This window comes from Psilocybe cubensis, chromosome 10 (genome assembly GCF_017499595.1).
Source record: "Psilocybe cubensis strain MGC-MH-2018 chromosome 10, whole genome shotgun sequence".
Classification (NCBI taxonomy): Eukaryota; Fungi; Basidiomycota; class Agaricomycetes; order Agaricales; family Agrocybaceae; genus Psilocybe; species Psilocybe cubensis.
In genome coordinates, this window is record NC_063008.1 from 1,394,701 (window position 1) to 1,637,305 (window position 242,605).

General features: G+C 46.2%; 64 protein-coding genes and 1 non-coding gene across 65 annotated transcripts; 32 read left to right on the forward strand and 33 right to left on the reverse strand.

The window, feature by feature from the left end:
- Positions 1–2,103: 2,103 nt before the first annotated feature.
- JR316_0010715 (uncharacterized protein) lies at positions 2,104–4,861 on the forward strand (the record flags this gene model as incomplete). The annotated part of the gene is made up of 10 exons (XM_047896380.1): positions 2,104–2,320; positions 2,372–2,440; positions 2,501–2,563; positions 2,612–2,958; positions 3,017–3,392; positions 3,438–3,496; positions 3,549–3,660; positions 3,726–4,095; positions 4,174–4,470; positions 4,633–4,861. The coding sequence occupies 10 exons, from the start codon at positions 2,104–2,106 to the stop codon at positions 4,859–4,861; spliced, it is 2,139 nt and encodes a 712-aa protein (XP_047744425.1).
- Positions 4,862–13,060: 8,199 nt separating this feature from the next.
- JR316_0010716 (uncharacterized protein) lies at positions 13,061–14,788 on the reverse strand (the record flags this gene model as incomplete). Its single annotated transcript, XM_047896381.1, has 7 exons — positions 13,061–13,438; positions 13,492–13,660; positions 13,714–13,966; positions 14,023–14,297; positions 14,355–14,531; positions 14,589–14,703; positions 14,764–14,788. The coding sequence occupies 7 exons, from the start codon at positions 14,786–14,788 to the stop codon at positions 13,061–13,063; spliced, it is 1,392 nt and encodes a 463-aa protein (XP_047744426.1).
- A 905-nt stretch (positions 14,789–15,693) lies between these two features.
- Positions 15,694–18,160, forward strand: JR316_0010717 (Beta-glucuronidase; the record flags this gene model as incomplete). The annotated part of the gene is made up of 10 exons (XM_047896382.1): positions 15,694–15,997; positions 16,062–16,074; positions 16,129–16,294; positions 16,344–16,431; positions 16,490–16,607; positions 16,660–16,869; positions 16,922–17,240; positions 17,306–17,595; positions 17,648–17,702; positions 17,759–18,160. The coding sequence occupies 10 exons, from the start codon at positions 15,694–15,696 to the stop codon at positions 18,158–18,160; spliced, it is 1,965 nt and encodes a 654-aa protein (XP_047744427.1).
- A 1,033-nt stretch (positions 18,161–19,193) lies between these two features.
- JR316_0010718 (Beta-glucuronidase) lies at positions 19,194–21,669 on the forward strand (the record flags this gene model as incomplete). The annotated part of the gene is made up of 10 exons (XM_047896383.1): positions 19,194–19,488; positions 19,540–19,552; positions 19,609–19,780; positions 19,830–19,917; positions 19,972–20,089; positions 20,144–20,353; positions 20,424–20,748; positions 20,806–21,095; positions 21,152–21,206; positions 21,265–21,669. 10 exons carry the CDS (start codon positions 19,194–19,196, stop codon positions 21,667–21,669), a joined length of 1,971 nt encoding a protein of 656 aa, XP_047744428.1.
- Positions 21,670–22,243: 574 nt separating this feature from the next.
- Positions 22,244–24,622, reverse strand: JR316_0010719 (Long-chain-fatty-acid--CoA ligase 2; the record flags this gene model as incomplete). The annotated part of the gene is made up of 6 exons (XM_047896384.1): positions 22,244–22,264; positions 22,334–22,711; positions 22,770–22,803; positions 22,863–23,169; positions 23,232–24,139; positions 24,195–24,622. 6 exons carry the CDS (start codon positions 24,620–24,622, stop codon positions 22,244–22,246), a joined length of 2,076 nt encoding a protein of 691 aa, XP_047744429.1.
- A 1,655-nt stretch (positions 24,623–26,277) lies between these two features.
- On the reverse strand, positions 26,278–28,823 carry JR316_0010720 (Long-chain-fatty-acid--CoA ligase 2; the record flags this gene model as incomplete). Its single annotated transcript, XM_047896385.1, has 6 exons — positions 26,278–26,295; positions 26,541–26,918; positions 26,973–27,006; positions 27,062–27,368; positions 27,428–28,335; positions 28,396–28,823. The coding sequence occupies 6 exons, from the start codon at positions 28,821–28,823 to the stop codon at positions 26,278–26,280; spliced, it is 2,073 nt and encodes a 690-aa protein (XP_047744430.1).
- A 5,576-nt stretch (positions 28,824–34,399) lies between these two features.
- On the reverse strand, positions 34,400–37,756 carry JR316_0010721 (GATA-binding factor 1-A; the record flags this gene model as incomplete). The annotated part of the gene is made up of 7 exons (XM_047896386.1): positions 34,400–35,471; positions 35,552–35,627; positions 35,697–35,787; positions 35,902–37,270; positions 37,336–37,508; positions 37,560–37,625; positions 37,727–37,756. 7 exons carry the CDS (start codon positions 37,754–37,756, stop codon positions 34,400–34,402), a joined length of 2,877 nt encoding a protein of 958 aa, XP_047744431.1.
- A 5,870-nt stretch (positions 37,757–43,626) lies between these two features.
- JR316_0010722 (uncharacterized protein) lies at positions 43,627–44,162 on the forward strand (the record flags this gene model as incomplete). Its single annotated transcript, XM_047896387.1, has 2 exons — positions 43,627–44,095; positions 44,155–44,162. The coding sequence occupies 2 exons, from the start codon at positions 43,627–43,629 to the stop codon at positions 44,160–44,162; spliced, it is 477 nt and encodes a 158-aa protein (XP_047744432.1).
- Positions 44,163–44,344: 182 nt separating this feature from the next.
- Positions 44,345–45,325, reverse strand: JR316_0010723 (Acetyl-hydrolase; the record flags this gene model as incomplete). Its single annotated transcript, XM_047896388.1, has 2 exons — positions 44,345–44,991; positions 45,049–45,325. 2 exons carry the CDS (start codon positions 45,323–45,325, stop codon positions 44,345–44,347), a joined length of 924 nt encoding a protein of 307 aa, XP_047744433.1.
- A 491-nt stretch (positions 45,326–45,816) lies between these two features.
- On the reverse strand, positions 45,817–47,094 carry JR316_0010724 (Acetyl-hydrolase; the record flags this gene model as incomplete). Its single annotated transcript, XM_047896389.1, has 4 exons — positions 45,817–46,451; positions 46,524–46,634; positions 46,690–46,965; positions 47,031–47,094. The coding sequence occupies 4 exons, from the start codon at positions 47,092–47,094 to the stop codon at positions 45,817–45,819; spliced, it is 1,086 nt and encodes a 361-aa protein (XP_047744434.1).
- A 1,541-nt stretch (positions 47,095–48,635) lies between these two features.
- On the reverse strand, positions 48,636–51,002 carry JR316_0010725 (uncharacterized protein; the record flags this gene model as incomplete). Its single annotated transcript, XM_047896390.1, has 1 exon — positions 48,636–51,002. The coding sequence occupies one exon, from the start codon at positions 51,000–51,002 to the stop codon at positions 48,636–48,638; it is 2,367 nt and encodes a 788-aa protein (XP_047744435.1).
- Positions 51,003–53,718: 2,716 nt separating this feature from the next.
- On the forward strand, positions 53,719–55,549 carry JR316_0010726 (uncharacterized protein; the record flags this gene model as incomplete). Its single annotated transcript, XM_047896391.1, has 5 exons — positions 53,719–53,936; positions 53,988–54,407; positions 54,477–54,508; positions 54,566–54,834; positions 54,893–55,549. 5 exons carry the CDS (start codon positions 53,719–53,721, stop codon positions 55,547–55,549), a joined length of 1,596 nt encoding a protein of 531 aa, XP_047744436.1.
- A 4,858-nt stretch (positions 55,550–60,407) lies between these two features.
- On the reverse strand, positions 60,408–62,026 carry JR316_0010727 (Protein GLUTELIN PRECURSOR ACCUMULATION 3; the record flags this gene model as incomplete). Its single annotated transcript, XM_047896392.1, has 4 exons — positions 60,408–60,613; positions 60,680–60,826; positions 60,885–61,361; positions 61,456–62,026. 4 exons carry the CDS (start codon positions 62,024–62,026, stop codon positions 60,408–60,410), a joined length of 1,401 nt encoding a protein of 466 aa, XP_047744437.1.
- A 251-nt stretch (positions 62,027–62,277) lies between these two features.
- JR316_0010728 (uncharacterized protein) lies at positions 62,278–65,099 on the reverse strand (the record flags this gene model as incomplete). The annotated part of the gene is made up of 2 exons (XM_047896393.1): positions 62,278–64,057; positions 64,111–65,099. The coding sequence occupies 2 exons, from the start codon at positions 65,097–65,099 to the stop codon at positions 62,278–62,280; spliced, it is 2,769 nt and encodes a 922-aa protein (XP_047744438.1).
- A 1,493-nt stretch (positions 65,100–66,592) lies between these two features.
- On the forward strand, positions 66,593–67,188 carry JR316_0010729 (uncharacterized protein; the record flags this gene model as incomplete). Its single annotated transcript, XM_047896394.1, has 3 exons — positions 66,593–66,815; positions 66,888–67,058; positions 67,121–67,188. The coding sequence occupies 3 exons, from the start codon at positions 66,593–66,595 to the stop codon at positions 67,186–67,188; spliced, it is 462 nt and encodes a 153-aa protein (XP_047744439.1).
- Positions 67,189–67,913: 725 nt separating this feature from the next.
- On the forward strand, positions 67,914–69,090 carry JR316_0010730 (Acid phosphatase; the record flags this gene model as incomplete). Its single annotated transcript, XM_047896395.1, has 6 exons — positions 67,914–68,057; positions 68,114–68,249; positions 68,313–68,340; positions 68,399–68,490; positions 68,549–68,582; positions 68,631–69,090. The coding sequence occupies 6 exons, from the start codon at positions 67,914–67,916 to the stop codon at positions 69,088–69,090; spliced, it is 894 nt and encodes a 297-aa protein (XP_047744440.1).
- Positions 69,091–69,663: 573 nt separating this feature from the next.
- On the forward strand, positions 69,664–70,828 carry JR316_0010731 (Acid phosphatase; the record flags this gene model as incomplete). The annotated part of the gene is made up of 6 exons (XM_047896396.1): positions 69,664–69,780; positions 69,830–69,965; positions 70,027–70,054; positions 70,121–70,212; positions 70,275–70,308; positions 70,363–70,828. 6 exons carry the CDS (start codon positions 69,664–69,666, stop codon positions 70,826–70,828), a joined length of 873 nt encoding a protein of 290 aa, XP_047744441.1.
- A 118-nt stretch (positions 70,829–70,946) lies between these two features.
- On the reverse strand, positions 70,947–72,500 carry JR316_0010732 (tRNA pseudouridine(38/39) synthase; the record flags this gene model as incomplete). Its single annotated transcript, XM_047896397.1, has 1 exon — positions 70,947–72,500. One exon carries the CDS (start codon positions 72,498–72,500, stop codon positions 70,947–70,949), a length of 1,554 nt encoding a protein of 517 aa, XP_047744442.1.
- Positions 72,501–75,267: 2,767 nt separating this feature from the next.
- JR316_0010733 (uncharacterized protein) lies at positions 75,268–76,274 on the reverse strand (the record flags this gene model as incomplete). The annotated part of the gene is made up of 3 exons (XM_047896398.1): positions 75,268–75,443; positions 75,497–75,551; positions 76,107–76,274. The coding sequence occupies 3 exons, from the start codon at positions 76,272–76,274 to the stop codon at positions 75,268–75,270; spliced, it is 399 nt and encodes a 132-aa protein (XP_047744443.1).
- A 2,365-nt stretch (positions 76,275–78,639) lies between these two features.
- On the forward strand, positions 78,640–79,152 carry JR316_0010734 (uncharacterized protein; the record flags this gene model as incomplete). The annotated part of the gene is made up of 1 exon (XM_047896399.1): positions 78,640–79,152. One exon carries the CDS (start codon positions 78,640–78,642, stop codon positions 79,150–79,152), a length of 513 nt encoding a protein of 170 aa, XP_047744444.1.
- A 1,277-nt stretch (positions 79,153–80,429) lies between these two features.
- On the reverse strand, positions 80,430–80,893 carry JR316_0010735 (uncharacterized protein; the record flags this gene model as incomplete). The annotated part of the gene is made up of 2 exons (XM_047896400.1): positions 80,430–80,504; positions 80,567–80,893. 2 exons carry the CDS (start codon positions 80,891–80,893, stop codon positions 80,430–80,432), a joined length of 402 nt encoding a protein of 133 aa, XP_047744445.1.
- Positions 80,894–82,243: 1,350 nt separating this feature from the next.
- JR316_0010736 (uncharacterized protein) lies at positions 82,244–83,795 on the reverse strand (the record flags this gene model as incomplete). The annotated part of the gene is made up of 7 exons (XM_047896401.1): positions 82,244–82,508; positions 82,577–82,643; positions 82,883–82,933; positions 82,990–83,082; positions 83,146–83,205; positions 83,424–83,544; positions 83,754–83,795. 7 exons carry the CDS (start codon positions 83,793–83,795, stop codon positions 82,244–82,246), a joined length of 699 nt encoding a protein of 232 aa, XP_047744446.1.
- An 8,268-nt stretch (positions 83,796–92,063) lies between these two features.
- On the forward strand, positions 92,064–96,686 carry JR316_0010737 (DNA-directed RNA polymerase, mitochondrial; the record flags this gene model as incomplete). The annotated part of the gene is made up of 10 exons (XM_047896402.1): positions 92,064–92,656; positions 92,734–93,762; positions 93,829–94,031; positions 94,099–94,454; positions 94,534–94,806; positions 94,873–95,211; positions 95,271–95,703; positions 95,777–95,868; positions 95,925–96,062; positions 96,123–96,686. The coding sequence occupies 10 exons, from the start codon at positions 92,064–92,066 to the stop codon at positions 96,684–96,686; spliced, it is 4,020 nt and encodes a 1,339-aa protein (XP_047744447.1).
- A 146-nt stretch (positions 96,687–96,832) lies between these two features.
- Positions 96,833–97,403, reverse strand: JR316_0010738 (ATP synthase subunit H, mitochondrial; the record flags this gene model as incomplete). Its single annotated transcript, XM_047896403.1, has 4 exons — positions 96,833–97,072; positions 97,130–97,185; positions 97,247–97,301; positions 97,371–97,403. 4 exons carry the CDS (start codon positions 97,401–97,403, stop codon positions 96,833–96,835), a joined length of 384 nt encoding a protein of 127 aa, XP_047744448.1.
- Positions 97,404–97,590: 187 nt separating this feature from the next.
- On the forward strand, positions 97,591–98,127 carry JR316_0010739 (uncharacterized protein; the record flags this gene model as incomplete). The annotated part of the gene is made up of 5 exons (XM_047896404.1): positions 97,591–97,694; positions 97,774–97,796; positions 97,861–97,913; positions 97,980–98,003; positions 98,074–98,127. 5 exons carry the CDS (start codon positions 97,591–97,593, stop codon positions 98,125–98,127), a joined length of 258 nt encoding a protein of 85 aa, XP_047744449.1.
- Positions 98,128–99,383: 1,256 nt separating this feature from the next.
- On the forward strand, positions 99,384–102,391 carry JR316_0010740 (uncharacterized protein; the record flags this gene model as incomplete). The annotated part of the gene is made up of 7 exons (XM_047896405.1): positions 99,384–99,986; positions 100,146–100,215; positions 100,331–100,932; positions 101,082–101,227; positions 101,368–101,800; positions 101,902–102,150; positions 102,266–102,391. 7 exons carry the CDS (start codon positions 99,384–99,386, stop codon positions 102,389–102,391), a joined length of 2,229 nt encoding a protein of 742 aa, XP_047744450.1.
- A 593-nt stretch (positions 102,392–102,984) lies between these two features.
- On the reverse strand, positions 102,985–105,115 carry JR316_0010741 (Cytochrome P450 monooxygenase 98; the record flags this gene model as incomplete). The annotated part of the gene is made up of 10 exons (XM_047896406.1): positions 102,985–103,075; positions 103,136–103,279; positions 103,345–103,476; positions 103,532–103,613; positions 103,674–103,863; positions 103,957–104,106; positions 104,161–104,425; positions 104,481–104,631; positions 104,694–104,867; positions 104,917–105,115. 10 exons carry the CDS (start codon positions 105,113–105,115, stop codon positions 102,985–102,987), a joined length of 1,578 nt encoding a protein of 525 aa, XP_047744451.1.
- A 6,543-nt stretch (positions 105,116–111,658) lies between these two features.
- Positions 111,659–112,951, forward strand: JR316_0010742 (Hsp70 nucleotide exchange factor FES1; the record flags this gene model as incomplete). Its single annotated transcript, XM_047896407.1, has 6 exons — positions 111,659–111,835; positions 111,894–111,921; positions 111,977–112,110; positions 112,161–112,338; positions 112,390–112,729; positions 112,780–112,951. 6 exons carry the CDS (start codon positions 111,659–111,661, stop codon positions 112,949–112,951), a joined length of 1,029 nt encoding a protein of 342 aa, XP_047744452.1.
- A 521-nt stretch (positions 112,952–113,472) lies between these two features.
- On the reverse strand, positions 113,473–113,989 carry JR316_0010743 (EG45-like domain containing protein; the record flags this gene model as incomplete). The annotated part of the gene is made up of 4 exons (XM_047896408.1): positions 113,473–113,633; positions 113,697–113,784; positions 113,848–113,867; positions 113,920–113,989. 4 exons carry the CDS (start codon positions 113,987–113,989, stop codon positions 113,473–113,475), a joined length of 339 nt encoding a protein of 112 aa, XP_047744453.1.
- A 1,445-nt stretch (positions 113,990–115,434) lies between these two features.
- On the reverse strand, positions 115,435–119,404 carry JR316_0010744 (DNA polymerase lambda; the record flags this gene model as incomplete). The annotated part of the gene is made up of 15 exons (XM_047896409.1): positions 115,435–115,623; positions 115,744–115,946; positions 116,008–116,078; positions 116,126–116,291; positions 116,355–116,474; positions 116,533–116,632; positions 116,686–116,777; positions 116,834–116,909; positions 116,971–117,039; positions 117,100–117,201; positions 117,262–117,520; positions 117,573–117,928; positions 117,988–118,669; positions 118,720–119,184; positions 119,295–119,404. 15 exons carry the CDS (start codon positions 119,402–119,404, stop codon positions 115,435–115,437), a joined length of 3,060 nt encoding a protein of 1,019 aa, XP_047744454.1.
- Positions 119,405–120,244: 840 nt separating this feature from the next.
- JR316_0010745 (Methyltransferase pytC) lies at positions 120,245–121,530 on the forward strand (the record flags this gene model as incomplete). The annotated part of the gene is made up of 4 exons (XM_047896410.1): positions 120,245–120,499; positions 120,560–120,687; positions 120,883–120,988; positions 121,039–121,530. 4 exons carry the CDS (start codon positions 120,245–120,247, stop codon positions 121,528–121,530), a joined length of 981 nt encoding a protein of 326 aa, XP_047744455.1.
- Positions 121,531–122,963: 1,433 nt separating this feature from the next.
- JR316_0010746 (Cytochrome b-c1 complex subunit 2, mitochondrial) lies at positions 122,964–124,465 on the forward strand (the record flags this gene model as incomplete). Its single annotated transcript, XM_047896411.1, has 5 exons — positions 122,964–123,167; positions 123,221–123,342; positions 123,406–124,186; positions 124,241–124,318; positions 124,376–124,465. The coding sequence occupies 5 exons, from the start codon at positions 122,964–122,966 to the stop codon at positions 124,463–124,465; spliced, it is 1,275 nt and encodes a 424-aa protein (XP_047744456.1).
- A 1,223-nt stretch (positions 124,466–125,688) lies between these two features.
- JR316_0010747 (uncharacterized protein) lies at positions 125,689–126,248 on the forward strand (the record flags this gene model as incomplete). The annotated part of the gene is given in 2 exon segments (XM_047896412.1): positions 125,689–125,735; positions 125,747–126,248. 2 exon segments carry the CDS (start codon positions 125,689–125,691, stop codon positions 126,246–126,248), a joined length of 549 nt encoding a protein of 182 aa, XP_047744457.1.
- Positions 126,249–127,337: 1,089 nt separating this feature from the next.
- On the forward strand, positions 127,338–128,501 carry JR316_0010748 (uncharacterized protein; the record flags this gene model as incomplete). Its single annotated transcript, XM_047896413.1, has 6 exons — positions 127,338–127,469; positions 127,529–127,786; positions 127,851–127,986; positions 128,040–128,156; positions 128,229–128,317; positions 128,487–128,501. 6 exons carry the CDS (start codon positions 127,338–127,340, stop codon positions 128,499–128,501), a joined length of 747 nt encoding a protein of 248 aa, XP_047744458.1.
- A 2,082-nt stretch (positions 128,502–130,583) lies between these two features.
- On the reverse strand, positions 130,584–133,417 carry JR316_0010749 (uncharacterized protein; the record flags this gene model as incomplete). Its single annotated transcript, XM_047896414.1, has 2 exons — positions 130,584–132,444; positions 132,504–133,417. The coding sequence occupies 2 exons, from the start codon at positions 133,415–133,417 to the stop codon at positions 130,584–130,586; spliced, it is 2,775 nt and encodes a 924-aa protein (XP_047744459.1).
- Positions 133,418–134,438: 1,021 nt separating this feature from the next.
- On the forward strand, positions 134,439–138,598 carry JR316_0010750 (putative phospholipid-transporting ATPase IIB; the record flags this gene model as incomplete). The annotated part of the gene is made up of 16 exons (XM_047896415.1): positions 134,439–134,621; positions 134,680–134,758; positions 134,814–134,972; positions 135,029–135,454; positions 135,507–135,793; positions 135,851–135,972; positions 136,029–136,189; positions 136,240–136,460; positions 136,520–137,192; positions 137,257–137,345; positions 137,397–137,586; positions 137,648–137,997; positions 138,047–138,104; positions 138,153–138,276; positions 138,328–138,407; positions 138,465–138,598. 16 exons carry the CDS (start codon positions 134,439–134,441, stop codon positions 138,596–138,598), a joined length of 3,336 nt encoding a protein of 1,111 aa, XP_047744460.1.
- A 755-nt stretch (positions 138,599–139,353) lies between these two features.
- Positions 139,354–142,028, forward strand: JR316_0010751 (ABC transporter G family member 11; the record flags this gene model as incomplete). The annotated part of the gene is made up of 16 exons (XM_047896416.1): positions 139,354–139,536; positions 139,592–139,607; positions 139,660–139,718; positions 139,772–139,899; positions 139,956–140,123; positions 140,185–140,218; positions 140,269–140,487; positions 140,541–140,845; positions 140,897–140,984; positions 141,033–141,057; positions 141,110–141,255; positions 141,308–141,444; positions 141,497–141,532; positions 141,599–141,686; positions 141,749–141,942; positions 141,995–142,028. 16 exons carry the CDS (start codon positions 139,354–139,356, stop codon positions 142,026–142,028), a joined length of 1,860 nt encoding a protein of 619 aa, XP_047744461.1.
- A 264-nt stretch (positions 142,029–142,292) lies between these two features.
- On the reverse strand, positions 142,293–144,568 carry JR316_0010752 (Lipase 1; the record flags this gene model as incomplete). The annotated part of the gene is made up of 12 exons (XM_047896417.1): positions 142,293–142,397; positions 142,463–142,497; positions 142,559–142,705; positions 142,768–142,908; positions 142,968–143,493; positions 143,552–143,638; positions 143,691–143,861; positions 143,918–143,973; positions 144,032–144,043; positions 144,094–144,202; positions 144,270–144,388; positions 144,439–144,568. 12 exons carry the CDS (start codon positions 144,566–144,568, stop codon positions 142,293–142,295), a joined length of 1,638 nt encoding a protein of 545 aa, XP_047744462.1.
- Positions 144,569–145,228: 660 nt separating this feature from the next.
- JR316_0010753 (Peptidase M20 domain-containing protein 2) lies at positions 145,229–150,141 on the reverse strand (the record flags this gene model as incomplete). The annotated part of the gene is made up of 17 exons (XM_047896418.1): positions 145,229–145,276; positions 145,359–145,510; positions 145,569–145,595; positions 145,662–145,677; positions 145,740–145,822; positions 145,895–145,977; positions 146,032–146,100; positions 146,166–146,190; positions 146,260–146,408; positions 146,483–146,572; positions 146,624–146,696; positions 146,765–146,845; positions 146,912–146,969; positions 147,030–147,165; positions 147,235–147,262; positions 147,328–147,606; positions 147,993–150,141. 17 exons carry the CDS (start codon positions 150,139–150,141, stop codon positions 145,229–145,231), a joined length of 3,546 nt encoding a protein of 1,181 aa, XP_047744463.1.
- A 2,569-nt stretch (positions 150,142–152,710) lies between these two features.
- JR316_0010754 (Golgi pH regulator) lies at positions 152,711–153,334 on the forward strand (the record flags this gene model as incomplete). Its single annotated transcript, XM_047896419.1, has 3 exons — positions 152,711–152,863; positions 152,958–153,023; positions 153,098–153,334. 3 exons carry the CDS (start codon positions 152,711–152,713, stop codon positions 153,332–153,334), a joined length of 456 nt encoding a protein of 151 aa, XP_047744464.1.
- A 1,327-nt stretch (positions 153,335–154,661) lies between these two features.
- JR316_0010755 (Spore development regulator umv1) lies at positions 154,662–157,925 on the reverse strand (the record flags this gene model as incomplete). The annotated part of the gene is made up of 8 exons (XM_047896420.1): positions 154,662–154,672; positions 154,726–155,002; positions 155,090–156,768; positions 156,843–156,922; positions 157,172–157,256; positions 157,314–157,392; positions 157,450–157,733; positions 157,793–157,925. The coding sequence occupies 8 exons, from the start codon at positions 157,923–157,925 to the stop codon at positions 154,662–154,664; spliced, it is 2,628 nt and encodes an 875-aa protein (XP_047744465.1).
- Positions 157,926–162,056: 4,131 nt separating this feature from the next.
- JR316_0010756 lies at positions 162,057–162,156 on the forward strand. Its single transcript has one exon. It is a non-coding gene; the product is annotated as a tRNA-Arg (tRNA).
- A 703-nt stretch (positions 162,157–162,859) lies between these two features.
- JR316_0010757 (uncharacterized protein) lies at positions 162,860–165,062 on the reverse strand (the record flags this gene model as incomplete). Its single annotated transcript, XM_047896421.1, has 10 exons — positions 162,860–163,215; positions 163,277–163,340; positions 163,395–163,404; positions 163,460–163,591; positions 163,646–163,759; positions 163,821–164,048; positions 164,104–164,201; positions 164,259–164,268; positions 164,321–164,941; positions 165,007–165,062. 10 exons carry the CDS (start codon positions 165,060–165,062, stop codon positions 162,860–162,862), a joined length of 1,689 nt encoding a protein of 562 aa, XP_047744466.1.
- A 1,784-nt stretch (positions 165,063–166,846) lies between these two features.
- Positions 166,847–169,332, forward strand: JR316_0010758 (uncharacterized protein; the record flags this gene model as incomplete). The annotated part of the gene is made up of 17 exons (XM_047896422.1): positions 166,847–166,874; positions 166,928–166,955; positions 167,010–167,122; positions 167,183–167,341; positions 167,394–167,455; positions 167,511–167,575; positions 167,631–167,688; positions 167,746–167,842; positions 167,907–167,926; positions 167,982–168,186; positions 168,248–168,263; positions 168,318–168,489; positions 168,545–168,574; positions 168,632–168,730; positions 168,784–168,853; positions 168,917–169,073; positions 169,134–169,332. The coding sequence occupies 17 exons, from the start codon at positions 166,847–166,849 to the stop codon at positions 169,330–169,332; spliced, it is 1,578 nt and encodes a 525-aa protein (XP_047744467.1).
- Positions 169,333–170,547: 1,215 nt separating this feature from the next.
- Positions 170,548–173,111, forward strand: JR316_0010759 (uncharacterized protein; the record flags this gene model as incomplete). Its single annotated transcript, XM_047896423.1, has 12 exons — positions 170,548–170,660; positions 170,712–171,032; positions 171,258–171,413; positions 171,825–171,836; positions 171,998–172,040; positions 172,109–172,212; positions 172,363–172,375; positions 172,464–172,532; positions 172,563–172,620; positions 172,702–172,726; positions 172,795–172,994; positions 173,062–173,111. The coding sequence occupies 12 exons, from the start codon at positions 170,548–170,550 to the stop codon at positions 173,109–173,111; spliced, it is 1,164 nt and encodes a 387-aa protein (XP_047744468.1).
- Positions 173,112–173,714: 603 nt separating this feature from the next.
- On the reverse strand, positions 173,715–178,295 carry JR316_0010760 (Acidic mammalian chitinase; the record flags this gene model as incomplete). Its single annotated transcript, XM_047896424.1, has 21 exons — positions 173,715–174,091; positions 174,138–174,190; positions 174,244–174,358; positions 174,802–174,924; positions 174,975–175,386; positions 175,436–175,644; positions 175,833–175,913; positions 175,962–176,015; positions 176,067–176,109; positions 176,164–176,189; positions 176,243–176,531; positions 176,582–176,670; positions 176,729–176,778; positions 176,835–176,949; positions 177,013–177,106; positions 177,170–177,186; positions 177,236–177,343; positions 177,406–177,528; positions 177,592–178,044; positions 178,108–178,123; positions 178,173–178,295. 21 exons carry the CDS (start codon positions 178,293–178,295, stop codon positions 173,715–173,717), a joined length of 2,970 nt encoding a protein of 989 aa, XP_047744469.1.
- A 731-nt stretch (positions 178,296–179,026) lies between these two features.
- Positions 179,027–181,474, reverse strand: JR316_0010761 (Chitinase A1; the record flags this gene model as incomplete). The annotated part of the gene is made up of 13 exons (XM_047896425.1): positions 179,027–179,077; positions 179,138–179,217; positions 179,276–179,318; positions 179,377–179,402; positions 179,464–179,800; positions 179,870–179,958; positions 180,013–180,065; positions 180,121–180,235; positions 180,298–180,408; positions 180,464–180,571; positions 180,633–180,749; positions 180,809–181,219; positions 181,348–181,474. The coding sequence occupies 13 exons, from the start codon at positions 181,472–181,474 to the stop codon at positions 179,027–179,029; spliced, it is 1,668 nt and encodes a 555-aa protein (XP_047744470.1).
- A 1,189-nt stretch (positions 181,475–182,663) lies between these two features.
- On the forward strand, positions 182,664–184,400 carry JR316_0010762 (uncharacterized protein; the record flags this gene model as incomplete). The annotated part of the gene is made up of 1 exon (XM_047896426.1): positions 182,664–184,400. The coding sequence occupies one exon, from the start codon at positions 182,664–182,666 to the stop codon at positions 184,398–184,400; it is 1,737 nt and encodes a 578-aa protein (XP_047744471.1).
- Positions 184,401–184,698: 298 nt separating this feature from the next.
- JR316_0010763 (Elongation factor 1-gamma) lies at positions 184,699–186,377 on the reverse strand (the record flags this gene model as incomplete). Its single annotated transcript, XM_047896427.1, has 6 exons — positions 184,699–184,707; positions 184,775–185,132; positions 185,194–185,708; positions 185,764–185,918; positions 186,085–186,259; positions 186,324–186,377. The coding sequence occupies 6 exons, from the start codon at positions 186,375–186,377 to the stop codon at positions 184,699–184,701; spliced, it is 1,266 nt and encodes a 421-aa protein (XP_047744472.1).
- A 1,568-nt stretch (positions 186,378–187,945) lies between these two features.
- On the reverse strand, positions 187,946–188,858 carry JR316_0010764 (UPF0659 protein; the record flags this gene model as incomplete). Its single annotated transcript, XM_047896428.1, is given in 4 exon segments — positions 187,946–188,140; positions 188,152–188,349; positions 188,402–188,749; positions 188,820–188,858. 4 exon segments carry the CDS (start codon positions 188,856–188,858, stop codon positions 187,946–187,948), a joined length of 780 nt encoding a protein of 259 aa, XP_047744473.1.
- A 493-nt stretch (positions 188,859–189,351) lies between these two features.
- Positions 189,352–191,259, forward strand: JR316_0010765 (Glucan 1,3-beta-glucosidase; the record flags this gene model as incomplete). The annotated part of the gene is made up of 10 exons (XM_047896429.1): positions 189,352–189,495; positions 189,553–189,716; positions 189,776–189,921; positions 190,042–190,084; positions 190,143–190,256; positions 190,314–190,371; positions 190,425–190,453; positions 190,512–190,662; positions 190,724–191,138; positions 191,234–191,259. The coding sequence occupies 10 exons, from the start codon at positions 189,352–189,354 to the stop codon at positions 191,257–191,259; spliced, it is 1,290 nt and encodes a 429-aa protein (XP_047744474.1).
- Positions 191,260–191,718: 459 nt separating this feature from the next.
- JR316_0010766 (Acylamino-acid-releasing enzyme) lies at positions 191,719–194,053 on the forward strand (the record flags this gene model as incomplete). The annotated part of the gene is made up of 5 exons (XM_047896430.1): positions 191,719–191,950; positions 192,020–193,006; positions 193,063–193,260; positions 193,312–193,515; positions 193,566–194,053. The coding sequence occupies 5 exons, from the start codon at positions 191,719–191,721 to the stop codon at positions 194,051–194,053; spliced, it is 2,109 nt and encodes a 702-aa protein (XP_047744475.1).
- A 656-nt stretch (positions 194,054–194,709) lies between these two features.
- Positions 194,710–196,744, reverse strand: JR316_0010767 (uncharacterized protein; the record flags this gene model as incomplete). The annotated part of the gene is made up of 3 exons (XM_047896431.1): positions 194,710–195,807; positions 195,860–196,305; positions 196,366–196,744. The coding sequence occupies 3 exons, from the start codon at positions 196,742–196,744 to the stop codon at positions 194,710–194,712; spliced, it is 1,923 nt and encodes a 640-aa protein (XP_047744476.1).
- Positions 196,745–199,215: 2,471 nt separating this feature from the next.
- On the forward strand, positions 199,216–200,385 carry JR316_0010768 (Transcription initiation factor IIE subunit beta; the record flags this gene model as incomplete). The annotated part of the gene is made up of 6 exons (XM_047896432.1): positions 199,216–199,405; positions 199,464–199,546; positions 199,604–199,744; positions 199,795–200,041; positions 200,106–200,174; positions 200,222–200,385. The coding sequence occupies 6 exons, from the start codon at positions 199,216–199,218 to the stop codon at positions 200,383–200,385; spliced, it is 894 nt and encodes a 297-aa protein (XP_047744477.1).
- A 251-nt stretch (positions 200,386–200,636) lies between these two features.
- On the reverse strand, positions 200,637–202,074 carry JR316_0010769 (Cytochrome P450 monooxygenase 98; the record flags this gene model as incomplete). The annotated part of the gene is made up of 7 exons (XM_047896433.1): positions 200,637–200,736; positions 200,799–200,942; positions 201,007–201,135; positions 201,186–201,267; positions 201,329–201,518; positions 201,628–201,753; positions 201,811–202,074. 7 exons carry the CDS (start codon positions 202,072–202,074, stop codon positions 200,637–200,639), a joined length of 1,035 nt encoding a protein of 344 aa, XP_047744478.1.
- Positions 202,075–202,251: 177 nt separating this feature from the next.
- JR316_0010770 (Cytochrome P450 monooxygenase 98) lies at positions 202,252–202,846 on the reverse strand (the record flags this gene model as incomplete). Its single annotated transcript, XM_047896434.1, has 3 exons — positions 202,252–202,271; positions 202,414–202,587; positions 202,648–202,846. The coding sequence occupies 3 exons, from the start codon at positions 202,844–202,846 to the stop codon at positions 202,252–202,254; spliced, it is 393 nt and encodes a 130-aa protein (XP_047744479.1).
- Positions 202,847–206,175: 3,329 nt separating this feature from the next.
- Positions 206,176–207,059, reverse strand: JR316_0010771 (uncharacterized protein; the record flags this gene model as incomplete). Its single annotated transcript, XM_047896435.1, has 3 exons — positions 206,176–206,613; positions 206,681–206,828; positions 206,881–207,059. 3 exons carry the CDS (start codon positions 207,057–207,059, stop codon positions 206,176–206,178), a joined length of 765 nt encoding a protein of 254 aa, XP_047744480.1.
- Positions 207,060–212,641: 5,582 nt separating this feature from the next.
- Positions 212,642–213,253, forward strand: JR316_0010772 (uncharacterized protein; the record flags this gene model as incomplete). The annotated part of the gene is made up of 1 exon (XM_047896436.1): positions 212,642–213,253. The coding sequence occupies one exon, from the start codon at positions 212,642–212,644 to the stop codon at positions 213,251–213,253; it is 612 nt and encodes a 203-aa protein (XP_047744481.1).
- Positions 213,254–221,068: 7,815 nt separating this feature from the next.
- Positions 221,069–222,299, forward strand: JR316_0010773 (Defective in cullin neddylation protein 1; the record flags this gene model as incomplete). The annotated part of the gene is made up of 7 exons (XM_047896437.1): positions 221,069–221,127; positions 221,193–221,356; positions 221,413–221,578; positions 221,652–221,785; positions 221,849–222,048; positions 222,113–222,167; positions 222,232–222,299. The coding sequence occupies 7 exons, from the start codon at positions 221,069–221,071 to the stop codon at positions 222,297–222,299; spliced, it is 846 nt and encodes a 281-aa protein (XP_047744482.1).
- Positions 222,300–226,850: 4,551 nt separating this feature from the next.
- On the forward strand, positions 226,851–228,006 carry JR316_0010774 (Zinc-type alcohol dehydrogenase-like protein; the record flags this gene model as incomplete). The annotated part of the gene is made up of 6 exons (XM_047896438.1): positions 226,851–226,902; positions 227,071–227,123; positions 227,339–227,476; positions 227,530–227,646; positions 227,706–227,788; positions 227,856–228,006. 6 exons carry the CDS (start codon positions 226,851–226,853, stop codon positions 228,004–228,006), a joined length of 594 nt encoding a protein of 197 aa, XP_047744483.1.
- A 370-nt stretch (positions 228,007–228,376) lies between these two features.
- Positions 228,377–229,711, forward strand: JR316_0010775 (uncharacterized protein; the record flags this gene model as incomplete). The annotated part of the gene is made up of 5 exons (XM_047896439.1): positions 228,377–228,569; positions 228,629–228,893; positions 228,955–229,103; positions 229,160–229,390; positions 229,449–229,711. 5 exons carry the CDS (start codon positions 228,377–228,379, stop codon positions 229,709–229,711), a joined length of 1,101 nt encoding a protein of 366 aa, XP_047744484.1.
- Positions 229,712–230,171: 460 nt separating this feature from the next.
- JR316_0010776 (Glucan endo-1,3-alpha-glucosidase agn1) lies at positions 230,172–233,754 on the reverse strand (the record flags this gene model as incomplete). The annotated part of the gene is made up of 16 exons (XM_047896440.1): positions 230,172–230,245; positions 230,315–230,710; positions 230,768–230,775; positions 230,854–231,100; positions 231,677–231,890; positions 231,975–232,070; positions 232,148–232,277; positions 232,336–232,359; positions 232,417–232,533; positions 232,600–232,651; positions 232,712–232,730; positions 232,788–232,827; positions 232,888–233,238; positions 233,295–233,354; positions 233,409–233,434; positions 233,548–233,754. 16 exons carry the CDS (start codon positions 233,752–233,754, stop codon positions 230,172–230,174), a joined length of 2,061 nt encoding a protein of 686 aa, XP_047744485.1.
- Positions 233,755–235,956: 2,202 nt separating this feature from the next.
- On the forward strand, positions 235,957–237,851 carry JR316_0010777 (La protein-like protein; the record flags this gene model as incomplete). The annotated part of the gene is made up of 8 exons (XM_047896441.1): positions 235,957–236,122; positions 236,179–236,218; positions 236,275–236,500; positions 236,573–236,686; positions 236,741–236,844; positions 236,901–237,210; positions 237,272–237,421; positions 237,504–237,851. The coding sequence occupies 8 exons, from the start codon at positions 235,957–235,959 to the stop codon at positions 237,849–237,851; spliced, it is 1,458 nt and encodes a 485-aa protein (XP_047744486.1).
- A 1,012-nt stretch (positions 237,852–238,863) lies between these two features.
- JR316_0010778 (uncharacterized protein) lies at positions 238,864–239,269 on the reverse strand (the record flags this gene model as incomplete). The annotated part of the gene is made up of 2 exons (XM_047896442.1): positions 238,864–238,978; positions 239,070–239,269. The coding sequence occupies 2 exons, from the start codon at positions 239,267–239,269 to the stop codon at positions 238,864–238,866; spliced, it is 315 nt and encodes a 104-aa protein (XP_047744487.1).
- A 541-nt stretch (positions 239,270–239,810) lies between these two features.
- Positions 239,811–241,235, reverse strand: JR316_0010779 (uncharacterized protein; the record flags this gene model as incomplete). The annotated part of the gene is made up of 1 exon (XM_047896443.1): positions 239,811–241,235. One exon carries the CDS (start codon positions 241,233–241,235, stop codon positions 239,811–239,813), a length of 1,425 nt encoding a protein of 474 aa, XP_047744488.1.
- Between the last annotated feature and the right edge of the window lie 1,370 nt (positions 241,236–242,605).

Consider the following 242,605-nt stretch of genomic DNA (forward strand, 5'->3'; position numbering starts at 1 on the left):
GTAAACTGGAGTCGGAATGCTGACGACTATCGGTTATCTGCATAGGTCCAATTGTGAGACTTTTCGAGCCTGAAGGTGTACTTTGTGCTATTTGATCGAACACTACCCACCGAAGTCAAGAAGGAAGATATTGTTGTGATAGAGAAGATCAGGAGTGACCCGGCACGCCACGCAAGGCCACGCACTGTTCGTACTTGTCCTATCTGGTCGGGTCGGAGTATCGGCCGTAGGTAAACATCCCTTCTATGTTTGAATAGGGGTCCATCCGCCCGATGGAGTGCTTTGGACATGGGACAGTGGGATGTGCAGCGGACGTCATGGTTAGAAGGACATTGAGAGGTGTCGACATCCACGGTCAAGTTTCAACAGAAGATCGACGAAAGGGCATATGTAAATTATTTTATTTCTACGAAATTATTTAGTCCTCTTCAACACGAATCCCCCGTTCCCTCAATGGGTATTATGCATCCAGTATTTGTCTTTAAATTATGTTTGTGATTTTGCATTGTGTTTCTACAACAACCTTAAGTGAATCGGTAGTTGTCATCTTAACACCTGGACCGCAGGTTCCATTTCGATACCAATTGGTTCTAACTGTCTAAAGGAATTGCAGCGCTCTTTTCGGCATAAAACACTGTAGCAAGTTCTACGATTTGTTATTTACCGACGGACGATGGTGCGGGCGCTTAGCGCTTAAGCCGCATCACTCGGGTAGCATTTGAGCATTATGGAAAGCCGGAAGAGCGAGGTGCCCAGACACAAACCAAACATCGTCCGGCAGGTATGCCGAGTGATCGATAGGCAACACACAATCCCGCTATGCCTGAATGACTTCCGACACCCTGCACCGAGTCCACTATACAAATAAGTATATTCCATTACATACTTAGGTATGCTATTTTTTGCCCTCTATCGTTTAGTTCTGCCCTTGAAGAAAGGCAATAAATTCAATATTGTTGCATGACTAAGCTGACCGCGATATTTGGGCCTTGGCTAGCACAACGATGATACGAGAGGAAGTGAACTAGGACAGGTAAGCTGTTTTTAAAAAGAGCCTATTTCCCAATTAACCCTCTTGTATCTCTTTCTTTGTCTACTTCTTTTGAACACCTTATTTATACAGTATAAATGCAGCTATGTAGTAGCTAGAGAACCGGTGTCGAGTACAGAAATACAGAGTACTTTAATTTGTCTATTCGACCTCTAAGCATCATTTTTGAATATTTTCCGTGTGCCGCTAAGGAATCGCTGTTACTTTCAGAGTCACATTAAAAAACTTGCAACTGACGCAACACCTTTCTCACAGGCCATAACTAAATAATAGAGGGCAAAAGATAACTCGAAAAGTCGGCTTCGACGCAATTACCTGCCATGCCAGTAACCAGTAAATTTGCTTGATATTGTGTACTAATGTAATAATTATGTGTGTATCCAATTTACCTACCCATGGCAGGTAATACGTAAAGAATGTAACGGAATATATTTATTTGTATAGTGGACTCGGTGCAGGGTGTCGGAAGTCATTCAGGCATAGCGGGATTGTGTGTTGCCTATCGATCACTCGGCATACCTGCCGGACGATGTTTGGTTTGTGTCTGGGCACCTCGCTCTTCCGGCTTTCCATAGAGCATGAACCTCAGCCCGCCCCGGATTCATTTTTAAAAGTTTGGAAATGGGTCGTTTATCTATGGAAAGCCAGACTGATCTGCTCAATGTTTGGCTCATGCCGCGTGATGGCCTTTGTAAATTAAACAATAAATAAATAAATAGTCATTTTGCTTTATAAATCAAGGTGTATCACGATGTCACCGTGACTGATTAAATATTTGTTCGGTACTGAATGTGTAGAGCACAACTCGCTGCAGAGTACTTTCAGTATTGTTCACATACCTTCATATTTTTGCTCCTATAAATTACTTTTAATAATTAAGAACCAAACCTCCCGCCCTATGGAAACCCATAGAACTTTAGAACATTGATATCAATTTGAAATGTCACGACAGGAGTAGGTGAATAGGAGTCCATTGAACCGATGGATGACTTGGACACTTTTATTCCTTAACCATTTCCACGATTATCCTGCTTTATTCACCATTTTCTATTATGAACAAGCCAACTGGAGATTATGAGGCCGAGTTTACATCGGAGCAGAACATGCCAGTTCAATGTAATCGATGCAAACAGCAATTTGCACCGGGTACCCGGCTCCAATGGATGCATAATAAGCATCAAGGCGAAGGGTGTTACCTTTGTGGCTCATGCTACGAGTACTATTTATCGAAGAAAACTACGATACGTCGTGATAACAATCAGGGTCACAGTTAGTCTATCTTTAATATTTATTGTTAATTGACTTTATAATCTTTATTAGAGTCCGAAATAGCAGCTCGTAATGTTAAAGCTTTGCCGGTTGCTTCAGCTGCCGCTCACGTTGGTCGTGGTGAGTAATGTTTAATCTTTGGAATAATGGTTTCTCATTTAAATTGAAAATTAATAGTAGATAATGCTGCAACTTCCGAAGCAGCTGTAGTCCAGAAGCATATTGCTGCAGCGCAGCGTGATGGTAAGTTAACCAACTATCCGGTAATGTCCAAATCTGAATAATAATTAGAGCGCCTTGCACCTGTTGTTGCTGTGGGAAGAAATATTACACAAAGTGTTGCATATGGTTCTCCAGTCACAAATAGGCCTGCTCGACAACAAGGCGTTAGCTCCTTTGGAGCTCTGTCTGGTCCTGGATCGACTGTTGTGAATGTTGGTCTTAAAGCCAAATCGCTTACCTTTCCACAAAAGGATTTACTCAATCCGGGCTATCAAGAAGCACATGGATTTTATAACGAGATGCGCCAACATTTTGCGGCTATGGCGTATAGCTCCGTAGCCAATGCAGAGCTTGTAGTGGTCAAAGTTTGGCTTTCTGTCCGTGTTCCGACCAAAAAAAGCCCAGTTCATATCGCTGTAAGTAATTTGGTTCTTATTTCTATGATATATTCAGCTTAATATTGGTATATTTTAGGGTCTTCATGAGGCCGTTTCAAATATTCCAGTTCATATAGGTCTAACTGATCTTAAACGGGTAATGTATTATGCTTTACTTCCTCAATTTTTGGAATGGTCAAAGGGGTTTCCTTTGCGTATCAATGACTGTGTTGTTAGGAATAAGTTATGGGTTGAACTTATTCCAAAACAGCCAGATGTTGATGCTATATCGGAACACTTTTTCAGTTTCAAAGGTCGGAATAAGCTTTCAAAGATTTTTACTCCGAAGCAAGGAATTGAACTATACCTTTGTATTACTCACCGCCTTTATGAGTCTATAATAGACCATATTACGGAGCCAAAGGAAACTTCTCATCGGCGGAATGATGAAATGCAGGTAAGTATTTTACTAGGTTTCTTTCGTAATGAGAATGACTAATATATTTTAAAGCCTTCAGCTTCGCTTCATGGAAGTATAGCATCTAAGGCTGTAAAGCGCAAATATTGGGAATCAGATGTTAGTAAACATTTTTGTTCTACTTACGACCACAGACTTACTGCAATTTTAGAATTTTGAGGCTGATCCAGTAGAGGGTCCATCACTTCAGCATACAGCAGATGAGCTAAAAAATGCACTTCAGCTTCAAGTCCCACCGCGCAAAAAAAATATGAAATCGTTATGTAAGTTTTAAATCTTTTTCTATGTTTAAAGTTAGAAAATGTACTAAATTCATGTTTTTTTATAGTTCAGACAGTTATTGAAGATGTTTCGTTCTTCAAACTACCACCTCCAGTTTCATTCAGCGACTTGGTTAAAAACCCAGATGAGCTTCAAAATCCCCAGCACTTTGCACCAATGAATGCAACTATTTCCTATGATCCTTCAGCTATACCGTTTAAAGGAGCTTTTAAATTGGCTCGCGTGGGATATACTTCTACGCCCTTTCTCGGCAGTCGACTTTCAAATACTTGTATTTGTATCAAGCAAATATTTGGTGGTATTGACCCAGTAACAGACAAGCCTATTGTTTACGAGGGTCAAACTCAGGCGAAAAAGGTCAGCATTGAATTGAACTGTCTTGGTTGGGCATCTGCTCTTATGGAACTCGTCTATCAGTAAGCTTTTATTCTCAAATATACTAAAAAGATTCCAATTGCACTAATGCATGGTAAATTTATTAGGTTTATTCAAAGGAAAAAGCGCACCAGAGGAGTGCCTCCTTTTACTATTCCGGTTATGCGCTACGTCAACTCGGGTCTTGCTATTTCCAAGACCAACAATGCCAATGTCTACCTTTTGGAAGAATACATTGAAAGCAAATCTCCTACTGGTGATGCATGGTTTGTGAAATATCTCAATAACAGCTCAGCACACCCCGTTTATTTCGCGAATCCGGAACAAAATGAATGGTCACAATTCCTCTCGTTTGCACAACACATTCAATATATTGAGACAAAGGGACTTGCCTTTGTTTCTGATTTTCAAGGCACGTATATCTTGTTTACTAAATTGTTACTTTTCTAACTAGTGCAATTCCTGATTATTATAGGCGGACGAACCCTTCTAACAGATCCTCAAATTATAACCCATCCGTCAGTAACCAGTTACTAATTTACATATAGCGGTAGCTGATATTAGCCTTATTGTTTTAGCTCAATACCAGGCCTTATATTTGGTGACGGAAACACAAAATTTGAAACATTTGCTCTCGAGCACGATTGTAACAAATTTTGTCAATTTTTTGGACTTCCTAAAATTGACCGACCTCGTATCAATCTGGCCGACATTCCACCGCTAGTGGAATCGGATTCACTTCCCAGCCAAATTCGTCGTCAGAAAAGCGATTCCGGGAGTGCAGATATGGAATTATCAGAGGATTAATAGCTTTCTTCAGACATGCTCTTAAATTGCTGAAGTCTTGTGTGCCATAATAAATGAATTGTGTGACAAAACTAATATTCTAAACAATGATCCTAGTAAATAAAATGATACACAGAGCGATCAGACAAAACTAGCAGCACGGCAAGCCAATGCTAGATACCGTCCTGCTCGAAGACGCGACTTTGTAACTAAATGTGACGTGACTCGATTTTGTCACAGGCTCTTGGTTGATTATTCTGACGTGTCTTAACTTGTGCTTTGTCGCCTCCCCTCCACTGATGCTCTCTCTGGCAACACTAAGAGGTTCACCGGTGTTTTTGAAAGCCTGCTGCTCACTTCATAACACCAAGGATCATCCCTGGGCCAGGGTTATGGTGTGAGCAGCAGTTAATCAAACACAGTGGTGCCACAGGGTGTTCTTTACTGCCGTCCATGCCACAACAAGCAGCCTGTTCAAACCAGCAACAAGGGAAAGGTGGAGGGGGTAAAGGGGAGGCCCATGAAATGGGGAATCCATAAGGTGTGTAACCTGCCATTTTCAGTGGCAAACATCACTTCCAACATCTCTATGAATAGGGCCCTACTTGCCCCCACCCCTCCCTCACAGTTTGCACCAATTAAGACGTCGGCGGGCATGTCTCTGCCGCCGCCGTGTTCCTCCGTTCGACGAGCAGCTTAAGCTGCTCGTTTCTGCCGCCGCCGCCCTCCTTCGTTTGACGAGCAGGAGCGCCGCTGCCGCCCTCCTCCGTTCGACGAGCAGCTTATGCTGCTCGTTTCTGCCGCCACCGCCCTCCTTCGTTCGACGAGCAGCTTAAGCTGCTCGTTTCTGCCGCCGCCGCCCTCCTTCGTTCGACGAGCAGCTCCTGCTCGTCTCTTGCCGCCGCCGCCCTCTCCTCCGTTCATGCTCGTTTCTGCCGCCGCCGCCTCCTCCGTCTGTTCGTCTCTTGCCGCTGCCGCCCCCTCCTCTGTTTGACGAGCAGCTTATGCTGCTCGTCTCTGCTCGTACAAGACGACGAGCAGTAACCTCGGCATTGCTGCTTGTTTCGCCGCCTCCCGTCCCACCCATGTTACGACAAGCAGCGCCGACGTTGCAATTCATCCCGCCCCACCGCCCAGGTCATATCTACGAGACGACGAGCAGCAACTGTGAGGCTGCCGATTGTCTCGCTGCCTCACCGTGGCCCATCCATGAACCTACGAGCAGCTTTGCGACTGCTGCTCATCCCTCCACCCCAACGTCTCACCCTGTCCGAGCAGCGCAAAGAGGCGCGCGCGCAATGCCGCTCTTGTGTTGATGAGAGCGGCATTGCTGCTGCTACTCGTCCCGCCTCCTCCCAACAACGCGCATTGACATAGCGACTCAACAGTGGCCCACCTTTCCTATCAACGACCAGCTGCTTCGCGCAGCTGGTCTGTGTCCGAGACTACAGCCGCCGCTGCCGCCGGTGTGTCCCGCCATCCCCGACGACTAGCATTCCGCTTCCACCGCCTCCATCGACGACCACCAGCACGAGGCAGCTGTCAGGGTTTCTCCAGTTTCCCCTCTTTATCTTCACAGAATTATCTTATCCTTTCATTATCTTATCAATTATCTGATTAGATAGTTTATTTCTTTCATCACAGCCTTCTTGTTCCACTTTTTTCTAGTAAATTCTATATGATTCCTAGTCTTACTCATTCTTTTTCTATATGATGTCACTTTTATTCTTTAACCTTCCTTTATGATGTAATGTAGGGAATATTCTAGAATAGCTGTAGAGTATAAATACTGGACTTGTAGGTAGCTGTAGCTTCAGCTTCAATCTCTTAGGATATCCACTATCATTGGTGTGATCTCTTAGAACCATTGAATCTCTCTCACTCTCTTATTCTCTCTTTGCTCTCTTACTCTCTCTCTGCTCTCTCTCTCTCTCTCTTGCTTAATCTTTGTTGGTGGCCTTGTCACACTGATTATAGTGTTGCCCTGACAGAAGATTGAAGCTCTCTCAAGACAACTCCACCATCTCTCTTTCAACACCAAACTCTTCACCTCTTCAACCTCTTCAACACCATCACCTCAACCTTCTTCCTCCACTTCCAACCCACCAACCTCTTCATCAACCTCTTCACCAATCTTCTTACCAATCTCTACATCTCCACCAATCTTCAACATCCTCCTCAAAACCTTTCCTCAAGACCTTTCCTCAAGACCTTTGGCTCATCATCTTTCCTACTCTCTGTTGTGTGCTGTGTGTGAACTTAGTAGATAGGGATACCAACTGTTGGGGCAGACACAGTCCTACTAGTGTTCTGTTTTTGGTGGTCTAGGAAATATCCAGTAACCCTGTGATCCTAGGTTTAGAGCCCTGAGTGGTGTGACAACTGGGTATCCAGTAGATAGATATTTTTTTTAGAATACTTAGTATAGTTTCAAGGGCACTTTCAGTAGATAGCTTCTCCCACACACACATCAGAGAGCCTACCTACCCCTACCCATGGACATGGACCCCTCCCAATTGCCTCCCACCACTCCTTCTGTGGAAGAGCTCATGCATCAGGTCCAGCTCCTTACCCAAGAGTTGAATTTTCTTAGACAGCAGCAGCAGTCATTATCCACTCCACCACACCCTCAGCAACCAGTCAGTCAGTCACCATCACCACCACCACCACCACCACCTGCTGCTCTAGATATTCACTCTTTCCCTACCCCTCATGTTGCCCCTTCCTGTTCACACTCTGCCATTAAAGTCTCACCTCCAGATCCATTTGATGGTTCTATGGAGAAGGCAGAAAACTTCCTCAGTCAGCTTAAATTATATTTCTATGGGAAAGGGATTACAGATGACTTTCAGAAAGTTATTTGTGCTCTATCTCATATGAAAGGAGGTACTGCTGGGAAGTGGGCATATGAGAAGACTAAAGTAATAGACAATGCTCAGTCCCAAGAAGGTCTTTGGGCTGACTTTGTTTATGAATTTAGGGAAGTGTTTGCAGATCCAGACCCCTCCAACACAGCTAAGCATAAAATGCACATGCTCAAGCAAGGCAGACAGACTGCTGATGAGTATGTTGCTAGCTTCAGGGCTCTGATCTCAGATACTGGGTATAATGATGCTGCTTTGGTAGACCAATTCAAGGCTGGGCTTAATGAAAATCTCAGGAATGCAGTCTACTATGTTCCTGACATGCCCAAAACCTTGGATGGATGGATTAAATGGAGTACTAGGCTAGATAGGCAGTGGAGACAGAGTGAGGCCTTTACCAAGTCTCTTTCCTCCTCCTCTTCTTCTCCCTTCCTTAAAGCCCCAACTCCCAAGGCTGTTCCTAAGCCTACTCCAAATCCTCCAGTCTTTTCCAACAGCAGCTCAAGGACCTTTGGTGCTCAGGCAAAGCAACCAGATGTAGTTCCCATGGAGGTTGACTCTGGATGGAAGTCAGTTAGGCCAATTGTTTGCTTCAAGTGCAGAAAGCCTGGTCATAAGGCTGTAAACTGCAGGTCATCAGTTAACATCAATGCTATGACCCATGAAGAACTGGCTGACTACTTTGGGAAATTAATCTTGGAAGGCAAGGAGCAGAAAGATGAGGAAAAGAAAAATTTTTAGAAGCACCATTGGTGAAAGACATGTCCCAATGGAATAGATTTAATGTACTAGAAAATGAAATTGACAGACTTGATCCTCAGTCTTCAGATTCTGGTGCAGAAATCATGTCTTCTTCTTCCTCTCTTTCTACCTTCCCTGAAAAGATCTACATCCTCAACCATAATCCTAAAACCTCTACCCATTTGTCTGTCATCTTAAAGACAATGGACACAGAGAAAAGGTTATCTGTTGATGCTTTGCTTGATTCTGGAGCTACTGGCCTCTTTCTGCATTCTGGTTTTGTGAAGTATCATAATCTCAACACAAGGAAACTTCCTAGAGCCATTCCAGTCTATAATGTTGATGGTACTCTCAACAAGAGTGGCTCTATCCATGAGGAAGTAGACTTAATTATGGTACACAAAAACCATACAGAAAGGGCCACCTTTGCTGTTTGTGACTTGGGAGACAAATCTGCTATCATTGGACATACTTGGCTTTGGCACCATAATCCAGATGTTGATTGGAAGACAGGGGATGTCCAGTTTATTAGATGTCCCTCTGACTGCCAAATGGAAGCCAAAAGAGCCAGAAGAAAGAGGCAGAGAATAGCTGCAGTCAAAAGGAGGAAACTCCCTCAATTTGATGAAGAAGAAGATGATTCTATTGAAGATTCTTCTAATTCTGAGATTGAGCCTGAGGATAGAATTTTTATCTCATACCTTCATCCTCAGAAGCAGTCTATTAATGCTACTTCTACTATGTCTCAAAGATTAGCAGAAGAGTCTCATCAGCAAGCTGATTCCCCTAAGAAAACCTTTGAAGAAACTGTTCCTAAGCACTATCATCAGTTTAAAGGTGTTTTTTCAAAGGAATCTTTTGATAGGCTACCAGACAGAAAGCCTTGGGATCATGCTATTGAGCTGAAACCTGGTTCTGAACCTTACAGATCCAAGATTTATCCTCTTTCTCCCAATGAACAAAAGGAACTTGATGCCTTTTTAGAGGAAAATCTGAAGTCTGGCAGGATTAGACCCTCCAAGTCACCTATGGCCTCCCCTGTATTCTTTGTCAAGAAGAAGGATGGATCTCTTAGGCTTGTCCAGGACTATAGGAAACTGAATGAAATGACCATCAAGAACTCCTACCCCCTTCCATTGATTTCTGACATCATCACCAAACTCAGCAAAGCCAAATACTTCACCAAACTTGATGTTAGGTGGGGATTTAACAATGTCAGAATCAAAAAGGGAGATGAATGGAAAGCAGCCTTTAGAACCAATAGAGGGCTGTTTGAACCATTGGTCATGTTCTTTGGTTTAACCAATAGTCCTGCTACCTTCCAAACTATGATGAATGATATCTTTATTGAGCTCATTGATGGAAATGTTGTCATTGTCTACATGGATGACATTTTAATTTTCACTGAGACTCTTGATCATCATAGAGAGGTAGTCAAGCAAGTTCTGCAAATCCTAGAACAGAACAAACTCTACCTTAAAGCAGAGAAATGTGAATTTGAAAAGGAAAAGATTGAATATCTTGGACTAATCATTTCACAAGGCAGGATTGAGATGGATCCTGTCAAGGTAGAGGGAGTTTCTAAATGGCCTGAACCTGAAAATGTCAAGGATGTCCAATCATTCTTGGGATTTGTTAATTTTTATAGAAGGTTTATAGAGGATTTTGCAGACATTGCTAAGCCCCTTCATGAATTGACAAAGAAAGGAACAGTCTGGAGATGGAGTCTTAGACAGCAGGAAGCCTTTGACCAATTAAAGAAGAAAGTCACTTCTTCACCTGTCTTGATTTTCCCTGATGATAACAAGCCATATAAAGTTGAAGCAGACAGTTCAGATTATGCTACTGGGGCTGTTTTATCTCAGGAAGGATCAGATGGGAAATGGCATCCTGTAGCCTTTATGTCTAAGAGTCTATCTGAAGTAGAAAGGAATTATGAGATCCATGACAAAGAGATGCTGGCTATTATCAGAGCACTAGATGAATGGAGACATTATCTTGAAGGAACCCAACATTCCTTTGAGATTTGGACAGACCACAAAAACTTAGAGTACTTTATGGTTGCCCAAAAGCTTAGCAGAAGGCAAGCCAGATGGTCACTCTTCCTGTCCAGATTTGATTTTACTCTTCATCATAGGCCTGGTAAAAGATCTCTTAAGCCAGATGCTTTGTCTAGGAGACCAGATCATAAAAAGGGGGAGAATGATAACCAAAATGTAGTTCTCCTCAAACCTTCCTACTTTAAAATCCAGGCTCTCAAGCAGGGTCATGCTACCATTACTGGTGCAGAAAATGATCTTCTTAAGAAGATTAGAGAAGCTAAGGAGATGGATGAAAAGGTGGTCAAGGCAGTTCAGGAGCTCAAGAAATCTTCAACCAAGAAGATTGAAGGACAGGAATGGTCAGAAGAACAAGGTCTTATTCTCTATAGGGGGAAGGTGTATGTTCCCAAGGACAAAGATCTTAGAAGAAAGATTGTGGAACTGCACCATGATGCCTTCATTGCTGGACATCCAGGGAAATGGAAGACAATTGAGCTAGTCTCTAGGAATTATTGGTGGCCAGGAATGTCACATTTTATTGCAGCCTATACCAGAGGTTGTGATAGATGCAACAGAACCAAAACCTTTCCAGCCAAACCTCTTGGTCTTTTAATTCCTACTGAGATTCCCTCTGATGTCTGGCAATGCATCTCTGTGGACTTTATTATGGGGTTACCAGAATGTCAAGGGTATAATGCCATTATGGTGGTTGTGGATAGACTTAGTAAAATGATCCACATTATCCCTACTACAGATGAAGTCACTTCTGAAGGGACAGCCAGACTATACAGAGATTATGTCTGGAAACACCATGGCTTACCCATTAAAATTCTATGTGATAGAGGTCCACAGTTTGTCTCAAGGTTTATGAAAGAACTCAACTCAATACTTGGTATCCAGACAGCCTCATCTACAGCCTACCATCCCCAAACTGATGGTCAGACTGAAAGAGTTAACCAAGAAATTGAGCAGTATCTTAGACTCTTTATAAACCATAGACAAGATGATTGGGTTGAATGGTTAGCTCTAGCTGAATTCTCTTATAACAATAGAGTTCAGGCTTCAACCAGGCAGACACCATTCATGCTCAATAATGGCAGACATCCCAGAATGGGCACTGAACCCCTTAGAGATAGTAAAATGGACACTGTGGATACCTTTGTGAAAAATATGGAAGAAGCCAGGAAAGAAGCAGAGTCTGCACTTAGAAAAGCTGCTGATGATATGGCTAAATTCTATAATAGACACAGAGGTACTCCAACTCAGTACAAAGTTGGGGATTTGGTATGGTTGGATGGCAAGGACCTCAAAACTGATAGGCCCTCCAAGAAATTGGATGATAAAAGATATGGGCCTTACAAAATTACCAAAGTTATTAGCCCTAATGCCTATGAGCTTAAGCTGCCATCTACCATGAAAATCCATCCAGTGTTCAATGTGGTTAAACTTCTACCTTATCATCCAGATATTGTAGGAAGAAAGCCTCCTTCTAGACCACCTCCTGTCATTCAAGGAGAAAATCCTGAGTGGGAAGTTGAATTTATCAAGGACAGCAGACTTTTTAGAAACAAACTTCAATATTTGGTCAAGTGGAAGAACTATCCTAATGAAGAATGCACTTGGGAGCCTGCAGAGCATTTGAAAAATGCTTCTAAGGCTATCAAGGACTTCCATGCCAAACATCCTTCAGCACCTAGAAGGATTTCTGCTGTGACCTTTGATAGACTTTCTTTCACTCCTATTATTAACTTTACTGAACCTCCTCCTCTTCTTAAACCCTCTAAACTAACCCATCCATGTGCACATTGTGGAAAATGTGCCTTAGAGAGGGGGTGATGTCAGGGTTTCTCCAGTTTCCCCTCTTTATCTTCACAGAATTATCTTATCCTTTCATTATCTTATCAATTATCTGATTAGATAGTTTATTTCTTTCATCACAGCCTTCTTGTTCCACTTTTTTCTAGTAAATTCTATATGATTCCTAGTCTTACTCATTCTTTTTCTATATGATGTCACTTTTATTCTTTAACCTTCCTTTATGATGTAATGTAGGGAATATTCTAGAATAGCTGTAGAGTATAAATACTGGACTTGTAGGTAGCTGTAGCTTCAGCTTCAATCTCTTAGGATATCCACTATCATTGGTGTGATCTCTTAGAACCATTGAATCTCTCTCACTCTCTTATTCTCTCTTTGCTCTCTTACTCTCTCTCTGCTCTCTCTCTCTCTCTCTTGCTTAATCTTTGTTGGTGGCCTTGTCACACTGATTATAGTGTTGCCCTGACAGCAGCTGGGTTGTGTCGCCGCTGCCGCTGCCGCCCTGCCCCGCTCTAGCCACCATCGACAATCACCAGGGCGAGGCTGCTGGGTCGGCCGCCGCTGAGGGGGAAGAAGAAGACGGCACAGCTGTGTTTGCATTTCCATTCGCATTTGCGTGTCCACCAACCCTTGATTGGCGAGGAAGTATCTACTTTCTATTGTATTTTAGCACAATTAACTGTTTTTTATGCCCAATAACTGATCATTGTGTAGTTGATACTAAGACTAAGTAATTTATAGATTTACTGTGTTATTTATTCTTCATCTGTATCTGTAAATGAAGCATAGTTTCTATCGTCTGAGTGTTCCTGCAACCCAACAACTTTATCACCTTGTCGCAGGTCTTTCATTCCATCAAGTAAAGATATTTCCTCTTGATCAATACCTTGTTCTTCAGCAACACGCGCAGTCAGAACAACTTCAATTTCTTCATCAACCTCACCACAAAAGCGCTCGAGCATGGTACGATAAATTTCCCAAAAACTGGCCATTGTTACCTCAGGAGTCCCAATGTCCTCATAAATCTTTCGGGCTCGTTCGTCAAAGGCAGGTGGTGTAAGTTGAAAAACTGGGTGATCTTTGGGTGCATACTCGTTTTCAAGGTCATCAAGAAGGTCTTCTGTAACAGGAATCTATTCAATGTAAATTGAATTTCTGGTCTATAGCATCTACACAATAAACATACCTTAAAGTCAAGAGCATTGAATTTTTCGGGCTTGGTGCGAATTAACAGAGGAGCACCGAGTGGGAGAATTTTCTTGCGGTCTGAACGTGGTGCCGTTCGATTTTTGGTATTTGCCCACTTGTCAAGCTCGTTTTGCAGCCATGGAATTGCGATCCAGCGGAAAACCAAGCTATGTAAACAATAATTAAAACAGATATCACAAAAAATTATGATCAAACATACTTTTCAACAACATTGGTAACTTCATACCATCCAGAAACAACTCCTTGTTGGAACAAATCCTCATAACCAGGAGCAAAGTCACGACGAAATACCGACCAATTGATTTCAGGCTTGATGTTGGCTTTATGCCGAAGCCACCTATGTTGCAGAGTCCCAACAAGAGTAGGATCAAGCCGGTGTCGAGCCAAGGTCTGAATGTTGGCTACACCAAAATTTTCTGATCCTGGGTCACTTTGCGTCGTAAGAGGAATAGCTGTTTAAAGTTAACTTTATTCAGTAAAAATAATAGAAGAGTAAAATTAAACCTACCGCCATATTTGCGAGCCGTATCAATAAAATAACCAGCAATTAGACAGGGATTCTTGTTAGTCCACCATACCTTTAACCAATTCAGGAATCCAGTGAATGGATCTGCACTGTGGTGAAGCCACAGTCCAAACCGAGGACCCCATTTGTCATGTTGGTCTTGGGCCCAAGTATCGTTAACACCAGCAGCATGGTAGCGTCTGCGTTTGAATCTACGAGCCTTCCGAGCCTTTAGCGCATCGGGCTCAGTCATTTGAAGATAATTATAAACAACACTTCTGGTGTAGACTATATTTGAGCAAGTTCTTCCAAAAATGATAATATTCAATTCATACCGAGGAACTCTGATATTAAACTCAACCCGTAGCTGCTTTCTAATCATTTCCACACCTCGAGTAGGGAATCTAGTTCGCATTTCCTGAATGGCAGGGGCAATTGACTCCAAGGTGTGCTTTTGTTGTCGAGTACTGAGAAGATCCCACTTTTTTCTAAGCCTTTTAATGCTCGACACACTAGAAGTAGATTAATTGATACGTATTCCCGTGTCCGTAGAGGTAATAACAACGCACCTTAGGCCATACAATTCTGTATTGTAATGGTCTTTCATATTGTCCTGAATCTCACGATCGTTCTGACCTAGATCATAGTAGAACTGTACGTATTCCTTGATTTCATCCTCAGGGGCTTGTGGATCAATAGATGACTTCAGTTTCTATTACCTATTGTACAAAACACAAGACTTACGAAGTGGTTTATGCTGGTTCGGCATTGATTTTAATACAAAAAGAATAGAAGAGACGGCGCTGAGTAGGGATTTTCAATTGTCGCCCTATCACGATGAGAAACAAGGTAGGAAAATATATTTCATTCAGAATAGGAGTCTACGGATAACACAAGCATGTTTTAGCTAGACGTTAGCAGGACCGGCCATCACGCGGCATGAGCCAAACATTGAGCAGATCAGTCTGGCTTTCCATATTTATCAGCCGAAGATCAAGGCCAGGCCTTGGATGGAGGGCATATTCAACAAAATGAACAAGATGCCGATCAGGGTACTAGGAGATACAGCCGTAGAGGGTCGAGACTGAGGCCAGGGAACTATGCGATTCTCAAATAAGTAATAAGTGACGTAATACACAACAGCGTGTTTACGGCAGCGAGCTTGACTGCGCTCACAATGAAACTTCTACCACTCACGCTCAAGCTCTCAAAGTTTCGACCAAGGCTGATCAGGGGCTGATCAGGGGCACCTAGTTCGTTTATAGAACATTATGGCTTCGAATTCACATTTATGCTCAGCGATGATGAAGTTTGAACCCCCCACCGATTTACGCAGCAGATGATGCTGAACAAAACAGGACTCATCAGCGGAGACCACAACATGGAAATTAACCTCTGTTATGCCATTCGTTATAATATGCAAGCGCGACCAGCATGTTGAAGGTTGGATGAAAGTCTCACTGCTGTTGTTCGGTAGGCATTGATTGCACACCAAAAGGAGCGATCTTGGCCCTCTTGGCGATATATAACCAAAATTTCTCCTTGCGGCTTACTTGTGGACTTCATAATTGAACGCGACATTTACCCCAAACTCATTCTCAAAAATACCCTTTCTTTTTATTTTCTTTCTTATTTTCTACTTCATAGGCGTTAGGCTGCAGAGCAAAAGGCGAAATGCTTGCCTCCGCTTTTCTGCTGCTTCCAAGCATTGTTTCAACGGCTCGAGCGGTCACTGTGTATGGCCAAATACCGCTTGCTCAAACTGCGTCGGGTACATCAGGCATTCCAACAATTCCAACACTGGCGGCCTACGATAAAACGCAGCTTGTCCCTCCAGCAATCGTTGAACCTGCCCCCGCCAATGCGTACACATTAACGCTTCAAGACAATGCGGCGGCAGTAGACGGCCTTTCAATTCCTCACGTTGGGCCTGGATTTTGGGGTTTCTCTCTTGAAATGTCGGTGCTCAATCAAGTCTGTGAGTATACAGTCAATCATCGCGCTGTCCCATCGATTTACTCATTGGACATACGAACTTTCAGTGGGCAAAAACTCGTATGTTTTTAACATGCATGACAATGTCCTACAACTTATTTGCATCATTCATAGATCACTCATTCAGGTCCCGTTTTTAAACCTTATGTCCAATCTTATCGAACGCTCAGGTGGTGTTCTAATTCGAATCGGCGGGAACACTCAGGAATTTGCGACAATGGTACCATTCCTGGAAGGTGGAAAAACATTCGACAAGGAAGATTCAGGAAGTACACAGACGGTATGTGATCAGAATTCACCTTGCTGAAATACCGTCTGAGGTTCCCTAGACCAAAACTCCCGCTGTCCTTTATACAATCGATATGTTCTACATGGCGGCCAATATCTCGTCAATGTTAAATGTCAAATGGTTTTTCGGTCAGTGTCTAAAATCATTGAGTGTTCACCACACCATAATCAAATTGTGTAAAAATAGGCATACCTTTCAATGATTCAGTAAACTGGCGTTTGACCATTGCAGAAGAGGCTCAGAGCATTGTCGGTGACAACTTGATTGCCCTTCAGGCTGGAAACGAACCTGATTTCTACGAGGAGTATGTACTTTTACCTTTCATCAAAATGACTTTTGTTCTGAAACCATTGAAGATTCGGGCGTCGTCAAACTTACTCTCCGGAAATGTATACTCAGGAAGTCGAGCAACTTGTTGCTGTTATTGACGCCAATGATCGTATTCCAATCAAGAATATGTTACTGGGACCAAGTGTCGCCACAGGACCATGGACGCCTGAACAAGTTTGGGAAACAAATTTCATTGAACGCCTGAAAGACAGATTGCATGCCTTGACTGTTGAGCAGTAAGTTCAGTAAATTTTAAGGCTATCGCGTTTTTATTCATTGTGGTAAAAGCTATCCCAACAACAATTGCGCAGCTGCATATAACAACGGAGGAAGAGTTGTAATTCCACAAGAAATTTTTCCTGAATATCTTTCGCATACAGCTGCAGTTGAACTTGTTCGACCATACTGGAATTCCGCAGCGCTTGCCGTGGAAGCAGGAAAACCGTTATACATGTTCGAGACTAATACGGCATCTTGTGGTGGCTTCGCTGGAGTCAGCGATTCGTATGGTGCCGCTCTCTGGGCCATGGATTATGGATTCCAGATGGCGTATGCCAACTTTACTCACGGAATGCTCCACGTCGGTGGACAGAACGTATTCTACAATGTGCGCATTCATTGATGCAAAATGCTATCGTGGCTTTATCCTGATCGTCTGTGACCTTTATCCAGCCTTTCACTGCTCCCCCCACAAATCAATCCTCATACAACCAGTGGACTGCAGGAGCGGTCTATTACTCCACCGTCGTACTTGCAGAAGCGTTTGGAAAGAGCAACACATCTAGGATTGTCGATCTTTTGGGAAACGCAGGCTCGGTTTATACGCCATCCTATGCCATATACGAACAGGAAAAGCTTAGCAAAGTCGCTTTATTCAATTACATGGATGATGCGTCAGGTGCTCACGACCTGAGTGTTACTATTTCCGTACCAACAGGAGTACCAACAACGGTTGAAGTCAAGTAAGCAGCGTTTAGGATCTTGTTACCTCATATCAGAGTTGACAAAGAACAGATATCTTGCCGCAAGTTCGGTTTCTTCCAAGGATAATATCACTTGGGCGGGCCAGGTAAGGAAATATCGCCCTGCCTGTCGCAAGTACGAATGTTGATCTGTAGCCTCTAGACACTCGGTAACCAGTATGAAGTCGATGGACGATTCAAAGGCGAGCTGAACGTCACCACCATCAACTGCGATACTGTAGCAAGCACCTGCATAATTCCAATACCCGCTCCTGGCTTTGCCCTTGTCTTCTTCAATAATGCTGCAGAACAATTAACCATCGGCCAGGCCACTCAAACGTTCGGGACGACCGCTTTCAGCAGGGGCCACAACACAGCGACTGTCGATCCTGCTGTGCTTCAGACATCAAACGGACACTCTGGAGCCAACCGAGACTCCTATAGGAGTACGAGTCTTGGAAGTGCAAGCTCTGCCGAAAAGAAAGTCGCCATGATTCCAGGTGTCATTGCGTTATTTTCGGTGATTGTAGGCAGCTTTTGGGTAGCGCGAAATCTTGTGCAGTAGATGAAGGCTGCTACAGCTCGTCATACCATTTCAGCATGTTATTCCAGCCACGGTCTGGGGTAACTGTTCACCGACGGACACTTACACTTATTTAGTTAGGTTTATGGCGCATGAGGAACACCATTACCAACCTTTGACCAGGACATTTAGCTAATGAATTTTTGTTTCTTTAGAGATGTAGAATATTAATGATTACTCACTGATGCAGGATGATAGCTCGAGTTTAGAGGTGCTAGACGCTTGAAGCTGACCTCAAACCCTGGGAATTTTGCTATCAATAGGCATTCACGTACATGCCAATTCCATTACTGTTTCCTGCTTTTACTCTTGTATCACACCCATCGAAGTCCAGAAAAGCGAAATAACGTCAAGTAAGCCCTTTCTTTAGAGCATTTAATGCCCTAGATGTCAAATAACGTGTTACAAAGCAGAGATCAGGCAAAGACAAAGCTGGACACAATCAAGGAGACATGAAGGGAGAAATGTCTTCCGGGTATTAATACACGTAAAACCCAGCGCCAAAATGGATGAGCAAGAAATAGTCGAACAGGTACCAAGATGCTCTCATACCTTTGCTCAGCCCTTGCTGAACCCCTTTCTTAAGTACTTTTGCCAAGTCGGGGCCAAGTCTTTCTGATACCCCGTTTCCACAACACCAAACCTCTTGCACACGTTGGAGACGTGATATGGCAGGATATTGGCCCGGATAAGCTCAATTCTCGGTCCAAATACGCACATTACTTTGTCCGATGCTCCAGTAAGGCAGCCATTGTCTTGAAAAGGATCTGGCCAAGGGCCAAGTCGCTGCAATTATCCTGGCGCTCGAAAAATTCGTGGCAAAGACTCCACATTCACACAATCAAAGTGACGACAGGATAACCAACCGCAACACCATTTCTTCCTTCTCCTAACTTTTCCGCACCCCTCCCCCTCTTGATCCCAGTCAGCTCACCTGTCCATTCTTTTCCATTCTTTTCAACTTGAATTGTCTTCTAGAACCTAATATTTCTATAACAAGCTGGCGTGAAAAAGGATGTTTTGGTCATCTCTTCTGTTGCTTTCTAGCTCTTTGACTGCAGCAAGAGCAGTGACTGTCTACGGGCAAATTCCTCTCGCCCAAACCGCGACCGCTGGATACTCAAAGCCCACTCTCAAGGCTTATGACCCAATCGAACTTATTCCCCCTCCTATACCCCAACCTCCGCCAGCACCAGCCTATACCCTCAACCTGGAACGCAATGCAGCAGCAGTTCCCGGATTGTCAATGCCTCATGTCGGTGGTTCATTCTGGGGATTTTCGATAGAAATGTCTGTTATCAGTCAAGTTTGTAAGTAACTATATATTTTTCGACCTCCTTGTGCTGATAGCGTCATTTTAGTAGGAAAAAACTCGTATGTCGAACAAAACCAGTTATTATCACAACCATTGACTTGGAGCGACCATCCAGATCATTTCTCGCAGTCCCTTTCCTCAATCTTATGGCGAATCTTCAGGAACGATCAGGGGGTGTCGTTATTCGTATTGGAGGAAATACGCAAGAGTTTGCTACTCAAGTGCCAGAAGGATCGCTTGAATTTGGTCACACATTCGCAAAAACTGACTCTGGATCGAACCAAACAGTGCGGAGTTTCTACGTAACGAAAGTATTCTTTCTGACTTTTCGAATAGACTCAAACTCCCGCTGTACTGTATACTCCCGACATGTTCTATATGGCAAACAATATATCGTCAATGCTAAACGTCAAGTGGTTCTTCGGTGCGTCCTGGTTACTTTCAACTTCGTATGCGATTGAACTCATTCTTCCCCAAGGCATACCATTTAACGATTCCGTCAATTGGCGGCTGACCATTGCTGAGCAAGCGCAAAATATCTTGGGCGATAATCTTCTTGGTTTGCAAGCCGGAAACGAACCTGATTTCTACTTGAAGTGAGCCAGGACGTCAACGTAATTCTGTTATTGCTGATTTCATGGTTCATCTAGGTTTGGTCGACGTACTACATATAGCCCACAAATGTATACGGATGAGGTTGCGGATCTGATCAGAGTCATGGACGAAAACCCAAACATCCCCAACAAACATATGTTGATTGGTCCCAGTGTCTCCAGCATCGAGTGGATACCCGAACAAGTTTGGGAAACGGGGTATATTGAACGATTCAAGGACAGGCTATACTGCCTCAGCGTTGAACAGTACGTCGTCTATGTATCCTCTGGCAAATAGCTCCATTGAATGACGCCACTCGACCCTTCTTTTTCAAAGCTACCCCATGAACAATTGTGCAGCATTGACTGGCGGTGGCCCAGGAAACCCCATTATCAACCCCCAAGATATTGTCGATACATATTTCAAGCACGACCTGCCAATGTCTCTTATGGACCAATACCGAGAATCAACGAGGCTCGCACAACTCGCCCAGAAGCCTTTTATCATGTTCGAAACCAACACTGCCTCGTGTGGTGGCTTCCCTGGATTGAGTGATAGCTATGGCGCTGCTCTTTGGGCGTTGGACTACGGCCTTCAACTCGCATATGGCAACTTCACACATGCTCTTCTGCACGTCGGTGGTCAGGACACGTACTACAACGTAAGACGAAGCTGTATTGGTTATAACTCTTTCTTTCGTATTCATCTCTTTTCATAGCCGTTCACGTCGCCACCAACTAACCAGTCCTCCTTTAACGCATGGAGCGTCGGTGCCGTGTACTACTCAGCCCTAATCATCTCTGAAGTCTTTGGAAAGACCAACACCTCGCAGATTGTCGATATAAGGGGCAACTTCGGTAACACCTACACCCCACAATATGCGATCTACGAAAGAGGAGTACTTAGCAAGGTGGCCCTTTTCAACTACGTCAATGATAGGTCAGGTGCGAGCGACTCGCTAGTTACGTTGAACATCCCCGGTGGCGTACCTGCGTCCGTAAGAGTCAAGTAGGTCGAAGTTCTGACGACTCAATACTTTCCTTCTCCTAACTATTATTCCCTAGATATCTATTGGCACCCATGATTACTTCAAGAAGCAACATCACATGGGCCGGCCAGGTAAACAAATCTCTTATTTGACAAGTTTCATTCTATTCATCGTTCAAATGTCTATTAGACATTCGGGCCTCAGTTCACAGTCGATGGTCGCATCAGAGGCGATCTGAACGTCACCACTATCAGCTGCAACACTGCTGCCAACACATGTATCATCCCTGTTCCCGCTCCTGGTTTCGCCCTGGTTTTCCTTGACAGCTCCGCCGAGGCACTGTCGCTCGGTCAAGCGACAGAGACCTTCTCAACGTCTGCGTTTACCCAGAAGCACAATACTGTCACATACGAGCCCGCGACCGTTTCGCTCTCGAATGGACGGTCAGGTTCCGATCGCGACAAGAATCTAGGCACCAGCTATGGCTACAAAGAGAGCGGAGATGTAGCATTGAGGGTGCCCCTCTTGTCATTCACCCTATCGCTGGCGATTTTGAGCGGGCTATGGATCGTACGAGCAAGAGCCCTCCTATAATCTATTCTGAAGGAATTTGCAGACACTAATTTGCTACATACTATCACTTGCATACAACTAACACTGGATTATACATCATGTACCGTTACTTCGATACTACTACCTTGTTGGGGACTCACTCTTTTTACCAAACACCATTTTGAGTAAATCAATGTTTCTGCTAAGAATATGTACAGGCGGCAAACAAGGTAAGTAGGTACATGCCCAACAAAAACTCGTCTCATGTGGGCACCCAAATTATAGAGCAAGGCTGATTATAACGCATGTTATAAGCTACTCTATAAAGATATTTCGGAAATGATAAGCGTCCTTGGAATCGAGACAAAAAGGATCAGGGGTAGTGAACGAAAGCAGGCAACAGCAATGATGGACAGCCAGGTGTAGGTATAAATGTACAGTAGATGAAAAAGGGGCAATTGAGTGATTCTGGGAAAGGGGGAAAATGTGTTGATAATGCAAGAGATGGTACTGGACTACGTGTTAGACACAGCCAGGTAACGAGAACCAAGAGGAATAATTCCACTGCATGGAAAAGACGCGTCGTGATAAAATGGAACCCTATCGAAGAGACACTTTATGAGTGTTTGTACACCTCCTGTAAAAGTAACGGGACAAAAATTCTATGAGCATGTGGAATGACAGACAATCTGAAAAATTTACATACATCGATCTGTGACTTGAAAGTCTTTGCAATCTTCGCGCGTTGAATCTTCTGGGCAGCGGTAACGAGTCCACTTTCAGGTGTCCACTCATCTGGCGTCAACACGACGGCTTGCAATAGCTCCATCGCCTTGAACCCGTTCTTCTTTCCAATAGCATTGCATCCCTTCAGTACGAGTTCTTGAACAACAGGATCTTTGCACAGCGTGGCAAGGTCGCGGGTGGCGTCGATATCCTTGGCCTGAAGAGCGTTTCGAAGATGCGCCTCGTGTGGGATGATGATGGCCATAGGCTGTTTCGCCTCTTGGGTGGCGTGGACGCAGATGTTACCGACCAAGTTGCAGGATTTGAAAATGGCTTCAAGACGCTCGAGGGCGATGTACTGATGAAAGAAATTTCATTAGACGCGAAAATTTAGTTGAATGAACTTTTGCACTAACCTCGCCAGAGGCCAATTTGATGAGATTCTTCAACCTGATACCAAAATTTTTCAGAATCTTCGTTCAGTCATGTAACCTGGAAATGCAACGCACCTGTCAATTAAGGACAAGGTTCCGTCCGAGTTCCACTGTCCAACATCACCGGTCCTCAACCACCCGTCTTTGGTGAAGATGTTCTCGTCTTCGTTCAAGTCCGGTCGCTTGTAGTATCCTTTCACAACGGAAGGTCCGCGGATGCAAACCTCGCCTTGTTGGGGATTATTGGTGGATAAGTAACCAGCGTCGGGTACATCAAGGAGTTTGACTTCAATGGAAGGCACTGGAACACCGACAGATCCATAGCGCATTAACTCAGGGGGTAAAATGGCACACATTCCGCACGACTCTGTCATGCCGTAACCTGTATTATGTCGAAACGACAGTTAATATCCAAGAGAACGGAACAGGGGTGGATAGTCTGACCTTGAAGAACTAAAACAAGAGCGGTGGTCAAAAACTCTTGCGTCTCGCGACTGATAGCGGCGCCACCGCTAAGGGCGATGCGTAGTCGCCCGCCAGTAGCTGCCCTGACGCCCGCCAAAACTACGGTGTCAGCCAACTTGGCAAGAACAGGCAAGTTCTTCTTCTTCGCTGCCATCGCACCATTGAATAGGGTTTTCTTGACGGATCCGGCAGCATGAACATTGTTGAGGATACCCTTTCGAATTGTTTCCCAAACTGCTGGAACACCAACCATAATGGAGGGTCGGAAGGCACCAATGTCACCTTTGCAATTTCTGACAGAAGCGTCTGTAAGGGTCTTGACACGGCCGTAACCGATGGGCATGCCAACAAAGAGCATAATCATCTCCACGATGTACTCCAGGACGTGAGCCAGAGGTAGGTAGGCGAGGTAGGTGTCTTCGTAGGTGAGATGATGTCCAAGCAAAACCTTTACTGATCCGACGGAGGCAATGAGATTAGAATGGGTGATGGTAACGCCCTTGGGAGCACCAGTACTCCCACTGGTATACATGATCAGGGCAATGTCATCAGCCTTGGGTCGTCGCGATGCAAGGATATCAATAGACTGAGTCTTCCCAAGCTCGCGAAGCTTGTTCAAGCTGAATACTTGAATGGTCTCACGGACGGAATGTAGGTCGTCAACAATCGCTTGCGTAGGCTCGCCGTCGAAGACGACATATTTGACGGTAGGAGTTTTCGCAAGAACTCTGTGAAGAGTCGGCAGTAGCTCGGCATTGGTGAAAAGACCAACACATTCAGGTTCGTTCAGAGAATGGGCAAGACCGTCTTCTCCGAGAGTGTCGTATGCAGTTGCAATGGGCGTTGAAATAGATGCGCAAGCATGTGCCATGAGTTGCCAGTTTGGGCTGGTGGTGCCGTTAGACCATGAAGCAAGGGGCTACGCAACGAAAAAATACCCACCTGGTCTGAGCATATACATTGAAAACGTCGTCCTTCGTCACACCAAGATGAACGAGCGCCCGAGCAACCTCAGAAATTGCTTCCTTAAGCTCGATAAAAGTGATGTATTTGTAGTCGCTGAGTTCGAAGAACTTCCACTTCTTCTTTTCGGTCACTTCTTTGCCGTCGACGACCTTCTTCACCTCCTTCTCCTCCTCGACAATGTTAACAACGTCTCTCCAGCCAAGAGATTTTCTGTTTCCGTGCGTGCGCGCGGCATACTCAATCACGTCGTGCACAGTGTCGATGCCCTCGAATGGCTGGGTGACGAGACCGTCTTTGGAGAGGTAACATCTCCTTGTAGGGCCCTCCCCAGGACGAGCAGGAGGAGCGACCTCCACGGAGCCGGTGCCATGGTACCCTGGTTTGTTGGTGTGGAGCTTGGACATTCCTGAGGTATTATGTGGGTGTTGGAGAAAGAGAGCGGGATGATGCTCTTATGTCACTCTCTTACCTTTTGCCTGCTGTCACGCGATCCGCGCCGTGCCTAACTGTCACGCCACATACGCGCCAACTCCGATTCCACGCTTTGTTTTTCCACTTTTTTCGGCGACAAATTCCATTGCAAATATCTCAAACCCCAAAACAACTTCGGTCGGTGTAGAGGCATACTCTACGCTCCTCAACTAGCCCGTATCTTTCTTTTCTTCTCTACTTTCTGCTTGAGGCTCCTGACGGCCGCCCAACCAAGTGTCCATTTCAACGCTTGGAAGTTGTACACTGAATTGCCCCATGGCTTGGCACTTCCTTGGAAGAAATTCAAGTAAAATGCATTTTGAGACCGTCAGAAACAAGGCATATTTATATTCCAGAATAGTATTCTTTGTGATCACGAGTCCGCACTGGCAATCATTTCATTGAGGACGATAGGACTGCTTATCGTAGTCCGCAACTTGAATCGTCTCGTCCTCATCACATTATCGGTATGATATGATCAATAGCAGGCGGGTTACTGGTCGCTATCCTGTGCCGAACGTTTCTTTCTTCCCTCCTGTGCTGAGGTATAACCCTATTATTTTATTGAATTCCTCAATAGTACTCCTCGATCCTCCTGCCTCCTCACCTGCATTATCCATGCTTGGCAAATGTCCGGATCATGATGTTTGGCTCCTAATTAGACTCTAGACGCCCCTTTAACCGAGCTCCACTTTTCCCCAGTCCCAGAACTTACCTATTAGGTGCGACTACAATTATCGGCGGAGGCAATGAGAGTCAAACAAGACACCCAAGCATCACTTGCTATCAATAACCAAGGTGCTGTGTATCTCACGCCGAGTCATAACCCCACCAATTGACTGTGCACAGCGAATCCAGTGACATAAACCTAAGCTATCCTAGGAGTCATAAGTCTAACGTCTTCAATTTCATAATGACTTGTAACCAGATAAATGAAAACACGAATGCTTGTCATCTACTCATCATTATTGGTCGGGGAATTTATTAATTAACCACTGCCTTTTGGCTCACCTCCGGATTCTGTGGAAATCCAAGCGACTGGGCGCTCTATGCACTCTCTATCGGTGTATCACGAAGGCAACCTACAGTCGGCGACGAAGTTGATTATTCTTCAAAGAGTCAGAAAGCGTCAACTTTCAAAGTCATTGAATAGTACATTATTAAGCTTATGCCCATAAGGATTTTTCTACCTCTAAAGGGCCAAAGACTCACTCGACGATCATCAACGTAATGCGTTAATCCGAATGTGTGAATATCTTCCGGAAGTCAGAAGTTGATTCCGCGTAGATGGCTCACAATAGCTCTCAATAGCTCTATGTTTTAGCATCACGGATACAAACATATCTAGAGTGGAAGTCTACAGACCACTACGACTCTAAAAATACGTCGCCATGATGTAATACTAATAGAACTAAGCAGAGCATGTTGTTCCTTTGTGCCGAAGACTTCGCGAAGCTGTCCAATAGGCATATAGAAAATTGACATCCATAACCTCGTGTAACTTCCTAGAACACAGCACAAAGATATTATTGGCCAACCATCCGTCGGCAATGGCGAATGTCATCATCGAAGCTCACACAGATGCCATCTAAGCGACAGGCCAGACCTAAAAGATAAGATCGAAGGACTGAAACGATATAAAAATTATAATTGGCAAAGTATTCAATAGATGGATGGTATATAAGTATGATGATGATGGATATAGAATTAGAGATGTCCAAAGAGTTGAAAGAAAAAAGAAAAGATATGAACCAAAAGTGTACTATCTGGACTTATAAGCCTCCTGAAAACAGAGATATAGATCAGAATTTCACAACTGAGCCGTTAACGCAGTAAAAGAAAAAGACATACCACAATCTGATTCTTAAACACATTTGAGATTTTCGAGCGTTGAATTTTGCGAGCAGCAGTGACAAATCCATTTTCTGGAGTCCACTCATCGGACGTCAGAATGACAGCCTGGAGCAACTCCATAGGCTTGAAGCCATTCCTCTTGCCAACATTATTACATTCTGTTCTGATGATCTCCTGGACGAGGTGTTGCTTGCAGAGTTCAGAGAACTCGGCTGTGGCATCGACATCATGAGCCTTGAGAACCAGGCGAATGTTTCCTTCGTGCGGGATGATGACTGCGACAGGTTGCTTTGCATCTGGTAGAGCAAGCACACAAATGTTAGCGACCAGGTTACATGATCGGTAGATTGATTCCAGTCGCTCTAGAGCGATGTACTATCAAAGTTGCCTGTTAGCGTTATATAATCAGACGATAGGTACCTATCTCACCTCTCCGGTAGCGAGTTTGATGAGGTTCTTAACTCTGTAAATTCAACGTCAGCAAGCATTCAGGGGAAAAAAGTTAGATATACACACACCTGTCAATAACAGAAAGTGTTCCATCAGCATTCCACTGCCCAACATCGCCTGTCCTCAACCACCCATCTTTCGTAAAAATGGTTTCATCTGAGTTCAAATCAGGCCGTTTGTAGTATCCAGCGACAACAGAGGGGCCACGGATACAAATTTCGCCTTGTTGGACTTCGTTTGATGAAAAATACCCAGCATCTGGTACATCACGTAGCTTGATGTCAACAGAGGGTACTGGAAGTCCGACAGAACAGTATCGCATCAGCTCAGGAGGAAGGATAGCACACATTCCACAAGATTCCGTCATGCCGTATCCTGAAGATTAGATAAAATTTTCAGCATTAAACAATTAGGATATTCCATATTCAGTTTACCTTGGATAATAGTGACGAGTGCCGTGCTCAAAAATTCCTGTGTTTCTTGGCTAATTGCCGCTCCTCCACTCATAGCAATCCTCAAACGACCACCCGTAGCTGCCCTGACGCCTCCGAGAACGATGCTATCGGCCAACTGAGCGAACAAGGGGATGTTGTGCTTCTTTGCGGCCATAGCGCTATCAAATATGCCTTTCTTGATGAACCCGCTGTTATTTACTTTAGTCTGGATGCCCTTCCGAATAGTTTCCCAGACATCTGGTACACCGACCATAATTGACGGTCGGAAAGCGCAGATGTCACCCTTGCAATTTCGCACCGACGCGTCCGTCAGTGTCTTTACACGTCCATATCCAGATGGCATGCCGACAAAAAGGATGGTGAGTTCGACCATATATTCCATGACGTGCGCGAGGGGTAGGTACGCCAGGTAGCTGTCGTCGTAGGTCAGATGGTGGCCGATGAGCACGTAAACGGCGCCGACGGATGCGATGAGGTTCGAATGGGTGATACACACGCCTTTGGGTGGGCCTGTGCTGCCGCTAGTATACATGATCATGGCAAGGTCGTCGGGTTTGGGACGGCGTCCTCGAAGGGTTTCTGTAGACAGTGTTCTTCCTATTTCCCGAAGCTTGTCCAAACTGAAGATCTTAAGCGTTTCCCTCACCGAGTGGAGATCGTCAATGACCGCCTGGCTGGGTTCTCCATCGAACACGATGTATTTGATTGTAGGTGTTTTGGCCAGTACCCTGTGCAACGTCGGCAAGAGCTCCGCGTTTGTGAACAGCGCGACGCATTCAGGCTCATTGAGTGAATGTGCCAAACCATCTTCACCGAGAGTGTCGTAGCTCGTTGCCATAATCACAGAAATAGAGACAATCGCGTGTGCCATGATTTGCCAGTTTGGACTGGCAGCCGACTTTTATCAGTCGCGACATTACGGACGGGGTTGGTATACAATAACTCACCTTGTCTGTGCGTATACGTTGAAAACGTCTCCTCCTGTTATACCAAGATGCACAAGTGCCCGAGCGACTTCTGAAACGGCTTCTTCCAATTCAATGAAGCTGATATACTTGTAATCAGTGAGCTCGAAGTACTTCCAGATCTTCTTCTGCGTCACTTCCTTCCCATCTATGACTTTCTTTACTTCCTTTTCCTCCTCGACGATCTTGACGACATCCCTCCATCCAAGAGCTTTCCTGTTTCCGTGTTTCTCTGAAGCGTAGGTGATAACATCGTATACAGTGTTTATCCCATCTAACGGTCTCTCCACGAGTCCAGCCTCCGCCAACCTGCACCGTCGGGTAGGCCCTTCTCCTGGCTTTGTGGGAGGAGAAATTTCTACAGACCCAGGGCCGTAATATCCAGGTTTATTGGTGCGGACGTGGGCCATCTCGTTGAAGTTGAAGTCGACGTGGAGGAAAGAGTCTGCTGCAAATAGCAACAAAAAATCTAGTCTTGGATTTGGTGGAGTTGCTATAGTAAATTGCCATCAGATTCAAGGATCACAAAACCACCCGATAAACTATCGTACGTTGCGATTGGAAGGGATTGGCGGCGGGCGCGGTAATCTGCGGTAATTTGTTGCTAGTGATTGCGCGACTATAGCCAGCGAGTGCACGATGGGCACGATGGGTGGATGATATCGAAGAAAATCTTGGGTGGGTCGTCCGTCGCCAAAGAGCTTGCTTTATCTATTTCCTAAAGTCAACCAAAAGGTTGTCTCGCTCGAATGATTGTCCAGGATTAAGTGCACACCACTTAAAGATTCTCGATTAAACTACCTTCGTAAGTTGCGAGTGTTTTCAGGATCCGGGGTCGACGAGACGATAGCTGGACGACTCTTCTAGTTTGAAGCCAATCGATGTCGATCAACATTTTGGGAAGTTTAGCCAAAGTTCACATTTCCGCAAATTTTGATCATAGGAGATCCAAATTCATAATTAGGGTGCCGAAATGTTTCTCTTTATGAGCTGAAAGAGGTTGAATTATGGGTATGAATACCGAGGGATCAAGATTTAGCAGGAAATGCCGTGGAAGAGTAAGGGAGACCTTTTTACAGGCTTTTTGCAGAGCGTAACGAATCACATGATCGTATAAATTGACGCGTCGCATTGATAGGGGTACTATCTGACATAGAACGCGTCGCTCGAAGAACAAAAATATGCAATCTAACCTATTCTATTGAGACAAAAGCTCCTCCTGTATTGTACTTATTCATATTTTGGACATCATAAATAAAATCTATTGTCTCAGACGAACCAAATCAATTTCATGCCTTTCTAAAGTGGACGGACCTCTTGAACGACTCCTTTAATAAGGCGCAATTTTTATACTGTCGAAATTCACTGATAGGACAATTGACTTGACTTTATATATGCACTCATATGAGATAATAGAAGTATGCTTAGTACCTTCTGGGTCCGAAGAAAATGTGCTATATTGGTTTTTGATATCAACTTACTAGTAGCGTCAACCTAGTAGTAGTAGTAGTAGTATGCCACATAACAGTTCTAGAGGCACTGAGACATGTGAGGAGGGTAGATTGATGGCTCTCTGTAAAAATGTAACCTTCTAACTAGCCTTTCCTGGTGGACCTATCGTGACAAAGCATTGGGACGTATACGTATATAGCTCTTAACGTGACTTCAGGAGTCGCTTGACTTAGCCGTAAAGTGGTTCAGTTCATCCTGTAAGGCACACCAAGCATCTCGGTCACCAACTGCCGTGGAAATCCGACATTTCCCCTAAAGTCCCATAATAAACACGTCTCGCGGACACGACTGTATTCATTATCATGGACCCAGTCGTCTATAAATATAGTGAGTAGTTGAGCCGGTGTAGAGTAACCTTCTCTACAAACACTTATTGAGGTGGTGGTTTTCTCATCGAAAATTGTTTCGTTGAGCTTCCGCAGCAAGTTACTGAAATAGATGTTAGAACGTTTAGTCAAACCGTTCAATCTTCTAGAGACTGGGGCTCAATTAAAAGCCTTTAATGAACATCGTATATTAATGAAAGAGTGTCGCAACATACCGTACCCCAAATGAAATTTGCCAATACAGTTAGAAACAAGGTGCGCCCCTTCTTTCAATATAAAGCAGCTCGTGCCATGCAAGCAACAGAAGATTGAATGATCCCAGAATACCATAGCGTAAAGTTCCTTCATCAGGGTTCAGATGCCGGACAGGGACTGAATGCATCAAAGGATATACCAGTGGAGTACACACCTTTCTACGCTCACGCGCTGCCGCATTCTGCGTCGAAGAACCATCAAACAGGACCAAGGTTGAGCCATGAAGTGAAAATCATCATCAAGCTATCAAACAACTCGGCTTAGTAGATGGTTCACCTTCTCCAACCCTTGACCCACCCATGGGCCTCTGAACAAGACCTTTGGACGATGTCTGACTAGATACTAAACAAATCTACACGCGTGTTTGATGCAGGATGCTATGGCCGTTACGAAAACCTTGAAAGCGCAGTTACCCCGCTGCAAACCGCCGCCAAGGTCTCTTAAGCGTCAGCAGCTTTCATGTGGACGCTTGGCAACATACAGATGGCATGAATTTGAAGTTTCTGATATCTGTAGTTCTGGAATTTGACAAATACTCTTATCCACATCTTAGTCTTCTTGAGATAAGTAGTATCGTTATCGCAGTGTCAAACTAATGCATTGATCTATCCCGTGAACAGCGAAGAGAGATCATCGCCGGTGACCTTTTGGATATTAGCGAAGATTGTACTCGGTGTGGAGTTATTTTTGAATCCTATCAACGCATGTGACTCTGCCGCAGAAGTCGAAAAGTGCTGACAAAATCGACAGGAGAATATGAGGGCCCCAGTTCATAATTTACACGCTCAGTGATGCATATATCATGACAGTTGACGCTTCTAGACTATTTCGAAAGTAATCATAGAAACGACAACCGTTGAAGAATTGGTGAAGAATCCAAGGGTGCTCACATCTTTTACTTCCACTGACACATAGCTAGCACCAGTACATTGGCCCTTCGACACAAATCCGCATCTTTGGTGAACATCCGTGAGCATTTTTTGAATGTACACGGAGGCAGATACCAGGCCTTGCATGATGCAGCATGAGCAAATTTGAAAAAAGGAAAAAAAGAAGCTTCGTCAAGAAAGAAGATAGGGGAGAAATTCCATAAAAAATCAGAACACGACCGGCGGGGCTACCCACGAAACGCCGTATATACTACACGAGGTAGATAGTTATGCAAACGGCTGAAAAGCAAAGGGACACTGGTCACGTATGTGTGAAGCTCATGCGTATTTTGCATAAGGCGAAAAGGGTCGCGGCAGACTTGCCAGACGATCAAGGGCCCTCACCTTCAATTTGCCGAGCGGAGTGTATTCGTGTTTAACCCTATGCCCCAACATCCAACTTCGCCCACAAGGCTTAAATTTTTAGCTTCGAAGGAGCCATGCTCGAACCCCACCCTGCACAACGACTTGATGATTATTACGGGTTTCCATGAATAACCACTGAATCGAATAGGTGAATTTTTGGTGGACGGACATGCTGGCATCCAAATTAACGACGGATCTTTCCACTAGCAACTCCACGAATAAAGAAAGTCGCGCAGGTGCTTGCAGAGAGATTGTTGTATGCTGTACAGCAGCATGCTATCTCTGCCCGTGCGCGTCGTACGAGGAGAAGCAAAGCCGGTGCATTCTAAACGCAAATCCAATCATTAGTGCACTTCCCTGACACAACGAGAATCTGATGCGCAGAATGGAACCTCTGAAGAACTTGTGAAAAAAAGAGAGGGTGGTGTTCGAATTTGTCCTTGCCATCGGATCAGCGGAGCGGCAAAATCGTTTCTCTGCTCGAAAAAAAAATTCGACGTGGTGATTCCAGGGTGCGGTGATTCGTGAACAGGTTGCTGGGAGGGAGCACGCTTGCACAGTGCTGCACATTGACACGACGCACGTCTACGCAGTCTGTCCACGCAGAAATGATGGAGTGGAATCGTGGAACACAATAATAAGCCTGTGCGAATTCGCGAAGGCACGGCACAGAAATGGAATCGTATCACCGTACCGTAACCGCATTTATTGCGATGCAGACAATTGGTGTCCACGTTGTGACTTTGGTGAAGATGGTAGTAGGACACGTCGTCGTCGTGAACAACCATGGATCATCCGAGGTAGAGATATCCCACTGTTAATTTAGTCAGTAATGATCCTTACTTGTTCTTTATCTTCGAGGTCGCTCCGGGTGACTATATCACAGCCAAAAAAAACATAGGAGTGCATATCAGTACCCGTAATACATCAAAAAATAGGAATTGCACCCACAACACAGAGACTTCACACAAGTCCAGAAGTCAAAAAAAAAAATAATCTCCTATTTGAAATCGAATCGAATCACAGACGTACAAAAAAACTCGTACACCTGCAACGCAACTCGGACCAAAAAAAAAAGAGAATTTAAATAAACACAAAGCGCACTATGTTGATTGATAAGTAAATAACTATAACACGAACTACGCGTAATATACACAGGTGTTGGGGCAGAGAGGCTCGGTCGAGGAGAGGGGCTCGATGCGATAAATGAGAAGAAAGAAAGAGGAGGAAAAAGGAAAATTTTAAATAGATAATCATTTCGTCGTTGGTTTGGATTGATTGAGGATAAGACAGGAGATGCTTTTTTCTTCTCTTTTGGGGACTCGGGAACGCGCAAGCCCTTCGCGATAGGGATAGGAGACTCGGTATACAGTAATGTTGAGAGGCGGAGAGAGAGAGGAAAAGAAAGAAGAGAAAAGAGGTATATGAAATGTGTATGTGCTACAGACGCAAATCAGACAAGTGATGATGATGACGATGATGCATGGTCGAGCCGAGGAAGATGAAAAAGAGGAGAAAAAAATGAAAAAGACAAGATAACCAAGAAAGGAACAGAGACAGGAAGAAAAGGGAATCGACCAAGCAGTTGAATGGTTAGTTAGGTCATGGTGTTAGAGTGTTGGAGGTGTAGAGGAGCAGTCGGAGTCAAGCATGAAGCACACAACGGAAGTGCCAGTGATTTCTCTCTTTGTTCGTTTTGATTCTGCGTAAACGTAGAAACAAAAATGTACACCTAAATCGGTATGAAGAGAAAGCATCCACGCTGCAGGGACGACGACGGGCGACAACGACTGAAGACGATCGTTGGTTGGTCAGGGTAGTCGTTCAAGGTAGTGGGTGGTGACATGTCGGCGAATGGATGGATAATCGCCCGAACACGCGATTGGGTTGCATGTATAGATATAGTTGCAAAAAAAAGAGGAAAGAAGCATAGCATGTCGATGATGATGATGGAAGTCGTAAAAGATGAAGTGATTGCTGAGACGGACAATATGGAAAAATGCGAGAATTGCTGTATGCTGGGGACCATGAGATGCTGGATAGGGGTGACAAAAAAATGAAAAGGAGGAAAAGAGAAGTTTGGAGCTCGAAAGCAATGCGATGATAAAAGAAAAAAAAATTTAGGAGTGAGGAAGTAAAAAAAAAGTTGGAATCTAAGTTAGAGATCCAGATGAGGACGATGACGAGGGGAACATTGAACAATTGCGACAGGAAAAGGGGTCGTGGTCGTGGAACGGTCGTAGGCGGAAACGAAGATGGGAATTGCGGACGGACGGAGGAAAGAAATATATGCGACAGAGAACGAGAACCATGCAATGTAATGTGTTTGGAATCAGTCCATGATGGAGAGAGAAAAAGATGGAGAGATGGAGAGAAAGTCCGCTGGGAATGTAAAAGCAAAAAAGCAACAAAACGATGACACACATGCCCCCAAAAAGAAGATCCACGAATGAAAACAAGACAGCGGAGACGACGATACTGGGCTTCATGCGCTACTCCGAACAGCCCAGCTGCCCAAAGACAGCAAGCACACGCAGCGGTCGCTTAACAACAGAGCGGACAAGAAAAGAGAACATCGGCAAATATCACCCGAGCACCTCACTGGAAATACGACTCAAACATCCCAGAGCCGATTCCACTGGAGCTGCTCGCGCTGCTCTCCGGACTGCCCTTGTTTGACTCCTCCGACAGCGCCATCGGCGGGTGCAAGTACGTAGAGAAAAGGCTCTCCTCATCCTGCAGAGCCATCGGTGGATGGTGCAAGTAATCCATAGGTGAATCCTCATCGGCCGCACCACTGCTGCTGCTGACACTGCTGCTGCTGCTGCTGGTGCTATTACTTCCGCTCGCACTGCTCGCGCTCCCGCTGGCATTCGCTCCTGCGGAGGACGACGCCGACGTGCTGCTGCTGCTGCTATTCGCCTCGCTGCTTGTACCGGAGTTGAACAGGCCCGGCTCGTTGTCGGTGTTGCTCTGAGGCATCATGGGCGGGTGCCAGAACGTGTTGCCCGAGCCACGAAGTGCAGGACCCTGGTTAATCGTCCCGTTGCTGTTATACGTGCTGAACGGGAACTCCATCGACGCCCGCTTCGAGTGAGACGTAGATGCGGATGACGTCGAGCTGAAGCTGTCGCCGCTGTACGAGCCAAACGAAACAGCGGACGAGGGTGGCTCGGACGTTGAATCCGTGCTCATGCGGCGACGCTTCGTCGAGCGCGGGCTGAGAGTAAGTTCAGCGTCAGCGGGAGAATCATTGTTGTGGAAGGGCAATGCGTCGGAGGCGATGTTGCCGTAGAGTGTCATGAGGTAATCGGGATGGTAGGGACCAGGGTATGCGAGCTGGAAGGGGTTCGGGCCACCGTAGTTAGGCGCTTGTGCGCTGTCAGTACTGCCGCCCAAGGCGCCAAGAAGCTCGGATGACGATGTGGTGTTACGGTACTCGCCGTCGTCCGTGTATTCATACGTCATCTGTGTGGTCGAGTCCGGGGCCAGAGTGGGTGATCCATCTCGAACTGGAGACGTGCGGCGGCTGACGCCAGGGCTCGCAGAGGGTGTATCTTCAGTGCCATTACCGGACCGTCGAGCATCATGTCTAGAGCGTTTACGGATGACATCGGACTTCATGGAGATAGGCCGCGCTGAACCGTGCAACTTGTAGTACAACCCACAACTGTTCATGAGAAAGAATTTTGTTTTTAGCAAAAGGGGATAGGAGATAATCGCAAAGATAATATCAAAATAAAAACGTACGCATTGCAGACCGTCTTGCCCTCGTCGTCTTTTCTCCAGAGAGGAGTCGCCGTTGTATGGCAGTTGTAGCATTGAGCTGCCACTGAGGGCCGAACTTGATTTTCAATAAAGCGCGGCACTTTCGGCAGTGGACAGCAGAACTTACCCATGACATCTACTGCTTCCTGACGAGGCGTGGCCGAAGCTCTACTCTCTCCATGAGAATTGCGCATGCTCTTGGGGCGAGGTCGCTTGTGCTGTGAAAAGAACCAGAAAAAATACACACAAAACATATAATTAGCACGAGAAAAAATTGCGACAACGCTAAGACAAAGAAGAAGAGAAGGAAAAAAAAAGAAAAGATCACGAACCAGCTTGCAGTAGAGACCACATGCGTTGCAGTTCAGCTCATCGTTGAGTCCCCTTCTCCATAGAGGAGTATGTGTGGCACCGCAGTTTGAGCATTCGGCCTTGAGGCCGCCGGGTGCAGAGTTACCCAAAGTCGATCCAGGGCCGCCTCGCAGCAGTGCAGGGTTCAGGCTGGTGGCAGTCGCCCCGGGGTTGGCAGACCGAGTGACCGTTTGCGTGCGCAAAGTGAGAGTTGGCCTTCCGGTGGGCGTGCTCGAGCGCGTGCCGTAGATAGAATTAATGCGTGAAGGAGAAACAGTTTCTGGCAAGATATCCTTGACCGTCTGAGAGACGGGAGGAAGATGTCTGAACGCAGAGAGCTTGCGCGCAGTGCTGGGCGCTGGGGAGAGTTGATCAATGTCTTCATCTTCGCTGACGGCGGCGGCAGCAACAAGTTCTTCTTCTGTCGGAATATTGAACGTCCTCATGGGTACCTTGGTGAGATACGAGAGGGTGGAGAGCGAAGGAACTGTAGGTGCGCTGGTAGTAACGGGAACAGGGCTGGTGGCCACTGGGGCGGAAGTCGAAGGCGCGGAAGATGTGACAGGGGCGTTATAGGTGCCCATGACGACGTCCTGTTGAGGACCTGCGTTGGTGGATTGGGCAGGAGCAGGAGCGTCGACTTTTTCAGCCGCACCATCTGTGTGGGCGGCAGGCGCAGACTTGTTTTCTGCGGTGGTGGAAGAAATGGCTTCGGCAATCTGGGAAGACCAGTCAGAAACAGTGTGAGTGGCGTCACCATCGTGGTTGCTTTCGTTGGAGGAATCGTCATTAAATAGAAGATCATCGAGAGCTAGCTCGATGGTAGGACGGGAGATACTGAACTGGTCGGTGTTTCCAGAGGGGTTGAACCCTTCGCCGTAATTCATGCGGTTCGTGACAGTAGGTGTGGCGTAAAGTAATGCAGATGGGCCAAAATTGTTGTTGAAAAGTCCAGGGAAGTGAAGAGAGGCAGTAGATGAGGATGCAGTCGTGTTGGTAGCAGTCGTGGTAGTAGTAGTCGTCGAAGTCGAAGTCGAAGTCGCGGGAGCTGTGGCGGTGGTGGCAGGGGCGTCACCATCGGCCATGACAGTGTCCTCCTGAGTGACCTTGGGAGCTCGTGCTCGCTTGGAGAACTCGGAAGAAGGCTTGGTGTCTGGCTTCTTCACAGGCGCCGTTGAGAGCGACTGGGCTGGCTGATCGACGCTGAAAGTGAACTGCATGCGCTTAATTGTGCCAGGTTGGGCGTTCTGGCTGGCTTCGCGGCTGCGCTCCTTTTCGACTGCGCGCTGCCTGATCATGTCGGTGGAGTGGTTGCGTTTGAAGTCGGGGGCCTCCAGCTCCTCTATGCTCCTGTAGAGACGCCGAAAAAACGTTAGGGTCAAGGGTTATTTGATATAGGGCGCTTAGCGACGTACCGCCCCTTCTCCTTGTCGAGCTTGTCGCCCATGCACTTACTGAGCTTCTTGAACTCACGCTTTGATCTTGCATTGTCGGTGTCGACCATGAGGTTCTGGAGATGCCATAGCCTCCAGCTCAAGTTCTCGAGTCTTTGGCCCTGTTCGAGGTAACTGGCGACCTTGGTACAGACCTGAGAGGAATGAGACGGCGAGAATAGAAGATCGGGGTTCAGAAGACAGACCTTCCATGTCTTGGTCAGAGATTCTGTGTCATTGAGGTTGCTGAACGCGACAAAAGACTTGTTTCCCTAAAGAGAGCAACGGGAGCAAAAAGAAAGGGAAAAAAAAAGGGAAAAAAAATGAGTGAACACGATCAAAGAAAAAGATCGGTTGCACAAAGGCGACCAACTTTGAACTTGAGATTGAGGATAGAGGGCATTAGCAGCAAAGACTGGGCGGCAGAGAGAGAAAGGGGAACGGGGATGGCGAGGGAGAGCGAGATGGGTTATAGGCAGACGGTGCTCAGCTGAACCAAACTCGGCTTTGATGCACGTTGCAAATACCCATTTATTCCAAATTGTAGAAAACAAGTTATCTCGAGCCGAATGCCGATCCACAGTCTGAACCGGTTCGTTTTCCCCGATCTTCTTCCGTCTCGTTCATTAACACAGAAAACATATCGCAGAGCAGTAATAATGCCCACTGCCCTGCCTCTATCACGCGACCCTCCCTCCCACATTCCCTTGCCTCGAGGCTGCCATCGCTGATACCGCGCCCGGCTATCATCTCTTGCGCGCCTCCAATATCATATCCTTATTCTTCAGCGCACGCTATTCCAATTTAACCCGCCTTATATCACTAATAACCAACTTTATTCTACACCATGAGCACATAATTATCTTTACGCTCATCCTGCGTCCCAAGGCCCACCAACGCCCCGGACACGGACCCTCGAGCGCTTCCAAGCTCTCTGTCCTCCGAGTCCCGAGTCTGTCTCAGGGCCCTCCCACTTCTCTATTCTGAGCAGGCACCATAATACGTACACTGGCTATTCTAAGACTACCGTTTTCATTTGCGAGGATTCATCGCGATTTCCACAACGCACCAGCCTCGAGGTGATAACATTGAATCTTGACACTGACATAGATACGAGAATTAACATATCAACCAACGAACGTTGGCTTCCTCCTCGATGCATCACAGTACATGTACCCCTACTAGTAGCAATACGTTGCTAATCGAATCTATACAAAGACCGTATCTATGGGTGAAACCGCGATCAACTAAAAAAAACATACACGCATACACCTGCTCGAGCGATACCTCGCGAGAGAGAGGCATCATAAGAAGTCATGACAGCCACGAAACGCAACGAAAAATCTGCCCCAAGCACGACAGATCCGCGGGCTGCATCTGACCGCCGGGCAATGTTGGCACACAAACGTAAAACATACAAGGACCCTTTCCATTGTATCGAAACAAGAAATGAACAATCCACCGCCGACTCCCACTCACGAATCGAGTCAAAAAGCACGACAGATGCATATTAACTAAACAGCTCCCGTACCGTGCAGCAAGCGAGAGAAGATACAAGGGAGAATTAAAGGGAAGGGGAAGAGGGTCCACCATCTGAAGAGTCCTATAGAACACTCCTTGGATACAAATACATACCAGTGTTAAGAGATCAGACACAAGACCGGACACTGCGGGTACGAGCGAAAGGTAAAAAAGAAAAAAGAAAGAACAGAAGCGACAATAAAGCCAACCCAAACCATGGTACCATTAGTCCATCCAACCGCCACAGAATACCCCATCCCCAACATAGCCACTGAAACCATAAATTATAATACCATACCCCACCGAATGGAAAACTGGCAACCCACAGCATAGAAGTCCGGGCCACTTGATCGATAACGGCTTTGCCAACTTCCCATTTTGCTAATTGGCCACTCTGGAGACTTGCGAGTTTTGTGTGTTTGCTTCCCACACAACTCGACCTACCGCATCTATCCTTCGATGTCCATCGATAAGCTGTCACGTCTAAAATAAGCCATATCTCCCAAAGAATTCTGAGAGAGACTCGTCATGAGTCATACTCTCTCGAGCCGAGAAATCGAACCGCCCGAGAGGAACCGAACCAGGCACCACGTCCCTCATGTCGTGATCAATAATCAAGAATGGGCATTGAGCCGTTCCCGCGAAGATCCAATGCACACTTGATAGCCTCGAATGCTTTGGGGAGTCGAGCCGGGCCATGTTCGCCACAAGCGCATGATGTGAATGATGTCATGGACAGGGGTTAATCCATCCCAGAAAAGGCTCTTCAAATTGCACCAAACCCCAAGCGCAAAAGGACTGGTGGGGAGAGGACGCGCCCGAGCAGGATGGCCGATGAAGAAGCAAGAGTGTGTTAATCATCACTATGCAGGATGCGGGGTAAGCTTAAGCCACCGTCCACCACGAGCATCAGAGCATAATAGACAGCCCACAGTCCTCTCTGAGATGAGAAAAAACAGGTGATCCACCATATAGGTAGCCGCTGTCTCCTTATGTCCGAGTTTCCCGAACGGGAAATTGTGAATAGCCAAGTTCGCGCTTAAGCCACGAGCCAAGCCCCATAACGTGCGCCATAGAGATCATGCAACTGGTCTTTTGCTGACGGCAGCCAATTACCGACAGCCCAGGCGGGACGCGCAGGGCGCAGGGCGTAGCTGCCCGTACCAGGTTTCATAACCTAGAATGAATTCGGCCCCAGAGGCATTTGCAAATCGGGCCGTGCTTGACGAAAAAAAGACAAAAACCATCAAACTCGAAGTGCAATAAATCCATCACGCCAGCCAAGCCAAGAGAGAGAACACCAATGGCATGCGCGTTTCTGTCAGCAGTTTGGATTTGCGGTGTGCCAGAGACATCAGAAATGGGATATTGTGGGGTTTGTGATTCTAGAGGGCTAGGCTGGTGTAAGCATTCGGGAAGGGCGTGCCGATGTGTCCCACCGGGTTCATTGTCTTCACATCATGATGGCTTGATGGAAACCAGGAAGAATAGCAAAGCAAATGGATCGTCACTAGTCTGCTTCTTTCTTTATTTTCCCTTCTGAGCCCTCATCACTAAAGGAGAAGCAAAGCCAAGTGACAGAAGCCCGCAATCGCGACATGATTGCGAGGAGGAACAGCGAGATAAAAACAGCCTTGCTCACGTTTGTCGTGGAACAGATTATCCGATACCAGTCGCACAAAGCAAAGGAATGCCACCCCCGGAGTATCTTTATCGAAACACGGAATGCTATCGCGACCCGGATGTCACTGTCGAGTGCTAGTGTCGTGTCGCTTTCGGGATATGCCATTGAGAATATCATTATCCATAGCCTGAGGCGATAGCTATGGAAATGCGCGAGAAACCAACGGGAGGGGAGAGACTTCTGCTGTTCGCGGATCTTCCTTCGAATGCCTCGTGCGGCGATAACATACTAGTGGTTAAGTGATAATGTTAGACATGCTTATCGAGCCAGTCAACATCGTAGGCGTAGCGAATGAGCTAAAGTAAACGGCCGGAAGAGCATGATGTTTCCAATAAACAAAAAGGGTTAGAATGCACTACAGCACAAACGCAGGTTGAACAGCTTACCCGGTCGTTGACATTGATCACATTCACAATGATTGCATTGGCTATCACAGACGTGAGCTGGCTCCGCATAGAGCGTTCCACCTTACTCGGAGAGCGTTAGAGGGCACGACGAATGGCACTCGGAATCGGATTCGGAATCGGAGAAAAGGATGCAGATTAATCATACAGACGTCTCATCCGAGACCTACGAAAGACCACGAACACGCTGTCGCTTTAAGTTTTAGAGTTACATGAATCTGCGAAAAGATGGGATGAGGTCAACGAGGACCTCAGCAGGTCAATTGTCAATACAGACGGAAGTGCAAGACTGGTGTGCAGCAGCCTCATGTCGTACGTCTCTTCTGTGAAATCACATAGCAGGGAGCTTTATACGCGCAGGACGCTTTGGAAGCGCTACCGAATCTACTTTTCTGGTATCCGCTTTTGTATGGGTCTCTTGTTGGACATCATGTTGGAATTATGGGTTGTTTCATCGTGGAGGGGTGCGAGTTGTGCTTGCAACGTGTTGTGGTGGAGGAGAAGTAGGAAAGGGGAGAAGACAGCCTCTTGCGTGTTTTGAAGGAGAACATCCACCCCCGTCGGGCTAACGCGATATCGCGTTTGATCTACTATCATATCGATGGATGGATGGATTGGACACAGCGGAAGAGACGAAAAAACCATTCTTGTTCTCACTCTGACCAACTCCGCTGGATACGTCGAGATCTGTTTGATGGCGAGATTATCGTAGTCAATCGCCCAAATTTATGAAACGGGAGCGATCGAGGATCGGAAGCACTTGCACAGTTTACGTTTTTTCGCTCAAGCGCGGGGAAACTTCAATGAGCTCGGATCGAGAGCGTTCGTCAAATCGAAGTTGATCAATGTTTACATTGCGGGTTGTGGGTTTAGGGACTATCATAAGTCCAGAATCTGTTCCTTGATAAAAAAGGCTCAGTTAGAAAATCAATTGAGCAAACAAAAATGACCTAAAACCAACTAACATCTTTAAAATGTCGTAAGTCCTGACACAAAGGAGGACAGTCCAAAGTTCGTATTGTTCTATATATACCCGAGTGAGGTTGATACGGAGAACCAGGCAAAATAGAAAAGGGACTCACACTACGTGGACATTGCACTTTTCCGGTTTCGGCCTTGCTTCCGTAGAACTTATATAGAATCACATCCTAAGAGCGACGTATGACCATGGCATCAGTGTAGTAGTGCAGTATTCCTAATAGCGTATGGACTGACACAGATGATAAGTCTCTCCTAAGGGATGAACGTTCCATGTTTTGTTGAGCTCACGTTGCAAGTCCAATATGAGTCAAGTTTGAAGATGTTATGGGGGATTGATGTTCGACTCAAGTTCTAGGCTTGGTGCTCGCAATATCCACCATTAGTGTAGTTGATTAGAGGACGAAAAAGGTTTGAGGATAAAGCACGGATTTGACATCGATGAAATCGAGATGAAGTTGGAAGTAGCGGTGATGAATTGATTGCCGGTACACGCATCACTTACCTGAACGCGTAGAGTCACATAATCACGTGAGCGCTCTCTACGTCAGGGGCAGTCAGGCACCAGGCAAGGCTTTCTCACCGCCGATTCAGGCACTGTTTAAAACAAAGTAATAGAAATTTGAGTGTTATACATAACTTCCACCCTTCTGCTTGTTTTTATTCCTAATGTGCAAGTTTACCAGCACTCTCTAAATTAGTCATTATCCTCGCAAAATTTGCGCAAATATTCTATGATTTCCGAACATCTTGAGATGGTGTAGAAAGCGTTTGTAAGACCGGGAGCAGCATTAGGCAGTAATGCAGACCAGTGAAACAGACATGATCATATTTCCTGGTGTGTTGGCAGCAAGGTGGGACTTGCTTGACTCTGCCATACATATTCCAGCAGTTTGTTTTAGACGCAACGATACACCGTTGGCTCACAGATTGGGCAGAGGAGCAACTCTATTTGTAGACATGCTATGGTTGCAGAAATCAAGGCGGTATATATTCAAAACCTAATGGTTTATGGTCTGCCAGAAGCGCATCGAGACCCTGTGACTCTACCTGAATTTGATACTTGCAGATTCTCCGAGATCACCACACAGAACTGAGGATATAAGTTCAATAACATCACAAAAGTATCTTCCCAACTAACTGCGGCTGGCTGCGGTGGAAGCTTACTTGTTCACTTGGACATACACTAGAGTGGATTCTGTGCGCAGCAATCTTGATGCCGGAGGACATGCCTCAGTTGTTAATGCCACCTCCAACAGATGCAAAAATTGATGTCCACCGGCTGGTTTCATTTCATAATTTACTAGAGAGTTGAGGTCAAGTAACGAGTAGTGCCATACCCTTGAAATGCTAACAATGTCATTTAATGCTTGGTATACATGTACAATTGACAATAATCAGGACTGCCAGGTTGTTGTTCAGTGTGCGAAAATCATTAGAAGCATGTCAAAATATGAATCTCCCAATGGGCTCTAGAGGCCGCGTGATAGTCGCCCCATGCTGTAATAGAATTGTGACAGCATTGATTGGCGATTTTTTCATATTGTATATAAGACGAAATTGGCGGCTCAGTCGACGATTCAAACTATACATATCAACACCCCATCTCTGCCCGCGTTATTTGTGAGTATCTGAATTGATTGACATATTCATACTTTCTAACTATTTGATAAAAGCAAGTTCCCAATGATCGCAGACCGTGTAATCTCCGACAGTCAATCTCCACAACCTTCCTTACCAAACTATTCGTTGCATAATCTCGAGCAACCCTTGGCCAATGTAACGAGTGACAAAGGAGCCATTTACGCTGATGTCGTCGACCGACAAACACTGGAGACGAGTGAAAGCTTGAATTTGCAACAGAGTCCCCCACCTTCCAAAGAATCAAGACGCCAGAAGAGAAAAATCAAACAGGCAAACAAATTGGCGTTCCCTGGAGCAGACGACGATGAAACGCCGCTCAGGCAAATTGGCCGAGGATTGCTAACCATCGTCGTGACACCGATTGCTTTTGCTGGGATGGGTATCTACGCCATTGGCTTGATTATTGAAGGTACTGGGACTACATTGAAGGGAATTGGCTCCATTGGGCGACGCGCGTATGCTTTGCCACGTCGTAAAAGACAGTCGAAATCGGAGTCTGATGAGAGCTCTAGTTAATAGTAATTATGTATTAGCCATTCGCATAGACATCTGATTCATGCATCTCTTTAGCGCAATAAATGGCGTACACCTCTAATTCTCGCAAACATGTTATAACAATCACTTTTTGAGCTTTGTCATTTACTAATTGAAACCCGGTCTACCCGAATGGGCGCTTAGAACTAAAAATATAACACTAATCTTATCTTATCTAGACATATTCTATGTCACATTGCGTGACACAATTGCTGACACGGAGATTCTAGTCGTCCGACAACTTGAAACCTTCTGCCAACCACTGAAGTATCTTTGGAGTCAGTTCTGATAGCTTCTTCTCGCCGACCAGAAAGTCATAAAATGGATCATCATGAACACCATATTCATCGATGACTAATTGCGCCCCGGAATGCTCCTTGCAAAATGCTTCACCAAACTCTACAATGTCGTCTCGAATGCACTCTTTTCCTCCACCCGTTATCAGCACTCTATCGACAATGCTTTCAGCATTTGAATACCACCCAGGAGGTGCAGAGGCTGCGTCGATATAAGGCAGAATTGCATCGTCTGACAGGCCGGCCAGCACCCTGTCTCCGAATTCTGTAAATTTGGAAGTTGGAGCGATCACGTCCCATTTTTCATTCTCGCTGTACGATTTGACGCCTTTTCGCACTCGGAGATACAGCCACGGAGACATGAGGTACGCTCCGCAGAACTTTGTTTCTGCGGGCACACTGGGTACGTCTTCCAATGGGTGAAGCATGTGAAGGATCAACTGTAGCACCAAGTTGGCACCAGCTGAATCTCCTGCGATTTGGATATTTCCCGCTAGGACTCCATTGGATAAAAGATGATGTATAGCGGCTACTGTCTGTTTGAGAGGTGTTGGAAACTCGGCTTCGGGTATTAAAGCTGTTTAATGTGAAGGAAAGGTTAGATCAAACTCACGACGTAATCCGATAAACATACTATAATCCAGGATTGCTATGCTGGCATCGATTCCTTTCTGGTGGAGCAGTGCATCTCGAATGTATCGCCAAAATTTAACCGAATAATCAGCCATCGGTAGCCAAAATCCTCCTCCATGAAGATATAAGATTACTCTTTTAGGGTGTTTGCTGCCTATCCATAATAATCGTGCTTGCTCTGCCTCACTTCCAATTGTTTCGATGATCGGATGTTCGGAATTCCGTTTACACCACTTTTCGTACGACTGGGTTGACGGTCCAATAATTCTAGCAAGCATGGGAATGGGCAATGTGTACACGGACCACCGAAACGCGTTATCACCAACGAGGCGCTTCCATGTCTTCTTCCTTTGACAGGCCACAAAGCGTGATATCGTTAAACGCCAGGACAGAAAAATGGCTATGTATCTCTATCAGTCTGGATCAGCGGAACAACTTTGGGAGGATGAAACTGACGTAGTATAAGTACAAAGAAGAGTAAGTTTGTCGTATCCTTCAAAAGATCCCAAATAGCCTTGACGCCCATCTTCTTATACAAGGGTAATACGTGGTGGTTGAGGCCTTCGGGCAGTTATTTCATCTAAACTAGATGCCTTCAAGCTTATATATCGAAGGTGTTGATAAGCTCCCGATTGAGATGCTTTAAATCGCTTTTAAGGTGCTTCGAAATCAAACAGCTTTTTGATACGATGCTAAATATCAGATTATGCTTCCCGTTTCGCTAGATTAAAAGATGTACAGAATAAAGTCACCCTCAACTCGAACATTCCTACGCTGTCTTCGCCACTCCTTTGTCCATCCAGTCTAATATCAAAGGTGTCAAACTCCCTAATTCCTTCATCCCTGCGAATCGGTCCAGAAATGGATCATCGTGGATGCCGTTTGCTTGGATGACTAGTGTCACCTCTTTATGCTGCTTTGCGACGATGGCAGAATATTTTTCTATCTCGAATCGTAAGGTCTCTGCTGCCCCACCGGTTATCATGATTCGCTTGACAATTTTATCGACGCCTTCAAGCCAATTTTCAGGAGTATTGTTTCCCTCAAGATAAGGGATGATTGATTCAGGAACGCCATGAACGACCATGGAACCCCATCGAATGATGGTACGCGCGTCCAGGAAGTCACCATATCCATCATTGGCGAAAAGAACGTTCTCCTCATTGACCATCTTTGTCCAAGGAGAGATCAAAAGCGCCCCACCAAATGGGCTAGATAATTCTAGCTTGGTTGTTTCCTCGAGTGGGTGAAGTATGTGAGACAGTATGCCATGAATCAGAGCTCCTCCCGCAGAATCCCCCACTAGCTGAAGGTTCTCTGGCTTGACACCGGAATCGAGCAGGTGTTGGATGGCTGCAATTGCTTGTTTGAGCTGCGTAGGGAAGGGGGCATCCGGGACGAGGGCTGCATTTCGGAAGTACGAGAAACGTCCATCAGAAATCTATAGTGGATAGCGATTTTCCCGAACAGACTCACTGAAGTTCAGTATTGCCAATCCAATAGGCTTCCCATTCTCTGCCAAATTACTTTGTACCATTGACCAGAACTCTGTCGCGCCTGGCGGCTCGCTGACGACGAACCCTCCACCTATACAAATTGGATTCAATTGACTACAGATAGCGACCGAGGAAATCCCAAATACCGTGGAAGTAGATCATCACTCTTTCTGTGAACTTGGGCCCTACCCATAATAGTCTCGAGCCATTTCCGAGCTCCTCGACAACACTGGCCAAGTTTCTTTCCTTGATGAAGGTATTATACATGTCCTGGGTAGAACCAAGCATTCCCCGAAGTTGCTTTGGGGTCAACTGCGAGAGAATCCACAACAAAAATCGATCTACGACAACTCTCTTTAGAGGTTTTTCTTTGACATAGCGACGGAATGGTGCAGCGATCAAACTTGTGGTGGCCACCAATGCTTAATTAGTCAAATCATCGTCAGTGTGTATAATCCGCCATGCCTCGGGGAGCTTGTCCACTCACGAAATGTTAACAAAACTTGCAACACTTTGAGTTTATCTAACGTAGATGGCTCTACTTCGGGCATGATGATGAACTCTGGCGCTCCGGGTCTTGGTGGTTTTTGAACGTGAAATAATGCAGATGAGAATGAAATAGCTTAGGCTTAAAAAGCTATGATTTTATAGGGCCTTTTGAGCTTTGCGATGATGCGTATGAGCCCGGATAAAATCGTTGCAGAAAGTCACGGAGATTAGTGCGTCGTTGCAAACTTGTAGTTGGTAGCACTTAAGGTCTTCTAACCGGCGACATTAGCCTTTTCCGTTTCGAGTACGACAACATACATATCTATTAGGACTCCGCATTCCGTACGTTTTCCTACGACTTTAAGTAGCAATCCTGTATTCTAAGGTATTTTCACGATGTCTTTCACCAAGACAAAGATAGTGAGAGCAAATCGACCCCAACCTCAACTTCAAACTTTGGAAGAATATAGATCGCCTTTTTCTCCCTTGCTTTAGGCAATATGCCACTCTCAGAGTCTCAGTCGTATATTACTAATAATAACTTACTACGCCGGTCGGCGCGCCTCATTGATCACCGCGTTGATTTTTTTAGGTCTACACGTGGACTCGGGCATTGGGGTGTCCAACACAGCGTATTAGCGATACAATTACTTAGCACAAGAGCGGCCACGGTCAGTATTCTTTAGACCAAAAATATAATCGTAGTGGTGAATCTCACAAACTTTCTAATACGCCGTTCATCATTCTTTTTTTAACCTAAACAATCAGTACGGGCGCTTACTGAAAATAAATTCTCAAGCTATGTATCGGGATCCAAGCATATAACCGGTTCAGTACTACATCATGATGAATGATTGACTAAATGGAGGCATAACATTTTTTCCGTAGATGGTGAGTCGTCGTAGTTACAGATTGAAAGAGGGACAGACAGCTTGTATATAATATTTAAGAATATGATGTGGTTGGGTTGTGCAAAATACAAGGTCACTTGCGAGTGTTTGGACCCAATTTTAACCTTGAGAAGACGATCGGACATTTGAGTAAATCAGGTGTTAGCTGAAGAATGATTCTGCTGAATTCAGGTTGTAACAATTGGTTCTGTAGACAGGACGTTGAAACAAATATGGCGCCAGCAATGAGCACTCAAGAAAACGGGCGGAATGTTGATTGATCAATCGACGTTGCCGATGCATTCCGTGGGAACACAGCCACAACCACGTTTTGATCCGGGATCTGTGGTACCGTCATTGCCAAGGTTGGACGTTGGCTCTTTGTCCAATCAACTCACTGTCGACGTGGTTACATCTGCAGTGTGCACCTGGTAACTACACACATAGGTTTACTCGACCTTTTCTCGACTCTGTCATCCTTTCTACATATTTTTCCTTACACGTATGACTTGCAGCGACAAGGCTGGGTTTCATGGATTCGAACGGATTTTCTGGGATCTGCAACCCCGTATCAGACCGCAATCAGAACCGCTGAAACAGACGATCATTGATCCCTTCAAAATTAAAAGTTGCATCAAACGACGAGTCCAGGAGTGTGTTCAACTTGTGGATCCATGGAGCAAAATTTTTGGTATGGAGAAGTACAGAATACGTCAACTCAGAGCGCCTTTCGAAGCTCGGCGTGCTCTCTCCTTGAGAGCTTGTGATGCCATGTCATACTCTGCCCTGTCCATGTGTTCCGATTCGTGCCCATCAAGTGTAGAACGGAGAAGAGAGGTGTTTGTGGACGACAATCTCGATAGTTCGCCTGGTCGAATAACCACCGATTCCTGTTCTTCGTCGCCAACCTTTGCATTGAATTTGTTTTTGTGGACATCAATTCCAGGTGGGACACGCGGCATATTATTGGCATAGTCCATTCTACGCTGACTCCGCGTAGACACAGCAGAGCGCATGGTGTTGTTACGAGAAACGCCTCTGCCGGAGATGGTTTCGCCAGAATTTTTTCTAGTTAGATACCCGTCGGCGTTAATGTGGGCGGCTAAAGGTCTAGACGATGCAGCAAGTGGACGGTGGGACTCTTGTGTTGGTATGCGTCGGAAATCAGAATCTTGCTCACTGTACATCGAGATGCTGTCGCCATCGCCAAAGGATAGGTTGGGAGCAGGCATCGTCGGCCGTTGAAACTTCTTTGAAACCAGGCTGTCAGTGTCTTTGATGCGAAAATGCACAATTCCTGCACCATCTCCTGTGTCCTCAAGCGTCCAGGGCTTAGACGAAATAGTTGACAAGGAATCTTTTCTGGATAAACTGTCTTTCCTCAGTGCCTTTTCATCCCACACTGTATCCCTTACGGATTTACGGGGCGCTACCGACGGAAGAGCAGGGTGTTTATCCTCTTTCCCCATCCGTGGTGCCCCTGCGGCCGCAGACAGATTTGCAGCAACGGCGTTGAAAGCATTTGCGAGACCTGACCTAATAGATGAAGCCCATGCTTCGTTAGAAACTACTTGGGGTGATCCGCCTGGCGTTGGAAGTGGAGACTCCCCGGTATGAGTTTCAGTAGGGCCTTTCCCTCGGTTTCTCAGTCTATCCACAATGGTGCGCTGAGGCTCTGAATGACCATCTTCTTCTAAGCTTGATAAAGGAGGCTTATAGGCAGGCTTCAAACTCGATGGGACGTTATTCACAACAGTCAGAGGCCGACGATGCTCAATTGAATAAACTGAAGCATTGTCTCTAAACCATCCTCGACTTCCAGGACCCTGGTCCCCAAGATACGCAGGTTGATATCGTTGGGGGTGTTTGTGACGTACCCCGGCAGGGGTGTAAGCATCTATGGATGATATAGCCCCGAACGACTCTGCTGAGAATAGGTTATGACCGGGAATAGAATGGTCATGGAGGCTCCATGTCGAACCATTCAAAAAACTATCTGAGCGCTTGGGTTCTCCAACATCACGATCACCACGAGGGGTCCAGGCTTGCAAGTGGGCCATATCCTCACGACTTGGAAAAGTCTGACTGTACGGATCAGAGAAGTAATCATCTTTAGCTTTGCCTGCCTCAAGTCCCCCGTCGTCGTGGTTGGAAGGCCCGCCCCAAGGTACAAATGTTTTTGCCCAGCGCTTACGCCTTGCATTAGACTTGAGGCGAAACCACCAAGCTATCAAGGCTGCTAAGATCGCAATGCCAGCGATAGAACCTAGAACAATACCGACATAGTATGGAGGTGTGTGAACATTGAGGTTTGATCCTGTCCTTGGGAGAGGAGGGGCCGTCACCGTCTCGGTTGGAGTCTGGTCGCTGGAAGTACTCGTTGCTATAGCAGAAGAGTTGGCAGAGTGTGAAGTCGAGAATGTATTTGATGTAAAGACAGAGCTGGAAGAGGATGTGATGACAGAAGAACTGCTCGAGATAACTATAGTAGTTTGGGTCGATGACGAGATTGAGATCGTCGTCATGGACGAGCTCTGGGATGACGATATTGTTGAGGTGATAACAGACGACGTAGAGGTTGCAGATACAAGGACAGTTCTCGAGCTACTCACAAGAGTTGATGCGACGGAGACCGTTGCCCTTCCCGACTCAACAGAAGGGTAGACAGTGACGGTTACAGTGTTCGATGTGGAAAGCCCAGGTGGGGAAGACGAGTCCTCTGTAGCTACCACTGTAGCTGCACTGTTAGCGCCGGTTACTGTGTTCGAAGCAGCTTCTATTGTCTGTGAAAGGAGATCCTGGCTCGCGATGGCGGGGGGCGGTGTAACTAAACTAGGTGAGACCTGAGTGATGGGAGTTCCAGCAGTCGCAGGAAGCGCTGGTACAATTGCAGAGGGTGCAATATCGCCTGGAATAACATACGGTGCAGCAGGCTGAGCATCACCTCCGCCATTCTGAGATACCTGCAGGCTACCATCTGGATCCAGAGTAAAGAGTGGGATTTCGTCCAAATCAGAACCAGGGCCAGGGATAGCCACCTGATATTGGCGATTGATATTATTTGGATCGCCTGCAACCATGGAAAAGAAGAATGAGTGTCTGTGTTACGAGCTACCTGAGCGAAAATCAGTGTCGGCCAGCGAAAATAGAAATGGATGGAAACGGTGAAAAAACACTTGTTCAACGTTCAGTACCCAATGACACCAGTAAGCACACCATCGCTATCTAGACAATTCGATCGAGGGCTGTCAGCCTCACTTCGCCTGGTCTGTGCCATTTCATGACTCACCAGATCAACGAAAGGCCTGGAGTTGAGTCCATGTGGATTCGTAGAGAGCTAATAGTATTGATATCTTATTTGGTATGACGTGACTGTACGAATACCATCATCAACATAGCATAAATTGACTTGACCAGATTTCATAGTGGCAGATATTCAGTCCATTGACACTTTCACGGAATCTGGGAATTATTAATCATGGATCTGTATCATCCTTCAGAAACGATGGAAATTGGCAGCTGGATGGCTTGGTATCTTTGTATATCTGAGTGATGGAGTAACTGACCTCGGTAGTTGAACATTGAACGTTTGAAATTGAATCCACGTATGTTTTTGAGAGAAAGTCGTCTGATCTGAATCACAGAACTTTAGTATCTTTAAAACGTTGACCTTGAAATCGGTGTATGTCGGGGTTTGATGGATTGGTGAGAAAATTGTTGAGTAATGTCAATAGACCGAAGGTGGCCTACAATGTAAAAAGATTTAGCAACTACGTAGTCAAAATCATGCTTGCCGGGTGTGACTTCCAGGGGATGCAAGACATCACACTCAAACAGTGCCAAGCCGTTTACTTCGATTCTGACGAAGGATAAATCCGGACCGTAGTTGATGTCGCCTCTTGATTAGTGGATGTTCAACTCTCTTCACATCTTCAAAATAAATTTTGAATGTCGCCAGAACTATCGATAAATCGTACTTACCTGATTTGATTAAGGGATGATGGTGATGACTATAACTTTAGGTAGCCACTAACAAACAATCTAATTCGCAGTAGCTCTTCGTTCACAGACCGTGTAGTATCAGATATTCATATCATAGTACAATGAGAAATTGAACATCCGATATCAAAGGCCAAAAGGAACCGTGTCACTTTCAAATTCGTAAAGCATTCAAACATGTGTCCGTATAAGTAGGAACCCGCATAGTACTTCTGAAGTTGCATTTGTGGTTTAAAGACATTATTGCACAGGATCGAAATATTTAGGCCTTCACGGACGACAGTGTGTGTGAATTGGCTAAAGAAAGAGTATGTGCAGTATTTCAATTGAGTCTAAGAAAAGAAGTAATGCGGGTTGTTGACAGAAAAATATGACAAACTACGGAACTGTGCAAACCATTCAATCCGCATCTGAAAGTGGGTGCTTTGCTCGAGTCATTTCATTATTCCACCATGGCTTAGCAATACAGATTTCTCAGCTTCCTGGGGCATCCGATGCTTTCTAAATCACCTACGAGGACATACCTATTTTCGTTGTAAGCGTGGTTTATCATCCACGCTTTTAGCCATGAGGCAAAATGGATATGGATTAGCAAATCCATCCCACATCATCATCTGGGGAATTAGATATTATGTACCATCAATTTACGGAGGTTCAGGAGTTTTACCTGGACTAGAGACCCGAGCTGATAAGAGCTCCATAAAGTAGCGAAAAATACAAAAAAAAATCGTTTGGGTGATGGGGAGCGTATTGGAGTTTGGCGTTAATTCCAAGCGTCGGGAGTGATTAGGAGCCGTGGCATACTCAGGTAGTCGTTTTGTCGGACGTATCGGCACGGGTCCATTTTGGGCATGATGATGTGATACGCGAGACGAATACGATCATGGCGTCGAAGAATTCAGCGAGGATTAGACCTCTTTGACTGGACTTTAATGCCTTGGATTCCGGAGCGGGATCACGCCAACTACTGAGCGCCCAGTTCGGAATAGAGTGCAGCGGTTCTGAAAGAGAGTTCATAGAACGAAATAGCAGATAAATCAGTTGAAATGCAAAGCAGACAGTTCATGAAATGCAAATTCAAGTAGTGTCGGTGAGTGTGGTCGCATGGTGGATACGGGATAGAAATCTGGACACGTGAGGTATATGTTTAGCTCTCCGACAAGCCATCGGAAAGATGCCTAAATGGGACGAATTGATAGAATTGATAGATGAGGCTGTGACCCATTTTGCGCTCACTCATGCGCGCATAGTAACTTTTATGTCAGGTCCAAGTCTCGTCAAGGGATTGCGTGGCTGTAACTTGCCTAAACCAATTTCTGAAGTTTCAACCTCATCTCATCTCTTTTATCGCATACCTGCTACCGTGGAATGCAGGAATGCACCTAATCGCGATACAACGCCAGAGGTTTCTTTCTAGTGTATTTTCTATGTTAGAACAAATGATGACTCACAGGCAACTTCGTCTTTTAGATTTCAGTCGTGGTTACATCGTATTTCGGATCGAGTCAAGATGGTTCCGCAGACCCAAAATTGATCCACGGACCGGTGCCTTACATACCATCATCATGTACATGTTTCATCGTGATACTTGTGAGCAGAGGCTATTCATCCGCCAGGATTTGACAAGATTGCCTGTTGTTCAGATCTACCTCCACCCGCTGGACATCCCGAATCTGACTCGGTCTCCAAATCCAAGGAGCGGTGTAAACTTGATATACTATATAAAGGTTTGTAAAATATCGTCGTCGTATTCTCCTCACTTACACAATCCCTTCCGTTCTCCCCATCCCTTCCCCGATGCTTAGTTCCCATCTAACCGTTCTGGAGTCGAGCTCCAAACAATATTCCAACAAAACCCTCTTCCGAACTCCCCAAATTAACTCCAGTGGATCCGTTGAGGCATGGAACTCCATATCATACGCAGAATTTCATCGAGATGTCGAGCTATATGCGCGCTATTGGACACGCGTATTTTCTGAAGAGTCAATACCTAAGCGTTCAGTAATTGGGATGTGGTATGTTTATAATGTGTCTGTTTAAACAGGCGTATACTGATTTTTGTTTAGGATCAGTGGATTCACATATATCGATGTTCTCCACATCTATGGTATCTCAAGAGCAGGATATATTCCACAACTATTCAGTCTGCGACTACCAAATCCCTCTGTAATTTACGAACTACTGCATAAAGCCAGCGCCAAAGCTCTAATTTACGATCCATCGTTCGAATCAATATTAATCGACTGCCCCGTACCGGCCCATCGTATTCTTTCATCAGAACGGATAGAAAGCGTCGAGGAGTCACTTCCGAGTATCCTAAATATTCATGAGGACGATATCGCATTCTATTTCCACACTAGTGGGTCGACGTCTGGCAGCCCAAAGCTTGTGCCTATGTCCTTCCGTTGGCTGAACTCCGTCGCTGTTAAATCACATCACATCAGCATGCCGCAAAACCAAGAACGTCAAGATGTTACGGTGGCTATGTGAGTGCCTTTAATTATTCACGCCCCTCCAAGTCTTCCAAGAGCTTCTAGCTGAACTATATTGAACAGGGGTAGCATGTGCCATATCGGTCAGACATTCAGTGAGTATTTTCTTCCTTTTGTAATATCCGTGTCGTAATACTGAACCCTATTTCCAGTGTTTGTTGGTACACTGCAGCATGGGTCATGTGTAATTCTACCCACTACCATCGCATTCTCATCCGAGGAGCTCGTTGACATGATCATTCGTTGCGGACTCAACCGTCTCAACCAATTCGCCGCTTTCCTGATGAAACACTTCAGAAATGCTCGACAGGACGCTAAACTCCTTTCAATCATGAAAAACCTGGACGATGTTCTCTACTCAGGAATGGCGCTCCCATACGAGGACGAGCAGTGGGCACTCAAGAGCGGCATCAGATTAAGGGTAAATTATTTGAATTTAACGGTACCCATTTTATTCTAAACATGATTTTGCTCTTTAGAATCTGTTCGGAAGCACAGAGATGGGCGGGATGCTCCTCGCAGGCGAGCACGAGCTTAACAGAGCACTTCTACGACCCCTTCCGGGTACATCTTACCGTTTCGATCCCATCGAGGCACCTGAGGAAGAGGGAGTTCATCAGTCCACTGCTGCCCTCTTCGAGCTTGTAATTCTCTCAGACTCTCCAGACTGTCCTCATCAATCTCTACGACATGCTGACGGTCACTTCCACACTGGAGATCTTTTCCAACAGATCCTTCCGGGCTGGTGGGTTTCTCGGGGACGAGACGACGACTGGATCAAGTCAGAAACCAGTCTGAGGTGCGATACCAAGGCTATTGAGGACAACGCAAGGGCTATGTGCGGTTCTCTGATCGCCGAGTGCATCGTCGTTGGAAGCGGTCGTCCATCGCCGGTCATGTTTGTGGAGCCTGCAGTCGAGATGGACCACAACAAGCTCAAAAAAGAAATCATTCGAAAGACTCGCCACTTCCATTCCCGCCGCTACCTACACGAGCGCATAACTTCCTCTGACATGATCGTAATTGTCGATCGGCAAACTCTGCCCAGGACTGCTACCAAGGGTAACATCCGCCGGAAAGCCGTAGAGGAGCACTTCAAGGCAGAAATTGATCAGATATTCGGTTGCTCGAGATGATCAGGAGCGTGTCTTGCCTATCATTCGGTCGCTAAAACTTCATTTCGTCTTTCATTTAACTTTATATTTATCTCTAATCCAGCTATTGTACTCCCAGTATTCACATTTTACCGTATTTTGTAGCTATTTTTTTACCCTATTTTTCGTATAATTTCGGACACTTTCGTGTATCTCTTACCACATTCTAGTTCTAATTTTCATTCATCCACCTGTAGCCTTAGCATTTCACTGTCTGTTTGTATACTCTTTATCATTATATCATTCTGATGCTTGCCCCTTACAATCTTACCTCTTGTGGTAGCAACGGATCAAAATACTTCGGCCTGATAAAACTAAATTTAGCGCACGGAGAGCGGGACACTTGTGATCAATGCATCATTCAATCACGTTTTATATGGACCGGGATAAGCCAAGCTTCATCTCCTGAAAGTGAATAAACGTTTCAGAACTAACATGGTTACAGAGTCGTTGTTAATCAACTGAGATCGGGTCTAAATTTGGGGCTATGAACCCTACCGGTGACTTTGATTTTCTTGTCTGAAGAAAGTCAAGGTCTGCGCATGCAACGCGTATGCAGTAGAGAATGATGATGATGATGATACGCAGTTTCAGCCGTCTAGGAAAGACCGCTGTACGTTCGCTCAGTATTACTGCGCTTGATGGAACGCAGATTCTTCCTGCATCTGGTCAAATTATATTAGTATCTCTGGCGGCATTTTGACAAGCGCATCCAAAGCTCACCCATGGTTCATCTTTCGACGTGTACTTCGCGGGCGGCCTCTGGAAACAAGATATTGTGTCGGCCTCCTGGGCGTCTTTCAATAGAAATACTACGCCAAGTTCGTAGTTGGTGATCTGCATGCGTTGGCGTGAACGCTTGTAATGATCGACAAAATGGAGGATGAACGTACATTGAGAATGGGCGTAAACGCCGAGCCCGATAGCGTCCCCCATGCTGATGGTGTAAAATTATGAGAACCGACATATGCCCAACCTGCACCAGGATCGACGACTTCAATTTCATCATCCGTATCATCCTCTGTGTCTGACAGCACTTCCTGCACTTCCTGTGGTCCCGAGCCAGGTTTTTGTAACATGGCAATAATCATCTGATTATATATGTTATAAATTTCAGAATAATCAAGGGATAAAATCTACCTTCGAATGCATCAAAACAGGACCAGCTTTACTCTTGGAATCGTAGAGGTTGCTTCTTGGAAAATTCTTTGAACCGTATTGTTTCCGACGGCAGAATATAGTCCCTCCACCCTATGAATGTTTGATTGTGAGTTCTTAACTAGAAAATTAAACGGACCTTTTCCCCCAAGTGACTGGCTTGAACTGTTGATTTTGTGGGAAATACAATCTTGATTGATGGAAGTAGTAATCTCTCTCGAGATTTCTTAGATTTATCTAGCCAATCTTCGGCGCTTTCTCCCCTGGCCGACCAGTGGAATTCATTCAGCCATTGGGTAGTATAAGCGCCAATGCTTGATCCCTACCAAGGATATACAGATGTCAAGAAAAGCCAAACGTCCTATTCACCATACTGACCTGACATTCTATGGCCAAGTTTTTGGCAGACTTAGCTGTACCGGTGCGCATCCCCATTTTTCGCACTACGAACATGAGTCGAGGATGTCCATATCTACCACGGATCATGATTTAACTTCAGCAGATGATAGAAAAGTAACGCACTGAATTACATGAGGCCATCCTTCATGCTTCCCAGCAATGGAAGCGACTAAATGAGCCTTGACACTTGACCAGTCCCATTTTTGGCGTAATTCGTCTATAGATTTCAGGGGAAGGTCTGGATGCTATAAGTTGTCAACGTAAGTCGCAGTACAGTTGAAGACGCAGAAGAATAAAGACATTATCTCTTATCATCGCCGCTAAGGCTGGCTTGACGTTGACAGCATGGAGGGTTTTTTGCAACGCCGAGGGAAAGTCATCTGTAACCTTCGGATCGTGCGGGATAGGTTTAGGACGGAGAGGAATGTCCTGAAGCCAGACGGACTGTTACCGAAATGGAGTTAGAATCATAGATTTTCGAAGCTGTTACAACGCACATTTTCCATGTCGCGCCAGTCATATGCAATCAAGTTTGCGGTAGATATGACAACACGCAGTCTGCCTGTTTTATAGAACAACTGTACGGCGATGAGTAGAGCTTCAACTAACAGAGGGGAAAGGTATTACCAGCATAAACTATAAAATGTTTATCAGTAAAGATACCACAGATATATGCCAATAATAACCTTCATGTGCTGGCATCCAAATCCCCCACGTAAGTACGGAGTAGTTCGTATCCAATGAGGAAGAACATTCTTGATGGTGGCTTCCCCAGATTCATCAGGCTGGGCGACCATGATGACGGGAACGGAAGGATCGAAGAATTGGTATATCCATGGAAAATCAAGAGCATACGAGGACATAATTGCAAAAGCCAGGTTGGATTTCTATTCGGCTAGATCAAGCAAGGTTCCTGGTTGAATATAAATTTGAGCGCACCTTTCCCAGAATCTCTGTCAATCGAAAAGTTGGCTTCCCATCCTTCCGCGGCTCAGCACCCATTGTGGCGGTTTGACGAAGTTCGCCTTTCCAGAACATTTGTTCGCTTGTAGACCCAGAGCTTGAATTTCTAGAGCTGTTTACACTAGAAACGTTAGATCGTACATTGGACTGACTAGGAGGGTAAACTTGGTGCCTCTTGGCGGGTGGCTCTTCGCCCTCCGAGTCATCCTCGGGAACCGGTATATCTTCCATCAGGGGTCTGAGGCGCTTCTGCCGTTCGCGTCGTTCACGTTCAAGCTGGGCTCTCTCAGATAGAAAAGTGGACACTGGAGAGCAATCTGGTTGAACATCGGGGCGAGAACTGGGGCCAGGGATCCGATGCAAGTGGGACTTTGTTGATTCCATGTGCTCTTGAGACATCTTTAATGCCTGCTTGAGCTCCTCTTGGAACCGTGCCTCTTCAGTATCCTCGTCTTCATCACTGTCGAGGTTAATGAGAGCAGGTTTTTTATTATTCTCTTGCAAGCTTAAAGCTATCGCCCTAGATAGTTTATCAATATATGTGCAACAGAGCATTAATATATCTCAAGACCTGGCGATATCTTCATCTTCGCTGGACATATTGTTATGAGTGGTTGTGGATGGTTCAGAGCAGTTGGCCGACCTGTGACAGACTCCAATCAACGCCACTCGTGCGCGACTTTTCATAATGAGGCACATGATGTGACACGTCGTACCCGTGGGAATTTAATGCCCAAAAGGAGCGATAAAAATGATGCCGCGATGATTGAACGTTGGCCCCTTGAGTTCAAAACTTCTACTCACCACTTCCAGCTTTCGGTCTAACCCTCACAAAAGAACAAACTCCATAAAAAGCGTCGTAGAAGATCTCAATGGGTTATGAAGCTCCTACTGTAGGCCAATATCATTAACGTCCTTTAGTAAACTTCTCTTAGGACTTAGCTCTCAGGAGTATCAACTTGCGAAGCCTTATCTAAATGCCATTGAAATTGCTTTCCTCAAGACGTCAAGGTGGCTTTTTATTGCGTGCCTTCACAACTGTATATCTTCTGGGAATAGATTGTTAACACCGTTAGATATACATCCTTGGATGTCCTCCCGTTTGAAGGACACTGGTTATTTCATGAGATCTCTGAAATATCATCTTGATACAGACGAGTTCGGGGATGACTATGAGGAAACATCGAACGTCGAGTCACTCTGCAGGTCGGCTCCGCTTGACTTGACTACGAACATCAGGAGAACAATGTTCTCACATTTGTTTTCCACTGTTGGGCAGCTTGGTGAACACTGGTCCCAATGGCCGCAACATCGTGAATGACTCAGAACACCAGTGTGTTGTTTCAAAAATTGTTTATCGAGTTATTCATATCTGATGCGAAAGACCAAAAGTGTTGCATACGTAACCTTTGGTGGCTGAAGATCTTGCTCACTCTTCCGGGAGTCACAAAGGTGCTAGCAGACACTAACGATAATGCGCAGATGTCAATCACTGCGCGCATGTGTCCTAGACATCACAGGCGATGCAAGTGGCATATTATTGACTTTTACAGTGCAGGAAGCCTCTAGACGGAAGATGGTATCAGCTACAAGAAAAAATAGCATCAGCGAGTACTCATGGCTTCTCTGGAAATACTGGCGGGATCTAGTGGTGGTGGGGAAGGTAAGGTAGACGGCAACAATGTTGAAGGAGATAACATATCAGAGTTCTATGCTGGAATTTTCTGCTCATTATCATGGAAACGATCTGGTAGCTGAGTACTGTTTCGTATCGATGGTTTGTTGGCCGGAGAGTCCGACCTGTAGGTTCAGAGTCCTATATGAAAATATTTCATTGTTTTAATGCAACGGCTGAGTATGACCTTTACCGATGCTAAAAACTGTAAACTCGGTAAATTTTGATAAAAGAAAACTGTCTGCGCTTTGCGGAGCAGAGGACGCGTTGCTTCAGACATGATCGAGCGATCTGTGACAAAGGAAGGTATGCGATCTGAAAATTCCATTTGGGGATGGTAAAAGGTCGCCTAACAAGTACATCCTACGTTCTACAACGGTCGAAATATTGTTTAAAGAACCAATTGGCAAGCACTAATGGTTCCTGAAAGATAAAGATATTTGAAGGAAGGACACCCTTGATGAAAAAATGGGGGAAGTACAGAAAGTATGGATGCTATGGCACACTCAATTAAAACAAGATGGTCGAGGGCGATGCCTCGACATCAGAACTACCAGTAGCGTCATACAACTCGAGGGATATCGAAAAATGTAGAAAATAAGATGGGGAAAGACGCGCATAGCTGACTTATCTGACACCTCCGAATCAGATAGTCTCCTCCATGGTGAAGCTCGTAACCTGGGGGAGGTATGCACCAGCGGCAAGATCGAGGATGTGAACATCATCGAACGCAGTAGCACCATTGAATCCCCCAAAAACGAATAGACGACTGTCCGCCAAGATGGTTGCATGGTACCCGCGGATTGACGGTGGTTTCCCAAGGACCACACGGTCTTCGTATTGCAGTGATACTGTAGCAAGGGGGAAGGCGACAACGTCAGAGATACAGAAATGTATGATGTAATTTGTGAGCATACCTAGATTGTACATCAAAAGGTCTGATACATAGTCTGTTGCCCCATGCCCGCCAACAATAAAGATATAAGAGCCCACTTGCGTAGCAGAATGGGCAAGTCGTTTATGAAATGATGTTTGTTGCTTGACGGCACTCCACACAAGCGTATCTGATGAACGTGAACAATTACAATTTGAGTAATGCAGAAGACTAACGAGGTTACGTACCCAAATTTAGACACCAAACCTCAGTGAATGATTCCTTGCCGTCACTGCCGCCAATAATCACCATGATGTTGCCGACCAAGTTTGCTGTATGATATCCCCTTGGACCAGGCCTCTTGCTGTTGGTGTGAATCTCTTCCCATCGCATAGGTTTAGCTTGAGTACCCGCTCCGCCAGATATGTCCAATGTCCATAGATCATTTAGAGCAGTCAGTCCTGTACCTCCTCCAAAAACCCATATTTTGCCCTTGTAATACACTGCGGAATGCGCCCTGCGAGCAGGCGGGCGACGCCCAGGAGCAATGTGTGGCCGGGTCCACCTGCGGGTAGCGGTATCAAGAACGTAAACTGCATCATAATATGTCGATCCAAGACCTCCCCCGTAGATAATTAGCTTTTTATCACATAGCGTCGCGGTATGGGCACGACAAGGTGGTGGAATGTCCCCGACAGTTTCAGGATGTGACCACTGCATTGTTTCTGAAAGAATAAATCTCAGGATTCGAAACATTACAGGTGCTGGATGCGAACTAGGAAATGTGAAGAGGGGTAGAAAAGAGATGTTCGGACTCACCTGTGTCAAAACAGTAAATCGCTTTTTCTTTCAGAACATCTTTGTCGTCGCAACCTCCAACTAACCATGCCGTTGTATCTACCAATGTAGCTGTGTGAGCTCGCAATGTCCTTGAGGGGGCTGCGCCCCAGGCCGGCGCGCGACTCCAGTACATGACGGTGCTAGGGGCAGGTTCAGCATCCTTATCGTGAGGAACCTTTGGCGTGATGCGATTTTTTGGTTCGGGAATAAGACTACGGGCGTGGGCAGCAGCGGAACCACGCGTCCTGCTGCTTCCACTGCCACTCGGAGTTGGAACAACTGTGGAGGATGAAGACGTTCTCTTGACAGTTGAAGAGCTAGATCCTGACGACGATGTCAGATGCTCGCTTGAGGTCCTTCCCAGGGTACGAACGCTAGCCGTCTTCCTGGAGGCCTTCCCAGTGCTGCTGCTGTTAACTGTGGTTGTAGAACTAGTAGGCGAAGTCATTGAGTATGGCGATGCCGTTTTAGGATCTTCTTCGGGAACTTCAGGAACATTTGGGAGACACCGAGTCGAAGAACTCGTGGTAGGAGTAGGAGTCGCGTCCATTTGTGTTTCAGGGGAAGATATAGACGCTGAAGCTGGGAACGAGAAAGTGCTCAACGCCGCATCAAAGCGCACTGGCAGATTATCCTATTTATTCCCGTGGGAACAATTTGTATCCTTCTCAAACATCCAATAGTACAACAAAGCTTGAATTCAAACCACCACCGTCGTACTCCGTGATACATGACCCACACAAAAAGCGTTTTCAATCTACACTTTCTACGAAAGAACATATGCCCAATCATAAGAGCTTTTTAAACAAGCATCTTGTAATCAGCATTGGCAAAAATCAGAGATTGATCCAGAATGTCCAAACTTCCGAACTTGCTGGCCACGTCGTCTCCATACAGAGCTTCTATCCATCTTGTGTACAATCCCCTGAAGTCCTTTTGTGTCGACCTGACCATGGAACTCCGACGTCCACGATCGGTCCCGACCTGCACAAGAGCCACTTCACGGATTGACGGTGTATTGAACATCTCGCTGTACAATCTACCCCAGGTTACCAAACCACACTCCCGAAGGGCGACATATTCGTGGAACGAAATGAAATTACCTTGACCCACCTTTTTTGGTCCCAATGAAAGTACTTGCTCCCATTCCACCCTCAAATGTTGGTAGTCGTTGAGATCGCTAAAGCATTGTCTTCTCAGCTTGGTATCTATCGGCAGATTCTCAATTGCAACTCCAGCAGTACTGCTGTCCAAGGAAGACTTGAACCCTGGTGGAGGAAGGAAATGGGTGGAATCAGAAGGCGCATAAGGTGTCTGTAATGCAGAGCATAGCAAAGTTGGATTGAACAACTGGAGGCCACCGGCAGCGACTGGAAAGTAGAAGTACCCTTCTGGGAAATCGTGGGCTCCAAATTGCTTGATTATCCTATTTCGAAGGTACCCAGTTGGCCCAATATTGGGCTCTTCAAAGAGTCCATTTTGCACCTTCTTGTACGCCTTTATCAGATCTCCGACAAGTGCGCTTCCCAGCCCATTCACAGGAACACCTCCAAAGTGTCTGGAAAGGTGAGCCATGTATCTGTTATAGATTTGCACCCATCCTATGACTGATTTGGTGGCGTCCAGTTGTCGACGAAATTCAGTAATCTGCAGGTCGACCTCGGTTTGGTTGACCACGAAGTTTAAAGTTCCGGAATCGAACTTGAGAAGGCCCCATTTGACCTCTCCCTTGGGTAGTAGAGCTTCCTCGGCTGTTGGAGGTCCCGAATACACTGCTCCAGACTTTTTGTCGTCAAATTTCACTCCTATGATTGCCGCATATTCGCACATCGCCTTCCACGCTTTGACACATTTCTTGACATCCGAGTCCCAGAACCACATTTCATCGTGGATTCTGTATAAACGCAACCCCTTCGTTCGACGATTGACAGCGACGTCCATAATGAACATGATCGTCTCGGTGAAGAACGTGCTGGAAGCGTAACCTGATGGTATTCCTCTTTTGCACACACGCGGGACGGTTTCTCCTGGCAAAATAACTGGTACGGCAAGAGATGTTTGAAAGAATGTGACCCATTTTTGGGGCACTCCAAGATATGCAAGAACGATCAGAATAGATTCGTGGGGTAAGCAAGATGCCAAATTCGTTATAACTGAATGGACCATAGCATGACAACCGTGAATCAGGCTGTTTAAACGACTTTCCGCTGCCATTAGATGAAGCGCCTGACGTCTGGCTGCCACCGCGCTCTGTTTTTCTCGCTGCCACATATCGGATTCAGGCATGTTGATGAAATCGCTGTGGCGGTCGAGACGGTGATGCCCAATGTCGTTCAAATCAGAAAGGAGGAAGACTTGTCTGAACGTTTGCTCACGAATGTCGTCGATGGATTGGCCGTTCGCTTGTTTCGAGAGCATGCTGACCTTGCTTTTTGCGTGCTCCTGCGTGATGGAATATGCTTTCCTTTTCCAACCACTACTGTAGAAGAACTGTGTGCAAGCCATCTTCAATTGCACCTTCCATTTTTTGCCAATAAATTGCAAAACGATGGCGTCGATTAATTCAGGTTCAATGGATACACTGAAAAACATCAAGTCAGTTTAAAATCAGCAATGATGTATTCAAAAACTCACCAAAATTCATCGCTTCTCTGACTTCGGATAGCCACCTTGACGCCTTCTTTTGGCCAAGACCAAGTATCGATGTTAAGCACCCTCATAGTCGCAATACTGATGACCTGATCGCGCGCTGTCGGATTCCCTTGGATATGTTCAATGACCTCCCGCTGTTGCCCGTCCACCAGCCCGGAAGTCAGCAAGTCCTCAAGAATATCGTGTATACTATCGCCTATATGCTCCGCGTCAAATTGGACTCCAAAGCGATAGTTGGATGCTCGCACCTCTGCTAGCGCCTGTGTGACCTCCTCTGGCTCGAACAAGTTATCCAAGTAGTCGAATAAGTTGCTGAAGCTAGTGGTGTGTTCCTCAAATGCTGTGGATACAAATTTTTCATGTGCGATCCTTGCTTTGCGCTCAGCGTCGTCGGAATCTTGGTTCATATTCTCAGAGCTTTTGCTATGCTCGCCAGGCGCATCCGACAACATGTCGAAATCTTCATCTTCTTCAACCCCGCCTGAACCTGGAAGTCTACCTCCATAATAAGGTACCTCGGAATCTCCACTAGACAGGTACTCCAGATACATCTCTCCAGCTAACTTCGCCATCTGTAGTCGGTTGCTTATATGCTGAACATGTCCCTCGAGCGTTTCTTCCCATCCACGGATAATCTTCATGTCAAAACCCACCTCCTCTCTCGCCTGCTTTATCCCGAACTCCAGGTTGCTGAGCTCCAGTCTCCCACCAACCGTCGTTCCATGGAGTTTACCGGCCCCATTCCATTGTTTTACAGCCTCGATGAGGTGTTCGATTCTTTTCAGTAGGTCCTCTTTATCGGCTACTACAGACACGGGTGCTCCATTGGTTTTGACCATGTTCTCTTTCTTGGCGAAGATACTCGCTATTGCATTGCCATATGCGACACGTTGTTTCTCTATCTCTTCCAGCTTTGCGATGGCGATAGATTGCAGGGTGTCATTGAATGTGGGTGTAGGAAATGACGACATTGTTACCTTTCGGCGTGTTGTGGGCGCTTACTGAAGATGGCTTTGTAAGATGAGTTCCTTGAATTGGTATTCTCGAATTTTTTGGTAATAAATGCCGAGGTCGACCGATGAAGTATTTATGTCAATTGCAAGTGGTCCGTGCTGCTTTGCCTGGGAAGCCACATATGTACATCAATGGTGTAGACAAGGTGTAGAGTCACCCTACAGTCCATCGGGTCCGGTGTGTCCTAATCTGAAATATGACATAGTATGGCATAAGGCTCCAACCGTTTCATTTGTTTATCGTTTGTAAACCGTATATACCATTTACCGTTTCGTTTAGTTTACGAGCCTTGTTAAACAGTTTACAAACGTTTATAAACGGTTCAAACGGTAACAGATTTTTGTGCTAAAGTATATCTCTTTTTTGGACAATATTAGGTGCGTATTACATCAAATGATTCATCTTTTATTCTTTACACCAAACTAACTCATTTGCACTCTTGTTTTGGTCCCATTTTTGTACCAATTAGGTGCCGACTATTATATTCCTTGGCAAATGGGCCGCATTAGGACAAGTGATGCGTTGAACGCTGTTGAACGCCTGCCCTTGTAGCCACCCTCGAGCTTACTGTTTACAAACGTTTATAAACGTTTGTAAACTGTTTATTACCGTTTCCGTTTAGTTTGTAAAAAAATTTAAACGGAAACTAAACGGTTGGAGCCTTAGTATGGCATCAAAATGACATGCACAGTAATTTTCGAGGTAAACACACTGAATAATTTGATTGCGCTGTTTTATTCACCGCCAGTCTTAGGACTGTTTAGGTCTTTAGACTCTTGCAGGTTATGCGTGTTGTGTTGCATTTAAGTTTGACTTGATTCCCATGGGACTTTCCTTATCAGATTAGATACGGTCAATTCGCTGCTGACGTAATTTCCATACATAGTCATCAGTCGGTCGCGTGGACGTCAATCATCGCCTGATCTGACTCAGGACGAAAATATCTTCGAGAATGTGAATGGCACTCCATGCTATGCACCCTTCTGCAGATAGATTGAACTCTTCGCTAAGGTGTAGTACTTTCCTGGTAGTAATCAAACGGCATTCTATCCAAGAATCTTACTTGAGAATGTTTCAGAGACGCCTCTTTCCCGGAAGGCTGCGCACTACAAAAGTCACCTCCAAGTTTTAAGAAAAATGGTGGTTTTAGTAACCATACGGCCTACTATTTACAGAACACATAGTTGGGCTCTGGTCGCTGTGTCCGCAGTCCTGAATATACCAGGTGGTGACACATTGCCGATAGCCAGTCCAATCACCTGTCCCGGAAAATGTATCTGGGCGCTGGCAGTGGCTTTGACAATGGCAAGTAGGGTAATACACAGCCCCACAACCGTGCAGACCGCAATTCCTTTTCATTAAAAGAACGTTACTATCAGAACCTTCAGAGCACCCAGCGCTCAGGCAACGCCCATACTCTTCAGCTTGAAACTGTCTTTCAACTATTAACATGATCATTGTCGGTTCATCGCAAGCCCCTAAAGGGCCGGCACCTTTGGACTACGAGTTAGCATCGAGGCTAACAGCGATGAGCAACCAGCAAAATTTAGAGGGAAGACACGTCGAACATTACGCAGCCGCACCTCCATATTATCCAGGGCCTCCTGTTGGAGGGGAGCATCCGATGGTCATCGTAAACGAGGCATCAATAGGTGCTCAATATCAAGCCGAACGTATGTGATTATTCTCTCCCGTGGCTAGTGTTACTCGAGCACCTGATATTACAACGTCCTGCCCGCTTTTAGTTTTTGCGCGTTGTGCCAGAGGAGATCATCAGACCACAAGACGGTTCAGACCGCTAGGCATTATCACAGCTATAGTGCGAAATTCCCTCCAAGTTACAAACTTCTATTTCTTTTCTGAAAGAGCCATTCTTCTGGCTAGATTCTGTTCCCCGTGGGATTGCTTTGTTTATAGTAAGTTGGTTAAGGTCACAAAAACCTTGCGCCTCCGTCTTGATTTTTTTGTACTCTCATAGCGCAGACTCCGAGAAGAAATGCGCCCGTTGTGGTGAAATCCTCTTATCATGATGCCGAACGGGTCTAAGCAGATATTCCAATCGCAGTTGAACCCAAAAACATTTCTCTCAATTATACCCCGCCTCATCATACCCCTGTACTCGTCAGCTAATGCGATGAAGGAATCAAGGCCATCACCGTTTCTTTGGTTCCAAAATAGCAGAAAATATCATATTTATTCAAGGATCCTATACCACTGGATTTTTTATAAAACTGTAATCAAATTTCAGACACACGGTGTCTGGCGGCGGCGGTTGAGATGCGTAAAACCGCTGTATTGGTCCATAGAAATGACCGCTATCTCCAAAATTGGTCATATCTAATATTTGCCTCTCTTTCTAGTATCTTCTGTTGAACAGCCTTTTCTGAATCCACACATTTTGAGGTGATTTGTCCCATGTTCTAAGATTAGTTTCAGTCGCCAACTCATGCTCATGTACTGCAGAATCGGCTCATTTATAGGTATGTCGCTTGCACATCTCTGGCTTCTACGGCACAAGATCTGAATTTTTTTTCTCCTCTGAATCCAGCAAGTCGTATCTACCGTTCGCTTGGTCGCTTCTTTTCACCTTCTTTGCCATATGGCATACCGCTGTTCATGTCTGAGTCAAACACTCATGACACGTCAATATGCACCTTCAGGAGCATCATTTATTGTGCTTTATTGAAACGCACGTTTGTTAGCTTCCATTTTGAATGCTTAAAAGCAGAAAAACGCCTCTAAGGAAAATCTGTCCACGAACGCCAAGCAAAATGCGCCTCACTCCATCTCTATTAGCATTATCTCTAATTTCCACATGTGCTGCTCAGAAAAAGGTTGTATTAACCAACGATGATGGTTGGGCGACAGCCCAGATCCGAGCAGAATATGCTGCACTTCAAGCCGCTGGCTTCAACGTAGGGCACATCTGGTGATCGATACGTACGCCCGTGTATCTTACAGAGTTAAATAGGTCATTCTATCTGCCCCTGCAATCAACAAGTCTGGGACCGGTTCGTCTACTACTACCCCAACAACGCTAACTACCGCCTGTGAATTTAATACTTGCCCTTCTGGTTCTCCTGCGACGGGAGCAAATTCAACCGATCGTAAGTTGCCTACATTTAATTCTATTGCAGCCTGTAGTATCGATACTTACTTTGTGATATTAGCTCGAATTAACTATGTTAACGCATTTCCGTATGTGGACTCTGTTTATTTCTTTTCCTGTCACTTAGAAGCGAATTTCTTTCAACAGAGTGGATGCTGTTCGCTTTGGAATCCAGACTCTTGCTCCAAAATTCTTTGGATCAAAGCCTGACTTTGTTATCAGTGGGTCCAACATCGGAAGTAAGTTTACTTCGCGAAGACTAGAAAGTGATTAGGGATTAAATTTAGTGAATATTAGCCAACCTGGGAAGCATCGGTGGCTCTGGCACAGTGTATGCCCTTTTTTCAATGTTCGAACATGTCTAACCAATTGCATTTAGAGGCGCTGCATCTGAGGCTGCGTTGGAGGGAATTCCCTCAATTGCATTCTCTGGAAGTTCAGGATCTCAAGTTTCGTATACCACACTGTCCGATACGACAACCACATCGACCATGGCCGCCAACATCTACACCAGCCTCATCCTCAAACTTACCAATCAATTGTTAAACAACACCAGTCCCATTCTCCCAGCGGGAATCAGCCTCAATGTCAACTTTGCGTCCATTTCTAGTTGCCCATCTGCCTCTAGTTTCAAATTTGTCCTCACAAGACTGGAGTCCAGTTCTGCCACAGACGTCACTACCTGCGGGACCAATAAATTAACACCAGAATCGACGGCTATTAAGGAAGGATGTATTGCGACAGTTAGCGTTTTCAACGCGTCGACGAAGGCCGATGTCAATTCTGCTACCCAAGGCGTCGTTTTGAACAAACTTCAACCAATACTCGGCTGCCTTTAACTGTAAAGGTTCATAGGATTTAATTTTGCAGAACCTGTGTAATACTCGTCGTAGTACTAGTTTGGTTGAATGATTTTCGTATCACTAGCTGTTTGAAAAATGTGCCTTCTGGATTTGTGCATAAATTTTTATCTCAAACTCCAATATAACCTGGTGAATTTCTTGTCTTCTGCATCATACAGCATCACATACGCACGTTCAGGTTCACGATGAATAAAGGATATATTTTTAGAATTAGGAGATGGTTTTAAAATCAGAAGGGTCGATTCATGTGGAAATCACAAGTATTTCAATGAACGTTGCAAAACATCCACACTAAAATGACACGCATGACACCAACAGCCCTCCTCCATGATTATCGTTGGAACATGGGAAATACACGAAGTGCAATCTCATGTGGGCATAACAAACACCAAAATCGGGAGTGCACGTTCATGATATTCATACGCGTCTTTAAATAGACAGGGTCTCAATGGGGAGAAAATAACTCGCCCTCAAATCCAGAGAGACAGAGAGACATTCAAACCCATATTCACTATGCAAAATCGCCTTTACATTTCCATTGTCCTCGCTATGTCCTTACTCATAGGCTGCTATGCGGACACCAACATTGTCCTTACCAATGACGATGGATGGGCAGTTGCTCAACTGCGTTCAGAGTATAGCGCGCTTAAAAGTGCCGGATACAACGTTTGTGTGTTACTTCTTTGACGCGAATCTTCATTGATCGGCAATACAGGTTATCTTATCCGCTCCTGCAATCAACAAATCGGGAACAGGATCTTCAACCACTACCCCAAAACAGTTGGAGGTTCCTTGTCAGTTCGAAACCTGCCCCGTTGGATCTCCAGCTTATGGTTATGAGTCCTTTGACCGTAAGTTCAGACCGATTTACTTGCAAGAGATAGGCTGACCATAGTTTACCGTTGCCAATAGGTAATATCAACTACGTCAATGGCTATCCGTACGTGTACACGTTAGTGTTTGAGAATCATACCTTGCCTAAATAATGGCTGTCTGACTGAAATAGAGTGGACGCTGTAAAATATGGCATCAAAACACTCGCTCCCTCCATCTTTGGATCGATTCCTACTCTCGTCATCAGCGGTACAAACATTGGAAGTAAGCCATCCATTAACAATTACCCAAGCAAACGAACTCACGATGTATGACCTTCATTGTAGCCAACCTTGGATCTATTTCAGGGTCTGGTACAGTGTGAGTACCACCTTTTCTAGACAGCCCGGTATGTTTATTAATGTATATGGCCAGAGGAGCAGCTGCAGCTGCAGCCCTTGAAGGCATCCCATCGATCGCTTTTTCGGGTTCATCCGGATCCACAGTTTCGTATACCACCCTCACGAGCAACCCGTCATCCAGCTCGTCGAAGTCGGCCAAGATTTACACCGATCTCGTCCTTAAGTTTTCCGCGGCTCTGCTCAACAACAGCGGAACTCTCCTGCCCAAAGGCGTCAGCCTCAATGTCAACTTCGCCTCAACTTCTTCATGCTCTTCCGCATCAAATTACAAGTTTGTGCTGACCCGAGTCAAGTCCAGCAGCAGCGCAACAGACGTGACTACCTGTGGCACCAATAAGCTCACGGACGAGTCCACAGCGATCAAGAAAGGTTGTATCGCGACAGTGAGTGTGTTCAACGCGACCACAAAGGCTGACGTGGGATCGTCCACACAATCCATCGTCCTGGGCAAGTTGAAACCAATTTTGGAGTGTCTTTGAAACGTCTTCCATTGGTTTGTTGTTAATGGAATACTGTAACTAGATGAGACTACTGTGTTTGTACAATTAGAACACATCATCACAGACAGCGAAGAGATGCGCACCATGTACAACCAATCTACTCATTTCCATCGTCTTCTTCCGCTCTTTCCAACGGTTCTACTGACTTGCCGTCTTTTTGGAGCCGCGAAATTCGCCAGCGTTCGTTTATTGCCTCAACAGTGTCCAACCTCTTTCGTTTTAGCAATGGAACATACTTCAGGCTCCTTTTGAATGTCCCTCCTCCCAAAGGAATGTTGATATATCTTTCCCTTTCAGGTAAATCCTTCATGTTGTTCAGCCCTTCTAGTCCATTTTTTAGTGGAAGAAGTGTCGGGGGTACAGGATGATGCTTCTCTGCGGCCCTAATGAAATGGTCATCGAGAGCAGAGAAAACGCGAGAACGGTTATATATTGCTTGAAGTTGGCGATACAGACCACCGTTGATAGCATCGTTCTCAGTCAAATTTGAGGTCTGCCAGTCTAGCGCAGATTCGTCGTAGCCGCACTCCCATAGCATTAAGGGCAAGGCATCAGCCATTTGATATTCCGGTTTTCGATCAATTGCTTCATATTTCGTGACAGCATCGGTGTCCTCTGGTCGTAGATCTTCGACGCCTTCTTGAGCATTCATGAGCTCTGTGACAATTCTCGGAGGCTCAAGGCCTGATCCGACAAGGAAAAGAATGGCCATGATGTGTCGCACTTGATGGTACAAGAATGCTGTTCCGACGAGGTCGAAGACATACATATTTCCGTGGGCGTTTTCCTCGCTCTCCAATGGTTCAATGGTGGCACGTAATATTGTTCTTCGAAAGTTTGTTATTTGTTTCTGGGCATCTAATTTGCACAGATTACGAAAGTCATGTTCACCCATCATTCTCGCAGCGGCTGCCTGCATAGCGGGTATATCGAGGTGTAGGGAAGAGAAGAAGTACTTGTAGTGCCGGTACTTGCAAGAAAATCGGGCGGAGAAAGATGGATCGACTGGAGACCAGGCAGTAACCCGAATGGTGTCTGGTAGAAGGCGATTTATCATGGAAAGGTAATCGTGCTCGCGCACCTGGGAGACTTTCTGCACTGAGGTATTTGATGAAGGCTCCGATGAGAAATCCAGATCCCCAAAAAGACCGTCGGCGTCAGATTCTGGGAGGGATTCTACATCTTCCACTTTTGCCACTTTCTCTACATTAGAGACCTCCTCTTGGGCACCCTGTGAAGGCAATGCGCTTCTAACCCAAAGCGACACGACCTGACCTCCTGCACTGACTCCACGATCTGTGCGTCCACACTTTTCCCATCCACATCCCTCGAACCCAGCCTCAGGATCAATCAAACGCGTCTTTGCTAATGCATCGAAAAGCACATTTTCGACGGTTGGAAGAGGTGTTGGACCCATTTGGAAGGCAAGACCACCGTACTCCCATCCTGAGTAGCAAAATTTGAGGGCAATTTTTCGCCTTGAATACTTTGAAAAATCGAACGTTTTGCTGATCTTGGGTGGAGGTGGTTCTTGTTTGGTTTTCACATCGGCAGCGGCACCCTCGAGTTCAGTTAACCTCTCGATCAATCGTTCGCGAGTCCAACCTGCATAAGGACCTGGATTGGGACTTGAAGTAGCAGTTGCTGGCATCGAATAACCAAGTCTTGATATAAGTGAGCGTGAACAAAGATAACGACGCCCAAGGTTCATATATCACCTTGTAAATAATGGCTCGACCTGTTCAAAGATAGAGTCAAGTTGATCAATATCGAAGAAAAATCCCAGTTCAAATTTGCATGGTTTTCACTCACCCCTAAGATTTATGGTCCCAGGAAATAGTGGTTAGAAGTATAAAGAATCAATGGAGAAGCCTTTCAATGGTTGAACTGAAAAAAGACCCCGGCATCTCGGCAAGTCAGAGGAATGAATAGGGGTGTTCAATACCAGTAAACGTAAAAATACAGCTTTATTAGTAATAGTAGAATGTACACTCTTTTATCAACTGGTTAAATAGATCTCAGCATCACCCAATATGCCATGGTATAAAGATAAATTCAAAAACTATCTATCTACCAACCAATAGATTTGGATTCCATGCCTAACTTGCTCGGGAAGCTCATATTAATGGCATATTAATCAACTGCGAATGGAGAGTTAGTAGGTGGCGTATGCACCGTGTATAGTGCAGCTGCAATGGATTCGTCCTGTAAGTGCAGGGTTGTCAATGCCATAATGGGGTTCCAAGGACCAGTGTAGGCAGTGATGCTTGCGAGGTAGATCCTGTTATGTATCGTTTGATCCATGGATAGACCCAGGTCCATGGTGATGCCAGATGTAGTTTTTACTAGCATCCTCAGTGGGAGAGGACTCCGCTGAGAATGTAATAAATGGATCTGGGCTAACCGAAGTAATAGACCAACGGCGAGTATCCGAATAGCTTTCGGGGGCTGCTCTTCTTCGAGCGACGCGATAGACAATCAATAGTGGTGCAATGACCTATCATATGAGGTATCAGCCAACGAACTTATTCTCCTGAATCCATCACAGCTTACACAGACTTGAGGTAGTAAGAAAAGAGGAACCGCTTTCCCATTATGCTTTGAGGTAAAAAAGAGGACGATATACAATATAGTGAACACCACAATTAGCGCGCAGGACTCGGTAAGCATGACCATGATTCGTTTGTAGAATTGCCCTTGATATATACCGAGGGATTTTTGCGCGGATTTCTTGTGAGAGTAGAGTCGCACTATGATCAATGCGGAAAGGATGACATTAATTACCCCTGACACGGAAATGAACACTATGGGACCGGGTCCAAGGGCGATGGGTGGCGGTAGGAGGGTGAAAAGGCCTGAAACTGTTGAAATAGTTAAGACAATAATTATAAGGCTGCTGATGCTGCGTACCGAGCGACATCAAGCAAAGAGATGTTAGGCCAACGTACAAAGCTATTCGGCGACGTCCAGAAATACCCCAGTATAGGACTACACAACGCCATCCCTTCCATCCATGGCAGATATCAATCGTACAGTCCATAACGAATGAATGATGGTATACTCACCAAAAAACCATCTGCCGTCCAGACTGTGATAGGAAGAAACAAGGGATTGGATTCGGTAAGATGAAGGCAAGTGACAGATTTTCCAGAGTTATCAAAGTTATGGAATATGGCCGACATGATTGCGAAAGTATTTTGAACTAGTGCCCAGGTACTAAATACAAGTAGCACACCGCTATAGAACAGTAGAAATCGTGTCATTGTCGACGAACAATTTCGCACGGAGGATGGTTGAAGCAATGCATTGATGCAGCAGATGAAGAGTGTGACGACGACCCCATAGGCTATTGCAGACAAGATAACCCCCAGAAGAGCTATTTCGAGGTAGATATTTCTCCCTGGCGACAATTCAGTGGACATAATAATGTGCTTTGAGTGACTTGGGAGGGATAGTGGCGGGAAGAACGTATCAAACTGAGGTAAACCAGGGGGAGGGCCTCTTATACCTCAATTCATATACACATAGAAGCCCAAGTCTTGTGAACGCAGCCTGTATACCTGGGTACTATATTTGCATACCACATTGACAACTACTCTTAGTACATGTTTGGTGAGCCTGTCACCACGAGGGGTCGCCGCGCATGAGGAGCAGAGAAGGCGAGTTATCGGTATAGTTTCGATGAGAATTTATGAAAAGTCGAGCTCTAAGGTGACGTAGAACATGGTGGACGATGATGGGAATATTCAAATCATATTCTTCAACTTTTGAGATTGGAAGACCGATTGAAGTTCCGATTTGGTGGGGAAACTCTGCTTTAGTACCACTCCCCAGCAACAACTATTAAATTGCCAACTGACAAAACCAGATTGAGTGTGAAATGAATAAAAATGACTCATCGACCGACAAGTGACAGTATGGTGTTGTGCGGCCTATTGACTGAATGTTTCTGCAAGACGTGGATCGGGATCGGGATCCAAGGCCGGAACTATATATATGGATGTCTAGCAGTGGAATTTCCAAGGTTAGTGCTAAAGAAACGAGGGAACGATTGATTTGCTATGCCAGTACCTACACAAATTGACACACAAATACTTTTACAGAGCATTCCAAATCTAAGCGCACAAGAACGTTCACTGGTCCAACCTTATACGGGACGTCTTAAAGAGCTGTCCAATCCCAACAGGTATATAAGTGGGTATAAGGTTCGGATCCACAGCATCGAATCCTCCATAATTATTCACCACTTCGTCACCATAAATGCTAAACACCCACTGTGCGTACCAATTCCCGTTCTCCAGCCAATTTTGTGGCGTCGTCGCCTGCTTCATCATCTCCCAAACCTTAGGCATCAACTGCACCCGCCGTGGTTTGGGAACATCGAGCATGTTACCGTACGAATCGCCCCAGCCGGCAAACTAGGACTCGCGGAGCCATGTATATTCCTTGAAGGTCATGAATTCTTCAGGTTCAGGTTCAGGTTGGTTGTATCTATTCTCGTGTGCGAAGGGGTCACTTTCCCATTGCTCTTTGAGCTTCGCGTACACTTTGGGATCGTTGGCCACGCGTTGGCTGAATTTATCCTCTGCCATAACTTTATACTTGACAAAGTTGTCGTCGGAATCGAATCAGTGGCCTCGGGTTGACCATTCCCGTCCTCGTCCTCGTCCTCGTCGTCATTGTCGTTTGCATCTTCTTCGTACTATTAGAACCGTCAGAGAGAGTCGACTTATTGGATTATTGGAAGCAACATGATCTCCGCTCCCTTTCCTTTTCCAGCGGAGAGGTCTTCCATGCCTCTCAAGAGCAAGGATCTCTATGATGTGATGGAGGTCTCGCCCGCCAGTGCTTATAGGAAATTAAAAGTAGCCCTCTGGAAGGTCCTGGATTCCAAAGCGCTCGTATATCATTTTTCTGAGGTAACCCACAGCACTTCCTCTGCCGTTAGAGAATAGCTTCCGTTGAATTCGAGTAAAAACAACGATTGTGCCCATAACGTGTGCGTTGCCAAAACAGTTCGCCGGAACACCGCCCAGGTTTGTGAAGATAAACCGCATGTACTTGCTGTACGCGTTGGCCTATCCAAAGACAAGGCTTGGTACTAGCCAACTGGCGGCACATCTTAGCGATGTGGTTCGAAATCTCATGCCGGTCAACGACGAAGAGCTTTTCGCTGGGTTCGAATTGTAGGAACCACCAACGGATATCACACTCAGGAAGACCAATGGCATCTCCCGACTCGAAAACCGATATAAACCGGCCCTGTCTTCTTTTTGTTGAACTTGTGCACTGCCAGGGCCGCGTACTCGTTCATAGTTGCCCATCCAGCTGCGACTTTGCTAACATTGGAATCCCACAAACAGAGATCGTCATGCATCCTGCAGAGGTACAAGCCATCCGCGCGTTGGTTGACGGTAGAATCCATGATGAACGACGGCTTCTCCACAGAGAACACTGAGCGTGTAGCCGATCGGAGTACCACGCTTTCGTGTACGTGGATTCAGGTCTTCAGGGAATCGTACAGGAACCAAGAAGAACGATTTGATGAAAGACAACCAGGCTTTCGACATGCCCAAGTAGTCAAGAAATGTGAGGTCAGTCGTGTGCAGAAGCGATGATCCAAATCCGAGCAAACGGTTGCGTGCGTTCCGTAGGCTGTAGTATTGAGGTAGCATTCGGTAGTCATGATGTTGAGATTTTTGTTTGACCATAAACGGATCATTATCGTATCCATAATTTCGGGGTTGGTGAAGGCCCTGTAAATGACGATGAGGGGACTTTTCAATCGTCTAGCGTTTGAGCAATCCTTACCTGTATTTCCATTCAAATGTCCATGGAACTCGACCGGAATACACCCCTTATTCCACCCTCAAGTCTCGAGACCACCAATGGCATATTGAGGACGCTGGTGACTTCTTGGAGAATCACACTGTTTTCTTGGAATGTTCTTGAAGTCGTTCATTTTTGCTTCGTCCGTAATACCACTAGCCAAAAGGCTGTAGATAGCGCATACAACATCAGAGACTGCAAGACGGGTGCACTGTTGACTTTCAATAGCATTTTTCATATCCCTATGAAGGTGTTCCAGAGCCTTTGCCGCTTCGTCTGAAAAAAATCGTCCCCAAGATAGGTCTCCTTCTGTTCATGCATTTCCTTCCTCCCATTTGCCGCATAGACGGAGCTATCAGACGCCCGTCCTTGGACTATGTCCATCATATTGGCATCAGCCACGTTTTCTCGCGGAGCCTGGTAAGACACAGCAACGGAGTCGCCACTGGTTATCCATTCATGGAAGAGCTTCCAAAATAATCGGGCCGCATCAAATCGAATCATGTTGCGCCGAATGTGCTCCAATGTCCTGGCCCTGCTTTCTGCGAGTTCGATACTGGTAACTGAAGCTTGGATCGTACTTGGCTTGGGCGAGCAAGAATTCCAGATCATCGAGGTGAACCTGGAAGTCGACTATGCTATTCCGCGGCGTTCCGGAACCAGTCCATGTTTTCAAGGCTTTCGCGAGGACTTGAACCTTCTCGAAAATATTTCCTTTTGCTTCAAAATTTTGGCTCTGGCGAGAACCTTTGCGTGGTCCTGGTATGCTTGTCGTTGTTTCTCAAGTTCAAGGAGTTTGATGTCGGTAATAAACTGAAGAGTTTGTCCAAAAGAGGACCTCGAAGACGCGCTAACAGACATAAGGATAGATAGGGGTGAAAAAGGCTTTCGGCTTTCTGAGGATTCTCGACTAAGGCTCCAACCGTTTAGTTTCCGTTTAATTTTTTTTACAAACTAAACGGAAACGGTAATAAACAGTTTACAAACGTTTATAAACGTTTGTAAACAGTAAGCTCGAGGGTGGCTACAAGGGCAGGCGTTCAACAGCGTTCAACGCATCACTTGTCCTAATGCGGCCCATTTGCCAAGGAATATAATAGTCGGCACCTAATTGGTACAAAAATGGGACCAAAACAAGAGTGCAAATGAGTTAGTTTGGTGTAAAGAATAAAAGATGAATCATTTGATGTAATACGCACCTAATATTGTCCAAAAAAGAGATATACTTTAGCACAAAAATCTGTTACCGTTTGAACCGTTTATAAACGTTTGTAAACTGTTTAACAAGGCTCGTAAACTAAACGAAACGGTAAATGGTATATACGGTTTACAAACGATAAACAAATGAAACGGTTGGAGCCTTATTCTCGACTGTGCGTTCGAGGATCAAGAGTTCTTAAGAAATGACGCATTAGCGCAGACTCAACGCCAACATTTAACTAAATCAAACTTACGCTACGGGCTGTTTACGATTTCAAAAAGCATGTCAATTTGGATGTATCGGCTCCAAAAACATTTACATTTCGAGCTGTTGCGAGTCACTGAAGCAAACGTATCACTCTGTAAAACGCCCTCCATGAGTTGAATCGATCAGTGAATAAGATCAAGAACAGAAGGGTGTAGTCGCGGTCGTAGACGTGCAATTCAAGCTTATGGTTTGAATGTTGAACAACCGAATGCAGAATTGGGCTTCTGTGGGAGTAAAACACGTTCAAGTTGATTTGCAGTTGCACTCAGGACAAGTGATTATTACGTAATAACGGAAATTGCCGTTTCGCCATAAGTCATTGAAATGGGTCGCTGGCGTTCTTTTCTCTTATTCCCTCATCCAAATACTTTTTTCAAGGACCTCAATAACTATAGAACCTCCAAGATTAAGACCCAGAGTATCATTCAAACATCACGGTACAACCGATCTAGAAGCCTCTATAGGCCTTCATAATTTTCGTGATCGAAGGACCATGTCACTTTTTGGTGTAGGTCTCAAAGGGGTTGCTTCGTTCGAGGTTTCGGATGGGGGGAGGGACAAAGGGGACGACATCATCATTTGTCCAGAATCGTTGCTGATACCTCTTTTCCTCTTTCTTCCCCTTCTCAAAGGCGTCGACGTTGATACTGGCAACGGTGTTTGTGTCTTGTATCGTTCAATGGTCCTCCTCCGCCTGGGAGGAGCGCTCGCTTCAGCGTTGGGAGAGTCACGATCCGCAAGGAAATTAAGGCTTTGTAATCTTGGTGTGCCCGTCGTATCTTCTTCATCTCTTTCCCTCTCAGGGGTGTTCCTTGTCGCCATCGATAGCAAAGACTCTTGCGTGCTAATGATTACCTCTCCACCATCTTTTATCTCTGGTGATTTTGATTCCACTGTCGCGTATTTCTCCGCCAAAAGTACGCGGTCATTCCAAGATAAGGGGCCACTTGCTGTTTCCGTTCCTAGAATATCAAATTCTGGCCCTCCAGGAGCACAATCGGTGTAAAGCATAATTTTGTTTGAGGATTTGTGTCTTGCTATTGTAACCTTGTGGACGGTTACGTATGACGGTGCTTGATAAAGCTGCCGGGTTGGCTTGTATGTTGAAGAGATCGAACAGCATGTTGGATCGTGGTGAGCATTGCGAGGATGTGCGTCATGCTGAGGTGCCGAATACAAATTGTCCAAGTTCATGGCGCCCCAGCGGTCATTAAGTCTAATATTTGATTCAAAGGCCGTGACTGTATTTATGCTCATTTTTAAACAAAGAGATTTGTGGTTTCGTTTATGGACTTTGTTTGCTTAAGCCACAGTTCCCCTAGGTACATACTCTTTCAATACCTTTCATACTTTCTTCCTCAGCCGCCGTTATCCCGCTTTCTTCTTGGCAATAACGATTTTGATCTTGCAAAAGTACGTTTGGCAGAAAATATTCTTTCAACCCTAGCTACCAAATAATCTCCCACCCACTAAACTCGGTTCCTGAAGTCGAGAACTATTATGGTGCTCGTGGCATGTGATTCAGACATTAATTAACGCGACGCGACGCGTGCGGCTATTAATAATAGTTATCGGTCCCCCTTTACCTTACACCAAGCCAAGCTACTAATTACAAAACTCACCATTCAATGGTAAAGGTAATCATCATCTTAAAAGCAGTAGTGTCAAAGATTGTACCTGAATTATTGACAAGGACCTTCTTTGAAGCCAAGTGGTGACGACTCCATTTTTGAGCTTTTGTTGTGTCGTCAAAGGGACCTGTCACCTCCAACCCCCTGATATAAGTCTGCCTGCTATTATCATGTAAATATCAAATTTTCCTCTTCGACTGTCGACGATTGCTCTTTCACCGCTTTCAATCGCATGGTTCTCTCAGGCTTTGCTTCTGATCACTCAGAGATATCATGGCCGTTCCAATGGTAACTCAAAGTGTCTACCATTTACCTCATCCATGATCTATACCTCTCCCGATGCTAGAACCCATCCTCAACCTCGTTTCTACCCAACAACTTCGTAGAGACCTTATATCAAGGCGAAACTACGAAGTTGTCGGTAAGTAATTCGGGCTGAAAGATGGGTACTACTAGTCGGGGACGGCGTACAACACTGGTGTGTTAGAGAGTGAGAGCCGTTCAAAAGGATTTTCGAACGAATGTGCTGAGATTCTGAGGAGTGTTAATTGACACAACCATGCAAGCATTAATACAAAGGTATGTTAGAGGACTGAGGTACAGTGATTACTGAAATATGGCTATGGTAGTGCACGGACTGAAAGGTGGGTCTTCAATTAAGGTCTCCTTGCTTCTTTAGCTCCCCTTTTTCTTTCAACCCTTCATTACGCATTACTTTCCCAGCAATCTAGAATGACTCATGAGTTCATGGTGGTGGTTGTTGTTATCAATCAATGAAACCCGACTGACCTCTTGTGTCTTGCCGACGAGCTTATCCCCCAGCGTCGGCTTGCTCTTCCCAGAGGCACTTCGGTCCGCCTCATGATGCTCCGTTGGCAACTCCGGAAGACCTTTGGACGTGTCATCTTGTTGATACTGAGGAGCAGTCTGGTGCGGCTGTGGATGTGGTGCAAAATCTTGTGTATTTCCCACTTCTGACGGTGGCAATCTGGCATGCTCGATGGTGTCGGGAGTGTAGTCAACAGCTGGAGCAGCGCCCCTGGCACCGGGCAGAGGCTCATTGTCGCTGTGAACGTGGTGGGATATAATGGGCTGATGAGAAATTGGGTTCGACATGGTGTTATGCAGTGGTTTGGGTTTGGTTTGCGATAGCGATAATGAGTTGCCTTGGGTTGAAGTCTTGAACATTTTATAGGGGCATAAACAGTATGACGTCATTCAAAAAGCACATTTCAGTGCGGAGTTTTGTAGGAGCGTTGCGTCGTGGATGGTTTTCCGTTCATAGGAGTGGGTGTCCCAAACGGGAAATGACCAAAAAATGGAGAGAAAAAGAGAGAGACTCACGACGCTTTATTTTTGTTAAAATTTTGAAGAGAAATGACTTGAAAGTACTCGAGAATATGCACGGATTGTCACAAACATCAATTTTGTGAAATACCGTGTGAAACGAGAGGCAAATTTTCAAAGATTTCGCGCTGACGCGCGTCCGAGAAATAGTCCATGTAAATATGTGCCTTTTACTTTGTCTGTACTCTAAATTTCTCTGATATTTTTTACCTGGGTATTATTTAATTTATATATAATCCAGAATATCACTCAAAGAGCCTCAAAAAATCAAACCAGAGTGCCCGTCGAGCGTGAATTGGATACGGAGGTGCGCAAATGTGGCTGTGTTGCGGCACCTCGGCTGGCAGATAACATTGGGGGTGGCAGATAACATCCATACGTATTCTACTGATTCGACAGCACTTACTCAAATTTTAAAGGCACTTATGTGTATATACATTCTTTACATACTTGAATACATATTTTTATTGCAGTTCATCCTAGGTTTTATGGTGAAAAGTGTGAAAAGAGTAAACTCGGATTCTGCCGGGCAGATAACATGGCAGATAACATACCCACTCCTATGATCGGTAAACCTCGTGGATCGTCTCTCTTGTATTGGCTGTGTCATCAGATGTTCGGGCTCCACTGCTCCAGAGTTTGCAACTTTGATGGATGCGGTAACTTGAGAATGGTTCGTTGATCCATTGGCTGGATAATGAAATGACCGGATTTATCTCCCTAGTATCAATTGTTTATGAGCGCCAATCATCATTCATGTAATTCTTCATCGTGTCAAGCTTACAAGGATCAGCAATAAACCCAAGTTCATGACCGAGGTCCTGCTCTTGCAGATAGAAATTAGAAGTGTGTTCAAGAATGCAACTTATATTTAATCGTCCCCAATAGTGTGTATCGTATGACAAAACAGAAATTCCCATACCCAGGGAAAGGTCTACGCAATAGTGAAAAATCTGAAGCTAGCCTGCTACACCGACCAAAAAAATAGAATACCAAATGAACCCATTCCACAGATACATATTCAGCGTTAACAATAAATAAAATAGTGGCACGTCTAACGGCAACAAACCAACAGCACAGGTACACGGGTACACAGGCACTCATAAGTAAAGAATGCGGTCATTTAATGTGGTTAGGATCATGGCGTTCGAACACCTTATCAATAGCGTCGCGGACCGTGGCCGTGTGTGAGGGGTATGGAAAGGGATTCGTGGCTCCATCAAGAATTCCAACGCTGTTGATAGTGCGCGGCTGACGCCGTGGCACAGGGATATCGACGCTGGTAGATTCTGTCCCGTATTCGTCCAGCAATTTGTGGCCAGACATAACGCGGAGGTTGAGTAACATGTGGGACCCGAGGATACATCCGGCGGTCGTTGATGGCCTGATAGAAATATGAATGTCAATTCAGGTCCTTGGAAGATCATTAGTAGCAAGGAAGTGAACACGTACGTGACGAGAAGACTTGACAGGAATACGGGACCGAGTTCGAACATTAGATAATTGGCTAAAAGCATAGCTAAACATAAAATAAATAACATTAGCCGCATGGATCGAGTCCAAAGAGTAACAACAGTACCAAAAACACTGTGAGGAGCCATGACGTGAGTAAAAGATTTTAACAGTTCAATAGCAGACTTACACAAAGAAGTAAAGAGTGGAATCGCGAGCCTAATGCACAATTCATCAGTATATATATCAGTTGGCCGGTATCAAATCTACGAACTAGAATCGCAAAAATTCTAGGCATGGGTATACCGTCCTTCCACCACAAGAACGCTCTGGAAATAACGAGGCCGAAGAGTACAGCTATAACAAAGACGTTAATTTGACCCCCTCGGAAGTAATAAAAAACTTGTGCTGACTTTCTACAATAATTGGCGCTAGCCATTGTCCAGCAATAATAGACGGTACGCTGGTGGCGTAACATCCAGGAAGACTCGCAAGGGATGTGTTGACTAAAACGGAGTGATGAGAAATTAGGGATAAATAATTAGTATATTTCTTTTATTGACACTTACGCTCGACAATTTCTCCAACGTAATCTTGAATGAGAAGACCAAGTAGGGCGATAGATCCTCCTAGAAAAAGAAAAGAATGATTAGCACGCCATATGGATAGTGGGATACAATATCACTAACCGAAGTAAAAGAAGAACGCAACCCTCAATGCCCACTAAAGGAATTGTGCAATGTCAAACCATGAAGCAATAGTGAGGTAAAATGGTCCGACCTTATTGCGGCGATCTAATTGGACAATGAGCTCAAACAAGAAGAGGAATAAAATTAGGAGAACATACGCAGTGCCCACACACGCAGAACAATGATCCCTAATACCAAAAACTCAGCAACATGTATAATGGTCATGAATCGTATTCTCTCAACATACCCTGTACAATAATCGTCGACGTGATCGATACCCTGTCAGAAGGTAAAGATAATGAGACCGAGCAAGAGCTATCTGGTGCCCAAAACGTACACTGTCAACCAGCGCATGAAAAATGTGCAGCTGTCCCACATGATTAGACTATCAACGAGCTGGTGAGTTGGTTGGAAACAATACATACAACTATTGGTCATGAGATTTCAGTTCAGTGCTACACACGTCCTTGATAGCAATTATCACGTACCTCTTCACTCAAAAACGTCCGTGATGCAGCTGATGAATGCATTACGTTAGAGCTTCTGCACTTCATTTTCTAACCTCGGGGTACATACAAATGCAGTTAAAGCTAAATGAAGCAAATCAGAAATTAATCCGATTATTGGCAATGTCCAAGGGCAACGTACAGAAGCATGCCAGCGACAACATATCGGTTCATGAAGAACAGGACCTTCGCGAGGGAAAACCGTGACCTAATGGATATTCCTGTACTTGAGTTTCCGTTTCTTTCTGTCTCCAAGGGAGATAAACACGAACCCCCACATTGTTTCCACCTATTGCATGTATGTTAAGAAGGATATTCGCTATGTGAATGCAGATAAAACGCACCTCTGCATCGAGAGTCAGAACGTGATCGTATAATAGGGCAGTCAGACAGGCAGCTATTTTACCGCACAAAAAGGCACAAAGTCAGCGTTTTGCAATGCATGAACGCAACTGATAGTTTTACGGTACCTGCGACCAAATTGACTGCCATTCCCTCTCTGACCATCTTTTCTAATTCCTTCTGGCTGACGCCCTCAGCGGTGATACCTATCTCGGAAATCATTCCTGCCCGTTGTATAATGTACGACATGATGATGTTCGAGATATTTGAGTGAGGGATACGACCAGAGTAGACGTTTGATGCAGAACAGTGGTAATGGACGACGCGTGCAGAAGATCGAGTAAGTGGATGTATAAAATGTTATGTGTGTCAAGTCCTTCTACGACGACATCCGTGCCTCTGTAGATGGTACGAGAGGAATCATAAGATAAATGTATTTTAATTGTCGACAGAATCAAAATGACGCACCGTCCGGCCCTGCAGCTGCTCTGATGATGTGCAAGCAATGCCTCTCCTTGATATATACGCAAAGCAAATGCGATGGTGAGAAGACAAAAAGCAGATAGCGCGCTCACAGGCTGGTGGTGTTCGTCAGCGCCGAATGCGGATCGAGCGGAAATCAATTCCTCGAGAACAAGAAGAAAAAAATAATCACAACGATTTGAAAAGGAGAAATGAAAAGCAATCGGCTTTACTTATCATCCTAGATATCGCTGGTTAAAAAATGCCGAGCCTGGGCTTTTTAACTTACTGGGCTTCAACTTACGTGAAATGGATGCATGGTGCAGTCGGAGTCGGACAAGCGAGCTGAACGTGTAAACCGCATTGAAATGGAAGCTGAAAACGAATAAGCTATTATGTTAGACCTGTAGCCTGTGTCAATCTATTCTAAAGAACAAGCTGTACATTGAAGACGGTGACCTGTTGCCTCGAACGTTGTTGCAGTGGGGAATCGTTCTACGTAAGACCTCTAAGACAAACTCAATGAATTGTCAAGATAAGCCACGCTGTACACGCATGTGTGCACCGCAATTACGGACGTGAGTCAGGCACAAGGCGAGAGTATTAGTACTTGTACCGCAGTGTTGGGTTGTGCAGTAGTTTTGGGACCTGGTAACAAGGTATATTGGTGAACTAAAATCGTACGAAATGGTCCGAAGATCGACACATTGAGGCTTGAAGTTGGTTCCGGTGGAAACTGGAGAGAAAGAGTGTGATAATTGTCTGCAGCCGATTCGTTGAGCAAGGGATTCTTATCGTGTACACCAGTCTGGACATTCATTTTCGCTGCACCGGCCATTAGTACCCTTAATCATTGGTGGATGTGTGGGTTGTGAACGCGAGCTATGCAGCATGGAGAGAAAAGTTCGAGACGGATGACTGGATGTTCGCGGAGGCAAGGCGTGGCAGAAAAGGGCGGAAACAGTCGGCGAAATTTTGAAAAAACACGTGGAACTTGATGACAAAGTCGATCATATTTGAATTTGGGTTTGTTCCGTCATTGCCTCCGAGCTCGTGCATCAGTTTCTATCAGCCTGCTTCACACCAACAGGACCAAGCTTTGCTGTTTAAATACTGCAACGACGAGCGGCCACGTCGGTTCAGGCAGGTGCAGCACCGGTGAAGGTGACCACAGCTCCTATTTCCTGTCGGTGTATCGGTGATATCTTAGGTTTGCTTGTCTGCAGATAGTAGGCACGCTACTGACAGGGGTCAAGCACGACAACTTCGCATGGCCGAAGGCAACCCAAATCAAAGGGCGGTTCCCTCGGAATTCCCAATATCATAGCTCAGGAGTAATGTGGCCCGATCTACCTCGTCAATCAAAATGCTAAATAAAGACTAAAATATCTCAGGGCATGGCCACACACGACTCTATTTTTGCAATTAGGCGCTTATTGTGTTTTGATCACGGGTTTGGTGGGTGTTGTACCCCATCATCTGTTTTGCTTCCTTGACCGTCAGAAATTGAGCCACTGACCAGGACCTGAAGCCTGTCCGCTAAACAGTTATTAAAGTTGAAATTCTAACCTCCTATTATAATATAAAGCCTGGGCGTCAATATTCTACAGCTGTAAAACACTTTTTTCAGATCATTTTGTTAAAGAAATCACTAGATTGTTCAAAGTTCCCAATTTCCTTGAAGAATTAAGCCGACAGCAGTGGCTTTGGCAAAGCTTAAATGGCCTATCAATCTTCTTTCGGCAGTCGCGGTTGGCCCGTCCCAAACTGGTGTTCCCATCCTCGCATTGTAAGTGTGCCACTGAGAATGTAAAGAGATTGCACGGCCTGCTTTAAAGACTGGATATTTTTTCATCGCACTTTACACGTATACGCGCCCGCTTATCCCATACATTCACGACACTGTAATCTCTTTTAGCGACAATGACAATGTGGACAAAGACCTCTAGATTCTACAGTTGTGTAACACCACCAACAGCGCCGTCGAGTTCCGAGAGCTTGAGTTCGAACAACCAAGAGAGCATACACATACGCACTATCGAGACCATCCTGTTTGAGGGTCCGGAGAAAGGAAAATTTTTGACCTTGAATGAACTTCAGGATATATCTGTAGAAGACCTAGAAGAATGGATGGTGTTGTAAGTAAAATGCGCAGTGGTGGTAAAAGGTATCAACGTTCACGACGTAGCTACACGGTTGTACCTACAGTAACTACGGAACCTATAGTAGAATAATCTAGAAAAGACGTGATAAGATAACTACAATAGAAAGATAATGACTTAGCGACGAAGTCGCTCGCCGACTATGATTCCAACACTCCCCCTTAGTCGGCCAAAACTCCCAACTGCAAAATGAAACCGTCGTGTGCAACTCGAGGTAAGGCCTTCGTAAATATATCCGCCAAATTGTTTGAAGTGTTGATGTAAACAGTGTCGAGCGTCTTCTTCTCCACCAAGTCGCGTAGGAAATGAAATGCAATGTCAATGTGCTTCGTACGGGCATGGAATTCTGGATGATGCGCAATTGAAATGGCTGCCGTATTGTCGGTAAAGATGGTTGACGTCGACGGAATGTGGAAACCGAGCTCCGTGAAGAGTGAGCGGTGCCATAAGACTTGCTTCGCCGCATGTGTTGTGGAAACGTATTCGGCTTCAGCGGTTGAAAGTGCGACCGTATTCTGTTTCTTCGAGCTCCATGCCACAGCGCCGCCTGCTATCGTAACCACGTATCCGCTAGTCGATTTCCGATCGTAGTTTTCAGCCCAATCGGTGTCGCAATAAACATTGAGATTTACGTCCAAAACTTGCGAGTCGCCGCCGTAAGTGAGTTTGTGATTGCGCGTGCCCTTCAGATAGCGAAATATACGTTTGACAGCGGTCCAATGAGTCGATTTCGGCTTGCTGGTGAATTGCGCGAGTTTGTATACCGCAAACGCGATGTCTGGACGAGTTCCGAGTGCCAGATACATGAGTGAGCCAATGACCGTTGCATAACTGAATCCTAAACGCAAATTAACCTCCCCCTGACCGTCTCCATCCTCCCGAACACCTTCATCCTTATCCAATCGCACGTTCGGGTCCATAGGCGTCGAAACGGGGTTCGCGTCTTGTAAACCAAACTTCTCAAGGAGTTTGTCGATGTAGTGTGCTTGCGAGAGCGAAATGTAATGGTCCTTTTGCTCGAGCTTGAACCCTAGCATCATCGAGGGCTGACCCATCGATTTAACGTCGAATTTCGAGCCTAATTCTCGCTCCAGCTGGTCGTTGAGCGAGTCGTTCGTTGAGAAACTGATTATGTCGTCCACCCAGGTAACCAAAATCGTAAAATCGCCGTTTTCAGCTCGACGGATGTAGCAGCAGTAATCGCTCTTGAGTTTCGTAAAACCGAATGAAGTGAGAGCGTTATTGAGTTCATGGTTCCATACGTTTCCTGCCTGCTTGAGACCGTAAAGCGAACGAATGAGACGGCATGCCTGACCAGTGCCATCATCATAACCGGGTGGTTGGACCATATAAATCTCCTCCGAGATGTAACCGTGCAAATATGCACCCTTTATATCGAATTGACGCATCTTGAGATTGTGTACGGCCGAATATGCGAGTAGCGAGCGTAGTGTGTCGAATCGCATGACTGGTGCGAATGTTCCGTCCTCGCTGTAGTCTGTACCAGGTCTCTGAGAGCATCCCTGAACGACTAGTCGGGCCTTGTACTTGATGACGTTCCCGTTTTCGTCCCGTTTCTTCGCGTAGACCCAACGGCATCCAACCAGTTTCCTTCCATCCGGAATCTTCATCATCTCCCAAGTACCCATCCGTAAAAGCGTCTCGATTTCTTCGTCCATAGCTGCCTTCCACGCAGCTGCCTCACAGCTTTCCAAAGCTTCTTCAAGTGTCCGAGGTACGTCCGATTCACGCATGGCAAATACACGTTCCGAATCGTCTAAAATCGCGCCCCACAGCTGTTCTTTGACGACGTTTGCTTGCTCCGTTGCTGTAGACTTTGCGCTCGAGGTCTCGGTCGATTTTGTAGCGATTTGTGGTGCGTTTGGAGTCGTTTGGGATCGTGTAGTCGGTAAACGAGCATTCGGGTTGTTTGCCTTCTTGTAATCGATGAAATTGTGTTCACGAGCTGATCGACGTATGCTGGGCTGTGGAATCGGTGCTGTAGACGAAATAGGTTCGTTCTTGACGGTTTCTGGCTCGTTTTCGCTGGATTTAACGTCTGTCGATTCGTTACGCTCCCCCTCAGACGATAATCCAGGAATTTCGACGTTCTGCGGCGTTTCGTTTTCGTTAAACGATACGTTTCGCGATGACTTCACTGTGCGCGATTTGGGATCGTAATAACGCACAGACTTCGAGCCTTCGTTAAAACCAACGAATACCATCTTCTTCGACCGTGGCTTGAGCTTCGAAAGCCCCTTCGTCTCGTCTAACACCCATACATCGCATCCGAACTCCCGAAGGTGAGAAACATCCGGTTTCTTGTTGTGCCAGCCTTCATATGGTGTCTTGTCGTCGAGTGCTCGAGTAGGCGCGCGGTTGCGTAAATAATTCGCGTAATTGACCGCTTCGTCCCAGAGAAAGAGAGGTAAATTCTTTGCAATAATCATCGCACGTGCTAGCTCCAACAGCGTACGATTGTAGCGCTCTGCGACGCCGTTCTGAGATGGGGAATATGGCGCCGTCGTCTCGATTTCAATGCCTCTCTCCGCCGCCCACTTCTTAATCCGCTCGTTCACGAGTTCCTTGCCATTGTCCATGCGAATGTACCTCGGATACTGCCCAAACCTCCTCTTCACTCGCTCCCCATGATTCTCAATCGCCTTTGCCGCCTCCTTCTTGTCCTTCAAGAAAACCACGCCATTGTATCGCTTCGCGTCGTCCATAAACGTAATGTAGTAATAAAATCCATTTACCGAGCGTGTTCCGATAGGACCCCATACGTCGCTCATGGTTCGCTCTCCAGGAACCGTGGATCGATTTTCTGCTTCTCCAGGGAAAGGTTTATGCGTCTGCTTCGCTTGGATGCACGCCTCGCACGATGGGGATGGAATAGACGTTTCGTCCACGGAAAGACCAACGACGAGATCGTTCCGGACGAGTTTCTGCAACGACGACACTGAGATATGGCCAAAACGACGATGCCATTGATCCCAGGTGAGTTTTGGCGAGACGTAGTTGACCTGTTCCCCTGAATTAAGCTGAGCGCGAGCGTGAAGAATATACATCTGACCGCGTTTCGACCCTTTTCCAATAACCTTATCCTTCGCATCCATCAAAAGAACCTTCCCATTCTTAAACGACGAGCTCCTCCCATCCCTCTCAAACCTTCCGAGCGACATCAAAGCATTTTCGGCTTCAGGGATGTGTAAAACGTCTTTCAAACGATGAGTAATCGTCTGCCCGTCGACATCGAAGTTGAGGATGACTGTTCCGCGGCCTGCAATGATAGCTGGACTCTTTCCGACACCACGAACGGAGGAATTAACAAGTGGCGTATACTCGATGAAGGCTTCACGGACGGGACAAACGTGACTGGTGGTTGCAGAATCGTAAAGCCAGTCGTAACAAGAGAAGTTTGACGTTGAGTACGTGTGGTACGCAACCTCATTGTTGAGCGTAGTGTTGACGTCCTCCCGAGCCTGATTCGTCCGCCCTCTATTCTTCGTCTTCCGCCCCCTCGGACCCTTTCCTTCACGACCTCCGCCCTTTGCCCAGCAATCCTTCGAAATGTGCCCCATCTTGTGGCAATTATAGCACTCCTTCCCGCCGCTGCCATCCCTCGAACCATTACCCTTTCCATCCGACGACCCTTGACCTCCACGAACTTGAAGCGTAGTCCCTCCGGCACCATCACCTCCACGCTCCTTCCGACGACGAGCTTCTTCAAGGAGAACACCAACGAGCTCTTGCGAAGTGAGCGTAGGACGATTCCCGCTCGAGCCCAAAAAGGATGACGCATAATTCTCCCAAGATTCCGGCAACGAGGTGAGCAAAATCATGACGAAATCTTCGTCCGAAACAATGCTGCCCATGATGTGCAGCTCCTCCTGGAATTGACGTAGCTTTGCGATGTGCTCTGCCATGTCGCATCCCTCCTCTGCGGTTGCCCGGAAAAGTGCTCGTCGTGTCGCCAAAACACCGAGTCGTCCCTTGGATTCCTTCACTGTGCACAACTGCGTCCACATCTCGCGTGCCGTGCGCGCTCCCAGGACGTGTACCATCTCCGCATCGCTTAACGCGAGTTCGATCCTGCATCGCGCTTTCGCATCTCCCTTATCCCACGCTGTCTGAGCTGCGATTTCTTCCGCCGTGGGTGCGTTCGGTTTCGCTGATCCTGGTCGAAGCGACGTGCCGTCCACGTATTTCTCCAGTCCGAGGTCCACCAGTACTGCTAGCATGCGCCGCTTCCACGGCATCCAATTGTGGGCCTTCAGTGTGTCGATGCGATATCCGCCGATGTTGACTTCCGCGGTTGTCGAGTCGGCCATTTGACGTCGAGTGCGAGTGCAAGTTTAGATATAGATCGATAAGAATAGAACGAGTTTAAAAACAAAGCGAGCTTTAGTTATGACCTCTCGGGGCCCATAACCTGTTGTAAGTAAAATGCGCAGTGGTGGTAAAAGGTATCAACGTTCACGACGTAGCTACACGGTTGTACCTACAGTAACTACGGAACCTATAGTAGAATAATCTAGAAAAGACGTGATAAGATAACTACAATAGAAAGATAATGACTTAGCGACGAAGTCGCTCGCCGACTATGATTCCAACAGATGGAGAGAAAAGATGTCGGTTCTACCATTCGCGACATGAAACTTGATGTTCGCATATCTGTGAGTTGAATATAATCAAGTCCGGTGGAATTTCTCGCTGACTGTGGGTTGGTACAGTGGCCTGGCTACGAGAGGTACGATGTAATCCAGAATCACCACCTCACCGTCAGTAGTTCAACAGCAGTTTTGGCGAAAGCCTTGTCCGGTATCGTCATTGACTACATAAAGGTTAGTTCCTTTGCAACCGCGCACCTACGCGAAATCCTGACTGATGTCGCGTCTACGTGTTCACAGAGCAAACAGACACCAGCATATACGATAAGCTTGGAACACAGAGGGCATGTTCACGACATCAATCGACCTAGAATTAGTGGAAGTCCTAAGGTGGTCTATAAGTCCGATTTTTCGCTCCGCAATGTCTCCTTGCATGGCGTTCGGTATGTGTATGATGAACGGTCGGATAAGTTTTACTTGAAGCCGTTGATCAGGGTGTATGGCTATACGAATGGCTTGTACCTGTGAAAGACAGAATGTTTTGTAGAATTTGTTTAGCAATAAGAGTTAAATGCAAAGTCAACAGGTTCAGTGATAACCCCGAGCGCGCGCTTGCGGCGATACGGCGCGGCGGGATGTGTGATCACGTGCTCAAGAGAAAGAAATTTGAAGGAAAGAATTGTTGGGTGTAAACTACGACTAACTAACTACGACTAATGATACCTAGAACTGCGCGGAGACGACTTGAGGCGACTTTGCTGTCTGCTCGTCAGTCTCTCCCCCGCCCCGCACGCCTCTACTCTACCCCCACCAAAAGGCACAATGCGCCCGCCACAGCGTCTGCCACGATACCCACCCCAGACTCCTACCCCCCTTTTATTCCCCAAAACAACTCCCAGCATGACGAGCTCAGCGCTTTCCTCCACAGAGAAACGTCGCTGACCCTCCTGCCCACCCCAGAGCCAGGCACGTCCCTCTCCAAGGAGGCCGAGCGCTGGTTCGTCGACTCGTCGTCCCTCGACATGGCCGGCATCATCGACGCGTGTCTGCACAACCTCCATGATGTGCCCCGTGCACACTCCGTCTTCCAGCGCTTGCGCACCAAGGTCGGGTCTACCGTCGTCCAGGCCCACATGTATAACGCCTTTTTGACGGCGTATACGGGTATGGCGGAAAAAGAGATCACACAGGAAAAGCGCCAGTATTGGATCGACGAGGCGTGGAAACTGTACGAAGTCTTGGAATCCGAAGCAGAGGAGGTCAAGCCCAACGCTCAAACGTACAGCTTTATGCTCCTGCTATGGTACAAGTAAGTTGTCGAACTTTTTTTTTTATCTTTTTTTTTCGTCGTCATGTGCTCATTCTCATTTTTTTTTCGTTGCGCAGATTCCACTCTGTCCCTGCTAAAAACCTAGGAATTTCTAGTGCTTACGCCACAGGGCCAGATGGACTTTTGATCAAAATGCATAAGCGCAACATCCCCGTCCTCGACGTCGTCTGCAACTCCGCCATAACCGACCCGGTCGCACTCACAGCAATCGCAAAACGACTCGCCTTCGACGCCCTCTCACTGGGCTATACCAATGTGCTGCATGACCTTGGACACGCCCCGGACGCCGTCAAAGAGACCAACTCGGAGTACGCCGCCTCCGTGCCTGACGTGCGGCCCGTGATGGACTCGACGGGCGAGGTGCCGTCCAACATCTCCGGGCTGCGCACGCAGCTCAGCAACCTACAAGACACGCGCGACCTGCTCAAGAGCGACGCATACGCGCGGCAGCGCCAGCTCGAGTCGTCCGCGTACGACCTCGCGAAGGAGCAACTCGAGCGCCAGCAGCAGGCGTTCGATGAGATGGGCCTGACGAGCTCGCTCTCGATCAACGATAACGTGCTCAAGCGCTGGATGTGGGAGTGGCATCTGCGCCTGCGCGATCGGCTGGAGAAGGACCATGCGAAGCTGAATAAAGGCGAGCATCTGTTCAAAGGCCCCGATCGCGATGTCGAGCCGTATTTGCTCATTCTCAAGCCCGATACGCTCTCGCTGCTTACGATCCTTGAGGTGATCAGGCTGCATGGCAGCGGAGGCGTTATCAACGGCATGAAAACCGCGCGCGCGATCATCTCCGTTGGTAAAGCCGTCGAGGGCGAGCACAAGTCGCAGATCTGCAAAAAGACCAATATTCCTATTCCCCCGCAGACACAGCAGAGGTTCAACAATGTGTTTACGCCGAAGGGGTACCAGGCCTTGTTTCAGCGCCGGATTGCTGCTGCGCAGACGGCGACGGATAATGAGGGCTGGTCGGCCGCATGGAGTCAGGCGCTGCGAGCTAAAGTCGGTTCTGTTCTCGTCGATCGTTTGATCGCTGTTGCAGAAGTCCCAATGGAGAAAATCGACCCTCATACCGGTGACAAATTGTACGTCTCCGTACTATTTCCATACCGTTTTCATTTTTTTTTACTGATACTTTTTTCTCTTTGAAGGGTTGAATCGCATCCTGCGTTTTACCAATCTTACGAATATGTTCGTGGACAAAAGTTGGGTGTTATCAAGTTGCACAACAGGGTTGTGGAACGATTGGCCCAGGACAATTTGCATCGAACCATCCATCCGCGCCATCTTCCCATGCTTGTGAAACCCAGACCATGGATAGACTACAACAACGGCGCCTACCTCATCAACAAAAGTAAGCATCCACTACAGCTGATACATATCATAACCTAATCTAACATCGTGCCTTTTTCTACTTCCAGGCTACGCCATGCGGTTCAAAGAATCGATGGAACAAGAATCGTACATCAAAGCCGCCACGGAACAAGGAAACCTCGAGCTCGTCTACGCCGGGCTTGATATCCTAGGCAGCACACCGTGGCGGGTGAACAAGGACATCTTCGATTCGGTGATCAAGGTGTGGAACACGGGAGAACGGATGGGCAAGATCCCGCCTGCGTCGTATGAGGAGCCTGAGCCGGTGCTTGCGCCGGAGCTCGCGAAGGATCTGCAGGCGCGCAGTCATCATATTGTGCGACACCGCGCGTGGGCGCAGGAGCAGGCGAACAATCACTCGGATAGGTGTAGTGTTAATTATAGGCTGGAGATTGCAAAAGCTGTAAGCTTTTATTTTTATTTTATTTTATCTCGGTATCTGACTCGTTTTACTGATTGTTTTTTTCTTTTGTGGTATGTAGTTCTTGCAGGATGTGTTCTATCTACCGCACAACTTGGACTTCCGCGGGCGCGCGTACCCGATCCCGCCGCATCTGAACCATATGGGCGACGATCTCTCGCGGGCGTTGATGATGTTCGCCCATGCGAAGCCGCTGGGCGTACGTGGGCTTCGCTGGCTCAAGATCCACGCGGCGAATCTGTTCGGGTACGATAAAGCCCGGTTCGACGAGCGTGTTGAGTGGGCTGAGGAGCACTTTGAGCAAATGCGGGAGGCGGCGAAGAACCCGCTCGATGTACGTATTCTTTTTTGTCAACTTGCATTTTTTCTCATTTTTTTTGTTGTTGTTGATGATGATTAGGGTTCGAGATGGTGGCAAAAGGCAGACGACCCCTGGCAATTCCTCGCGGCGTGCATAGAGCTCACCAAGGCACACGAGCTGGAGGACCCGACGACGTACATGTGTGCGCTACCGGTGCACCAGGACGGGACGTGTAATGGGCTGCAGCACTACGCGGCGCTGGGCGGAGACACACAGGGCGCGGAGCAGGTCAATCTCGCTGCGGCGGATAAGCCGTCGGATGTGTATACGTTTATTAGTTTGAGAGTGCAGGCTGCTATTGATAAAGATGCGGATAATGGGGTTGATATTGCGAGGATATTGAAGGATAAGATTACGCGAAAGGTCGTCAAGCAGACGGTTAGTATTATTTTTTTAAAACAATCTCCTGTGATTATCTTTGTTGAGCTCGTCTTTAGGTCATGACGACTGTGTACGGTGTAACGTTCATCGGCGCGCGCGAGCAAATTGAGAAACAGCTCCGGGACCGTACAGACCTGCCCAAAGAAATCTGCTGGCAAGCCGCATCCTACATCGCCAAGCAGCTTCTCTCCACCATCGGAGACACATTCAAAGGCGCGAAGGGGATCCAGGACTGGCTGAACCTGTGCGCGCGGCTGATCTCGAAATCTGTGCCGGCGAGTCGGTTGGGTGTGGTGGTGGATGAGGTGGATGGGAAGAGGTATGCGACGCTTGGGAGGAAGGAGGTGAAGCGCGAGCAGATGACGAGTGTGATTTGGACGACGATGTTGGGGCTGCCGATTGTTCAGCCGTATAGGAAGATTTCGAGGAAGCAGATTAAGACGAGCATTCAGAGTGTGTATATTTCGGATCCGCATAGGAGCGAGGAAGGTGGGTGGTCTCTCTCTTTTTTTTTGTTGTTTTTTTTTTTTTTGAAAGTTGTTAACTTTTTTTTTTCGTATAGTCAATTCGCAGAAGCAAGCTACGGCTTTCCCTCCCAACTTTATTCACAGTCTGGATGCGACACACATGTTGCTGACTGCTATCAAATGCAATGTATGTTCTCTGTCTCTGTTTGCAGGTCTGATTTTTTACTGAAATGTATGCTATAGGAACGCGGGCTGACGTTCGCGTCGATCCACGACTCGTACTGGACGCACGCGTGTGATATCGATACCATGTCCGAAGCGATTCGAGAGACATTTATCAGTCTTCACCAGTCTGATATTCTGAACAAGCTGCAACACGAGGTAACGCCTTACTTGCTTCCTTCTCCCGTGCATAATCTCATCTTTTTTTTTTTTGCGCAGTTCCTCACGCGCTATGCGATGCACTATATCCCGGTGCATGAGCTGGTTTCGCGGCACAAGTCGCGGCCGTCGCTGCTTTTGGAGAAGCTGCACCATGCGGGGACGGTGGTGTATACGAGCGAGGAGGACGCGGGGCTGCTGAAGCCGTTGGGATCTCTTGTGGAGGTGACGGAGGATAGCAGCAAGTGGGCGAAGCTGATGGAGATGAGGAAGGCGGTTGCTGCTGAGGGCGAGGATGAGGATGCGGCGTTGGTGGCGGCGGCGCAGGAGGGGAAGAAGGTTAAGAAGGGTAAAGGAAAACCTAGGGGACGGCCGAAGAAGGCGGGGGCGGAGGATGGCGAGGGCGTTGTGGAGGATTTGGAGGACGACGAGGTGGATGTTGCGTTGCGGGAGATGGAGAATGAAGAAGAGATGGAGTTGGACGATGAATTGGAGCAGATGTTGATGAATACTCGCGGGCAGGGCGGCGTCTATATTCGCCTCATCGATCTCATCCCGCCGCTGCCTGAAAAGGGCGACTTTGAGGTGGAGGCTATCAAGGCTTCACCGTATTTCTTCTCATGATATGACATATACTTACCTATCCCCTTCTCATCAAAATGTAGATTATTAGTAGTAGATTAGCTCCAGTAATTGTATTTTTTTATAATCTAGCTCTCGTCGGAATGCAATCACATTGAAAGCCAGCTTCTATCTGCTACATGATATGTCTAATGGTGGTGCACGGGCTTGGGGAGGTCCTCCTCGAGGAATGCGAGGAACGCATCGGCGCCTCCTGTGGATGCCTCCGTGGGCTCAGAGGCCTTGGTGGACGCGGTGGCGTCAGCGAGCGTGGGCTCAGTGGTAGCGTATGTGTTGAGCTCAGCGGCGAGGTCGGCGGGGAGGGCGGGGGCAACGGGGGCCGCGGGTGCGGTGAATTTCTTGACAGCACCAACGTGGGCGTCTTTAGCCTGTTATCCCAAGAAATAGGTGAATATATGCGGTGAAAGTGGGAGAGGGAGACACACAGTGGGTGCGGGCTTGTATGCCTTGATCTCGCGGATGTACAGGTCCTGGACGAGGTCTGCGGGTGTATTCGGGTTAGAACGAGCGGGTGAGCTGGACGGTAAAGGGCCCTTGCTCACCCTTGCGGACGCCTGCGGAAACGGAGAACGCGCGTCTGGACGCTGTCTGTCTTGCCTGTATGCGCGTGTGGGTTGGGTTAGTAAGGGAGTGGGGGACAGAGGAATGAATGGGAAATTAACGCACGACGGACGCTGCCTGCCTGAGGATAGTCGACATGGTGGTAGCAAAGAAAACTAGGGTAACGTGACGTGCTCCGTCACCGTCACGCTCGTCACCCAATGGCCACTCGGCCACGCCGTCACCGCGTCACCACCCCCCCTGCAGAATTGCATCCGGGCAAAAGCTTCAGGAAGGGTTTTCTAATCTTGTTGTCAAACTACCACCATAAACACTCAATATCATCATGCTCTCTGCTGTTCGTCGTGTTCCCCGCGCCGTGTCTGTCTCCGCTAGACTCTATACTACCGGCCGCACTGAAGGCTCCGTTGCCCAGTCCAAGGGCTTCAAGTACGCACGCGTGTTCACCCGATGTCTCTGATTTTTCTGATGCCCCCCTTCTTTACTTCCCTCTTTTGCGCTTTTGCAGCAAGAAGGAGAAGGCTCATGAAGGTCCGTTGTAGTTGCACTGCGGGCGTATGACCCACCGTGTCTCACCCACCCCCCTCCTTTGCAGACCAATTCGTCCATGCACATGAGATGGAGCAGCTCGCCAAGCTGAGAGCGCAGGTTAGTCTTCTTCGCTACTCATATGGTTCTCTCAGTTTGTTGATGTGATGGTCTGGTTTTTTGTAGATTCAGGCTAAGCAGCAGGAGATCGTCCGTGTCCCGTGTCCATCTCTTTTGTCCACCGTGCCATTTCTAATGAGGCTGTTTACGCTCCTTCCAGGACTCGCTGCAAAAGGACGCCGACGCTATCACCAACAAGACTCCCAAAGCTTGAATCAACGGATGAGTGCGCTGGGATCAGGTCAGTCGTAGTTCGTTTTTACTTTGCTAAGGATGGAACAAGCTGATGAGGGATGTAGCTTTTCGTAGCTTTCTTATTGTCAATTGTCATTGTCACACCGTGTTTTGCTTTACAACGAAGAAATGTGAATGAATCTGAACATAGACCTTTGCTTTTGCGTTGCTTCACTGGTTTCCCGTAAGCTTTCAGTACATCTACCTCCCTGGCCATTGTCAACTGCTGCGTACCTATTGGGCGATCCACTCTCTACCTCACGACCTTTATTGGGCGATCCACTCTCTACCTCACGACCTTTCTTCAGTTAGCCTTACGAGTGAGGACATGTGTCAGTTGTATCCTTAGACACCTTCACTTGAGACGCGCGTACTCCGTCTGTTTGTCTGACTGTATGCGAACTCTGCATGGCCTCGACCGCGCATGGATCGAGACATGTGCTATGTTTGGAACGAGGGCCTCGATGGTAAATTCAGTTGCCCCTAATCTAGCCCCCTTTCCGTATTTCTTCGAGTGCGTCGATGTATCTTTGGATGTAGATGTATTTATGTAGGGTATGTGTCGGGTGTATGGATACGAGAGAAATCGTGGCTCTTTTGGATAAGATAGTACATAGATACTGAGATACTCGGTCACGAGGATGAGTCGAGTTCGAACTTTGAAGGACGTGTGGTGGATTTCACTTTTCGCTTCCACAATTATCATCAACGTCAACATCAACGCTGGCTTTGTGCTGCGAACTTACCTTTTTTGCGTTTTTCGTTTTTCGCTGCAGCTGTATGACCTAATTCGATTTCGATCTATCAGAGAACCAGCCATCTCTGAATCCTCTCGTCGATCTCCATCTCGATCTCCATCTGCGTCCTTCCTCGCATCGTCGGATCGACATCTAAATTTCGATTGTACTCCGAGTCTACTACGTAAAAACGGTAGAAACGCGCAGTGTTTGATCTGGATTTAACAGCACGCTCACGGTGTAGAGTCTAACTGTGGATCGAGATACACGACTTGTGTGCATCTCTCTGCCAGTGGACTCTCAGGCTTTTTTTATTTTATTTTAACAGCGATTGAACTGGGCTAGGACTCTTGGACTTGGATTCGAAGGCTTGAAACTTGAAGCTTGAAGCTTGACTTCTACCTTTACCTCTGAGGCTACCTTGCCTGTTATTTTGACTGTAATCTTTGAACAATCGGATCTTCTTCCCCTTGAACATCCAAGGACTAACGACCCAACGATGGCGGATTCAGAGAAGGACGATGCGAATCCTACTAGGTCCAGTGGTCCAGGGCTAAGTCTTGACGCTCTCGGTGCCCCCGTCCCCGTCCCCGTTCGCGTTCCCGTCCCCGTTCGCGTTCCCGTCCCCGTTCGCGTTCCCGTCCCCGTCGATTCCAGTGCATATGCGTCCGGATCGCAGATGGTAGTGGTACCCCAGCTACCGTCCGACGTGCTTGGCCGGATTGCGCAGTATGTCGTTGGGCCTGTTCTCGTTTGTGAGGGGGCTGGGGCGGAGTCAAGGTATTGGAGGGATGTGAGCGGTCGAGATCGAGGGGATGGGGATGGGGATGGGGAGGGCGGTAGAAGCGAACGCGAACGCGAACACGAACACCGATACAAACACGAAGAACACGAATACGAATACGATTACAACCACGAAGAATACGAATACGACTACACAACGCTCGCGCGCGTAGCACGCGTAAGTCGCGCGTTCCATTTGGCCGCTGCGAGATTGCTTTACGAGCGCGTTGTGCTGCACTTCCCCGATCCGGATTCGGATGTGGATTATGGAGGTGATCCTGATGGTGATGGTGATGGTGAAAGAGATGTTGTGTTCCCTGTGAGTGTTTACTTATTTTCTCTGTCTTGCCTTGCCTGGCTGCGACCGTCACTACAAAAACTGTAACTAATTCACCAATACACGCGTTTTATTCATTTTTATTCGTGGTCGTTCTCGTGGTTGTGGTCATGGATAATTGATTACGCACGCAAAACACAGAGAAGATCGAATGTGAAGTCCGCACAGCTGCCGCAGTACGCGCCCTACGTCATCTCGCTCGTCCTCAGCGGTGCGTCGCCCTCCGCATCTTCTCCTCTTTCCCTCTTCATCGTTAACGATAATTCTACACACTCTTAATTCTAATTCTAATTCTAATTCTAAATATAAATATAAATATTCCCTAGGCACCACCACCACCACCACCACCACCACCACCACCACAGCAGCACACAACCAACACACCAGTAGCACACCCGCACCCGCACCCGCACTCGCACTCGCACTAGAGCTCAAAGCATGCATACGCGCCTTCCCGAACCTCCGCCGCGTGCATCTGACCCCGCGGCGCTTCGCGCCGGAGCTGATAGACGCGGGTGTGCGTGCGCTGAGGGGGTGTAGGGTGGGGTTGGAGGTGTTGCGGGTCGAGGCGTCGTTTGCTGGCGTGGGTGCTGGTGGGGCGGAGCCTGGAGGAGGAGGGCCGTTTGGGTTAGGTGGGATCGTGGAAGAGGAGGAGGAGGAGGAGGAAGATGATGATGATGATGAAGGGGGGCAGCAAGAGGGAGGAGCTGATGCTGAGGAAGAAGATACAGACGCCGATGTGGATGTAGTGGATATACTGGTTGGCACAGAACACGACGCGCAAGGGAGAAGTGTGAGGGCGGTCGATACGACATGGTTGAAGGTGCTTGAACTGCGCAATCCTGGTCGACGGATTTTACAGGCGCTTCCGGTATGGCTGGAAAGGCTGGCTCCGCCGCTTGGCAAGTTGACCGAGTTGCATTTGACAGTAGGTTCTCTTTTCCTTCATTCTTTGTTCTTCTTCTCTCTTTATTCCCTTTTTTTTTGTTATGCTCGACCTCGACTTCTTGCTTTTTTTTCTCTGCCAGTGATTGTACATCGGTTGTTGATTTTTTTCTATTGTATATTTTATTACAGGATAATTGTGGTTCAGTGACACCAGGCGTGCTCAAAGCGATGACGCCACACACCGCTCGCTCGCTCAAGGCGCTCACACTGGGCCTATCATACTCGCTCAAAGACCAAGACGTCTTCGAGTTCATCTCGTCGCTCAAAGCGCTCGAGTGGCTAGAGCTGACATATCACTGGGCACGTATTCCCTCCTACATTTACACAACCTAGCAAAGACAAAGACTTATGTTTTTTTTTCTTACCTTGCATCTTTTCAATTTTTCATTCTGGACATCTGGAAATAGCAACTCAGACCACCGCGCTTTCTACCCACGCTCCCTGCCTTGCGCGAGTTCACGGTATCGCATGTTGCCACCACCAGCACGGAAACGCGCGTGGACGTGGACAAGCTCGATAAGTGGATCCGGTGGATCGTCGGCGGCTCGGGGTGCGGGCTGCGTGAGCTCAGGATCAAGGGCGACGGCGACGGCGACGGCGATGGTACGCATTCAGCGAAAACGAGAGGGCCGTCGGTATCCCATGATGGACTGGTGGACCACGTCGTCAGTGTGCATGCGCGCACGCTGAGGGTGCTGGATCTCCTTAACGATCCGAGTTTATCCAGGAGAGGAGGCGGCGGAGGCGGAGCGGGGATGTGTATCCGGAAGAAGAAGATGGCGGTGCTTCTGCGAGGGTGTGCGGCTAGGCTTGAAGAGCTGAGGGTGAGAGTGTCCGAGCGGGCGTTTGTGAGTTCACTCATCTCTTTTTTTTTCGTGGGGTTTATTAATTGAATGGTGAATGTGGAATGGTATTCAATAACGGTGCACGTTATATTTTAAATGTACAGATGCTTTTTGCGGAACATCCATACGACCTAACAAAGATGAGATTTGCCGTGTTTGAAATATGCAACGCGCCCCGGTCACAGCGGCCTCGGTCCTCTTCGAAATCGAAATCGAAATCGTCGCAGACGCGCCCGAACCGTCTTTTCGCGGGTGGTGGTAGCGAGTCCGAGGTTGATGCACTAGCTACAAGCATTCTTCAGCGATACAGGCCGTCTTTGAGGAAGTTGGCGATTAACGGTGTGGTTTGGGAGGTGCGGCGCTTCTTACCCTTGTCATTCCTCTTCCTTGCAATCCCCTTTCCAAAAAGATCGTTATGTGTCATAGAAAAAAATGAAAAGCTGATGATATTTTTTCTCTTGCATCTAGGCGCAATGGGTTCCTGCAGAATCAGACAACTTTGAGGGTGCTGGTGATGGCGAAGGTGGACGTATTGTCGCTAAACGAGTCGAGGTTTTGGTGCCACCTTTGGATACACATGAACGAGGCCGTTGAATATAAAATTCAGCAGAGTAACTGGATATATTTATTTTCTTGAGATGTCTGTCAGTGTAAGCCGTCCGTTTTCCTGTATCCGATCAAGTGGTCGTTAGCACCGCTCAAGACTTTTTTTACCCCACAGATGTTTGAATAAGGTAATTTTACTGCTCCTTTAGGTAAGTTTTTGAATTCAAAGTTTCGGATGAAAGTGGTTTTGCGCGTATCGTGAGATTTTCAGGCTGAATCTCGCATAAAATCTCAATAATTAACTCGCTACTATTCAAATCGCGAGGAGTTACGGTTAAATTTGTGGACAAATAAGGCAGACCTTAATTCAACTCTAAAGTCCTTTACCAAGCACTTAGAGCACAGAAAAGATGAATACAGAGTTGTCGAATTTAAAACGCTTGCAAGTGCACAAAAATAATGGCCAAAAAATAAGATGCATTATCGTGAACATTGTAATGAATGAAAGTGCTAAAGACATGCGGGAGTGATTTACTTTGTCACATACTATACCGCTCTATAAGAAAATTATACAAGCTGCCTACCGCAGCGAAGAAAGAGAGGGGCCCAGATAATAATTATATCAGGTCTTTGCGCTTCAATTAAGCGGCGGGAGCAGCGACAGCGTCACGGATGACTTGTTCGTGGCCACGAGAGCGTGGCCTGACTGAGGCCTGGAAGGGTTTGGGGACACTGTTTGGATTGTGCCGTCAGTACGAAGCAACAGTTTTTTCAAGATGTAGGAGAACGTACATGATGGCGGAGTTGACGTATTCGTGCGAGGGCTCAATGATGTTGCCCTTCTCGTCAACAGCCTTGGTGATATCGAAGACGGCAGCGAGCGAAGCGAGTGTGATCCAGACACCGGAGAAGGCGAGGTAGCGACCTGGGCAGACACTGAAAGTCATTGTATTTGGTTTAGTGGAAATGATCAAGGAGGAAGAAAATGGTAAGGGAATTACCGGCGTCCGAAGCCCCAGCAGGCGTGTCCGGGATCGCGAGCAGTCTTGTCGAGTTTGCCATCCTTGGTCAAGAAGCGGTCAGGGTTGAAGGTGAAGGGGTCCTTGTAGGTCTCTTCGTTGTGAAGCATAGCCCTTGAGGCAAAGTGAGCTTGAGCATTTAACTACACAACCAATGACGATTGCTCACCATGAGTTAGCGATGACGATAGTTCCAGCCGGAATGCGGTAACCCTTGTACTCATCCTCTTCAATAAGAACGTGGGGCAAGCCTATCAGACCAATGATCAGCATATTAATATACATGAAATGTAATTGTGACAAAGACGCACCAATAGGTCCAACATCTCTCCATCGAAGAGTCTCCATGGTCAAAGCGGTGATGTAGGGCAGAGAGTCGTAGTCGTTGAAGTCGGGGAGATGTCCAGGCTTGATGACACGGTCGAGTTCAGCCTGAGCTTTCTTAAGAGTCTCCGGGTATTCGAGGAAGGCCAAGATGCAAGATCCGACGGCAGAAAGAGTCTGTTTGACAGTTAGTCCTCGAAAATCTTCTTCGAAAATTGAATTGTTCCTACAGTATCAGTTCCAGCTATAGGAAATCATCAGTTAATCGACACTCGCTCGCATTGCAGAGGGTTCATCCTTACCAGAGTACATGCTTCCGGCGGTGTCCTTGACGAGCTGTTCTTTGACGGGATCAGGCTTGCTGGGGTCCATGTCGTTCAAGTTAGCAGAGACGAAGCAGTGAGGCGAAGTTCCAGCAAGCTGAGGAAAAAGTTATTCAAATAATCTAATGTGATATGGGCTTTGGTTACATACCACGTTCTTCTTAGCTCCCTTGAAGGTGTAATCACGCATCTCGAAGGCGGCATCTCTCCAAATACGGGCTTTTGTCTGGAATCCAGCACCAGGGAACCATTCGGGAACATATTTCAACAGGGAGAAAGAGTCGACGAGGAAAGCGCCGGGAACAGCAGCTTCGGCAAAGCCCGCAAGTGACTGTTCAGCAACCTTGATGTAAGGATCGTTGTCGGCTAACACATCCAAACCGTAGGTAATTGACAGAATGCCTTCTCCGGACATGCTATTCACGAGACGGGTGAGATAAAATCCGGTGCAGACAGAGACTAGGCACTCACTGACGAATGTTTCCCATAATGTTCTCGGGATAGTCGAGGAAGCGTTTCAACAGGTTACGAGTGGCACGGAGCATGTGAGGCCTGAACAGAACGACAGCACCAGGGTGGAAGCTGTGATGCATCAGACGACGGCAGTCGCGCCATTGTTGACCTAGTGAAAATTAGAAAAACCTGTTTAGCGCCCATGATGTATATAATCCAGCGATCACGAACCGTATTCCTTGAATCCGACAGCAAAGTCCCATCCCATCAATTCGTTAACCATAGGAAGGTGAGCACGACTGGAGTATTTTGATGACCTTCTTTCCAACAGCTCCATGGCAGCATCGTGAGTGTCCAAAACGACAATGTTTGTACCGACAACGTTAAGATAAATAATGTCGGTATCTTGGAAAGATGTAAGTATATCTAAGAGATGACGAAATAAAAAACGCACTGTGCTCCTGAGATATCTTATGATAATCCTGCCATTCAGGCCTCGAAGGCATGTTGAACAGATTGCCAACAATCGGCTTCCTTGGAGGGCCAGGAGGAAGAGGCAAATGTGAATAAGGCCCCTTCTTGGACTTCCTGTAGTAGATCAAACCCAGGCTGCCCAAGGCAATCAGGATCGCGAGTGTGTCAAACTGAACCATGCTGGAGGTGAATGGGTAATTTTTGATAGAGCCCCTCCCAGTTTAAGTACTTGGAATATATGGGCGGCCCCGCCTTAGGTTTTGCATGCGTTATGCCCGTGGAGTGCTCTACCTTGGTCCTGTGTTCCACCGCTCAAGTCGGTCAGAGTCATAGGTACATGGGCAAGATAATCTCAACAAGTGAACTGAATTCTAATGGGACAGAACCGAAACGGAGTGACCTAGGGATCTGATGAAGTGGATCGGCGTGATGGAGGTCTGAAGTAAGCGCGTATGGGAAATTCTAAGATTAAAGATTATACCTCTGCAAATTACTGTGGACAAAAGGAGAGTGCCAAGGTACCTATTCGTTACGTTCATGGCGTCCGCACACCTAGACAATCTCCGTAAATATACATAGTACTCGACTCTCTGATACCTCGGTCCGCACCTTCAAATCCGTAATTCGTTTTCACCCAGTGATACGGAAACAGTGCGTGTGCAGCATGCTACGTTTGAGTATGGAATGGAACAAAACTGAACGTTTGAACAATAATCCGACGAGGATATAGCTGATGAAATGCTCGCAATTTGAATTGGTAAAACACTGACTGCCTCCACTTGCACCAGGTGTGTTGGGACACCAGGGATAACATCGAAGTCAAACTTCAGGAAAATGCCCTCCTGTAAGCAATGCGATTTTTTTTACAAATCTCACCATATTTGGTAAGACGATCGATCAGAATCGAGCCGAAATGGGATCGTCGTCAAATATACTCGGTGCTGCCTTTTTACCCAAAAGTCAAAAAATTTTTGAACCGACTTCGCCTCGGCAAGGAAAGATCTTCACCGGTAACCGACTTACCCAGGGTCACTTTTGGTCCCAAAACTACGCTATAATACCGACTTCTCCCAGCCGCTGGCTTCGATGGCGGTAGCCTTGACTGTTGTATGCCGAATATATACAATTCTCGGGGCTCACCCTTGCTCTTTGAAAAACATACAAGCTACCTGTTAAAGACTATCATTTGTATACAAAATTTTGCAATCGGATTTTGTGGCTTAAGTTACATAGTACTTGAGCACAAGCAAGCTTCAGTCTCAAGCTTCGGCATTCAACGATGAATATCTCACTGAGGATATAGAGTGCTTTTGATTTCGTCAAGTTCTGTAATCATTATTCATTTGTTGGTTGAGGTTGCTCTAACCCTCAAATAGAAAATACAGGGACTTCACTTATTTTAAATCAAATAGATCAATAAGCAGCCTTGAGCAGTTTGTCAGCCAATTTCACATGTTTAGGACTAAAAGCGAGCATAGAGAGGTTAAGGTTTTCCTTCACCTCCTTCATATACTGGAGTCCACTGGAATATCTCTATCGCTATAAAGGAAAGGTGAGTCGTCCTCCACCAAACAATCTCAGGGAGGGTCAATGTTGTTGGGTTTTCAATTGAAGACAAATTACCTAGAAAGGATAAGATACTACACAAAAAGTACCGGAAAAGTCGGCTGCGTTATCCCATCAAATTGTCGTGCTTCCCCACAGTGCGGAGTTGATTTCGCCTCAAAGTTAAAACGAAAACGGAAGTAAACGTTTGACACTTCAAGCCTCCGTGAACCCAGGGTGAGTGAAGTGATTACAGACAAACTGCCATAAAGAACGGACTCGGAGGTTATATTACATTGTCTGCGTACCGTTACCAATGAAACGTTACAGCTTCTGGAAGTGGCTGAGGCCTGCCGCCACCAAAAATTGAGCGGACTATCTTGGGCAGTATAAATTTGCTATCATGGAGAGGTATCCGTTCATGCCATATCCTCTCCCCGCTAATATTACCCGAGTTTACATCTCGGCCATTTCGTTTCTATTTGAAAAATAAAATATCACTATGCATGCTGCGGCACTGTATATGTCCTCCATGTGCTTTGCATTGGACATTCATCAAATACATCGAGTACGAGTTATTTCGGTGCCGGTGGGCGAAGCTAGGCAAGCCTGGTGCCAAAAAAAGTTCAACGAGTACAACTGAAAATATGAGTCCAGAGCCCAGTTTGAATTAATAGTAAATTCTAACGACTGGCCCACGTCTATACGCGCAATAACCTGTACTCCAGATCCAACAAATTAAGGTCTTTTGTTACCTGAATGTTAGTAAATACTCGGATACTTCAACCAGCGTAGTTTTTTCTACTCATTATACTATATTACGTCTGGGTTAGATTGATGGGCTTTTGCAAATTAATCATCATTATGAAGTCATGCTCCCGCCTATTGTCAGATAATTTTCACTCATGAGTGCATTGCGTAAAACGTTATTATCAAAGTGCTAGAAAGTATAAATGTTCGGATAAAATTATAGCACTTCAAGAGTCGATTCCCTTACACTTTGGTTTAGTAAACTTATAAGACAAGTAAATTAATGATTAACGGTGTAAGAGGTACTTCACCAAACTTATACACATACTATCTATCGAAAGGCTGATACGGTAGCAGAGGTTGTCTGTGAGAACTGACTGGCATAGTACAAAACTATTCAAATTGAGATTAGCGGCAAGGAAAGAACACTACCATTTTTGTATAATAACAGGCAATGGCAGATACCGTCACAGTCTAAGCGAAGGGACTAATGATAGACCCAGGTAAAGTGCTTTTCGGTTTACACAGGAATGACGCACGTGGCGCTCAGTCGTATTTGCAGTCACTTACCTCGAAAATACAATGACGATTCCAATCATGAAGGATTTCGATGTTCTTACTCTGAAACTCGACAAAGGGAAACACAATGGATAAGTTGATCGAGCGGGCGCTTATCTTCCAAATTGGAAAGAACATTTCTCTTGGACAAAATTCCCACATGAGGTCTCCGACTGTCCAATCGAATGCTCGGTGTTTAGCAATCGGTTAATGAAAAAGTTAATCTTGCAGATTGGCGAGGATAGTAATCAGTCAGAACTAGTGCCTTAGGCTTCTATGGTTGTCGTCAACGGTCTTTAGAGCCCCTGAAAAGGCAACAGCTATAATTAAATGTCATCAAACCACTTACGCTATTCTACGAACACCTATAATAGCCCCGCACTAAACATTACCTATGCTCATATCAATCTTCGAAGGAGAATGTACCTGCCAAAACTCTTCCGAATAAAGAACGATCGTCTTCGGGTAAAGGTTTAGTAAAGTCAGGCAATGTGAGATGCATTCTAAGTCGACCTATCGCTACCACCGCTTTTGCGGTGTTTCAAAGTCGTAGTTTCACGAACATGCCCATAATCTTCCAGCATACTGGCATAATATTTTCTGCATAAATGATGGTATGGATGCCTTTGACTAGGCCCTCGAAAAGAAAAGCTGTACTCAGATATACGTCGTCAAATGCAATACGCAAATCGCCCAAATGGTGGCAAAAATGTAGGTACTCAATCTAAAGCTGAGATAGGACGCTTCATTGGAGATACACGTTCCTTGAGCTTTCTGTGGAATCGTGACAGTTTGAGCCGCTACTGAGATGGTTGCTGTGGAACTGAGAGTCTGTCCAGCGGTACTGTAAATGAACGCTGGGGAAAGCAAAGCTGGGGTATAACTGGCAGAAAATTGCTCGTAGCAATCTGCCTGTACTGGATTCGAACCAGGAAGAGAGTCTAGTGTGCCAAGAGCTTAAGAGAAGGGAATGAACACAAAAAAGAGGGTAAGGACGATTATACACCTACTAATTTCGTCAACAGTGTTGGTTATGTAGCATTGCCTTGTTTGGTCGATGTCAAAGAGGCCCTTTGCAGCGCAACAAGAAGGATCTCCGTATGGGTTACAGTTGCACCCGTCAAGAGCCTGTTCGAGGACGCCCTCGTCCCATCCGTTCATAAAGTCTGACAATTGAACGCAATAAATATCATGTGAATTATCTTGCTAAGTTAACCAGACCTGCATGATACGAGTAGCCAGTGGGATCGCCGTTGGAGAAGCTGAAACAAAGAAAAAGCCAAGATGTTCAACGACGAACAATAATAGAGTAGATGATGAACACCAACACAAATGGTTGGTCGGGCACCGCCGCCTGTCTCCGAAAATCGTCGAAAGCTTGAGTCACCCAGTACACCTGCATTTCATTTTAAGCAGTGATGTCTTAAGGAAAGAAATTCATGGCCCACCTCCATAAAAATACGCGGTATCGTCACGGGAAACATTGGGTCTGAACATGTCCCATTGTCCGGGCCAGTTGACAGAAATGCGACATGCGATTTATGGTCCGGAGAGTCGGTATTCTATACCGACGATCAATAAATTAAGTGGGAACGGACTGCATGGGTCAGTTCAAATATGCTCACAACGCCGTCCCAGCAGCTCGGGAAGTTCTACACGGACATTGAGAGACATTAAGTACACATATAGTTCATAAAAACATACTATTTGCGACCGGATACCAGACGGGCATCTGGTCTTCGGGAGCTCGTTAAATCGAGAGGATTGACCACTAAAATCAAGACACAAAAAGGTCACAGCCTGTTGTGCAAAGCTGGACGCGTTGAGGGTCCTCAAAGTGAGGTCACCTTGTAATTCGATTAGTTTTTCGGTCCCAAGAGCAAAGAAAAAGTAATGGCGGGTGGTTTACCAGAGATCATACGAAACTTTGGTAATGCAGGGTAGTAAGTTCTGAGTCCACGGGTTTTCGAGCCTCGACATACATCTTTTGGAAATGCAGTGGTATTTCCGGGAGAATTACTAAAGAGATAATCTGTTTGTATAAGTTGTGGGCGTCACGGGTCTGAAAAGCTTGGACGAGGGTAGATATATGCATACATCTAGGGAGACGTCAATGATAAGTAAGGACAGCAGGTAAAATTTTAGAACATTACGGGGTTTCCCTCAACGCTAGTAAATGTTCCATTGGACCAACTACCGTCTCTACTATTAGTATAGATTCAAAGCTAGCTTAAAGATGTTTGTTACTGAAAATATAATTGCTTGGATTTCTGAGCGACTCGGTTGACAAAACAGTACCGAAAAGTTAAGACCTACTGGATACCAGTAATTGCTTTTGTCCTGGAGGATTGGCATCGATGTACATTGACTGTTTCGCAGAGCATCGGTATTTGAGTTTACGCCAAAGTTGCTTCCTCCTACAACTAAGCATTGCTGAAGGTTAATAGTATTGCGGTTCATGACATATCACTTCGATACCTCCATGGACGTGCGTGGACACGAAGCCGCTATCCACGATTGGGTCGATTCTTTGTGTGGTCAATATGTTATCTGTGCACTCGAACCAAGTTTAGAGTCATAGGTATGCAACAACAATCGCATATACTCACTGGCCGACATGAGCCAGTAGGCTTCGACCATTCCTAGAGAACAGAAAAGAAAACGCAATACAAGGGGTAACATTCGTCAGGTAGGTCGCAGACGGCCTTTCGCAACTCAAGGTAGAAAGGTATCCCAGCCCGAGATGAGGGATGTGCCAACGAGGAACGGTGCCTCGTGGAGTACGTGTGGAGTGTGATTCTATCATTAACTTTTGCAGTCAGAAAGCATCGACAAGTCTAGCGTTATGACATTGAACAACTGGGCCTGTCACATCTATCCGGGAACTTCAAACCGCTAACTTGTTGATATTAAATGTTCAACGGAAATTTTTTTGACGGTTCAAAGCATCGTATGTCTTGATGAAGATGAGGGTAGACGACGGATGCAATATTGTTAAGCATTGTAGATAAGAGGATTGAATTAGACGGGGGGTATGTAGTGGTATTATAATGCAGGTAGATAAATCAACTTGAGTCATATCTATAGGAATGATGTTAGCTGCGATGATAACAAAATAATGGACTTGAGAAAACAAAAAAAAAGTTAGACGTAAATCAGGTTATCGATGTAAATCAACAGGTCTCTCACCCGCCTCCACATTTGTACACCGGGAGACTTTGGTATGGGCAAGAGGTTCGTGTCCGCCCATCGAATAGAAATTCATCAAATAATAAAGGATAGCATAGAAAAGAAGCCAAAGGGAATGAATAGAATACTCACAAATCATTGCAAACAAACGAAACAAGGGAAAGAAAACCCTGAGGAGAGATGTGTGAGTAGGTCATTATAAAAGACGGGGGTTATTGTAACGAGGAGGTCAGACAAGGCTGAAATCGATATTGGAATCCACATAGACATTCGGAATGTGGTAAAGTATGGTATAAAAGTGGATCATCACTACAGCGGTGAGCAAAGAATGACACTTACAAAAAAAGACAGAACAAACGATGCGGATGCGGAACTTGGAGAAGGTAACAATGCCAGAGAGAGAGTCGCCACGAGAGAAAAAAAAAGGTTACTAAGGATTCAAACTCAGATACCTTTTGAAAATAAACAACGGCAAGCTTCAAGGGAATCACGTGATTTTTGTCGAGTGCATTCGAGCAAGTTCTTCCTTTTTCGTGAACTCCGTAGATTTTTGCGACAATGAATATCTTTTCCCTTTGGAGTGGTACTCTTTGTAACATTAACCATAACTATACACCCCAACCAACTTACAACTCAAGATGCAGTCAATTCTCCGATGGTCGTTAGAAAATTCTACACCGATGGATTCCGCCGCGAGCGACCATCCGCCAGCGGAGCGCAAAGACCTGGATCCAGCCATTATTGACATGATTCTAGGGAAACCAGACTCCGTTCAGATGAAAGAAGACATGGCTATTGCGGTGGATGATGCCAAAAGCGAAGATGAGAGGATCAACGCGTTGGATCATATGGAAATGGTGAGTAATTTTCATATTCGAAGTTAGGGCAATCTGACACAACTTGATGCACTAATAGCTCATCGAACATATCGATAATGCTAATGGTACCGCATTTTATTCGTTTCTCTGAATGAACATTTTTCTAAAGTACCAATACAGATCTAGAGAAACTTAAACTCTGGGAACCATTGCAGTCCTTGTTGACATCCAATTCATCAACTTCCGAAATCAGGACCCAAGCACTTTGGGTCATTGGGACCGCTTTGCAGAATAACCCTTCTGCACAGGAAGACGTGCGTCGATTCGTTTTTATAGTCAGCACGAATATCTGACTTTTTGACAGTACATGTTGTATAATCCACTCCCTATCCTTTTGTCATTTCTCGATCCGTCCCCCTCATCGTCACCGGGTATCCGTGCTAAAGCCATATATGCCCTGTCCGGGTTGTTGAAACACAATTCGCCTGCAGTTCAAGCTTTAGGGCCCTCAGGATGGACGAAGCTCCGTGAATCACTGCAAGGTCTGTAGATGTAATTTTCCTTCTACGAATGTGCTAACAACTAGCATTTAGATCCTTCAATAACGGTCCGACGAAAAGTCGTATTTCTTCTTAGTTCTCTCCTTCTTCCCAATGGCTCCGGTCCTACCCCAACGCCAGCCCCGACAGCAGCCAACATCTTGACTCCCGACCACCGTCCCGCTCCAACTTCCGACGAGCCTATCTTCTCCAATTCACATGCCTCCAATCTACGAAACCCGAATCGCAGCAATACCTCTTCCCCCACCGTATCTGCTTTAAGCGAATATAACATTATGGAAAGTATCATTTCCGGGGTGGTTACCCCAGTTCCATATGGCAATGATGGCGAGAGCGTCGAGCCCGATGCAGATTTTGAAGAAAAGGCTGTGCAGTAAGTGTCCTCATTTACTTTCATATATACAAACTCATCACACAATGCAGTTTGTTGTTCACATATGCTGTGTCATGTTCGGGAGAATTGTCCCAGTCGCAGAAAGAGGCTCTGAAATCGTGGATTCAAACGCAGAAAACGAAGAAGGGCGAGAGCCAGCTATTAGAAAGTTGGAACATTTCAAGAGAAGAATACGCGGGACTAGTCGGAAAGCTTTTGTAATATATTCCTTTCTACACTAATCTGATTGTACGAATATATCTCATATCACTCTACGTTTGCTTCCATTTCACCCCTTCTACCCGAGGGCAGAAGCATGGGTCGGTCGTCGTGAAATATAACATGCACATGATATATCAGGTGTGGCTTTGATGTGTGGTCAGCTCACGACGGCTTGCAACTTTAGCGATTGTTGCTATACTTCAACAACCGAACAGTTAGGCGCCATCTCATGGATAGTGCCAAACAGTAGTACCTAACGGGGTAATTCATGGGCGCTTCATGGCAATAAGCTCAGGCTCATATCGAGTTGATCTATTTTCGGCACTTGGATTGCTCACTCTTCTGCCAAGTGCTTCGCTCGTTTTGAGGATATTCAGCATTGTTTCCTAAAATTGACTTAGGATTTGGATTCTTTGAAACATGATTCAAATTATAATAATTATGAGTCGGGAGTGTAATACGACGTTAAGAATAAATATATCTTCTATAATCTAACCCGTCACTCTGCCCTGATGACTAACTTAGACGAAGTCCCAGGAAACCTGGATACGACCCAGATCCGTGCTGGCGAGGCCACTGAATGCTGCGGGGGACAGATCAACATCGTTGGCCGCGCAACCTGGACAAAGGTCGACGACTTGAGCCATGACGGTTTGGCCATTGACTTCATCGGGTATTACAGCTGGTCAGGTCTCGATTGAACGATGAGAACGTAAACTGGTCTTACAGTAGACTTGAATATTACTGCCGCACTTGGCGCCGCTTTGGAATTGAGTAGTGGATAATGCCACAATGAAATCGCTGTCGGAGTTAACTAGGCCGCAAGCACCGAGCTGGATTGTAAAGAGTTTGATCAACGTTCAAAACGGCGTTCTACAGTTACAAAGGCGATTTACTCCAGGGAAGAAGAAGGTAGCTAACCATAACTTTAATGCACGTAGACATTTACTGTAGTCTGTCACACCTACCATCTCCGTCAAAAGCAGCAGCTCCGCTAATAGCTGCAACAAGGGCGAAGAATGTTTTGCTGAAACGCATGCTGGAATAAAGTCGATTTAAAGAAAACGGGAGGCTTTTGTCTGACAGTATGCCATTGAGAAAACTCCCTTTTAAGCCATTTTGGCTTCGATATTTTGTCAAAGTGCTATGTTATCTCAAGATGAAAGGTTGAAAGAAATCCACACTATAGTTAGGATGCCAACTCTCGGCATTGTAAAAGATTGATATATTTCTAAGGAACGAATGAGAATCAAAGTACTATAACTTTGGCTTTCTCTACATCTATGGGACCGGAGAAATTGATCATACTGCGAGTTAAGTGAAGAGATGATTAACGATGGAAACGGTCGTGCAGTTGCATGATAGAACCAACGTGTCATAATTGCTGTTGAAGTCAGGTTGGGAAAAAAACTCAGTCACCATACTGAAGGCATAAACCACAGAGTTTCTATTACATTATTGAGTTCCAGAAAGCCAATTCATCGAATGGTATTCTTAAGCAAGCCTCCACTTCAATTGATAGATTGATCATGTCAGCAGTATTTTAAGCGCCAAAGCTATTTTTGGAACAATGTCATTTTGGTCAACCAACTACGTGGTCGGAACAACGGAAAAAGTTTCGGTAGGCCAGGTTATAACTCTGAAGCACGTATGAGCCTATGATAGTAGCTTTCATGAACATGTCCTCACTAGGAAATGCACCGAATATACCGACAATTGCTACAACTGTCAAGAGAATTGCGTTGAATTACATGATTGTAACTTTAAGGTGACAGTTTAGCTTTAGGTGTCAGCTTTAGAAAACTGAAACAGTAAAAGTTATTTAAATGCTCTAGGGCCTTTATGTCATATGGCATACTCGCCGTGAGATTCATGGTCCGAAAACCGAACAATTGGAAAGACAATTTCTTCTGAACTGACCTATTTGAGCACATTCTGTGATTACTGTTTAGCGCCGAATCCATCGGGAAAATATGGTATTTAATTTGGAAAATATTATCAGCTCACTAGAATGTTGTTCTATTGTGGAAGAAGTATTATTTCTGTGATACTTTGAGCCCATGGAGTGGCCAAAGTACAGAGTGCAGTGGGAACGCTATTTCGGACAGTTCATTTTGATGTCTTTGTAGTGATATGTCGCCATCAAGGAGCGGCTCAAAAGATAATGTTTCCAGAATTTTCCAGCTTTAAATTCACTAATAATGGGGGAAACTTTGTATGAAACACAGGTGGTATACGAAGTTTACCGGAAGGTGGTGTACTGCAATCTTAATTTGACCTAGTAGTTCAATTGCACCTGCGATACTGCATTATCCATCGTAGTACACCATAACATAATACTCCAAAAACACACACCTATCTGTAAATCTACGAGATTCTATAGACCGTTGGGAACAATCAACATGTTCTGATTCTCGGATCACCCTCTTACCCGTTCGTGAGGCTCTTGCCATGGAACGCCGAGGATCTCGAATATCTCCGCCTCAGTTTCTGAGGCAACTATTTGTCCTGATATAGAAATCAGAGCGTATAGTCAAGAGAATTTTTGATAACTTGCCATCGTCAAGTTTTTTACGACGATCAGAGGGGTCGCGGACTACTCCGCCAAACAAGCCCCTCTGATTTAATGAATAGCCCATATGGTTAGCCTTGAGGCGCATGGCGCGGTTAAACTATACGTTACTGTAAGGAACAGTGTAACAATGAACGGAAATAGAGCTTACTATGTCATCTCCCTATTATAAGAGAGGACATTATTCGTTTTGGCCTCTGCGTAGTCATATTGGACGTACCGTATAGTACAACAAGGCCGCCCCTCTTGATTTCCATGGAACAGTCAATATATCAATTCTCCTTCTCTTCGCATCCTTTAATCCAGGAAGCCGACAGAGTCCTCGGTATGTTGCCTCGAGATCATACGGGTTGTCTGGAAGAGCGAGGTCCTCTGTGATAATACCGTGTTTGTGAAGTTCTTGAATAAGGCGCGAGAGAACACCTGATGTGCCACCATCAGAACACAGCAAGTATGAAAATGATTAATTAATCGATCGACTGACCACGATGTGTCAATCCGTCATCGGTTGGTCGGGTGATTAGGATGTCTATATCACCACAGGTGGTTTTTCCTCTAAGAGTCGACTTAGATGAGATAGACAATTTAATGATGATTGTTACCTTCTATAACTCCCCATTAATTCAACAAATAAAATTGAATCTATAGAAAGTGCTGCAGGTTTGGTTAGTAGTTTTACGACATCCCCATAGATATGTATGTCACCAATAGGTCTGATAAGATCGTAGATATGTTTCGTTTCGGTTCGTGGCATGCGTTCATTTATATCTAAACACGAATTATACGTATCAGTAAATTTATATAAAAAATAAAACAGGGGATGAGACTGACCATCATAAAATTGGAGCCCAATTTTCTGAATTGAAGACAACTTGACTCCACCTTTGCCGACTTTCAAGTCTTCCAACGTGCGGCATCCAGCTGCGTACCATCTGAGGGCAATGGTTTGCCCTGCAAGGTTTCGCTCAAGTAAGGTATTAAACCATTCTTGAAAATTCAACATACTTACCGACGCCGTATATACCAGTAAAAAGACTAGTGACCTGTACATCTTCGGAATTCTCATATACAATGCGTCGAAGAGCTCCTGTCTTAATAATTTCGTCTATCTGGTACATCATTTCAGCGGCTTCATTCGACATAACTAGCAAGCAAGATCTACCTTCATCGCAGATTTTTCTCCAATTCCCGGAATGCGTTTGGCATCGCTATACCCCCTGACGCGGTGAGGGTGACTACGCAACGCACCGATTGCTGTTAATTATATTTGTTACAGATCGAAAAATGCTGTAATGTTATTTGTATCCAACCTTTACTCAGCGCGCGTACACGCCAAGCCTGATCACTTCCGACTTTGGAATCGTGAATTTTCATCAGCTCTTCAAGCTGACGTCACAAAGTGATCTGTAAGAGCCATAGATCTTTAATACAGAGCAAATATTCCTACCTTATCAATGATATCTTGATTTGGACACTGAGAGCTCGTTTTGGGCCTCATGGTATCGCAAGTCCAGCCCTATCGATCCACTTGTTCAGAGTGTTACAGAGAAAAATGAGGGTGGAACAATGGACGAACTCGTTTCGATCGAGGCAAAGGCCTACCGTCTTCAGGCTCGGATTCATCGGTCTCATCTCCACCCCGTTGCTCTATCATATTAATATCATCACCACTAGTCAACTTGAAGATGGACAAATTTGTCATGCTTAATTAGTTAAAACGTGAAGAATTACGACTCACTTTTTCTTCAATTTCTTTTTGTTCTCGCGGGCGGCCATAGAACTCGGCCAACGGGTCATTGGGATCGCTACATAGAACAGCGGAACTCGTTGGTACCTTTGAAACTCCTATGTTGTGAATCCTAGGAGAGCTTGGCGGTGACAGAAGAGCGCCAACTTGGCGGTTAGTTACATGGGGTTGATCATCGTTAACTGAAGCAGTGGCTGAAGGGACATCTTGTCCAACGTTTGGGACGGGTGGAATGCTGCTGGTCGAGGGCCTATTTCTGTTACATTAATTGGTATGGGAAAAAACTTTAACCACAGACTTACACAGCGACTTCACAATCTGAGCCACCGTATCCTATTGTCGTAGCTTTTGATTGCTGTTTCCTCTTAAACTCTTTGTATGTTTTGAGCGAGGTAATCGGAGTCAAGACAACTCGAGATTGAAATGACTGATACTTCCATGTCTCTCGCAGTTTTTCTGCTATATCATCCGGAGATCTTGAATTCATTAACGCTTCCACCCATTTCCAAGTAACTATAGGTATGCGCTCAGGAATGGCCTTGACGTTTGGGGCGCCTGTTGCCTTAAGTACATTTCTGGTGTTGTTCTCTGCCGAGACGATGTGCGAGGTTGTATCTGGATTATAGTTTGGCATAAGGTTCCCACCGTATCTGACAATCTGCAGGGAGAGGACATCCTAAATCGAATGTCTCATGTATACGCATATAGAAATTATACCTGTGTCATTTTCTCTTCAGTATCCCTGGTAGCATGGAGTGCGTCTGCGCCAACGAATAAAATATTTGTTCCTTCTAATGGACGCAATTTCCGGAGTTTGATCGTGTTTGAGGCGAGGTCACTCAGTACTTTTTCGGCACACTGGGCACCGGACATTAGCTCCCTGACCTTTTTTGCCGTAGCTGGCTTTTTCGCCTGTGTTATTTTCTTCAGTGGGTTGAAAAGATGAGACTGCTTTCCTTTCTGCTCCGACGATGCCGTTTTTGTGATCGGTTGTTCAAGGGCCTCCTTAACGGTATAAGAGGAAATCGGCTTGCTGCTCTTCGCTTTTGCCATTTCTGAATTTGAGGAAATTTTCAGTACTTTATCGAGACCCTTTCCAGCCTGCTTTGCGGCGATTCGTTCTTGAATATCGAGCAACATCTTACTCGGAGCATTTTTTAGAGGTTTTATTGCCACGGGATCGTTAGAAGATGAAATTTCAATGACCATGCTGGGGTCCTCTATTGGGGAAGTTGGAGGGTCCGATGGTACTTTGTTCGACTTTGCTTCTATTTCAACCGCCTGGGAGACCAAGTGCAACGGGACCACTTGACGGAGAACTGAAGGACCACTGTCATCCTTCGGAGCCGATCTAACCTTTTGAGGAGAATGGACTGCGCTAACGGAGAAACTGGATATGCTATAAAAACCAAGTCAGCGGAAAAAATGGCGGATAGCAGATGGACCTACGGGCTGCATGTATCAGGTATCTGCGGACTGCGAATACCGTCGACACGTCTTTTTTTCTGTACTGTGGGAGGGACATCTATCGGAATGAGGTCCCGTCTTTCAACATTTGCACTAGATAGGAACATTATTTCATTACCGAAGTCAACCGTAAAAGAATCAATATCTTCTAAACTTGGAGAACTGGGTTTCTGAGCTTTCGGGTCGCCTGACCTTTGCGGTGTAGCAAAGCTCGTTTGTGAGGGTGCTAACGGCATCTTGTTCAAGCCAGTGGTGTCACTGGTGATGGCCCTGATTTTATCTGAATCGATCACTTTGTCCTTCTGTACTACAGGCTCTAGAAAGGATGCCTTGCGTTTTTCGCTGGTTCTGCGATGTTCAGGGGCGGATGCTATATCGTGCGATGGCAAAAGGGGTGCTGCAGGTGGAGCTGCGCCTAGAATCGCGTTTGTCTTGTCACTCTCGGCCCTTAAAAATAAACCGTGCTCTATCCTTGATGATGATGGATATGAAAAGGAGCCTTGACTTAATTTCTGTTTTGAGGATTCAGTGCCTGGGCATAATGTTATTCAGCTCACCTGCGTCTCGAGGAAGTCGTTCGTGTTGAATATTCCTCTAGAGTCTCTTCCTTGAGGTTCATGTGTTCATCTTGTTCGGCATAATACTGCTTGATGTTGAATTCAGACATCTTTTACAAGAGTATCCTGTAGATTCCAGTAGATTCGAGGAATACGTTTTATAATGTTTGACTGAGTCAAGAATACTACCTATGTTGTCAATGTCGGTGTCTGAGTTCAACCAACAACGAAACCGATTCTGACTCTGATCACGTCGAAGTCACGTGAATAATTTCTAGGGAGTCACATTTGCACGTCACAAAAAATTCCCACGTCTATTATATCTTTCCTGCAATGCGATTCTCTAATCTGTGCTTGTGCTCCAAATAATCCCGTGTACCATGATTTGTTTACACATGGATCTAGCTTGATCCCTGAATTTACTCATAGCATCATACCCGAAGCTGCGAAGATCACAACACTGACATCGGTGCCAGTGCTGAGGACCGTGAGGTCCCACATTTCTCCGGTTTGGCACCGAATGCTTCATAAAAGAGCGATGTCTTGAAGATCTGCAAAGTTACTGCAGGGATTTACTTCAAATCTGACGGCCAACGGGCCGATATTGTTTTAATATCAAATTTAATAGACGCCCAAACGCTAATTCCGAGGTAAAGTCTATGATTTCCAACTGCGCAACGGAGAACACGTCATGCATATGGACCATCATCTGCCCCCTGCGTGGATACTGGAGACCTGCGATGACCAGTTACCACGTTTATCGAAAGAAAACTCAGCTTACTGTGCATTACCCTCATTTCGGGTATAGGTCCGTTGCAAGAGATGGATAATTGTTGCAGCATTCTGATCCATCGGAGCGGTTCACGATGCTGAGATAACTGACTATTGTCGCGGGTATAAAACCGTTAATAGGTGCGAGTCCCTTTCTTCACCGATACTTCCACATCGAAATGTCGAATCCAACTGACCCATCCCACAACCACAGCAATGGCAACAATGGCAACAATGGCTTTGACGCCCAGACTGACGTTGACAACAACACATCTGACGTTGAGTCTGACCATGACTATTCAGACGATGATACATCCTCTGTCGTTGAACTCGAAGCGGAAGACTTCCCTGGCTATTTTACTGAGCGCGATGGCCGTCTTTATCATTCCGGGCAATCACCTTACCCTTTGCCGGTAGATGCCCCAGAACAAGAGGTGTGTGGCTCACAAACGATTGAAAGGAACGGTTTACTCAAAGGATTTTTTGCTTCCCAGAGACTTAATTTCCAACACCTACTGTTCAAAGAGTTTTTTCAAGGAAATTGTGTAGGACCTGAGGTAGAGTTGTTTACCGACCCGCAAAGAACCATGGCTCTGGATCTATGCACAGGGAAAGGAACATGGTATGTGATTCGCTCCATGCACTGTTATCCGATCGATAATCCGATGTCATACATCATAGGGTCATGGAAATGGCACACCAGTTTCCACAAGTCCGTTTTCGAGCCATTGACATAGGTGATTAATACCTTTTACCTTATCGGAAATCCAAGATTATGTTAATCGTGTCGCTACTCGGCAGTACCCATTGCCACCAGGTATCCTTTGGAGAACGTGCAATTCGAAGTGGACGATGTGAACAATGACCTTCGGTGGAACAACGAAACATTCGACCTTGTGAATGCTCGCACAATTGCCATGGCCGTAAGTGAACAATTGTCTGTCGCAAATCCCTTACTAATGGGAATAATCAGGTCCGAGATTGTCCACGACTCATTCGAGAAGTCGCTCGCGTGCTCCGTCCCGGGGGTGTATTTGTATCCGTTGAATGGTCGCCTTACCCAGCAGTAGACCTTACGGTCCGTGAGGACTCAGCTTCCTACGCTCCTGCCTCGGCTCGGTTTCACGAAGCCATCAATCAGGCGCTGCTCAATCATTGTGGTCTTCGACCCATTGCTGGACAAATCCACACTCTTCTGGCAAACACCGGGTCCTTTAGGGACATTGTTTCCTCACCACGTTCAGTCCCAGTAGGAACGTGGTCAAATTCCCGTGTAAGAGCCATCGGAGAATATTGTCTGGAGATGAATACCCGTTATGCAGACTCCGTCAAGACGCTTCTGATCGACTCCGGATGGACAGAAGGCGACGTAGACCGGCTCTGTGATGAATATATCCGGGAAATCAGGAGCGGGGACAAGAAGTTGGTCAACATATTGTATATCGTGCATGCAAGGAAGGTATAATACATAGTTGATGTCTGCGGATTGCGGACTGTGAATGGCCTCGTTTCCGTTTTAAATTGTGATAGTATAGATAGATACACACCATGTACTTGTTCTTCCGACGCGACCTTTTCTAGCTAGTCTCGCTAATGTTATCACCTTAATGCTGCGTCCACTCCGTTTCCTTTCTGTGGTATATCTGAACCCTTTGTTCGGAGCCGTATGAACAAACAAGGATGTCATACACAACCATGATATGTGGATACTACACTGCGGTGTTAAACCCACGTTCAATATGCTTTTGACATGCACAAAATGGATGGGAGCGTCCATTACGGGATGCTGCCGCACAATGTTGACAGCTTGCAGAAGCGAAGAGATCAGGCGACGACGCCTTTAGACCCTGAAGGGTTACGATTGGCGGAAAACGGTTAAACGAATCCGTTTATATCTTTGCTCTGGCCCATGTGGTATTCAAGTTGAAATGCTGACTGATGGGGCAGGTATGCAGAATCCAAATTGTGGGAGATCAATATCTGTTTGTAGAAATCATGGGCACCGTGTTGCGCAACAAAAGATGATTGTCCGTGACCAGAAAATATTTTGAATCGCCTTGACGAAAGAAATAAGTGATGCTATTGCATCCTCTAGATTTCTTGACGTCGATATTTATGTTCAATTTGAAATAAGAAAGCGGGGGGAGACAAGGTTTCTGTCCTCCACAAAGTGGCGATGCAAAGGTTTAAACCTAGAAGGCTACTTGGATCGTGGGTTGGCCACGCAAAGGCATAGTATGCAACGGTTGACAGAACCTTATAGATACCCTAGAATAACATCTAGTCTTTACAGAAGCATAGATGCTTGGCAGATTGACTCGGTGTGAAAAGCATGGATCTGCATATTCATAGCAGTTTTCATGTTCCTTCAAAATCGAGTTGTTGTTGCAACCACGCTTTGGTAGCGTGATTCGAAGAATTGTAGTAGATAGCCTGCGGGTTCGATGTTATTCAGGTCCCAGAGGACTCCCATACAATGCAAAGCTGCTGCCAGATGGAGACGGTGGCAAGGCCCCACCGGGATATAGGATTACCAGAGAACCCATTAATTATAGATCATGAACGGTGAGGGAGCAGAAAGTCTGTTTGTTCAATGAGGTAACTGGGCCTGGATCGTTACAACCATACTGCAAAGATTCCAGAGACGCGATGGAAATGAGAGAAAGGGGCCAGACCAAAGTCAAGAGTCGAATGTCAAGCAGGAAAGTACAAAACGCCATGGCTCGAAACCTGACCTGAAATTGGACGCGTTTCATTGGTGAAGGTCGAGGTTTGGCAGAGAGTCCCAAAATGGAAAGGCAGGCGCGGACAGATTCGGAAAGGTGTCAACAAACTCCGAAATAACGGCCAACTCGAGTAACACCAGATTTTCTCCCAATTACTTCAAAAATCTTCGTCATGTTGGCCGCAAGAGCGTCGACAGCGCGCAACGTACAGCGCATCACGCGCTCATTCGCCACCGTCGTCGATACCTCTGGTGTCAAGGTCGCTGCGGTCGACCATAATCAGCCCACTGCTTCCGTCACCGTCCTCGTAAAAGCTGGCAGTCGTTTCGAACCCAAGGAGGGTGTCGCCAACGCTCTCAAAAACTTTGCATTCAAGGTAAGCGATGCATGAATCTAATATCCCAGAGCGGTTCTCATCGAAGTCTTTAGAGCACCAAGGCACGATCAGCAATTGGGACCGTTCGCGAGAGTGAGCTGTATGGTGGTGTCTTATACTCGACCCTTGGACGGGAACATTTGGCGTTGACCGCGGAATTCTTGAAGGCGGATGCGTGAGTCCTCTAGTTTCAGTCGCTTATGACTTTCATTTAACTTTAGAGGGCTGAATATCTCAGCCCTTACTTCGTGGACGTTCTCACTTCGTTTGTCACTTCGGCCAAGTTTGCTCGTCATGAATTTGAGGAATATGTCGCGCCCCTAGTGGCCGCAGAGGCGGAATCTGCTACCCATGACCCCGCTACCCGTGCTATCGAGGCCGCCCACCAACTTGCCTTCCGTTCCGGCCTCGGTTCTTCCCTGTTTGCCCCTGCCCACAATCACATCACTGTTGAGGACATCAAGTCATATGCCTCAGCTGCCTTCACTAAGGGCAACATTGCCGTCATTGGTACCGGTATCGACCAGGCAACTCTCTCCAATCTCGTTGAGAAATCCCTAGCCAAGGCTGCTGCTGGCACTAGCGCTTCTTCCCCTGCCACAAAATATTTCGGCGGTGAGACTCGTTTGGATGGTCATGGCGGCCCTCAAACTGTCTTCGTTGGATTCGGAACGACTGGAGCGCCATCAGCGGAGCTTGCTACCCTCGCTGCACATCTCTCGACAACTCCTTCCGTCAAGTGGTCTCAGGGTATCTCCCCTATCTCCTCCCTTCCTAAAGGTACATCAGTACAACCTGTATACCTTCCTTACTCCGATGCCTCCTTGTTCGGTCTTCTCGTTCAGGGAACCACTATCGAAGGTGTTAAGGAGGCCGGAAAGGCTGCTGTCGCTGCTCTGAAGGCTGCCGCCAAAGGTATCAGCGCCGACGAACTAAAGTCCGCTGTTTCCAAGGCCAAGTTCGCTGCTGCTAGTGCCGTGGACACCCGGGAGGGACTCGTTACAGCTCTCGGATCCAAGGTATGGTTGTAATCTCCCTTGTTATTTGCATTCATTGACGAACTACTTGTCCAGGCTTTCTCTGGTTCAGAAGTTTCCTTGGAATCCACCTTGTCATCGCTGGATAACGTCAACGTTGATGCTTTCTCCAAGGTCGGTTCTTTCTCCAGGAGGCGCCGTCGCCGTTCCATGCTGATAGACTACTACTAGGCCACTGCCTCGCTGCTGTCCGCGAAGCCAACTTTCGTCGCCATTGGAGACTCGCACGCTCTTCCTTACGCCGACGAGTTGGGTCTCTGACTACGTAGAATGGGACGATGTTGAAGTATTGTTTAGAAGGCATACTTTTCCAATAATTCATCATAAATCTTTCATTTTGGATCATCGCTTCAGTGTCGCGTTTCACTTTCTTACTGACTTCACAAATGGCCTAACAACATTCGGGGAAAGCATTTGTGCTATGCAGAAAACATCTGCTCCTCGTCTAACTCAAAATCTCTATTCTTTGCCAGCCATTTTGAGGACTTATAGTATTAATAGTGAGTGTCACATCCCGACCCCAGCTAGATTCATCCTGTTTTCGAAGGGCGTTTAAATGTAGCCAACTATCACACCAGTGACTGTATTTTTATCGTGTGTCAGCGGCCAGCTGCGTCTGACGTTCCCGCGAGAGTGTAATATCAAATACATGTTTGACTTTGTGTTGAAAATAAATTTGTAGCAAACAGGTGTGTACTCTTTATATTTCAATTAATCCACTTAGAGACTCTTTGTCCTGAGGAGTCTGCAAGTTGAAAAGTCGAGCCTGTAACCGTATTACTGGCACTGACTGGGGTTGCCTTAGCATTCCTAAAATGGAATCGTTTGCACCATATTTGTTAGCTACAGATTTGGGGCGGAGTTCAGATGAATGTTGAGGAGATTCCCCGAGTAGAGTAGTTACATATCGTCCCTTGAGGCTGGATGTATTTTGAAGGCATGTAAGTGTGATATTCTCCCATGACCGGTACATTAATAGTTCAAGTTGAATAACAGTTCCACCGAGATCCACTTTCACCGAATATTTACCATCCATTCGCTTTTTCTCTGGAAATCGATTCCCAACCTTACCCAACCCATTTCCAAACATTCAAGGTCGAGGTGATCCCGTTTGATAGGATCAGACGCCTATTTATTATACCCATAGAATATAACTTGTCATCGCTTCCAAAATGACTCACTATGACTCGCATCCGGCGTCATGATCGGTGGTACTGTAGTGTGCCTATAGTTTCCTTTTATATGCGAGCTACAGGTTTGTGCTTTAGTCTGCGCTTACACGAGATCATCGGAGTTGGTTAATCGACCATTGTTCCAACGAGCAATATATCTGTTGCCTGCACGGCGCACAGTGAAACGCACAAAGACACGCCCCCGATGTCAAGCGAGAGGCTTGTTGCTCTTCTGGTTATGAGTCACATACGGAGGCGTAGCTGCCATCGATGCGCCTTTCAACAACAACGCACCTCTCAGAAAAATCAACTATGGACGAGTATAAAGACCAGTCGACGACGGCTATGAGCCTTATAACGTTCTTCACAGATACAACAATCACTTCAAAGCAAGAAAACAACCTCCTCTAATCGCAATGCAATCATCCTCGTCTTCTTCTGTTCTTGCCTCGTCCTCTACACCACAAAAATCCCCAAAAAACTGGCAAGCAGCTTTTGGACAGTTGGCGTCGACATACGGTTTCACTGGAAATATTCCATCCCTTCCCAAAAAGATGCAAACCAAAAAATCGAGCGTTACGACTTCAAAAGCGTCGATATACTCCAACGTATCGTCGCAGTCGACCTTAACAGAATCTCGCTCGACGAAGGACTATGAAACCGCATTTGGTCAATTGTCGACATCATATGGCTTCGTTGCCGGCGTTCCGTGCCTACCCTCGAAAGCCTCTAAATCAACAAAATCGTCGACGTCTAAATCACCAAGTCGACCATCGATTATGGATGCTCAACCAAGCAAAAACTACCAGCAATCGTATGGAGAGCTCCCTTCCACTTATGGGCATGGCTCTCCAATTGCTACCAGGTTATAGAAAGGATTCTAGGCACAACACGATGTACGTATCTGATAAGACTTCTATTCCATCCAGCTTACTGAAATGAATGACTTTAGGGCCTCTTCTTGACTACGCTTATGGAGGGGCTGAGGCATTTTAATTAGATGTACTGTTAATTCTGCTAAATTAAAGCATACCTGCGCAATCAGTGCTGCTTACACTAATTATTTACTGCGTAACATCATGAAGTTTTCCTTGAGTTAATCAGTTCCCTGGCCGAGACTCGTGCTCGAGAAGTACGTACTTTGTGCACCTCCAACGGGGCATCAAGTGATCTAAAATTAGATTTGAGGCGCTGTGCCGCAGGGAGGGCTTGGCGAATGTCACTATCTTTCTTTTACACCCTTGAATAGACAAGTAAACGAAACATCAAAATACAATCACCACGATACCATCATCAAGGCTAAGGGAGCTGCAAAGTCGTCCTTTCACCACGAACGCTAAATGTACGACTCAACAGGACGGAGGTGTGGATTGCATGAGTTAGGGTTCTTCGCCTCGGTGCGGTCCAGTATTGGCAAATGTTTTCACTGGCGACTTCAGAGATCGGGGCCGCAGTTGGTGGAAATTGGTAACCTCCTGGAAAAGTGTTTTAACACACGTATATGGTGAGTATACGGTGCGCTGCCTTGTTGCGGAAAGTTGAAAGAGTTGTGCTGTATCAAATCATGGACGAATTGACTAGTACTAGTAGTAGTAAGGGATGTTATCACGCCTCTAAAATTTTTCTACATTCACAAAATCACGGATCAACAAGAAAGGACAAACAGTTGGCCAGAGATGTTTCCGATGTTTCTTCGAGGCAACTACATAAATGGCTTGAATTTAGCAGTATCAAGCTGCTGCGAATGCTGACCTTTGGCCAAAGGAAGTTGCGGTCTTTACGAAGAAGCCTGGGAATCCAGAATTCAATTCGTTGTTCCGCAGTGTCAAAACATGTTGCCGCGTGCGGCAAAGTTAACCGGTATACCCGAACCTCTGAATTTCCAGTGGGAGGTCTCGCGATGACATGACCATGTTGAACGGTTCAGTTGGTTGTCAACTTTCACCGTCAGTATCAGAACAATGCCAGATACCAAGACTCGAGAGCCCTATGTCAGGCTTGCTACAACATCAGAATTCAACGAATTCATTGACACTGCGCAAAGAGCATTTATCGCTGATCCCGTTTACAATTACTTTGGAAACGTCAAAAAGGTATGCATTCGTTCAAGCTCCAACTTGAACATGGTTGAAATTTCATCCGATCGGTTTAGTTTCTAGATTTAGAGAAAGATCTGAAGCCATGCAAACCCAGACGAGCAATGATAGCTTTCCTAACGAAGGCATGCCATATCATTGGAGGACGAATTACAGTTGTTGTCGAGAAGAAAGAAGGTTCGGAAGAGGAACGTATCCTCTCAGGGTGTCTCTGGCTTCCACCACATAAACGTCTGGAGGCTTGGATGGTACCCACCATTGTAAGAGCAGGAATACTTCCGGTTCTGAAAGGTTGGGGTATGACTGGTTTCAGAGTGGGTGCCTGCTGTCTCTGAATAAAAGCGTCTGATATCGCATTTGTTGACCGCATTTTTCTAGCGCATCGTGTTTGGCTATCAATCAGCTGCTGAAAAAAAGATGAAAGATGTTTTCAAAGCTGCAAATTCCAAAGCTTCTCCTGAGGAATCGTGGTACCTGGCGCTTGCATTTACAGCACCGGAAGCTCAAGGAAAAGGTATGATACAACACTTGAGTTTGATGATATGCATATAAATGAATTATCAACAGGGTTTGTTTCGCTCCTCATTCGGGAGCATATTGCCTTGACTCCTAATGCAATTCTTACCCTTGAGGCCACGTCGAAAAAGTCTCGGGATATTTATGCTCATCTAGGCTTTGAGGCAAGTTTTCCAAAGTTTTCATATCTGTTTTGTGAGTCCATGATTAAAGATGAAAACTATTAGAATCCTGTGGCAGCAGGATTTGGAAAGGGAAAGGTTGACGCCCGCGGAATCAACGCCAAAAAGGAGGAAGCAGTCGGCGTAGAAGTCTGGGCAATGGCGAAGGTCAGTCAAAACCGAATTTGACGTACCTGTATTCCTACTCATGTTCATGTGCGCACATCTCTTACAGTGGCCGCCCAAACCAGTAGACCCTTAGACTCGTGATTACGACTCACTAAGGTCGATGTAGGTTTATTCTATCAAATCTACTTGGCTTTACTTTTTTTCGTAGACATTAGCAATGTAGTATGCCTACATCTTTATATACCCGCTCTAATATAATCACCTTTCAAGCATATCACTTGTGTTGGCTGCCACTGAAGTAGGCCAAGAAATCATATACGAGCGCTTAACCTGGCGCTAAGCCCAAATATAGTAGGCCACTTAACATCCCTGAACCGCATTTTGTTCGCCTCCTATCAGCCTCCGCCGTCTATGAATTACCCGACAACCTCTCACTTATTCAACGCGAAACGTTGTTTCGATACAATTCCCAACTTGGTCCAGGAGCTGCCATGAAATTCATTTATATAACAAGACAGATCAATTCAACTATGGCATTAGGTCTTTCGAGCTTGCTTCATCTATATGCTTCCGATGTGATGAAGTCTTTTATACAGCTATTGGCTTCAATGATCTTAATCACACCTGACACTACCCTCGGTGGCGACCCATCTGTTTTTAACCCGAGCATGGCCGAGGCCGACCCCATTCCTAAAATAGCTCCGCACAGGTATTTTAAGGGTCGCGATATCACACTTTCGGCCCTCCTTTCACGCTCATGACCGCATTTTCGTGAGCTTTGAGTTCCTGTGGAACATGAATACCGTTTATGAGCTGCTTTTAATCCCCTTGCTGCTTCTATTTGTCGGTGTTCGGTCCGCCACCACATCCAAAACAGATGGTGGCACTAAATAAAATGGATGGAGAAAGTGTCGGCTGTACAAGCGGCGTGTAGATAGCACTTTGAAAGTGAGTTTCCTGTATGGTCAATGTGCTAAGCCATTAACTTATCGCAGACTAAGCATCGGGGTCATGCTCCGCAAAGATCCTGCCAGCGGGCAACGTTTATTCATTTCTCTATGTCCTCGGATCGATTCAGTACACAAGATCGTCCACAGGAGTGGGAATGTGGAAGATGTATAAAAATGGTACTAATGATTGAACGGAACTTCGTTATCTTTCCCCACATTTCATTCAAGGACACCTGCCCAGGATGCAAAAAACGTATATCAGAACAGCATCAAAGGAGGATTTCGACCAGATATGTAGGCTTGGGACGAGATGCCTTACAGAAGACCCCTTGCTTGCGTATTTCGGATGCACGACTACAGTGAGTTTGCTAGATAAGATACTTGAGCCTTTCATCGGGGTTATTGATCGTTTATGTGCCAATAGAACGAAAAGCCGTCATCGAGACACGTTGTTGCTCTTCAACTCTACCTCTCATTTCTACTCCATTCATGTTTGCAGGTTGGGGGAGTAATTGATCTACTTTGCACCAAATCCAAAGAAACTGGCGAAGAGGAGTTTGCTGCCGTATCAGTCTGGCTTCCTCCCCAGAAACGCCTTGCGCTTTGGAACGTTTTCGTCCTCCTCTTCTCAGGGATAATTGCTCTAGGAGAATGTATAGGCACTCAGGGGTTATGGGTAAGGATTTAAACAAACCAAAGGGATACGCAATTCTCGGCTGATTGGTCTTGTTCCTACAGCGCTTACTATGGGAGTTCCCAGCCGTAGTAAATGAATCTTGGAGAGCAGCTTGCTATTCCCTCGATGATCCTGCGAGTTGGTCATTATGTCAAACCTGGTATCTCAAAATAGCCTTTACTGCCCCTGAGCACCGGAATCAAGGTCGGTGACATTATTTGTTCTAAGTTTATTCTGTAGTTGACACAACATGCTTGCAGGGAACATGACGTCGTTAGTTCACCACCGACTTGCAAATGGCTCGGGTGTATCATTCACACTGGATGTGCCATCCAAGAAGCTCGAGCAGTATTTCTCACAGATGAATTTTGAGGTGACTGTTCCTTTTTGACCAAGTTTAAATTTTTTTCTTATACAAACGGCCTAGATCATGAATCGATGTAGACTTGGAGCAGGTTATGTGGATGAATTTGGAAATCCAGAGCAGGGTGGCCGTGGTATCGAAATCGTGAATATGGTGAAACACCACTGATTTTCGATTTAGTCACTGGCAGGGTTTAATTTGAAGCATGAGTTCCTACAAATAAAATACAAATAAATTATGTTACAGCGTCCCAAGGCTGTATATAGGTACATTTCATGGTGGAAGGTATGACCTCCTTTTGTTTGCTAGCCAGAATCACTGGTCAAGCTTCATTCGTGAGCTCCTGAACAACTGTACCATCCCAACCGGAATCAAATTGGGATCCACAACCTCCAAGCCTCCAAACTTCTTTACAATCTCCTCGCCGTACATGCTGACGACCCACTTCTCATACCATCCAGTAGAATTCCACTTCCATTTATCCATACTCTCACGAAGCGCCGGTACAACTTTCAATGGGAACTCGTCCGGCAAGCAGAGCATGTAATTGTAAACTTGTCCCCAACCAGAAAGCCAGGATTCACGCAAGGACGTGAAGTCTTCGAAGGACATGAACTTGTCTTCAACACCTTGGAGGTAGAAGACGGTGTGTTTGGCGCGTCGCTTGTCTTCGTCCCGGTCCCAAACCTCCTGGAAGCGGTTGTACCTTTGGCGGTCGCCTTCCATGAGCTTCACGAACATCTGCTCTGGCATCGTGGCATCCTTGTCCAGGTCATAGGCATCCGAGTCGTCCGATATATCGGTGTCAGGTTCACTAGACGTGTCTGAAGCGTCCGACACATCTCCATTTTCACTGTTGTCCGAAGAGTCGTCATCATATGTATACGTGGACAGAGGTTTTCCGCGTTGCTGGAGCGCGAAGAGCTCAAGCATGGTGTTCCTTAGCTCAAGCCCTCCACTACCGATCGGGAAGTAAAAGTATCCTTCAGGCAAGTCCGCGACGCCGAACCGCTCACGGAGTGTTTTCCTGAGGTACCCAACCGCCCCGCCATCATTGCTGTCCGTGCCAGTTACCGGGAAGAGCTCACGCTGGATGCGCGCTAACGTCTCGATCATGCTGACGATATGAGTTTTCCCGAAGCAGTTCGCGGGAATGCCGCCAAAGTTGCGCATGAAGAACGCCATGTATTTGTTGTATGCGTTAATCCAGCCAAACACAGACTTGGTACTGGCAAGCTGGCGGCGCATTTCCGCGATGTGTACATCCACATCTGCTTGGTTAATGACGAACCGCGACTGAGCGGGATCGAACTTGAGGAAGCCCCAGATGATCTCGCCCACGGGAAGCCTGGAAGCAGATTCGTTGGGAGGCCCAACGTATGCTGAGCCAGTCTTCTTTTGGTTGAATGTGAGGCCAACAAGTCCAGCGAACTTGTTCATCTCTGCCCAACCGTCGGCGACCTTCTTGGGATCCGCATCCCAGAGCCAGAGGTCATCGTGCATCCGGTAGAGGTACAGCCCATTCGCACGCTGGTTGACGGCAATGTCCATGATAGCCATGATAGCTTCGCCGCACAGCGTGCTGAGAGAATAGCTAATAGGTGTTCCCCGTCTGCGTACCCGGCTCTCCGATTCCCCAGGGAAATATACAGGCGCGGAAAGGAATTGCTTACAGAAGCCTAGCCATGTCTTGGACATGCCGAAGAACTCGAGGATCGTAAGGATGGATGTGTGGGGAAGCGAAGGCCCGAACCACTCCAGGTCAGAGCAGACGGCTGCATGGGACCCGTGCAATGCTGTGTTGAGATAACATTCTGTAGTCATAATGTGAAGGAGCTTCTGCTTGATCTTTGAAGAATCCTGGAGTTCTTTGGAGTTGTGATCGTCGACTTGGTTTTCATCGTACGGCCGCGTGTTGCTGGCGGAAGATTGCAGCTGGGTCATGAAGAAATGCTGTTTCTGTGCATCTTTACGCTCAGCGTCGATCGACGAAGAACCATCATCGCCTCGAAGTTGCTCTATTCTTTGTTCCTTGGCTTTATGATTGGGGGGATCAGAGCGAAGCCAGGCCTTCCCCTCGAAGATTTTGAGGAGGCAAGCCTTAAGCTTTACTTGCCATGTAACACCAATGTAATGAAGAAGAAGAGCATCGATGATTTCTGGATCAGTGAAAGCTCTATAATAAATTATTCACATCAGAAAAGAAAGAGGGTAAATTAAACAAAGCTAGCATACCTGTATTTCCCATTTAGATGTCGCCTGAATTCGATCAAAATACCCTCTTTAGGCCAAGTCCAAGAATCGATACCGGCCATGCGCATCGTCAACACACTCGCTATCTCGTCAATTACAATCTGGTTCTCCTGGAACGCCTTGAGGGTTGTGCGTTTTTCTTCGTCCATCAGTCCGGAAGCTAATAGCCCTTTGATCGTGTTCCGAACGTCGTTGCTGGTGATTGGGTTGCGCTGAAGCCAACGGCTGAAATATTTTATCTCCTTACGCAGCTTCTCAAGGGCCTTGGTCCCTTCCTCCGACTCGAAAAGGCCTTCCAAATATTCCTTTAACTTGCTGACATCGATGGGGTAGTCGTCAAAGATAATCGAGACAAGTTTTTCCTTCTGCTCGTACATCTCCTTCCGGCCAATCTCCACAAAATCAGCCCCCGTCTCTCCCTCCGACGCCACATTTTTCTGATCAGCATCTTCCTCGTACACCACCGCTACAGAGTCCCCACTCGCCAACCACTCATTGAAAAGGTTCCCAAATAACTTTGCGGCGTCGAATCGAACGATGTTGTGATGGATGTGCTTTTCCAGTGTTGATGCCCAGCCCTCAGCGATCTCCCGGCTGAAGCTTGGGTCGTTCTTCGCCTGTTGAAGCCAAAATTCGAGGTTCGACAGCTCCAATTTGTTGCCGACAAGTTTTTCGAAGGCATCGACGGATCCAGACCCAGTCCATGCCTTAACTGCTTTGGCAAGGATTTCGACCTTTTTTATGATGTCGCCGGAGTCGCCTAGGGCTTTGGCGTCCTCAAGGACTTTGGCATGGGATTGATAGGCGATGCGTTGCTTCTCGAGCTCCTGGAGCTTGATATCGGTGATGAAGTGGAGAGTCTGGCCGAAAGAAGACTTGGAAGTGGTGGAGGGCATGATTGTCGACGTTGAAGTATTGCGAACGATTGTAGTTTTTGGTATATATATATATGAGCTAACCGTAAACGAGCACCCGATGCAATCAGAGAAGTCGTGGATGAGTCAGTAAGGCTGCGAAGGGACGAGGATGGAGTCAGATTTCTCGCCCAGAACAAGGGAGAATGCCGCATAGAGTCACCTAGATAAACTTTTTGAAGGACTATGACTCGTGAAATTTCAACTTGATGAATTGAAAGTTGAAATATATGCAGCGATGTGTTGATATACGGACCAAATTGACCGCACCATGTATTTGGGCAACAAATTATGTGTCGGTTAGGGGAAATGACCGAACAGCCACAATGTCTTGAGCTTGAGTCCTGTGAACATGGCAACAATAGTTGTTCTGACTATGCTTTTCACAAAATTAACAAGTCGGCATATTGTGCTATATGACAAAACAGCAAACCAGAGCAAACTTCGACTACTTGCACACTTTCCACAGCGTGACTATCTCCCCAGTGCTAGTAGAATGTTGTTGAATGAAGAGTATTCGCATGTTGTAATCATAATTCAAAGCTTGCGAAAATGAAATCAAGAGTCAATTGGAAAGCGGTTGAAAGTTTGCTGAAGGAGGGTTGAAAGAAGCCTGCGCGCGCCAAGCTTGTCTTTGTTTGGCACTACGAACAATGATGTTAAGTACAAACAATGGCGTCCCTGGACGTGTCCTGTTAACTTACCGACTCCGGCACATCGACTCGCTACTTACTATAACCTCGGTCAATACTTGTACATCAGCACTGCTCTATGTGGTGTCTTCATTCTTCATAATAGTGCGGACTTCACATTCATCCATTGAAACTTTGCAGTCTAATAGATCACGTTGGGTGTAGGGCAAACAACCACGGTTGAACGACCACTATCACTTTTAGAACAGTTAATGTCGGATAGCATTCCGCTACATACACTTGGAAGACACATTCGACCACGAACAGCGGCTGAAGACACGGGAGTATCCCTTTACCTCGACACCAACGACATGCCATCCGCAGTAGTCGCAAAAGCGACTGTTGCATCGCGCAGAAATCGAGACTACAATTCCAGGAGAAGAGGAGAACGCTATGCGGATGACTCGGATGAGGAGCAAGGGCTTCTGCGATCTGCCGCTTTTGAAGATGATGGAATTGAAGATGAGAATCGACCAAGACGAAACTTAAGCCCTGTCAGTTTCTATCTACTTAGGGGATGTTTATGCGCAGCTAACACGTTTGAGCCAATAGGTACACGAGCCACCACCTCCGAAAAATACTACCTTCAGCGCGAAAGATAAATCACGAACGATACCCTTCAATGCTCCAGGTATATTTCAACTTCATGTCAAACTCACCCGCCTCGTTCTTATCTATTTTTCTAGAAAAGTTTCAATCACGATACCCTCCAAACATTGTCCGAAATCAAAAGTACAACACTTTGACCTTCCTTCCCATTGTATTCTATGAACAGTTCAAGTACTTCTACAACCTTTACTTTCTTCTCGTCGCGTTATCTCAGTTCATTCCAGCCCTGAAGATCGGTATGTTTACATTATTGCCCGTATATACGGCTATGCCTCATTGATAATAATGATAGGTTTCATTGTGACATATATTGCCCCTCTTGCTTTTGTTCTCTTCGTGACAATGGGAAAGGAGGCGTATGACGACTACAAACGACACCAACGTGATCGCGAAGCAAACTCGCAGCGATACCTCATACTCACTCCTCCTCCCGCTTCCCGCTCCGAAGTCGACGCAGAGCAAGATTATCTCAATACTCATGCCAACACTCGATCTGTACCCTCATCTTCTCTCAAAGTTGGCGACCTTGTTCTTCTGGAAAAGAACCAAAGAGTACCGGCGGATTTAGTTCTATTGCATACTTCCGAGGCTTCTGGGACTTGTTTTATTCGAACGGATCAACTAGACGGAGAGACGGATTGGAAGTTACGCGTAGCAGTCCCTGAGTGTCAGAAGTTGGACGAAGGTGATTTAGTCAGGCTGGATGCAGAGATTTACGGTCAGTATTTTGCCTTTCATTTCCGCATATTATACTCATATTGTTGATTCAGCGGACGCACCCATAAAAGACATTCACACTTTTGTCGGCACGTTCACTATGAACAAGCCTCCTGCGAACAGATCCTTTTCCGAGAATTCTTTACCCCTACATCCTTTACCACCCAGTGTCTCGCCGCTTACAGTCGAAAATGTTCTTTGGTCAAATACAGTTCTAGCAGCCGGGTCGGCAGTGGGTTTTGTGATCTATACAGGTGCCGAAACTCGTGCAGTCATGAATACCAGCCATCCTGAGACAAAGATGGGGTTGTTGGATCTAGAAATTAATAAGCTCTCTAAGGTATACTCTAGATTGTAATGAGGTGGTTTCAACAGCTGATGCCGAGTCATTTTAAAGATTCTCTGTGCTGTTACATTTGCTCTATCACTTGTTCTCGTGGCCCTCAATGGGTTCAGGGGTCAGTGGTATGTATATGTGTTCCGTTTCCTCATCCTGTTTTCCTCGATTATTCCTATCAGGTACGTTAAAGATATAACTTGCATATCTGTTAATGCACTAATTTTCTGTAATGTAGCTTGCGCGTCAATTTGGACATGGGAAAAACATTATATGCTCAGCAAATAATGAACGACGCAGAAATTCCGAATACGATAGTCCGGACAAGCACACTTCCCGAAGAGCTTGGTCGAATAACATATCTGCTCAGCGATAAAACAGGAACGTTGACACAAAACGGTTAGTTTCTTTTTTATCCTGTTGCGTAGATATTCATACTATTTCGGTAGAGATGGAAATGAAGAAGCTGCACATGGGCACAATGTCGTATGGTTCAGATTCTATGGATGAAATCGCACATCAACTGGCGCTTGCATTTGGGGCAACGGGCGAGCATGGACATCAGCGTCAAGGGTCACTGGCGACAGGTGCGCAGTTGGCTGTACGTGGTCGCAGAGATATGTCTTCCAGAGTGAAGGATGTTGTTTTGAGTCTTGCTCTGTGTCACAATGTGCGTTGATTCATTCCCTCGTTGTTACAGCTCATTGAAAGTGGTTCGTTGGCCTGTAGGTTACTCCTGTAACGAACGACGATGGGACAGTGACGTATCAAGCATCTTCGCCGGACGAGGTCGCCATCGTCACATGGACAGCTTCAGTTGGGCTCACACTTACATTCCGCGACCGGACCAGGATCACGCTGTCCACACCCAGCGGGACCAGTCTCAACTTCGACATCCTTGACATCTTTCCCTTCACGTCTGAGAGCAAGCGCATGGGCATTGTCGTACGCGACGCACAGACGGGCGAGATCACATTCCTGCAGAAGGGTGCGGACGTGGTGATGGCCAAGATAGTACAGAAAAATGACTGGCTTGAAGAGGAGACAGCGAATATGGCGCGCGAGGGTTTGCGCACGCTTGTCATGGCGCGCAAGCGGATTTCGGGCACATTGTATAAGGAATTTGCTAGCGCGTATCACCAGGCGTCAATTAGCCTGGAGGGAAGGAACGAGGCGATGGGTAACGTCGTTGCGAAATATCTGGAGCATGATCTAGAACTCCTGGGCTTGACAGGTGTGGAGGATAAGTTGCAGGATGATGTTAAGGGCACCCTCGAGATTTTGCGCAATGCTGGGATCAAGATTTGGATGCTCACTGGAGATAAAGTCGAGACCGCAAGGTGTATCGCTATCTCGACAAAGTTGGTTGCTAGAGGCCAGTATATTCATGAAATGGCAAAATGTGAGTTTTATCATCTCTTTCTTTAATATTTTCGCCTAGCTCATACTCTTCTGTACTCTCTTAGTGAAGTCCGGCGATCAAGTTCGAGATCAACTAGACTTCTTACAGAACAAACTTGATTGCTGTCTTGTCATCGATGGTGAAACGCTACAGGTACGTCAGTCTTTGCTATAATCTATCCTTATGTTGATCTTTGTTTTTTAGTTATGCCTTACTCTGTTCAAGAATGAGTTCATCGAAATTGCCACCAAACTTTCCGCAGTTGTCGCCTGCCGATGTTCGCCAACCCAGAAAGCTGACGTCGCCCGTCTGATTCGTGCTTTCACAAGGAAACGCGTCTGTTGTATAGGTGATGGTGGCAATGACGTCAGCATGATTCAAGCTGCCGATGTCGGTGCGTACAACTTATTCTGCTATTTGAAAACCTCTAAATCATTTATGTCTTTGTCTGTTAGGTGTCGGTATTGTTGGCAAGGAAGGCAAACAAGCATCTCTTGCGGCCGACTTTTCTGTGACCCAATTCTCGTATTTAACCAAACTGCTCCTTTGGCATGGTCGAAACTCTTATCGTCGTTCTGCAAAACTGGCCCAATTCGTAATCCACCGTGGTTTAATCATTTCAATCATGCAAGCGGTCTTTTCTGCTATTTTCTACTTCGCACCCATCGCTTTGTATCAAGGGTGGCTAATGGTCGGGTATGCGACTATTTATACTATGGCACCTGTATTCTCGTTGGTTTTGGACATCGATGTCAATGAGGATCTGGCTCTGCTTTACCCTGAGCTGTATAAAGAGCTCACAAAGGTATTTTTCTTCTCTCCGTTTAGCCGTCATGTTTCTTAAATCGATGTAGGGTCGTGCATTGTCGTTCAAGACCTTTTTCCAATGGTTGATGATCAGTCTTTACCAAGGTTTGTTTGCTTTTTTCAGCTCTTTTTGTCGAAACTGACGGTGCACAGGCGCTGCCATCATGATCATGTCCCTTGTCCTCTTTGAGAATGAATTTTTGCATATTGTATCTATTTCATTTACCGCACTCATTCTGAACGAGCTCATCATGGTCGCTCTTGAAATCACTACATGGTATTTATGGCTCATCTAACCTGTTGTCTTTTTGCTCATCTAATCTAATAGGCATATCTATATGGTCATATCTGAGATCGTGACATTGTTCTTCTACATTATCAGTATTGCATTTTTACCAGCATATTTCGGTGAGGTTTCCCTTCAACAGTCATCTCGCATCTTATTGAAGTCTATCTTTTGTATAGATCTATCTTTCGTTATCACAGTTCCTTTTGCATGGAAAGTCGCGGTCATTGTGGCCATCAGCGCACTGCCGTTGTATATTTTCAAGCTCATCAAGAGGCGGGTGGCTCCTGCTGCGTCAAGTAAATTACTATAGCCAATGGCCAATGGACTACTATCAGCAGGCATAATGCAATACATTCAATTCATTACATACCCGCGCTCTGTAAATGTTTAAATGCCCTTACCAACCCAGCTGGCACATTTCTAAAGCGTAAAGCAGTCACAACTGATCACGGGAAACCTAAAGTTTCACTCACGTGACAATGTGGATGTAAACGTGACCGTTTATTCATCAGTTAGTAAGTTTGTAACTTTTTTTTCCTGTTAATTCGGATATCATGATCATTCTACAAGAGTTATTCGGAATTCAGTGTTCTGTACCATTGGCTGTCATAGCTGGGCGAGCTAATTTCTAGGAATTTCTCGGTACATGCTTCAAGCGGAAATTCGGGCCTGTATGTCAAGGTTGTCAATTAGGATCCATCCTCAGGTAAATCCTGGAAGGGCCTGAATCCAATGCGTCGTCCGAGTGCACTTTTCTGTGTCTCTGTTCAAGGGATATGATTATGATAGATCTTATTTCTGTCGGCGATATGAAGTGCTGTTACTTTCTTATGGCCTGTGGATGCTTACCCGCCAATTACTAAAATGGAACAACCGGATGAACATATGCTTCCTCGATAGATCATCCAAAGAAGTGGCACGGGTTCGATCGCAGTGTAGTCAGCGTTGAACTTGCTGCTACACTATTCGGAATTCTAGTATTCGCTCTTGGCACGCATATAAAAGCTATGGGTCAAAAATTCATTGACGCTGGATATATCGACACCCTCTTCAGTCACATAAACTATGGCGAACTCGGCTTCCTCTTTGTATCCTTTGACCTCGTTCACTGACAATATTCCGAACACGCCAGGCTCCGTCCTGAGTTTCGAGCATCTGAGTTACTCTGTCAAGTCGAGAAAAGGGACGAAGCTCCTCGTTGACGATGTGTCTGTTCAAATCCGAGCAGGTGAATTACTGGCACTCATGGTATGACCTGCAAAGTTTTATCATACAAGCACCCAGCTGAACTAAATATTGGCAGGGACCTTCTGGTGCAGGTGATTATGCCCGGTTTTTGTTCCTTATTTCTATGTCTAACATTTGATGAAGGAAAAAGTACACTTCTGGATGTGATGGCATATCGTAAGACGATGATGGAAGGGGGATCGGTGTGTCTGACTTAAGTCTTATTTTATTCTGTCAACTTACCGTCCCTATTCAGATCCATCTAAATGGACAAGCTGTAAGCCCTGGAATGATGCACAAGATCTCGACATTTGTCGAACAAGAAGACGCGTTGCTGGGCGTATTAACTGTCAGAGAATCTGTGACATATGCCCTTCGACTCCAGTAAGATTTGGATTAAAATTTCTTTGCCATAAATGTACTGAAATTAATACTTGCAGCTTACCGCTTCTACCCCGAAAGCAAGTCAACGAACGAGTAAATCGTGTCCTCGCCGCTCTCGGGTTGAATGGGTGTGCCGACCAGAAAATCGGGACACCAATTTCGAGGGGTATCTCTGGCGGACAGAAAAGGCGTGTAACCGCAGCCTGTGCAATGGTGACCTTCCCGTTCGTGTCCGAATTTTCATACCTCTCGTTTTGTTGTACTAATCTTGAATCGCACACATAGGCGAATTCTTTTCCTCGATGAAGTTACGTCGGGGGTATGTAAATCTAGTTTCAGTTCGAACCCCCGTTCTCATTTCTTTTCAAGTTGGACAGCACATCAGCCCGCGAAGTAATGGCAGCCATCGGTACCCTTTCCAAAGCAGAAGGCATGATAGTCATTGCATCCATCCATCAACCATCTCTCGAGACCTTGGCACAATTTACCAATGTGATGTTCCTGGCATCTGGAAAGACATGTTATTTGGGACGAGTCGACGAACTTGATGCCTTTTTCGAGGAATTTGGGCATCCAGTGCCACGCTTTGTAAGAGAAATTATCCCAATATAATGCGCGGTTTCTAAAACGATTTTTTATAGAGCTCTCCATCGGATCATGCGATGAATTTTCTGAATAGTGATTTTGCAGGAAGTTCCAAGGCTGTGGATGAATTCCGTCAATTCTACACCTCATGGTCGTCCTCAATGCTTGCTGATTCCAAGAACAATTCATCGGGACAACTCATTGAAGACAACTCTCAGCTTGACGGAAAAGCTGGTCCGTTTGCGACATTATTCTGGCATACTGCTGTGCTATCAGAGCGAACGACTTTGAACTACTTGCGAAATCTGCTAGCATATGGTGTTCGGGTCGGAATGTACGGCGGTATGGGACTTATGCTTGCGTGAGTGACCCAAACTTGTGTAAAAATGGATACCAATTAACATATCTTTAGCACAATATGGATTCGACTTGGAAACTCTGACTCAATTATCAACGACCGTCTCTCTGTACATTTCTACAGTGTCGCATTCCTGGGATTTGTAAGAGCATCTTGTCTACTCGTTGTCCTGTTGCTTAACTCTTGGTAGATGTCTGTGGCTGGTATTCCTTCGTGTACGCCTTCCTCTCATTTTATCATAAAAATCTATTAACCGAAGACTGGTAGTCTTAGAAGAGCGTGCGGTATATTATCGCGAATCCAAGAACGGTCTCTACTCTACCCTCCCCTTCTTACTTTCGAATACATTGGTTAACATTCCATTCCTTTTCATTTCCACTATAATTTTTACTGTCATATGTTATTGGGCTATTGTAAGCGTACATGCTATACTTTATATTGTCTCGAACTAATCATTCTTCTCAGGGCATGAATCCCGGAGCTTCTCAATTTTTCCGTTTCGTTATATATTTATTCCTATCTATTTTCGCCGCTGAGAGTCAGGCATTGGTGGTAGCGTCGTTGTTACCTATATTTGTTGCTGCTCTGGCAATCAGTGCTTTGTACGTTTTATTTCTGCAGGTTTTCTGTTTTGTCTGATGCAGATTTAACCAGCATGAACGGCTTCTGGATGAGTGTCGGCGGTTATTTGTAAGTTTGATCAATATTTCTAGTGCTTTCGAAATTATCGTTTTAATGAATCTCCATTTCCTTCAGCATCAAGGCGCGCTCTCTCCCCAGGTTCTGGTTCTACAGTTTCCATTATATGGACTACCAAAAATATGCCTTTGAGTTAATGACCAACGTAGGTGTTTGAGTTGTCGGTCTTACCATACAATTTTCAATGACGGATTTCTATTTATCCAGTCGGACCTTAGAGGGCTTTCCTTCACATGCGACACTATCATCAACGGCACATGTGCTTGCTCCTATCCTTCTTCGACACCGGACACTTGTACTGTTTCTGGCCAGGATGTCTTGAATTACCTTGACATCGGAAATATTGAAAGCAAACACTGGATTGGTATCCTCATCTCAATCGTCATAATTTATAGGCTCTTGTACGTTTATTGCCTTTCAATGATTGATACCAAGCTTACATTTGATGTTTAGTTTATTCTTTGCTTTGAAAACCAAATCTGGTTGAGCAAGTAATACAGCATCACATACCCGCTCAATATACCTAACGCCCACTCTTACTATCAATCGTGTCTGAATCTTAATTGAAATGGTTTTGACTGGATGTCCTTGTCAAAATCCTGCAATCTATATCAGCATCCGGCCGTTTTGTCCATGGACTTTGTAGATACCGCTCCAAATTTTGCGATTTTAAATCTATTTATCCTTTTGTAATCATAGAACCAAGAAATATATACTTTGGCACCAATACATAATGGAATGGCTTTCCAATTTAACGCCGGAAAGCATCGGGATTGTTTTGGAAAAATGAAATTTGTTCTTCTCTGAAATTATCCGGGATTGTTTTTGTGTCATGCCCATTAAGTTCCAATAACACCTATGGCCAGAATCAAACCACGGTGTGTCAGTCATAGAAACGGTTGGAGTTCTATTAACACTTACCTTGTTTTGTTGTGTGTATTCCTCCCAGCGAGGACCTGTGATATACAAAACGTTGTTTAAGAGCTATGGGAATGGCATAGAACTATCTTGGCTTACGGTTTACATTTCCATGGTTGTCATTTGGATCAAGGCTCGTTGCGAACGAGATCCAGTAGTCTCGCATGTTGCTGCTCAAAGAAACAGCTGTATGTGTCTTTTTGGCAAGCGTACCGAACACGTAAAAGACTTCTGTGGAATGGGCAACTGGATAGCAGGGTTAGATGAGTTGATTCTGTCCAGATACAAGCACTTGCCTCCAAGTGAACCAGGAGCCGGCGGAGTATCAATCAAGTCAGGGATGAGGACGCCATCAGGATCTGTGAAAAGGTACGCGAAAACCTTCGCGCCTACATCCATCCTGTTTTGGATCATGGTGCGCTTCGTAGATTGGACGATAAAGTCGGCAACTACAAAAAGCAATGCAATCAGCATATATGTCATGGGCCAAAGGCTCAAAGACACTTACATATAGCAGCATATCTCTTGTACTCGCCATCTAACCCAAAAGTATCATTCCCAGTGTTGAAAGGAGAACCCAGGGCAGGATTATCGGGATACATCGCCAATGCGCGATCGATGATTGCTTCCTGCTCGGCTGGGCTAACAACAGGAGGCGACGTTGCAGACAGAATAAAATTTTTGATATCATCTGGCGACCGTGTATCCTGTGGGGTAAATATTGTACCTTCGTCGAGATTGGTTCCAATGAGCATTGGCAGTCGAGATTTAGCAGGAACGACGGAGGGTCGGTCAACTAGAAAACCGCCAGGCCCGTCGATGACAGCCTGGTAATTCGATCCGTTGAAGAAGAAGACCTGGCCTCCGTTTAAGCCTTGCAGAATGGATTGGGTATCCGCCTGACGGATGCAGTCGATAGTATTTGGAGTATTTGCTACAGCTTCGCAGCCTGGGATTGAGGCCACGAAGAGTTGCCATGCTGCTTCGTGTGCTTCGGGACCAAAAGTAGGCCGCGAGAATGTCGATTCCAGTATCTATTAAAATTGTTCAATTTTGTTTACCCTACCTCAGATGTCCAAAGATGCGACTCACAACAGCACGAGCAAACTTATCAATTCTTGTCTCTTGAAGATGCACCCTGATCGCAGTAGCTCCTGCGCTTTCCCCGAAAACCGTAACCTATAAAGGGCACTTAGAGCAAGCCACCTTTCATGAATGAAGAATTTGGCACCTTGGATTTATCTCCGCCAAATTGTCCGATATTCTCCTGGATCCATTCCAACGCGGTCAATTGGTCCTCTAAAGCCAAATTGAGAATCTTTTTCTGACCAGCTTCTGCACCCTGTGGGAAGCCTAAAGGGCCGAGGCGATAATTCATGCTCGCAAAAATGATTGGTGTGCCCTGGATATTGGACAAAAGATAAGGGTTGCAAGATATACAGCATGAAAGGTACCTACGCGTTTTACACTGTGAGCCACGATTTCCGTCCCATTATAAAGAGAAGTGCCTCCGACTAAAAAAGTTGTAGGTATGTTGTGTTTTGCGTTTAGAATCTTTTTGAGGCAACTCACTGACGTTTGCCCCTATATGCAAGTTAAGAACGATGAAAACTTAGCACTTGATCTTTTCATACCTCCATAGACCCAAACCATCACCGGAAGGTTGGCTTTTTTAGAAATACCAGCTGGGCGGATTATGTTCAGCGTAAGACAATCTTCAGAAACCGTATCTCGGGGCAAGTCCTGATAATAAAGTGACAATCATTAGCATATGTGGAGTTAAAATCGACTTGTGAAAACTGAGATATACCGTTTGCAAGCACGCTAAGCCAAAATTTTCGGCATGTAATGTCTTAACTGGAAGTGATTTGAGTAGAACCGGGGGCTGCAGTCGAAGATTACCCAATGGCGGCTCTGCATATGGTATTCCTGCAAACAACAAGTTAAGATAAGGTCGGTGAAAGATATTCGGTAATTGCCTCCAAAGAATTCGACATTGGATGGCTTGAACTCGGTCCCAATGATCGTGGATCCTCCAATGTTCACGACTGCCGCTGCGTTAGCGAGTGCAGGGTTCAAAAGAAAGAAAACAGCATTAAGCAACAACATGAGTCTGTGTAGGACACCGAAAGAACACGAGAACAGTCGGTCTTCTTGTCCTGGATGTTACCTATAAACATCTTGGAAAAAATCACTGAATATTTATATGCTAAGCATCTTCACTCCATCATATTTCCGCACATCCATCCGTTCGGTTTGAAGTGTGGTATTGCAGGCAACGTTCTAAACATAGGCCCCCAATAACTAAGCATGGGTTGCATGTGACCTCTCTTCTATTTCTGAAAGATATATTCGTCAAACAAAGAAGGCCGAGCGTGAAAATTCCCTCACCACCATTGGATAGATATGCCCCCCAAGGCCGTGCGAGGCCATTGTACATGGTCATTAGTACATATCCGGAGTGATACGAAAAAGAAACTGGACAGGCCGTGGGGAGTCGGAGCCAAAAAGAAAGGGTGTTGAAGTGATTTTCCGAGTTCAAAATACATCTGTGTAAGCTTTCTAGCTCAACTAGCTTGAAAATCGAAAAAAAACTTTATATCCTTTTCTATCTTAACAATTTCTCGTAGTTAATTTGCAAACGAGAAAATTCCCTAGACATCAGTTTCATAATTAGCCACCGGGACGAAGGGCCGATACCGACATACTTGCCTTCGACGTGTCCCAAGTATAGGGTGTCAAGCAATATAGACAAGTTTCCTCATCTTCCTAATCTGAATTGTATTCCTTCATATCTTCTTCAAACGTTCTTCGGACCTACATTTTATAAATTGATCAGAAAAAGGTCAACGTCCAAACCTACACACGAAATGCATCAATAAAGGCCATCAGCACGCACCTCCTTAAAGAACTCCTCGTCAGTCAATACCCTCACACCTGCCGCCGCCAACGCCTTTGATACATCAAGTGTAGCGTAATGTGCCTCCATCGTCGCTGCTGACGCTGCGAAATCTCTAGTGTGGTTACCTCCGTTTATGACGGTTGGAATGGCTAGGATTTGTATATAGTAAGATCGTGATGGATTATTTTGAGCCTGTGGGTCACTTACCGAAGCCTGGGTGGAGGGACGGAAGGGCTAGGATGATAAAAAGAGTGATCAACTTATAATTTCCAAGGAAAGATAGAAAAGACCTTAACATACCATACGTGATATTACCCTGCGATCAACGAATTCAACATCAATACGGATATACGCGGAATAGGACTCAAAATGACTGACGAAATCGGTTGAAGCGCTTTTGATGCCCCATTCGTAGTCAATGGCCCCATATTTATTTACGACGACGTTGGCCACTTCAGAACCTACAAGCCGCATGTTATCAGATAACGTTACAATTGGTTTGGATGGGGCCGAAGAGAGGATTAACGACAGACCTAACGCGCGATTCTGTCGAATCTCCGTCAAAGTCATCGGAGACTCGATAGTCACTTCGCATCCGGTAGCCAAAGCCGCTGCTCTACAAATTCTTCATCAATGTCATATCAACATGAACCAGAGATATGCTGCTGACTTGAAGCACGGCAAAACCTTGGCCACGGCTACTTTTAATTCCTTTAAAGTGGGTGCTCGGACAAGACATCTAGATGCGAAAGATATCAACAATAGATAAACGAGCGTAAATTTTGAAGAAAGGAACAGACGTACTTGTATTTTGCATAGTCAGGAATAACTTTTCAACAAGGGTAATTAGTTTTAGTTTTGAAACCAAAACCAAACAGCAACGAAAAATAGAACGAACTATTGACTGCCCAGTCTTTGCCTTCAAATATACCATGTACGCGTACGGTAGGCTTCAGCTGCTGGCGCAGCGCCGAGACATTGGTGTATGCAAGGACGGCCGCGTCTAAAGCGTTCTTTCCTTCCCATGGCGAAAGGGCTGCATGAGCACTGTATGATCAAATAATGAGTGCGGTGTCCAGATATCAATTCCACAATTGAAAAATGAAAATGATAATACTGACGTATGACCACGATATTCTGCAGTAATTTGCTGAATCGCAAGGGAACCCGACAAGCTTACAGACCCAACAGGACCAGGTGCAGGGTGTGACCTGTCAAAATTTAACTTGGATAATGTCAGGAAAGGAAGATGATGCGCATACATTAAGCAAATATCCATCTCCTTGTATGCGCCTTTATCGAGGAGAATGACTTTGCCACCTCCGCCTTCTTCAGCTGTGACATAGCACGAGCGTTAAATTCGGAATTCGAAATGGGAAAAAAATCATGAAGTTGAGGCAGACCTGGTGTACCCAGAAGAATGATCTTGCCAGAAATATCGTGTTTCTCCATAGCGGCTTTGATAGCACATGCGACAGCAACGCCTAGAACCCATCGCGACAAGAGATTGAAGTTTAGTATACTATAAACTATCTTCATGGGCTACGCACCTGATATTCCTATCAAATTATGTCCACAAGCATGGCCAATACCAGGAAGCGCATCCATCTATATGACGTTCTAATCGCTCATCGACAATGTAGAGCAGAACAGGCAGCGAAAACGCACCTCCGAGTTGATTCCAACGACTCTCCCTCCACTACCATGTTGGAAAACCGCTTGCCAGGCAGTTTTCAGATGAAAGTTCCTCGTCATTTCAAAGCCGTGCTTCTCGAGGAATGAGGTGTACACGTCGTGCGCGTGGCTAGGTTCAAATTGTGTTCCTGCGTCAGATCCCCGAGTTCGTGAAACTTCATGAGTATGGCGAGCCTACATTTCTTCGAACCCCAGCTCAGGGTGTGCTGTTATTCAAACAAGGTTTTTAATGTCAGTTTAATGCCATCTTAGCTTTTCTCGGGAGACGCACCATGGACATCGAGGCTCAATTCCCGCAGCTCCTTGTCAAGTTCCGCGATCCTCTTTTCAATGGTCTGCAAGATATCAGGACGATATATCTCACTAGATCCCGGATGAGATGGAGCTGGCCGTTGATTATCGTCCGGGCGCCATACTACAGGAGGAGGAGAGGCTTGCGCGGCACCGTGGCTCATGTTATTAGCAGTACTACGGCGAGCTTGAATCGAATCGAACTTTGCTTCGGCTGGTATATTAATGGGCAAAGGAGGGAGACGCAGTTCGATAACCTCTGTTCCACGGGCGACAATTCATCACGAAGGTCATGCGTACAGGCTTGTCAGTGGACAACATGGCTAACAATATGGCGAGATTCCAACGCGATCCTGCCAATGCCTCGAATTCAGGGGCCGTGGTGTGACGGGGCGCGTTATTCACACGGGTCCCGGCACACTGTCGAAGCTCAAATGACTGGATAAAGTGGTCTATTCAAGCTCCTTCCTTCTACCTACTCTACCTACTGCTTATATACCTTACTGTAGTACATACGTCATAGATAGAATAATGAGAGAAATATCAAATACGAAACTTGTGGAAAGCGATAGAAAACTGTGTCGCTCCGGCACGTCCATGCCGGATATGCTCGGCATTCCCTATTAGGATGCCGCCGTCACATACGCCCTCCAGGCATTCCAAAGGAATGACTTATGTCGCCGCTTTCATGGGTGAACTCGATAGGGCAAGATTTCTGACACTCGATACCTTGTTTAACCAAAGAATCTGCATCAAAAAGGGATGTAGCAATTTTCTCCGGCTTGAGGTCAACATCTTCATCCTGAAGTTGGGCTGTCACGGTTTGTGCAAGTTGTGTCCACCCGCCCTCCAAATCTTCGGATACGAGGATTTGATTAACGTGTAATTCGCTCAGTTCGACATTAGTTCCTTGTGAGGCCGTAGTATCAATAGCAGAGTGGTCACTGTAACTGTAAATATCTGTGTTCAACCCTGTGTCTGCAATGTCACACATAGCCACTTCAACTTCCATGAAATATGATCCCAAACCACTGGCAGTCTGGTCTGTTGCTCCGTGGTGCTCATTCTCGCTATTACTATCGAGCGCACGGTCACGGTTGCTTACACTCGGTGACTCGTTATATGTAGACGAGATGTTTCGGCGAACATTCCTGCAGTGACGTCCGATATGCCCAGTTTTCCCGCATCTGTAGCATTTAATTTGGGCATTTCGGATATATCCGCTAGCTTTCACATTTGAATCCTGAGGTAAAGCTAACACCTTGTCTTCCTTGTCTTGATCTGAGTCATCATCTGTTCCCCCCGATGAAAGTTGACCATGATCACTGTCACTCGGCTCGTCGTCATTATTTACACCATAGTTGTTATCATGTGTCTTGTAGTCATATTTACCAGAAACATAGTATTGCTTATTGTATTTTATATATTGTCGTTGATTTCTTTCAATTTCATGCGCAACTTCATAGCGAGTAGCAATTCTAATGACTTCATCCCACGTGTTTTGCTCGTAGTCGAGGCCTTCCTTCCAAAGGGCGGATTGTAATTCAGGTTTCAATCCGTTCCACAAACGATCTACGCGTTGCGAAGGAGTAGACTTTCCCACAATGCGGAATAAAATCAATAATTCGGCAGCATACTCAGCCACAGTCATTGATCCTTGAGAAAACTTCTCGAGTTTCTTTCTTTGTTTCAGTCTGTAATCGGGTGGGAAGCAATAATTATAAAGTTCAGTAAAGAATCGTCGCCTGTCCCAGGAGTCTACACTTATGGACACCATTGTAGAGTAGAATTTGTATGCTTTTCCGGCGAGGTAATCAGCACATTTCACTACTTGATCCTGGGGAGGTAATGCAGCCTCTTTACAAAATCTGTCACACTGAGTAATGTATTTGTAAAATTTCATAAAGTCTGCATCGCCATGATACTTATCCGGGGCTGTAGGCGGTAACGGTTTGAATCTCGCGGGATTTATTATGTGTCCCTCGGTGTCCAACGGTCCCAGTGCTCGGGCGCTTAACTCGGCATGCTCCTTGCCGCTATTACCTTTCGGGTTGGCCAGAAGCTGTCCGAGTAAACTTTCCGCGGGTAACTGGTTGCTAGGCTTAATAGCCTCTGTCCGTCTAGCCTGCGTTTGTTGACGCGCCGCTTGCGTGATAAGATCTTCGACATCATGAGACATGGGAGTGGTGGATATACCACGTCTCTCAGTTTTCGGTTGAACTTCAATGGATTGATATCGTCTCGTGTATGCCTTCTTCATTTCAGTGAGTTTCCTTTCCATTTCCTGAATTTGTAAGTAATCATTATCAATTGTAATTTCCTGCGATTCTTCGCGACCGTGACTGTTATCGGAGTCCTCTGGTGCACGGGAAACCTCAAAAATGCTACCATTCATATTAATAGCATTCTCAATTCTACTTAACCTATCCATCAAGGATGTAATGAGTTCCTTAGTTTCAGTAACAACAGTCTGTGCATCATTCACAGAGCTTCTATAGACACTATTAATCTCAGTGTCTACCATATACCTATTCAAACTATTCAAGCTTAAGCTTCTACGAGCGCGCCTGGCTGCAGCGGCTGCGCTCCCGGTGTTGTTTGGATTATTCCCGCGGTGGTCATCCCGACCACGCGCGCCGCCTTCCTCCATTCCGGTAGGCAAGGCTTCCTGCTTGGGGTCGTCACCTCTCGAAGCAGGGGGATCCCAGTCAGACCCCGTGGTCGGCACGTCCCTGGCAGCCGCATGACTCCTCGGTGCTCGACCACTTCTCAATGTGGCTCCTCTGCTGGCCATGGTCTGAAACAATAACGAAGTTAACACAAAAATGAAGTCCGTCACGACGTACCTGGTATCCTCGGGTGATCAAGCCGAAGGGGAACGCAAAGGTCGATGTCGGCGACGGCGGTGGAGAGTAAGAGAGTAAAGTAGTACGATGGGAATAGACGTAAAGTCAAAAATATGTGACGGGGCGCGTTATTCACACGGGTCCCGGCACACTGTCGAAGCTCAAATGACTGGATAAAGTGGTCTATTCAAGCTCCTTCCTTCTACCTACTCTACCTACTGCTTATATACCTTACTGTAGTACATACGTCATAGATAGAATAATGAGAGAAATATCAAATACGAAACTTGTGGAAAGCGATAGAAAACTGTGTCGCTCCGGCACGTCCATGCCGGATATGCTCGGCATTCCCTATTAGGATGCCGCCGTCACACGTGGGAAGTCAACCTTTTTGCTCTTGGATGCCATGATGCAGATGACTTGTGGGCAATATTGGGTTGAAGAACATGATAGTAGGTTTTAACGCAACATTTTCAGCAGGTGAAATGGCTGTGAACACTGAGGAACATTGTAAAGGAAAGAAAAGTCAGTAAGTTTGCTGGATTAACTGTGAGAACTGAGTTGGATCTAATCTTATCTCTCCGGCACACGTCGACGCGCAGACCATACTTGAATTGAATGTATTGGGCCTTACATCCACCATCACCACCAATATTTTCAGAAAAGTATACCCCCACCCAACGTTCAAAGATATCCGGAGAATTAACTCTGGCATCACGTCTTCATTCTACACCCACGGACACACGAAGAGTCGGTTTCCTAGTCCTTTTTCGATGCATGTTCATACTTGCAGTGTACGTGCTAAAAAGCTATCTTGTTCCAATCCATGCCCAACCTAACTTTCCCTCAGATATCACAGTAAATGACCTCATAGAAACAGAACAATCTTCATCAACGCGACATCGTCAAAATTATGTCTACCACAGCTGGAATGGAGACCGCAGTGTTAACTTTAGTAAGGTTCGGAATTAAGAACGTTCTCTACCATACAAACCCATAACCTTCATCTACAATCCCAGGTTCTCATTCTTCTACGCCTGTAGAAAATACCTCCTCCGCTCTCTTTACTCCGACCTCAAAAGTCTCTCCGTGATAGCAACGCCCGGAACACCCAACTCCTCCGGCCCTACTACTACTACCACTAATGTCCTCTTCAACGCCGGCACAGACGACGTCGAACTCGAAAGTCTTCCAAACCCAACGACATACACGCCCAAAACATCAAAATTCTCAATAGACGATACAACGTATCTGCACACTGCAGTGTCACGCACGATATTCTCGTGGTGTTTCGCTGAGAGCTGTATGATGTTTTGTCTGCTTATGCTGCAAGGAGCAGGGATATTCACCGCCAGGTGAATTTTCTTTTTTCGCATGCTTCAACTTTTGCATTCTGATGTATCTTTGTTTGGTGACAGTGCACGATTATTGAATTGGAAGATATCCCTCTTCGTTCTCATGTCCGCCATCCTAGTCATCATCCCACTCTCCGTATCACTTCTTCTCTCAATAGGAGCTACAGGTACCCACTCGCCCTACATAACACACACACAAACCCCTCCCTAACTAACCCCTAACTCTGATTTTTTCTCCCAGATGGATGGACAATCAAAAGCATCATAGGCCCACGCGCAATTCTCAGCTTTATACCCGTCGCACTCTACCTTTTCGCTCTTTCATATATCCCCCTCCCAGCGTCCCTAGAGCCCGCCGACACATTCACCGTTTCCCTCTCCCGACTCATTGTGTTAGGAACGATTGTCCTTGGCCTGCTATCGGGGTTTGGAGCTATAAGTAGTTCATGGCAGTTTTTACCATTTGTTTCGCGACCTCAGTGCGTTTCTATTTCTTCCAATATATACGTTACAACTCACTGTAGCGTTTCGGATTTAGGAGTATACCGACGGAACGAGATATAGAAAATGCGCAATATTCTCTGATGAGCATCAGAAATGATTTACGAGATAGGAGAACGGAGGCTGCGCGAAGAGCAGGTACATCCGTAAGTTTACCTCCACATAAATGCATATCCTTCAGCGCACTGACTATATATATTTACATCCAACAGCAAACCGACAGCTCCTGGCTCTCCCGCGTCGGCGCATCCTTCCGCGGTTCAGACAGTCGTAAGTCCAAATCCAATCATCATCCCCACCTCACCCAATCCAACCAAAAGCTGAAAAATGATAATTCAACCGTCCAGTCACGCAAGAGATCCAGGGCCTCGAAGCACTCGAATACCAAATGACGCGCAACCTCGATGTCCTGCGCGAGCGCTACGCGTCCGCGAAATACGCAGGCACATTTCGCGGTCGGATATTCAACACAATGGGGCGGTTATTCATGGTATACTGTGTGATACGTGTCATTAGCGTTCGTCATCTCCTTTCCCTTCCCTTTCTTTCAAATAAAAACGCAATTTTCTAATCCACCGCCTACCCACCTAAACAGTCAATCTACAACGTCATCTTCCTCCCATCCCTTCGCACCTCATCATCAACGACCTACCCCGATCTAATGACCGACCTTTTGGACTACACCCTCTCACACCTCTCCTCCGTAAAAATCGACACTGAAGATCTCGCGTCGTTTTCGAGGCAAATTAGTCTTTTCCTCGTGGGTATTATTATTTTGAGTAGTATTCGGTTGGTGTTAAGGGGTGCTACGAGGGTCAGTTTTGTCAACTCTTTTTAAATTTTTATTTTATTTTACTTGCGTTTGAAGACACATGCTGATTATCATTCTTTTTCCTACAAAAACATAGGCGTTGCGCGTTACGAGCAGAAACCTAGCAGCATCTCTCATGCTCCTCGTCCTCGCCCAAATCATGGTACGCACACGCAAACACCTCCACCTCCATCTCAACCTCCCACTAACACTCCCACTCCCACTCAACTCAATCAGGGAATGTACCTCCTATCCACCCTCGTACAAATGCGTTCCTCCTTCCCACCCCCACCCCCACCGCCCTCGCACCCCTCCTCATCCACTGACGCCGCCCCCGAAAACCTATTCAGCACGATCCCGCAGTACGAGCTGTTCGGTGCGCTCTTCGACTGGTCGTTCCTCGTTGCTGCGGGCGCGTCTGTGTTTGTGCGATGGGGTGCTGAGCGCGTGAATGGGCATGGTGAGGCTGATTGATTCTTTATTTTGGGTTGATTGGTTTTTTTTTGGGGGGGAGAGAATAGTTGTATTTGTATGATACATTACTTTTACTTTAACTTTTACTTACCTTTGTCAGTGTACACTATTATTTCAATTTGTACAATATTCTAGTGATTAGAGACAACCCCAAAACTTTGTTGAATAAGCATAAAAGCAGTTCAGGATGACTTTACTCGATAGTCGATAAAAACCGAAAGCCTAGCTTAAAACGTAAGTAAATTGCGGCGGTATAATGTGATTCCACAACTTGCACAGAAAAAAAAGATGATTAGGGTGTACTTGAGACTAAGACATAAGAGCATTTAGTTTGTGCTATCCATATCCACGTGCATAAAAGAGGAAAAAGGAAAAGAAACCGAGTCTCGAGATGGAGGAGAGAAAAAGAAAACAGAGAAAACGAGAAAACGAGAAAAAGAGGAGAGAGAAAAAGAGGAGAGAGGAAAAGTAAAAAGGGATACATGAAAAAGAAACGTTTACATAGAACATAGATGATTGATAAGAGTGAAAAAGAGGATTGATAAGAGAGAAAGAGACAGAGAGACAGAGAGAGAGGAGAGAGAAACGGAAACGGAAACAGAGAGAGATAGAAGAGAGAGAAAAAGAAGAGAAAAAGAGACAACATGAATGGTATGGGAAAGGGGATAGATGCGGTTTGGATAGCGTGTGATGAGTGACTAGTGCTAGTGATGTGTGATGATAGCAGATTGGTTGATGAAAGAAAAGAAAAAAGAGAAAGAGAAACATGTAATGGTGAGAACGAGAACGAGAACTAGTGAGAGTTGGATGTAAAGAGAAGAGGAAGAGAAAGAGGGGGAAAAAAGTCCATAAAGAGTCGAAAGATGGGTAAAGGGTAATGAAGAGATATCTAGTCACCCAAGTGGACAACGATTAAACGTAAACGTAAAGAGACGGCGTGAAGGATAACAACAGAACAGCAACAAGCATCAGTGTCTGTGATCGCGAGACAAGGGGTACAGAGAGAGAGAGAGAAAGAGAGAGCGAGCATAGCGAGCCGAGGAAAGTCGTAAAAGCCAACAACGAAAAGAAAAGAGGCCAGCATCACCTCCCATCATCCGAAATAATACTCCCAATACTCAGCGGATTCTTCTTCCCACCAGCCGCACCATGCCTCTCACCATCCCGCTCTCCTCTATCTCTATCGCTTCTATCCCTATCACCCCTCCTCTGTCCTTGTCCCTGTCCTTGTCCCTGTCCCTGGCTCCCACTCTGCCCTTGACCCTGCTCATCCCTCTCCCGCTCCCTCTCCCGACTCGACGAAGTAGACACATACTCACTCCGACTACTACTCCTTAGCTGAATCACGGGGTATCCCGAATTACCACCCGCACCTCCCTGACCCGCTGTACCTCCAGCGCTATTACCCCCCGCGCCTTGAGCAACAGACGCCGATGCCAACACAGGACTGCTATTATTATTGCTGTTTGCCCCTGCATGCCCGCCACTCCTCAATAAAGGCGCGAGCTGGATTCTATCGCCGGGACTCCCAATAGCACCCACCAGTCCACCTGCAGGCGACGCAGACGGCGCAGACGGCGAATGCTGCTGCTGTACTTGCTGCTGCTGCTGCACCTGCACCTGCACCTGCTGCTGCTGTTGTTGTTGTGGCTGTTGCGGCTGAGGCTGCTGCATATGCGGATGCTGCATATGCTGAGGATGATGCTGCATCTGCTGCTGGGCCGCATACGCATCCCCCCACGGACTCGGACTCACCTGTCCCTGCTGCACCCCAAACATACCAACACCCACTCCAACCCCAGCCGCCGCCGGCGTACCCCACTCCGGCTGTTGCTGCTGTACCTGCTGCACCTGCTGCTGCTGTGGCTGATGCTGATGCTGATGCTGCCCAGGCACGGGCGGCGTCGGATTCGGCACCGGCGGCGGATACCCATACCCATACGGCGGGGGCGCATAAGGATTATGCCTCGGCGGCATCGGCGGCGGATGCGGTGGGTGCGGAGGGTGCATCGCATACCCCTGCGAAGGGTGCGGAGGTGGTGGAGGCGGAGGCGGCTGAGCGTATTGACCATGGTACGGCGCGCGCGGCTGCGGCGAGCCCGTAGGTGCGCGATACGACGCGGCGTAGTCGTACGCTCCCGGTACAGGTACAGGTGCGGGAGGAGGAGGTGGTGGAGGCACAGACGCCGCGTTCGGAGGCGCGAGCGGTGGTGGGATGGTGCTAGGCGACGAGTTTGCCGTGGCTGAACCTGGGACGGGCGGCGCAGGCGTAGCATACTGGGGTGGCGGGGGCGCCATGGCGTGCGGTGGTGGTGGAGGCGGCGGCGCTTGCTGGTGCTGAGGTGGAGGTGGAGGCGGGAGGGGCTGCCCCATCTGTTGATGGTGAGGATGCGCCTGTGGAGGCGGTGGTTGCTCATAATACCCATATTGATGCGGCGGCGGCTGTTGCGCGTACATTGCACCAGGGTAATCGTACCTTCCCGGAGGCGGCATCGGCGGCGGCATCGTCTGCTGGGGATAAGCAGCGTAGTACGGGTGCATGCCTTGCTGCTGCTGCTGCTGTTGCTGCTGTTGCTGATGATGGTGGTGGTAAGGGTCATAAACAGGCTGTTGTGGGTGCGGTGGTGCCCATTGCGGGTACGGCGCGTATCCCTGCGGGGGAGGCGGCGGGGCACCGTGCATAGCATGCGGCTGCATGACGTGCGGGGGCGGAGGCATCGGCTGCTGCTGCGGCTGCTGTTGCGGCTGCATCTGCTGAGGCGCATACTGCTGAGGGTGCTGCTGATGCGGCGGGAGCTGCTGCTGCTGCTGCTGGGGTGGTGGCGGCGGTTGGCTTGGGTCGCGGTACATCGGCGGCGGGCCCTGAGGGATCGGCTGGGGTTGCGCAATAGGTTGCTGCGGTTGCGGTTGCTGCCCAGGCTGCTGCTGCTGCTGTGGTTGTTGCTGTTGCTGGGTATCGTAACCGGACATAAACCCGCCGCCGCGCCCGTCGAACACACTGGGACCAGGCAACGGCGCAGGCGTCGAGCTCATACTCCCAGGCGGCGGGATCTCCTGCGCAGCTTTTGGTGGTGGAATACCTTGCGGAACAGGCGGCGGGATCGTCGGGCCCATACCCGGATTACTAGACGCAGCCGGCGGCCAGGGCTGCTGCTGCTGCTGCTGCTGCTGTTGCGGCACAGGCGCCAGACCAGGGGGCGGTCCAACGCCCGGGGTCGACGCGCCGAGATCGATGATATCGTCTACTCGGCTCCGCTTGGACTCGCGTCGTTTGGGCTGAGGACGCATGTCGTCGTCGTCGTCGTTGTCCGATGTGACGTCCATGGGCACGACCTGCGTCAGCTGTGGATTCGGCCGCTTCCGCACACGGATGTCTTTGCGTATACGGATCTTGATACCTTGGTCGGCCAGCGAACATGATAGTGGTGTTGACTCTAAAGTGAGAGAGTGAATGAATGTTTGGTAAGCTTTCCGGTGAAAAAGGGAGGGGCCATGATCATGGACATACCCTCCATTCCAGGGAATTTTTTTGCAGTGTACACGTAGAATGGTGCGGAGTAGATCGATTTACAGTGCCGGACATTATTCCTGTAAATGAAAAAGAAAGAGTTAGAATAGAAGAACAGTGATAGTGATGTCTGTCATAGTCCGGCGTTGCACTCGCCCGCACGTGGAAAGGTGCAGCGAACGGTGGATCTGACCGACAGCTCGGTGCGTGATTGGTGCCTCGATCAAGGGATTGGCGCCAACGAAGCAGCATCAATCCCCGTGAAAAAGGGCCCCGCTTGGCGGAGACGCGGAGTGAGGCGGAGATACAGGGAAATTGAGTGTACTCACGCAACGACCTCGAATAGACTGAGTTTGAGGCGGTAGCTTCCTTCAGTCCTCACACTTAGATCAGGGAAAACGAAGAAGCCCGCATCTTGATATGGATGGATCAGTGGAAGCGAATAGCGGCAGCTTGCCAAGACTGACTGACCTTCGTTGTTGTGTTGAGGATCTTTCAAGTGGTATAGTGATGAAACGACAGAACCTGTCGTGCACCTTGTCCGGCCGTCCTAAGGCAGGCAAGATTAGACATGAGAAAGGGAAAAACAAAGGGCGAATAGTCGGACCTTTAGCCAATGCAATTCATTGTCATCATCCGGGCGAGCGAGACTTGCAAACATGAAATAATACGGATTTTGGAGGAATGATTGGGCGTAGGCTGCGCCTTCGTTGTCGTCCGAGTGCTGGCGGACGGTCGAGCTGGAACTGGGTGTAGGCGAGCCGGGAGGTGAGCCCGTAGAGCTGTTTCTCCTGCGACGAGAGGGAGAGATCTGGGAGGGCCCGCCCTGGGCTGCTGGGTCGATTACGCGGAGCTGGACGATAGGCGGTGGATCTATGGGTCGGCGGTCGGCTGGCGACGAGGGGTCGGTTGGGATAGAGTATGAATAGATTGGGATTTGGAGGACGGACCTTTGCCTCCGACACCACACATGCGGGCCTGCTTTGGCTCCTGGCGAACGACGAGCTCATATATCCTGCGGTGGCCGGGATCGTAGTTGTTGATGAGATCGCACGGGTGGAATTGGGGTATAGAGATGGGCATGGAATAGAAGAGTGAGCGGTGGAGAAAGAGAAAAGGAGAGAGATATAAAAGAGAGAAGAGAGAGACTCCCACAGAGGGCGACCCACAACCAAGGATTCGGAGCGGGTGAGGAAAGAGAGAAAGGGGACTCACAGTCTGTCTCTGTCGTAGGAGTAGTGGGCAGCCATGGGGCTGAAGGGGGCGAACTCTGGGGGATCTGAAGGATGGGTGGTGGTGGCTGGATGGTGCAGCGGGGGAAGAGACTGCTGATCCATCTATCTTGCTGCTTGTATGTATTAACTACGGCGGTCAGTTCTAGCGCCAATTAGGGTTTGTCCGGCGCAACAATCCACTCTTCCGGGTCAACTCCCACACCACCTTGCTGGGTCCCCACGCCGTCTTCTAGGGTCCACTAATCGTGGAAATCAATCCATCTTATCAGATCAATGTCCCGTTTCCTGGGTCTCTTTTCCAACGTTTAGCCCAATGTCAATGTCACCGTATATTTTTAATTTACCCCCGGGCACCCGCAGGGCCGTCTCCTAGGTATATCGCTTGCCAGCGCCGCCCTATTGTGCCAATGCCCACTGCATTGGCGTTGTTCACCTTACGACATCCACAATGCTTTGTATAAAGGAGGGGCTTGTTCCAAAATTCCATATATCCTGTCAACACTTACTTCACTTTTGATGCGTTTCACAGTCCACTCCACGTAGCCCAAAGCCTTATGTTCCAGAACACACAAACTCAAAAAACACGCCGCCGTCGACAAAAATGCATCTGATCCATCACATCCTTCCTTCCTAGCTACAACCTACCACCTACCACCCAAACCACTGGTACACCACCTGCCGTTGCCCAAATCCACACCATCCCTTCACACGCACATTTCCACTTCATCTCGCGCCGTATATAAAAACAACGACATCCCAGAGCCTCGTAAATGTAATCTCACGTAACGACGTGGACTTCGACCTCGAGCGCGACGTACATGACAAGACAGACCCCAGTGCTGGGTAGCTGGGTGCTGGGTGCCGAGCTAGGTCCCAAGAACCAAACCCACAAATAATTTCAATGAACTGCACTGGGACTGAGACTGATGGCCGGTCCAATATTGAACACACCACACCCATCTCATGAGCATGAGCATAATATGATCAGCTGGTGCGGTGCTGTTATCAGATTAAATTCCACTCAACACTCAAGGTTTCCTGCATGCAATGCAAAGATAGACTCGGACTTATCAGATAACACCCCTCCGCCTCGAGTTCATCGTTTGCGTCTTAAGCCCTCAACGTCAATGCTGGAGGCTGGTACACACCCATCCTCAGGGGGCCATTCCGACCCGCATGCCGGGGTTGGAGTTCTAATCCGAGCGCTCGAATACCCACGTACTAGCTTCTCGGGTCGACCGTCGCTTTTGCCATCCGCCATCCGCCATCCATCATCCGTCATTTGAACATTCGCCTTTGCCATTGCCGGTTAACGCGTCGGCCCAAGACACTGGGCCGCGTCGTGGTCGTGTCACGAACCCAGAAATACAGAAATACAGAAATTGACGATCCAGAAATACATGTTCCAAGATCCAGAAATACATGCCGAAACATTCTAGGACCTAAGACCTAAATATTTAATCCAGGATCCAGAAATACATGCCTTGCCACACCCTGCTTAATTCTAGGACCTAACCCAAATCCCGAATCCCAAATTCCAAATTCCAAATCCGCAGTGCCGGCTCACATTCGCATTCGCATTCTCATTCGCATTCTCATTTTCATTCTCATTCGCACTTTAAGTGTCTTTGAGTGTCTTTGAGTGTTTTTGTGTGCGACGGTGGGACGGTGGGACGGCGCGACGGTGCTGAGAGGACTGCGTTCCCCCTCGGAAACGAGTTCCCAGAATCAGAGACTAGATAGAGGAAGGCTGGCACCCTGGACTGGAACACGAACGCGAACACGAACACGAACACGAAATTGCGCTGCGCTGCGCTACGGTGCGGCACGGTGTGCGGTGCGGTGTGGTGCGGTGTGGTGTGGTCCACAGGGGCGGCTGAGGGCGGCTGGCAATGCGCAAGGTAACAAGTTGCCGCCCCATCCCACGATACTTGAATAAAATAATAATTTTATGCATTATGACGCACCGAGGAAAAGGAAACAAGGCATCGGTTCTCGGGTACGGTACGGTACGGTACTTGCTGTACTTAAGTTACTGTACTTGCTAAAATGATGCGAGCCGACTCGCACGTCGCATGTCGTATTGAGCCGAGCTGTGTCTGTTTCTGTAACGGGTCCCACATTGACGATTGGCGGGATTCTACTGGTAAGTTCTGTGTCGTTGTAGTGTTACTTACAATTGAATGTACATGTCATTTTCAGATCTGGCAACTACACCGCACTGCGCTGAGCTGCGGGGTGCATCGCGTTCCTACCTCGAGAGTGGAACTCTGAACGTGAACTCTGAACTCTAATTTCGAGGGAGAACTCACGGGCAACTCACGGGTGTGAGTATCAATGTCCCCATCAGAGTCGGGCTTAAGTATGCGTGAAGTCACTTTGTTTCTGGATCGGAACCCGAATCCTGGGATCTCTCAGCCTTCAGGCTTCATTCAGGTACCAAACTTGAAGATCAAGAATCAAGGATCAAGAACGCATATATATACGGCTCTTTTTTCGCGCCTGTCCAGTAAGTTCTTACCGCTTACCGGGACTTCTCATGATGGGCCTTTTCGACTTTTCGACTTTTCCCTTTCATTCCATTTCATTATCGAGGGAAATTAAGATTCTAAGGACTCGGAATAGTCACTTTGTTCCGGGCATCAATGTTCATTTTCAGATCTTTTATAATTACCCAGAGATTCGGTGCTAAGTAAGTATGTAACACGACACGACGACACGGCACGACATGAACATCGACATCGACATAGTTGACGAGTCCGAGTCGGATTTCATTATATCACATCACATTACATTACACTCAATCACTCAATCTCGAATCTGGATCACATACCCTCTGTGTCCGTGCGAAATATAATATTCGCGCCATGCTCCGCGCACGCGCGATGCACATGCGTATCATGTCAATGTTCTGTCTGAAGATTTGAAGCATGAAGGTTGAAGGTTGAAGATTTGAAGATTTGAAGATTTGAAGGGATTATTCTATTCAGAAACCCCAGAAACCCTAGAAACCCCATAGACACCCTCAAAATTCATAAAATCGTTATGAATGTTGCGATGAAGGTGTGATGAATGTTCAGAATGCCGCTACGGCGGATTAAGTAGGAGCTTGTATTCTCATGCGGGCCGTTTCAAGTGGCCACTCGGGTGCGTAGGCGCAACTTCGCTCGAAAATGAAAAAAGCAGTAAGTGAACAACTTAAAAGCCTAGAAACCTATGTATAATGTATTTCCTTGTACCTAACACCACTGCTATACTCTCTACTTCCTGTATCTTATAGTGCTCTGGATGCCCTACCTCGGTGTTCATAAACATCAAATATGATATCCCTTCGAATAAATAACCATTAAACGACTCGAAGGTTCCTGAATGGGTTTGTTGAGTTTTATTGGCACTATGGGTTGCATTAGAGACGTTAGCGTACCGGAATTGAACAATTGAATGTATTTACATGAAGACGATCAACCATTGATTCAAAGGCAACAACGACGGCACGACACGGCAGACCAGCAAAGCTAGGTCGGACCTTAAACCTCCCATAAATGTTCAAGCAGGGGTTTAGAATGTTGCTTCGAGGACTATTTAGAAACCCCTGGGGTTTCTAGGGGTTTCTAGGGGTTTCTGGGGTTTCTGAATAGAATAATCCGATTTGAAGATTGAAGGTTGAAGTGAACCATCCGACGTGGCCGAGGACTCGGATCATGTCACCGCCAACGCTCAGACAAAAACAGACAAAACGGTCGGCGGTGGCAGTCATACATGACACCTCTCCAACAATGTTAGGAGAATATTAAATAACCTGCGAGTGTTACGGGGTTTAAGCATTCCAATTTCCGGCACCGTCGACAATGGACATGACATCCCTCTACTACACCTTATCCTACCCCTCACCCCTCTTGACTCCCCCCCACCCGCACCCCCACCCACCGGCGCGCGCGTACCGCACGCACAACACGCGCATGGTACCACAGCATCTCAAGGCCGTGTGGCGAAATGGCATCGCGTCTGACTACGATTAGTTGTATCTCATACGACTCTTTGAAATCAGGAGATTGTAGGTTCGAGACCTACCTCGGTCATTTTTGTTTTATTTTTTGTTTTATTTTATCAACTTTTGGAGGTTTAAATCAGAGTTTATCCACCAAAAGTTTTCTTTCTTATGTTTTTTTTTTCGATAAAAGAATACTACGACTTCTCGTATACATACTTCGTATACATTTGTCAGGAATCAAGCTTTTCTCAGATCCAGATTGTAGGTTCGAGACCTACCTCGGTCATTTTCTGTATCAAGTTAAAAGTTTATGTGACTCCACTTGGACTCCACCGGAAGTTTTTTTCTTTGTATTTCTTTGTCGGATAATGGGTTAGCTATAAATGGAAGGAAAGAAAACACTCGACACTGCCACCGAGCTTCGATAAAGATGAACAATGACGCTTGAAGCTCTATCGATCGATACTCGCAGTAGATGAGTATGGGTTGGTGTAAAAGGTGGCGGCCGATGGGAAAGTGATATGTGGCATTATTATTGACACGTTTGGTCATGGGATGGCTATAAATGGAAGGACTGACAACACTTGACACTGCCACCAACAAGGTGCATGAAATTGCTTTTGATACAATTCGAGTGCAAAAGATCCTCTTGAAAATCACTTACAGCGTTTCTGATTTCCGAAAAGCATCGATAAAAGCAATGAGACGACTGCGAGTCTATCCAAATACATGAAATATACACGATATCTCTTTTTGTTCCCTTCCACCTGCCAGTAACGACGACCATCCCTTTAATTCCCGACAATAAACGCGCCAGTGCCTACAGAATCAAACAAGAGCTGCGTCCGCGCAGCATCCGTCCGCGCACCGCTATCCAACACCTGCGTGACGGAACCCGGAGGCCCCACCGGCTTCAAGCCCAGACTCTGCAAGCTGACCGAGGTGCTGAAGTAGTTCATGTTCGTCGCGAGCACCAGTGTCTTGGGGCCGACGGTCCATAGGCCGATGTCGACGCGGTTGATGGTAATTTGGCGGAAGGTCGCGGAGGGGCTGAGGATGAAGGGGGTCATTTTGGGTAGGGATTGGGCGAGGAGAGATGCGGAGGCTTTGATGTCGGGTGTTGTGGGGTCGTCCCATGATACGACGCCTAATTTTCGAGGATAAGTGTGTCAGATAATCAGTACCAGTGTTCCTTGAGTATAGCGTACCTAGACCACCGTGGTTGATTCCAACGACACTTTCAACGACAAATTCTTGGCCCGTTGGGAAACGCTATAAAAACAATTTGTTAGAGCCAACTAGATATATCAATTTTCACCGCCGGACCTTCCAATAGCTACAAAAGAGATCATCAGTACGCCGAATATCATCAAATAAAAAAAACGACGAACGTGTCATTTCCGAATCCTTGAGGAACAGTCCACACAGCCTTTGTACGTTCCCATCCGTTGATAAAGTTGCGTTCCCTGAACTCGTCCATTCTCGTGGATATATCTTCAAATGATCCTTTGCAATTATCGCATCTGGAGTAATGGTGTCACAATGCGAATATGTTGAAGTAGAAGATAAGGACGAACCCGCAGTCACCGTAGTCGGGTGTACAAACGGTACCCCACTGAGACGAAAAAGTGACGTTGTTGCCGATCATGTACGTGTCCTGCAGGACAATGTCTGCACCACTGGCATAATCACTAAACAGATTTCTTTCATGAGAAACTGTTTGCCTTTGCACACTCGACCAACAAAACGTACGTGTAATGGAAGTTTTCACAGTTGAGGACCAGGGACACCGGGTGGTAGCCTGCACCTCCCAAACCGTCTCCTCCGTCCAAGGATTGGATCAGGTTGGACGACTTGAGGGTGGCGTCGAGAGGGTCGGATGTGCCGTCAGGCTCGTCGCCTGTGTACCAGAGTAGTAGGTTTGGTCGCGATTTGATACGGTTGACTTGTTCGGTTACTGCAGTCGCGTTCATGTAGTCCCTTGTTATCTCTGTCAGTTGTTTTTACAGCTAGGCGATAAACATACAACACCTACAATCGCATGTCGTACATCAAGTACAAACCAGCTTCCTGCATTTTGTCTAGTACAATGTCGAGGGCGGTCAAGTTGTCAAACGATGGAATGGGGTGCACCTTTGAAAAAATACATTTCAGAGAAAATTAGGTTATATTTTTGGGCAAATGGCATACCACAGTGAATCTATTAAAAGATCATAAGCGATGAACGTTGAATGGCAGAGACAAAAACGCACCCTTGAGCCTTCAACTGAGACGGAATGGTGAAATCGTTCACCAAGTAACCTCCAAAGTCTGTGTAGAAACCAATCGGGAACACTGGCGCAAATGGACCGGGCTCTCCAGTTGCAGGCCGAGCCAACACTGCTCCGGTTCTCAAATCCATCTTCGTCACCGATCCAATATCAGCAGGTGGAGGGGGAAGGAAGCTCAGCGATCCTGAAGCCTCAAATTTCTGCGATTGGAGAGTCGCGGTACATGAGATATTGAACGCCTTGGTCTGTGGTTTCAAGGCGGATAGCTTGAATGGTAGTGCGTGTTTTGTCGCGTTGAGAGGTACATTTCCACTGGCGAGTTTCTTCCCATCGACTGTAACGGTGACTGAAAGCGAGGTAGAGGTAAGATCGTTGAGATGGGGAAGGCTGATTGGCGCTGCATTTGCTATCTCAGAGAAAGTGACAGGCGTGTCAATTAGAATAGCGACGTCATCTGAATCCGAGTTGGCGTCCTCTTCTAGGTACGGTCTGATAGCTGGCGAGCAACGCAGAGCAAGAAGAGGCGTTTTGGAAACAGCGGGTATAGGGAACAATCCACCTGGTGGGACGATGGGGGATGATGCCATATAGTGCTTGCCGCACCTGCATATAATCAATCAGGATCGCCCTTCCAGTATTTCATAGTCTGAAGGCTGCTCAATACTTACCATGTCTGTGCTGATACACCAAGTACCAAGCTCACTAGAATGAACAGCCGCTGCATTGCTGTAGAGGTGTAGAAAGAAAACTTTCATACTTGATGTCCTCTTGTTATAAGCTACGCCCGCACGGAAAAGCCATGTGGAAGAGAAGAGGCACTATGCCAATTCGCATGTTGCACGCATGGAGTTGGGTCACCCCACCTCCAATTCGTAGGTTCTAATCTCCGTAAAGTATGATAATTCACATAAATAGGTTAGATAGTTTGTTCTGCACGTCAAAATGTTGAAGAAGGCCTTCGATTTGCTGGCATTTACGTGTTCGACCGTCGACAGTGGGAGTAGCGGTGTGCGATATAAATGTATCTGCAGAGATATGACAAATATAGATAGATGAGCGGCTCGGTGACTACCAGCGAAGAGGTGTAAGGCAAAGTCTGTAGGTGGGCGCGGGAAGAGAAAACCTCAAAAGGGGCCGCCGCGTCGCGATCGTCATGGCACGTGCTATTCTCAATCGGCCCGCCATAATTACGCTCTATTTTTAGAACAGCTGGGGTCAGGCATCTGTCATGAACGTCGGCTTCGGATGAGGCTATTTTTTCTGCACCTTGTTACAGCATTATTGGTTAAATGAGGAACCTTATCTCAGTGGTACGGGTCGGTAAAAAGACATCTACATCTATCCATGCATCCTAGAACTAGAAAGCGACATTACTCGGTTTTCATCACACACGTGCCGTTTCCTACTAATTAAACATACCGGTCTGCTTCAAAGTCAGCAATACACACGGCTAGATCTACGCGACTGATTGGATGCACTATATCTCAGTAGAAGTATGCCGAAAAATTGAATGTGGAAGCTATGGCTTACCCAGCAAAATTGAGTCTTCAAGGTCACTTGAACCAATAAAAATTAAAACACGACTGTGACATATCCAAATCCGCGGTAGATAAAGGTGTAGACACTAGTTGCATGGTACTGAGGAGTTTTACGGAGGATGGTTCCAAGCTACTGAAACTTTCTAACCTGCAACACGTTCTATCCTGAGTTAGCGATGCATAGAATGTGCAGGGAGCCAAACGCATATCAATGAAATTAATCTCAATGCTACATTATAGGCGGAAGGAACAGTACATGTATTCAGTCCATCGAGGCCTAGACATGTTTTAAAGGGGGAATTGCTGCAAAAGCATTCAGCTAACCTGCCCACTGGCGAACACAACGCGAACGTGCACCTTCTTAGGTTGCCATTTCCGGTAATGGGCCAAATAAACAACGGCCCTTGGCTCTGAGTCTTTGACTCTTGAACCCATCTCCACTTCAATTCCCAGAGCGTACTCAAAAAAAAAAGAAGCATCGAATGGATCTATATATTTCTTCAAAGCTTCGCATACCTCTAAAACTCCTTCTTGACTTCCCCTTGTCATTCCGTGCTCACAAAACAACATATATGCGCGTCGAATGGACTTTTTCATCATTTTTCGAGGACTCGACACGATCGGTTTATCAACGTTGGATGCGCTTTGCACAAGGCACCACAACTTCATAGCGGCGACTTGATCTGCTCATCTCTACGTGGTTTGCCTCATCCGGTTTGCAGGGGCATGTCCATCCCGTCATAATCACATTGGGGAGCCAAGAGCGCATCCCACAGGACCCGTCTCTGACGTCCTTGGCAAAGGATTGCTATTGACTCCACTGCATGGATATTTGACGAACGTGTTCAAACGGCTTTGTAGAAAAGAATTGGGTCGTAGTCCTTTCTCTCCAGTTACGCAAGTTCCCCGCAGTCCCAACTCAACTCAACTCAACTCCCTTGTTGCAGTCGCCTCCGCCTAGTTCCTTACAATGGGTAGAGTGAGCGAAATCTGGTATTGTGCGTGTTCTTTCCCCGCGTCAATTCGGATATACTTACATTGGAGTGTTTAGCCTACACGGCTGAGCAGAAGCGCAACATGTGAGTTACCTCCCCAACTTTGTTTCTGATGTCATTGCTCATACATCATTGCAGTGGCTTCTACGTTGCTGGAATCATGATGTACAAGTTCGGCCTTGAGTTTTTCAACGGCTCGATCACGACTCTAGCAACGGATCGCTTCAAGGCCACGAACGCTTTCACCAAATGTACATTATATCCTGTATCTAATTGTGACGTACCCTGAACTAATCATATTTCATTATCAGTGGGTGCTGCTCAGGGTGTCAACCAAGCAGCCCAGTGCGTCGGTGCGATTCTCATCGCACCCCTAATCAGGAGATGGCCCACCCGTTCCGTCCTTGCTGGCGCCATTTTCTTCTTCGGTCTGATGACGGCTATTCTCCTCATCGTCGATGCATCTACCGGTGTGTATCTCTCTAAAATCTAAGACGCGATGTTAACTTATGCGCATCACAGGCGGTAAAATCAAACCAGATGGTGCCAAGACCCCTGTCTATGGAGACTGGCACCCCAACTTGGTATGTGGAAAGGCATTTATGCGCATTATCCTAGCATTTATCCGCATTTCATTAGATCTTTGTCATTTGGACTCTTTCAGGTGTATGTTACGGTATGGTTGAACTCATCCGCCGTGTCATGTGAGTGTTATGAATTGTATCGCGAGCAGTAGACGTTAATATTTTTTGACTGAAGCCCTGCAGACATTGTCGGTGGAAATGCCGGAAAGCTGCGTCGAATGGATGCCGTTGTGGTAAGTCTTGGTGAAAATTACTTTCTTGTAACGCAAATTGATTCAAGGGTTTCGCAGCATATATTCTATGAAGTTGCTGGAACATCTGGCGCCTTTTCTTCATCTTCGGCAATCAGTCGGTTTGGAAACAATTATAGCTTTTTCATGACTCCTGGTACGTTAATGGTAGGACTATGCTCTTGACAGTAGACTGACTAATTTGATTTTTCTGCCCCTAGTGTTCTTCGCGCTTGCAGGAGTACGCATATATTCATGTTTTAATCCGGCCTTGGAATTAATTTTTGAATCCCTAGACTCTCTGGATTTTCGTCAGTACGCTGAGTTTCAAAAGCAGTGAAGCCATTCAGGAAGAGCTTGAACAAGCTGGTCTCGCCGAGGTCGACAACAAGAAGGCCCGTTCAAACAATTATTTGGTTCAAGTTGGATATGGTGCAATTGCATTCGGAGAGTCGATCTATGTTGGCTCGAAGATTGTTTTAACGAACAGGCGCTTCATCTGTGAGTGTCAATATGGAGCGCCTGTAATCATTATACTAAATCGAGCCGTTGTAATACACAGGGCTCCTTCCTTCATAGTATGTTCAAACCTAACCGTCTTGCACCTCGACCATATACTGATCTTGATGAAGTGCGATTGCTCTCTATATGCACAGATTCTTGGAGAACTCGCTCGCACCTGCCTTTGCCAAACGAATTCTTGGCACCTCTGCTTGGAGTCAGATCATCGTTGGTGGCTCAAATTTCGGAGAGCTCCTCGGTGCCTTTGCCGTTCTCATTCTTTCTGACCTTGTAACCACCCCTGTAAGTATTTCTGTCGAACGCAAACTGGCGCTTCAATTGCTCAATTTGCTTTTAGCTTCCTTGGTTGCGCCTCGATGCTCTTCTCGTAAGTCTTCAAACAGTTTCAATCACGCTACAAACTCTTATGTATGCGTGACTTCAGTTGAACATCGTCTGGATTCTGCCGGTCTTTGCCAAGTCTGCCACCAAAGATGTCTCTGTGGCATGGAAAATTGCAGGATGCTTCATTCCTATCTCTTGGGTGTGTAACTTCGAATTACTAGCATTTTAGAACGCCGCTTATAGCCTTTACAGGGATGGGCAGCTGGCGACGTCTCTCTTGCCGCATACATTCAGTCCACCTTGTCATCTGATCCTAAATTCCGTGGGTTTATGAATGCGCTTCGCTATACGACTTTTATTAAATTAAAGCCTTCTGTTTATTTAGGTCACGCAAATGTCTCTGCTCTCGGAGCAGTTATGGCGTTCTTGTACTCGACATACATCGTCCTTAATGCCGTTTTCAGCTCTGTGCTCGGCAAGGTCTTCGATAGAGACTTTTCAAAAAATGGAAACATCCTACATTCGCTCAAAACAGTGGGAGGGTAAATAATATTGTGACCTTCTGATGACAAGGAATTGTGCTGATTTTTGTTATCATCCAGTGTACACTTCTCCGTTGCGTGCGCAGTCATCCTTCTATCTACGCTTATACCCAAAGGAGCCTTTGCGCTGAACCCCAAGACTCTCGGCTCTCCAAGCGCTCCAGAACAGGAGCAAACAAACTCAGAAAGCGAGGATGGAGAAGATATGAAGAAGAGCGTCCCTGCTGACTTGGAGACTCTGGAGAAATCTAGATCATAAGAATACCCATCTCTCCTATCTCCCAGGGTGTATATGACTTATTGTATCATTTTGGAAAAATATGACCACACGGATAATGCGAATTAATTCCCTATTGTCTACTTCGCTACCTAACTACCTGTCTTTGACTCATATTCTTTGTATTTTATCATATTTTTAGACTGGAATATGACTATTGGATTCAATATTTGTGGAAGCGACTTCGTTTTATTGATTGATTGCCCTAAGAAATTGAGATAAGAGAATATATTTTAATGTTTAATAGTACAGCTTTTACCTGTACGTATTTTATGGCAAAAAGGCTGTATCTCCTGCCATGCTCATTGGTGACAAGTGCTGTGAATGAGGCGTGGGATTATGAAGTGCACATTAATCTATTGTTAGCACATCAAGCTATTTATAGAACTACATACACGAACACTGATTTTTTTTGCAAGTTGGAGCCTGATATCTAAAAATTTGACATTTTGACTCGTTTTAATTCAGTTCCGAGCTGAGTTCCACTTGCATATAAGATGGGAGTCCGATGAAGGAGGAAGCAAGTTACATAACATCGCGGGGGTTTGACGCTGTTAGCCTGTTCCTTAATAACAAACATAACATGTAGATGCCGATGGGCCTGGTCATCGTGATCTTCTCTTGTCCGTCTTTACCCTGCGATTGCTGCCGAGAGGTCTTCCGTGCTATTCGCAGAACAACTCGTGTTCAACACGACTGGACCACCTTTTGTTAAATGATTTAATAGTAAATTTATCAACGATGGAGTATTGTAATACAGCTTTTAGCACAATGCATTTGGTTTCCATCTACTCCAGACTCTGTCTAGCTTCACATATTTTTGGAATCTGTGGCGTTGTACGAGTTGTGGCGCCTCGTGGCCTCGGTAGTTATAGTGGGAGACAGATCGTTGATCTTATCTAAGGGAGGGACAGTCCTCCATCAATATTACCACACAATGCACCTTCACAATGACTCTCTCGCTTGCCTTTCTCCGGATTTCGGGATATGCACACGTTTATTTTTAAATAATTGACAGATGAGATGGGTGCTTTCATTCAAATCTTCCCTCATTGTGTTTCCCTTCCTCTTTTCCCATCGTGCTACCTCCGCCTCCGCCTCCCGCCCTCCCGCCCCTCCCACTTCCCCACCTCTCTCGGTTCTATTCCTCGCATCCTGTATCAGCGCTAGGCTGTAAGTGGGCTGCAAACAATAAACATGAATACGACGGCTACGAACTCGACTTTGACGACTTCGGGATACAATATCTCCGCTGACCACCTGCACTCGACTTTGGGAGCAGCCTTCTTCGGATTTTCTGCCGGAGCCATGTCGGTTCTCCTTGCTATCCATCTACTATCAGCTTTAACACAGTGTCCTAGATTGTTTGGAATTACTATCAGACAGGCGTATCAGTACTACGCAACATCTGGTACTCAGGATGGAATCCAGCGGAAATTGATTGTACGCATGCCTCTGTGTTCGCTCTGTCTGATATCCGCGTCTGCTAACGTCGGTGCTGTGATTGTCAGATTGCACTTACATGGCAAGTCGTCTTTTGCATCTGAAGCTGCGTCTGCGTCTGATAAGACTGTTTCTTCAAGTCTACTGGACACACTTCATTTCGTATTCTCAATGTATCTGGTGTATAACCTGATACTTCAATTTGTGGGCTTTGCTGGAAGTGCTTCGAAAGTCTTATGGTGTGTTGGAGCATTTTGTTACTTTGCATTATAATCCAGCGATTCTGAATGTTCACGTGTAGGAGTTTGAAGGTACATCACGGCTTCCGTTCCCCGTCTGAACCTCCCACCCACCCACAAACCGCATACATCAAGTTACTGAAATGCGTATCATACACAGGCACTCGGATCCATCCAGGTGGTCCTGATCATCTTCGTCCAAGGGTAAGCCCATTCACCCATTAGCCCCCTTCACCCCCGCGCCCCGCGCACTCTCCGGCGTGCCTTCGGTATTCTTCATCGTCCGGCCTACGTTGGGCATAAGCGACTAAAACTGACGAACACGTTCCTCACCCTGTCCATTCCATCTCATCAGCTACTACCTCTCGCAGATATGGCGCCGTAAGCAACCACCCTCCATCCATTTTCCACGCCGTTTCATGTTCTCATCAACGGTCTCTTAATTAATTTTTAAAGTCTCGAGCAACATTTTGTTGGCTGACCGGTTCTCCCGCGCTATCCATGTACGTTATATGTTTCGTTGCTTGTAGTTTGAACGTGTTGCGGTGGACTGACGGATGCTCGGATGTAGGTCTTTGTTATACTCATAGCTATTCTTGCTCTGGGTGAGTCTGGCTCTATTGCTCCAAGCGATCCGATGCGGATGCGGATGCGGATGCGCACAACCTCCACTGGCGCGCGTGGAGCTTTGAACCGTCACACTGCGCGCGCGCGCTGCCTGCCATCCGTCGAAACACGCTGATAACGATCTTTCTTTCTTTCTGTTTTTGTTTTTTTTTTTTACAAATTTAGCTGTGGCGATCAGTGAGTCGCTTTATCTACGCGTAGTATCCCGCAGGAAACGCGATCATACTGACTTTTCTTTTTTCTCTTTTGCGTTTTCGTTCCAGTTTTCATGATACAACTGTACATACCATCCCACCTCTACTTCCACTCCAACACCACCACTGATACCCGTTTTCCAGACAGACCATCCAGCAGATATCGAGTTTCAGCTCTGGATTCGAGGTACATTTCTTTCCTCCAAATTCCTCCATCCATCCTTACGTTGGCGTTTACGGTTTATCCATTTATAGTATGTCGTATACCTCGGATTCGGCGCAACGGCTTTCATCGACTGTGCAATCGCCGCCGCCATGTGTCTGATACTGCACAAAAGCTCTGCGGGCGTCGGTGAGAGGTACGTACCACTCCACCACTGGGCATGAACACCCGTCGAAAAAATCAAATTAAACCAAACTGATGATCATGATACTCGTATTTCACATTTTTCTATTTCATAGGAGTGAAAGCGTTCTCGAAAGCATCATCCAATATTTCATCGGCTCAGGATTGACCACAAGGTAAGTTACATACATAAACTTCCAACCATAAAATTCCTTCGAAATCCAATTCCTGACGACAATCCTTTTTCTATTTCTATAAATACAGCTTCGCCGCGATTTTATGCATAAGTCTGGCAAGTACCACATCCACATTCTACATCTTGACAAGCGAACGGTGAATTAACCTTCATATCAAACAATACAGTTCGTCGCTCAACCCGATACACTGCTCTACCTAGGCATGGAATTCTCCGTCACACGACGTTGGTGTTAATCTTCTCTTGCTTTATCGCTCAACAATCTAATCTAAACTTTTCTTTTTTTTATGTTTATGTCTTATCTAGTATATGCCAACTCGGTTTTAGCCATGTAAGCAGACAATGTCATTTCGAGTTGGTCCATCTTTATTCTTTTTCTGACAAAATTAATCTACGCAGGTTCAATGCGCGCCGTAGAAACAATGAAAGGATGAACAAAACCATCGAACTCAAATTCCCGAGCGCTGTCTTATTCGGAGAACCAGGAACAATGTCCCACACGGAATCTCTCATTTCCGATCCCTTCTCACCTGGACAGGAGACAAAATACTCAAAGTGTAATCAGCGCTGTCATGATGAAGATTACTCCGATTTGAAAGGTATGCAGTCGTGATTCCTTTCAAGTGCGCTACGCCGTCAATATCAAACTCATATTGCCGCTAATAGGTCATCATGAAAAACGCATCAGTGTATCTTCGAGAGGCTATACTGTGTAGCCACAAAACTCTAATGACCACCAAAAAGACATGATTAGACGGACAGTGTAACGCCAGTGTATTGTACACCAGAAAGCTTCCGATTAATAGGCGACCTTTCAAACATGTTAATTTCTTGCACAATGGAGATGAAAGTTAATTAACAGGCAGAGCAAAACAGTTTCGACAGGTGTACATGTAGCAATTCAGCAATCGACATTTGTCCATGAGCAATGTTTTTTAAAGTTCGACAACCAGCAATAGACTTCATACCGAACGCACTGTTTTTAACGACCGCCGAGATTACGAAGCATCACATCGTGCAATGCACATTCATGGTCCTTTGAGCAGCAAAAATGAGATGTGGCATGTCGGACAGAAACGATACACAAATACCTGATCCAACGACCATGTGAAGCATCCACCCATCCCCGATTTCTTGGCAAACAAAGTCTTGCTGGCGATGCTAGAAGGATCATCATAACTGACAACAGTAGTTCGACTGACATTGAAAAGATACTAATAAAGCGTCAACTTTCACATAATTCTCATGATATCGACGAAAAGGTCTCGAACCGGAGTATCGCTGCAGTCATCCCATCCTGGAAAACCGGAATGTGTCAATTAGGCGCCTATCATCAATGTTTGGCAGACTTTACCCATTGTATATCCGTTAGCGGCAACATAGTGCTCCCCTCTCTTTTCCAAAGCTCCAGCCTCAACCAACTGGCAGAACGCAATTTGTTGCCCCCACAGCTTGCTAAGGTCGCCTGCAGCACCTGACAACGATATCGGGCGCTTTGATTTCGGGTGGGCAACATTTAGTATCCGTCCAGACGGAGCAAAGCTGCCAGAAAGCTTCTTGTCTGTGCTCTTTGAGACATATCCATACAATGGGAGTCCAAGGAGAAGCTTGGAAGCAGGCATCCCTGCCCGAGTCCACTGTTTGAAAGCAGCCTCAGCTGTTGCTTGTGGCTGACGACTCGTTCCACATGCATCGCCTTGATACAATGAGATAAGAAATAACGTCGATCTTTAATAACTCACTTAGTGGGGCATTGGGACCAGGGTGAGATGAGGAGGTGAAAACGTCGTAATTCCTATGACCAAATTATCAATGGAATTGCAATTATCAGGTTGTAAAGACACTAACATGATGTTCACGAAGCTCATATACTTTGCGTACTCTTCGACGTTTGTGAGAGGTAAGCCTTTAGGTCCTAGCCACGGAAGCTGGGTTACTGCCGCAGATATAATTCTCGAATTTCCTTTACAAGATCAGGTCAAAATACAAGTCTCGGAAAGAGAAAGGGAAGCTTGCCAATGGCGCTGCGAAGCGCTTTGAAAAAGGACAAAAGGTTTGCAGCGTCTTCGGGTGAATGAGGGTTACCAGACCCTGGTGAATTTGGATACTCCTTAGGTTCAAAGTATACATAAGCCGCTTTCTGAAGCACAAAGTGCATTAAACATTTACCCAGTCAATATCAATTCCTACATTGGAGGCAATGTTAGTATCAGTCTTTTCATTGCTAAAACATGCCTACCATCCAGACCATACGATTCAATCGTGTCGCAAAGAGTTTTCACAAATTTAGTGCGACTGGCTTCGGTGGACATAACTTGACTGTACCAATGACAACCACCCCAGCCACCTTATATGGCGCATACATTCCAGTGAAAACGTAAGTTTTTTGAGAAAATGTCCACATACCAACAGAAAGAACTATCTTGGTCGGATGACCGCTTCTTCGGACGCAGGAAACAAGGTTTTTCAAAGATTCCTGAGCGCCACTGTCCCAGTTTATACCAGCCTCTCCGTTCGGAGTAGCGAATGCTGTAGAATATTTCGTCAAATACTTTTCATCAGCAACTCTATGCACTTACCAAAGAAAAGGACATCGAACTTGGAAAAGTCGATCTTGTGCGGCGGGCTGGAATCAGACGCCCAAGATGGATAATAAGCAGCAGCGATAGGCTTAGTCGTCCTTTCTGGCTCATTTTTGAGGATTTCCTTGGGCATCAAAGTCCCTTTGAAGGACATCTCAGGTAATCCTGCTTTGGGCCAGAAGCAGGATTCATTCATCACAAGGTCGCTGGCTCCAATAAACGCCAGAAAGGTCGCGGAAGAGCGAGCATCCAAACGATGAAGCAAGTGGGTCAGAAACATTTGCAGTCCTCTCTTTCTTTCTTCGATCAGCTGGTTGTCGACCCATGCCGAGGGTAAGAACGAAGTGGCAAAAACATGTTTTGGTGGTAATGGAAAAGGAACTTCGAGGGCTTCCTTTAATGTTACAAACTATACAAGCAAGTTAGAGCGCATATATGCACATAAATATCGGAATTACCTCAGAATAACGGCGAAGGACTTCATATTGATTCCCATTCTCGCGTATCACATTGATGATGTACACGACGTGAGGTTGGGGGAACGATGAAGTGGTATGGTTGTAGATGAACAGTGAGTCAATAGCAGAAGACATCGAAGTAATTGGGAAAGAGGTGAATAAAGAATATGGATTAGACTCGAGATTTATAGGCCACACAGTTTGTATGCCTTTGTACAAATGTCATTCAAAAAAAGAAGCTTCTTTTCCGAATTTGGACGTTGTGTAACCTCGACCAGCCCAGGTCCATCAATATAATATATATCCTATTAGAAGTCGGTAGTAAGTCGTACAAAAGGTCGTAAAGGTCGTAAACTATACATCGTAAAAAAGACACGCGCGATATGCAATTATTTACCCATCGCTGCTCGAATCACATCTTGCAAAGAAGTTCCATCATCCTGTAGCCATGAGTGTTGCAATGAGCATGGTGAAGAAACTGGAACGTTTCAGTAACTTGCCTGATCAAGGGACCAAGTGCAGCAACCTGCGAGGTCATTCTCCTGCGCAAACTTTACTTTGGCGGCAAGAGATCGAGTATCTTGGGACAGGGTTAGCTCTAATCCAATGTAAAACGAAGATCCAATCTTACTATCAAAAGTAATCAAGGTCTTCTTCTCAACGTTAAAAATGTACTGCAGGACGTTGTCAATTTATCTGCCAAACAATATCGAAACTATTTAGCTTACAGGGGTAGAGCTTGGATCATCCCAACCTGCAGCAGGATGATCAGTAACAAAGCGAGTATACATGAGGAACAATACTTACCCATAGTAAATCCATCCCCGTGGCCATAATTCCCATCGAATCTTTTCACAAGCGCACCCGAGGCAACGATGTCCTTGAACGCAATGGGTTTGCCCCACCAAGCAGACAATGCTCCTCTCGAATTGGGTTTCTTTCCGAGATCCTTGACATAGACAGCCTTATGAGCACCTTTGAAGGTGTGGCTAGCGAACGACAGAATGTGATCAGTTGGAGTAGGAGGCGTGCCTCCGTTCAGAGCTGTTTTCTTGCTTTTGAATACATGGCCAAACAATGGTAAACCAAGTAAAATCTGATGTCGTCTGTTGAGCGAAGGTGATGGCGCAAAAAGAAGAAACGAACCTGTCCGCTTGGGAAGCCAGCCGTTTTCCAACGAAGAAGAGCCGCTTCCGCCGTGGTCTGTACTCTCCTCTGGTTCTTGATAGCGTGACCTATGGATGATAGACAATTAATGGGATAAGTGAGTTGGGTAAAGAGAAAAATGCCTACCTAACGGTGCATTAGGTCCTGGAGCAGACGTACCCCATACGCTATAGTTCCTATAGAAAATGCAAGGGTATTCAAGATTAGCCCTTAAAAAAAAATTTAATCTTACATGATGTTGATATAGGTCAAACTCTCTGCATAAGCCGAAACATCGTTGAGGGTCGTTCCATCTGCGCCTGCCCAAGGGGCGTGTTGAACGGCAGCAGAAATGATTTTCGCAGGACCTGAAGAACATATACAATTGCAAGTCAAATTCATATTCTTGAAACAATGCTTTAAACACTAACCCAATGCGGAACGGAGAGATTGAATCAACAGCAAGAAATTTGCGGCGTCATGAGCAGAGTACGGATTTCCTGCCCCTTTAGCGTTGGGGAATTCCTAACGAAATTATCATACAATTAGCTCTCATAATCCAACAAATTGCCTAGAGGAGAAACATACCCAATCAAGATCAATACCTACAGATAAGTCAATAAATTGTCTTTTATGATGAAAAAGAGAACAGACCGTCTAGTTCGTATGTGTTTACAACGTTTTGGATCGTTTGCACAAAAGTCATTCGGTTGTTGGCCGAAGCGCAAAGATGACTGAACCATTGACTTCCATTCCAACCACCTATATAATTCGAGAATGCGGTCAGGAAATTGACTATGTCGTCAAAACCGAATGATACTTACCGATGGACAAAGCTATCTTAGTACCGAAACCGCTAGCCTTCGCACAGGCAATCAGGCGCTTCAGAAGAGCCAAAGTATCACGCGCCCAGTCAAGTGTCGACGAGGCGTTAGGTGTGGCGAAACCTATATTCAGACAAAAGGAAAAATTGTCAAGTTGGCACTGTCAGTTAAGCAACATGTACTTACCAAAGAAGATGATATCGAACTTGGAATAATCCAAGCTCTCGGGAGGAAGCGTTCCAGCGCACCACTCAGGATAGTAAGCTGCAGATACAAGCTTCTTCTTCGGTGGTTCCTCCTGAACAGGTACTTGTTCCTCTTCGTGGTCGTCCTCTACCAATGACAGAGATTGGACCTGATCACGGAGAGAAAAAAATGCCGAAACATCCTTTCTGGTCAGTGTCGAAGGAAGAACGTCTTCAACATCGATATTCTCATCGGGCTTCAGCGCATCGCGTTCAAGGAACCCTTTAATGATCGGAGTGTCCCTGAACTCGGGTGACCATAACAAGGCTGCGAGATATTTGGCTAGGCCAACCTTGCGCTCCGCGATCAACGCGTCGTCGAGCCACCCAGAAGGAAAAATAGCAGTGAGGATCGCGTGCTTGGATGGTAGCGAGAAACCATCTTTCAGAGCAGCTGGAGAATGAACGGAAATTTAGAAGACTTTTATGTCAGGACAAAAGCTAGAAGAAATCGTACCATGAAGCGCTACAAACTGCACATTCCATGAGATCAGACCAGATGAAATATTGCGAAGCACGTACCTCTGAATAGCGTCGATGTATAACAATCTTCGTCGTTCCCGTTGTGATCTCAACGACATAGACGACGTGCGGGTACGGCTTCGAGGTTGTCGTGTGCTTGTTGATAACCACAGAAACACCCATGATGATAGACGCCTCGGAGCGAGAAACCAGGAGAATAAGGTTGAAAACGCAGCATAACGATTATAAGAGCATCTCGAGCCTCCAACGCTGCCCTCGAGTCCCCGGCAGCACATAACCAGCCTTCTCACTGCAGAGCATCGTGTCTCACAGGGCCCTCCGCCGATTTCCCATTCTGGCCTACACACAGGCGTTGGCGCTAATTTTGTTTGCGAGGGTGAGACCACTGTGGTTGAGTCCTGGGCAGGCGAACCCAGGTCGCGAAAAAATTGTCATGATTTGGAGAGGGACGCTACTAGCCACCATGTCTGACAATGTTCACAGAAGAAAGCGACCAAAGCAAGAAATCCAGGTTCCGAAGGGGGTCGTTGTTAACAAGGTAGCTATTGACATGAATGTTTGAGAAAATCAGTGACGCGACTTGGACGCGACCCTCGCGTGCGTCGCTAAATTCGCGAGCACCCCATTTATGGTAATTTACTTTTTCGAAAAAATATGAGTAAGAACAAATAATCACATTCAATCAGGTTCTGAGGGCAAACAAAAGTACTACTATACTCTATCGGTACGAGAGGATATAGCGCTACGTATATACAGAAATATATTATACATCAAAAAAACGAGGTCCATCATAATCATTACACAGTCACGAACAAATCCAGGGGCCATCGAGGCCATATTGCCAGACCGGCTGACATACAAGTGCTCGGTGTAGTCCAAAGAGATGCGGACATTTACTTTCCGAGACCTTTGCGAATGGCGTTGTGCAAGGTAATTCCGTCATCCTAAAGTTGAAACGCACAAGTTAATACGCGAGGGGAAAATGAATAAATGAAACGCCAAACCTGATCAAGGGACCAAGTTGCACATCCAGCCATGTTGCTCGAAACAACGAGCTTGGCTTTGTCGGTAAGAGACCAGGTATCTAACGCGAAAGGCATCGTTAATATGCTTTGTTTGAGACGGAACTGGGGATAACTCACCGTCGTAAGTAACAACCGTGCTTTGGTCCTTGTTGAAAAGGTACTAAAAAGGAAGAATTTAGCACCTAAATAATCAGCTGAACAGGTTAAATTGAACGCACAGGCGTGTTGCTGCAATTATCCCAACCTGAGAGGGAAAAATTAGCTCTTTTTGGTGCCCAAAGGCGTTCGAGAAGAGTAACACATACCCATTGTAAATCCACCCGCTTGTCCATAATTTCCATCAGACCTCTTGACAAGAGCGCCGGCCCCGACGATATCTTTGAACGCGATTTGTTTGCCCCAATATCCGGTCAGATTGGCAGCAGCGTTGATTGTGGGCGCGTCGGCCTCGGGATTGGTAACTTGGAGAGTCGTATTTGGGTGTGCGCCATTCAAAAATTCTGTTACCTCGACCTTGCCATCAGAACCTTTAGTCTCTGTCTTCTGAAGGAGCAACATCTCAGGGGTAGGCACTGAGCTGCCTGTCAAGACAGTCTTGGTACTCTTCGAAACGTATCCATAAAGCGCACATCCAAGGATGAGCTAACAATAAATGTACACAGATTATAGTCAGAAAGAAATATTGTAGGCAGGCTCGATAATTAGACTTACTTTGTTGCCTGGGAACTTAGCAGCAGTCCATTGCTTATACGCGGCTTGTGCGCTTGCCTGAGGTTGCCAGGAAGTTCCGCACAAATTACCTGCGAGCGTTCAAGATTCAATGCCATCCATCTAGAATATTCAATTGAACGTACCATAAGGTGAGTTGGGACCAGGAGTAGCAGAGGCCCCCCAAACATCGTAGTTCCTGGAGAAGAAATTAGGAATGCGTTGAAAACATACAAAAAGTCCGGGAAACAAACATGATTATGACGTAATCCATCTCGGCCGCAAATGCGGAGACATCGGTGAGCGGTTTACCGTTGGATCCCAACCAGGGCATGTGGGATACAGCAGCAGAGATGATCTTGCATGGACCTGAGAGGGCGAGGAGATGAGCGATAAATTTGGGGGTATGGTTTGAAAAGACATCATCGTACCAAGAGAGATCCTCAACAGCTTGATTAGACTGAGGAGGTTGGCTGTGTCAGCGGCAGAGTAGGGTTGGCCAGCTCCTGGAGAATTCGGGAATTCCCAGTCAAGATCAACACCTAGAGACGACGAGAATTGTCAGGGCAGATCAAAAAATGCACGAGATGTACAAACCATCGAGGTTATAAGTGTTGATGGCAGCAGCAATCGAATTTGCAAACTTGGTTCGGTTTGCAGAGGTCGAGCAGGCCTGGCTGAAGTATTGGCAACCACCCCACCCACCTGAAATGGTTGAATTATCAGAACAATATTTAAACAAATCTGTCGTCATTGATTGACGTACCGATAGAGATGAGGACGCGGGTGCCATGTCCACTGGTACGAGCTCCAGTAACCAGGCGCTTCAATAGTGCAGTGTTGCTGATATCAAGAGTATTAGACGAGGTCGGGACACCAAACGCTAGAAAAAAATGTTAGGTTCTCCACGAATAAAAGATGAAACAGAAGACAAAAGCTAACCGTAGAAGAGTAGATCGAACTTGGAGTAGTCGATACTCTCAGGAGGGCGAGCGCTACCGCCCCAATAAGTATAATAGGCACCAGCAATCTTGCTTGCGTTCGCATTTGCGGTCGAGAGTGTTGCCTCGCTAGGCTCTCCAGCTGCAATTTGCATTGCCTCTTTCCTGGTGAGAGTGGATGGCAAAGCGTCCTCGGGGTCGAACTTCATATCGCGCTCGATAGTTTGAGCAGAGAGGAACTCGTACAGAAGGGACTTGTCCTTGAATCTAGGGGTAGAGAGCAAGTCGACTAAGTACTCGGCGAGCCCGACTTTGCGTTCCGCGATGAGCTCATCATCAACCCATGCAGAGGGGATGAAAGTGGTTGCCAAAAGGCGCTTAGGAGGAAGGGTATAGGGGTCCTTTAGGGCCTCTGTAGTGCGATCAGCTTTGCATGGAGAGTGTAAAAGCGATGATTATACTTGCCATGGAGTGTCACAAACTGAGATAAATGACGAGACAGGTTCAGCAACTAAACAAAGGAATAAATAGGGAAAAAACCGACCTCAGAATAGCGTCTATGCGCAATCAATTCTTTACCATCAACTTTGGCGTTGATAGTGTAGATAATATGAGGGCGAGGCTTAGAAGCGGTGGTGTGAGTGGAGATGGTAACAGTAGGCATCATTGCAAGAAAAAAGAAGGGCAGTAGCAGGTACCCTACCTCGACTGGATTGGATTGTTAAATACGACACAAATATTTCCATTCATGCGTTACCAGGCCACTGAGCCCCAGATGATGACAGAGGTGGAGGAGTTGAAGCCACTCTGGGCTGTCTCACAAACAAGAATGCCTGCATCCGCGATAGTTCCACTTGTCAAGGAGACAGGGTGCCTGGAACGCGACTGAAAAAAAATTGAAAACAGGGGTGCTACTCAAGACGCTTGAGCGTCTTGGGATGCATATTGAACAGTAAATGTGCAAGAGTCTGTACATACAGCAACTGGAGACGTGAATTGAACCCTTCCAAGTTTCTGTATCCTGGACGAATTCTCTTGAGCAGGCTTGTCGAGTTGGTGCAACCATCTCAGCTGGATAGGCACGCGGAACCAATCTGTGGCGGCTCCAGGAGCCAGCACCCGACCAGAGAGAATATTAGCAAGCACGTACGCACAACAGTGTACCTGTTGTGGCTTCTCAGACATCCAAGGAGGTTCGGGAGCGCCGAAAGAAGGCTTGTCATAGCTTGTCATTCAACAGGTATGATGCGCAGCGGATATGTACCAAGCGGTAGAAAAGATCACATAGATCAGCCAGGCGCATATTTGGAGATGATACAGACATCAGTGACTATCTTTGAAGTCCGAGCTAGTCCGAGCGAAATAGTTTCAATGACTCGTTTTCCACTGAAATAGACCAGTGAATTTGTCGCTCTTGTTGGCTCCTTGAAGAGCGTGCACTGCTGGCACGTCAATTTTGCCTTCCGTTGTCGATTACAGCCTGCAAGATAACAAAAGGTGTATTCGTAATGGTCTGAGGTAGAGATTGCGAAGCATAATTGGCCTGGACTGTGGAAGAAAGAAGGAGGCGTGCCGCTGCCCCTGTGTTCGGATGTTTTTCCGGTTTTCCAAGTGACGTGCCGGCCAATTCCAGGATCGACGAAATGAATACGATGATGCGGGATGCCCATTTAAACCTTTACGACAGTAACTCAAATTTACGACAATGTTCGAAACACGGCAGATGAGAGATTCATTGACGTATTTCTATATAATGCACCGTATTCGTGCTGCCCTCTCTCTGCCTTCCCGGTCTAGTTTAGTGGGGTCTTCCTCCCTACTCAATTTTGGAACACTTTGAAGCTAGTCGAGCTTCTATGGCATGCTTTTCTCTTTCCCAACAGTTCCGCAAGGTTTCTCCATGGCAGGATGCCCCTAGCGACGTCCTCATCGAAATTTTTCGCGAATGCATCGAGCCGTTGAAGTATGAGCAGCCCAACACCACCGTAGCCCCGATGCTCCTCTGCCAAGTTTGCTCTTACTGGCGATATGTCGCATTGGGTGCCCCACAGCTCTGGGATTCGCTTTATCACACTTGTAAAATTATCCCTCCGAAGGAACACACAGAATCCAGTGTGCTGAAAAACTGTATTCGTGCAAAAGATGTCCGCTTTTTGCAATGGTGGTGCAAGAACCTTGGGACGAAGAGTTCCCAGCTACGTCTCCGGCTGGACTGGTCTCATGTTGCCCGTAAATCCAAACACCCGGAGCTTGGTGTTAACGAAGACAGTGATCAAGCTCCGCATCCGGAAGAGCAATGTCAACTGTTCGAATCCCTCATCTCATCTGCAAAATATCTCGACTTGGATCCCTCCTATGTTACCGTTTTATCAAACTGGACATCCTTGCGCCCTTTCAGCTTCCCTAACCTCAACACGCTCGTCATGCGCCACGATACATGTACTACCAGAAGGCAAGGAACACTATATAGAGGCGTTCTAGCCGTGCCGATGAATGCAGCGCACACACGTCCTATCCAGCAGTTGTATCTCGAAGCATTCAGATTCCCGGACAGCAAGTCCCTTGCTGCATTCAACTGGATCCATTTGACCCACGCGAGTCTGCTGCACATACACATCCCTCTTCCAGTGTGGCACCACCTTATTCGGTGTCTAACAAGTATGCAGAGCGGCTTTTTCCAAATCTGCTCATTCGAAATGCCCAATGCAAATACGCACTTCATGAACTCCAGAAACGATGACGGCTACAGTCACCCTCCTATGGCCATCCTACCTTTTCTGCACACCCTCCATCTCTCCTTGCCACCACACCGCATATTGACCTCCCAAATCCTACTCGCCCTATCCTTACCGTCTCTCCGGCATCTCCGCCTCTCAAGTCTCGGCCTTTCCCTGTCATCTCTGCACGCAATCCTCTCCTCCACCCCCTCACTCACACAGTTACAGCTCTGTGGCAGCATCCCTTTCTGTTGGACCTCACATACCATTTCCATCCCACCCGCCATCCCGCCACACCCAACCCAAAGCGCCTGCACACCACTCACCGAGATCCTACCCAACCTCACTCACCTACTCCTAGACGGCAGCATGCAAAACAACCACATGGTTTTATCTTGGGTATGTGCTGTGCTCTCTTCGCCGTGGCTGCAATTGCCCATGCGGGGCGGCCACTACCAACGCCACCATTCACATTTGGATTCATCCGCTACATTCGCTGCTGCCACTTCCACGGAGAGCGACGCCACCAATGCAAAACGCAGGGGTATCACCCACCTGCATCTTGCTATCTCCAACCCATCTGATACCATTCCCGATGGCGATGACACCAACATCTCCGCCCAACAGCAATTTCCGTTGACATTATACAATTCCTCCAGCACGCACAATGAATGGATGCCCTCACACCTCTTTTCCATGGAACGCTCGAATTACGTGATGCAGAAGCTAAAGAGTATTGTCGCAAAATGCGACTTGGATCCAACTGTGGAAGTTGTCATTCGCGGACCGGATGCTCCAAAGCTGTGGTCAGGAAACCTCATTAACGAAGACGAAAACCCCGCCTTCGAGGTTTCAGGGTTCTTCCCACTGAATTGACTTAGCTTAGAAACATGACGATGGATGTCGTAACTTACACCTGTCTATGCCTTTAATTTGCTTTACGACATTCAATTAATCACACACTCATACATTCATTTCGTTTTTTGTTTCATTACTCTTCATTTTTTGCTTGGGAGAAAAGTTAGAGGACAAAAAATGCTGGCTAAGTATGTGTCGTGGCACCAAGAGGAAACAGAAAGCAAAGTGATGCACAGAAAAGAAAAAAGCTACATTCTAGATTTCCCATCTTCCTCATCAATACAGTTACAAAAGGCACAATCCAATACCCAGACGTTTACTTCAACTGAGAAAGCAAAATAATTCCGTTAACAAACTAACTTCAGAGCAAAGATTTTACCAAAAAGACTCACGTTCTTGCCATCAACCCACTTCTTGCCATCGATTTCGAGATCCCAGGCAAGGGCAGCCTCGAAGAAGGCCTTGTCAGCAGGGGAGTTTTTCACGTCGAGCTTGGTGTACGAGTAGGACTCGTAATCGGGAGCAACGTTGATGACAGGGATGATGTCCTGTCCACGAGCGATGATGATGCCAGAGATGGCAGAGTCGCCAGTGGTACCAAGAACACCGAGGGATCCGAAGACATACTTGCGGGAAGCCTCGAGGCGGTTGAAGAAGCCGCCAATCTGGTTGGAAGACATGAAAGTCTGGGTCAGTTCATCGTTGTACTTGAAGTCAACCCTCCAGACTGAGAAACCATCGTAGTCGAAGCTACACGCAGAGAAATGAGAACATGAGGATCGGCAGACACAGCTAATAACGAAATTCTTACTTCTCGTAGAACCATTCGATAGAACCACCGGCACCGCGGGTTTCCTTGTTGGAGTACGCGCGTTTCCAGTCCTCAAGGTTGAAGGAAGACTTAGGGAGGTCGTCAAGGGGGTTCTTGACTTTGGGTTCGGCTGGGACAAGATTGTCATCCTCATCATCGTCCTCTTTGGCCTTTGGCTTCTTCTCAGCCTTGGGAGCAGGAGCAGCAGCAGGCTTGGCCTCTTTCTTTTCCTTAGCGGGAGGAGTGAATTGGATGGCCTTGTCAACGTAACTGGTCTCGCCGAAGACAGCCTTAAGTTTGGGCTGGTTGACGATGGTCTCGAGATGGCGGATAAGGTTAGGGAGTTTGGCGCGAAGGGCAGCATCAATGGTGATTCCAACGGCTTTTTGAACGAGGCCAGCAACGGTAAGGTCAGCAAGGGTAATGCGTTCACCAACAAAGAAGGTACGGGTGGCAAGATGGGCTTCGAGGGTGTTCAAGGTGCGAGTTTGGCGTTCAACAAGGGTGGTATGGGTCTGGGATTTTAGTCAAATTTTGGACGAAACAGAAGAGAAAAAAAATGATGCTTACAGCCTTGTTGTAAGGGTAGAGGCCGACGCAAAGGCCACGGATGAGATCGGTGAAAGTATCGACCTCAGCTTCCGTCAAGTGAATCCATTGGTCGACGAGAGCGGCATCCTCAGGGGATCCTCCGAGCAGTCCAGAGTTGGGGGCAACACTGGCAACTGGAGACAAGAGATAAGTTAGCAAGAAATATATTAAATCAACGTAAATCGAATTCAGGAAAAGTATCTTTGTAGGTAAGGACGCATATAACAGCACACGTCAATGTCTCGATATCAACGAAAGATTCCCTGAAGTTGTTGCGATCGATAAGATAAGGACACTCACGGTAACGAGCAATAACGGTGCCCTCGAAGAGCTTGAAGCCGTTGGCGCTTTCCCAGGCAGGAATCTTGCCATGAGGGAACTTGGACAAGAACTCAGGCTTCTTGTTGTCAACCATGTGCTCATAGGCAGCAGGGAGGGCGATCTCAACACCGCTCAAGGCAGCGACGGCCTTGATCTAGAGTTTACAGCAAGAATTCATTAAGCACCCGATATTAAGTCTTAATGAAAGTATAACGTACGATCTTGCCCTTCGCCTGGTAATCGGTGGTCCACAAAGTTCCAGCTGGTGCCATTTTTTAGTATTGAGAGTGGGTAGATGGTAAAGATGAGGAAACGAGATAACTTTGCAATTTTTTCGTCGACTCAATCGGTGATCTCTGATCAGGTCCATCACGTGTTTCTTCAGGGTCGGTTTTTAGCCGACCAGCTTGCAGTGATCTATCGTCCATGTGCGGCAAACAATTTTCGTAGCACAGCGTGGAATAATCTCGAATCCTGTCAGCGCATGGGAGCATATGCAACCATTTGAATCTTATGCAGTTATAGCATCCAAAATACTTAAGAGCCGACAATCTGGCATGCGCATTGATGATGGTAGAAAGAATATATCAACAAGTACATGTAAAGTGGTTTATTGTGTATAGATAGACACGCCATGACGTTGGTGAAAAAGGTAGGACTCACCTAATATACCCGAGGTCTTTGAACAAGCTGAAGTGCCTGCCAGAGAAAACAATCAGCAATCACGCGACGAGAGACACCATAAAAGAGGGATATCAGATTTTCGAAATCTCGACAGAAACATTAAGACAGGGATAACTGAAAATATACGTCTCATCTTTTTTGACACCTCCGTCCAGGGATGTCCAGAAGAAAAAAAAATTGAACTCACATATTTGCCGATACCCGTGCCAAATATCAAACATATTTGAGGGAGGACTGAATGCGCCTGAAAAAACTTGATTAGCCAAAGATATCGATAAGGGTTTGAAAATGTGAAAGAAATCAGATTTCAAAGGTCTCGACATAACGGTGTTAAGACAGGGATAACTGAAAGGTAAATGTCTCTTCTTGTAGAAAAGCCATGCCACGGGAACAATGCAGCAGGACGAACAAAAATGCAGTTACGATTGCTCACCAGTCAAAACCTAATTCTGATAAAGAAGACCCAGCACATTCGTGTAGTAGATGAGAATGGGATACGAAACGGTTGCCCAAGTGTTAGAACCTGATGTATGTGGAAAGTTGGTCAGAATTTGATTCGAATGCGTAAAGTGGGACAACAATTAGAAAGGGATCAGATTGATTTTCTTCTCATAGGTTTGTTGGGGCGTTACTCCCTCCTCAATGAGCTGGGTTATCGAGCATTACGCTCTTTTTCATCGCGTCGAGTCCGTTGGCCGAAGAAAGAAATATGACCGCAAAAAGGATACTAACCTGACTACACATCTTCAACACTTCCCTCAACAAAACTATCCATCTGCAGTGTCAGAAAGGCTTGTCCATGAAGTCCGGCTACGGTGTCCACGCAAAGAGCAAGAGCGAGTTGGGTGGTTCTAAAAATTGCAAAAAATGAGATTTTTTCAACGGCCAACGTGAGTGTTTAGGGTAGGCTCATCAAAGCATCACTGGCTTTACGCGTTTACTTGTTCGAATCAATTTTTGGCTCTGTTTTCTTCCTCCGTTTCCAATGCTTTTCTCATAGTCCCATACCAATTGGTATCTCGACTGACTGGTGCAATTTTTACCCTGCTCGGAATTTATTATGGACTAATTGATGAACAACTTCCTTGAAAAGTTGTAATCTAGCTATCGTAATTAATACATTGCTAATGAATCCTCTTTGCATGGCGTACATATCTCATCCCAGGAAGTCTGTTTCTCCTTTCTTGATGAAAGCGTCCAAACCTTCTTCGATTGGTGTATCTCCTCCTACAAAGTCGATTGCCAGACCAGCTGCGTCTTCTCGATCAGCGAGAAGCGCGAGAACTTTGGCCACATCGTCGCGCTTGTAGGAAATATCACTGTTAATAGCCAGCTTGAAGTGGGTGTCCTTCTTATACTTACAGATATGTGATTGCTCAAATGTGCCCTCCCGATGGAAGCTGTCCCTTTGCCGGGATTGTTGCTCAGAGTTCCAGGGCGGAGGATAGTCCACTTGAAAGCAGTGCGTTTTGTCAAATTTTTGTCCGCCTCATACTTCCAGTGCACGTATGTCTTGAGAGCCTCTCTATATTTCTTAGAGCGGGCAATATCATCTTCATTCTGCCGTTCGAATTGTTAGCTCGTCGGTTCAAGGAATAATAGATGTTCTCACGTAATGGGCAGGAATCTTCTCTGGGTCCCGAATGTCGATGGCTGATACGAGGATCAACCTAGGCTTAGCGCTGCTTACCCCTTCGATAGCGTCAAAGACCTTGACGGCGCCTTCATAGTCGACCTTTTTCGTCCTTTCTTCTCCGCCTTTGCCACCCGCTCCAGCTGAGAAGTAAACAACATCTTGGCCTGTAAAGGCTTTTGTGAAATCAGAAACCGGAGAATCCTCCAGAGAAAGGACCAGAGGTGTTGCAGATACATCCATGATATCATTATTCTGTGAGGCATCTCTGATTATGGATGTGACGGATTTTGTCGCCGAAAGTAGTTTGGCGAGCCGCAAAGAGACCTATGAGAACATCATCTCAATTTGTCTGGACGCATATGCCAATTGAAAAAGTTTGAGTAAATATACATACATTTCCATGTCCGCCAACAATTATAACCTTTTTTGACATTGTAGTATGAGGAGAACGTATGAGGAGGTTCATGGGGTGTGAGTTTGCCAGAAATGCCCCTAATGAGTTGTGTCAATGATGTCACCGGGTCACATCATGTGAAGATAAGATTATCTTGGAAACGCGATCACGTTGGACTGGCGGAACTTTTCAGTCTCGACCACAACAATAGCGTACCACCCAGCCGCTCAGGCATGGTCATTTCTTCTGTCGATTGGGCTATCTTAAAACTTTTTCTCGGTTCAAAGGTCCTGTTACTGACGTTCTCCTGATGTTTGCATCGGGCCTGCCTGGGTTCTCCAAACCCGTTGGCTGACCTGGACTGACTTGGGCTGACTGCCAGGATTTCAACGACAGTCCGTGTACTAATGTCAGAACGTATATAACATGCAAACTAGCTGCGTTATTCTACATCGAACTACTTGGTTCTTTCTTCTTTCTCTCTTGTTTTCGAGTTCGCTTTCGTCTTTGCTCAGATTTCAACACCACCGTGATGGGTTCCATGCCTCGTCTTTTGATCTCTTTATTTGCTTGTCTGGCCTTAGTTCCAGCGATCCTTGGTGCCTTACATACTAGCTTCCCTTACGGCGAGGAGAAGATTCGCGGTGTCAACTTGGGTGGCTGGCTCGTGCTAGAGGTGCGCTTCATTTCCCTCTTCTAAGTGTACTTCACAAACGCTGACTCGAAATTTCAGTCTTTTACCACTCCTTCGCTCTTTGATCGGACGGGAGATGTCCGAGTTGTCGATGAATATACCTTTGGAAAATACATGCCTAAGCTTCGCGCCGAAGAGCTTCTCAAGGAACACTGGGACACCTTCATCACCGAGAAGGATTTCGAAGATATTGCTGCTGCAGGGTGAGTAGACTTGTTAAGATTGCAAGCCAAAATGCCGCTGAACTCTACTCAATAAATAGTCTCAACCACGTTCGCATTCCGATTGGGCATTGGATGTTCGAGCGTGGCCCAGACGACCCTTACTACCAAGGCCAGCTCCCTTATCTCCTCAAGGCCGTTGAATGGGCTAGGAAATACGGTATCCACATCATTGTGGCCTTGTATGGTAAGCTCCGCCGTCTGTCGAAATCGTAAACCGCGGTCTCATTAAATTACGCGTTTTAGGTGCCCCTGACAGTCAAAACGGGTCAGTCATTCCATTGATAATACTCTACGTATTCTTAAGGTCTGCACAGATTCATCAACTCTGGTCATTTCCGTGATGCCGCGTAAGCTTCTCTGTGAAAACAATCCCTGTGCGTTAACTAAATTAAGTTATCCGATTAGGTATTGGCACAAGAACGGGACCAACGTCGACCGTACTCTCAACGTGATGAAAACTTTGACCGCGATGTTCGAGGACCAGACTGACGTCGTCTCCATCATTCAAGTTATGAACGAGTGAGTTCCATCGTCCTTGAAGCATTACTGAATTTTTCCAACCTTCCCATTTCTTAGAGCTGCTGGTTTCCGCAAAGCAATTCTCAATCCCGAACTTCTTGAGGTTCTCAAAAAGGTATGTTACTACTTTTTGTGGTTTTATCTGCATTCTAATTGTTCCTTCGGTAGTACTACTATGATAGTTACAACTTCATTCGGTGAGCTATTATTATCTAGCTACGCTTTGAAATAACTCCTGATATCTTTTCTTTCTAGTAACCCTCTCGGCGGAAAGAAGAAGAGCAACCTGATCGTCATGCTTCACGATGCCTTCCAACACTTGAGCTACTGGAACAACTTCATGCCCAACAATACCTACGAAGGTGTTATGATGGATACCCACATTTATCAGATGTTTAATGATCACGTTGAGTGCTTTTGTTTTCGACTTCTGCCAAAACTCACACTGCGCAAACACTATCCCACAGGACGCCCATATGACCTACGACGAGCACATCCAACGCGCCTGCGCCAATGCCACTATCATGTCCAAGTCTCCAATGATGACCATCATCGGTGAATGGACTTCCACCAACAATGACTGCGGTCCCCATCTCCTCGGACGTTTCGTCGGCCAACGCTATGATGGCACCCTTCCCGGAACCAACCGCGTCGGCAGCTGCATTGGCAGGACTGGCAAGGCCTCCACCTTCAGCGACGACTACAAGGAGTTCATGAGGAAGTACTGGGAAGCCCAAACTCAGTCTTACGAGAAGGGTGGAGAGGGTTGGATCATGTGGACCTGGAAGATGGAGAATGCGGACGAGTGGTCGTACAAGGCTGGATTGGAGAACGGTTGGATTCCTCAGGACCCTACCGACTACAAGTACCCCAACGTTTGTGGTACGAGTTGATCTGGTGGGGAAGTGTAATCTTTTCGGGTTCGCTTTCTCTTCTTTTTTATTCTACCTCTTTTTTGGCTTTTTTTTCGTCTTCAGTCAGGGTCATCAAAGTCTTGTTCTGACTTAAATGATTGTTTGGAAGCTTTAGGATATAGCTTACTTTCATCGATGGCTTTCTGTATTTTGTATTTAATTTTATCAAAAACTGTTTGAGCTTCCAACGAGCGACCTGAGATAAGTACATCAGTGGGCACATAGATCTTATCAGGGGTATTATCATCCCCAGATTAGATCAAGATTATTCGGGCCTTGCCACTTTCAACACTTGAATGTTGGACTTCTTGGTATCAGCACGACCACCATCACGTCTACCATCATCCTGTGGATATGTATACGCAACTCGCTGAGATCCCAGTTCCAACCGGAGCGCGTTTCTTGGCCCGTCATGCTCTCGGTAATTGTCAATCGCTGTTCAAGAATACCCCAAATGCGACTTTGAATTGCATCTGCTAGATTCGAGGCCTGCCGCCGTAGAGGTCACATACTCAGTGAAAGACCACTTAAAGAACTCTAAACGGAACATGATCAAGACGATAGTATTTTCCACGGAGGCGACACATGGTCCAATCTCTGTTTCTACTGCTCTTCAAGATGTCGATATTGTTGCACAGCTTATCTCTCCGTCAGGCCAACGGCGAGCCATCCTGCGAAGCCCAAAGTCAGGAACCCCACGATATGTTGAAATTTGGAGAAATGGACTTCTGGAAACTTCCCTAGATGTGACGGACCTCCATGGAGATTTTTACTCGGATGGTAAGTGTAAATGATGTTTAGTAGAAGTTTCGCACGACCGCTCAAATGTCTGTGCCTCGTCATTGTCAGAGTTCCTTGGATCACTATCCTTTTCGCCTTCAGAAACCACAGTGCTGTATACAGCAGAAGCTAAGGCACCTGAGACGAAAGACCCATTTGAGAAGTTCAAGTTCACTCCCGATTTCGGCGAAGGTCTAACTGGGAAACGTCGACCAGTCATCTTCATCTTTAATTGGGAAAATCCACCCAGTGAAGACGGCGACAAGAGAACTTTGGTACAGATAACTACACCAGATGGTGATACTCGGTTCGGCCAAGCCGTATTCTCTTCCAACTCGGATAAGGTCATCTACGCAACGGGATACGATTTCACTGCAGACGGACGGATATTAGGCATTAAAGGCTGTTTCAATCGCCCTTCGGGTATATGGAAGTTGAATATAGCTTCCGAGCCACCCACTCGTACGGATGACTTTAAAATTCGTCCAGTAAAGGTGGACGCGTCTGTGCAAAAACTGACGCCACGCCATGTCTCATGCCGTTCTCCTCGCATTTTCACCCATAACGGACGAAGCACTTTGATCTGGCTATCTAGTGCTAGTGGTGGTGCCCATCTTGCTAGTTCGACATTGTACTCTCTCGATGTCACTAATGATTCCTCTGAGCCTTTGAACATCCCTTCTCCTCATGAGCCATTGGTGGGAATTGTTGATACACCAGGGCCCCAAACAAACGGCTTTCCGGGACTCTATCCAACCTACAATATTTTACCAGACGCAACTGCGATTTCTCCTGCTGGGCTTTCTGTCTTGGTGAGTTCTCACTGGGGCTCCCGCACCACCGTTCTTCAAATATCTTTGAAAGACGGTCTGGTTAGGGACCTTATTCCCATTTCGACATTGTATAGCTGGTCGGTTCTAGCTACGGATGGTTTCACTCGTGTAATTTGTTCTTGTAGTTCCCCTTCTTTGCCTTACGAAATTGTGCTTGGAGAGTTCGATGAGACAGGGGCCATTAGCTGGCGAGTACTCGATAAACCTGAGCTTCCTGAAGATGGTTTGTTATTCTTAAGGCCCTATCTATCCAGTCATCCTAACCCAAGCATATGACAGTCAGTTCAGCTTTGGCAGGTATTCGTACGAAGATCGTTCGAATTCCTGGGCGTCCTGGTGTAGAAACAATTGTCGTTCAGGGTGCTAACAGGGGAAGCGGGACGATTCCGCCTTGCATTCTTTCTCCTCACGGTGGACCACATGGTGCTAGTACCACTGCATTCTCACCAACTACAGCTGCATTGGTCATTGAAGGCTGTAAGTAAATATTGCTACCAAGCTTCAGAAACTTGCTTATATTGCATCTAGACACAATTTCCTTCCCAAATTATACAGGATCCCCTGGATATGGAGAGGCTTTTATCCAAGCCTTGGTTGGTCGATGCGGAGAACTCGATGTCCAAGATTGTATAGCGTCTGCCCGGCACCTCATCTCTCTCGGGATTTCCAAGGAAGGCCCGGGAATGCAATTGATAACGGGTGGAAGCCATGGAGGGTTTTTAACGGCGCACCGTATGTTCTTGGCCTCACGCAGACAAACTACATGCTAAAAAACCATGCAGTCGTTGGACAGTTCCCAAATTTCTTTTCAGCCGCTATTTTGCGTAACCCTGTTATCTCGGTCGGAGAGATCTCGACCAGCGACATTCCAGACTGGTATTTTTCCGAGTTCGGTTTCGACTACCCAGTGTTTTCGTCTTCCATGTCAAACACAGAACAACTTGCGTCGTACCCAAACCCTCCGTTGGTAACCCCAATGACATTTGCCACCCTCCAAGCTGCTTCGCCCGTGGCATACATCGACGCTGTATCCGTCCCTGTCTTACTTTTGATCGGCGCAGAGGATCGGAGGGTGTCACCAACTCAGGGCATCGAATATTATCATGCTTTGAAAGCGCGGTACTCGGCGAAATCGAAAGCCAGCAAGGTAGAGATGCTCGTGTTCGAAGGCGAAAGTCATCCTCTCGATGGTGTGGAGGCAGCCAAGGCGAGCTTTGAGGCTACGGTGCAATGGTTTAGAGAAGCAGTAAACTCAAAGAACCATTTGTAGAAGGTCTTATGGGATGATTTTGCAATTTGAAAATTCTGTGTTAGGGCAAGGACTCGTAAATCTATGATGTTCCTCGTCAGACGCGTCACCTGTTCAATGAGTAGTTTATATTGAAGAGAATGGCACGTAAACTAGTATATAGGACTAGGAGGAGCACGCGCACTTGCAAACTCAGGATGAAAAGGTAGGACGTACGCGTGTCATCGTTGCTGTTAACTACACAAAGCATTGTATTTACATCGCAAAAAATAAGTGTGTACATCAGTGGGACTGTTGGTTCTCAATTTAGTGAGAAATAGCTAGTAGCAATGTCCCTCAATGATAGTAGTAACAAAGCATGATGTTAGCAAACAAGATAGTGTGGCGCATAGGCCCTAAACTACTGATTTTTCGCGGGGGTATAGGGGTATAACAGATATCCATCCATCCATTCACTGTCTTGCACGAAGTTCGAACGAGGGTGGTTGTTGACATAGAGGATAGTGATGACAAAAGAAAACAAAAGATAGGTAAGGGCAAGTTGGTTGATGGTCATCAAACCATCTGCCGTCGTAACTCGGTCGAGTTCAGTAGGTCCGTGTCTAGTCGTGTTTGATGTTAGAAAAGGACGTTAGCGGGCTCTTATGAGCGATGGGAGAAAGCAATAATCTCCAAGGCTATGATAGGGCATCATGATGACTATACGGAGGTCGCAGAGAGTCGCCTGAACTTCCAGTGGTTGCGGTATGATAGGACGCATTTGTCCCACGACTACCTGCCGTGCCAGTCGAAAATGTATCAGTAATGGGACTACTGGGTGGCCGATCTGGTATACTGTTGGGGGTGGACATCCTCCGCATCGCGCTCGGGTCTGACCTACCCACCATGAGCTCTCCATGTTCGGTGGCGCCACCCAAGAGCAGCTCAGCACGAGCGGACAGGCTGTTTGCTCTACTGGGTGGGTTACTTCCGTTGGCGGGCATCATGTCATAGTCGGTGCTGGCAAAAGAGAGAAGCGTGTTGCGGGTGGGTGGTCTACTGGACGTATACATGCTTCCACCTTGGCGGACGCTTGATGCTCCTATGCTCGACGCGATTTCCCCCGACCCCATCGATTCGATTGTGGGCATACGCCGTATATATCCATTGAGCATACGCACATCCTGGTCAGGAGGATACGGCAGCCCGAATTCGTTATAGCCAAGCGTCGGCGCAACGGGAGGGAGATTGAAAATATTGCTGTTGTGTCGGCCTTGTGTGTGTTCGTGAATGTATACGTCGTCATTGTTGTCGTCATCGTCGTCGTTGCCTGGGGAATAAGAAGGAGGGAGGTGCGCGGATTCGGAAATGTTCTCAGGAGACTCGTGTCGGGCGTATTCCACCGCAGCGTCTGTTTCCTGACTGATCTGGGATAGAAGCGACCGGAAGCGTTCTCCATAGCCGCATTGATCGTATTTGCCCTCTGACTCGACAGAGCCCGACGGCGTGCGGCCGTATCCTTGGGCGTCACCGTGAGCGGTTTCACCAGAGAAATCTGAGGAGTGGGACCGCGCTGGTCGTATGCTACGGCCCGTCGCTTCCTTCAGCGTTGCGCCACCTAAAGATACATCTGATGGTTGATGATAAACTCGCAAATCCTGTTGTCGATCCTGATGTGGTACTATTATCGACGAAGATATTGGCGTCAGTGTCTCTGATCCTGACCGAAGGCGGTGATGGAGTGGAGGGCGTCGAGGAAAGTCAGGATGAAGGAGTGTGAGTGTATGGTATATGGCCTATATTTTCCATAGTTAGTAACATGTAGATAACGAATATTGAGATACTCACGATAATAAAGAACGTAATGGCGAGGCGAATACATGATAATAGGAGCCAAATAGCCCATGAGGAGGCACCGTCATGACAAGGATTGGTGGTCACCGACCAAACAATGTCAACAGACAAGTGGCATCGACTGTGCACGTTGTATCGGTGATTCGGTGAATTCTTCCAGATAAACGTCAAAGCAAACGCTACAGCAGCAGGCGCAAGGAGTGTAAACGATGCTAAGTGCTGCAACAGGAAGAAAAATTGAAGTATGCGCCTTAGAGCAGGGCTGTGAACTTGAAGATGCTGCTTTATCCCAGAAAGAACCAGTGTTAAGAAGGTAATGGCAAAAGTGATGCCTGCACTGATTCCCAATGCCAGACAAATTGAACGGCCAGCGAGTGTATCGCTTCCATACAAACGAGACGCGATGAAATAGCGAGCGACGTTGTAGGCGGACCAAATAGCTTGCGGTGGACAAAAATTAGAACTGATGCCAAAAATGCCACATCACTCCAACGACTCACCTATGACGACTTGAAGTGAGAACCGTATTCTCTTTCTCCGTCTCCAGGGCTTTCGAGTACCTTGAAGCGATGTTCTGGATTTCTCGCCAGGGCTGCTGGATCCCTCAAAAGGTGCAGGAGGATCTGTCCATCGTAACTGTGGCACAGTTTCATGTGGAAGTCTTGTTTCGTGAAACGAACGTTGATAAACTGACACAGTGCGTTGAGGCGAGCTTGGATGAAGAAGTGGCTCGTTCGGTTGCGAATGTGCACTGGTAGTGTTGGTATGCAAAGTAGTTGTAGATACGGTGGAATGGTGTCTAGAATGTTCGGGTAACTCCCCTTGTATGTCCGATGAATCCCGGGTGTTGAGTGCGTTGTGTAGATAAATAGCGGCCATCCAATTCCAAGGTTACCATTCGATACTGTAACGGTATTTAACTTGAACTTTCGGCGCTCAGGAACAGTTACCAGACATGGACCTGTAGATTAAACTTCATTGAGCATAAGATATCGTCGTTAAAAGGATCAGGAGACTTACCTGGCTGAAATGAATTCCAACCAAGACGAAGTTGAGAGACTCCTGAATTTCAAAGTTTGTGGCATGCCATAGTTTTATGTTTGGCTAAATGATGGCAACCAAATAAACTACCGCGCTAAAGCCGCCTATATATTGACGACATGATGATAATGATGTAAATCAGATCTAGGCAGTAAGTAGACTAGTAGACTAGTAACGCTTATAGAAAGTCAGACCCAGGAAAAGAGGGGCGCAAATCAATGAAAAACGAAACGTAGTCGAAGAAGTTAGGAGCTTGGGAGGGAATTGTCAGCGCCGTTAAAAATAGATTCGATGGGGTCGACTTATAAATAGTGCAACGGCCGAGCAATAGTCCATGTTTGATGTGATTCAACAAAGAACATACAACACAATTATGTGATAATTGGTATTCGAAAAGGTTTTCTTATGATGACTAGTCATTCGTCAATCGTGCATTCAATATCAAAATTTTGATGTTGCTAACGTCAGGCATACTACAATTCAGCACACTCGCAATATATATCTGGTCGGCCGTTAATATCTATTGCCAATAAGATCTGAAAGGATAGTCGCTGAACATTAAAGGGGCACTGGAAAATGTCAGTGCAATGTCAGTGCGGTCAGTGCATGTCAGTGCATACCACAGTAATGTCAGTGCAATGTCAGTGCATGTTTCCAATAATCTATAAGTTGGTCATGGTGTGTCAGTACATGCCTGTGCGTGCAGGGTTATGTTAGTGCATTGGTTAGTTCATCGTGATGGTGTGGTGGCAAAATTTGAACTTGTTAAATTGGGGCCGTGAGAAAGTTAACTTGGGATGATTAAAGCATACGGTCTCGGAGTTTCTGGGTCAGGCATAGCTAAATAACAAGATATAGAAGTAAATATATATTCTCTACATTTTCAAGTAACAGTCTGGTGTACTAAATCAAGCATAGATGTGGGAAGAATGAATGAATTGTATTGGAATCATTAAATAGGCGCCTCAGAGTATTCCAGTGTATAACTGATCCTGTTTGACAATGATTTGGGATCGTCCTTGGCTGCAGGCGCAACAATGCTTTGGTATTGGCCTTGGCTTGGGGTGCGGATTTCTAGTAAGTATTTCGATGTCCCCATGTCACAGCTGAAAGTGAAAGGGAATTACAAAGTCCCATTGAAGCACCCTAGTCAAGCGGGTCTTGGGAACAGCTGATGGACCAGAGGAAACTCATACAGTCTACTTACCTAAAATTGTGTCCTTCATTTGAAATAAAAGATAACATGATTATAAGGTAAAAACTATGTCAGTGCATCGTCAGTGCACCATTAATGAAGGTCAGTGTATGTCAGTGCATGTGAGTGCACCGTCAGTGCATGTAAGTGCACCATCAGTGCATGTCAGTGCAAAGTCAGTGCAATTGCTTGGCGGTCAGTGCATGTGTCAGTGCATCAACTCTTGGTATTCAGTATAGAGATAATTCTAGGAGGATAGTAGATTTCTAGACACTTATAATACATTCAAAATCCGTCTAAGTAATCCTGCACTGAACACAGTTTCATTTTATATAAGTACAGACTTCAACTTTTTCACAAATCCTAAGTGATGTCAGTGCATGTCAGTGCATAGACATTATATTGTCAGCGCATGTCAGTGCCGACGTGCACTTACATGCACTGACATGCACTGACATTTCTTGTTGCCCACATTAAAGAAGCCTCGAAGAGAAGGCGATGGATTTGGAGCACGTGACCCAGCATGGACCATAGCTCTATTATCCAACAAAGAAGATGTTACAGACCCACCTGAATGAAGAGCACAGGGATATATGAGGCTCATAAAGCTTTCCCCGACGTGTAAAATGCCGACAATGTGATGCGATGGTGATGGCGACCTTCATTGAGCATGTTCTGAATAGCACCAGGTGTGGACTAGAACGTAGATGGTGCCCGAGAAAGTTGAAAGTCGATCCTGGAGCACCTTCACGCAACCTTTCTCCACCCTCTCTGACAAAAATCATTCCGACTAGACATTTTCAGGGCTGGCGACACTTTATTGGTATCCCAAGTATGGTTGTGATTCTGAAAGTTTCGAAAGTCACCAGGAGGGGTTGCGATAAAAGTTTCGTAATGAATTACTTTTGCATATTCTGGTGTTTTTCAAAGAATATGAGCTATGAAGAAGGGGCACCGTCGTGGAAAGTCGTGAAACCGTCATGATGGGCAAAATAGAAAGAATAATTTTGGTATAATTTTACAATAATTTAAATTTGATTAGGTAATACGCTGATTCAATTGTGCAACACCGCCGCACCGATCGCTTTCAGGTTGGTTGTACTCGGTCTCCATCATGTCCAAGCTAGCAAAGGATGCCGCAGCCTTCAAGAGCACTCTTCAACGACAGGATTATACATCGTGGCATTCTCAACCAAAGCCATCTACGTCAAGTTCAGCCGCGCCTTCATCTTCTGCAGGAGCTGGCTTGGCCATAGCAGGGGAAAGTCCTAACGCTGGGAGCAAAAAGAAACGCCCAAAGACGAGTATGCTTGCATCCTCTTCTATGGTTAACGTATAGGCAAATGGTGAACGTTTGTTCAGATATCGTGTACTCGCAGCCTGCGGACACGGGGACAGGGAACAACATCAACACTCAACTGGTATATGCTGTGAATCACCTGAAGGTGTGTCGCCGGCAGGGATCACATAATGAGAGTGTACTGATCCAACAACATCGCTAGTCCACCCCTAATCCTATGCGATTGCAAGACTTAGCTATCGTCACAAGTACCCCTCTTGATACAGACCCCTTACTTCTCGAAAAGTTCAAGGCCCATGATCGGATTCAGTGGGATCCTAAGACAGATCTGTACTCATACAAAGTATGCATCTCGGTTGACTTTCGTTCCATCTGTCTAACCGTGCTGTGAAGCATGAATATTCTTTCCGAAACAAAGCTGCTCTCTTGACGGAGATCCAGCGACAAACGAGAAAGGGAGGAGGAATATCCGTTCGGGCCTTGAAAGAGTCGTGGAAAGAGGCACCACAGGCGATCGAAGAGTTGGAAAAGGAGGGGGAGGTGTTAGTAACACGGACCGTTAAAGATGGACAACTTCGAATGGTTTTCTGGAATGAGATCAAGCCGACGGAAAACAGCGGCGGGGCCCCTGTTGAAAAAGGTACGAATCTCATTCAACCCACCACATTATCAAGGGAGTAAGATGCACGTCATTTCAATTTTAGAATTTCACGACCTCTGGCATTCGCTCAAAGTGCCCAACGATGTCGATCTTCTGAAGCAGCTTGCCTCCGGTAGGTCTATGTCAAGGTTCTTTACCCCATGCTGACGTTGGTTTCAGAGGGTCTACAGGTGACAGCGGCAGAAACGGTAGTTCCAAAGGCTCCTGCAGGAAAGAAGAAGGGCAAAAAGGGAGGGGCACCACGCCAACGCCAAGTGAGGATAACAAACACTCATTTGAAGGGCGAGATCGACCTCCACTATGCTGCTGCTCATGCGAAGTAGTTGTTTCACTTTCCGGTAGCATTTACATTGACCATTTCTATACCTGTACATTATTGTTTGCTGAATATAATTTTTTCCAATACAGATGTTTGAGTCATCTCAGAACCAAATGCTTTTTGTATGTAAGTCAAGCGCTGCAGGTATACACCATGAAAGTTGTTTGCTCTCGTAACCAGGCAATACTATCCATGCACCAATACCGCTTATTCTCACAACCGCGAACGAACTTCCCGGCGACTTTCAAATGAATCCTACAGCAGCCTATTCAGCTCTGGCATTGCAGAGGTGCGTATCAATTTCTCAGCCTCTTTTGAACGCGGCTTAATCGAGCATTCGTATGGCCTAGGAACACTGATTTGACTCAGTTAGCATCGATTGCATTTAGAAAGGAGTCCGGAACTAATTTAACGAACCTTATGAGTGCAGGGAAATATTCATGCGTGAGTTCAATCACATTGCCATCCTTGTCGGTCGCTTTTTCAATATCAAATACAGCAAGCATCGATGCCAATGTAATCCAGATGGACGAATAGGCAAGATATCGGCCCGGACATATCCTGTGACGACATGGTTCTCTGGTCAGTATGATACCTTAGACCATTAACAATTGTCAGCAATTACCGCCTTCCGAAACCCCAACAAGCATGGGCGGGATCGCGCACAGCTGAGTTCAATTTTCCATCCTTCATGAATCTATCTGGATTAAAGGTAAAAGGATCGGGGTAGGTTTTTTCGTGGTGTAGCATGGCCCTAATAAAGTTTCAGACAGTAAACTCATACTACAACTTGAATGACAATACCAGGAGTTTGCGATAACAATCGACCCAGCTGGAATGCGGTACCCTTTGTACTCGTCTTCGACAGTAACAAGGTGCGGAATCCCTATCAATCATCAATATTCATGGTTTGAGCTGATTTTGTGCGATAAATGATGAAGACCTACCAATCGGCACAATGGCCCTCCATCGAAGAGCCTCCATCGCTATCGCAGTGATATAATGCAGCGAATCTTGGTCTTCAAACTCGGGCAGGTGTCCAGGCTTTATTACTCTGTCAAGTTCCTCCTGAGCCTTCTTCATAACCTCTGGCCTTTCTAGGAGACCCAGGATACACGATGCTAGGGCAGACAGCGTCTATAAACAGTAAGTACATCATTCCACCGTCCATAATATCCTTGGAGAACTATGACCTACGGTATCGGTTCCTCCTAAAAAGACGGTGTTACCATTGCCCAACCCTTACGTTTATGCTCTTACCTGCGTACATTGTACCCGCAGCATGCTTCACTACCTCTTCTTGCTCTGGATCGCGACCGTCTATCTGCCGAAGATGAGAGCACACCATCGAATGCGGAGAAGTTCCATCCGCCTGATCAAGCAAATGAATGAATTCAATGCAATTGAGTAAAGTGAAACGATAACCTACAATAATCTTCTTTGCCGCTGCAAAGGGTGTCTCTATCATGGAAATGGTAGATCTCTTCCATTCCCGTGCCTTTCGTTTGAAGCTGGCACCTGGACACCATTCTGGGACGTACTTCAGGGCAGGGATTGCATCCACCAGGAACGTTCCCGGTACTGCCGCGATAGAAAACCCCTCCACACCGTGCTCTGCGACTTGAATATACGGGTCGTCATGCGGTTGTACGTCCAAGCCATACGTGACCGACATGATGGTTTCAGCAGCCATGCTAGGTAGTAAAACTGTTGAGCGCAAATTAACCAAGAAGCGAAGGGCTCACTAACTGTCTCAAATTTCCCACTATATCCCTCGGAATCTCGAGACAACGATTGAGTAGGTTGCGTGCTGATTTGAGGACATGAGGTCGGAAGAGCAGTGCTGTACCAGGATGGAAGCTATGGTGCACTACACGTCGTCGCTTGCGCCTGTTGCATACATTTCACATTTAATTATTGCGAAGCTTTTCAGAAGTATCAGCGCTTACCAACCGTCGCCTGACAGATTCACGGGTTCGTGTCAACCTTTAGTATGGTAAAGAGAATGCCAATTGACTTCAGATTAACGAACCGTATTTCATGAACCCGAACGCAAATTCCCAACCTATGAGCTCATTCACCATGGGAAGCCGAGCTCTGCTGGAGTATATGGAAGAACGTTTCTCGAGCAATTCAAAGGCTGCTTCTGCTGAGTCGAGAACAATAATATCTGTACCAGCAGCATTAAGGTAGAGGATATCGGTATCTGATAAATAATGCACTTCATTGGTCAACGCGAATTGATTTTTACATCCAAGCTGCTTACCTAGATCCTTTGACCACTGATGGTAGGCAACCCATTCTGGATTTTTTGGCATATTGAGCAGGTTGCCTATCAGCGGTAACCCTTTGGGGCCGGGGGGAAGAGGGAGGTGAGTAAGTGGACCGGTGTTCGATCTTTTAGAATAGATAAAGAGCACTGTTGTCAATGCCATGAATATGGCAATGGTTAACTCTTGCTCCATGATGATAAAGATGGGAAGAAAGATGGGGTGAAAAGCGGCAGAATATCGTCTTTGTGCAGTTTTAACATGTGTCTGTAGTGTGTCCGGCGATCACGTATATATGCACTGGAGCCGTTTTACCTTCTATTTCTGTTAATATATCTCTGACGTACGTTCGGGGATCAGTGATAATTTTTACGAAGAGAGTCCTTCATTTCGGGAGTATTTGTTCCAATCTTCCTTTCTCAACGTTGCTTATGCAACACTGGTTGGAGTTCGGCCAATAATTTGGAGCAGACTCCCAAAAGATGATATGCTGGCTCTCTGAAAGCCATAACCATTATCAGAATCCGACATTGGACAACTCCCGTATCCAGATTATCATAGGACATTGGGAATTTTATTGCCTTGTCGCTGTCTCCTTGGCTCGGAGCCACTGCCACGCTTATTGTAAACTTATTGACATCTTTCGCACAGATATTCTTCTGATCTTTCTTAGAGTATGGACCCTTTTTGATGATTTCAACGTGGGGTGTCAACCCAGAAATTTGCCTTCAAAGATACTCGCCTTATTATAATCATTGGATGAAAGCATATGGATCCTCAATTGGGTTGCGTCAGAAAAATGTATTGAAAAGCCGGAGCAAATGTATTGCTACAGTGTTAGCGCCCGGCTAGTCTGCGGAACAGTCAGAATTCTGGTTCCGCTGTACATCTTTCCCTGTTACAGAGAGCTGCGAAGACACAAATCGGTATTGAGCTACATCATTCAAAAAACACGTCATTTAGAGTGGCGCGTGTAAGCTTCTCGGCTTCTGTATATCGAGGCAGAATAGAACATTTGTATGGCTTGGGTACACTACAATCATATTAATAAACTCTTTAAATCGCTCTTTTAGAAATCATATCAAAGCTGGATGATACTCATGATCATGCGTCGGTTCTACCATGTTTCCATTCTCGCCCAACTGCTTTTTGCAAAACGGCGAGTATCGCAGCAAGGCTAATCCAAACGGAAGAAAATGCATTATATCTTCCTGGTCATATTCTGCATATTCAAGTTGTTTTTGGTTGAATCGATGGAATATGCAACAAAATATTCACCTTCTACCAAGTCCCCAACAGGCATGGCCAGGGTCCCGTACCTATGGGCCGAGTTTTCCATTCTTTATAAGACGACACCACCTCATTGTCTTTCGTTTTTGATCAAATTATTGGTAAAAATGACAGGTTGATACTTTTCAACCCAACACGATGACCACTCACATCAAATAAATTATACTTATGTAAAAGCAAATTTTCATGCATGGATGTGCTTTTCCAATAATTCCGATGACTTTTTAAAAGTTCATCAGCAGTAGAAACGGTCTATACCGACTAATCGCTCTATTTAGTAAAAAAACAATGCCAGTGACCTACCATTGTCAGGCAGGAAAGATTGAAATTACTTTCTATCTAGTCGAGAGAGAATTTGACCCGATAGAGCAAGAATTGACTCGTATCCGTGCTCTACGCTCTACTCTCCCACTCTCAACAAAAAACCATCGCATGAAGTGTGGCCCATGCCAGAAGTACCTAGACAGCTGACTTAAGCGCCCATGTAGCAACAACTTTGATTATTGATCGGGTGATCGACTTTCAAACACATGTTAGTACACAAGTTGGGTAACAAATCATTTGGCCCAATAAGATAAATAATATCATCTTATCATAGCATTCAGACAAGTCGCCGCTCTGATCATGAGTCATTACATACACGCATCTGTACATTCCTTGCAATGTTTCTGATGGTTAAGACACTCTGGAAAACTTCAAATTTCCGTCTGGTCGTATTGTATCGATGGCATCAGAATATTCGGTTGGCGCTGAGCTGGCAATGGCAATCGGGGACTTTGCAATTCGATCAGCAACATCTCCTTCGCGTCCGATTGGAGGAGATGTTCATTTACGAGAATTCGGACCGTAGTTCCATTCAATGTATTTCGATCACCAGTTTGAACTGGTCCAACTTCTGGCGGTGGTAGAAAATATCCGTCCGCCCTGATCAGCTCGATCAAGTTATTAGTATTGAGAGATAGCGAGATAGCTATCATGAAGGTTGATAGTGGATGATGACTTTATTGCTCATTACTTCGTTATATTTCATCCCATGACACTGTCATTCGTGCCGTAACGAAATGGTCGTTTTATTACCTCACCATGTAGAATATATATTACCTTTTAATTTCCGATAGCAGCCATTCCAGGCCTTTGAAAGAGCTCCGCAGAGAATATTTGGAAGTTCATGGTACCCAATGTAGTACACCAAGGTTTCACAGCTTCTAATATAAATTTTGAGGTGGGTAGCAGCATTAGCTACATAGTAAAACAACCGGTACCGTGTGGCGTCCAAATTGGAGGTAGAACACATCCTGTGATTTTGGCCATCAGCCATTTCAGGTTTGATGCGTATTGCGTCAAATTCTCTACCGCAGTCTGATTCCTCGAAGGCATCGGAACGCCTGAACTTGCCGTCCCCAGGTAGATAATTATCGGAAATAGTACCAAATTAACCAGAACGAATCAATTCGATCTTTTATTTATTATTACTTCGATCATGTTTCGATGTTACGTGGCATTAGCATCTACGTGTGTCAATCGGAGAACCAATGTGGTTTCGTTGGATATATTTCGGCAGCGAAAAACAACGTACATACACATCCGTACATCCGTCATTGGATTCACAAGTTCACGTTAGCAGGACTAAAAATAGAAGCACTCGGAATAGAATCCACCCACTTCCCCAGACGTTGACATAATAGGACGTCTTGCATGGTCTTTCCAAACTGGTGCCGTACTCCATAGCGTGAAATTACACTGGGTCACCGGTCAGTAGCCACAGGTCGGTCTATCGCCAACGTTCGCTCTTGTGAAAAGGTATCTACTTGATAGTTAAATCGAGTTGAGTGATGTCTGTGGAGCCAATAGATATATTGCAAAGAGACCAATGCCCAAGCTTTGTCATTTGGGACTCGGAAATCATACGTGCCTGAAATACACGACTTGGAACCAATTAGGTTCGAGATGCCAATAACATAGCAATCTTACGATAGGCAAGTAAGACGAAGGGAAGTTGTTCTTGATAGGCCAGTGACCAGAAGTGACAGCCTGAAAGAGGACAATGACCGGCAAGTCAAGCTGAGGCAATAGAAAAGTTCCAGCCACCAAGAAACCCTGCAAAAAATTGACGGACGCGTTTGGGGCACACGCCTTGCAAAAAGCACTGTCAATGTCAGCCCTGAAAAAAAAAGACGACCCTCGGCGTTTGAGATGAAGTGACTTGCTGAAAAGTATTCACCTGGTATATAAATTTATTCCGGATTTTTCCTTTTCTTTTTCTTCGATTTCTTCGTCGTGTCGTTTGTATCATCTGAAGGAGCCTCGCGTTGACGCTTAACTTTTTTCTCGCGAGCACCAGAGATGATGTTGTTCTGAGACGACACGGCGGAAGACACATTCTTGACAGGTTGAGGGTCATCGATCCCAGCAGGCTTCATGAAGGTTGCTTTTGGAGGTTTCTGTACTTGTCCACGAAGGTCAGTACCAACACCACCGCTTTCAAACATAGCCTGTCTGGCAGTTAACCGAGAATCTTTGGAATCATTGAATTCTTCGAATCCCCGTAAATGTCCAGACGCCCCTGATGCGGTTATCGAAACAGGTCTAGGGTGAACTTTGCGCCCTTTCGACGGCGGTGGGTCAACTGATGGAGTCGAAACGTTGGCAGTGGCCGAGTCCGATGTAGAGGGCTTGACGAAAATCTACATCAGTCTAAATGCGCGAGGGGGGGAAGAACGAATTTGGAGCCACATCTACCTCTAATGAGATATCCTCTCCTTTTTTGTTGAAGGTCCGTCTGCCTGTCGGTTTTGATGTAGAGGCGGTAACATTACTGTTGGTGTTGGTTGAGGTGTCACCCGAAAATAGAAAGGGCAAATAAGAGGCTTCATGCACATCGGAAGACCTTGGTATTCGCGTTATTGCCGGAAACTAAAAGAGCCTCATATAGTACTCACTCAGAAAGCCTCTCATTTGTAATTCCCCAAGAATCTCGGATGTGTTGACTGATCTCCCACTTTCCATCGTCCTTCACTTCTGCTCGATCTAACTCGACTTCTTTTAGGTTCTTCGCTCGTTGCGCATTCTGCATAAACTTCAGACTGAGCGTGCTGGTACTGAGACTTTTCGCCGCCATCGGGATCCAGGGGGTGGGTAAAGATAACGCAAAAGTGTGGCAAGTGTCGTATACGAAGACCAACTTGTAAAAAGCCTTGAACGTGCCCAACGCAACCCAAATGATTACGAATTTTGATTTAATTATGTAACTAATTATTTTTTTCAATTGCTTTGCCGCTTCTGCCGAGTTTACAACATAAGAACTCCGAAACGGACTTTAAATAACTTGCAAAAAACTTGTCAGTGACTATAACAAGGTCCACTGTAGAGATGCCCGTACTACTATGATTCTCTGTTCGGTTCCATAACACGTTTCCCAGTGACCCTGAATCAACAAACGTTAGCTCATTAGGGACCATTTTCAGTTTCATCCGTCATTCCCAGTCGCCGTTGGGTTGTCGTAAAGATCAATCGAAAATTCGAAAACGTGTCTAGGTTCCCCAGAGCGCCCTCCCAATTCCAAACCACCGCCCATTGCACTATCAATCGCACTCTTCGGGCGAGTGTTATTACCGTTACCTCAGAGTTAAAAGAGTATTATTATGATTTGATTTGCAGGCCAATGTTGGTATAGCGGCGAAAGCTACGGTCCTATGTGGAATTTTGAATGTGCCGGTTCGGGATGTTATTGGTTGTGGTCGCGTCCCTGTACTCGCTAGATATAGCGGCTGCCGTCATCCCTGCAAAGCATTGAGAGTCGAGACAGACGGCCAATAAAATTTCCAGAAGTCTATTTCGACCCTTAAATCGCTATGACATTTAGCTTTCCAACTTTGCTACTGGGCACAGACTGCGACCCGATTACGACTCGCCCTCGCCTAAGCTACACAAGTATGTACGCGATGTGCGCATCTTTTCGAAACTTCCCTCATGATCATAGTGTAATATTCTGATAAGATGAACCACACCGTAATTAAGGGCAGCTATCCAAAATAAACGCTTGATGCTTTGCGAGCTTGCTACATACACGGTGCCGAACAATGAACAAGGCTGCAAGTTACAAGTTTAACCTGCCCCTGCATCGCAAAAAAAAACCAAGGATCGGAAAAGGCGATCGTCTCCGCGCCCCTTTCCAAATACACACATAGAACCAGCAGATCTGGAATCCCGAAACGGCTCCCGTGCGCGGTGCGCCACGAACCACCGCTGACTGGCACTGAAGTGGAACGGAATTATGATCATCACAATATAATAGACACCGAGTATGTACGCACGACCACGACCACGACCTGACTAACCCGAACATCTGCATCACCAGTGGAATCCGAATGAATATGATTCGCTCACGCGAGCCGATTCATATTCATACATAGACATAGGCAAGTTAGAGCATGGGAAGGAAGCACTGTTCCAAGGATATCATGCCGATAGTGTTGCTTCCCATGCTGTATGCTGTATGGTCCAGGTGAGGCCTATGATAAGTTATCTCGTCCGTGACTCTACGGTTTACCCACTGAATGTCGAACTGCTCTTGCCGTATTATCTTGGCTCGGATCCGCTTCGCTTTGATTGGGCATGTGCACAGAAGTCATCGAATTAGCGACGCTTTGACGATATTGAACGGATGGAGCGAGATTGAGAAATGTATATATAGACAGGACGGTACAGCAATCTGTGTTCAAATAAAAATGAACGCATTAGTTTTTCTCAACACCACACCACACCTTGAGGTTAATTAAAAAGCTATTATAGCATGTAACATGTAGTGTCTAAAAACATAAGAACAAGGTGCCATTGGGCGGCGTTATGATACTCTTCTAATAATTCTGTTTGTCTGACATAACATTCTCAATCGGCAGCGCTGTCAAAGCAAGAAGCTCAGATAGCAATTTATCTGCGCTTAACAGTGACACAGGTGCTATCACACAATAATATACATACACTTTCATATCATAGCATACCCCTACACCGCTCGACGCATAGATACTATCTACTATCTGTCAGGGCCGAGCAACAACAAATCTTCAAAATAAAAACGTTAACGTTCCTATAGGACAGATAGATAGAAGTTAGCCGATAAGCCGCTGGAAGGAGTGGCAAGGCCATAAAAAAAATCGCGGCGGTTGCAATCCGCTCACAGCACACAGCAACATTATAGCAGTTTGCGATTTGACGCGACCTGTCAGTCAGTCAGTCAGTCAGGTCAATCGACAGCAGGCATGAGCCATTGTACGATATATTTACTTTAATCCTGTGAACAAAACCAGCGTTACCTTCTTTGTTATTCTGAACTTGATTCAGAAAATGCGAGCGTCATGTCGTGTCAAAAAGCGTTACCCTTACGAAACTCAAAAACGATAATGATACCGATAAGCCTTTTACTATTTAGTATTACTGTACTAGATAAACTATGACGACGGGATCAAGATAGGGTTGTATGTAATTGATATCAAAACAGACTCATATCTGACTTTTACTCCAAGATTCCGAGAGTTACGCTCACAAGACCGCCACCTCGGTCTTTCAAATTTACAGTTCCAGTTCCCCACCAACCACAGACAGCCACAGCCATTGACTCGCGCTTCCAAGTTCCAGGTGATAGGATCTCCGTCTCCGTCTTCGTCTTCGTCTTCACCTTGATCTCCATCTCCATCTTCTTAATCATAATGCTATCTATATGACATTTTATCTCATCTTTCAAGCTTCAACTGACAGCACACTCAAAGGTCTCAAACGTCTCAAACAGGCGAGCTGGGACCAAAAAAAATCTGATGATGATGAAGATGATCGCATTTTTTTGCTGTTCTTGTTCTGTTCTTAAAAAGAAGAAGGACACATTGCACGATTGCACGATTACAAGCCGGGCCTGAAGTTTTTTTCTCACATCAAACATCAAAAATCAACTTGAACTCGAAGCAGACTTATATAATTTTTCAGTTTATTTCAAGTTTGGCACATCGCTAATATAGAATCTAATACCGGCATTTTGGCATTTGGCATTTGGCGTTGGACATTGCTCACAGGACCTCAGACTGAAAAAAAACGGATAACAGGTGCATACAGAGCACAGTGAGAAGCTTGCTGTGTGACTCGGACAGCTGCTTTTATTTCCACTCAGCAGGCAGGTGCAAGAAATTACTATGGTTATAATTGTGTTTACGATCGTGATATGATGGTCGTCGAAATCGAGCGCCGTATCATATCATATGGTGTCGTGTTCGGTTTCTTAACTGCTAGCTGAAGTCTAAGCCTGAGCCTAAGCTTGTAGCCTGAAGTTTGAAATTTGGAGCCAGAGCCAGCAACGAAAAAACAAAACACCAAAAACCTCATACACCCACCCTCCACCATGCGCCTTTTCTTTTTCCTTTTTCTACTTTTCGTGAACATGCATCTGCGTCTGCGTCGAACGCAATCACAATTGCCTCCCTGCTCTCGTCAATGGTGTGGATATAGCACATAAAAATCCAGAAGACAGAAGAAATATAAATATAAATATAATTATCATGGGCATCATCAAAAGTCATAAGTAACTGTGCGTGTACATATACCGTACGCACACCCAGGCCCAGCTGGACTTTGACTTGACCGATGAAAGCGGGTGGGGGTTGAGTGGTGGGAGGGGAAGTGCGAATGGGAAATGGGAAGTACGAAGTCGGAAGTAGGCAGAGAAGTGGGAAGTGGGAATGGGAATGGGAGGGCGGTGAGAACGAGAGAGTGTATCGAGTAGCAAGTAACAAGTTGTGATATAACTAATCATACCAATGGGGATGGGGATACCCATACAAATCAAATCCCGACTCCGACCACAGAGGAGCGCCTTCAGCTTCAACATTTCACCGTTCCACCGTTCCACCGTTTCAAATTCAACTTCACTTGAAGTTATTTCCAAGTTTCCTCGAGGCTTGAAGCGATAATGAAATGAATGTCGAATCTTGAATCTTGATGATATGATGCGCGTTCCTTATTAATTATATTTATAAGTGTATTAAGTATACTATAAGTGCGCGTCTGAATCAGGGTAATAAGAGAATCAGAATCAGAATCGGAATGGCTTCTGTTTTCTGTTTTCTCGTTTCTCGTTTCTGTTGACCGAGTCTTTCCTGGTTCCTAGATGTTTTTAACACGATACGATGCGACTAGCAAGGAGGATGAGTCTACGCTGATATACAAAGTAGGATCACCCAAAGTTCACAGCAGATTCAAAATTTCTTGGTTTTCGAGGGTTGAAAGACTCGTTAAATTAAAATTATGGTTGTGTTTGTTGATTATATCACGAGTAACATATCACCGTTTATTCACCTTACTTACATTTTCATTCAAGATTCCCAAGTTCAAGTCAACGACACTGCAAGCTTCAAGCATAAACGCCCCGCCCCGGATCTTGAAAGACCTGTCATTGACAACTTCTTCGAACACGCGTATTTTATGTCATGAACCACCCAACACTGAACAGCCAAGATCCGTGTTACTTCGTGCCGTGTCGCTTCCTGTCGTGTCCTGTCGTGTCGTGTGCTGGGGTGGGCTCTCATGTCTGTCAATCACACGAACAAGCGGTGAGCGGTGAGTGGGTGGAAGAAGGGAAAGGGGAAGGGGGATGGATTGGACTTGGGCTATGTTTATCTCCGCGACAAGACACGACATGACAGGACAGGATACGCAGGAACGAGCGCGGGGGGTGTTGAGAAGATCCGTCTGCCGTCTGACCTCTGAGGCCTGAGGATGGCTTGTGTACACTGAGTCAATGAATTCGATCAGGATAAGAACACCGGGCACAGAAAGAGAAAAAACACGAACGCGAAGGAAGTACAACGCAAGACAAAGAATCGCGACATTGCGACATATGAAAGCCTTATATGATATGTTATCTTATCTTGCCCTTTCCCTTGCCCCTTTCCCCTTGGGCACACTCTAATCGAAAGAAACAACAAGACTTCGAAGAAGACGAAGGAAGAAGAAAGGAGAAGAAGAAGAAGGAACATCGCGGGAGAGAACGTCCGTTTTACCTATAAAACCTGCGCAGAAGCGGTAGCGGTGGTAGTAGTAGTGCGGCATGTGGAAAAGTGGGGGTATTTGTGAATGGGAGAAAGGAAGAGTATGTGAGGCCAGGTCGGCGAGTCGAAAGAGAAGCAGGATGATTTTGCGATGATTGTCCAGGGTATGGATCATCTGATATAAGTGGAAAAGGGGGACGGAAGAGACCGCAAAGGACGGGAGATATAATTGATCCGAGTATTGGGTGCCTTGAAGTTGGTGGGATCGACTCGGACTGAAAGGACGGTTCCCATCTGAGCGGTTTCTGTCAGAGGATGAGCCAGCGCTTAGTATAGGTTGTCAAGGAGCAAAGTGAGCTGGATCTGCGATCTGCGAAATATGAGCCAGCTCCCGATCTGATGAACCGATTCGAGAGATATAAAAGAGGAATTAGAACAGGTGCGGCTTTCCCCAATGTCGGCCACCTATCATCTGCGCCAAGTCTCGCCCTCGCCCTCCCCGACTGCCTCTACCACTGACCACTACAAGCTGCCGAACCACTCGCCACCAAACCACCGACTCCGCAGACCGCTGTCCCCCAGTTCGCTCAGAGGTGCCGTCCCCCCTCGCTCACCCAACTCAGCCACCCACTGACCCCCCGCAGATGTCGACCTCAGCCAGGCCCCCGACATGTCCCATCGCAAGTACCCCACACCCCCGACCGGCCACGACCTGATGGCCATGTTCCCCCCCGCGCCCCCCGACAACTTTCCAGAGATGCGCCCAGGGCCCACCAGCGGCTTCTTCCAGCGCCAGGAGCGCGCCTTTTTCGCACAGGCTGGCAAAGAAATCGTCCGCGTCCGCGTCGAAGTCGACTTTCCCCACGGCGCAGAGCCAGAACAACTCAAACCCCGCACACAAACAACCCGCCCCTGGCTCAACGGCCCGCCCCCTGCTACCCCCGCCGCTGCTGCTGCTGCCGCTCCGCCGCACCACTCCCCCGTCCAGTCCGCCCCGCCAACATTGTACCCCTCGCGGCCCACCCCACGGCCATCCACCATCGCCGTCTCCCCCGCACCCCTCTTCACCTCCTCCTCCACATCATCCTCCCATCACTCGCCCTCGCTGCATCAGCCAGGCATGCGCACGCCCCCGCAGGACCTCATCCCCCCTGGCCCACCCACCACAAAACCCGAATATTCCGCGGAAGAGTACGACGACGAGGCGTGGAAGCGGCCTATGCCCTTTGCTGAGCGGAGGCGGGCGGGCAAACACACAAGGCGTGTGATCGTTCGAACATGAATTGTCCTGCCCCGTCATGACCAACCCACCACATCCCCCCACACACCACTTGTGTCATATAGATAATGAATCCACCCGTTCATGCGCTGCGCACGACATCACGCGTCACGCCCTGGTCTCGCTCTCACTCCTACTCTTTGTTTTGTTTTTTTTCGTTTTTTTGATTTCAGCAAGATACCATCCATCCCCATCCTCCATCTGTCTATCTATCTATACCTTGGACTTTCTGTCGTCGTCGTCGTCGTCTTCTTCAAGTCCGTCTATTATGCCCCACCCATCCATCCATCCAACAGCAACCGCCAACCGCCTACGTCCAAACAACGTCCAACTTTTTTGCGCCGCCGCCGCCGCTGCCTCGCTAATTCTTGAACCCGGTCGCCTCTCCACGTGCGCTCCATCGAATCTACTCTACACGTCGTCTAGTTACTCTCTTACTCTCTACTCTCTACTCCCTCCCTGCGCTCTGTATCAACCAACTCACTCCCCATCTGCATATTTCACATCCCGTTATCGTATTCTTGAAAATCTCAATCTCACTCTCAATCTTCATCTTGGAATATGTGTATTGTACGTATACAACAAGACACAAATCGTTAAAACTTGTATGCATTGAGAATGATATTTGTGAAATTAGAAGGAAGATGACGGTATGTATTTGTATACGAGATATGCTTACGCTTACACACACAGCCTACCTTGGAATCGTAGTAGTACTTGGTATGCCTATGCTATGCGTATGCTCCGTCAGAAGCGTGTGCCTTCCAAGTAGGGAAATGACAGGGTTGTAATCGGCGATCATGAGGACTGCTAAGGTTGCCTAAGCCCTTACTTCACTTACTTCACTTGATTATGTACCTTATGCCCTTGTGTATGTTATGTTACTTACGAAGATGGATGATGATGACATCCGACGACGCACGACACGACGCGTTTATTGCGTCCTTGATCAATTGAATTTACTTATATACTTACTTATATAGTATTGAAGAGGTATTGAGCCGGGTAAGGTGAGAATTTGGGTATTACATTTGAGAAATAGAAAATGGTACGTACTACGTCGATGTTCACGGGTTCACGTCACTGCATGCAGTTGCAGGTGCAATTGCGGTGTACTGTCATTGATCAGTGGGGAAGGAAGAAGGAAGAAGAACCTTGCGTCGTCTGGGTTCAAACTTCAGACGGACGGAGCTTCTGAGATTAAGATCGAGCTGAGCTGGGCTGTGTGTTACACAGTATGGGGGGGCAGGCAGACGCAGAGAGACTCACTCGGAGAACTGGGAGCTCCCAGCTTCCAGTTCCCAAAGAGAGAAGAGAGAGAGGGAAGAGCGGAAGATGCGTCATCTTGCGGGACTTCAGCTTCTACGACTACATAGTACATCATGATCGTGATTCGTGATTCGTGATGTATGAAATGCGTGAATCCGCGAATGCATGAACGTGAATCCACGCGTTTATAGAAATAAGAATACATGAATACATGATCATCCCATTCCATCCCATTCCATCTGTCCGTCCGTCCATCTGCAGTACTGCCAATGCTCATACTACCTGGTCCGAGTCCTATTAACATTTACCCGTACTTATATCAGAACCTCCGAGTGCGAGTGCGGGTGCGCACTGCACTGCGCTCGCTATCCTCATCCTTGTGCTTGCTTGCTTTGACGTCCATTCGAGTTCGAGTTCGAGTCGATCTGGAATGGAATACCATGCCTTTGCCTCTCCTCTTCCCCCTCTCCTCTCCTCTCCCCTAGGCTCCCAGCGAGTCCCCTGTACCCCTGTACCCCCTATCCAATGCCCACCACATCCGCCCTCATCCGCCCGATCTCACAATTGCAATCGCAATCGAACTCGCAATTGCCAACGCCAATGCCAATCATGGCGCCGGGCGCACGCGGCGGCACTGAGCGGCACTGAGCGGCACTGTCGTGGCACTTCCACCGGCATACGCAATGGCAGGTGCAATGGCCACAATGGCAGAGAATGGCGGGTGCAATGGCAGGGCGGCTTAAGGCGGCTTTTTATATTTCAATGTCATCGTCATTTCATTTTCTGATCATGATCATGATCGTGCCGCGTGCGACAGTGATGAGTGATCGATCGAGTGACGATTTCAATTTTTCAATTTTGAATTTTGAATTTTGAATTTGGATTTCTCCGCTTTTTTTGTTTACCTGTGATTTATGTTTTCAAATTTGCACGTTGTCATCATTATCATCATTATCATCGTCATCATCGTCAGTAGCAGCAGCAGGAGTAGCAGTGTAATGGTTTTGCGGTTTTGCTCCTTTGCTTTACGTTCACCAGTGTGACGAAGATACAAATATTTGATTCACTGGCAATACTCCCATGGCTGACATCGATATGCCGCTTTCGCTTCGGTTCTTCGAATCTCAGAATCCCAGAGTATGAGAATGCGAGAATGTGAGAATCCTAATCCTTGAAATATACATTTCCGTTGGTGTCTGCAAAAAAACAAAGAAGAAGAGAGGGGAAGAAAAAAAGTGGTCCGCGTTGTGCGTCGCTGAGCGCCAAAAGAACAAATTGAGGTATGATATTAATTAATCAAGTACATATATCTGAGTTTGAGTCGGACCTATAATTCGTAATATATACATTCAAAGAAAACAGAAACAGATTGATATTTTATATAACAATTTGATGGCAATGTTTCGGAGTGTAATTTATTATTCGGCTTGTGACTTTAACCGCTTTCGTTCTCCGTCTGAAGCGGTATACGCACTTTACTTGTCTTGTTCTTGTCCAATGACAATGCCAATGGACTACAACCTGTACCAGGGTGCTACCAGCTAAGTGCGAAAACATGACACCGATGATGGATGATATATGACGATGGGTATAGCTCAAGTCATAACATTGATTTATTGATTTAGATGACAATGGGGAAGGATACTTGGAATTTAATACGTCAGGCTGTAGTACCTGACACTGTCGCCGCGACTTGCGCTCGGTGCGAATCACGATCATGATCGAACAGTAGTAGTACTTCAATACTAATTATAAGCACCAAATCGTCGGGCGGGGCTGTGGGCGGGTGAGCGGTCGGTCGGGCGCTAGACGTTAGACGCTAGCTGCTAATAGCTATTGCTATTGCTATTTTAATTTGCTCTGGTACTGATATTTGACTATGCGATGCGATGCGATTTGTATCCAACGTCCAGTCACAATGTTGATAACACACGATACACCCGGGCAAAAAATCTACAGAAGATGTCTCCTATCTCCTATACCTGAAGCAGAAGCGAACCTCTTCCGTCATCAAGGGGACGTCGGACAGTATCAGTATTACTATACTTACCATACCGCGTAGACACGTTTTTTCCTGTTTTTTCTCGACCTCGAAAACACATGCCCTATATTGATATGAAATTATTCGTCATTCCGACTTCCGAGCCCCTTGAAGCCAGGAACTGGGCACACTACAGCAGCACGCCGGCACGCCAGCACACATTCATTCAGTCATCAAGGATACTATAATATAATGTAATATAAAAAGTGATCATGATCGTCGACCCACTTGAAATGGACGTTCTCCGCAGTCCCAGGGCTTTCCTTATCTTACCACCCACCCACATCCGCATCACATTATGATTTAGTATTACGCAAAACGCACATGCGCAAATGGCACGATCGCCATTGGCATTGGCATCAGCGATACTGATTACGATACCGGTATCGATGTCGGATTTGTAGTCGGATTCGGATTCGGATTCAGATTCGAATTCGCACCATCGGTACATGGTATCAAAGGCCCTGATAGTGAACAATGCGCGCTTTTATCTCCGCATTTGCAATGGGCTAGCTGCCGGGAGAGCGATTTGCTACTGATCATGCACCAACAAGTTCGAGTTTTTCCTGAAGGCTGATCTTTATTCTTATCCTTATCCTTGCCTGCATGGACATGTATACACCGGGTTCCTACTAGCGCCGTAACTAGCTGCTGATCGCTGTACGCGTCCGGTGCAAAAAATCGTTATCATTATCAACATGCTGCTCAAACTTGAAATAATCCTCGGAAAAGACGGTTATGCTGGCTACGCAGCCTTCGGACTCTCAGGATCCGTCATATTTCCGTGAACAGCGCATTTCATTTTTTGCGTATTGGCTGGTGGCAGGCGAGTTGAACTGCGGCGGTACGATCACGATGTTGGAAGGTGGAACCAAAAAAATTAGTCCGAGTCGAGTCGATCGAGTTTTGTTTCCTTACGGTACGTACACAGCTAGCCTTGGTGTATCTCGTCGTAACTCAGTAGACTTGAGTACTGACGCGTTCGCCAGCAATATAGCAATATAACATGCTAATATACCATGTTAAAGTCGCTTAGAGTTGTACAGCCTGAGGTTTACGGGTTTACGGACTTGTAAATGGATTCATTTTTTTTTTTGCTAAATTGTTCGTTCGTATCAACAGGAAGCAAGAAGCATGGGTAAGAAGTACAATTGCACGATGATGCAACCGCCACCCACGCGTCACCGATTCGCCGTCATATCCCGGTCCCCTAAGATGACGATATGCAGACATCACTAATAGTAATAGTGCACTATGTGGACATCTGCACGACTGAGTTTCCTCACCACCGCACATCCTTCAAGCTTCTGCTTCAGTACTCAGTCCTGCTCACATCGACGGCGACTAAGGCCATCGACGGCGATTAAAGGAAGCTCAGCCTCAGCCTTTATCTCAGTCTCAGCCTCATCATCAGCCTCAGCCTCAGCCTCATCCTCAAAACCTTGCCTGCTCGCTCGCGCGAAACGCAAATGAACCGGGCAACGGCTACTCAAAGAGTCAATAACCCAAAAACAAAGTGTGGATGTAGGACGGTTGTGCCCGCTCTGTTCAGATCGCGGGGAGTATCTGTATCTGTACATATATACATAACATTACAGTTTCGAATTTATGCTTCTTGATTCTCGATTCTCGATTCTTGATCCGTCGCGAGTTCGCCTTCACCTTCTCGCTTCCCCCTCTCCCCTTCGACACCGTAAAACCCCTAAAAAGCAAAGAGCCTAGACCTGGGCCCTCGTCGATATCTTCCTATTCGGCCTGCTTACTGCCAAACCCAAACTACGTAAATCGTCTCGCCAGGCAGGTGTACATATGCTACTTATAAGGGTAGGGCCCAGGGGCAGGGCAGGGCAGGGCGCCACACTACACCATTTCAAGACGCTTCGTTTCTGGCTCTGGTTCTGGGCTGACTGGATATGTAATGATGATAATATGATGGATGATGGATGATGGACTCATAAGATTTAAGAAGCACGGGGAGTGAGCCAGGCTGACTGTGCGCATTGCTATGAATGAAATCATGAAACCGGGATTGAAGTCGCCTGACAGTGCAAGTGTGAGTGCCATGCAGCCGATTCATTGATTCATTCCACTGTTATTACAATACCAGTCCACTGCTGTGCTATATTCGGATTTCGCATTTTTAAACCAACGGCCAAATTTAGGGAAACCAGAATGGGCCAGATTTTCGTCTTTTTCCTTTCAGCCTACCTAGTACCAATAACCTATAACAGTGCAATGGGTCACTGGACTGGAGTGGACTGTCTGGAAACTGGGACACTCCGTATGTCAGTAATTCATTCCATGCTCATCTTTTTTCACATTCTATTAAGTTGGCCATCGGCGCAAATTAAAAGTCCCTTGAGAGTGTGAAGCGTCGAGTAAAATAGCCCTTCCGCACTCCCCCTTTCAAATTTCTAGTATCGGAAGGAGGCCGTGAGTGTCATGAGACTATAAACAATTTTTTTTGCCCTTTCCAACAGTATGCCGACCAAGTTGAATGAAAAAGATCTCCTGACGCCGTAAATGAACAGCATGGAAATTTGGGCGAGCTAGGAACAAGGAAGAAGTGAAAGTCGAAGTACCAGGTGAATGCTAGGAAGCCCCTTTCTCAAAGAAAGCATGCGGACATGGGTGACAAACGGGAAAAAAAAAGAAAAAGATCTGCAGGCAACAACCGGCCTCTTTGTCAGGGCGGTGCATGTCTAACTTACGTGTAGAAAAAAGAAGAGCGTTGACAGGATCGACTTGTTGCATCATCCTTACGCGGCTGGTTCACCGGGGTTCACAATGGATGGGGTACGCATAACTGTGGAGAGAACCAGAAACGAGCCAGACATTGATAAGATCTTGACAGAACAAAAAACCCCAAGTGAGCTGCGGAGGGAGCGTGTCAGAGTAGAAGCGGTGAGGTTTACACTGGTGTGAGCGCGCACTTCAAACCGACGCGCCTCTCGCATGATGGTCGCGAAGGAAAAAGACCGATGGACAGCCAGTGTAGGGAAATTCTTCTGGCGGGTGGTAATTAAATATAGGCGGGTATTGAAAAGAACGGTTTTGCGAAATGCAAAAGGTCTATTGATACACCATGGCATGTGTCGGTATTCACTAGTCGCTGCTCGGTATCAATTGTAATAAATAGAGACCCTACCCCAGATTTCATAACGAGTCATACCGTCGTCGCATATGCTATCATATTGGAGCATTCGAAGCAGATGTATACCATGGATAGATGCATACAACACACGCCCAGGATATCAGGTGGCAGGACTCATCATTCACCAGTATGCCAGCTGAAGATCTTCGAGAGAAGAAACCAGAAGAACAGACGACACTCGGCGGCGGGTGTTATTTCCGGGAGACGAGACAGGCGGGTGGTGTGGCTGACTTGGCTGATTGACGAGATTTGGGTAAATGATGCATACGGCTCATGAAGGAAACGAAGGGTCGGGTGTTCCTATAAGTAGCCTCACTAGAGGCTCCGAGACACTCAGCTCTTGACTTCAACTGACATGTCATGTCAAAGGTGGGAGTGCAGGGCCTGTTATCGAAAATAGCGGTAGAGGACCGGTGTAAGATTGACACAATGTCTGTATCTGGGCTCTTACGGCCTGAAAGCGAACTTATCCAATTGCGCGGACGTCTGCAAGGCTATGTTTTTTTGAAAGCATGATCTGTCAAAGAACGTCCCCATTACGAGTCGTTTATGACGTCGCCCTAGATGGTCATAGTTCGGCTGATGCTTATAGACATTTAAGGAAACCAAAAGTACACGGTCCGATGTCCACGTAGGTGAAGGGAGGTGTACAGCAGAGCGACTACCCGTCAAGGGAGTATGTAACTTGTATAACCTGTCCAAGATATTCAGACTAGAAGAGCCGATACAGGGATTCCTTGACGGCGTGGGTGTCGCGCCAAGGTACCATGCAGAAAATTTGCACAATGAAGTGGCCCATTACACCCTCTGAAGAGTTTAGAAGTCATTATAGCTCTTGTATGAGGCTATGTCCCTACCGTCAATGAACGACACCTGTCATGCAGTAATATAGACATTAAAAGGAATGAAGAGTGAGTTGAGCTTTGGAAGGAGTCGATGGCCGGTGTGTTGTAAGTCAAGTTGTTGTTGGACAACTGCAGAATGCAACATGCACGTTGCCATCATTTTTGCAAATAGGGTTAAGTTCAATCTCCGAACCTTCGGCACAGACGGCTGTTATGTTCCTGACCTGCTGTTCTGGAGAATCGGAGCACAATGTTCAACAAAACTTGTATAAATGTCAAGTAAGGAACCTCTGTGCTACAGATTCTTCGTATAGCTTGAATTCTTCAGATGCCAGATTCATTCGTACATTTTACGTCCAAGTGGAGGTTATGGTCTCGAAGCACGTGAACTTATCGCGGGTGCGGCGATGACTCTGACCGCTGCGACTCTTTCGTTGAACACGCACTAGTACCTCGCTCCTCCTCCCTTATTACCACTCAGCGCCCCCTAAATCTACAAATATACTGCGATGCCAGACACAAAGTTTGATAACGATGTCGCTCAGTTCTGCGCGGTAACAGGTGCCTCGTATGTGCTTTGATACTTGCATTCCACGGGTTCACGATCTCGAACTGATCTTGACGTCTGATCAGGGCAAAAGATGCTAGAAAGTTCATGGAGGCACACAAGAGATTAGACATCGCCATTGACGCTTTCTACACGAATCCGAAAGCTTTCGCGAGCTCGGCGCGTCGGAAAGGAGATTCAACTGTACCATCATCAAGCAAATTAAACCAACTATTCGACAAGTACAAAGGTTTAGAAGGCGATATTCTACGATGAAAATACACGCTTATATTATATTTGTAACAGATCCAGAAGATGAGAACATCACAGTAGACGGAACAATCAAGTTTTGTGAAGACCTGGAAGTCGACCCAGAAGATGTTGTGTTATTAGCCATCGCATATGAACTAAAGTCGCCGAGAATGGGGCAATGGACAAGGGCAGGATGGGTAGATGGATGGAAAGCTGTTGGGTAAGTACATCTTTTCTTATCTCATATATCCACCGTTGCATTTATTTTACAAACGAACTGACCCTATCAACAGAGCCGATTCAATATCAGGAATGAAATATGCTCTTACAAGATTGAGAGATCAGCTCGCATCAGACCCCAGATATTTCCAGAAGGTGTATAACCATACATTTGACTTCGCCCGCTCAGAAGGACAACGTAGTCTCGGTAAGCTACAACGTCCGTTTGCCTTGGGTAGAAAAATGCCAATATACGATTACAATCACACAGGTCTTGAGACTGCCCAGGCTTTTTGGGGTCTTCTTCTTCCACACGGATTTCAAGGGGGGGCACTCTCTCGAGCTAATGACGACGATAATGATGTCAAGATGGACGGAGATGAAGGTTGGAAAAAAGAGTATTTGCAGTGGTGGTTCGACTTCATGAACCAAAAGGGCCTAAAAGGCGTCAGCAAGGATACATGGGTTATGGTATGTTATCAACTTGTGTCTTTTCTTAGTAAACATAAATTCGTTGTGTCTTACTTTTCTACAGTTCCTTGATTTTATCAGGTCTACCAACTCCACATTTTCAAACTATGATATGGAAGGTTCGTTCGTTTTCTCAGATTCCCAGGAAGAACTTCGGTAACTGATGGTCAATTTCCTTTGTAGCCGCTTGGCCATCTACCATTGACGATTTCGTAGAGTACGCAAAGCATCGGTTAGCATCAGGCGCGTGAAGCCTTGTTCTTTTCCTTGCCAACCACGGTCGTTTTACGGCTCCAGTTTCTAGAGCACATCTTGTGTACTTAGTCCCATCTGTATCCCATGCAATTTTGATTATTCGATATATTCCACGGCCAACGGATCATATATAAAGGGCACGAACGCATTGTTTTTAATCATATCAGGACGGAATCAGGAATGATTCACACCCACGGAGTTGGTCCTTCATCATATACCTGCGGGGTGTGTGACTTGCCCTTCAGGGCGTGATTGGATGCAGTATGAGGTGGAACGGATGTTGTCATATTTAACTCCTTTGCCGCACGGTATGCATAATGCCAAAGGCATTTACTCACGACAAGCCTGGGAAGCCTGAGCTTCCTGCAGGCGAGTCCACTACGGGATGGGGATACGGGGATAGAAGCCAGGAACACGGCCCGAAAGGTGTTTGATGTCTGCTCAGTTTGTAACGACATCATCGAAATCGCTTTCTTTGGGATGAAGAACAGCTAGCCGAAAAAACAGACACAGACTTCCTGGCATTCTAAAAATTCAGAAACCTCACCCGTGTTATCGGAAACCAATGGCTAATATTAACACCCCTCTAATCCCACGGGCTTTGCATATGGCGGTGAAGAGGTTCGAGCTCTTTTCAATTCAGTTCACAAAGACAATCATCATATGTGATGAGATGGGAGTCGGGATAAGGCCTCTGGCAGACATTAGACATCAGTTTGGTTCTACCTCTCTCCCGTCTACTGGTTCCCGCCCGACCCCGCCGTACACATTGGAATCACTCGTGATAAGAAAAATGGCTCATCTGACGCTTCGTGTGTGTGCGTAAAAGCGGATCCTCTACAGTGCCGATCGGCCCTCTTGAAAACATGAAATTTGGCAAAATACTGAGTAGGTTCAAATCTTTATCTTCTTTTCAAGAATTTTGGATAAAACCTTTTTTTGACTCCAGCTAGGCAGTGCACATTGAAATCAATTAATTGATCGTGGAGTAGTTAGCAACAATAGGTTATTCTTTCCTTGGAGAAAAATTTTAATGAATGAACGAGTCGTAACCTATTCTAAACGTAGGTAGCATGAATTACCAAGCCAATCGACTCACGTAAATCGCTCGTTAGCCCGCAAAGGCTCCTCTAATGAAGCGCCACCAATTGAGACACCCAATTGCTAGTTGCTTCAAATTTTGAGACTAGTAGAGTTCGATTAAAGATCAACGCTACCTGGAGCTAAACCAGTAGTGATCTGTATCCAAGCATCAGACAATACATAGCAACAAAAGCAACATTGGCGGAAATGGTTGCGATTTCATTCGACGGTATTAAAATCTGCGTACACACACACGTAAGCCATAAGTTACAGAGCCAGCTTAACACCACATACCATTAAGCATCTATCAGGGAGCAAGCCACGATGGTTCCAAAAAACGATGCTATGGGCCCGGCGTGTCAATTCAACCCGACATGGGTTTGGTGAAGAAGAATCCCGCGATGGTACATAGATGTTTGGATGAGGATGTTTTATGTGTCCCAAATTGCTGGAAATGAAGGTAGTGAGACCAAAACAACAAACTTGGGAGATGAAGTCTCTATATGTCTTAGTTTTCTTCAAAAGGTCCATGGTGAGCCAAAACAGTACAGGTTGAGCGATTTGAGGAGTGAAAAATTTGGTACAAAAAGGGGCCTATGTTATTGAGGATGCTGGATGTTCTGAAGTCTCAAAGAGTGTGGTAAGCTCCGAAATGGGCGGGTGGGGACTCTAAGGAGCAATGTACAGGTCAAGGCATAACCTAGTTAATTAATCGATTGGTTCGTTTGACGATAGTCCGCAAGAACAGTGAACGATTGATTTCATCTTTATATTTATTATCCCTGAGGACGTGAAGGTGAATTTTGTCGACGTTTTGACAAGAATATAGGACTGTCAAGCCAAATTGCTGGTTGGGTTTTTCAATTGCATGCTTCAGATAGCCCAAAATGAGAAGTTGAATGGGCACAGGAAGGCAAGACGTGGGGAGGCAGTGACCTATAATTAATAAGGCCAGGAGCTTAATGAATGCAGAAACGAGATGCTGACCTCTCTTGGCCTCCACCTTGACGTACTCGTACAGTGTAAATCCGGATTACATCGGCGAGGAGCAGTAGAATTTCCATGAGACTCTTGTGATAATTGTCAGATCGTGGTAACCGCCGCTGTTGATTATCGGCATACGAAGACAAGAAGGATATGCCAGTGACGAGAGTGTGCCTTTGCTCCTGCCGGAAATGTGGTCTAGGCTGGATGAGGCGAGAGACAAAATCGATTGCGTGCCAGTTGTAGGGGTCCACCAGGTCCAGTTAAGTGTCAAATACTCAGGCATCGAAGCAGAGCCTTTCTGATATAGCACAATCCACAAGTTCAGGTGATGAAGCAGATAAATCTGGGATTCGAAGTGGGTTATATCATGCGGCTGGTAAAAGCATCCTTCTATGGGGATGTATCCAAAATGGTCAAGGAGATTGCTTCAGATACAACATAAGGATCGAGTGCAATTCAGTGACAGCGGACTGACCGCCAGATGGGCAGGTGTTATCCGACGATGGACGACGTGTCTGTCACCCAAAAAGACAACATGGTGCTCCATGATGCCTAACCAGAAGAGCCGCTAGAATGATTATGAGGCTGTGATATTCCCTCGAGCACCGGGAAGGTAAGAATGTCCGTACCTTGCATTCGGTTTGTGCCAAAATTTCTAAGCATCGCGTAGTACATTTTCCTCATGTCCAGTGTCTGTACGTACCGGAGCCTGGCCGGAGCGGCCTTTCCCATAAATTCCGACCGCCTCCCTAAAGACTCCGAAATTATGGAAGGTACTTAAGGACAAATAGAAAGAATAACCTGCCTGTCAATTTCAGCGTCAGTCAGAGGAATAAATTCCCCAGTAGGAGAGTGTGGATGATCGAATGTACGAATTTATCCTAGCTCATCATCCTGGATTCCTTGAGGAGCTGTTGCTTCCGGGCACAAGATATTTTGTACGCTAGCATATAGCGATGATGCGGTCGCGGTTGTGACTGTTTCGATGTAGGTTAATTAAGCATGTTATCATGTTCTTTACCAGAGTTCTGTACGTACCGTGCGCGCCTGGACTTGAATCTAATATTCGAAGTTTGGTAAGCATTGATGGCGTTCGTGGCAAGACAAGCGCGAAGCCGATAATAGCGCCACTGTTCATGCCCCGTGGGGATCTAAGCAGGTTCGGTAGACGCCTAGTCTGCGATTGTGCTGCCAAAACACTAACCGCAAACACTGTTCACTATGATCTAAAGTGGATGTTTTGTTTATTTGCATCTGTGACGTTTAACTCTCTTGTTGAACGCTCTGCAGGCATGCAGGATGGGACCCTGTACCATGACCTCGCGAATAAGCCTCGTCCCAGAATTTTGGTGCCCTCGGACACCCGACCCTGTCTCTTGAGGAAACGGCCAAAGATATCCTGAGCGCCGTATTTAGTTTCCAGGGATATATTTATTTCCTAGTGTTCTGATAGAGAGCAAGTTAGATTGTCACAAACATCTAAAAGTAAACCGTCTGAGAACGTATGGATGGGGCAATGATTGAATAAACTGGTACCACTTACTATTATTTACTGAGGTTTCGTTCCAATGCACACATAGTTTCCAACGGTGAATAAGGAAGATTCTGGTTCTTTCGAAGCACTTCTGTTCGTTCTGCATGGATAGTTAGCAAATCATCAGAAAGCAGAAATGAATGTATGAAAAAATTGAACTCATATAATGGCGTCAATTTTAATTACCAAAATTGACCAAAACCTTATTTCTCACGGGATTTGTGGAAGTGCGGGAATTCCCGAATACTGTTGGTCCTCGGTCGTTGAGTCACCTTCATCGATGTTGATCCTTTTGTTTGAGGCACAATGCTAGATCGTCATCCTATTCACTTTCCAGTCGCACGAGCTAATTTCAACAACAAACATATCTGCATTTATTATCAGCGATTCGAGACCAATATTTGTCTATGGATATCGATTTGTCTGATAACTTGATGCAGCGGTGTCAGATTCTTCGTGTCGGAAGTTCATGACGTTGAAACAGTGTCGCAAAGTTCAGCGCAATATATCTAGGAATCCTACAAGTCAGTATCTTCTTCCACGCTGCACCCACCAACCTCTTTGACATGTCTTCTATCCCCACCACAACGCAACAGTACACCCTCACAGAGGTTTGTTGTAGAACATATTACACCAATTCCGAGGTATACTAATCATTATTCAAGTGGGGAGTTACAAAAACCTCAAAAAGGCTGAGGCCACTATCTCTAAAACAAAGGCAAATGAGGTCTTAGTTAAAGTACACGCCGTGTCCCTCCAGGTTCGTTTTTTCTCAAAAGTGTCTCTTGTCCATGTCATGACGATAGGAACCAGTACCGGGACTTATCCATGGCAGTTGGTACATATGACGTTGGGTGAGAGTTTATCACATCGTGTAATGGCGAACAGATTTCAACGAAAAATATATTATCACAGGTATAAGGGGGTAGTTCCTTGCTCGGACATGGCAGGAGAAATCATCGCCGTCGGCGAAGACGTAAAAAAATGGACGCAGGGTGCGAGAGTCTGCAAATTTTTCCACCGACCACCTTTTTGGGGACACACATCATCCAAACTTCTTTGGGTGCCCAGTCAGATGGTGTCTTGACTCAATATAGAAATTTCCCAGCGCATGTAAACGATCACGTCCCTCTGTAGTCTCTATACGTCTGACACATTTGCAGTGTCTGGTAGCCATCCCAGAACACTTGTACTACGAGGAAGCTCCGACACTTCCGTAAGTGATTCTGCTCTTTGGGATGCAGCCGTGACAAATTGTGTACCAGATGCGCTGGACTCACAGCTTACAATGCACTTCGTGGCCCAGTACCTATCAAAGCGGGAGATACTGTCCTTGTTCTAGGTACGGGTGGAGTCTCTATGTCAGTGATCTAACCTGCTGTCTTGACCTTCTCATATGCTGAAAGGTTTCGTTGTAGTTTTGCGTTACAGTTCGCTGTCGCTTCTGGGGCCACTGTGATAGCCACTTCATCCTCGAACGAGAAACTCGCAGAAGCCACTAAACTTGGAGCGAAGCACACTATTAATTACACAAACAAGCCTGAATGGGATAAAGAGGTTCTTGAACTGGTGAGCACTCAGTGGATATGTAGTTGTTCTCATATTATCTAATACTTTACTAGACCAATAAAGTCGGTGTTGATTTTGTCATAGAGGTTGGTGGTCAAGGCACCTTACCCAGGTCGCTCAACGCCGTAAGAATCGGTGGTTCTGTGGCAGCCATAGGATTTTTATCTAAGGTGCGAATCGATATTATACAACAAATGAATGCAATTCTCAATTCGTATTGCACAATTAGGATACTAGCGGCCTTGATTTTGTACTTCCTGTTATCATGAAATCGATTTTGGTTAGAGGTGTCTACATTGGGCCCGTCTCGGAGTAAGACCATCATACTCTTCCGTTGATATCAGGAAGATTGACTGATCCAATGTACTGTTCAATACAGGTTCATCAATATGAACCGTCTTATTGAAGCTAACCCCGAAAAAACCAGACCTGTAATAAACAAGGTCTTCAATTTCGACCAGGCTGTCGATGCTTATGCTTACTTGAAAAGTCAACAACATGTCGGCAAGATTGTCATCAAGGTTGCGTGATTCTGGACGCGACATCTTCGCTCTCACGCGGGACCTACGATTTTAGGACCACCACTTGTAACTTGCACTGATATCTGCGCTAGTCTTTAATCATGCCGACTTTCATTAAATTAATTGCATTTATAAGACTTGCTATGTTGTTTATTGAATATTAGGTATCTTACCGTGCTCGTGTTCATTGAACCTTTAAACGTTTGTGTTTTAACTCCTAATGGCCACATTCGCCAAGCCTTGCTTAGTTGCGCCAAGTCATGTTGCCATCTTAAAATGTCTTCCAACTTGATCCCAAACAGCCTCCGGCACTGATTCTTGAACGTCCAACTGCTCTGTGTATACCTTTTACATACCCTAATACCGCAAATAAAGCCACATGGACCCTGCAGCCGTGAACTGGAACGTTACAATCGATGATTTCGACAGCATTCTCACCTACGACGACCAATCCGTTTGGATAACGCCAGATCCATCGGTACCAAACTTTGACCCAACCAACTCGCCTTGGCTAAGAGGAACATTTCATCAAACAACAACCAAGGGCGCTTCTGTCAGTTTGAACATCACAGGTTGGTTCTTGGTGTTTCTTTGTATCTGTAGTAATCCGTTCATCTTCACGAGTCTTTAGGACCTGCCCTCTACATCTATGGAAGCACAGGGCCAGCCTTTGGGTCATACGAAGTTCAGATCGACTCAACCGTCCTACGCTACAGCGCGTATAGCGAAACATCCAAGAATGTTTCGACTCTGTTATTCGCTGCTTCAAACTTGACGTTTGCAAACCACAACGTCGTCCTGCGGAACATAGGAGCACAAGTAGATGCAGGCGACAAAGGGGGGGATGGATTCTTGTTGGATTATATTCAATCCACTATCCAACTTGCACCAGCAGGGTTGGTTCTCTTTTGTTGTATCGCGCGATCACATTATACTAACACGCTACTACATTATCAGCTCGACCGTGAAGAACGTCACGTTTGAAGAGACTGATCCTGCAATTAACTACACGGGCGTATGGGGGCACAATACCAGTCCAGCGTTTAGCGGCGGAGGGTCTACATTCACCAGTGGAGACGGCGCGTCGTTCTCCTTTTCATTCCACGGTCCGTTCCATTCAGACATTGACCCTGGCGGGACAGCTTTACAATTACGCATATAGGATCTGCAATCTATGTTCTGGGAGACAAAAAGAACGACCACCGTCTATACAGTGTCGTGCTGGATGATCAACCGGCTGTGACCTTGAATGGCATATCTGGTTGCGGAGGCGCCTTTGGTCTGACTTGCGAACAACAAGCACCCTCTATCAAATACCTAGCCTCCAACTTGGACGGATCCGAGCACAAGCTCACTCTTATAAACCACGCCAATGTCAATACGTCTTTCTTCGGTGTGTGCTACACGTTTCATAATTAAATTCTTCGCCATCACTGACCTTTGCTGAGTAGACTTGGATAGTATTGTGGTAACAGTCCCCTCTCAATATGCCCCACGTCAGCTCGCTTCAGGGTCGTCATCTCCATTCACAAATACCACAGCATCAAGTCCAACGACTTCGTCAACGTTAAGTGCGACTGATGCCAATACGACGTCTGGTCCTGGATCCAATACAAGTGCGGCACTGTCATTATTCTCAACGATGACCAACCCAATACTTTTCCTGGCTTTTACTCTCTTATTCCTCTTCCGCACGTCAACCCGCGGCCATTGACCATCAACATGTATAACCAATGCTAGCATGATTGCACACTTATCACGTCTCATATATGTCAATAAGCGATGCAGAAAATTATCACAGCTCTGGACCGTATTACCAAGGCTATATATTACAAAAGACAGGAATTGAATATTGACTAACACTGTCAGTGTACTCCAACTAGCGCGACACCAGCTAGGTATATGAATTGAAGAAACGATACTGTATGTACGTGTGTGGGGGAATACAAAGATATGTCAACAGTGAGGAAAGGCGAAACATATGTAAAATAATAACCCGAGCATGCTACATACTACAACATTGAGAAACGTAAAAATCTATAGGATATCACAGATTCAACTGGAACTGAAAATGGAAATAATTGTATTAAAATGTCGAATGTCAGAGTAGAAATTTGAAAGAAAATGACACAGACAAAAGAAAAACGAACGCTAAGGTGAATCACCGTGGTTTATCAGGTCCACGTTGTTCCAGGCTTGGTGTATAGATTGGCTCTCCAGCCGCCGCCGCACTTCTGTCCAGCGTTTCCTATGCAAAATAAATCCCATTAGCACCGCACATTTGAAAAAAATTAGTTGAAATTGGTCATAGACTCACCACTGCATGCAACGTTACACTGGCCCGCATCAACCAACACACCCGCTCCGCCATCCTTGTAAATCTGCGAGCCGCAATAACATTCTTGGCCGTATTCAACCGCCGCCATGATGTATCCGGCACCGTTACAAATGTTCGTGCAAGTCTCCACGGTCAGGGTGTTTGGAAGTGTCACTGAATAGCCACGTAGCATGCGACTGTCCGCATCGACGAAGCAGCCCGCCAATGCCCATGCCGAGCTAAAGGGGGGCGTGACTGCGGATTTGGTGTACACGTTCAGCGTCCAAGAACCGCCACATTTCTGGTTGGAGTCGCCTGAGCAGGTCCATTGGCAATTGCTATTGTCGATGACGAGACCGGATGCTCCGTTGTTCAGCAACGAGTTTCCACAGAAGCCTGCAAGCAGAGTCGATAAATATTTTTTTGCGACGGTCAACGCGTTGCTATACGTACATTCATTACTGGATAAGGTTGGTTGTATCGAAATATAGATTTTTGTCAGAGTGTTGGAAGGTGTCAGAAGTTCCAACATTACTTACCCAGCTTCTACGCCTGCATACTGGTACCCAGAACAAAGTCCTTGACAAACTTGAGGAGTCATATTAGACTGGGTGTAGCTTGCGCCTGTCAATGCGCGGCGAGATCCAGAGGTGCCTTCGGCCACACATCCAAGGGTATTCCAGCCGGTTGGAGTGGCAGACGCAGTACTCGAGGTGGAAGTTGATGTAGAAGAAACCCCGGATTTGTAAATGTTAATCCGCCATACACCACCACATGTATCAGCAGCTATGAAAATAAAACATGGCAAAGCAGAATATCAATGGAAGCGTAGGGAAGTGATAAATGAAGACAGACCATTCCCAACGCAAGGTGTGTTACAATCGCTTGGATTCGTGGGCGCAGCCCCGTTTCTGATCGTGTTAGAGCAAAAACACTCGTTTCGCGATTCTACTCCGGCATACAGGTAATTCCCAGCTTGACATCTTGCGAGACATGTTGCAATTGTCATGGTGTTGCTACTAAAGGGCCCATTTTGAGGGAGAACTCTGGGATCCGAGTCCACATAGCATCCTTGATGGGTCCATCCTGCCGTTGTGGTAGGGGTGGCAGAAGTGCTGGTGCTACTGGTGCTACTAGTGCTAGTGCTGGTACTGGTACTAGTCGACGAAATGGATGAAGAAGAGCTGCTAGAGCTTGTAGAGGACGTTGGAGGTATAGTTGCGGCTGTAGGAACACGCACATTGAGTTCTCTGGTATTTATGTTTGACATCAACACCTACTAGCTGATCCGACCCATGCATTATAGTTGTCTATTTACATTCGTTAGTTATAGGAAAACAGAACAATTCCTTATAGACCTACATCTAACAGGGTTCAGAACATATGTATAGTCTGAAGGTGTATAATTGATGATGGTCTGGCCATTTCTGATCATCTGCACAGTTATCTTGCCGGCAGCGAGAGGAATCTTGAGCTTGTTAACACCCGGACTGACGTTGAACGTGCTCGATGAACTGCCGCATCTTAACACGACAGTGGCGGGCGACGTGGCAAACACGGCTGCCCACATCGAGTCCTAAATCCGCAGAAGCAATCGATCGAAAGTCAGCAATCGGCTACCTTTTCATTTCCACTGCTTTGAGTGGCTTTTGGGGCTTACCTCCGTCCAGTCCCAGCCAGTTGGTTTCCCGAGGTTATCTCCCGAAGCGGTTGCGCCAGCGGGATGGGGGCGTGCCCAGAAGTAAATCACATCTTGCTAGATGAAGCGAAGGAGGCGGAGATCTATGAGTATCGGGCTGGTTCAATAAGGTAGAATAGCAAATAGAGACGTACAGTGATCGCGGGATATGATCCTGTTTTGAATGCCTGGACGTAGTACCCGGTCAAGTCATACCATGCAGTGTGAGGGTATCCGTTGGCCCAAGTCGTCCCATCTGGTTGTGCGCCTTTAATGGGTCCGTAGCTAGATTTAACCATGTCGGACCCAAGACGTCATGAAAGCTCTTCGAAAATATACATACTAGCTAGATTCGCCGTAGTCATTCCTAACATTGTATGGTGGACGATCAGACAAGAAAGAGAAGTTTAAATGAGCCACGTACCAAGTGGCCAACTCGACAAATGTTAATGTTGATCGAAGCTGCATGAGTTGCTCCCATCGGCTAACAACGAGCCAATCATCACCGCGTAGATAAAAATTCTTCCAGGTGTAATGGGTGCTGGAAAGATAAGAAAAAGTTTTATGATCAGAGCGAGAAGCGGTCGAGAATGTTAAGTTCACTCACTACATCCACGGTCCAACTGTCGTGCCGTACTTTGTGCCCAACTGGCTGATATCTAAAGCAAATGATCAAACTCTGCGATAACGAAAGACAGGGGTTAAGTAAAGTTCCCTACAGAAATTATCATCGTCCATCTGATTTAGAACAGTTCACGGTCAGCATACAACTCATGCATTTAACACTTTACGGACATTTTTAGGATAGTTTCCTTGGGGCCAAGCGCAGCCCCAGCTAGGCAGTATAGTTGAGCACGCGGCATATCGAGAATAGTTCTATTTTTAGACTACTCACCAATACCAAGAATCCAGAGAGGGCCACGACTGAAAGTTGTTTTCAAGACCCCAGATAAAGGGCATGATATATCCATTCGTTTGACTTTTGAGACTCTGCCACCCGTCATTTCCTAGGCAGCCGCCGGAGAAACTGGAGATGAAGGCCTTGCCGTTGACTTTGAACTGATTGGGGTGGTTATTGTACAGGTTGACTCTGGCTACAAGGTCGGCGACGTTGCAATCCATCTCGGTTAGATCAAATGAGTAAAACAACTTGATTCCAGTATTGGAGTCTCGAGCAGCACTGTACGCAGTAGCGACTTGGTTTCTTTGCCAGTCCGAGCCACCAATGTTGAGGGCGATAGCGTCGCTATGAATAGCATCAGACGATGTGTCAAGTCATTTTTACTACCCTAAGCTACTCACACCCCTTTTGCTGCAATCTTGATCATATCGTCGAGCCAATCAGCATAGGTATACGGGAAACTAACAAAAAAATGGGTCAAAATGTTTTTACAGAACACGTACAAAAAAGCCTACGTGTCTATTTTGAAGAGTTTCAGAAACTGGTTTGAGTCAAGAATAGACATATAACTTTGGTTGAAACTCACTCCCAACAATCTAGAAGATATATTATTTTAAATCGGCGTAAGGATTGAATGTTTAGAAAATTGCTCACATGATGCATGAACACATATTTTGTCCCATCTCTCTTGAACAACTCGGCGGGATCATCTCCCTGAGGCTCTGTCCCATTGGTATAGTGACTCCAATTACGCCGACGCCTTATAGTGGAAGAATGAGATCCAGAGTTTTGCTGAAACGCGTTGGTGGATGAAATAAATAGAGCCGTTAACGACAGGACATTGAGGAGGGTAAGGCGCATAGTGTTGAGGTGTAAAGAATGCGGTGAGCGGATTGCTCAGCGTTATTTGAACGAATGTGGGGGTCGGGGGTCGGGTTAGAACCAACTTCCGAGAAAGAAACGCGCGAAGCTCTAAAGGCGGGGGGTACTGGCGGAGACGAATCGGAAAAAAAAAGGAAGCAGAACGTCCCTCTGTTGATGCCTTTAAAAAGAACAACTCAGCGTTCAACCCAACAAAGAACACGCAGGCAGGCATAAATATATGGGTTGGGCGTCTTGCGGGCAGCGCCGCATTCAGGTACCTCTGCACCCAGCCATGCCCAGCCACTCACCCCTGATGCCTGTTGCAAATTGAGGTATAATGAATCGCCGCCAAGAGGCTTTTGTTTGTAGACCCCTTGATAGAGAGAGCTAGCGAGGATCTGTCGGCGACGATAACGGAAAATAGACCAGGCATCCACCAGGAACGCCTGAAAAAACTCGAACGAAGGGAAAGAAAGAAAGGCGGTGGAGCTCAACTGGAAGAGCATAAGCATGCTTTGTATGCGGAAGAGAAACTTCGAGGCTAGCGGCTGGTATCCTTCTAGAAACAGTAATGACAAGCAAATCCATTTCTCGAGGCATCTTGGTTACCTCGAAGCAACTACTTACATAAACCTCCATCATACATCTTCGAACAGTGTAATCCTCGAAATCGTCCAATCCTGATCATTCTGATCATTTGCAAAGTACCCAAAGCGCCCTGGATATATAGGAGTTCGTTAGATAGCTGATATCCGACCATGGTCGGCAGATATAAGTACTCATTTTGATGCGCTACTGTTCTGCATTAGTACACCGAGGCCACTCCCATCATTCATCAGAAATGTGCCTATCCACTCTCGAGCATACCGTATGCGGAAACCTGCATGCACACATGCCGACCCGGATCAGTCACAGTTCAAATTGACATGACAACCTGGAAGATAGCTCATTTTTAGGCGCTCGTGTACGTTACGTCTATGCGGAATATTGCTCACCGGGATGAGGAGTAGCAAAGTCATGTATACCGTTTCTGTACAACAGTAAATAGATTGCTTGTGCGATAAACGAAGATCGAGGAGCAGGCTGTCTAAGTTCGCTTAAATGTTTCTGGCTTTTCGTTAGTGACAAAAACCTAATTATAACGATTAATAAAGATTTCATGGTACTGGGTTGACATGTCTACCTTGTGTTCCACTGAAGCTATCTGAAACCGGCACATTTTTAACAGACTACCGCTGCATTATTGACCGAATTCTTCACAGTCTGAGCCGACTTATATGGGAAACATCACCAGAAACGATCTAAGCTGTCCCAACTGCATCTCGACTCAAGGTTGTTCCTGCTCAATTATTTTTGGAATGCCATCGATTCGGAATGAACTTCATTCTTTCAGGTCCAAAGGGATCAGAAAATTCTGATGTAAGTTGCAAAAAAGTTCATAATGGCTCCATTTCATTGACATCGAATAAGCTGGTTCTTATGGTTCAATAGTATTAGCAAGACAATTGAATGAATGTGTTGGATGAATAATAATTTATTTTAGTGTTGGTGGAAAGACAGACCTAGGTACCGACACGGCCTAGAAGGAAGTTGCACCATGTTAAATTGGTGCTCCACCGCTCCAGCTTGGACGCACTGTTGCTGATAATGACTGGATAGTATAACCAGCAGGCGAGGTATGTATTTACTCACTTGATCATACGGTATTTTGATTGTATTTTGTTACTCCATTTTCACCTCGACAGCCGATATGCAGCCAGTGTATCTGTACAACAGTGCTTCCTAGACACAGACTTCCGGCGATGCCAGAGGTACAAAAAAGTACCAGTAAATCATGGCAAGGCGGATCTCATATGCAGAGAAATAGCACAGAAACACGTATAATTCTTGTAGGTCCGAACTCGAGATCTGGAAAGCACTAGTCAAGCGTCCCGTGTTGGTATGAGTCAAAAGAGAGTGCCGATGACTAGATCCACTGGACTGCCTTTTTGCCGAAGTCGGAGATTCAATTATTGAAATTCAGATTCTCAGAAGCATTCGTGATTCGACTTCGAGATAGATAACCCTAACCCCAGATTGATCTCGGTTGTTATCTTCAAGGACAGTGTGATCGAAAAGTTGTAAAAATCTGACTCTCTCTGCTTCATCTCACTTTTTCATCTTTTTTATTACTTCCTATACCTTTACTTCTTATTTTTTATGGCTGAAGTTTCGGAAAAAACCACCCAGGTCGAGGCCAGCGTTCCCGAAGTCCCTGTCAGTGCCGTTGAAAGCACGACGGATGCCTCTGCTGCTACGACCTCAGCAGACGCTCCCATGGCTGATGCCAATGTCACGGAAAAGCAACAAAAGGCAGTGAAGCAGGGTGTGTTGAAATTTTTAGGCATTTTGCCGTACTTTTGCACGAGCTCATAAATACAGTCGAATTCTACTTCGCCGATGCCAACCTCCCATATGACAAGTACGATTTTCTACTGAGACTCGAGTTAACTTCATTTGTTGATACACCATTACCAGGTTCATGTGGACGTTGTACTCAAAAGATCCAGAACACTGGGTTCCAATTCAAACCGTCGCCTCCTTCAAACGCATGCGCGATTTTGTCTCGGAAGGCGTCGAATGGCTCGCTGGCGCAATTAAATCGTTGAGCACCTTCCTCGAGGTCGACTCTACAGGGACTAAAGTGCGCCGGACTACTGAACCCCAAGAACCCAAGAACCAGTTCGAACGAAGCGTTTACGCTGTACGTCTTCTTGTTTTGGCTATGTGCTTCAAGCACACGACCCTCACATTATCGTTTTCCTTGTTTCCGTAGAAAGGTTTCCCTGATGAAGATGACACCCTTCAAGGCCGTCTGGAAGAGTTCTTCGCACAATACGGAGCTGTCGGCGCTGTTCGTATGAGGAGAGACGAGAAGAAGAAGTTCAAGGTGCGTCTGCTTAACTTGATGACAGCGACTCATGGCCTGACTCATAACCTAAAGAACTCCGTCTTTGTCGAATTCAATGACTTTGAAAGTGTAGAAAAGTTCCTCAAAGCCGATCCCAAACCTTCATACGAAGGAAAAGAGTTGTTGATTATGACCAAGTAAGTTGCTCCCGTTGTGTCTCTTCTGCGACATATGAATTGCTTGCTACCCTCAGACACGACTACTGCGAGATGAAGATCAAAGAAAAGGGTTTGACTGGAAAGGGTGCTGCATTCCGACGGGAGCTGATCTCATCCAAGAAATTTGACGCCTTCCGCGACATGGCGAAAGATAAGGGCACTCCACAGCGTGCTGCTGCTGAGGACAAGAAGGACATCTTCCTCGAGTTCCTCGGTCACAAGCTCCTCATCAAGCAAGATGAAGATGGTAACGGTACTATCGACGCGAGCGATATACCCTTCGTTAAAGGCGTCACATTGAAGTTTGATGGATGCGGTGGAGACGTTTCATGGGGTGAAGTCAAGGTATGAACCTTTTATCTCTCACGTCCACTAGATATTGATTTTGACCTTTTCAACTTTACAGGACCCCATCAAAGCCAGGTTCGATGGAAAGCCCCCATACATCAAGTATGCAAGAGGAGAGAACAGCGGACTAGTTGGATTCTACAAGCCTCTCACAGAAGAGGACATCGAATATGTCAAGACCACAATTAAAACCATTAACAACCACGAAGTGACCTGGACCCTACCCACAGGCAAGTTCTCTCATCCTTGCAGCCACATTTTTCTTCTGACATTTTCTTCACTCACCAGAGGAAGAGGAGAAGCAATTCGAAATCGAACGCGCTCAGGCTGCCGCTCGCAATGCCTTTACCCAAAGTACCTCGCGTGACGCTAGTGGACGTGGGGGACGTGGCGGTCGTGGTCGTGGGGGACGAGGTGGACGAGGTGGACGCGGTGGCCGAGGGGGGCGCGGTGGGGACAAGTCTCGCAATAACGAGCGGGATAGCAAAAACCCAGCTGCCACAGCTGAGGAGGCCGTCGGAGAGAAGAGGAAGCGCGGTGTCGAGCCTGACGGTGCCTTCGATGCCGGCATCCGTGGAAAAGTCGCGCCGCCTACGATCCAGAGCGCAAAGAAGGCCAAGACGGATGGCTCTTCATAGCCCAATTTTGGTTCATGATGTGTGCCGCGATCCTGTGAGACACGTCAAAAACTTTGCCGCGTTAGTATTCTGTGGATCGTAAAGCACACTGCCGTCATCGTTTCTCCCATAGCCGAGGAGAGTATCGATTAACTAAACGAAAAAGTGTCGTACTCGACACATCCAACCCTTCTTTTCTACCCTCTTGTACATCTTTTCTTCTAAATTGTACTTGTAGAACGCATCTGCCTACCCATTGATTTGCATCCGCTGTCATAAAATTAATTATGTATCTCTTGGCCATTGGTCGTGATGTGAGCACCTTGATTGATATCTTATCGGTCTAGGGGAGGTTATGTGTGAATAACATCTTTACCGTAAATTGTTTTGCAGAGGAATCCACGGACATTGACTGAAGGAGAAGGATACCGAATTGCTTTCTCGTGGTAGGCTCGGCTACATGAATACACAGGATATTGCAAAGTCTCTGTGCCGCCTGTTACCCGACGCCAGTAACCCCTCAGGCTATGCCGATCCTCCACATCGAAAATTTACTGATTTTTATCTCGTTGTCACGTAGGTATTGCGCAAAAGGCAGCCTCTTAAACCGGCAAAAGTCCGAGCTGCGGTGGCGAAGATAAGAAAGTTGTGGACAGTTACACATAATCAGAAATCTATTGGTCCCATTATCCTCGTAAATACAAGTGATTGTTGGTTATGACGGCCTGCGAACGTCCGAGTTACGGCGTCATCCCTAACGTCTGCACCCTGACGTTGTCCGAGGCTCCGCAACGTGCGATGACAGGCCAGGGCGTCCGTATTGAACCGGTTTCGTCCAAGTTTGGTTGTCGACCACGTTCTAGGGGACGTATCTTGTCGGTGGCCGATGTTCCATATAGCAAAAACTGACGCATTGGGACGACAAGCCCAAACTCACGGCGGCGGTTCCCTGGCGGGAAAGCCAGATAACGCAAGGCGCGTAAAATGCCATCGCGCCTTCTTGCCGGATACATTGACCATGATAAAAAAAATTCTATAGCGTGATATCGGTTCGCAACAGGGAAGGAAGAAACGGCGATTGTTGTTTGACCGCCATCCTGGGGGTTTCGGTCCATGAAGCAATAGCTATAGAGATCTTGGTTGCATCGCTAGATCACAAAAGAAGGTACATTTTCCATTGAATTCGACAAAATTAGCATGAAAAGAACTCAAGTCCCGGAAAAAGGGGTTTACAAGTACCTCTTATGCGCCCTGATTATACACTCTGAGCCATCATCCTTGAGCCAGAGCAGGTCCAAATAGGTCGATGTTGACGTGACACCGAAGGTTTCCGTCAGGGCGTCTGCGATCGTTTTCCGAATCGCTAATTCACTCGCTACAGATGGAGAGACCGACAGGCACAAGTAGTGGGATTCCGTGTTTAACGAAGCAGTGTTCATGAGATCTTTGAGGAGGTTTGAGAAAGTTTGGTTAATCTTTCAGGTCTCTTTCAGTGGCAAAACAGAAACTATTGAAGGGCTGATGTAAGCAAAATTTATGTAAGGCGCCTGAGCTATGTTCTTTTTGGCTTTCAAGCTTCCTGTCGAAGTCAGAGATTAGATGGCAGTTGGGCGCTCTGACAAATCACTGTTAATCCATTGTATGGGGTGAATTCTATCTATGTACAAACGAAAACATGATAAGTACCCAAAACATAGCTGATATAGACATGTGCTAGGCTTGCGTGCTCTAGTATGACGCGAAAAATATCGAACAATGGAGAAAAAGCCGATCTAAAGTGATAGTCGCAAGGAATATACAACATATTCTTCGGCGATTATAGATATACAACTTGAAGTTAAACGTTAGATATTGTTAGATACATTGTGAGTTGAAGTGCGAATGCGATATGTTACAAATGATATAAAGTCCTGTTGATTTTGCGGTGGATCTCCAGGATCTGAAAAGGCGAAAAGGATCATCAAGAACCAATTTTCAGTTTTATGCTTGCACTTCTTCATCTTCGTGCTTTTCGTGTAGTCCCATATCGCCAACTTCTTTGGCGAATTTTTCGAAGTCTTGATCGATGTCGTCATCAGAGCCCAGCATTCTGTGAAGTGCCCGTCCAGTTTGGTCGTAGTCACAAGCGAGAGAGTACATCCAGTATGCTAGATATGCTCCTACATGACCCGCGTCAGAGTCATGGAGTGCAGCAAGGCTCCGTCCTGATGCGGGTTTAACGAGGACAACACCGTCCTGCGACTCGGCAACAGCGAGTTCACGGTTGAAGACGTTGTGAATGACGGAGCGAGTACGTGACATTAAGGACGAAGAAGTCGATTCAGAAGAAGAGTTCGAATATGTTGAGACAGCGTCCGAATCTGAAAAATGACCGGATACTTCGAATGTCGGGACAGCAAAGGCTTCCCAAGGGACTGTACCAGCACAATCCCAATCTATCACGCCAACAATGTGACCAGTCTCGTCTACTAGAATATTGTCACTGTGCAAGTCTCCATGCCTCATAGGGAAGGGTCCACGGTCGTCTCGTTCGTCGACAAGGGGCATCATGGCCTTACGCCATAACGAGGCAACAAATCTACGCTTGAGCTGGGCCGCGTCCGCACTTTCTCCCTCTCCCGCTTCATCATCTAACCCCGCAGCCATCGCAAGCTGTTCATACGCCTCTGCCTGAATTGCAAAATAGTCTTTGGCGCACTCAAATGGGCCCAGTCCAAAATCTGCCCCTGGACCTACTGAAACTTCCCCCTGAGCGTCAATCACAAAGGACCCAATCCGATCGAATGTAATGCGGCTCAATTGTACATGTATGTCGGCCAGATCGTGCAAATAACGTTGTAAAATGGGGCGCTTGCTTTCGTCACCTCCTAATGGATCGGAGGCCTCGCCAGTGACATCGTACTCGGACCCCAATTCTTCGATGGAGATCCCACAGTCTTCAATCGTTATACCGGTGATTGCAGTCATTAGAACAAATGCGGGGAAATCAGGACCCAGTGGGTTGGAAGGAGAGGGATGGGCGTGATATGAAATTATTTCGGGGATTGGGATTGTTGTACGTTGTCGGACGAGATGAAGAGCCGCTACTTCATTCAATATTTTGCGCTCGAGTTGTGCGGCAGTGTTGAAATAAGCATCCATAGGCCTCATGCCAAACCGAATAATCCATGATGTTACGTTGTCGGAAAAAAGGAGTTCAAAGACAACAAAAGATTGACCCCATGTGTAGTGGTCCATGATTCGACAAGAAAGCCGCTGCGGGTGTAATGAGGTGGCATAGGATTCTATGGATTGATAGTGGGGCTTGAGTTGCTCGACCATAGAAGTCACCCGATTGGCATATTCTGGTTCCATGATCTCGAGCGAGGCTTCAACATCTGGCCAGTTATCACTGATAGGAGCCATGGTGAATGAGAAAATGATAGCAAGTTGCGAATATACTAAATGCAACAGAGAATTGCTAGAGAGCGAAATCAGATGTAGATGACAGTGGAGGAGCAAAAGGGACCAGATCGTTTCTTTGGCGAACACAAACCATCCTGTGGCTGCATGTTTGAGGCGTGCATCATACATGCCGCGTCACCGAATCAGGAGGTCCGAGTGCGGTCCGTGAATAAGCCGAAAAACACAGCATCACTGATGATGGACAGGCACTAGGGCCCTAAGTGCACCGTCATCGTGGAAATGTCCTGCTTCTGCTCTCATCAGTGACAACACTGCTCATCGAGCGCTGTTCCTTTGGAAATCTAAAGGCTTGGCTGGTCTACGTATCTCCAGTCTTCCCCGTCCCCGAGCCACTGATCACTGGCCAGCTCAATTCGGTTGTTGCACATCCTGAATACAGACTCTGAGTCGTAGTCTTGGAAAACAAAGAAGGTTCCCCAGGATTTCTTTCTTTAATCAATGCCAAAAGGAAACGTGAGCTTACTTGGCAATATGTTAATACAAATGCGATACTCACACCGATACTACCTTTGAGTGTGTACATACCGGCGCCGACGCGCCTTTGGATGGTATGAGCATCTAAACTCTCAAAACATGTTGTCGGTGCCTTCGTGCAGTAGACAAATGGTTGCAAGGAAGAGAAAAGATAAACAACCAAGATGGCAACGGAAGTTTCACGGCCGTCGGCATGTCAATTGAAGGTCAATTTGTCCTCCGAAATCCGAAACCCGATTCCGTCAGTCAGTGAGTCGCATTTCCGCGAGTCTCTTGAACTTGGAATGAATGAGCCAGGCCGGATTTTTTTTTCGAAATCATTCATGTCGATGGATAATCTGTTTACCTCCGACCTACCTCGTGACAAGAATAGACTGCCAATGGCTTCGCATCGTTTGCAAATATCTGAAATCCAAAAGTCCACACAAAAATGCCTTGAAGATATCTTGTTCATTCTCAACCCACCCTACTCCAAATTCAGGTATATCGGTTGTCAATCAAAGTCCACTGCTGACCACATACAAACTCTCATTGTGGCGCATTAGAAATAAAATTTCCTATTTTAGACATGTCCCACACCGCCCGCCAAGAAAATGACGGGGGTCACTCTTTAGTCACCTAGCAAAATCCATACTGAGAAGTTCTTACAGAAAGAAAGGCTTTGTAGCCCTAATATAATTGCTCTCATAAATCTATGGTCGTATCAACAATAACGTGATATTGTCTGAGAGCAATTTTCAAAGTAAACTTCGTATTTTGTAGGTGAGTACCGGGTTCTTTGAATACGCAAATATGAGGCACTTCCTGGATACAAAAAGAAGTTTTCAGAATTTGAC